This window comes from Eretmochelys imbricata, chromosome 2, assembly GCF_965152235.1.
Source record: "Eretmochelys imbricata isolate rEreImb1 chromosome 2, rEreImb1.hap1, whole genome shotgun sequence".
Lineage (NCBI taxonomy): Eukaryota > Metazoa > Chordata > Testudines > Cheloniidae > Eretmochelys > Eretmochelys imbricata.
This window is the reverse complement of record NC_135573.1, coordinates 171,493,756-171,761,512: the sequence shown is the minus strand read 5'-3', so window position 1 is coordinate 171,761,512 and position 267,757 is coordinate 171,493,756. Positions and strand designations below refer to the sequence as shown.

The 267,757-nt window shown below is 41.5% G+C and overlaps 2 protein-coding genes across 6 annotated transcripts; one reads left to right on the top strand and one right to left on the bottom strand.

Annotated features, from left to right (window-relative positions):
• Positions 1–84,848: 84,848 nt before the first annotated feature.
• CUL1 (cullin 1) lies at positions 84,849–166,480 on the top strand. 2 transcript variants are annotated; one of them, XM_077810969.1, is made up of 22 exons: positions 84,849–84,912; positions 109,037–109,323; positions 123,616–123,790; positions 124,687–124,854; positions 127,463–127,513; positions 128,094–128,184; positions 134,976–135,139; positions 143,450–143,612; positions 147,499–147,629; positions 151,256–151,363; positions 151,451–151,557; positions 151,894–151,942; positions 152,418–152,549; positions 153,321–153,438; positions 154,946–155,022; positions 155,912–156,043; positions 158,597–158,689; positions 160,178–160,225; positions 160,307–160,389; positions 163,212–163,317; positions 165,172–165,285; positions 165,927–166,480. In XM_077810969.1, exons 2-22 carry the CDS (start codon positions 109,184–109,186, stop codon positions 166,005–166,007), a joined length of 2,331 nt encoding a protein of 776 aa, XP_077667095.1. In that variant the 5' UTR covers positions 84,849–84,912; positions 109,037–109,183; the 3' UTR covers positions 166,008–166,480. The 2 variants fall into 2 exon arrangements, with proteins under 2 accessions (XP_077667095.1, XP_077667096.1); XM_077810970.1 differs by lacking the exon at positions 84,849–84,912 and adding an exon at positions 97,621–97,638.
• A 3,893-nt stretch (positions 166,481–170,373) lies between these two features.
• EZH2 (enhancer of zeste 2 polycomb repressive complex 2 subunit) lies at positions 170,374–256,023 on the bottom strand. Of its 4 annotated transcripts, none has more exons than XM_077810964.1 (21): positions 255,911–256,023; positions 253,864–253,929; positions 218,542–218,665; positions 217,157–217,285; positions 212,351–212,467; positions 210,059–210,179; positions 208,924–209,067; positions 201,455–201,557; positions 200,162–200,325; positions 188,865–188,956; positions 186,968–187,208; positions 186,367–186,536; positions 185,900–185,994; positions 180,055–180,095; positions 178,306–178,431; positions 176,864–177,042; positions 176,006–176,101; positions 173,530–173,611; positions 172,512–172,592; positions 172,253–172,337; positions 170,374–170,691 (listed from the first exon to the last, which is right to left on the bottom strand). In XM_077810964.1, the coding sequence occupies exons 2-21, from the start codon at positions 253,899–253,901 to the stop codon at positions 170,631–170,633; spliced, it is 2,289 nt and encodes a 762-aa protein (XP_077667090.1). In that variant the 5' UTR covers positions 253,902–253,929; positions 255,911–256,023; the 3' UTR covers positions 170,374–170,630. The 4 variants fall into 4 exon arrangements, with proteins under 4 accessions (XP_077667090.1, XP_077667092.1, XP_077667091.1 ...); XM_077810966.1 differs by having other exon boundaries at positions 217,184–217,285; XM_077810965.1 differs by lacking the exon at positions 255,911–256,023 and having other exon boundaries at positions 253,864–254,537.
• Between the last annotated feature and the right edge of the window lie 11,734 nt (positions 256,024–267,757).

Below are 267,757 nucleotides of genomic sequence, written 5' to 3'. Positions count from 1 at the left end.
CTCTGTCACAGTGTTCTCTCGGGCAGTAAGGTAAAACCAGAGGCTTAAAGAGTCCTGCTCATAGAGAGGGCAGCAGAAACACACAGCATGAGAGCAGAGGTCCTTTTTTTAACAGGTAGCCTGATTGCCTGATCAGTTTCACTGTCTTTCTGGAGTAATGACTAAGGCCTGCAAAGGCAATATCTAGTGCTTCAGGGATCACAATCTCTCAGACCAGCTGAATGTCAGGCATGTCACTGAGAAAGAGGCAGTCAGTTTGCAGAGAGGGTAAGTGGTAGCCTGAATAGTTAATTTCATCCTTTGATGGCAATAACGTGGTTTTTGCTTTTCCACTGCAAAGGAGCAGGAGTCTCCAATAATCTTGTTTAATGGAGACACAGGGCCTTATGGGTACTTATGCGTGGAACAGAATGAAGATATGAATGTATAGCAGGACATTTACTGTGCATCAAAAACCAGAATCAATACTAAGAATTTCTTATGAAAGGATTTATGCCTGTGGCATTTTTGGTGTCATATAACCTTATAATATTTACAGTTTTGGTATGCACAGCTTTAATCCATTCCTTCAGTACCTATTTGCAAGACTTATTTGAAATTCAGATGAACATCACTCCGAACTAAGCAATGCTGTTTTCTTTTAGTTCCTTCTTCCCCTTTCTTTATTTTTGCTTTATAGCATTATTTTGTTGGATGTTGTAAAGTGAAAGGACATTTTTTTTTAATTAGAGATGGAATATTGGAGCATTTTCAGGATTCCTTTGTATTCGTAGGTCTTAAAACTGCTTCCTTGTGTATAAATGCACAGTTAGCAGACATGGCAACAATTTAAGACATTGGGTATGTGTCAAGGCCTTTTGTTAAAACTCTCCACAGTCTGTCTCTCAAACGGGACTTGCTGAATCACTATAGCTAATGTAGATCTCAAACCCACTACTTTCATCAGGGTATGGATTTGGACTCAGTATGTAAATTTGGCCAGTTTTAAGTTATTGTCTGTTTCTCAGGTATCTTGATGGCGGTGGGGTCCAAACAGGAAAGAAACCCATCTTTGCCCCACCCCATGCTTAGCACTGGTTTGCCTCAAAAACTATCATCTCTCTCTTTGAGTGAGAAGTCGTTATTCTTGTTTAAGATCAGTGGGTATAAGAAGAATATCCTCCCCGTGAGGAGTGTCAAAACAACACTATAGCACTTTGAAACTAATCTGCCATACATCACTAGCTCTTCAGGCCAGTCACCTCTTCTGTTGGGTGGGTAGGTCACAAAAATCTTCTCTTCTAGTGAAGAAAATCCCACTTTTCCTTATTGATTTTAGTTTATTAATTTAATTTCAAATGGTATTTTAGGCATTCCCATCAAAGACTATGCATGTTACTTCAGAAGGCCCAGGTACAGCAAATAAGAGCAAAGCGCCCATTTCCTTAGGCTGTGATTTTTGTTGCAGTAAAAAGGCTGACTTTCTAACTGAATTTAGCGTGAGAAGTGTCAGTTCTGCCGCCTGAGACTGGAGTCCTGTGGTTCTTCACACAACCAAGACCGCAGAAGTCACCGCAGAGACACACTTCCCAACTAACATGCCTCATCCCTGCGCTGGAAGGGCAAGTGGATAGTTGTCTCTCCATGTCCAGTCAAGTCTTCGGGTACTTGGTTGACCTAGCAACAAGCATATCAGTTATGACAGTGGTCTTTGTGATGGTGATGTCTGTTCATTAATAACTAAACTCAGACCACCAACTCAATTCGCATGAGGCACTGAGCAGCCATCTGATGGAAATGATGGACTCGGTCTCGATTCAAACCCGTGCAATAAAGAAGAAAGGCAAAGTCAATGCCAATACCCTTAATCATCTGGTCTCCCAACCTTCTCTCTCTCTCAGCTCACAGACTCAGAGCTCTTCATGTGAAGCTCATGAGAGCTGTGTAAATTTGTGTAGATCTCTTTGCAGGGAAGCCTCATGCGGTGAGGAGAAGAAGCTGGTAGTAAACTTCAGTGTTATGATTATTTTCCTGATTCAGTAGGAATAAGGAGTTGCCAGGAGCTATTTGTATTAATGATTGAAAATCTTATTGAGAGCTGCATTAGCAATAGTGTATTTCCTTAAACTGGAAGGGAGAGAGCTCAGCAGGCTGAGACAATGGATTTGACATTGCAGACTGACACACCAGTATTTGATGGTGGAGATGGTGTCTTGGCTGCCGGTTCTTGTAGCCTTTTCGTAGAATGCCTTGTAGATAGAATGCCATGGTGACTAGTCTTACGTAGGACAAATACTAGCCCTGCAGGGCCCCAGGAACTGAGAAGCAGCAGACTAAGATGGGTAGCTTGCAAAAGAAATGGTGATATTTTATATGATTCATGAGGGGAGTTCACGGGTACTTCTGGTTGCTAAGAGAGTTTGTACTGACCAACTGAGCATTAAAAGGGCAGGTAATATCGTGAGTTTTTGGCAAGTGCTATATATCTTCCTGTGGTGGCTAAACCTGAATCATAACAGAGTGAATCCTGATGCGTACACAACATTGCACTTGCCCTGAAATGTACTCAGATATCATAGGAGCATTAGTGCACATTCAGCTGAGTCAGTTTTCTCACTCATTTTAGTCCCTTTCCCTGTTTGAACGTGTGGGGAATGTGACTCTAAAAGGCCTGCTCCTGCTCCCGTTGAAATCAATTCCTGTTGATTTCTGTGGGGGGCAGATTGGGTCCAGAATCAGGAGTGTCGGTCTAGTGGGGTAATGCTAAGGGGCATTTGGATCTACAGTCAAAATAAAGGCACCCAGGAGATGAGCTGTGAAGTGCCAAAGAAATTTTGTCCTATCCAAAATGGTAAAAATTAAAATGTTGATAACAAAACAGCCTTTAATAGAAACCAGCACTCTAATCTGTTGTTTCTTATGTGTTCATTCAAATGCCCCTTATTCCATATTAGAGTCAGTAGATATTAGAAATGACCTTTAAAATCAGAAATAAATATTAAACAAAAATGTGACATTTCAGTTAGGACTATAGGATTTGTGCCTACCATACGCACTGCACCTTTGGTCTCTTACACATAGTTATGTTCTTCACAGCAGTTACCGCTTGAAAGGTATGGAATTTGCAACATGTTTTTAATCATGCTCAAGACAGCATGATGCATAGAAAAGGGTGGTTTTCAATATTTCACAAAGATTGCCAAAGAGGAGGTGTATAATTACAAGTTTATGGTAGAGCTATGAATTCTTTTTAGAAGAGAGTCTATTCCGTGATTACATTTTCATCAAAACAGAGTCTCTTTTAATGGCAGATGCATCTAACTTCCAGGGTACCAATTGAAATGTGAAGCTGTTTCTCAGACTGATAAGCAGTAGCTTTTTAATATGGTTTCTCACTCAGATTATCTTCCATTGTGTCATAAGCATGGCGACTCTTGAAGGGTTACATTGTTGAAAAGCAGAATCTAAATTCTGTCTTTGTTAATCAAAATTGGTATTCCATCCTAGAGATATGAAACAGGAATCTCACCCTCCAAAAGCAACAGCATGTAAATTAGAACGAAAGAAGGAAAATATGTATGTATGCCTAATATCCTTTGTGAATGTCTTTCCTTTAGTTAAAAGTTCTATTAGAAACCAGATTAATAAATAAAAAAATAGAAATTCTACATAGTTTTAATTATCCTAACAGCTGCTTCCTTGTGCTTTGTATGTTCTGATCATTGTCTATATTTTTTTCTTCCTCTAACAATAGGAAGTCAATTTGGAAAGGACAGAAGTCTCTGCCTCGTGAGAAAAGACTCAGAATATGCAGGGACTCATATCCTCTCCAAAAGGACTTGTTCCTCGTTGCAACAAAGAAGGCAGTCATACACACAAACAGTGATTGCTTAAAAATAAGAAACTGTTGCTTGACTGTGTTTAGTTTTCATTTCAACCAGCCTTGATTACATGCTGAAGGCCAGCTCCTAGGCTAGTGTAAGTCGGCATAGCTCCATGGACTTAATGAGAGCTGTACCAATTTAGGGCAACTGAGGATCTCGCCTCAAAAGTTTGGTCTTCACAAAATGACTGCTTTTGCTGTGATTGTCGCCATTCAGGTGCCTTTGCAGGCAGTGTTAAGGAAGTTTTGCTGTTGCTAGCATTCATCGTGCATCGTATCTTCTACATGGTAGTATTAAATACCTATCAAAGTTCCATCTCTTAAAATAACATAGTATAGTCCATTTGTGTTCCTTCAGCACCATACTTCTGTCTTTGAATGTGGATGTGAGCCTACTATTGAATGCAGTGAGTTGTGTATGCATATCTAAGGGCAGAATTGTGCCCTCTGTCTGTTAATGGGTTAAATTATCAGGTTCCAGAAAGCTTTTATATTAAATCCCTTCATAAAAGTATATGAATTGTACTTGAATAAAAGTATGTGAAACCAAGCAGGGAAACATGAATGCTACAAATACCAGTGAGTCAGGGGACATAGTTATATCATTGTCCCCAACCTGTTGTGCTGTCTACTACAAATTGCCTTGATCATGTTCCAAAACAAACTACAACCCTGGTTCTGTCTAGGACTTTAGCTCAGTTTCTAGAACATGATTACATATACATGACAAATTGTGACCCTGTTGTACCCTGGCAGTCCTGACTCTGCTATATTTATACTGTGGGAGCTCAAGAGGGGGAGAATAGTTGTATGTTCTAGTGGAAGTAGGGTTACCAGATGGCAACTGTGAAAAACGGGACAGGGGGTGGGGGGTAATAGGCGCCTATATAAGAAAAAAACAGGACTGTCCCTTTAAAAATGGGACATCTGGTCACCCTAAGTGGAAGGATGTTCATCTTGATGGGAGTACTGTCATGTGGCTAGAGCAATGTACTGGGATTGAAGACCTGTCCATTTTATTATCATCTCTGCTATTGACACACTGCACCTTTGGGAAAAGCTTTAACCTCAGTCTGCTTCAGTTTATCCACTGTGTGTTTCATGGAGGTTAGTGTGTGTGTGTGTGTGTAAAATACAAGATTATTTTGAGTGTGATGTGTATAGTTATTGAATAAGCATTCACAATTGCATTTCATTCTGAAGGCTTTAAAGTGTGTGAGTGTGGCAAAGTGAAAATGAGGATTATATCCGAACCATTGCAGGTTTGAAAAGTATCAGGTGATAGAGATAACTGTCTATCTTTAAATTCAGCAGGATGAGGGAGAAGAAGGCACTCAATTTGGCCCACACTGCAGTTTTGCTGTTGACCTGAATGGGAACACGGCTGGACCTAGTACCCTGAACTGCATTTCTTTGGCCATCCAAAATACAGTTGCAGGCTAAGTTTAGCATGACATAGCTTTTGTGCTTGGGGTGTGAAAAATTCACAACCCTGAGCACCATAGTTGTGCCGACCTAACCCCTGATGTAGACGCAACTAGGATGATGAGGGAATGCTTCTGTTGCCTTAGCTACCCCTGCTCCAGGAGGTGGATTCCCTGCAGTGATGGGGGAAGACACTTCCCTTTCTGTAGGATGCATCTACACCAGAGTGCCAGCAGCCAAGCTGCAGCGCTGGAATTCTACATCTCCTGTGACGTATGACTCCGCTTTTCACGTACAAACAATTCTCCTGCCAAAAAGCGTTAAAACGAAACTTTCAGGGACTTCAGTGAGTCAAAGAGAGAGAAGGAAAATTGTTGAGGCGACAAAAACAAAACCAGGTTAGGGACTCTCAAAAGAGAGCAGGGTGCGAAGAGGTTTCAGCACAGAGAACGTTTATTTTGATTGTAATGAGGTTTTCTGTTTCTCAGACATCAAATGAGAAAAGCAAAGCATGGCAGCTTTGAAATAAAAAAAAAAAAAAACCTGAAGCTGTGAGTAGAATCAGGTGCCCAATTTGCTTCGTCTGGTTCCCTTCTGAAACATGCCAGGCTGTGATATTGACTGCTTAGGCCCCTGTTGGGCATCTACATTTATCGACCAGGACTTGAGAAAAGTGTGTATCTCTTGCTTTACCGAGCAATTTACAGTTGCTGTAAATTACCTTTTGCAGAGTTAATTCGGCCCTTTGCACAAGCTGGAGCAGTGACATTATCATTTAACTCATTAGAAACATAGCAGAGATATTGATTGGTGATAATATATGGTTGCCCCTGCCATTCCTGAGCCCAGTAAATGACTGTGGTAATGAGCATTGATATGGAATGAAGGCTGGTGTCCGGCACATTGAATCAGGTGGCTGAGATTTCTAGGAAACAAGAAATAGGAATTTGATCTGAATGAAACTCAAAAACAAAAACCTAACTTGATGTTTGCGGGATTGTTTTGCTAGCTAATGGATGAGCTATGGATTTATAAAGTCTTTAGTCAGCATTCTCCTCTCCAGTATGTAGTGTGAACTGTTAGCTACAGCGAGACAGTTCTCCTCAGAGTATGTGTGTTGCATGGTGTGCAGACATAATCAGTCCAGAATATACAAAACAGTGCTCTGCATAGTGGCGCCATTACATGCAGGTCAGATTGAGAGCAGAGAGGAAAGACGGCCATGTGGATGAAGGGCTGGCATGCTGGGTTCAAATTCTGGTTCTTTCCCAAATTTTTTGTGTGATCTTGAGTAAGTCACTTCTTCACTCTATGCCTCAGTTCCCCATCTAGGAATGGGGACTCATATCTTTCTACCCCCAGGGATGATGTGAGGAGAAGTTCACCACTGTTTGTGAAGTGCTCAAATGCCACGCTGACAGATCCATCTAAGTACCTAGGTAGATGGAATTTTGTTGTTTGACAGATTGTGTGCGGGGGGTTAAATCCACCCTTTCACTTCAAACTAGATAGATCTAGCTAATTTATACAGCCCCCATTACCAGAGTATGTGAGCACCTGACAAACATTTATTCTCACAACCACCCTGTATGGTCTTATCCCCTCTTTCCAGCCAGAGAGCTGACACTGGCTCAAGCTCGTACATGCAGTCTGGGGTGGAGCTGGGAATCCTAAGTCACTGGCCAGGGGCCTAACCACTAGACAACCCTTCTTCTCTGCCTTTGAGGCAGTTCTCAGAAGGGTTGGTGTCCTTCCCAATTTTCCACTCTATCCCCACATTGTTGCAATTGCTCTTGTGCCCAAGGTGAGCTGGTGGCGGCTCTTTCTGGATCTAGTCAATACTGCTCTGGAACGATCACCACATTGATGAGTCACTCCCTTCCCTCAGGGGCTGCATGTGCTTCCTCTGCAGCATTCCCAGCCTGAGCATGCACACTGATAGCTCTCTTACACACAGGCGTGTCTTTGGTTGTCAAGAGTGCACTGTGACAAAGTTCCTGCTCTACCTTGGTGGGTCTTGCACTTATTGGCGGATTTGCTCGCCTTGGACCTTCACGGCAGCCCTCAGCTTGGCTGTTTTTCTGAATTCACTGTCCAGGTCGACGACTCCTGTGTCTGACCAGGAGTTGGGAGGATTTGGGGGGAACCCGGGCCCGCCCTCTACTCCGGGTTCCAGCCCAGGGCCCTGTGGAATGCAGCTGTCTAGAGTGCCTCCTGGAACAGCTGTGCGACAGCTACAACTCCCTGGGCTACTTCCCCATGGCCTCCTCCCAACACCTTCTTTATCCTCACCACAGGACCTTCCTCCTGGTGTCTGATAATGCTTGTACACCTCAGTCCTCCAACAGTCCACGTTCTCACTCTCAGCTCCTAGTACCTCTTGCTCCAGCTCCTCACACAGACACCACAAACTGAAGTGAACTCCTTTTTAAAACCAAGGTGCCCTGATTAGGCTTCCTTAATTGATGCTAGCAGCTTCTTGATTGGCTGCAGGTGTTCTAATCAGTCTGTCTGTCTTAATTGTCTCCAGAAGGTTCCTGATTGTTCTGGAACCTTCCCTGTTACCTTACCCAGGGAAAAGGGACCTATTTAGCCTGGGGCTAGTATATCTGCCTTCTATTACTCTCCTATAGTCATCTGGCCCGACCCTGTCACATATCCCCCCACCTCTGCTCAACACTACGGGGTTGGGGAACTTGGGACATCAGGCAGTGTACTCGTGACAAGCTATCTGCATTGCCATGGTGGCTTCCAGCCCGGTGTTGTACGGTGAATTGGAAAGGTTGTAGGGACAGGAACCATCTGGTCACCCTCGCATTCTTCTCTTTATTTCGCTGCATCCACTGGAGGGGTGCATGGTCGGTCACAAGGGTGAACCATCGTCCCAGAAGGTATAACGTAGTGTTTCCATGGCCCATTTCACAGCGAGGCACTCTCTTTCAACCACGGCATACTTCTGCTCTCTCGGGAGGAGTTTCCTGCTGAGGTAGAGGATTGGGTGTTCTTCATCTCCAACCATCTGCGATAGGACAGCTCCCAATCCTATTTCAGATGCATCTGTTTGTAAAATGAATTCTTTGTTGAAGTCTGGGGCTATAAGCACGGGGTTAATGCAGAGGGCTGTCTGTAGATCCATGAATGCTTTCTCTGTGGCATCTGTCCACTTCACCATGTCTGGACCCCGGGCTTTTATCAGGTCTGTCAGGGGACTCGCTCTGATAGCAAAATGGGGAATAAATCGTCGGTAGTACCCCACCACACCCAGGAATGCCCGGACTTGCTTTTTCCGATTCGGCCGGGGCCAATTTTGGATAGCTTCTAGTTTATTTAGTTGGGGCTTGACCATGCCCCTTCCTACAATGTAGTCAAGGTATTTAGCCTCGGCTAGCCCTATAGCACACTTGGCTGGGTTGGCTGTGAGGCCAGCCTGTCTTAGCGTGTCCAGAACCACTTCCACCTTTCCTAAGTGGGTTTCCCAGTCGGGGGTGTGAATAATCACATCATCCAGGTATGCCGCTGCATAACTGGTATGGGGCAGTAGGAGCTTGTCCATAAGACGCTGGAATGTGGCAGGTGCTCCATGCAGTCCAAAAGGAAGAACAGTATATTGAAACAGACCCTCTGATGTAGAGAATGCCGTCTTTTCTTTCGCATCTTTGGCAAGGGGAATCTGCCAGTATCCCTTTGTTAAATCAAGGGTGGTCAAAAATCGGGCATTGCCCAGGCGGTCAACTAACTCATCGATACGGGGTATGGGCATGCATCGCATTTGGATATCTCATTCAGCCGGCGAAAATCATTACAAAACCTAGTGGTGCCATCAAGTTTGGACACCAACACAATCGGGCTTGACCACTGACTGTGGGACTCTTCGATGACTCCCAGCTCCAACATCCTTTTTAGCTCTGCCTTGATCTCCTCCCTTTTTGCCGCTGGGACCCGATAGGGCCTTAAAGTTACCTTTGCCCCAGGGTCTGTGATAATGTGGTGATATGCTTCGATGGTCCGGCCTGGTTTGGTTGAAAATACATCCTGGTATCAGTTGATCATCTCAGTTACCTCCTTTTTCTGGTTTGGTGTCAGATCAGTGGATATCCTGATCTGCTCCTGCATATTATTTCCCTGGATCGGGGTCTCTTGGGCCACTACACACGCCTCTTGTTGGTGCCAAGGCTTTAAGAGGTTAATGTGATACATTTGTTCTTGTTTCCGGCGTCCTGGCTGCTGCACCTGGTAGATTATTTCTCCCACGGGTTCAACCACTTCATAGGGCCCCTGCCATTGGGCCAAAAGCTTTCTTTCTGCCATGGGTACCAACACCATCACCTGATCCCCTGGTTGCAACTGTTGGGCTTTTGCCTGGTGATTGTAATGGGTTCGCTGGGCCTCCTGCGCCTTTTCCAAATGTTCCCGTATAATAGGAGTGACCTGGGCTATCCGTTCTTGCATCTGCAATGCATGGTCAATAATATTTCTGCCCTCTTTGAGTTCCTCTTCCCAGATTTCTTTTGCAATATCTAGTATGCCACAGGGGTGGCGTCCATGTAGTAATTCAAAGGGGGGGAAAACCCAGTTGAGGCCTGAGGTACCTCCCAGATTGCAAACACAAGGTAGGGTAGTAGGGTGTCCCAATCCTTCCTGTTTCGACTTACCACTTTCCTTATCATTGCCTTGAGGGTTCAGTTAAACCTTTCTACCAGCCCATCAGTCTGCGGATGATAGACTGAAGTTCTCAGGGTATGTATATGGAGCAGCGTACAGAGGTCCTTCATTAGCTTCGACATAAATGGGGTACCTTGGTCTGTTAATATATCCTTTGGTAGCCCCACTCAGGAAAAGATCCCCACCAACTCTTTAGCTATCATTTTAGAGGCCGCGTTCCGCAGGGGGATGGCTTCTGGGTAGCGAGTAGCATAATCCAGAAAGACAAGTATATATTGGTGTCCCTGGGCTGTCTTCTCCAGGGGTCCCACTAGATCCATGGCTGTTCGCTCGAAGGGGACCTCTATGATGGGAAGGGGTATTAAAGGTGCCCTCAAGTGGGGACGGGGACTGTGCAGCTGACACTCCGGGCAGGATGCATAGTACCTCCGCACTTCTTCATATACTCCGGGCCAGAAGAATTGTTACAGGACCCGTGCCAGGGTCTTCTCTACTCCCAAATGCCCCCCAAATAGATGACTATGGGCCAGACTTAATACAGCATTCTGGTGCTTTTGAGGTACTAGGATCTGCTGTACCTTCTGCCCCTGTACTGATGCAACCCAGTATAAGAGATTCTTCTTCATTATGAAGTAGGGTCCTGGTCCCTGGGTTTTCCCTTCCATGGGGACCCCATCTATTTCGGTCACCTCCTTCCTAATGTTGTTGTACCTTGGGTCTTCAGCCTGGTCCCGTCCAAAATTTCCTCTCCCGGGGCTAATCTGCCTGAGATCTAGGGGGCCAGTCTCTGTCGCCTCTACTGGTTCAGAGGCATTAGGGTGTGGGTCAGACTTGGGTGCTTCTCCTTCCTGGGTGGCCTCCTTTTCAGCTGCTCGGGTCCGCCTACCTAAGAGAGCGACCCTCTGACTTTGGGCCAGTATTCGGGTTCCCAAGGCCTTAGCTGCCCTTCTTTCTCTTTTCATCTTTCTACGCTGTCTGAGAGTGGAGAACAAATCTGGGGATATTTCAGAGAAGGTTGGGGGTTGACAGTCTACTGTGGATGCCTCACTACTTTCAGGGCTTCCCCCTTTCTCCAATTCCCCTACTGGGAGTAAGTCTCCAAACCCTCAGAAGTCCCTCCCTATGAGCACTGGGTATGGGAGTTTAGGGGCTACACCTGCTGCTACCTCAGTAGTGTTCCCCTGAATCTCAATTTTTACTGGGATGGTGGGGTAATAACCAACTATCCCATGGACGCATGTTATCCCCGTATGCTTAGCCCACAGCAGCTGACTACACTTCACAAGCTTCCCCGAGACAAGCGTGATAGCACTCCCCGAATCAACCAGTGCTGTGGTCTCTACCCCATTTAGCTTCACTGGTCTAATGTACATATGTAGGGTTAGTGAGACCCCCACAAGGTGGATTAGGGAGCATGGGTCTGCCCAGTTCCCCAGGTTACACTGCATAGGCTCCTTGGCATTGGAACACTGTGCAGCTATGTGTCCCCACTTCCTGCAGGTGTAAAATCAGTATGGAGCCCTAGGCATTCCCCGGTCTCTTGGTTTGGGAGTCTAACATCACAATCCTCTTCCCCCTCAGTGCTCTGACTCTTTGTGGCTTCTGGTGGGCCTTCAGCTCCTCTCTTTTTCCACCTAGGTTCTTCTGGTGGCCCAGTCACCCGAGCTCTAGGGCTTGGTGCTGCTAGTTTAACCCGGGTGCTTCTTCCTTAACTGGTCGGGTCAGCTCCCTCGCCGTCCTTTGCCTTTCTACCAACGCGACAACCTCATTGTAGGTGGATGGTTCATTCTGGCTTACCCAGACATGAAGGTCTGGCGGTAGTCCTCTCCTGTACCGATCGATGACCAGAACTTCTAGTATCTCCTCCGGACTCCAGGACTCAGTTCGTAGCCACTTTCATGTGAGATGGATGAGGTCATATAATTGGGATCGCGAGGTTTTGTTTTCCTGGTACCTCCACTCATGATATCACTGGGCCCGCACTGCGGTCGTTACCCCAGGTCTGGCCAGGATCTCTGCTTTCAGCTGGGGGTAATCTGCCGCAGCCTCTTCAGGCAAATCATAGTCGGCCTTCTGGGCCTCCCCACACAGGAATGGAGCGAGGACGCCAGACCACTGTTCTCGGGTCCAAATCTCCCGCAGGGCTGTCCTCTCAAAGGCCAGGAGGTATGCCTCTACATCATCCTCCCGCGTCATTTTCTGCAGCCAATTGCTGGCCCGCATGATCTGCGTTCCATCATGGCCGTGGTTCAGCTCTGTAAGGGCCTTTACTGGTTTACCAGTTCCTGCATCATAGCCCGGTCTTGAGCAGCCTGGTCCATCAGCAGGCGATTAGTCTCTTGCTGCAGCCTGCCTCCTGTTGGGCAGCTGCCTGGACACGAGTAGCCTCCTGCTGGGCAGCCATGGCTTGTATCAGTGCCCGCACTACCTCCTCCATTGTGGTGAAAAAAAATAAAAATAGACCCTCTTTTCTTTTTATTTTCCTTCCTTCCAAACACCCTCCTTCTTCTGCCGCACTGTGGACACCAGATCCCACTGCTGACACCAGTTGTGACAAAGTTCCTGCTCTACTTTGAGGGGTCTTGTGCTTATTGGCGGATTTGCTCGCCTTGGAGCTTCACAGCAGCCCTCAGCTTGGCTGTTTTTCTGAATTCACAGTCCATGTCGACGACTCCTGTGTCTGATCAGGAGTTGGGAGGATTTAGGGGGAACCCGGGCCCGCCCTCTACTCCGGATTCCAGCCCAGGGCCCTGTGGAATGCAGCTGTCTAGAGTGCCTCCTGGAACAGCTGTGCGACAGCTACAACTCCCTGGGCTACTCCCCCATGGCCTCCTCCCAACACCTTCTTTATCCTCACCACAGGACCTTCCTCCTGGTGTCTGATAATGCTTGTACACCTCAGTCCTCCAACAGTCCGCATTCTCACTCTCAGCTCCTAGTGCCTCTTGCTCCCAGCTCCTCACACAGACACCACAAACTGAAGTGAGCTCCCTTTTTAAAACCAAGGTGCCCTGATTAGGCTTCCTTAATTGATTCTAGCAGCTTCTTGATTGGCTGCAGGTGTTCTAATCAGCCTGTCTTAATTGTCTCCAGAAGGTTCCTGATTGTTCTGGAACCTTCCCTGTTACCTTACCCAGGGAAAAGGGACCTATTTAGCCTGGGGCTAGTATATCTGCCTTCTATTACTCTCCTATAGCCATCTGGCCTGACCCTGTCACAGCACCTAGACATATGTTTTAAAAGTGAATATTTCTTTCAAAGATGACATTCTGTGTTTGTATCAGACTAGCTAAGGATGGGCGAATAATAAATCTGTGGCATCATTTATGCAAAAAAATCATAATTCTTCAACCATTGCTCTGAAAAAGTTGACTGACTTCGCAAGTGGAACTGAACTGGCGTTGTAAACTCCTTAAGTTGCCCAAACATCAAACATCAGCATGGCCTCCAATGAACGCGTCTCCATGTGTGTTCAATCAGCAGCCATACTTTATCCAGTAATGTCTGCCCCCTCTAATGTCACACTTACTATTTGCCTGTCACTGAAGCAGTATGTTCTTTGGGGGAGCAGTCCAGAAAATGTTTCAGAGTGCGAGCTGGTCCAACCATTCAATAGTACTAGGTGTACTTAAAATATGCATATTAGATGAATATTTTAAAATAGATATACTGCATGTCATCATAAATGTCCTGAGATGAGTGGCTGATCATACTAATGTGTTCTGCTATAAAAGGAAAAATTCCCAGGCTTGTTTCCAACCATACCATGCACAGAAGCACAATGTTTCTTACTGCCACACAATCCACTGCAACAGGATAGTGGCAGCATTGAAAAATTCCCAATGGGTCATTTTGCTGAATCCCAATTTTGAGCCCTTTTCCTTTTAAAGTTATTGCTATAGGAGCTAAATTCTGCACAGATTGACACGCCCACTGCTTTCAAAGGGGTTGCGTAGAAAATTAATCAGCAAATAGTGTGCTCTTTTATCCCCAGCTCTGACTCCTAATCAAGAATCCCCTCCTCTCTTACATACAAATACATCCAACGCTATCCTGACATGCTCGCCGCTCTACCATTGTCAACAGTGCTGCTTAGTTCTGGTATCATGGGCTCTATCTGGTGCCAATGACCAAGTGAAAAAGTTATTTGCCACTTCCCAAAATCATGGCTTGGTTCATAATGGCAGAGCTTTTTCTCATGCATAGCACGTGATGCCTGAAAGTAAAATTCTACATCACCAAGTTCTATAAAGCAGCTCTATCATAAAGTGTTCCTATTTGTGTCGAAAGCATATCTCTGTGTCAAAGAGAGAGAGCCGATCTTAGATCCATTCTTTGTAAGACTAACTAGATCTTAGCTTAGTTTTCATTTTCCTCAAGCTTTTACTTTTAAAAGCAATGCCTGGAGAAATAGACTTCTTATTGCCCTTAAGTGGAGAATTACCACAATATCCCCCAAAAGTCAGGATTACTTCTCAGCTGCACCTCAGTGTGATCCTCTCCCCAGCCCTTCTGCTCCCTCCCCCAGCAACAAAAAAGGATGGTTATTTTTTCCAAGTGAATATAATAAAATCATAAGAGCATTGCCTTATGGTTTAGGTACTTTACTTTGATACATTTGTAGAGGACCATCTCAATAGGGATTATTCCCAACTGTTTTTAAGACATTACTGGTAGGTCCAAGAAATAAAAAGGGAGTTTTATGTATGAATTTATTTTCTGTGGGCCAGATTCTTTCCTCAATTATGCATGTGAGAGCAAAATCTGGTTCTGTATCAGGAGTCTTTGAGCGATTTCTCTGTGCCAATCACCCTGCTCATGTTGTGTCTGATCCATTGAGAACCAGAACTATGCATAAGACCCGTTACATCACATAGGGCCCAAAATGCCTTCCTGTGCAGACAGCCTGCGCAAGACTAAAGCATCACCTGAGTCCCTTTTAACCCTTATTTTAGAAGACTGAAATGGTTCACTGGCCCTGTACAGGCAACCTGCCTGCACATGGGGTGACTTTCACTCAATATGCGACTTTGCAAGGTCTTATATCCAAGTCTCATGTTCACTGGCTCAGACACGTGGATCAACCTGTGTAGTCATGACATAAAATACCTTCACTCTGGGAGAGCCCTTTATTGCATGGAAGGAGTCCAGGGGGATTCATTGAGTGCAAGGGCATAATTTGGTCAACTGTATATCTGCAATTAAAATCCGTTAATTAAAAACTCTGTCACCCCCACGACCACTATTTGAATGGTGATAACTAGGGGATGCTAAACCTCTTGGAAATGAGCTGTACAGAGTTAATCCCCAATGTAAATGTGAAACTAAATGATTCTTGCTTCATTTCATTGGGAACTGGATGGACTGCCTGAGTGCTTTTGCAGCAAAACACTTGGGTTGCACTCAGTCTGAATCTACTTCCTGACTTCACTTTTAGTGACAGATGTATAGATATTTTTATGGAGATGTTTTATAAGTGGCCTTTACTTTGTCCTGTCTTAGTCTTTGATTGTGCATGGTAACTATTGCCAGGCTGGTGGTGTTTAGAAGCAGCAGAAGGGCTGGGGCTGTAGGCTGCAGCCTTTAGAAGATGGCGTCTTATCATTAGTGCACTTTGGGTTTGGGGAGAGGGAATTTTTGCTTGTATTTTGTTTGATTTTTTTCAGTTATCATTTGCACAGTTTGGACTTGCTTCACTTTCCCAGTGTCTTTTTTTCTCCTCTTTTAACTCTGGCTGCTCTGGCAGGAGTACTTTGGGCTAGAGCAGGGACCTATTTCTCAGTCTCCAAGAGATGGAGTGCAGCCTTTTGTATTGTGCATTCCTACTGCAGCAGCTGCCTGGCACTCTTGGTGATTTCCATTGGCGTGGGCCTCCCTGTAAATCAGTTGCTCTGTTAGAGTCTCTGGGACCTCAGAACTCACTTCTGTTCGCAGGGTGACACATTCAGGTGTCTCCGTTCTTGCCCAGCAAGATCGTGACACAAGGATTTTCTTTGGACAGGACCGGAGTGAGGAGTAGGGGAGATGAAGGTGTGGCAGAGATTAGGTTTGATTGAGGATTGAAACTTCAAATGGTTGCATAGACACAAGAGATCTTGCAGCTGTAGGAAACTGTTGATTCATTATTGACACAGAATATTTCACTTCCTGTTTTCCTTTTTTGCACTCTGTTTGGTTCTGTGCCATGTGTAAGCATTCTGCACTCCCTGGCAGGCCAAAGCTCAACTAACTCGGCTTCTTCTTGTTCAGACATAGACCTGTGCCTCATGTTTACTAGTCTCACACCTGTCATGAATAACTGACAAGCAGTGTGTACCTGGAAGAGGAACAGAGCCATCAGCTAGCGGGAAAACTGAACCAACCTCTCAACCTCTTCCCTCAGAATCAGGAAGAAAGTCGTGCCAAGGAGGATGTGCCTGCAAAGCTGACCTAACCACTGATATGTACACCCTACCTGGTTGGTGAAACATGATTGCACCAATTTCCAATCATTCTAATCTGCTGGCCTTTTCAGTGAGTACAATTTCCCCAAAGTGTAATCAGGACATTATGGTTACCACCTTTACATAAATACATAAACCCCAATCCAAGAGTATAGTGTATCTGAGATTCCTCCGTTACAGGCATTTAGTCTACAGATTTATAGCTATGTTTGCTATGTTATGCTTGAATAAACATATAATTCATTGAAGTACACAAGACACATAAAAGAATACTGTCTCTTTAAGGAGAAGAAATTGTTTGTAAATTTATAAAGAGCATAATCTGTTAGGCCTTATTTGAAGTATGTACTGTGGTTTGGTAAAAGTACAACATTAAAAGAGCCTTGCCAGATCAGGCTTGTATTGTGTGCTTGTGTTTCTGTTTCTTTTCGTGTTCTTGGCGTAACAAAAACCAAAAACAGAGGTGAATAAAAATGTTAAACCTAGATTAAGTGGGCAGCACTTCTCGAAGCAGAAGGTAGCACTTTCCAGAAGCCAGTTGTTACAGCAGTAAAATGTGAACACCTTCCTCAAGCCAAAAGCCTCATTCAGTATATGTTGCCATTGTGTCATGGAATGATGACACTGACAGCTAGATTTTTAAAGGTCTTTAAGTGCCTAAAGCTGTGGATAGGCACCCAGTGCAATTTTCAAAAGCACCTGAAGGCCACTGAAATCAATGGAAGTGAGGCACCTAGGTACTTTTGAAAGTCCCACTAGGATCCTATCTGCACCTTTTGACACCTAAACACCTTTGAATGTGAAACTGAGTCGCTGTGGGCCCAATCTTGAAAACGCTCTTGTTCTGTATCGGGCCACTCATTTCAATGGGCCTACTTTCCTAAGTTAATGTACCCAGGTACACAAGTGGCTGCAGGATTGGTTGCATGCCATGTTGCTGCAGGAATCAACCCATCAAGAGAGCAAATCAACAGCGTCTCTGACCTTTGTCTCCGCCAATGATCAGGCAGTCAGTAGGTATTTGTCCCAAAGTGATTAAGCTTTACCCTTATGGCTACCTGGATGTCATCAAAACCCTCATTAACTTACTCGGTGTGAACTTGTTTCAAGTGATGATCCCGAGGCATCAGCAGTAATTATCATTAATATTCATTAAAGCACTCAGTAGCCAAAGGCATCTGGAACCTAACTCAGATACTATCATGAAGGAGGCTCTATAAATACCTCCATGAAAGGATAGGATATTATATGTGACCATAAACTAATAAAACAACTAAAAATGCAATCTGACCCACAGAGAATCAGTGGGAGGGTGCAGGGAACATGAGAGAACAAAACTCAGTAACATACCCACAGGCAAATAGTCACTTAGCAGAGGTGGTCAAATAGCAGGATAACAAAATTGTGCTAGGAAATGTATGGGATTATTCTAAAGGTACCGCCAACCTAGTAAGGAGGGCTTTAAAAACTAGTTTCAAAAGGAGCAGTGACCAAAGACCACAGATAGGTGTAAAAAAAAATGGTGACCTTACAGAAGGCTAGAAGTTGTGGGTGGTTGGGGAGAGGACTGGAAAATTACAAGAGGGCCAGAAGAGGGAAAACAGTGGGGGAAACAGGACACTTCTTAGACGGCTATACACAAATGCAAAGAGTATGGGTAATAAACAGGAAGAGCTTGAAATATTAATACACAAGTTAAATCATGACTTCACTGCCAACATCAAAACCTGGTGGGATAAAGTTCATGACAGGAAGAGCGGCGTAGCTTGTTCAGGAAGAACAGGCGGAGAAAAATATAAACACTTGTTTGGCCCAGAAGGTCTGAGGCAGGCCAGCTGCAAGTCTCTGGGTGAAGATAAAAGGTGGGGGCATGTAGAAAGAGGTGATGCCATGGTAGGGGTCTACTATAGACCACCAAATCAAGAAGAGGACGTGGCTGAATCATTAATGGAACAAATAATAGAAATACCCAAAGCACAAGACCTGGGCATAATGGCAGGGTTTTTAATGCCCAGGTATCTGTTGGAAAATGAACATGACAAAGCACAAAATGTCCAGTAAGTTCTTACAATGTACTGGGGACAACTTCTTGATTCAGAAGGTGGAGGAAGTAACAAGGGAGACTTGAGTCTGGAAGGAAGAATGGTTGTGAAGCTGATGGTTGAAGGCAATTTGGGTGTAAATGCTCATGCAATGACAGATTTTATCATTCTAAGTAAAGGAAGGAGTGAAAATGGCAGAATAAGGACAACGGACTTCAAAAGACCAAACTTCAACAAATTCAAAAGACTGATCCATTTTCTTCTTGTGTGACCTTACCTGAGGGAAAAGGATGCTGGCAGGTTCTCAAAAAGACAACACAAATGCACAACAGCAAAAGATCCTCATGTGAAGGGGAAGAATAGGAACAGGCTATCATGGGGCCATTAGGCACTGTTTAATGACCTGAAAGTCAAAAAGGAATCCTACAAATTGCTGAGGAGGAGTACAAAAGAATAGCACAAGCATGTAGGAACAAAATGAGTAACTCTAGCAGGGGGTATAAAAGGCTATATGAAGACGTTATATAAATACTTTGGGAACATGAGTGGGGCAGGATACCCAATAACGGACATCAAGATGGCCAAGGTGTTCATTTTGCTTCAGTCTTCAATAAAAAGGTTAATTGTGACCAGATAATTAATACAATTAATATTATCAACACGGTGGAAGGAACACAACCCAGAACAGGTTACAGAATAGTTAGATGATTTCAAGTCAGCAGTGCCTGATGAAATTCATCCTAAGGGACTTAAGGAACTAGCTGAAGCAATCTTGGAGCCATTAGCAGTTATCTGGGTGAGGTCCCAGAGACTGAAGAAGAGCAAACATAGCACCTATCTTTCAAAAGGGGAACAAACAAGACCCGAGGAATTATGGCCCAGTCAGCCTCACTTCAATACCTGAAAAGATTCTGGAACAAATTACTAAACACTCAGTTTCTAAGCACCTGGAGGATAATAGGATTATAAGGAATAGCCAGCATCGATTTGTCCTACATGCTTGTGCTATTCTTTTGTACTCCTCAGCAATTTGTAGGATCCCTTTTTGACTTTCAGGTCATTAAACAGTGCCTAATGACCCCATATTAGCCTCTTCTTATTCTTCCTATTTTCCCCTTCACATGAGATTTGTCAAGACCCAATAATGCCAAATCAAACTAATTTCCTTCTTTGACAGGATTACTGACCTAGTGGATGGAAGAGAACATTAGATGTGATATGTCTTGCTTTTAGTAAGGTTTTTTGACACAGTCGCACATGACATTATCATAAACAAACTAGGGAAATCTGGTTTCAGTTAAATTACTCTATAAAGTGGGCGTGCAAGTGGTTGAAAGACTGCACTCAAAGAGTAGTTATCTATGGTTCACTGTCAAACTGGGCATGTGCGGGAGTCAGGCCTGGAACTAGTCAATATTTTTATTAATGATTTGGATAATGGAGTGGAGCATAAACTCATAACATTTGCAGATGACCCCCCCTTACCAAGCATTTTGGCAGACAGGATTAGAATTCAAAATGGTCTTGACAAATTGGAGACTTGGCGTATGTCTACACTATGAAATTAGGTCCAATTTATAGAAGTCGGTTTTTTAGAAATCGGTTTTATATATTCGAGTGTGTGTGTCCCCACAGAAAATGCTCTAAGTGCATTAAGTGAATTAACTCGGCGGAGCGCTTCCACAGTACCGAGGCTAGAGTCGACTTCCGGAGCGTTGCACTGAGGGTACCTATCCCACAGTTCCCGCAGTCTCCGCTGCCCATTGGAATTCTGGGTTGAGATCCCAATGCCTGATGGGGCTAAAACATTGTCGCGGGTGGTTCTGGGTACATATCGTCAGGCCCCCGTTCCCTCCCTCCCTCCGTGAAAGCAAGGGCAGACAATCGGTTCGCACCTTTTTTCCTGAGTTACCTGTGCAGAAGATGGTGATCAGTTGTTCATGTCCACTAAAGGTAGAACAAGAAGTAACTGGCTTAATCTGCAGCAATGGAGATTTAGGTTAGCAATTAAGAAAACATTCTAATATTAAGGAACGTTACCCTGTGGAATAGGTTTACAAGAGAGGTTGGGGATTCCATATCACTGGTGGTTTTTTAAGAACAGATTTGCCAAACAGCTGTCAAGTATGGGCTACATATATTTGGTCCTGCCTCAGCACAGGAGTTGGTCTAGATGACCTCTCGAGGTCCCTTCTAGCCCTACATTTCTAGGATTCTAGTGGAAGTGGGGTTTTTTTTGTGAATGTTTCATTGGTTATGGTAATCTATGCTGTATTTCTCTCTCGTGCACTTGGTTGTTTGTTCATTTAAGCATAGCTATTGGAAAATACAATATGCCAAAATGTATTGGAGTAAAAATTAGATGTGGGGGGTCACATTAAATGCACTTTGCATTAGTCAACTCACACTGGTGCCTATATGGGGGAGCTGTTGCGTCAGGGATTAGCTAGGCATTAAGGCTGAACTATCCACAGCTAGTCCCTTCGGGTCAGGGTGGACACACAATGGCAGGGGAGATAAAGAGTGGAGGGAGTTACTGCTGCCACTGCTTGTGCTGTACTTATTCTGTGAATTATGGAGTCAGGGCATTGCTGGCATAGGTAAGGCTATAGCATGACCATACTTCTGTAATTATGATTCCACCAACCTCACACCCATCCTAATTTTTTAAGTTCTTTTGCCCTGGTATTTTATATAACTGGTCTCCTGCCAGAGAAGAATGTTTTTTGCCCTGGCTTGTGGTTAATGACCTTTCTGGGGTTATTTGAAGGGGGTGGGTTTTGGTTTTTGAAGGGTTAAAGACTAGTACTATGTATATATATTAACCTTTGGGGAAAGGTGGGAGTGCATCAGTGGTCAGCATTGAGCTTCTTCTTGTTTATCATCATCCTGGATACCCTCACAAGGAATATACAGAAGATGCCACCGTGTTGCACGTTGTTTGCAGATGATAGTCTGTGCAGTGAGGCGAAAGTCTAAAAGAAGATCGTGTGAATGGAGAGATGTGTTGGAAAGACAAGGGCTCAAAATAAGCAGATGAAAAACAGTATATGGTATGCAGGGGTGAAAGTAAACCGGGACGGGCCGGTATGGCATACCGATCAAAAGTGGCCGCCGGTACCAGCCCGTAGCAGCCGACATTAAAGCAGCCTTTGCTTAAAGCGCTGCCGTGGCAGCACTTTAACTTTGTTTCCCCTTCTGCCCCCACCCCCGGGGCCGCCGACGGGGCGGGGACAAAAAGAGCAGCTGCCTGGGGCCAGCGATTTAAAAGGGCCTGGGGCTCTGGCCGCCACTGCCGCTACCGCAGCAGTGGCAGCCGGAGCCCTGGGCCTTTTAAATCGCTGCTGGAGCCCCAGGCAGCACAGGCCAGGCAGTGCGGATGGGCTGGCTGGGGGACGCTGACCCCCCCCAACCCTGCCCCTTCTGCCCGAGGACCCGCCCCTTCCAGGGGCTGGAGCTGGCCCCCGTACCGGTCAGTGTTGAGTGTTACTTTTACCTATGATGGTATGTAACTTCCATACTGTGAACGCTGAAGAATTATCCTTGAAACTAGATGGGCAGACAATACCGAATGCAAAATTTCAAGTATCTTGTCTTCAGAATCCAGGGAAATGGAGGAGGACGAAATTAGAGCTAAGATAAGAAATGTTTGGCTCAAATGGAGAGAGGTAAGTGGTGTAGTATGTGACAGGAGGATACCAGTAAGATTAAAAGGGAAAGTCTGTAGAATGGTGGGCTGTCTAGTTTCCGTGTATGGTGCTGAGTGGTGGGCAGCAAAGAAGAAACCTGAGCAAATTATCTGTTCCACAGAAATGGGAATGTTGAGGTGGATGAATACCGTAAGCAAGAAAGACCACGTGAGGTATATGTATGTTAGGGATGTGGTCAAAGTAACACCCATAAATGAAAAAAATGAGGGAGTGCAGGGTCAGAGGGTTTGGCCCTTAGACTAAAATGGAATCAAACAATATGTATACCTGTGCCCCCAAAAAACACCTCTGTTGCTTAATAGTTAAGGTTGCCACACAGCTAACATGCCTCACTGACCTCTTAACTAACGACACATTTCCTGTGTAAAGAAATTGCGGCCAATGGAAAATTGTGGTATTAGACCATTTCTGCATCAAGTGCTTTATACAGGGAGTTGACGGCAAAGCACAGTTAACCAGAAACAAACAATGAAGAGTTGGGATGTATAGAAAGTGATGAATCCTGAACAGTTTTCTTCTGCTGTCAGAACAACAAGGCTTTACACTTGAAAAGTGCTGCAAGGGGAAATGGGCTGAAATGCTAATCAGCTTCTTTTGGCAGTCTGTCTGTCATATGTAGATAATTACTGTCCCTGCAGAGACCATAAAGGGGATAGAAAAAGGTTCAACTGGGGTACAAGATATATAGGAAAGGGCGCAAATAGAAAAGAAGGGATTTGCCAGGATAAAAAGAGAGAACTAAGAGAAGAGAGAGAGAATAGAACAGAAAAGTGACACAAGTTGGCTTTGAGTGTGCTCTGGAGTCAGTTCAGTGGAGGCTAGAGAATATTTAGGAGCTACTGGAGGTGCTTAGCAGTACCAAATCCCCTTCACACCTAACATACCAAGAGACAGATCTGATCACCAGAGACTTATCTTCAGTGTGTCCAGCTCTCTGTCAGTCCAAGTACTTCCAGTGCCACCTCCAGCTGCAGCACAGAGTGCTCCTAAGATCTGCAGTGGCATTGCAGTACCATTTCTGAGAGGAATTATATCTGAGTAGCTTGAATTCTAAGGCAAGTTTTGGTGCAAGACTAAGTAGCACTACGAAGCTTTAATGAAAAACTTCCTATCAAACACTGCAAAAAAGTGACTGTCTCTATTACCTACTGCAGGGGTTCTCAACCTTTTTCTTTCTCAACCGCCCCTCACCCCAGCAGGCTATAAAAACTCCACGGCCCACCTGTGTCACAACAACAGTTTTTGTGCATATAAAAGATGGGGCCTGTGATAGAGGGTAGCAAGCAATTGCCGGGGGCCCCACGCCACAGGGGGCCCTGCAAAGCTAAGTTACTCAGGCTTCGGCTTCAACCCCCAGTGGCAGGGCTTGGAGTCCTGGGCCTCAGCCCTATGTGGTGGGGCTTCGGCTTTCTGACCTGGGCCCTAGTAAATCTAACGCAAGCCCTGTTGGAGGACCCCCTGAAACCTGCTCGCGGACCCTCCAGGGGGCCCCAGACCCCTGGTTGTGAACCACTGATCGACTGTATGCTAAGGATCTTGGGTGAAATCCTAGCCTCACTGAAGCTACTGTTAGTTTTTCCATTGACTTCACCCCTTGTGTGTAAAATGCATTGGTCAAATACTGTCTCAGTTAGTCACATGTCAGTAATTTCAGAGTGGATTTAAACTCATGTCAGTGAGAGCAGAATCTGGGCCCTAATCTTTGCTTTAAAGCAGCTACTGTAATTCATATTTCAGATCTTTTCTTGTCTTTGAACAAAGTAAGAGACAAAGGGACTAATTCTGTTTTCATTTACCTCTGTGGCCACGTCTACAGTACCTGCCGGATCGGCGGGTAGTGATCGATCTATCAGGGATCGATTTATCGCGTCTAGTGTAGATGATTATTTTAAATCATGGGGCAGTCTTTGCATTTTGCAATAAGGTTCGACTGGAGTAAACTCATAATATCTAATGTCATTGACAAGCTCTGATCGGCATGCAGCATTTTCTGTCGTAACAGATACGTCAGGTTACTTGCTCAACAAGCCATTGGTTTCCCTAATTATATTAAACAAACATTCAATATCATCTGCCTCACTGTGTGACAGTGCATAGACAAAAACAGCTTCAAATAAGAAAAAATAATTTAGGTGGGCCATCTGCTTTTTTTATTTAATAGCGGTACCCACAGCAAACCAACGAGGAATCACAGCACTGCAGGGTCTTTTGCATCCAAGGCAGAATGACAAGCTTGTCACATGACAAATGGATGCAACAAGCTGTCTGTCTTGGAGAGCCAGAAAGTCACCAAAGAGATCTGTGAAAGAAACTGTCAGAAAATAGCATTAAGAGAAATTAGCCTGTTGTTTTTCAAACTTCAGTCTGACACCATGTCCCCAGGTGGGTCGCTGCCCACAGGAATTGAACCTAGGACCCTCAGATCTGGGTGCATAAATCTATGCTGTCCATACTAAAAGACCTCTCTTAATGAAGACCGTTGCAGGTTCAGCAATCTCCATATGTGGCCCAGCTGCCACTAGCAGGGGCACAAAGTGCCACACCGACTGGGTGTGTGTTACAAATGGGTGCGTGTTACAGCAGTACTTTAGCTTGCTTTGAGAGCCACATCTACCCGGAACAACTACCACACAACATAAGCAGAACTGAAGGAACACTTATAGGCCATGTCACAGGATGTGCTATCCCTTTAAGAGCAGGTCTGGGCCAACATATGCTTGCTTCAATGTCTAGCCCTTTAAGTACTGGTATCCTGGGAATTATCATCCCCAGAGGGTCATGTGATTGTAAGCTGCTGCAGGGCATTCTGGGAAGGAGTACCAGGGACTATAAGGAGCAGCCTTCCCTCTATGCAAGAAGGACAGAATAGAGCTCTTTATCAAGAATGTAGGGGACATGCTCACCCACAGAGCTGCTGTTGGAAAATACCTGTGAAGAGATGGGCTATAGAAGGCCCTAGGAAAGGTGTGCAAAAAAGGGCCTGGGACATCACTGTACTGATGTGGGCTTTAGGCCTCGTGCTGGCATCTGTTCTTGTTTAGAAGCCCCGGTCTCCATCTTTCAAAGAGGCTAGGAGGAAGCTGACAAGATTATCCTACCAGCCTAGGAAGCCCATCTTTGAGGAGAAACTGAGATAGTAGATGAAGCTCCATGCCAGAAAGGTAAGATTGGGTGTGGGGGAAATGAGAAAGAGGGATGGGGGCAAAATGACAAAAATCCAAAAATTCTTTTGCCTTCGTGTCATTTTTAAAAAATAGTAAAAATGCTTGTGGACAAATGTCAAAGTTAATCTTGTTTTATCATTTTTTTCTCCCTGAAACACAGCATGTCTTTGTCCGTTCTATTGTGTCTGTAATGAGGTAGCTAATCTAAAGAGTCCATCTACTGGCACAGGAGAACTAGTAGCATGTATAGGTTCAGTGAGAGTGTTATGCACTGGAAATGGCTCCCTGGTTGCAGCCAGGGCTGGCCTTAGGGGTGGGCAACATGGGTGAGCACCCAGTGTGCTGTGGTCAGGAGGGGCACCATGGCCTGGGCAGTGTCCCAGCTTGGTGAAGGGGGTGGATGGGGTGGGCCAGCTCCTAGCCTGGGGAGGGGCTAAAGTTGCAGGGGGCGCCATGGCCTGGTCGGTGTCCGAACTTGCTTGTGGGGGCAGGCAGGGCAGGCCGGTTCCCAGCTGGGGAGGGGCTGAAATTGCAGAGGGTTCACCCATGGTGCCATTTTCCATAAGGCTGGCCCTGAATGCAGCTCTCACCAGTCAGAAAGAGAAACGCTTTGTCCTGCTCTGATTCCTCCTTGTGGCTGACCAGAGTCGCTTCTACAATGGCTGGGGACAACATTTTAGTCCCTTCTGTGATACAAATGAAAGGGAATATATATATGAAAAGTGGAGCTTTTTCAGGTGTGTACTAACTGTGACCCTAAATACCCTTGTACTCTCACCCCACATATTGTTTCAATGCTGCTTATCCAAAAGGTGCCTTGTAAGGTATCACTTGAAAACTGATGGTACACTGGTCATTAATATCGTTGTAAAATGCATGTGTTAACATTATATATGAAGTTATGAATTCCCTTTTTATAATGTCACTAGAACATTTGCAAGAACACAGCCTCATCTAGGTAAAGGTGATAAGTAGGTCTGTACTAGACAAAGGAGTGTGGGTGTACCTCAATTTACATATTAAAGTTATAAAGCAAACCACTGAGGATTGTCTTGAGCCTGAATTTGAGACAGAGAATTAACATGGCTCCTGAACACCAGAGAGATACAGGAGACTGAATCCCCAGGGGGCTTTCCTAACTTTGAGAACAGAAACAATTATTTGGGAATATAAGGAACAGAGAGGGAGTCCATCTTTATCATTCACATAAGAAGACAAGGGAAACTAGCACCTCATGCTTCTGTGGAAGGTCCTGACTGAGAGACATTCAACCATGCTGGACCAAGAGTAACTGGTAAGCAAAACCATCTTAAATAAACATGACGCCTTGCTAGATTAAGCTTTGGACTTTTAGATGGGTGTTTTCACTTTTATCTGGAGGTAACCATCTCTACAGTCATTTCTTTTACTTGCCCTCTCTTAACCTACGTCCTGTTGTTAATAAACTTCTTTTATTATAATCTAAACCAACCTAGTGCTGTGTTTGAATTGAAGTAATTGTTAACTCCAGTTTATGTGGCACGCTGCTGGGTATTGTCTCTTTAAAGGAGCAAACAAAATGTCTCATGTCTGAGTGTTCCAGGAGAGGGCTGGACACTTCAGAGCAGATGGCTTGGGGGAAATTCAGGACTGGAAATGTGTTGGGGTCATCTTACCAGCTGTATCCAAAGCTGGTGGAAACCAGGGTTGGGCTGTTGTGTTGTGATCTGCTGCTGAGGTCAGAGCACTGAACCAGGACTGCACAGCACACAGACACTCAGGATACTACATGCTTGTCTACTGACTACTGGTGGCTGGGCTGCAAGCCACAGCAGCAGAGCATTTAAGGCATCCAAGGTTACAGGGCAGGCAGTGGCAGAACCCCTTACTGGTCTGGATTGCAACCTTAAATGTGACACTAACTAAGAAGAATAAAGAAAGCATGGAAATCAAAATGGGTTCCCTCAATGAAAGAGCTAGCAAAGACTGTCTTCTGACTTGCCCAGATGTGGCTCCTTTTTGTGTGACTGTCCTTTGCATCGAATAAAATCGGCTCAGCTGTGTGCCCTAAGTGCTACACTGTTAACATCTAGTAGAGAGTCGTCTTTAACTCAAATGTAAGGTTAGAATGCACTGATGGGAATCTGGTAGAGTATACAGTGGAGCAGGAGCTCTGACATCCCCGAAGAAGATACAGCGTACACTCCCCCTCTTGCCTCAAGATGGCTATATGTGCTGGTGAAAAGTGCTAGATGGATCCAGACCCTCACATTTGGTCTGGAGAATCGGGTACTAAGAACATCAGAATGCCCATGCTGGGTCAGAGCAATGGTCCCTCTAGCCTGCATCCTGTCTTCTGACAGTGGCCAGTGCCAGATGCTTCACAAAGAATGAACAGAAGAGGGCAATTATTGAGTGATCCATCCGCTGTCATCCAGTCCCAGACTCTGATCGTCAGAGGTTTAGGGACACCCAGAGCATGCAGTTGCATCCCTGACCATCTTAGCTAACAGCCATTGATGGACCTATCCTCCATGAACTGATCGAATTCTTTTTTGAAGCCAGTTACACTTTTGGTTTTCACAACGTCCCCTGGCAATGAGTTCCACAGGTTGACTGTGCACTGTGTGAAGAAGTAATTCCTTACGTTTGTTTTAAACCTACTGCCCATTAATTTCATTGGGAGCCCCCTAGGCCTGGTGTTATGTGAAGAGGTAAGTAACACTTCCTTATTCATTTCCTTCACACCAGTCGTCATTTCATACACCTCTGTCATAGCTCCCCTTAGTCATCTCTTTTCTAAGGTGAACGATCCCAGTCTTTTTTCTTTTTTTTGTTTAAATCTCTCCTCACACAGCAGCTATTCCGTATTCCTAGTCCATTTTCTGCCCTTTTCCAATTCGAATATATCTATTTGTGAGACAGGGTGGCCAGATCTGCATGCAGCATTCAAGATGTGGATTTATGTATATACTGCCATTGATAGATTCGGTCTTATCTGTCCTGTTCCTAAAGGTTCCTAACAGTGTTAGGTTTTCTGATGACCGCTGCACACTGAGTGGATATTATCACTGTTGGCGATCTTAGCCTAATGTAGTGTCTGTGATTTCCCCAGCTAAAAAGTCTCTGGGGGATTTTTTTCAAGTTACTTCTTAAGTTAGCATGTCAAGAAGTAAAGCATAGCCAGTGACACAAGCTGTTTCAATGACTGCATATTTGTACTGTCCGACAGCTTAACAGTCTGAAAACACGGACCTGGGAGGAAAGGACTCCTATGCATTGCTGCTTGAAAATGATAGGTTGCCGTCAAGTGAAAAGATCATCAATTGTCTCTGTGCCCCTGTCTTTCTTAACTAGTCACTAAAATCTATGAAGCGTGTCACAAAACAGTATGTTCCACATCCGCTTCTGCTTCCTAGAACGCTGGCCTGGTCAGTGCCTTTTAATATATGTTTTTCCTCTGGGATTCTCCAGTACAGCTGGAGCTACATTATCTGCATTTACAAAGGAGACATATGAGATGTGCAGACATATGCATTACAAATATCATCTTATTTGTTAAACCATGCTATCATCATACATGTAGGGTTGCCAAGCCTCCAGGAGTGGCCTGGAGTCTCCAGGAATTAAAGATTAATCTTTAATTAAAGATTATGTTGTGATGAAATCTCCAGGAATACAGCCAACCAAAATTGGCAACCTTACATACACATAGGAGTGAATTTAATCTAATACACTATGTAGGGGGCCAGTACAATGTAATTGTGACAGGATGTACCCATGTCCACACCGTACACACTATTGTAATAATCTTTGTACAAAGTATGCCTTGTGACCTAAATTCCCTGTACATTGCACGGCTGCACAGAAGCCTATTTAGCACTGCGCAGGTGCTCAGGGAACCCGCCCGGCCAAGGCCTGCCATGGCCGGGGGAGGGGCATACAGTTGCCCCAGCCTGGACCGGGTCTGCCACAGCTGGGGTAGGGGTGCCTATCCCGATGCCCCAGCCCCGGAGCTGCCATGCTGGGGGGCTGCGCCTCTCCTCCCCAGCCAAGGTGCTGATGTGGGGAGACAGAGAGCTGGGGGGAGTCCTCTCTCCCCACCAGAGCACCTTTCTGCACCTCAAACCCCTCGTTCCCGGCCCCATCCCAGAGCCCTCGTACCCAGCCAGAGCCCTCACACACCCCAACCCTGTGCCCCAGGCCTGAGCCCCTCATCCCTGACCTCACCCCAGAGGCCACACCCCAACCCTCTGTACTAGCCCTGAGCCCCTCATCCCTGACCCCACCCCAGAGCCTGCTCCCCTAGTCGGAGCCCTCACACCCCTGCATCCCAATCCTCTGCCACAGCCCTGAGCCCCCTTTCACACTCCGAATGCCTCAGCACCACCCCCACCTCCCCACATAACATTCATTCCGCACATGTGGAAATGAGGGAGGGAAAAATAGAGGGAACACTGCTTGTAGGTTATCATTTGAAAACTCAATAGGCTGCTCGTTATTGTCTTGGTTAAAGTATGTGTGGCAACGTTGTATGTGAAGTTATAAGATTCCACTGTATCTTGTTGTTAACACATGTTCCAAACTGAGGTTGGCAAACAAGTCTATCTTAACAAGGAAATGTGTGCTTTGCTTAATTTGCATTTAAACAGAGTCATGTAGTAGAAAGGGAAACAAAGGAAGCTCAAGCAGTTGAGAAAAAAGCAGCAAGGAACATCCTTCCTGTTAGGGGGCTTATTCCTTCACCCACTTACTTCCCTGGTCCTTCTCTCATGAACAGAGAGCAACAATACCTGAAGTCCAAAGGTGCAAACAATTCGGTGTTTATTGGGGTGAACTTGCAGCAAGCATGATTCCAGTTTCCTTCCTTAGTGTCCCCCTTCCCAGCTCTGACACCACAGAGCCTTACCTGTGTCTCTGTTCCCATTCCCCCACTTAGCAAAACATGATTCCAACTTCCCCACCTCCATTCCCTGTTCCCATTCCCCCCCTTACTTCCTGATTGACTGCAGACTATGTAGTAAAACTTGAGTTCTGCTTAGCTATACCTTAACCTATCATTTTACTGAAATTTAACTAACCAATCCTAACATATTGTAACATGATTATGTAACCAATTATATCCCACCACCTTAATTAGTTCACACCCAGCAAAATTAATTATACAGCAGACAGAAACAATCACAGAACCAGACAGAGACCATGCAAATAAACAATAGCAAAGTGGGAACTATAATGACAAAACAATACAGAAATGAGGATTTCACAACTACATCTATAAAGACATAAGGGTTTCCCAGCTGTGTCTATTGATAAGTGACTTCTTGCCAGACAGGATGCTATCAAACTAAGTTTCCTTTTACATCTTCTAGGCACTTCCCTTTCTCTGGAGGTGATAGGCATTATCAGGACAGGATTGTATTCCGAACATCCCAATAGCACCTTCTTTCAATGTGACTAGTTTGGAATGTAAAGATGTGACCATTCACTTCCCAGCTTATGGCTGCCTCTGCTGCTTAGGCAGAGGCCTTAACCTAAGAACAGGGCCTCAGACTGTCACAGTGAGAAAAGGCCTTATACAGTCAGACAGTGATTTTGATTCTCTCTTTTATACCTCTATAACTAGCTAAGTGATAAGAACACACCTAAATTCTTAGAGTCTAAGCCTTTACAGACAGGCCTGAATATCTATATCTTAACACTTCCCCCATAGACTTTTTGTCTCCTGGTGCTCAGCTGCAAATTTTTTTTTTTTTTTGAAGAGGAGGACTGAAACTATAAAAAGGAGGGTCAAATACCCCAATCACCTCTCTCGCGCTCCGTACCCATTACATTCATGGCCCCTGAAGTGACAAAGGAAGCATTTGTTGAATTCTGGAAGAAAGGGCCCTAACCTAAGAAGTCTGATCAGTAAGACTGCTGAAAGCATATGGTGTGAGAACTTTACTTTGCATTTAACATAGTTTGCTAAGTTAGGCACCAGATGCATTTTAATCTTTATTTTTCTTGTAAACATTTCTGACTTTTTATGCCTCATTACTTGTACTTATTTAAAATATATCTCTTTGTAGTGTATAAACATGTTTTGTTTTATTTAATCAATTTAAACACACTGGAAGTGTTTGGAAACTCCATTTGTGTTGGCAAGTTGTGCATATTATTTCTATTAATGAAATAACTGATTTAATAGAACTTGTATTGTCCAGGAGAGGGCTTGGTGGTACAGGACATAAATTTCTGGAGGAAAATCTAAGACTGGGGGTGTGTTAGGGTCACCCTGCAGTAAAACCAAGGCTGGTGAGAGCCAGATTGTAACCCGAGAGTGGTTGGCAGGCTGCAGTTACACACAGACACCCAGCAAGTGGCTTTCATGCTGGAAATCTGTTTGTGAGTGGCCCAGGTGGGAGGTACGTCAGCAAGGCATTGTAAGGCACCCAAGGTTGCAGGGCAAGGGTGGCACGGCTGCTCATTAGATTGTATCCTGCTGTGTCACAGTCATGCATCACTTATCCCTTCTACCAAAAACTTTGTGTTTTCTAGCTTGTAAAAGGCCACATTAAAAGCAAAATCACTCTGAAACCCAGGCTTTCTGTTCCTGAGATCCTTTTTAGGACAGGAAATGGCATGTAACACTGAAGACTCTAGCATTATTGATCTGAGGACATGAAAACACTCTGAAATCTAGTTGATTAGTAACTAAAGTTACTCAAACATCACCACATGTGTTCTTTTTATTTTATCTATACATCCTACATAATTACCATATTGCAGCCTCCATGCTATCAGCCAATTAATGTGATGCGTGTCATAATTCAGAGCAACTGCACCTGTATTTGCCCTCTATGGTCCACCAAGGGCACCCACTCTAGGCTCCCAGCTCCTCAGCTGTCATTTGGACCTTCATGTCGCTCTCTCCCCTTACTGGGTTTTTCTAGTCTGCACAGTTCCTTGCCTAACTTCCCAGCAAGTCTGGCTGCCTAAGCAGGCCTGCTTTGCTTTCTCCTCAGATGTTATAAACAGCATAATTGCCGACAATTACGTTATCGCACAGCTCTTTCTAAGCAAGCATGTTTATTCTTAAGGTGAGAGCATTACAGAGAAAACATTAAAACAATGAAGGAACCTATATGCATGCTAATAAGCTTTCCTGAGACCACCCCAGCTCCAACAAGGGCTCTTGCAGATGTCAATCCTTTAACCCCCATCAAGAGCTTTTTCTGTGGTATCTAGTTAACACCTTTTACTCAGAACAAGCACAGCCATGTATCTGAGAATCACTCTTTTATGCAGTTTGGGCCACTGATCAGTAGACAAAAGTCATCTCCTCAAAGTGAAGTTTCAAAAGGCTGAGTTTTGCATAACCAGAGGGAGCATGTTTGCATACACATCCCCCTAGAGATTTCCTGGGAAACACAACTTTAAACGTTCATACTTGTCTGGCCCTTTTTTTCAAATAGCTCTTTGAAGCTCAGAACACTTCCCATGGTTTACATCAGTCATATCCTCCCGCCCCCCCCCCAAGAAGTTACCTACAATAATACATAAACTTTCCATTTTAGTGCAATAAACTCTTAAGCTACTTAAACTTAATTCAGTAGGACTTCTCCAGGAAAGTGCCGTATATTGCTGTAGCTGTCACACTGCCTATAGGACCAATCATGCAAAGACTTATGCATGGGAATAATTTTACTCATATACACATGTCTTCAAGATCAGGCTATGGTGTATATTTGATATATTGATATTGCTAATTATATACCAGAGCTATCATATATAATATATGCAACAATTCTCAGAAAATATATTGTTTGTCTCAATGTTAATTCAATCAGATGCTTTCACGGCTCTAATTGGGACATTACACTGCAGTATGGCATCCTGGCTCCTCTCCCATGCTGCTGCCTTGTTCTCAATAATCTTGGTTCACATATAGACAGTGGGGGGGGGTGACTCTCTCTGTTTTCATTGCCAAAAAAATATTGACAACATGACTTGAGGGTCATTTAACACAGAGACATCTGCCTGAGTTTTGCAGAGAATCTGAATCGATAGCTATTAGTCTAGGTCAGGGGTGGGCAAACTATGGCCCCCAGGCCGGATCCAGCCCATCAGGGCTTTGGATCCGGCCCGCGGGATTGCCCCCGTGGTACCGCAGGCCCCACGCTGCTCTCAGAAGTGGCCAGCACCATGTCCCTGAGACCCCGAGGCGGGGGGAGGCAGAGGGCTCGTGCATTGCCCTTGCCTCCAGGCACCACCCCCTGAAGCTCCCATTGGCCGGGAACGAAGAACCGCGGCCACTGGGAGCTTCAGCGGAGGTACCTGGAAGAGTGACAAGGGCAGCGCATGGAGCCCTGTGCCCCCCACACACACCCCCAGGGGCCGCGCAGGGACGTGGTGCCGGCTGCTTCCCGGTGCCTGCTACTGCCACCCCAGAGCCCCTTTAGGTAAGCGATGCCAGACCGGAGTCCGAACCCCTCCTGCACCCCATCCCCCAACTCCCTGCCCTAACCCCCGCCTGCACCTCGCACCCCTCCTGCACCCCAACTCCCTGTCCTGAGCCCCCTGTCACACCTTACACCCCAACTCTGTCCTGAGCCCCTTGTTGCACCCCCGTGCACCCCAACCCCCTGCCCTGAGTCCTGCTGCACCCCGCATTCCTCCTGCACCCCAACTCCCTGCCCTGAGCCGCCTCATACATCCCGCAGCCCTCCTCTGCCCCAATCCCTTGCCCTGATCCCATTCCTGCACACCGCACCCCCTCCCACACCCTGCACTCCCTCCCGCACCCCAAACCCCTGCCCCGGCCCTGCATACAATTTCCCCACCCAGATGTGACTCTCGGCCCAAAAAGTTTGCCCACCCCTGGTCTCGGTCTACACTTACGGAAGCACGGAGAGTACATACACATCACACACCCCTAGTGCAGTATACATAGCAGTGTAGATGGTGAGGCACACAGAGTAAAGACAAGCCGGAACCTTAGGATATGTGCCCTACATGACTCTCCACACACCCAAGCAGTGCCCGTCTGTGCTGCTGGTTTCAACAGTATAGCGTCTTGCGGCCAGAGCCTTTCCCTGCCACAGGGAAAGGCTCTCTGGCAGCTAGGGAGGCAGTCAGCAGGGAAAGTCTCCAGCAGCTCCCTGTTGCTGGAGCCTTTCACTGCCACATGTAACTACATACTGAAGTGTTTTCTATTAAATGGTACATCGTCTCTGGATGGATAGTGTTGGCCAAATGCAGCCCAGAAAGTGAATGAGGCCAGAGGTTCGGAACAGCTCTGGACAGACTGTGTTTGCAGAGCTCCTGCGGAGCCCCATCCATGAGCTACAGCTGTTTCCCCTCCTGGAACTTTCCAGGTGGCAGTACAGATGCTGCCTGTCTGCCTGGTTTGACACTCTCCTTGCAATCTTCCAAGAATGCAGTTGCCCTTCTTATTGGCAATTTACAACCTCCTATGCCTGTGGTGGTAAGCCTACCCTGGTTGTATAAATTTCACCTCTCACTAAGAGTGTGATAACTAGAGCTGAGTAAATAACTGGGGGGTTTGAGAGCATGGTTCAGTGGCTGAACAAAAAAATAGTTTGTTTCAAACTAAAACCGATATTATCTGGGGTTTGGTTTTTTTTCTTCAGTCTCGCACCAAAATGCAAAAACAAAATAATTTTCTTCTGGTTGAAGAGAACATTTCAAACATCAATTTCAGGTTACATTTTATTTTGAAACAATTTGGTTTCACACTGTCAAAATGGAAAGTTTTGACGTTCCCGGGGGGGAGGGGGAATTGGACGAAACTACTTGCTGAATTAAACCGAAATTTGCAAATGGTTTCCATGCCCCGAAAAATACATTTTTCAGCAAATTTACTATTTGCAGAAAAAATTCACCCAGCTTATTGGTAATATAAGGGGCATAGCTTGGTGTAATTTTCTACCCTGAATGGACTAGAAGACATTATTAAATACACCAACTTAGAATTACCTCTGAATGTGGCCCTAAGGCTTGAAGTAGAAGGAAGGGGCTGCTTAGGAGACTTTGATAACAGAGAACAGAAAGAAGAGGAGTTTGTCTGGGTAAATGCTGACTAGTTAGATCCCTACAATGCCTGAGATACCACCTGAAGTGATGGAGTTGAAGTCAAGATTGTCAGCCTGAGCCACAGAAGCTTATTGGGAAGTTGATGGTTTTCAAAATTTCAGCAGTCACTTAAACAGAAGGACAGATGTGGAAGCCTGTGAATTGTGTTTTATCTATTGTTTTTGCCCACAGTTAAAATTATTATTATTACCAGGAATCTAGTTAAAATACACTCCAGATAGGACTGTGCCATACCAAATAATTCAGTCATCCACTCATTCTGACTATCTCATATGGCACAAAGCCCTGCTTTATTGCTCATGCCAACATGTTAACACAAACTGAAAAATATAGAAACTCTCAGGTACAAGCATAACTGTGAATACTGTACAGACTTGATCCTGCATTACTGAAGTCAGTGGGCATTTTGCATCTGATTTCAGTGGGAGCAGGAGTAGGCCTTATATGGGGGAGAACTTCTCGACCTTTCAGGTTCCAAACAAAGGCTACTCCAGGCCAATTAAGACACCTAACGCCAATTAACCAGTTAAGGCCATTAGGCTAATAGAGCAGCTGGAACCAATCAAGGTCCCGTTTATACTGTTTAAAAGCTCTCCTTTCAGTGCCCTCCAGGAGGCAGAGGTGAAAGGAGCTGGAGGAGAGGAAGCACTGCTAAACCCTGAGGTAAGGGTAAAGCTAGGAAAAGGGGACCATGGGGGGAATGGCCCAGGGAATCAAAGCAGGGTCAGTGGTGAAGGGAAAGCCACCAACGGCTGCTACCATTAGGGCCCCTGGGCTGGAACCCGGAGTAGAGGGCGGGCCCGGGTTTTCTCCCTTCCCCCACCCCTCCCATACTCTACAGAGATCCCCTGGAGAAGGGAAGCAGGACTCGGTCCAGGCAGGAGGCCGAACTGTGCCTACTGAGCTCTACGGAGCAACAGAGACTGTGGGGTGTCCCCCCTTCCCATCTCCCATACTGGCCGGTGATGAAAGTAACTCAATCGGCTGTAACGCTTGCCGCTACACTGAGAAAGGGAGGTCACACTGGGGCCTTATCGTGTTTCTGAGGCCACTGAAACCGCCCAGAAGTGCAGGAAACCACCAATACAGGCTCGGGACTTTGTCACAATAGCTATTCCAGAAAAATTATTCTAGACTAATCCCCCAGGAAACACTCTCATTCCAGAATGTCTTTGTCTGAGTTAGCTTAATCCACTTCCTACGAGGTTGCAGAATAGGATCCTCTATTATGATGTAAGGTGTTCTGCTTTTATGTAGAGTCTTTTAGAAAAAGTTTCCCCTAATGTTTTACAGTGGGAATCAGCTACAAATGAAAGCAAAAAGGAAGGCTTTTAAGAGAAGACTAAAGTGCAGAAGTACCTTGCTTACCGTCTTTCAATAGATCTACAAGGATATTGCATCTGGATTATATAATCTGGCTGGGAATGCTTTTCTCTTTATGCAATTTAGTGAAGGTAAATTACATGTATATGGCTACTTTTTGGCCTAAAAGACAGTGTACCAGGAAGCCTGTCTGAATTGCTACAGTTGGTAAAAGGAGTAATCATAAATCAGTCTCTCTGTGAATGATATTTAAGGGCTAGTCTGTATTCAAAGCTCTACACCAGCGTGTCTGGTGAAGACTCTGTATGCCTATGGGAGAGAGCTCTCCCGTCAGTATAATAAAGCCACTTCTGTGAGAGGTGGTAGCTATTTTCCCAGGAACTCTTCTGCCAACAGAGCGTTGTCCACACTGGAGGTTAGGGCAGTGTAACTTGTGTCATTTGGGAGGGGGTGTGCCTTTTTCACAGCCCTGAGCAACATAAATTATACCAGCATAAGTGGGAGCATGTACAAACTCTAAGGCTTGCACACAATGTAAGAGAGGACTCACTAAGCAAAAAATAGTGGAGTTAAAACTAGGGAAACAGCTCAGCTATATTATGGCTACTAGTGTACTGCATTGACTTGAAGACCCAAATAAGTTACATTTAAGTGGCTCAATCAGTACATGGACAGCCATCCTTGAAGTTGACTAAAGTTAGCTGTAAAACTCATTCTATCCTTGAAATTGACTAGCTAAGGTATCTTTTTTGTATTCAAGACTTTGTTGTAGACATTTTAAAACTATATATAAATAAAAGATCACAGGTTGGGGGGATTTTCACAATTTCCATGTTCTCCATAAAACTGTGATTTACACAGAGGCCTGGGTGTAAGGAGAAAGTTCCACCTCCTAGGTTTTTTGTGAGAAAGGACTGACCCTGGTTTCGGCACCTAACTGCAGAAGAAGGTTCACAGCTGTGCACCTTTGAGGAACAGCGCTTTGGCCACATTCCTCTGCGTGCTGTTTCTTTCCTACTGGCTAGTTTAAGTAGCTGCCCACTCAGCTTGCTGGCTTCTGTGAATCGCTTTTTTTAGGGCCCTAACTTTTCCTATACATGGAAGGGGAGGCTGAGTGCCTAACTTGGGGTTGTGAATTCCACTAGGCAGCTGAGCACCTGAAAGTTAGGCATTGCAACACCTGTGTTCCCCCTTGTGAATCTAGCAACAGTAGAGAGAGGAATAGTTTCCATTTTACTGTATTGGTTGCTCACTCAGAACATGGGTGAAATCAAAGTTTCATTATTTTCATTAAAATCACACATAGAAAAGTGAGGTGAAAAGAACATTAAGGATGCAAAAATCAAGCACTTGACAGTTAGGAAATGCAAGAATTAAGATTGTGCTACCTAAATTTAGCTCCTTTTTGTGTATTAAGAGAGTCTTTAGTTACATGATCACAGTTCCCAGTCCCAATCTCCCTCCCCAGGTTCTTGGTCCAATCTCAGTGCCCACCGGCTCATTGTCCCAGTGTTGTTCTCCAGTAAATCCCAGTTCATTCCCACGCTCACCAAATCTGTCTCCTCTCTACACCTGACCCATTCCTAGTTTCAGTCTCCTTGTCCAGCTAGTCCCAGTCTCCTACCTTGGGTCCCAGTCTGATTTCAGTCCCATTTTCCTTGCTCGGTCAGTCCTAGTGTCCACCCTCTCTGCTTTAAGACCCCATCCCTCCAGCCTCCTTGTCCCAATTCACTTTGGCCCACCTGGTCTGCCTGTTTTCTCTGCATTTGAGTCAAGCAGCTTCTTCCTCCGATGCTGCTGGACATCATCAAGTGAACACTGAGAGCACAGAAGATGTAGGCTCCCTACTTTTGGTTCCACTGCTTAGCCTTGGCATAGCCTGCTGCAGCCCAGCGTTGTAATTGCAGGGAAAAGTCTTGCTCAGCCCTGAGCTGGAGCATGGCTAATGCAGATGGAGTCTTTGGAGATTCCAGTGGTGAGGCTCTAGTGAGCATGTGCAAACTGTTATTTTTCAAAGGCTTATAATTTGTCCAAATTTACGTGGATTTTCACATGGGTGGCAAAAGGCACATCTCTGACAAAAAAGGTCACCTTCCACCCAAATTTCAAGTCCCTTCTGTAAAGCAAGGTGTACTAGAGCTTCTCAACAACAACAGCAAAAAACTTCCCAGAATTTTTTAGCACAGGCAAAATTATATATTTTTCCCTAGCCTCCTTCCCAGGAATGTCTGAACTATTTTGATTGCATTTTTTTTTTTTAAAGTCAGCCTGAGGCAGACAACCTGGCATTGAAAATTTCAACCCAAATGGCTTAAGTTTGGCAAACTTAAGCAATTGAAAACAGGGTCTTACAATGGAAAGTGTCTTAATTACCTTCATGATGGGCGATGCTACCAGCCCGGCATTACAGTAAGAATTGTTTGCAGATTTCTTTTTAAATGAGGCAACTCACAGGGTAATGTGCTCTAGATTACAATACTACTGCCACAGATCAACAAAAAGGCTTTTACCCTGGCAGCAGTTATAATTCATGCCCATCTCACACTCCAATGCTTTTTTGGTTTTTTTAACCACGATGGGACTTTCCTTGAAAGTTGTTACAAGGATTTTCAAGAACATATAATTGTGTCAAATTCGATTCTTCATCTAAAACAAACTGGACTTAGACTGGAGTGGATCCAGCTGGTCTCTCTCTAATCAGGAAACCAGCCATGTTTAATAGGAATGTTTGTATAGGAACATCACTTTCTGTGATTTTTTTTTAAAGCACTATTAAATGTACCTCAAGGGATGAAACTGTATTAGCTGGGGAATAGAATAGATGTTCCAGTACCGATTCTGTCTGTAATTTCTGTGGTTTTTCTAAAATCCATTAGACCATTACATGCTGAGTGTCACTTCTACCAAGCCTAACAGGAGGAATAAAGTAACTTTCATATATACTCTGATAGTAGAAACACATGTGGAAAATGTTCTAGTATGTAAGAACAGAATCTGAATTAATATACATCTGACATCAATTACAGTTGAAAAGTATTGATATGCTTGTAATAAGAAATTGGATGCATAGAATCCCAAAACCTGCTAAACCCAGTAAGGAAACAAGCATACTCGCCCTCTCCCCTGTAAAGCCAAACATACTGAGCCATCTCTCTCTTCCTTTACTCAATCAGTATAAAATGCAGAACATTGGCTACTGCACTCATTGAAGAACATGAGTTTTAAACATTAAACCACTAGATGGTGTCTCTCCACCATTTATGATCAGTCACCTTTAGAGTCTGGAGTTATTACCGGGTGGAGCCATCGTATCCAGCATATTTACAAAGGAAAACGCCAGTGGAAAGCTGAAGTAACCAAACTGATGTTCAGATACTAAATATGAGTTCATTCAGTGTCACCACAATTGCTTTTGAAAAACAGTTCTGTGCTCCAGTGAAAGATTAAACTAAATTTACTAGTAGAAGTTTTCCTGAGAGGAATGAATGCATCATTGTGCCTGAACTCTGACAGATACTATCTATGGGATGAGAAGGTAATTCAGTCCTCAAATCCATTTAATCCTTGTTCAGCTTCGGCTAGTTAGAAGGGTGATAATGTAGACTTCAGTCCACTATAAAACTGGCCTTCAACTTCTTTAACATAGCCCATCATGGCCATTGGCTCACATGGCAATGATTTTCAATCCAGTGAAGAGCTACCAACATTTTTAACAAGAGACTTCCACAAAAATTCCCACCTCCTAATTTGGTATCTCCCCAACCCTAGTTTGATCATAGAGGAGGGGTGAGGGCCTGGAGAATCTAATTGTTTGCTTTTCCATTTAAAAAAATCATAACCAGGAGGAGGGCAATTGTACCACTTTGCAAACAAACATATGTGTAATGGGAAGTCAGAAAGGGAGAGCCAAGCAGTATTCTCCTCTACTATTTCCTGGAAATGGTTTTGAAAATACCTGACACTGATGTTTCATTCTAAAGGTCTTTAGAAGAGTTTTTAGGAGCACCAGGGATCAGAGGTCTGGTTGGTCCCTGTCATAAATATAAAGGGAAGGGTAAACCCCTTTAAAATCTCTCCTGGCCAGAGGAAAAATCCTCTCACCTGTAAACGGTTAAGAAGCTAAAGGTAACATCGCTGGCACCTGACCAAAATGACCAATGAGTAGACAAGATACTTTCAAAAGCTGGGAGGAGGGAGAGAAACAAAGGGTCTGAGTCTGTCTGTATGCTGCTTTTGCTGGGGATAGAACAGGAATGGAGTCTTAGAACTTTAGTAAGTAATCTAGTTAGGTATATGTTAGATTATGATTTCTTTAAATAGCTGAGAAAAGAACTGTGCTGAATAGAATGACTATTCCTGTCTGTGTGTCTTTTTTGTAACTTAAGGTTTTGCCTAGAGGGATTCTCTGTGTTTTGAATCTAATTACCCTGTAAGGTATCTACCATCCTGATTTTACAGAGGTGATTCCTTTACTTCTATTAAAAGTCTTCTTGTAAGAAAACTGAATGTTTTTTCATTGTTCTAAGATCCAAGGGTTTGGGTCTGTGGTCACCTATGCAAATTGGTGAGGATTTTTACCAAACCTTCCCCAGGAAGTGGGGTGCAAGGGTTGGGAGGATTTTGGGAGGAAAGACGTGTCCAAACTACATTTTCCAGTAAACCCAGTTAAAGTTTGGTGGTGGCAGTGGATCCAGGGGCAAACGATAAAATTAATTTGTACCTTGGGGAAGTTTTAACCTAAGCTGGTGAAAGTAAGCTTAGGAGGTTTTCATGCAGGTCCCCACATCTGTACCCTAGAGTTCAGAGTGAGGAAGGAACCTTGACATGGTGGCAAAGTGGTGGGATTAACCTGAAATCGTTTTGAGATCAATTTGAGATTTTTTGAAGCAAAAATACAGATCTTAAAAAGGAATTTTTTTTCCTTTGGGGCTGCTGGAAAGGAGGTCCAACTGAAAGCAGCTAGTTTTTTCTCTGCTTTGGGGCCAGAGCAGAGACAAAAGGGGATTATCTTTGTGAATTGCAGGTTTTCTATACCTGGAGGCAGGGTACTTAACTTCCTGCAGGAAAATTCAGTCTTCGCAAACCAGAAGTTTTTTTTTTCCCCTAAAAGTAAATAGGGGGGTGTTCTACCCATTTGCCTGGAGACAAAAGTGGCAGGGGTGGGGTTTTTTTGGATTTTGATTTTTTTATTTATTTTTTTTTTTTACAAGGAATACAGGTTTGAAAAGGAATTTTTTTTCCTTTGGGCTGCTGGTAAGCAGGTTTCCAAGTAGTTGGAGGTTTTTTGCTTTGATTTGGGGCCAGAGCAGAGACAAAGGGAATTGTCTTTTTCTGTAGGCTGACAATCACTATCAGAGAATAGGTATCCTATTCCAGCACAGCAAAATTTTACAAGCCCAAGTTTTGTTTGTTTTATTTCTAACCCTTGGGTGTAAAGTTAGTTAAAAACAGAGAGGTAAAGATGTCAGACACCAAGGCACTACACAAATTGGAGTTAGCCAAACTGGAGACAGAAGCCGAAAAAGCTCGAGAAGCTGCTCACAGGAGAGAAATGGAGACAAAGGACAAAGAAAGGGAGGCAGCAAAAGAGGCAGAACAACACCAAGCGGCTGCTCACAGGAGAGCTATGGAGGAGAGGAAGCATGTGGAGGAGGAGAAGAAAAAAGAGAGGAAGCATGAACTGGAGATGGAGAAGGTAAAGGCTCAGCAGAATATCCCAACAAACCCTAGCAATCCTTCTCCGGGTACCACTTCCCATCCCAGAAAGTTCCCCACCTACAAGGCAGGTGATGATACGGATGCCTTCTTAGAAAACTTCGAAAGGGCCTGCCTTGGGTACAACATCTCTACTGACCAATACATGGTAGAGCTGAGGCCGCAGCTCAGTGGACCCTTAGCTGAGGTGGCGGCTGAAATGCCTAAAGAACACATGAACAAGTATGAACTGTTTAAATCCAAGGCGAGAGTCAGAATGGGGATAACACCCGAGCATTCTCGTCGTAGGTTCAGAGCCCTAAGGTGAAAACCAGACGTGTCATTTACCCGACATGCCTACCACACTATGAAACATTGGGATGCCTGGATATCAGGAGCAAGTGTTGAATCTCCAGTAAATTTGCCCTTCCTAATGCAAATGGAACAATTCTTAGAGGGTGTTCCTGAGGAAATAGAATGATACATCCTAAATGGGAAGGCCAAAACTGTAATCGAGGCAGGAGAGATTGGAACCAGATGGGTGGAGGTGGCAGAGAAGAAGAAGAAAACTGGTCGCAGTTGGAGCGGAGACCAGAAGGGACAACCCCAGACCACACCGTATTACCGGGGGCCACCCAAGGCCCCACCTACCCCCCAAAGAACCCTCCAGACACCTTATTGTCCCGCGACACCATTCTCCAGCAACCCACCTCGCCCCAGTGACCCATCAGCTGGATGACGTTTTAAATGTAATGAGCAGGGGCATGTAAAGGTCAACTGCCCCAAGAACCCCAACAGATTACAGTTCATTGCACGGGAATCACACCAAAGGTCCTCAGGCCCAGATACCTCCCAGATACCCTTGGAGTGGAGGGAAACTGTGAGTGTGGGTGGGAAGAAGGTCACCAGGTGGAGGGACACCGGAGCACAAGTGTCAGCTATCCATGCTTCCTTAGTGGACTCCAATTTAATCAACCCAGAGATCCAAGTGACGATTCAACCCTTCAAGTCCAACTCTTTCAATTTGCCTACAGCCAAGTTGCCTGTCCAGTACCAGGGCTGGTCAGGAACGTGGACTTTTGCAGTCTATGATGATTATCCCATCCCCATGCTGTTGGGGGAAGACTTGGCCAATCATGTGAAGCGGGCCAAGAGAGTGGGAACGGTCACCCGCAGCCAGGCTAAACAAGCCGTGAGGCCTAGCTCTGTTCCGGAAACTGCTATCAGGACCCGGTCAGAGGTGATGGACCCGGACCCCAGGCCAATGTCTGCAACAGCAGTAGTGGATCCGGTCCCAGAGACCCAGATGGAACCAGTCCCAGAACCGGAACCAGCGGAACAACCAACACCAGACCCATTGCCAGCACTGAATCCAGTACTTGCAACCCCAACCCCAGAGGACCCCACCGAACCTGAACCGGCAGCAGCCCATAACCCTACACAAGAGGCTCAGCCAGAGCTTGAACCTCAACAGATGGAAGCCTCCAGAGAGCTTGGGCAGCGGCACGGAGCAACCCACCGCCTCTCAGCTCTTCTAATCGATCCAGGTTTGTTGTAGAAAGAGGACTTTTATACAAGGAAACTCTTTCTGGTGGACACCAGGAAGACTGGCATCCTCAGACAGTTGGTAGTTCCAACTAAATACCGGGCCAAGCTCTTGAGCTTAGCCCACGATCACCCTAGTGGTCATGCTGGGGTGAACAGGACCAAAGACCGTTTCGGGGGGTCATTCCACTGGGAGGGAATGGGCAAGGATGTTTCTACCTATGTCCAGTCTTGTGAAGTATGCCAAAGAGTGGGAAAACCCCAAGACCAGGTCAAAGCCCCTCTCCAGCCACTCCCCATCATTGAAGTTCCATTTCAGCGAGTAGCTGTGGATATTCTGGGTCCTTTTCCGAAAAAGACACCCAGAGGAAAGCAGTACATACTGACTTTCATGGATTTTGCCACCCGATGGCCGGAAGCAGTAGCTCTAAGCAACACCAGGGCTAAAAGTGTGTACCAGGCACTAGCAGACATTTTTGCCAGGGTAGGTTGGCCCTCCGACATCCTCACAGATGCAGGGACTAATTTCCTGGCAGGAACTATGGAAAACCTTTGGGAAGCTCATGGGGTAAATCACTTTGTTGCCACTCCTTACCACCATCAAACAAATGGCATGGTGGAGAAGTTTAATGGAACTTTGGGGGCCATGATACGTAAATTCGTAAATGAGCATTCCAATGATTGGGACTTAGTGTTGCAGCAGTTGCTCTTTGCCTACAGAGCTGTACCACATCCCAGTTTAGGGTTTTCCCCATTTGAACTTGTATATGGCCGTGAGGTTAAGGGGCCATTGCAGTTGGTGAAGCAGCAATGGGAGGGATTTACACCTTCTCCAGGAACTAACATTCTGGACTTTGTAACCAACCTACAAAACACCCTCCGAACCTCTTTAGCCCTTGCTAAAGAAAACTTACAGGATGCTCAAAAAGAGCAAAAAGCCTGGTATGATAAACATGCCAGAGAGCGTTCCTTCAAAGTAGGAGACCAGGTCATGACCTTAAAGGCGCTCCAGGCCCATAAAATGGAAGCATCGTGGGAAGGGCCATTCACGGTCCAGGAGCGCCTGGGAGCTGTTAATTATCTCATAGCATTCCCCACCTCCAACCGAAAGCCTAAGATGTACCATATTAATTCTCTAAAGCCCTTTTACTCCAGAGAATTAAAGGTTTGTCAGTTTACAGCCCAGGGAGGAGACGATGCTGAGTGGCCTGAAGGTGTCTACTACAAAGGGAAAAGTGCTGGTGGTGTGGAAGAGGTGAACCTCTCCATGACCCTTGGCATATGCAGCGACAGCAGCTCAAGAAGCTGTGCACTAGCTACGCGCCAACGTTCTCAGCCACCCCAGGACTGACTGAATGGGCATACCACTCCATTGATACAGGTAATGCTCACCCAATTAAAGTCCGACCTTACCGGGTGTCTCCTCAAGCTAAAACTGCTATAGAACGGGAGATCCAGGATATGTTACAGATGGGTGTAATCCGCCCCTCTGGAAGTGCATGGGCATCTCCAGTGGTTCTAGTTCCCAAACCAGATGGGGAAATACGTTTTTGCGTGGACTACCGTAAGCTAAATGCTGTAACTCACCCAGACAACTATCCAATGCCACGCACAGATGAACTATTAGAGAAACTGGGATGGGCCCAGTTCATCTCTACCTTGGACTTAACCAAGGGGTACTGGCAGGTACCGCTAGATGAATCTGCCAAGGAAAGGTCAGCCTTCACCACACACGTCGGGCTGTATGAATTTAATGTCCTCCCTTTCGGGCTGCGAAATGCACCCGCCACCTTCCAAAGACTTGTAGATGGTCTTCTAGCGGGATTAGGAGAATATGCAGTCGCCTACCTTGACGTTGTGGCCATATTTTCGGATTCCTGGGCAGAACATCTGGAACATCTACAAAAAGTCCTTGAGCGCGTAAGGGAGGCAGGACTAACTGTTAAGGCTAAGAAGTGTCAAATAGGCCTAAACAGAGTGACTTACTTTGGACACCAGGTGGGTCAAGGAACTTTCAGCCCCCTACAGGCCAAAGTGGATGCTATCCAAAATTGGCCTGTCCCAAAGTCAAAGAAACAGGTTCAATCCTTCTTAGGCTTGGCCGGTTATTAGACAATTTGTACTGCAATACAGCCAAATCGCCGCCCCACTGACAGACCTAACCAAAAAGAAACAGCCAAATGCCGTTCAGTGGACCGAAAAGTGTCAGAAGGCCTTTAACCAGCTTAAAGCGACACTCATGTCTGACCCTGTACTAAGGGCCCCAGACTTTGACAAACCGTTCCTAGTAACCACAGATGCGCCGAGCGTGGCGTGGGAGCAGTTTTAATGCAGAAAGGACCTGATCAAGAATTCCACCCTGTAGTGTTTCTCAGCAAGAAGCTGTTTGAGAGGGAAAGCAACTGGTCAATCAGTGAAAAAGAATGTTACACCATTGTCTACGCCCTGGAAAAGCTACGCCCATGTGTTTGGGGACGGCGTTTCCACCTGCAAACTGACCATGCTGCGCTACAGTGGCTTCATACCGCCATGGGAAATAACAAAAAACTTATTCGGTGGAGTTTAGCTCTCCAAGATTTTGATTTCGACATCCAACACATCTCAGGAGCTTCTAACAAAGTGGCTGATGCACTCTCCTGTGAAAATTTCCCAGAATCAACTGGTTAAAATCATCCTTGAGATGTGGAAAATATTGTTAGTTTTTATGTACTTGGTAGTATATTTAGAGGTGCATGTGTCTTATTAACTCTGTTTTTCCTAGAGCTCCAGGAAGAAATCCCAGCCAGCGTTTCACCCTAGCTGAGATTTGTGGGGCGTGTCATAAATATAAAGGGAAGGGTAAACCCCTTTAAAATCCCTCCTGGCCAGAGGAAAAATCCTCTCACCTGTAAACGGTTAAGAAGCTAAAGGTAATCTCGCTGGCACCTGACCAAAATGACCAATGAGGAGACAAGATACTTTCAAAAGCTGGGAGGAGGGAGAGAAACAAAGGGTCTGAGTCTGTCTGTATGCTGCTTTTGCTGGGGATAGAACAGGAATGGAGTCTTAGAACTTTAGTAAGTAATCTAGTTAGGTATATGTTAGATTATGATTTTTTTAAATAGCTGAGAAAAGAACTGTGCTGAATAGAATGACTATTCCTGTCTGTGTGTCTTTTTTGTAACTTAAGGTTTTGCCTAGAGGGATTCTCTATGTTTTGAATCTAATTACCCTGTAAGGTATCTACCATCCTGATTTTACAGAGGTGATTCCTTTACTTCTATTAAAAGTCTTCTTGTAAGAAAACTGAATGTTTTTTCATTGTTCTAAGATCCAAGGGTTTGGGTCTGTGGTCACCTATGCAAATTGGTGAGGATTTTTACCAAACCTTTCCCAGGAAGTGGGGTGCAAGGGTTGGGAGGATTTTGGGGGGAAAGACGTGTCCAAACTACATTTTCCAGTAAACCCAGTTAAAGTTTGGTGGTGGCAGCGGATCCAGGGGCAAACGATAAAATTAATTTGTACCTTGGGGAAGTTTTAACCTAAGCTAGTGAAAGTAAGCTTAGGAGGTTTTCATGCAGGTCCCCACATCTGTACCCTAAAGTTCAGAGTGGGGTAGAAACCTTGACAGTCCCAATGTAAAGCCCAGCCTGACATGAGCACAGCTAACCCAAACCCGATCTGAGAGTGTCCAGTCATTTTAAAAACTGATCTGACCCCAACGCTTCCCCCACAACCTGTGTCAGTGCTGCTGCCACCTTATCTGTGGGACTTGTCCTGGTGAGGGCTTCCTGCTCCCAGGCCCTGTGCCTGTGATTCATCTCTAGTCGCCTCAGCCTGGCCGGCTCCCCCAGGCACCACTACCTCACTGAGCTCTGCACGCTGCAGAGTAAGAGGCACTGTGACTTGCTGGCACACAGAGTTTAGCAATGTGGTGGCAGCTGGCAGGAGCAGGGCATGCAGCTGCTGCTGCACCAACCCCAAGGGCAGGAGGAGGTGATCAGAGATGACCCAACCCAAGTCCAAGAGCGTTGGGTTGTTTTCAGACCTGACCTGAACAGATACAGGTTGTTGGGTCCCATCAGATCAGGTTGCAAGGCTCTATCAGGGAGAAGTCCTGCTGACAGGTATCAAGCAGTAACCAGGGTGATGAATTCTCACTTATTACACCACATACTGCACAGGATGCAGTCTGAGGTGTATTATGTTTCATAAATAAGAAATGTGGTAGGGTACCCTATGCAAAACATTTTTTTACACTAGTCTAAGAATTGTGGGGAGGGGTCTCCAGCCAAAAGTAATGTGAAGAGTCACCTCAGAAGGAAGCAATGCAGATAATTAGGGGGAGGAGGGGGCAGAGTCTGCTCAAAGCTAGGAATGTTCAAAAGAAAAAAAATCCCCAAGGAAGCAGCAGGTATCTTTCACCAAAAAAAGAACAGTTGGTAGTAAATCTGCTCTGTATTAACAAGAGCAGCATTCATGATGGACCCTTTAGGTTTGTAGTGAGCATGATGAGTTATAAAATTACTCAAATTACTAGTCAGAGATTAGTTGTGCTTTAGATTACCACTAAAACAAAAATGATAGAAGTAAAAGTAAAGTACACAAACCAGAAATGATGTCCCTGAAAGCTGGGATGCTTTGATGGAAGAGAACAGATTACAATTTTTAACAAGGCTGCCCACCAAAGTATGCTGAAAATACACTTTTTTGCCAAATTTTCCATTGCAATGCATTCATTTTATTCCTGTCTCCATGCCAACAGGCGGACTTTAGTCTATTATTTTCACCAGAACATTTCTAAGTACTTCCCCTCCCTGGTTAGGCTCTGGAAAGTGAGAGAAACTAAAAAGAATGTCAGCAGAAGTACTCTATATACAGAATCTCTCCACAAGCTTCAAAGTAGCTGTCAGCAACAAATGAACTTCAGGTTTCATTAACTTCTGTATTTTTAAGTGGTTATTTTTAAAATGGTGAATTAATCAGGCTTATTTTAAAAGTTGTCTAAATTGCATGTTTTAACAGCCCTTCACTAACTTTTAGTTAAGGAAATTTAAAATTTTTGAAGTTTGATTTATTTTTCCACTAACAAATATAAAACTTGTGATGTTGCATTGAGCTAATCTTCCTATATTCTGATTCTTTGACATTTAAAGAATATTTCACAAATTAAAATTAATTATTTTGCCTTGTGTTTTTTCCTGCATAAAAAAGTATTGTGAATGCAGAGAGATTTTTAGGGTAGCTGGAAATCTAAGTGCTTAGATATTATGGTGATGGGGACACAGTAACTAATTAGGGCCTTGATCCTGCAAGGGAATTGGGGGTGTTTGGATCCAGGGTTTTGGTTCTATATAAATCTGTTTTGATTGGGAAATTGTGCAGTCTCGCATGCTCTTGCCCCACCAGTGACTGGCCCTATTTAAGTTTAGTGGAAAAGGCATATATGCCACACAGTTGGTTTTACTCTGTTTATATATCTCTCAGAGCTTTCAGGATAGTAAACATGGTAACCAGACACTATATTTTTGATAGAAGCCACAGAGCAACTGTCAGGTCCTGAAGATTTCCCACGGGGGGAAATTGCATAGCACTGTTTACTTCTGCTAATGTAATAGGGGTGAGCTTATGTATGTTTTATAGGGCTGTTGACTAATCTCAGTTAACTCACACGATTAACTTACAAAAATTAATTGTGATTAATTTAATCGCACTTTTAATCACACTGTTAAACAACAGAATACCAACTGAAATTTATTAAATATTTTGGATGTTTTTCTACATTTTTCAAATATATTGATTTCAGTTACAACACAGAATACCACGTGTACATTGTTCACTTTATATTATTTTTATTACAAATATTTGCACTGTAAAAATGATAAACAAGAAATAATATTTTTCAATTCACCTCATACAAGTTAGAGCAAACTCTTTATCATGAAAGTGCAACTTACAAATGTAGATTGTTTTGTTTCTGAGTGCAGTTATGTAACAAAACCAAAAAAATGTAAAACTTTAGAGCCTACAAATCCACTCACTCCTAATTCTTGTTCAGCCAATTGCTCAGACAAACAAGTTTGTTTACATTTACGGGAGAAAATGCTGCCCCCTTGTTCTCTCTTTCAGGTGAAATTGTAAATAATAGGCATTCTCACGGCACTGTTGTAGCCGGCATTGCAAGGTATTTACGTGCCAGATATGCTAAACATTCATATGCTCCTTCATGCTTCGGCCACCATTCCAGAGGACATGCTGATGATGCTCATTTAATTAAAAAAAAAAAAGTGTTAATTAAATTTGTGACTGAACTTCTTGGGGGAGAATTACATGTCTCCTGCTCTGTTTTACCCACATTCTGCCATGTATTTCATGTTATGGCAGTCTCGGCATGATGATCCAGCACATGTTGTTCATTTTAAGAACACTTTCACTGCAGATTTGACAAAATGCAAAGAAGGTACCATTGTGAAATTTCTAAAGATAGCTACAGCACTCGACCCAAGGTTTAAGAATCTGAAGTGCCTTCCAAAATCTGAGGGGGAGGAGATGTCAAACATGCTTTCAGAAGAGTTAAAAGAGCAACACTCCGATGCGGAAACTATAGAACCCAAACTACCAAAAAAGAAAATCAATCTTCTGCTGGTGGCATCTGACTCAGATAATGAAAATGAACATGTATCAGTCCACACCACTTGGATTGTTATCAAACAGAACCAGTCATCAGCATGGATGCACGTCCTCTGGAACGGCGGTTAAAGCCTGAAGGGACATATGAATTGTTAGTGCATCTGACGAGTAAATATCTTGCAACGCTGGCTACAACTGTGTCATGCGAATGTCTGTTCTTACTTTCAGGTGACATTGTAAACAAGAAGTGGGCAGCGTTATCTCCTCCAAATGTAAACAAACTAGTTTGTCTGAGTGATTGGCTGAACAAGAAGTAGGACTGTGTGGACTTGTAGGCTCTAAAGTTTTACATTGTTTTATGTTTGAGTGCAGTTATTTTTTGTACATAATTCTACATGTGTAAGTTCAACTTTCATGATGAAGAGATTGCACTAAAGTACTTGTATTAGGTGAATTGAAAAATACTATTTATTTTGGTATTTTTACAGTCCAAATATTTGTAATGAAACATAATACAAAGTGAGCACTGTACATATTGTAATCTGTGTTGTAATTGAAATCAATATATTTGAAAAATGTAGAAAATATCCAAAAATATTTAAATTGTATTCTATTATTGATTAACAGTGTGATTAATCATGATTAATTTATTTAATCACGCAATTAATTGCAATGATGTTTTTTATATCACTTGATAGCCCTAATGTTTTGGTTAACTTGTTTTTAAATTGTTTCAGTGAAAACATTAGTTGAAATTAGTTACTTTAACTGATCAGTGATTTAAAAAAAAATGTTTAAGCAACAGTTTTGTTTCAGGATCACTCGCTTGCCTAGTTATAGCAAAAGGCACCAAAATCTTGAAATTCAAGAGTAAAGGTAGCTCCAATAGCACCCTAACCAGGAGGACAGTTTTTGCATAGATCTGGTATATGACCCAAAATAGATGGCACAGAAACAGCCTGACTCTAATAAATATCAACATCCACACCTTACATTTTCCTTCACTTATCATCAACCAAGCACCTCACTACAATTCTTTTTCCATACCCAGATTTGAAATAAGATTCATGTGGAGCCAAGAAATCTGTGGATTTGAAGTGTAACTGGCATTGATCCATTACCATCCACTCAAATACTTTCTCTGGAAATAGAAACTACAGACAGGCTAGCAATTGGTAAGGTTAACATCAGTCTCACCACTGCTTGTTCACCATAACTGACATTTTGCCCCTTTGATGAATGGAGCCACTCATCCTCATCATTATATGTTGATCAAGGTAGGTATCAAAGATAGATTATTCAGTTAATCAAGCATTCCTATTAGCTGAAAAACCACTAAAATTCCAAGTGCTTTATAATTATCAATTACAAGGAGACTCTATTTTACAATCTATCAATTGATTATCCCTTGAATAAATATTTTATTGCTTCAAAAGCTTTAGCTCGTCAGTATGGTAGGAACTGGGGCTAGTCAATTTATTCATATGCAAATGAATTTATCTTGGCATGCTGTCTTTTCATAGTATTGAGTCCTATATTAAATACCACCATATTGGTTTTATTTTCTAACAACTGAAAGCCTATTGGATAGGATTGCCAGTTGCAATTATCTCTCAATGTTTTCACCTGATGACAGTCCAGTCAAGATACGTTATGTTAAAAACAATCTGTCACAATAACGGTTCTTCTGGTTTCTTTTTTTCTTATTGCTTACTGATGTAAGATATATGGAACTGATTATTTTCTATATAGAGAATTTTTTCCCTTAAACTCCAAGAAAACTTCAGCATTAGACTCTTATAGAAATCACAAACCCTTTTTTTTGAGAATTTTTTTTGTAGCTTATATAATTATACATGACTTGTCTCATACTTTTATTGTTTGCAGAATCTTAGAAATTAACAGACTGCAAGATATTGATACTCTAGCCTTGCCCTAACCTAGCAATTCTCATCCCCTTTCACATGTTTTATGTAGGGATTTCCTCAGAATTGGCCCCTTCAGCGTGAAGGCACTGCACACACCTTGCTCCCCATCTTTCATGCACAGTGAAACTACACCAGTTACTCCGGGGGAGAATTCTGAATCAAAACATTAAAAATTCTGTGCCAAACGTTTAAAAATTCTGCACACCAATTTAAAAATTCTGCATATTTTATTTGTCAAAATAACACAATATAATCCGGCCAGTTTCACTTAATTTGGTAATTTATTTCAAAATACCTGTCAGTAACTATGTCTGTAACAATAGAGACCAAAAAAAAAAAAAAAAAGAGTCAGGAAATGATTTTTTGACAAATACATTCCTTACTAGGCATACGAATACAGAACTTTGAGTAATTAATTTAAACTGCAATACAGAACCATGTTTCCTGCCCCACTCAGAAGCTGTGCAAAGACTTGGAGGAGTCAGGGGTAATGGAGGCGCTGAGGGAGAGGGAAGGAGCCTGGGAGTGGACCTGGAAGGTTGTTGTTGGGTGTGGGTGGGAGAAGTATGGAATGGCTTGCGGGGGGCGTTCTTAGGGAGTTGGGGAGCCTCCCCCGTACAGACCCCTAGTCTCTCCCATTCAGTTAGACACATCTGCCCTTGAACCCACCGTCCCCATGTGGCCCTGCACCCTCCTCCCCCCTGTCCATGTGTGGCCCTGCACCCTAGCCCCCTCTCCATGTGGCCCTGAAGCCTCCCTCCCATTCAGTTCCTGGGTCAATGCTGTCACCCCACTAGTTCCTAACCCCATGCCCCAGTCTGTCCCCCCAGCTAGCCCTTCTGAACCTCAGTCTGTGACCCCCCCCCTCAGCATCCCCATGTACCCCACTCCATCTGTCCCATGCCTCCTCACCCGGCCCTGCTGTGAGGAATGCAGCCTCTCCCCCTCCCTCTCTGCCGGCTGGGTGCCCTCTCTTCTGGTGCCACAGCAGCCCCTGGTGGGTGAAAGGTTTACTTGCAGCCCCTCTCCAGCAGAATCTATATTCTGTGGAGGAAAAAAAAATCTGTGGGAGACATGAATTTTGTGCATGCACAGTGGTGCAGAATTCCCCCCAGGAGTATGCAGTTCTGCTTCTGGAGAGGGTAGAACTTGCCACTAAATGCACAGTTGTTATTTCTGTTTCTATCTGACTGCAATATTTTTGGAAGGTGGATGAGGTAATATCTTTTATTGGACCAACTCAACACAAGTTTTTGAGCTACACAGAAGCTCTTCAGGTATCAGTATTTTCAGGCACTTACGATGGGCCAAATCCTGATGTCCTTAATCAGGCAAAACGCCAGTTGACCTCAATGGTATGACATCAGTGGACTTCTGGGTTTGGCTTCATATTCATATTGACTAGATTTAAAAACTCTGAAAGTGAAATATTTTGAAGACTAGAGATTATGTATTGAGGCAAATAATACCAAAATCTCCTAAAAAGGACAAGCCAAAGACTGAAGAGGAGGCAAAATCTTCAAACTGCATTTGATTCCTGTTCACTACTACATCCATTTCAAGCTCTGGAACCAATTTACAAAGCCCTTAAAGTGATAAGGCAAGACTTCTCAAAATTTGTGAAATGGAACTCTCCTACAGGAATATAAAAAACACTAGTGTGATGTTTTTAAAGGCCTACCCAAAATGAGCTGTCACTCAATAGATTGTGTAGATTTTCCTGGTACACCTCTACCCCAATATAACACTGTCCTCAGGAGCCAAAAAATCTTACCGTGTTGTAGGTGAAACCGTGTTATTTCGAACTTGCTTTGATCCACTGAAGCATGCAGCCCTGCACCCCCGGAGCGCTGCTTTACCGAATTATATCTGAATTCGTGTTATATCAGGTCGCATTATATCAGGGTAGAGGTGTACCTTCTCTTCTGTCTTATATGTTTTGATGAGCACTGAAATACTTTAAATGTCAACACTTAACTATCACTACTGGCAAGTGAAGCACCAATTGAAAAGAACTAGGCTGTTCACAGCCCTCAGCTACTGTTTCAGACTCTCTGCAAATTCAGACACTGTTGCATCCAATATACTCAGTTCATATTTTCAAGGGGTTCTTTACAATCAAATGTATGTCATTACTGCACAGCTAACCCACGTGAGCAACACCTGGGTTAGCCTAGCTTGGGTGCAAACAGACGTGTTGCAAAGCCATACCAGAGTTACTGGCTCTGCACTTACTGGTGTATGTCGTTAGGGCTTGTGGGGTCATATTCCGTGGTTCTTGCCACTGCAGTAAACTGAGCTGCTGTATGATTCTCTTCCAGAGAACTGTGAGAGAACTTGTCTGTCCTTCTGGGCACACAGGAGGAATTGTGGGAAGGCATTGAGTGGTTTAACCTGTGTCCTCACTGCAAAGTGGGCAGGTTACCAGCTCACATATTAGCAGCACTTGAAGTTTATCCTATAGGGCAGGCCACCTAGCCTTGATGTAAAGTACCACCACATCAGACCAGACAGTTTAGGGGCAATATCTGTGTTAGACCCCACATTAACTCTGCAGTGAAAACAAGCCCTATGTATAACAGAGTCCAAGCACATATTAGAAGGACTCTGTGATACAGCATTCTTAACAGCAGGCCCAAGGCTCTGGATCGCCTTGTCTAAAGGAGAGTTCAGGAAGAGTTGTTTAATATTCTGAGGTAATACTGTAAAAATCACCTCTTCACCAAGGTGTTCCCAAAGAACCATAGCATTAGATAAACTGGACCACACTCAAAACAAGCAGCTCACAATTAAACAAGAGTAGGGTGCAGGACTGACTATTCTTTGGACAGTTTCTTTTAAAAATAATCCATGTACAGGGCCCAGCCAGTAGTACTGCGGTTGACACTTTAGAATTGCAAATAAATTAAATTGGATAGATCTGAGACCAATAAGCCAATAGGTCGTGGGCTTTACCTGATTCATCAATACAAACTAATTTCATAGCTCATGCATCAGACCAGGAGAGACGTCATAAGCTGTACTGAAGTCAATATTTTATTAAGGAATGCAAATTTGAAAGCATCCCCATATTTGATGATCCCACATGCTGTGGCCCTTTCCTTCTTTCACGTTAAAAAAATAAATCTATTACTCCAATGGTGTTTATTACATTGCAATCATAATTAGATTGTTGGAAACTGACTAGAAAAGTTTCAGGTGGTAAAAATGGTAAGATATAAAGAAAAACTATACTTCATAAAACCTTAAAATATATGCTCATTCAAATGCAACTATAGATCTATAGGAAAACAACAAAGAATAGGTCTACAAAGGCTTGACTTTTAGATCAATGGCAACTTTGAGATTCCCTCTATATCAGGCAGGACAAAGTTGAAATTGGTTATTTTCTTTTTTTCCTTTTTTGTTATAATGCCAATGGTGAATACACTTAAATAAAAAATCATTTAAAAACTCTATATGAAAAATAGATGCATAGAACCCTAATTTATTATACATAGTCTGTGATAGACCCTTATGATTCTGTTTTAATTTTAATTTTAACTCTTGCTGTGAAAGGATATATAACTTTCCTGATACACTCATTCTCCAAGGAATACTAAATGAGGATTTATTGTTGCAGGACTAATGGGCTTCACATGAATTTTTTGAAACTTTTTGGTTCTGAATGATCAATGTTCCAAATAGAGGAAACATAAATAAAAATACAGCAACTGAAAAAGTAACCACAAGTGAAGCCTGGCAAAGTTTAAAGGCATAATCCAACCATTCATCAAACAAGCTGGTCTTACTGTCCCATATTTTCCTGAAGCTGGAAAGTGGCCTGAGTACAGTTTTGATTTATCCATTGCCAGTAAGATATTTCTTGCTGCCTCTGAGACGTTTGTAATAGTATCCTGCTCTGCTCTGCGTTGCCTTGGAATTCTAACATTCCAAACAGTCTGGCTACTCTTGAATGCTTAAATCTTTACAAAATATTCCTGCCAGGAAAAAACAAGCACTCCAGCTTGGTTATCAATCCAGGTTTATCTATATAGCTGACAATTCACTTAGAGCTTTTTCTAATTGTTATTTTTAATTATTCACAGTATCAAATAAAACCCTCATTGTAACAGACTAAATAGACTAGTTATCTTAAAGGTTAATAAGTCAACATCTTGCACTATTTTTTTAGATATTCAATATGAAAGTATTTTCCACAAGGTTTTTTTTTTAATATATTTTTACAGCGAGATGTATTTTGCTTATATGAAGGCTACCGTTGGTCTATATAGAAAGTAAATTTATAGTAAAAAGGGCAAGCTTCTGACAGCTTTTTCCACATCAATATCTGTAAATAGGGGGACCAGACAAAGAATTGCAAGGCTTAACTGCTTTACGCTGATCCTCACTCCCCTGAAGCCTACTGTATTTATACTGCATGAGTCCTCTCCTCCCTTTGTTGTTTTGAAAGAGCATTCCAAGGTGGAGTTTAAACACAGACTCCTTGATTCCTAGGTATGTATCCTGCTGATGCACTACACGCCTGTCCCCATTCAGATTACTCCTGCTTCTGCTTTCTTCCTTCCCTCTGTTATAACCCTATGAAAAGCTCATTGTTGGGTAGTAGGATTATGACCTCAGAGGCAGATCTCCCTCCTGTCCCCTCTCCATTCCTCCTCCTCCTTAGCTGTGCTCTGCACAGCTCTTTGTTCAGTGATGGGATTCTGACATCCTTCCTCCTGAGATTATGACATCAAAGGTAAATCAACCAATCACTGCTCTTTCCCTCTTCTCTGTCTCGTCTCTATTACCTCCCCTCAATCTTTATTCATATGCATACAGCTCTCTTGTTTAGAGCCAGTATGATTCAGTGGACCAAGCATCAGAGTGAATCAGTCCTGGATTCTATTTTTGATACTACCAATGACTCATCCTATGTTGTATGCAGCGTAGTTGTAGTTTGTTTGGTCCCAGGCTATTAGAGAGACAAGGTGGGAGAGATAGTATCTTTTTTTAGACCAACTTCTGTCGGTGAGAGAGACAAGCTTTTGAGCCACATGGAGCTCTTCTTCAAGTCTGGGAGAGGTATTTGACTGTCATAGGTAAATGCAAGGTGGAACAGATTGTTTAGCATAAGTAGTTAGCACATATTATAAGGGACCATTCAAGATGGATTTATAGTTTATTACAACGATCTGTAACCCACTAATGCCTTCTTTTTGTCCTTTTCTAGAGGTATTAACGGGCCACTCTGCCTTAAATGGTCCCTTAGAACAGTGGTTCACAAACTTATTTGATCCCACCTCCCTTCTTTGTGTCTGTCGTAGTTTGTCCCCCCCGCCAACAACCACCGCCACAAGTACATATACGGATATATGTGGTGGCCGTGCTTCACTTGAATCAGTTTTGGCTTCTTTGTTTTTCACTTGAGTTTTTTTTTTTTCCCTGTTGAATGAATGAACCAACAATCCATTGTAAGAAGAGCAAAAGCAAAACACTGCTTGTGGTCCATGCTTACAATTAAATGTGCACACCATGCTGTAGCAAATAGATTAATGTACAGATGGCAACAACTTTGTATAATACTATGCAAGCTTAATATAAATCTGTCAAAATGCACAGTATCATCTTCCACAGGTGACACGTAGGTGCAGCATACAGGGTCACATGCACCTGCAAGAATTGCTGCTTGACTTGTATTAAGCACACTCACGGAGTCAAATGGACTGAGCGTGCTCAGTAACATCTGCTGAAGCCGCTGCCCTCCCCATCCTTCCCCTCTTCCCCCCCAGTGCTATCAGCAACTATGGGTCATCTCTGCTATCTAGAGTCAAATGCACAGCACCATCTGAGGACCTGATATGGCTGGAGAAATGAGTTTTGCTAATTATTCATTGCTGTGGGTAAAATGTGCAGAGTACATTTTTCCCCACTAAAGTTTCTCACACACCCCAAGAATACATTCCGTGCCCCTTTCCCCCTGTTTGAAAATGTCTGCCTTAAAATATGTACTAACTATTTAAACATTCTGTTTCACCTTACATTTAGCTATAACCCTTAGAGTACCTTTCCCAAATCTGCAGAAGAGCTCTGTGTGGCTCAAAAGCTTGTCTCTCTCACCAACAGAAGTTGGCTTGATAAAAGATATTTTATCTTCACCCACCTTGTCTGTCTAATGACTCATCATGTCAGCTTGGGCAAATCACTTCACTCTTCTGTGCCTCAGTTACTCCATCTGTAAAATGGAGATATTCCTTTGAGTCACACTTTTGAGACTATGAACATCTGTCAAAAAATATAGTTGGAATGACACACTGGTCCAAATCAGCACTATAGAAGGAGTTGGCTGTACACACGCACATGCAACTGAGCATTTATGTGATATCGGCAGGCAGGATATATGTACAGATACGTAAATTTCCAATGTGGCCTCAGTTATCTTACTTCAAAGAACTAATTATTATAATTATACCTCTGTAATACTACTACTTGAAATGGAGTATATAACAGGCCCATTGTATGAAACCCCTACAACATGTTGCTTGCTGTAATCAGCTATTCTTGTTCAAGTGATGTCCCTATGGGTGCTCCACTGTAGGTGGGTGCAGCAGCGCCTCCTGTGCCTGGGATTAGAGATCTTCATTAGCAGTGTCCATTGTATCGCACATGTGCACCTCCCCATCTCGCACCATGAGCAGCATGTGTGTATATATAGCACTCTGCGGTCCAACAGTCCTCTGGTTCCTCCTTAACCACCCTTGGTCTGGGACAGAATCTGCAGCAGAGCCTGCCTATCCTTTGAGCTGTTAGATAATGCCTTACCTATTCTTTTTAGTTTAGTTTAGTTTAGTAGTTACTTAAAAAATAAATTGTTTTCCTTCCTCTTGCCCTCCCCATGAGTTTAGGATTTCATTTTCCCGCTTCCTGCCTTCCTGACTGGGAAGCTTTCTCCCTCACCCTTATGCCTGGGTCTCCTGGGTTTAAGGGGTGCATTTCCTGCCGGGAGGCCTTTCCAGTAAGCGATGGCCACCTACAGCGCATCCGCTGCCTGGGAGAGGGACATGGCCTGCAGCAGTGTACTCATTGCCATAACCTGACTGCCCAGGCCAGAAAGGAGTGGGACATTCAGCTGCAACTTCTCCTCATGGACAGAGATCATTGCATCCGGCATCGGACCCTGGCCGGGACACTTCCCCCACGTGGCTCTCACACTTCACTAGGTCGTCCACTGACCCCCATTCACTGCATTCTTCTAAGAGGAAATCTTCTCTTTCCCACGCTGATGGGAAGAAAAAAGCTCCCTCATCACCCTCTGAGGCACCGCCCACCAGAACACTATACTCTGTGAGTTCAGGAGCCTCGACATCTTCGGGGATGAGACATCCCTCCAAGGACTATCCGAGTACCTCCAGTATCCAGTACCTAAACATAGGTCTGAACACCCTAAACGGGTGGACCTGCAGGTGTTGGCACCATCTCTCAGCACCAGATACTGTGGTGCAAGACCTTCAAAATTTATTCCAACTGCCCCAACCAGATCAACTTTGAACGCCACGGCACCGACGAAACCACCAGCACTGGCAGCTCTCTCAGCGCTGACAAAACATGCAGCACCAACCAAGCTTTCAGCGCCGGCGTGCCCTCTGGCACCAACTACATCCTCAGCACCGAGCAAGTCCTTAATTCCATCTGCTGGCTTCTCAAGAGAATGCACCTCTCCCTCAGCACCAATGCATCCACCTCCCCAGGACTTCAGATACCCCAAGGACCTACTTGTATTTGACCTGCCTGAGTCACCACTACTCAGGCACGAGCTCCCTCCACCTCCGTCCTCTTCTCCGGAGTCATAGCACTGTTCCCTTTCCCCTCTGAGGACAGCACCATACTTCCCCAGCATAGAAGAAGAGGAGGAGGACTACCCTGCCTTCCCCCTTACATTCGGGACAGGCACAAAGCACATCATCTTACATGTCCTCAATATCCACAAGCCCCAACAGACCCAGGGCCCTGGTATGGACTACCATGGATGCAACCCCACATGCCATTCCCTCCCTATTGGCCACACTGGGATCCATGGGCCATGTACAGATCGCAGTTCGGGAAGTCTCCCAGAGAGCAAAGCTGGAGGCCTACACGTTTGCCATCCCCATCCGTTTCTCTGCCACCAGAAACTGAGCCACTCCTGATAGTGGATGAGGAAGAAGAACCGGAGGGGGAGGTTACACCGCCACTCCATTTCTCCTTGTCTTCCTCCAATGAGGTTATTATGCCGCTGCCCCCTATGTTAGCCAATGACTTTAAACACTTCCAGGAGCTGTTTCACAGGATAGCAGTCTCCCTTAAGATTCTATTGGAGGAAGTGGAAGAACAACAACATAAACTGCTCAACATCTAGCACTCATTCTCCAAAATACCCCTCCCTGTCAACAAGGCCCTTCTCAACATGGACAGGGTGCTCTGGCAGACCCCAGTGTCCATCCCACCAAGCCGGCAGATAAATAATATTATGTCTCCACTAAGGACATGGAATTTCTTTTTTCTCACCCCACTCCAAATTCCTTAGCTGTCAATGCTATGTACAGAAAGAGACATCAATACCAACCTAGATCTACCCCTTATAACAGGGATTGGAAGTGATTGTATCTATTTGGCCACAAGATTTATTCATCTGCTATGCTCCAGTTCTGCATCTCCAAATGAGGAGAGGCTCTGATGACCAAATAGAATTATGTCAATTATTCCAAAATTCAGGAATTCTGCCAAGACCTTCCTGATGACAAGAAGGAGCAGTTCCAGGCACTTGTATCCAAAGGACATCTCTTGGTCCATACAGCTTTACAAGCCTCCTTAGATTCCACAGATACTGCTGCCTGTTCCATAGTGACTGCCGTAGTTATGAGACAGGCGTCATGGCTGCACCTCTCTGGCCTCCCTAAGGAGATACAAAGCACCAGTGGTAGCTAGCGGGGCAGTGGCTGCTCCCCCACCAAGCAGAAGCAATGCCTTTTTAATTACTTGGCGCCTTTTAAATTTCTACTCAACTGGCAGCGCTTTGGGTCTTCAGCAGCAATTCAGCATCGGGTCCTTCACTCGCTCCGGTCTTCGGCGGCATTGTGGTGGCGGGGCAGGGGCGGTCCTTCAGTGCCAAAGACTGGAGCGAGTGAAGGACCCGACGCCGAAGTGCTGCTGAAGACCCGGAGCACTGCTGGGTGAGTACCAGGGGGTGGCGCCTTTTTTTATCTGCACTCCCCCTGTTTTTTCCACCTGGCTATGCCACTGCGCACCATTGAGAACCTACCCTTCTGAGGGCTCCAAATTATTCACACAGTGCATGGATGAGTGCCTGCACTCCCCAAAGGATGCTCAAACAACTCTCAGCTCTCTGGGCATTCATACGCCCGCGCCGAAGAGATGACTGGGGAAATACCAACCTTCCCCACGATCCTGACCACCGCTGTTCACTCCTCAGTGACAGTACAATACACACACCATGGACAGAAGCCCCCTACCAAGCGCAGACATACAATTCCTGAAGGGGCTACCTCTCACATACCTTTGGCCAAACAACAATTCTGAAGGTCTGATCGAGGCGCCGAGAAGCCTTCCCCTGTTCCAGTCACAACAACCATCTCCAACATCCCACTAGTTTCATGACCGTTTAGCCCCTTTCTTTCCATCGTGGTGGCTAATTGCCTCAGACAAGTGAGTTCTAGAGATCATCAAGAAAGGATATTCCATCCCATTCCTATCTATCATCCCCCCACTGTCCTCCCCCACTCCTGTCCCTCTTCAGGGATCCTTCTCATGAACACATTCTATGAGAAAAAATAAACCACCTTCTGCAACTGGGAGCCATAGAATTGGTCCAATCCCAGTACAGCAGGAAGGGTTTTTACTCCCATTATTTTCTGATCCAAAAGAAATCTGGTGGGTGAAGGCCAGTCCTAAACCTTCGAAACCTCAACAAGTTCATCAAACTACAATGTTTCAAGATAGTTATCCTGTCCACCATTATCCCAGCACTGGAACAGGGGTACTGGTTCTCAGCCTTCGACTTCCAAGACACGTATTTTCACATCACGATACACCCTACCCAGAGACGGTTCCTCCAATTCATCATGAGGACTGATCACTATCAATATAAAGTACTGCCCTTCAGACTCAATACAGCCCCTCAAGTGTTCTCCAAAGTCCTCATGGTAGTGGCTGCCTACCTACGCAAAGAGGGCATCGTCATATTTCCATACTTAGATTGTCTCTTCAAGGCCCACTCTGAACCAGATGTCCTTCATGCTGTACGAATGACAATGGACCACTTCTTGAACCCAGAAAAATCTACCCTGACACCAGTGCAACACCTGGAATTTATCAGGGCACAGCTGGACACCATACAAGCCAGAGCCTTCCTCCCAGCTCACAGATTTTCAGCAACAGTCCATCTCGTATCCATGGTGAGAACCTGTCCCCAGGTCTCAGCCAGGATGTGTCTCAGCTGCTCGGCCACATGGCAGCGGCCACGTTCATGGTAAAGTACGCATAGTTGCACATGCAGTGTCTCCAGGAGTAGCTACATACATGCACCTCACAGACACAACCTTCACAAACTCCTCATGCCTATCAAGGTCAAGGAGTCATTACTCTGATGGACACAATCCAAAAACATTTCTGTCAGGGTCCCTTTCCTTCGATCAGCATCATCAATTAACCGCCATCAGCCGACACCTTCTTAATCAGTTGGTGAACGCACTTTCAGACCCATACAGTGCAGGGTAGGTCCTTAACTGAATCCACCCTACACATCAATCTCCTAGAGTTATGAGCGGTCTGAAATTCCTGCCAACATTTTCTATCATTGATCACACATTGGAGTCATAATGGACAATATTGCCTGCATGTTCTATATCAACAGGCAAGGTGGTGTGAGGTCCCACTATGCTCATGGAACTCTTCACCACATCTTCAGCCCCTGGGCATTCCCCACCATAGATCTCTTTGCCACAGCAGAGAATGCCTGATTTCCTCAATTTTGCTCGAGAGCAAGCCTCGGACTCAGATTCCTGAGAGATGCATTCCTCCTCACATGGGATGCACCACTGCTCTATGCCTTTCCTCCCTTTTTCCCTTCTGTTCAGAGTACTCCACACGATCCAAGAGGACAGAGCCTGAGTCATCTTTTTAGCTCTGATATGGCCATGACAGATCTGGCATACTTACCTTATTTGCATGGGGGTATGCCCTCCAATCACTCTGCAACCAACTCCATGACTCCTTTCACAGGATGTGGGTTGAATCCTCCATCCCAGTCCACAGCTACTCCACCTGAAGGCATGGTTCCTCCATGGTTCTGCAATTCAGAGATGACTTGTTCGGAGGCAGTTAAACAAGTACTTTTGAATAGCAGATGTGATACAACTAGATGCACTTACCTCCACAAATAGACTAGACTCCAATCCTGGGGCGCCTGCAATCATGTCAACGCAATGCGTGCTCCATTACTGCTCATCCTGAACTATATTTTACACCTTAAAACATCGTGGTTATCCACCAACTTCATTCATGTGCACTTGGTAGCCATCACAGCCTTTCACCCCAAGATTGACAGCCACTCCGCGTTCACCCACTTTCTCATGAAAAGCTTCCTGAAAGCCTTCAAAATCTTTCCCTTCACATACGGGATCCCATCCCAGCTTGGGACCCCGGCCTTGTCCTACGTTCTCTTACTAGACTGCTGTTGGAACCAATAGTAATGTGCTCTTACGTTCACTTATCGATGAAAAAAGCATTTGTTGTCACTATCACCTTCGCCCAGCGGGTTGGTGAAATTGGATCACTCACGGCATACCTCCCGAACAAGATTTTTCATGAAGGCAAGCTTGTGTTACATTCACATTCTAAATTTTTACCCAAGGTACCATCCTCTTTCCATTGCAAACAACCTATCCACCTTCCCTACTTCTTTTCAAAGTCATACTGCAACCAGCAGGAGGCAGCATTATACACCTGGACGTCAGACAAGCATTAGCATTCTACATGGACAGAACTAAATCTTTCAGGTGATCGCCACACTTATTCCTATCAATGGCCAAAAGATCGAAAGACGCAGCCATTTCTAAGCAACACCTTTCCCAGTGGATCTCGCAGTGTATACACCTGTCCTACCAACAGTATAATCAACAATCACCTACTGGAACTCAAGCACATTCCACCCACTCTCTCTTCACCTCAATTGCCTCTTTCTTTACAATGTCCTGATTGCTGACATTTGCAAAGCAGCCACATGGGCATCCATGGACACTTTTAGCGATCACTACGCCATAATTCATGATCCAGCATCAGGTACTCTGCTAGGACACACTGTCCTATCACCTGCATTAAATGCCATTGCAAAGCCCCAGCCTTCCAACTAGGGGCACCACTTTATAGTCCCCTACAGTGGAGCACCCACAGGGACATCACTCGAAGAAGAAGGAGGTTACTCACCCTGTGGAGTAACTGAGGTTCTTTGAGATCTGTGTCCCTATGGGTGCTCCCCTACCTGCCCTCTTCCCCTCTGCTTTGGAGCTCAAAAATAAGCTCCGCGATAGAGAAGGAACTGGGGGGGTTGAAATGAGGAGGTGCGTATATGCGGCCCAATGGGCACTGCTAATGAAGATCTCTGATCCCAGGCTCAGGGGCGGGGCCAGACCCATTTAAGGTGGAGCACAAATAGGGGGACACATCTCAAAGAACCTGAGTTACTGCACAGGGTGAGTAACCTTTTTTCTCTGGGACATTGAGCTACCGGGTGCAATAATTTGCAAACACTGTACAAAATAAGACATCATGAGATAAAGTTGGGACGGAGGCACAGTGAGGGATTAATGGAAGAAAGATTTTCTTGTGACTAATGCTCAGGATTAAGAGTCAGGAGCCCTGGATAGCATTATATTCTTCCAGACTTTCCATGTGACTTTGGGTGAACCACCAATGAAAAAATTTTCCAATCTGGATGTTTAACTTTAGCCACATAAATAAAATTTGCCTGATATTCACAGATGTTGAGTACCAGCAGCTCCTGTTAAAGTCTACAGGAACTGTGGGTGCTCAAGACCTCTGAAAATCAGGCCAATTTTATGTAGGCTACTAAATATGAATTTACCCATCTTCCTTTAGGAACCCAAGTTTGGAAATGTTGGGCTTACAAGAACTGGGTGAAATTCACCCTTGTACAAAAGCCCTAAGATTCTACTTAAGCAAAGGGCAATTTGCGGTAGTGCTGTACTTAAAGTTTTAGTCTCAGCTTTGACTGTAATGCAGATAACAGTACTCACCTGCCTCATCCAGAATCTTGTGAGGCTTTATTTATTTTTTGTATAGCAGTTTGAGATCATCATATGGAAAATGATATATAAGAGCAAAGCATCATTGTTATATTGAAAGTATGCTTCATATCAATGCTGTTTTATTCTGTATATATTCAAAAAGGGTCCTCTTCCAACTTACATCCTCCTGTGAAGTTAACTCGAACCTCTTCTGTCATGTTTTCTGCAGTCTCATTCAGGATTCTGAAAGGTAAAACTCAAAAGGTACTGAGGCACAAAGGCGAGAGAGGGAGGATGAGGAGATAAGAGATGAAAAAAAGGGGGGGGGGATGTGGAACACCAAAGGAGGTAGATGTTTTCCAAAGGAAAGCGATGAATGTGAACGAACAGAAATATGTAAGAGGAACAATAACGAATCACAGAAGTCTCTTGAAGTGAAAGAGATTAAACAAAATGATCTGGCGGTTTTTAGTTGGCGTGGTATAAGTTTGTAAGTTTTAATAAACAGTATGGGTGGGGGAAATACTGTAGGAAAACAGAGAGAAAGGTGGAAGAAAAGAAACAGAGAGATACTTTAGAAAGCCAAAGGAGAAAAGAAATGGAAAGAGAGGACACACAGAAGGGAAATCTTATTATATTAGATACTGTGTGGTTTTTTTAAAAAAATACCAATATTACAATGAAATACACACAAACCTTTGTTTTCATGTGGCCTAATATATTTTAAGATATAGAAAATTAAATCTTGTATTTCAAAATTTCTTGAGTCTCCCCTCCCAACACAAACCTATCTGCCTCAGACAAAATTCTCTTGCCTGGTGTTTAAATGTTGCCATATATGATACTGTTTCCATGCCATGTTGTGGTTTCTAGGACTATGGAGAACAACCATGTAAAATATCCTGAAAAAACTAACTTGTAATGAAATGTAAGTTAGAGCTGGCTTGATGGCCTAATGTTAATATTGCTGCCACTGAAGACAGGAAGATTGCAAGATCAAGCACCCGGTGGGATTTAAGAGCGCCATTTGTTTTTTTTCCAAGGCTGAACTGGGCTGAGACTGCTGCAGAGGGCTTGCTGGGCAGAAAAGGAACAGTACTGGCACAGACCAAATATGGTCTTGCCCAGTCCTTCTTGGCCTCAGATATTCAGTGAAGGAAAGCATTAAAGTTAGAAATATGTGGATAGTCTCAGAATTCTGATAGGAATGCATTGGGACCCCTATGGGAAAAGGAGCTGTCATAAAAGGATCTGTCAGGAATTGATGGCTATAAATGTGAAGTGAAAAATACCTAGAAATGATTAACAGCTGCACAAGAGGAGCAACTTCAATAAATAATAAAATTGTGCCCCCACTGAAGGCAATATATATTCAGCGATCTCTGTATAGTATATGGGGGTTTAATTTATAAGTATGGCCGTGCTGTCTTCCCATTAGCATTTGTAGGGTAAGGTAGAGAACTCACTCTAGCCATATTTGGAATTAAAAACACAATGATTGTAAATTGTCAGCTAACAAAATGAACTCTGCTAGTTTCTCTCCAACAGGATGCAGATTAAGATTCAGATAAGGAATGTCTCTTTCTTTAATCAGTACTGTGCTATATGAAAGCAAAGCTCCCATCTACTATTACATGGGTTGCTAATTAACCTAATACATTTCCCCAATGACTCACTGTATTTGTCCAAATGTTTTCAGTGATGCCTTTTTTTTTCCCTCTGCACAAAATAAATCCTATGGAGCTAGGGAGGATTAAGATCAAGTCCTGCGTCAATTAAGCAAGCACTTTTCCTGTTGAACCTTCCCGTTTTGTGTTTAAAAACACACAAAGAACAAGTTCTGAAAGGATGCATAAGAGGCGATAAATGAACAAATCCTGATATTTGTGGATTACGGCTGAGCAGAGCTGGCAGGGACTGCACAACATGCACCCACTCTGTAGTTTGCTAGCTACTGGTATGTTGATATACAGTGTTTTATGCAGGCTAGACAGGTCAAACTGGCACTTACAATTCCTACCATCTCAGTCACAGCAGGAGTCTTCATAGTTAAGAGACAATCCAACCATGTTTTGGCTTCTCACTTTGAGAATTGCCTTGTAGCAGAATTTGAGAGACAATGGCAAAGAAGGGGTCCCAAATTACCTATCTTGACACTTGTATTAATGAGCATTATGAGACAAAATACCTAAGAGCCAGCTTGTGGTAGTTAAATTGTACACCACTTTGGGAAAGCACATTACCAATAGATGCTCAAGCTTCTCAGTGTTAGGGTAGTCCACCTTTAGGAAGGGTAATGCTGGGCAGAGCCAGGACTTTGCTGCCACTTTTGGGCTTGCACACCCAAGGGAAATAAAGGGACAATGTGTGAGTCCCTTTGGAAAATACATGGAAGAGAGGAAGGTCCTTGTGCTCCCTTGCCATGAACCCATCAAGATCCAGCCACAATCCAAATATAAATAAGAAAATGAACATGACTCTGAGGCAAATGCTTCTTCATGCTCATAGTCCGAGTTGCTTCTGGGCTCTAGGAATCTCCACAGGGTTGAGGGAATTAATCTTCCCTCCCAAGTCATAGGCTAAAACTGTTCCCATAGTTCAGTCCTTACACTGCAGTATTGCCCATTCTCCTCCCACTGCTCCTTCAGAGAACAGCGGCCACTCAGTATCGGTTAGTGGAAGATCTCCCATCCTCATTTCTTTTCCTCCCCATGTTCCATCCACCTGTGCAACCGCACATGCAGAGCCACCTGCTGTTTCCTGCGATATGCATGCAGTTCACCTGCTCTGTGAGCCCCTCAAATCCTACCTCTCTCCACCCATGCAGTGGAATGGCATTTGTTCCACTGTCTCTGTCTCTGTCCGTGGGAAATAATTTGAACTAAGTGTATATTAAAAATGTTAGAATAAAAGAAATAAACAACGTAAGTCCCTAACAAGTCCTACACAAAAAGTTAAGTTCAAGGTATTACTGATATTATATAAAGTGTTTAATAATCTAGGTTAAGCACTTGAGGACTGGTTGTTCTCTTTTGCCCTTTGTGATTGTTTAGACCTGACTAGCTGATTACCTAACTTTAGGGCCAATTTTGTTTAAATATTATTTACATTTTACACCATTCCATGTGCATGCAAGGGCCACTTTTTAGGTTGATTCTTATGAAACACATACCCCTAAGTTTTCAGTGCAGTTTTAATTAGTCATGTACTCATTTTAAAATGTATCTCATAAGAGTTTGAATTCTTCATTAGCCACGCTTACTTACTTTTCTCTGCAGTATTATAAGAAGCACATCATATATAAGAAGTATATTTGTGCAAAGTGAGTGCCTATGAATTTTTTAAAAAGACTATTTTCAAACTTGGGCGCCTAAAATATTTGGTGCCTAAATAATTGGCCTCGCCTTCAAAAGTGCCAAACACCTGCAGCCCATACTGAAACTTACATGTGCTCCAGTGTTTCTGAAATTCAGGTGACTTTTAACTAGGTTCCTAAATATATACCTCACATTAAGCATCCAGGTTTGAAAATGTTGGCCATGGTATGTAATAGCTTCCTGCTTAAGACTGGGCCCTTTCAGAAAGCTCTACCTGTACCAAAATGACAGTTGTCTTTGCAGCCCTGCAAAATTCCTCCTAGGCTCCTTGTGACAATCAACATCTCTGGGACACAGAACTAACTACTTCTGTGCATATCTGAAGTTTGATGGAGTGGCATGGGTGCGTACAACCCTGTTAATACTAAATTTGCTTCCGTGACTCAGGAGAGAATCTCCTAGTTGGCACAAAGTTGAACAGGCTTCTTAGCATAAATGTACAGTGATAGGAACCCTGAAGTGGTACGTGGACATATGGAGGATGGAATTGTCATAAATAGCAACATATAGTAACAAATAACTGAAAAAAATCTTTACCACCTTGAAGGCGGCGGCGGGGTGGGGAGGACAAGAGAGAAAGAGTGTGTAACGTTTCTCTCCTGAAGAAGGGTGTGAAATATCTTTTCCAGTTTTGTTCACTTCAGTCGTTTCTAAAAAAATGGTTTCCCTGATTTAATAAGAAAAATAATTTGTTTTTTCAATTTAGCCTTTATCTTAAAAGACTCGATGTCTATAACAAGAGAGTGGTTAAGGAGGGGAAATTAGATTAGTAATAATTAGTTTTAGATAGTTCCTTTTATCAAAGAACTTCGAAGTTCTGAACCCAAAATGAAAGAATTAGACCTCGCACAGCCCCTGCAAAGTAGATAAGTATTGTTACCAAAAAATAAAATCAGATGCATTAATCACTGAAAAGTAGTGTATAGTCAGGATGGTTTTATGGTTTACCTGATCTGAGCTTTGGAGCAGTGTTAACCAAGCAGTTCATACATATGAATTAGTGCATCTTTAATTGCTGTAGTTGAGTTCTGTGTACTAATAAGATAACATAGGAAAAATTTTGGCTGAGAGATTAGGTTAATGAATGTTTACTTTATTTCTTCCTTACAATGTTAGTTTATAATGGAAAAACTGCTCCTTTTGAAATTTGTAACCATAAATGTGGGTAAAATATAGGTAAGATCAAATGGGTTTACGTAAGGACCTAGAAAGATATTTCAGCTAGAATTTCAATACTTGTGCACAATGAGTCTGCTGATAACTGCACATTTTATTTTAAAGCTTCTGTGCTTACCTACCAGCTTTAGTATGTGAGATATTTCGTCTGGTACAGCTTGGCTATAGGGGAAAATTGCAATGTGTTAGTCATGATAATCTACAGTGTTAAACACTAGATGTAGGTGAGTGTTTACATCTGCTAGTTCTTGAGTGGTTTCTCTCATTGTATGATCAGTAAGAGTTTTGAGCAGAAAGTCCAGCATGCATTTTCATCATCGTGTTTGTAATAATTTGTTTCGATTATTGCATTGCCGGCTCTCATAGCACCGAAGCAGGGGGCATCATCAGGATCACAATTAGCAGTTAGAGCCAGATAAAAAATAAGGTTTAGACCCCGTTTAGTATCTGGTCCATTTTCAGCCTGTGTTGTATACGTTGTAGTTCAATCATTCAAGCTGTGTGCTGTGATCTTGTGCAATACATGACCTAAGCTTTAAAGACCTTTGTCTTTAGAAATATTTTCAGGAAGTGTTTTAGTGTGATGTTCCTGAGTATTCTTAGGGATGTATTCCCTTGGGAATCACTTGTATGACTTATCCTTTTCTCCACTGGAGGTAGTGTGATATTGAAAGGGTACATGTGGTGGAGAGAGTTACTTTTCAACTGTAAGATTTATTTCCTTAATTAAGGGAGTTGCCCATTATGATAAATATCAGTCATCACTCTCAAGCATATGACAAAGGGTGTGTCAAAGGCTCAAATTTAGGCTCCATTTTGCCTCTTCACCTGAAAATGTAGCTAACCCAGAGACTGACAAGTGATCTGAAAGATGTTCAATGGCCACAAATACGGTCTGGTACTTAACAGGGAAATGACAGTCAGGATTTAATACTAGTCCTGACTCCTTATGTTACCCTGGGCAAATCATTTAACTGGTTGCCTCTCCATATTGGGAGGATTAAATTTTATAATCTAATTTGAGATTTTCAGGTAACTACACAAAGTGAAGTGTTAGTAATTATTATTACCTGATTAGATGGGGTTGCCTTCTATCTGCTATTTCAGGTATATTTATTTGGATTTAAAACATGAAAGCCAGATGAAACTAAACACAAACTCACGAGGGGAGAGGGAGGAAGAGGGGTTATCTTGATAATGTCTTAAATAAAAGTATACAGCCTACATGTATGGAACTCCCTAGATATTTTTTAAAGCCTCAAAAAATAGTCCCAAGTCTTAGTCAAAGTTAATGTCACTAGAGTTTCCATGACACACTTCAGTACAGAGAAGCATTGTTCGCAATAGCTACCATACAATATGGCTATCATTGTTCTTTGAATCTAGAGCTCTAGGTTTTTATACACTAATAAGGTCATTATTTAGTGTACAGTTTTTTATTTAGAGTTCAGATTATGGTATTTGTTACTCAGCAGAACCTGGGAGACCCACTGTAAATTACTGACTAAATGAACAAGCCTAAGAATAATGCATCACAAAATGTACTTTGTTCATTCATTTTGACAAAAGTTAATTTTAACTGTTTTATAATTTATTAGTAAAGGTACTTTATATTTTTGTAAGTAGAAAAAAAGAATTCTCTTATTACTAAGACTCACTACAACACTTTGCTGCTAAATATCTCCTGAAAAGTGTGCAAAGACTGGTTATTTACTCTATGGAGTACAGGTCTGCCGATCCTTTCTCATGAGTGTGTGAAGGCAGCAAGTGTTCTCAATCAATAGAACAGGTCCTTTGAGATTGGGATCCCATTTTCTGTCTGAATGGGGAAAGTTGACCAAGACAAGTCTTAAAAATTATAAAAGACATTTATGCTACAATAATTCATGAAACTTCCCCAAGTTCCCAGAGTTTCCTTCAAATAACCTTAAAGAAGCCTGGCAATTCCCTTGTGATTCAAACGACTAAAAAACCACCTGCTTTGCATAGAAACCTTAGACGCTGTATTTCATAATGAGAAATTATGTTTATTCAATACTATTTGCAGTACTTTAACAAAGTAAATTAACTCAAAATGTCAGAAGAGATACCACCAGTACTGGATATAAAGGATCTGAAGGCCAATATTATAATTTTAGAATGGAAAAACCTGCTCATAATACTCTTCAACATCCTGCTGCAGCATCCTGACCTCTTCAAACAAGAAAGTGTACCTGGATATAGCTATGGTCTGTGTATAACTCAAAGCAGTACCAGTACAAAGTACTCCCCCTTCAGGATGTCAGCTACAGTCAGGGGATTAACCAAAGCATGCATATACAGTATATGCATCCATTTTTAGATTGCATCCCTTATCCTTTGCTATTGATCTGGCATTGTCCCTCCTTCAAAAGCAGAGGTTCATCATAAACTTTTGAGAAGAGTAATGTAATCTCTTCATAATCCATTACTTACCTGGGAATAGTGAGAGCACACTGAAAGGCAGAGCATCATTTATCACTGACAGATTTCATAGGCACCAGTGATAGATCTGTGTGTCAGCAACTAGGAGAGCCATAATTAAAAATTCTTCCATGACTCCAAGGCCGGAAGGGACCATTGTGATCATCTCATCTGACCTCCTGTATGATACAGGCCATAGATCTTCCCCAACATAATTCCTAGAGCATATCTTTTAGAAAAACATCAAATCTTGATTTAAAAATGGTCAGTGATGGAGAATCCAACATTAAACATTGGAACAATTTACCAAGGATCATTACTCTCACTGTTAAAAATGTATGCCTTATTTCCAGATTGTATTTATACCTTTCTCTGCTAGATTGAAGAGCCCATCATTAAATATTTGTTCCCATGTAGGTACTTATAGACTGTAACCAAATTACCCCTTAAACATCTCTTTGTTTAGCTAAATAGATTGATCTCTATCAGTCTATCACTATAGGAACAACAAGGAGAACGGTGGCACCTTAAAGATTAACAGATTTAAAGACTAACAGACTAACAGATAAGCTCTAGGTTTTTATACACTAATAAGGTCATTATTTAGTGTACAGTTTTTTATTTAGAGTTCAGATTATGGTATTTGTTACTCAGCTAGAAGCTAGAACCCTTCATCGGATGCATTAATCCTTCAATTGTTTTCGGGGCTCTCCTGTCTGAATCTGCTCCAATTTGTCAACATCCTTCTTGAATTGTGAGAACTGCACACAGTATTCCAGCAGTGGTCACACCAGTGCCAAATGCAAAGGTAAAAAATCCTCTCTACTCCTACTTGAAATTCCTGTTTATACATCGCAAGATTGCATCTACGCTTTTGGCCACAGCATCACATGGGAGCTCATGTTCAGATGATTACCCACCATAAGCCCCAAAACTTTCTGTGGATGCTGTAAATAAGAAGAGGGCAGCATTATTTCCTGTAAAAGTAAACAAACTTGTTTGTCTTAGTGATTGGCTGAACAAGAAGTAGGACTGAGTGGACTTGTAGGTGCTGAAGTTTTACATTGTTTTATTTTTGAGTGCAGTTATGTAACAAAAAATCTACATTTGTAACACAAAGAGATTGCACTACAGTATTTGTATTAGGTGAATTGAAAAATAGTATTTCTTTTATTTATCATTTTTACAGTGCAAATATTTGCAATAAAAAAGATATATACTCTGATTTCAGTTACAACACAAAATACTATATGAAAATGTAGAAAAATATTTAATAAATTTCAATTGGTATTCTATTGTGTAACTGTGTGATTAAAACTGTGATTAATCATGACCAATTTTTTAATCACAATTAATTTTTTTCAGTTAATAGCGTGAGTTAACTGCGATTAATCAACAGCCCAAATAAAAAATATTAAACAGTGTAGGGCTAAGAACAAATCTTTGCAGCACTCCAGTAAATGGAGGGATTCCCTGTTTATAGTTACATTTTGAGACCTATCTGTTAGCCAGTTTTAATCCGTTCAATATGTACCATGTTCTAGTTTTTTAATCAAAATTTCATGCAGTAATAAGTCAAGCACCTTAGGGAAGTTTAAGTATATTATATCAACAATGTATCAACCAAACTTGTAATCTTTGTTTTTTTTAAATTACTTTCCATAAACTCTCCTTTAATTCTTTATTAATCAAGTCCCATATCAGCCACTCCATTATCTTGCTTGGGATTGATGTCAGACTGACAGGCCTATAATTACTCAGGTAATCCCATTTACCCTTTTAAAAGTATTGGCACATAACTGGCTTTCTTCCAGTCTCTTGGAATTTCCCCAGTGTTCCAAGACTTGATAATCAATATTAACAGTCCAGCAAACTCCACAGCCAGCTCTTTTAAAACTCTTCGATGTAAGTTATCTGGACCCGCTGATTTTAAAACTGTCTAACTTTAGTAGCTGCCATTTAATATCCTCCTGAGATACTCGTGGCGTGGAAAGAGTCTATTTCTTTGGGATCATGGTCTCTTGTATCACAGAGTGGCTCTGAGAATGATAGCCCATGAGATACATCAGAGACTCCTACTTACTACATGACCAAGGTAGGCACTATCACCAAATTCAGATGTCACAATTCTAGGCAAGGTAATACACTTTGTTGTGGTGGATGGAAGAGTAGAGATTGATCAAGGGAACATCTCTGCCAAACAAAGAGGAAAATTCTCACCAAACTTGAGTATTGAGGGGCTAGAGTCTAGAGAATCCAGTCGGGGAAGAAGTAAAAGAGTGTGGATCAGGGTGGAAAGAAAGAAAAATCAACCAACCTATTAGAACTTAGAGAAATGAGCAGATTCTGTGAAAGTCACAGCTAGTCCTAAAAAACAAGCATATCCTGGTCAAGACAAAAATATAAACATGATCTCCTATCTGAACTGACAAGGGGGAACTGCTGGACCTGCTTCATTACAGAGCAAAAAAGTTGTCTCAGTGGGCAGGAGAACACACTCTTCGTAAAAGCTATGCACATAAATGGAGCCACCAGTCACAGGGCAGACTGACTGAGAAGAAAAATAATTCAGGAGGGGGTATGATCCCTTAATTATTTGTCTGTATAAAACTGAATGATAGGCTCATTGGAAAAAAGAAAAGGAGTACTTGTGGCACCTTAGAGACTAACCAATTTATTTGAGCATGAGCTTTCATGAGCTACAGCTCACTTCATCGGATGTGGGGAGTGTGATTCATTGTAGGGAGAGTGGTCGCTTTGGATGAGCTATTACCAGCAGGAGAGTGAGTTTGTGTGTGTGGTTTTTGGAGGGGGGTGAAGGGGTGAGAAAACCTGGATTTGTGCTGGAAATGGCCCACCTTGATTATCATACACATTTTAAAGAGAGTGGTCACTTTGGATGGGCTATTACCAGCAGGAGAGTGAGTTTGGGGGGGGGGGGCGGAGGGTGAGAAAACCTGGATTTGTGCTGGAAATGGCCCAACTTGATGATCACTTTAGATAAGCTATTACCAGCAGGACAGTGGGGTGGGAGGGGGTATTGTTTCATGGTCTCTGTGTGTATATAATGTCTACTGCAGTTTCCACGGTATGCATCCGATGAAGTGAACTGTAGCTCACGAAAGCTCATGCTCAAATAAATTGGTTAGTCTCTAAGGTGCCACAAGTACTCCTTTTCTTTTTGCAAAGACAGACTAACACGGCTGTTACTCTGAAACCTGTTGAATAATGGTGTCATATCTATAAATAAATATACATAGTTTCTAATACTGTACTTAATATGTAATATACTGTGTAAACTTTAATCCATATTAATGGTTGGGACAGCCTCTGTGAGTGACAAAGTTTGGGGATTTTTTTTTAAGAAATCAATTATTATATTACTGCATCAAACCAACATTACTTTATTGTTTAATGAAAAAATATACTAGATTAGTATATTAAGATGTAATCTAACAGCACAAGTAGTACTTTAGGTTCCTGTTATCTAGAATTGTCTGGAATGGATTTTTGAAAAAGACCTTTAGAAATCTTATGTCTCTCTTTGTCACACGTTGAACGCAGCTGCAGGATATCAGAATACCCCCATATCATCTTCTTGCTCAAAGAACATAAACACATTCTGAAGATTCTGCACTGTGTCCTCTGCACTAATTTTTGTGCTTGACACAAGCTCAGTTGTATCTTGTTAACTGTCTGCCTTCTCCACCTGATATTCCCCTTCAACAGCAACATTAATCTAAGAATCATCTAAAATTTGATACCGGGGTTGGTTGCTGTCACGCAGGAGCCATTGCTGGATATTCTCTTCATCCACTTCTTCAAAACCATGATGGTGATTTATAATTTCAAGAATATCATTGTTTTCCTCGGGGTCTGTTTCAAAATCAAGGAAATGTTGTTGTCTTCAAGATCTGACCACAGTTAATATCAGGCAAATTTGTAATGTGATGTCTTTGACATCATTCCATGCCTTTTCAGAACCATAAATAGCATCTTTCAGAATCAGTGACTTCCAAAAAATAAACATGTCATGTTGTTCAGTTAATAATTTTTTTCCATAACTTTTTTCTGTCATTTTTTTGAAAGTCTGAATTATAGATTGGTCCATTGGCTGCAAACAGAAGTCACATTTGGCAAGAGCATGGCTAAAATCTGGTGATCTGTCATCAGTTGCTCTTTCTGAGGACGTGAGGGAGCACTGTCCAACAATATAATTGCTTTTTCAGGCAACTGTTGTTTCTGTGGCTAGTTGCAAACAGGGGACACAAATTTTGTATGAAATCAGTCTTAGAAAATATGGCTGTCCATCCATGCTGCCTTCTGGTGATAGTAATGAACTGCCACATGCTGAACATCTATGCCCTTGAATGACTGTGACTTCTTGGCTTTGCCCATACAAGCCAATTGCAAACAGTGCCTCCCACTTGCATTGGCACAGCACAAGAAAGCGATCATTTTCTTGCTTGACATATATCCAGGCACAACTGTGTGTGCAACTTGGAAAACATTTCCAAAAAACACCTGTCTCATCAGCATTGTAAACTTGAGCTGGTAAAAAATTGTGCATTTCAATGCACAGATGGAATCTATCCTTGAAATTTTTGGATGCTGCACTCTCTGTGGAAAGCTTTTCTCCTCAAATGCAAAGCACACAAATTCCATGGAGTGATTTAAAATGCATCAGCCACCCTTGACTTGCCATGAAAGGCTCGGTAATTGTGAGGCAAACTAGCAGTCAAACCAGGGCTGCTCACTCAGCTGTCCCCCTAACAGGGTGGACTGGCGCCTGGGGCTCTCCATCCCTTGTGTCCCCTGTCATATACTCCAGGAGGTGAGGCCAGCCTTACAGCCAACTTCTTGCGCTTTCCTCGAGCAGGCCCTGCAGGGGGGTGCTCCCTGCCCATCCCTCCGGACCTCACCATCAGGCCTCTGCCCCACAAACCTCCCCAGCTGCCCCCTACGCACCACCTGAGCTGGCAGCCTGACATGCAGCTTATCTGCCTCCGAACCGCACCTAGGAAAAAGCTATACACGCTTGTGCTCCTCACCCTTCACATCCTCAGCCTCGTGTCTTGCCCCAATCACCACGGGACCTCCTACCACCTGTCATAAATATAAAGGGAAGGGTAAACACCTTTAAATCCCTCCTGGTCAGAGGAAAAACCCTTTCACCTGTAAAGGGTTAAGAAGCTAGGATAATCTTGCTGGCACCTGACCAAAATGACCAATGAGGAGACAAGATACTTTCAAAAGCTGGAGGGAGAGAGAAACAAAGAGTCTGTCTGTGTGATGCTTTTGCCGGGGACAGAACAGGAATGGAGTCTTAGAGAACTTAGTAAGTAATCTAGCTAGATATGTGTTAGATTATGATTTCTTTAAATGGCTGAGAAAATAAGCTGTGCCGAATAGAATGGATATTCCTGTCTTTGTGTCTTTTGTAACTTAAGGTTTTTCCTAGAGGGATTCTCTATGTTTTGAATCTATTACCCTGTAAGGTATTTACCATCCTGATTTTACAGAGGTGATTCTTTTTTACTGTTTCTTCTATTAAAATTCTTCTTGTAAGAACTGAATGCTTTTTTCATTGTTTATAAGATCCAAGGGTTTGGGTCTGTGGTCACCTATGCAAACTGGTGAGGATTTTTACCAAACCTTCCCCAGGAAGTGGGGTGCAAGGGTTGGGAGGATTTTGGGGGGAAAGATGTTTCCAAACAACGCTTTCTCAAAAATAAACCCAGTCAGATGTTTGGTGGTGGCAGTGGAAGTCCAAGGGCAAAAGGTAAAATAGTTTGTACCTTGGGAAAGTTTTAACCTAAGCTGGTAAAAGTAAGCTTAGGAGGTTTTCATGCAGGTCCCCACATCTGTACCCTAGAGTTCAGAGTGGGGAAGGAACCTTGACACCACCCATGGAGGGTGAGGACATCTGATGGGCCATTCCATATTCCGCCCTGGTCCCATGGCCTGATGGGGATATTAGTTGGCAGCTCCTTCATGGAGCCATAAACATGGGCGTGTACCTGGTGCAGTTCGCTACCTCCCCCGAGACCTGCCCCTTCCACGGTGAGAGGGAGATCCCAGGCACATCTACATCGAATGCGCTGGGTTGCAGCCCCTTTTCTGGCTTCTCCAAAACCTTCTCCTTAAATTCTGGCGGACTTTTCCCTGCACCTCGTGATCTATGCACACCACATCCATGGCCCCACAATTGGCCACGAAGTCATGAGACCTCCTCGTCAACCTCCTCCTGGCTCTGGCCACTATGGCCGTCCTCCATGCCAGGAGCAGGAAGTTGGATGGAGAGGTGCTCTGCGACATTGGGGCCTACTTCTGATCCTCCCTTAAGTCATGTCTCTGGGCAGAGTTCCTTTGGACTGTGTACACTGGCTCCCTAGACACCTTTGAAGAGCAGTGGGTGCTGTCCGGGGTTCTCTGCTTGGTGTCTCCCTCTGGATCCCTGCTTTTGAACCTGTGACCCTCACTCTTGTACCTGTTTTTTCATTTGTTGCCCCTGTGATGGATTCCCCCTCAGGTGCCACCTGCAACTCAGGTACCTGTAAGCCCCCCTCACCCACCAGTCTGGGCTCCCTCTTACGCTGTGGTTCTGTGATAAATTGCCAAGCTCTCCAAGCTTGCTCTTTCACCAGCATACACAGAGGTAGGCACACACCCAGCTGCAGAACTTACAGGCTGCTGTGATCAGCTCTGCATGGGGAGGCTACTGCTAAGGAACTGCCCAGCTGCTCAAGAGCACACACCCCTCTGGAGTGTAAATCCAAAATAATACCGTCTTGCGCTGCACGGAAATCTCTACAGCATAAGCTCATGAAATTCAATGTGGAGAGAGAATATATAACAGGTTTTTGTCCCAAGTTATAAATCCCACACACTGGTTTGTGATTCAAGCAAAAGCAAATTTATTAACTACAAAAGATAGATTTTAAGTGATTATAAGGGATAGCAAACAGATCGAAGCAGGTTACCTAGCAAATAAACAAAAACGTAATCTAAGCTTAATATATTAAAGAGATTGGATATGAGGAGCAAATTCTCACCCTAAATGATGACATAAGCTGGCTTCAGGCTCTTAAGGGGCAAGCTGCACTTGCTTACAGCTTGGAATCCCTAGGTGTTCCTTTCACAGTCTAAAAATCCCTCTAGCCTGGGTCCAGCACTTCCCCCCCAGTTCAGTCCTTGTTCCTTGCGTGTTGCCAGGAGTCTCTTTGGGCAGGGAGTCAATGAAGAATCTCGATGTCACTTCCCTGCCTTAAATAGCTTTTGCATATGGTGGGAACCCTTTGTCTCCAAGCTTTGTTCCCATGCCTTTCAGTGGAAAAACACTGGTCTTCCAAGATGGAGTCCAGTACCAGGTGATCTGGTCACATGTCTCTGTAGTGTCATAACAACCATGACTGGGAGGCTATTTGTAGGGTGCTCAGGACGGTTCCTAGGTGGGAGATTATCTTCTTGTAAGACCTATTGTTCTTCCTAATGGTCCATTGACTTGACCATTTCCAGCCAGCCATCTAGACAGACAGTTTTTTGCCTAGTTTCAGAGTAGCAGCCATGTTAGTCTGTATCCGCAAAAAGAAAAGGAGTACTTGTGGCACTTTAGAGACTAACAAATAGTTTTTTGCCTAGTGGGCATTCCCCAGGTGTAAACACATTTGTAATAGATACATAGATAATATTCTTAACTTCAGATACCAAAATGATACATGCATACAAATAGGATAATCATATTCAGTTTATAATAACCTTTACCATGATATTTCACATGACCTATCTTGTATAAAATACATCATTGTCATGCCATAATTGTATCATAATAATATCTCTATGAAGCATATGGAATGCAGTGTCACACTTCCCTGTAATCTTTTTGATGCCTGTGTCCTGTGGCTCCTCCCCTTAGGCTGGGTGGGGTGGCTTTCGATGTGGGCAGGCTTGTGACCACCTATCCCCAGAGGCTCAATAGGTGCCCCTCCAACAGAGCTGTGATGAGGCAGCACTCAGGCAGGCACCAACAATTCAGCTGCACTTAATCTTTCCACAGAGCCTGCCGTGACTCAGTCTTCAGGCATGCAGCAGCAGCCTATCCAGTAGAGCCTGGGTCAGATAATCCTCAGGTTCAGGTACTTTCCCCAACCCTGGCAGAGCTGCAGATTAGTCTGTGCAAGAGAACTACCCAGCCAGGAACCCTCCTGCAGCCTTGCAGTGTACCAGATTCCCTTCATGTCCAGCCTGCTCTTGATCCAGTTCCTACTCCAGCCTTGACTGCGTTATGTTCCAGTCTTGTCCTTGCCCAACCCTGACCTTGCTCCAGCTCTGTTACTGGCCCGCTTCAGCCTTGCCTCTGCCTCCTGACCTTCTTGGACTCTGACCACTGGGCTTCAACCTTTGTTCTGTATCTGGACTCTGACTATAGTACTCAGTTTGGCTTATCTGCGGACACTGATCTCAGTTCTGATACTGGCCTGTTCCCAGATCTCGGTTCCAGCACCACCCTCAGCACGGTCCCAACCCTACATCTGGTTTCTAACTCCGCTCCAACCACTAGGCATGACTATTGGGAGGCAGGGCCTGACAATAATGTTCATTTTTGCATGAAATTCCCTACCTTTTTCTGATATCATTGGTCCTGAAACCGGAATTCCTTCAGCACGTTTCTGTTTGAACCATGTGTATGAAGCAACATCTACATCCTCCAATGAAGATTTTTTTCAGGCTTCCTCTTCAGCACACTGAGCAGGCTATCACCATCATGAATAAACTTACAAATCCATGACCCTGCCCATGTTCAAATCATACCCGGTTTGCAAACCACAATTATACTCTACTGAACTTTTTCTTTTTCTTGCTGGGATGCCATGCTCAAATTTCTCTATGAACTCACGTTTCTGTCATAGGATTAAGAAAACTCTCTTTTTCTTTGTCATGCTATGGGACTCAGAACCAGATGGTAATGGTTGTTTGTGCATGATAATTCAGGCTTTTTCCTTTCTTCTTTTTCACTCCTTGACAGATTCCTTCCCCCGCTCCCTCTCTTATGTGTGGCCCCATCCTCTCCTTGGTTTAGCATTTGACTTTAACAGTGTATGAATTTAATTAAATGTTATAATAATGCAAAATGAAGTTAAAACAAACCTTCAGAGATTTTATCATCATCCTCATTTATTAATAATTGTTCCTCCACCCCATATTTTGTTTCCTCCTTCCTCTGATCGTCTTTGTCCTGACTCCACCAAGGAGACAGCATGTTATTCATCAGGTGCATTAACTTCACCACCCCTAATACATAACACCTGCTCTGGCAAGTGAGAAGAGCTGTGTCATGCCCAGGGGATAGTGCTTGTAAAGCAATTTCACATGATGCAATGCTCCACAGTTGGCAAATAGGGTCCATCACATTTACTGACCCTACTTCCAAAGTGATGCTTCTTGACTGCTATGCCAGCACTGTTTTCTTAGAGCATCTGTTTCAATGAATTTGATTATGTTCACTTCAGTGGATGGTTCTGGAGAAGATTTTATTGTATAAGGAAATAATTATTTCAAGAGATTGTGTGGACAACAGCTATTCGTGGGGTATCTTTAACGGCCAAATTTTGAAAATGGTGCACAGCCTGTGGTGCCAAAATGTAAGCTGATAATTTCAGGGTGCAAAGGAATATTCTCCCCAGCCTGGTTCTCTACTGCTTGTGCAACTTGTACCAATGTATGCTCTGAGTGTTTCACTCCCTGGGCCAGATTCTGATATAATTTACACTGGTGTAAAAGCAGAGTAACTACATTGACTTCAATGGAGTTACTCCAAATTTCGTTTGGTATAACTAAGATCAGAATCTGTCCCTCTGTCTGCAGCGAAGAATGGCCAATGGATCTGTATCTGCACTATTTGTAATGATAGGGTGCAGAGAGAATCTTCACACAGTAAAATTCTCAGGTGCACAGAAGTGTGCAGACACCCTGCGTAAGGGTCCCTAAATGCCATCCCTTCTCCTTTTTCAGTGGAACCTCTTTAATTCCATTGAATTATGGTTCTCAGCAATCAAGAATAACAGGACCCAAGTTATTTGTTCATATCTATATTATTCTTCAGAAGAATGTCTTTAGTTATGCAAAATTATACAAAAATAATTTCATATAGCTGAGAATGATTGAACTTAAAATTGTATCATCTTGATATACATAAAGCTATTTCATGTTTTTTTAAAGGATTTAAATGTATTAACACTAATTTTTAAGGCAATTTGGCCCACTTGATGGAACACAGGATTGGGAGCCAGGAGACTTGGTTTCCGTTATCAGCTCTACACTGATCTGTTATGTGTTCTTGGGCAAATCATTTTACTTATCTATGCTTCTGTCCCATCCTTTACCTGTCTTGTCTATTTAGATTGTAAACTCTTCACAAAAGGATTGTATCTCACTACATTTGTGTATAGCGCTTAGGATAAGGAGACTGAGCTCAGTCACAGTAGCCCCTAGATATTGTAACGGAAATACTAATAATGTTTTTCTCTCTCCCTTCATAACTACACTAGCTATGTTGTACAGTATTGCATAAACCAAATGCATGAGTTTGACGGTATAAATGTTTTATTGACACTCATTTTGGAGGAGCTATATTGCAGGATCATGTGGCCCTTTCAAACTCATGCTAGTGAGCATAGGTCATAGTGAGTAACAGACAACAGTTTAGGACAGACAGTGAAGAATTACCCAACTGAAATGGCAGGGGCACAACAGCTAGTCAGTATATTATCTAAACTGCTACTTTGTCAGGATGCTCTCAGTTTTGCAAGATATGCCCTACAGTCTTTAGTAACTGCAGAAGGGTTAATGTCTTGTGAAAGGCAGCACTTCCACCAGCACAATACCATCATCGCCACACAGGGGTATCGCTTATAGGGAGCAAATGCCAACTTAAGAATTGTCTCCCCTTCAAACACTGCTCAGGTTCAACCCAGCTTAACTTGCAATAACTGAAAATGTTACAGGCAGCCTGATGTCATAAAGCAGCACCAGGCATTCAATGTCTCTTTCAATAATTCCTGTCTGCTGTAAGATGACTTCTACGTACCCAGTGAGGCAATACATTACCCCAACGTCATCACATCCTCTAGATCTCACTTAAATATCTGTAAATAAAAAATAAATGGGCCTGAAGCTTCACGACTTGCCCCAGCCAACAGGACAGGACTGAGGCTCTCTCAAACCAGACCTCTTTCAGTCAAACTATAGCCACTACTGGAGTTGTGCCACTTCAGCACAAGTTATCCGAGTTAACAAAAAACAAGTCTGAGTTATAGCCATCCCTCCAATGTCTGTGACTTTATGGGCACTTGATCGTCCCTACGAGTCATACCACGACCTTGTGGTATGTTGGTATCAAATGTAATATTACATCCATCCTCCAAGGGAGGACAACAGGGAGCTCTATGACCAATACGACTAGCATAAATAAAAGTATATTAACTTGGGGAGGGGTTCAGCTAGCCGTCCCTCCCCACTTCTCTCCAATGCTGGCTGTGGGAGGGGGGGTCCGTCTTCCATTTTCTCCGGGGCTGAGTGCAGGAGGGGTGTGCAGCTGCTGAAGGATTAGTTAGCTTCCCCTCTTTCTCCATCCTAGTGTGACGGGGAGGAGAGCTCCCCCAGGTGTCGCTGGGTCACTCAACCTCATTTCTCTCCCTGTGGATGAGCAGGTGGGGGGCTGGGGAGCCCCCCACCCACGTTAGCAGGTGGGTGCTGGGCGGACTCCCCCCGCCCCCAGTGGGGTGCTGGGGAATCACCCTGGTCTGGCGCTGGGTAGCCCCCCTCTCTCTACTCCTGAGGGGGGCAGCCCGGTGCTGGCGGGAGCACCGCTTCCCCCTCGTGCCGGGTGGGGAGCGCACTCTGCTGCGGCCGGTGCGGAGCGGGGCCCTTCCCGCGCCCTGGCGACAGGGGCCCGGGCGCAGGGGGAGTGCGGAGCCGCTCTCCCCCCGCGGGCGGGAGCCGGGGCGGGGCGCGCTGTGCGGCGGGGGCGGTGCTCGCTCCTCCTCTGGGGCCGCGCGGCGAGGGAGGCGGCGGATCCGGGGCCTGGCGGAGGCGGAAGGGGCGGGGGGACGCGGCGCGGCCGGGCCTGACTCTGCGGGACGCGCGATGCTGGTGAGTGCCGAGGCCTCGGCGGCGCCGCGGTGTCGCAGTGAGGCCGGCGGCGGGACGGGCCGGGCGCGGGGAGGCGGCCGGAGCGGGGCGGGCTGCGGGGCTCGGCTCGGAGTCACTCCGCAGCCGCCGCGCAGGGGAGGCCCGGGCGCCGCCGCCGGTTCTTCCCTTCGGGCTCGTTTTATGCCCCTGGCCCGCCAACCCTGGGGTGGGGCCGAGCTCGGCCGGGGATCTGGCCCCTCTGCCCCCGGCTCGGCCTCTGGTGAGAGGCCTCGAACTACGCACTGGAAATGCCTTTCCCGGTACCGCCCCGGAGCCTTCCCCCATCCCGTAAACCCCCCCCCCCAACCCCCCGTCGTTGTGTCGCCCCAGGAGCCTCCTGCGCAAGGGGACAGCCCCCACGTTGCCTCAGTATTGCTCCTGGAGCCTCCCCTCCCCAAGGGGCAGCATCAGTGGCTGGCTCTCTCACCCCCAATATTATCCCAGTCACTCCAGAATATTCTCTTCCACAACCCCTCACCCCAACCCCCCAGTGACTGCCTGCCAGACTTCTGTATCATCTCAGTTAGCCCTGACCCCGATATGATCCCAGTTCCCTCCCACTCTTAAAGACTGTGCAGCTAACTACTCCCCAAAAGCCCCTGCTGTCCCTTCATCCCCGGTGACTGTCCCTGTAACTGCCCCTACCCAATGACTGTATCTCCATAGTCCTCAGTGTTCCTCAAGTATATCCTTCTAATTCTCTCGTTAACACTCTGCCACCCACTAACAGCTCTGTAATAAAGCCTTACAATGATCCATTTTCCTTTAACTGGGATCCTTTCCCCATCCCTTTAATCATTCTTTGCCTCTCAGTGTGGAGGATTCATCCACCATAATTATTCCTCTGCTGTAATTTGTCCTCCAAAAAACTATTTCCTGCACTGATTCTTACCCCTGCTGATCTCATTTACTTGTCCTCAGATCTTTCCCTAAGATCCCTCATCATCTTCCCATTACACTTCTTCCTTCCTTCCTTTCTGTGAACCCACATACTGTCTCCCCTACTTTGTACTTGTATCCTCTTGCTGTGCCATTTCTTTTGATGGGGTAGTGCCAGTTGGCTTACTTTTTGAACACCTTTTTCTATCCAGGCTGTGCACACAGATTATTTCCCTATCTTTATTAATTTGCCCCAATTATGTTTCAATTCTCTGCTAATAACAGCAAACCAGTTTAACACCCCCACCCCAAATCAGTGTTGGTTTATTTACTGCACATATAGCTTTTCTCTTTTGTCTCACTTTTTATCTGGGGATAATTATGTGGTCCATCAGGTGCTTTAGTAAAAACCTGCTATTTTGGAGAAGCTGGGGGAGAGAATAGTGAGGGAATGGGGAGTTAGCTTAAAGTAGCAACTCAGAAATTGTTTCCACTACAGTATTGTGAATTGGTGGTTTGGGGGGTAACGCTGTTTGGAATCTTTTCTTCAAAAGCAAAAGTGTAGTAAATTGGCCCACTATCACCAGCTGCAGCCCTGGGCACTTATTGTAAAGAGGCTTGCATTGGCAGTTGAATTGACCTTATATGACCCTCTGACAAATTGGTTGCTTCCCTCTCTGATTTTGTGGTTCTGAAGATTCATAGATTATGTGGCCAGAAGGGACCACGGTGGTCATGTAGTCTGACCTTCATTATCTAGAACTTCCCTGAAATAATTCCTGTTTGGACTAGAGCATATCTTCTAGAAAAACATCCAAACTTGATTTTAAAATTGCCAGTTGTTCCTCCTTGTAGTTGAACTATCCTTGCTCCTCTTGTTACTGTTAGTTGCTTAATCTGTTAAAATTGATTGCTTTATCCTCGTAACTTGAATATTGCAGTCAGAATTAAGCGCCATGCATAATTAGAATACTGTGTGTGTGCGTCACATTGGTTTAAATCTGTTTTATAGTTTGTGCCAGTAAGTTAGCTCTTGTCTGCAAGAGAAAGTTGCACCAGTTTCAATTAAATCTTCATAAAAAATTAGCTAACTTGATGCAAACCCCTGTGTGGACACTTATTTTGGTTTGTGTGTGTCTTACTTGGGTCTATCTTAAGATGAATTTTGCTGTTTGCCTATAGAATTCTGCTGTTTTTTATAATTTAATATTCAAGAAGTTATTTAATACTCTGTTCTGTTAAATTAATTTAATTACATTTCTCTGGTGCTGGATTGTAGTTTGAGTACATGAAACATGGAAAGGCCCACTCTACTAATCAGGCCTTGTCTACACTACCAGGGTAGGTCAACTTAAGTTACGCTACTCCAGCTATGTGTATAATGTAGCTGGAGTCGACATAGCTTAGGTCGACTTAGTGCGGTGTCTGCACTGTGCAGTGTCTACAGGAGATGCTGTCCCGTCAACTTACTTTACTCTCTCATTCTGGTGGAGTACTGGAGTCAACCAGACAGTGTTCTGCAGTTGATTTAGCGGGTCTTCATAGAATCATAGAATAACAGAGTTGGAAGGGACCTCTGGAGGCCATCTAGTCCAATCCCCTGCCCAGAGCAGGACCAATCCCAACTAAATCATCCCAGCCAGGGCTCTGTCAAGCCTGACCTTAAAAACTTCTAAGGAAGGGGATTCCACCATCTCCCTAGGTAATGCATTCCAGTGTTTCACCACCCTCCTAGTGAAAAAGTTTTTCCTAATATCCAACCTAAATCTCCCTTACTGCAACTTGAGACCATTACTCCTTGTCCTGTCATCTGCTATCACTGAGAATAGTCTAGATCCATCCTCTTTGGATCCACCTTTCAGGTAGTTAAAAGCAGCTATCAAATCCCCCCACATTCTTCTCTTCCGTAGTTCCCTCAGCCTCTCCTCATAAGTTATGTGTTCCAGACCCCTAATCATTTTTGTTGCCCTTTGCTGGACTCTCTCCAATTTCTCCACATCCTTCTTGTAGTGTGGGGCCCAAAACTGGACACAGTACTCCAGATGAGGCCTCACCAGTGTCGAATAGAGGGGAACGATCACGTTCCTCGATCTGCTGGCAATGCCCCTACTTATACACCCCAAAATGCCATTGGCCTTCTTGGCAACAGGGGCACACTGTTGACTCATATCCAGCTTCTCGTCCACTGTCACCCCTAGGTCTTTCTCTGCAGAACTGCTGCCTAGCCATTCGGTCCCTAGTCTGTAGCTGTGCATTGGATTCTTCCGTCCTAAGTGCAAGACTCTGCACTTGTCCTTGTTGAACCTCATTAGATTTCTTTTGGCCCAAGGTCTTCACTAGACCTGCTAAATTAACCCCCGCTGCATTGATTGCAGCAGCATCTATCCTCAGTAAATGTAGACATCGCCTCAGGAATGCTTCGTTGATGACAGTGATTACCAGCATAGGGTCCACCTGTACTTATCTCTGCTGGCACTGAAAGTAGTTTAACTGCTAGTGGACAAAATGATTTTTAACATGGCTCCTTTATACCTTCTGTAATGCTACTGAAAACAGTTTTGTTCCATGTGCACTAGTAATTAAATCGCTTTCAACACGGGTTTAGAGAATACATGGTAGGTGAAGGGGAGATATACCCATTGCTGAAAACAATTGCTAAGGGCAGGTCTACACTGCAGCCGGGATCGACGCTCTTGAGATCAATCCACTAGTAGTCGATTTAGCGGGTCTAGTAATGACCCACAAGATCGACTGCAGATTGCTCTCCAGTCGACCCCTGTACTCTACCCCTGACGAGAAGAGTAAGGTAAGTTGACGGGAGATTTTCTCCCGTAGACCCCGCGGTAATTCGACCTCAGGTACGTGGACTCCAGCCACATTATTCATGTAACTGGAGTTGCGTAGTGTAGGTCGACTTACTGCCTTAGTGTATACCTAACAAAGGGTCATTTTCCTATTGCAGATAGATATAAAGGCCATGTTGTGCAACAACTTTCCCAGGGTTTTATAGCCAATTGGTGGCACAGTCACATTAATGGTGTTACAGATAAAAGTTCATTTTGTCTGCCCAGCTTTGCTCTATTGCAGCCATGACTGGGAGTCTATATTTACCACAATGTATAATCTTATTTTTATCCATGCATTCTAGGAAAAATCTGGGGAAGTGTGGTGCCCCGTCAGGGGACACAGGGTTTGGAGAACATGCACACAGAACAATAGCAGCAGCATATAGGGTGTGTATCTTTGTGGTTTTCTGCTGCATGTAGCAGGGAGGAAGGATACCCAGTGAAACCAGTAATAAACTTAGTTATGGGGGTCGTGGCTGCACTGTAAAAAAGTGTAAACCAGTTTCAGAAAGACAGCCTAGGTCTCTGGCAGGGGCAAAACACTGTTACTTGCCACAGTTACTGAATGTTAAAGATGAGGTAAATGGAAGCAAATGGTAATTTGAGCCAACTGTGCCAATAACTAGTTGCAAACTTTGTTAAAAGTTGTAGTCTCGTGTTATATAGGGATTGTATAGGATTTCTTTTTAATCAGCCACAGTGACTGCTCTGTTTTTTGCATTTATTACAAGAAAACTTCTGATGAGGGCAAGAAAGAAAAGGAAATAGTTTAATAAATGAGAGAGAGTGCTATTGAGCTTTTATACACTAGCATTTTTTGTAAAATGTTTCACTATGATTGTTGCATCTCCATTGGAAGAACTAATGTAGACTGGCTAGTGGTGTGTTTACTGCTGTGCAGCCTAGATTTGCTGTGAGCAGGGTTAAATTACATGGAGGTGAAACTGCCAAGGTCAGTCTGCACCAGGGCTCCCACTGGTGGAGCTACACTGGCACTAGTAGAGAAGTGAGATGACATATCTGCATCAGGCTTTTTGTAATACCATCTAATGTAGCATTATAATATGTCTGGACTATCTCCAGTGCTGTTGGGGGCAGGGAGGGTCAGTACTGTTTCATAAGATCAAATTCTTTGCCATATTTTTCTTTCTTTTAAAAAAAAAAAATTAGCAGAATGGTCAGTTTCTTTTTTAGAAGCACAATTTTATTTGTCTCCTATAAAAGTTTTTAAAAAAACCAAAGAAGCTGCATTATAAATTTTGTTTAGATTCTACACTGTATTTTTAGTATAATATATTCTGCATCTATAGTGCATTCTATTTGAGAATCTTGAAGGGTTTACAAACCTGAATTATTATACCTTTGAGGTTGGGAAAATATTAACCTATTTTACAGATTAGGAAACTGTGGCACAGGAAGTTTGTGGCAGAACCACGGATCTCTTGGATCTCTCAGTACCTAGTATTATACCTCAACCTCAGAGCCATCCTTCTTTTCTCAAGTTAGCAACATAATTCTTATTTGCTATTTTCAGAATCTGGGACAGAATTACATTACTTTCCCCATCTCCCTCATCTTCCCCTTTGATTATTCTGTTTTTGGAAGAATTGTCAGAGTCAGAAGATTCACTGTTAGATGGTCATGTGGGATCTGTGTAGCCTGATGACACTTTTAAATCTCATACTAAAAGTTGTACATTTTATTCCACAATTAATTGAAAATATCACTCTTGGATCTGCTTTTAATAAAACATATGTACACCTGCAATAGTAATGGTTTATAAAATGCTACTTGTCCTTGTGTCAAAGTTGCTGTCATTAACACTACTAAGATTATTAGTGTTACTGTAAGTGTGAGAGAAATTCAAGTTGAAATAACTGACTTCACTTTTTTACAAAAAAAAAATAGCAATAGACTGCTCTTGGATTTAGGGGATTATGGGAGGCTTCTTCCTCTGGCCCGCTGCTACCATTTTTCTAGAGAGGGTGGGCATAGGTACTCATTCTCTCTTTCCTTCTGTAGTTATTAGGGCTGTTGATACTGTTGCATCAATTAGGGAGGAACAGCAGCCACAAAAGTATATTTGCATGTGGCATGTCTAGATTTTTAGTAAGGTGTTTGACAAAGTCCCACGTGACAGTCTCATAAGCAAACTAGGAATATGTGGTATAGATGAAACTACTATAAAGTAGGTGCACAACTGGTTGAAAGGCCATACTCAAGAGTAGTTATCAATGGTTTTCTGCAGGGGTCGGTCCTGGGTCGTCTTCTGTTAAATATTGTCATTAATGTCTTGGATAATGGAGTGGAGAGTGTGCTTAAAAATTTGCAGATGTCCCCAAGATGGACAGGATTACAACTGCTATGGATTCGATTCAGAATGACCTTGATGAATTGGAGAATTGGTGTGAATTCAGCAAGGTGAAATTCGAAGTAAAGAAAAGTGTGAAGTACTTCATTTAGCACATGCCTACACTTAAAGCACTACAGCAGCATAGTTCCAGTGTAACAGCTATGGTGCTGTAGTCGTTTAAGTGTAGATGCTGCCCACACTGAAGGGAGGAGTTCTCCTGCTGGCATAGGTAATCTATGTCCCTGAGCAGAGATAGCAAGGTTGATGGAAGAATTCTTCTGTCACCCCCACACTGGGGGTTAGGTCAGCGTAGATACAGATGTTTGGATTTTTCACACCCCTTGGAGATGTAGGTATGCTGATCTAAGTTCCCAGTGCCCTTAGGAAGCAAAAATTAAATGCACAATACAAAATTGGGAATAACTGGCTAGGTGGTAATATTGCTGAAAAGAAACTGAGAGTTATAGTGGATCACAAAATGAATGAGTCAGCAGTGTGATGCAGATGCAAAAAATACACCCCGGAATGATATAAGCCTTAACCCAAGCGATGTAATTGTCCTGCTCTACTCAGCACTAGTGAGGCCTCAGCTGGAGTCTGTGTTCAGTTCTGGGCACCACACTTCAGGAAAGATGTGGACAAATTGGAGAGAGTCCAGAGGAGAGTAATAAAAATGATAAAATATTTTAAAAACCTGACCTATGAGGAAAGATTTAAAAACCTAGGCATGTTTAATCTTGAGAAAAGAAGACTGAGGGGTGTCCTGATAAGTCTTCAAATATGTTAAGTGCTTGTTTGAAGAAGATGATAAATTGTTCTTTGTTCACGGAAGATAGGACAGGAAGTGATGGGCTTTAGTGTGCAGCAAGGGAGATTTAGGTTATACATTAGGAAAAACTTTCTCACTATAAGGGTAGTTAATCTTTGGAATAGGCTTCCAAGGGAGATTGTGAAATCCCCATCATTGGAAGTATTTAAAAACATGGATGGACAAACACCTGTCAGTGGTGGTCTAGGTTTACTTGGTCCTGCCACAGTGCAGGATGCTGGACTTGGTAACATCTCAGGGTCCTTCCAGCCCTACATTTCTATGATTCTGTGTGCTGCTGCTTCTGGTTCCAGTCTCTGTTGCTGACATAGAAACTCCCAGCAATGGTCAGGGTGACTTCTTAGAAACCGGGAGAAGCAGGGGAATAATAAATAACTCATACTCAGAGGAATTCTTATCTGTAAAATGTACAAGATGAAATTATATTGAAATTATACTAAATAACGTTAAAGTTGAATTTCAGCTATAAATCAGGAAAATATAGGGAAACAGGTTGAACTAAGGACAGAATTTCAGCCTTAACTGAACTCAGATTATCTTATTTGTGGGTTTAAGTTGCATCTAGTGTACTTTGGTGTAAAATGGATTATTTCATCTTTTGTATTTTTTATGATGAAATAAAGTCTTAAGTCAGGTTAATAGAATTTAATATTAAGGCTACACTTCTGTGCTTAATTCACTGTGTTTTGCTTGGCTATTTAAATTTAGTGTATAAGTTCATGAACAGCTCTGTGGTCTCATGACAATGGAGAATATCTACCAAAGAGAAGGGCAGAGGTTTGAGCTAAGAAAAATATTGTGCCTTAACTCAGAGAAATTGACCTGAGGCCGGGGGTATAGTTCGTTTGGGAATTGTATGGTTTGCCTCCCTGCCTTTTAAAAGTTCCTGTGTTGCTGCTCTTGAAATTAGTGCTTGCTGACTGGCGCCAGCAGGAGCAGCAAATTAAAATTGTAATTCTGCACAGTTTTGCACGGCTGGGGAAGTGCTGTGTGATGGAGCTGCAGCACAGATGCGGTTCCCTCTGAAAGGAGAAGAGGTAGCAAACACACAATGGGGGAGATTGAGTGAGATTAGACATGCAAACCAAGGGATAGATGTACAAACCAAATGTGTTGGTAGCAGCCCAGCTCATTTGTAGCTCATCAAAGTACAAAACAAAGCTTAGTCCCTTACTGCTTCTGTTAGCACAAGTTCCATGTGTTAAAGAAGCCTACTCAACTTCCAAAGGATGTCTGTTCCTCATTTTCTGTCAAGTAACTACCTCAGACCAATTGACGGAGCTTTGGAGGAAGTCATGGTCCATCTTTACCAAGAAGGAGGTGGTTGTGATGCATGGATTTTGGAGAAAAGGCTGTGGGATGGGAAGAGAGGGAGACTGAGAAGTGGGAAGGATTTTTGGAAGATCTTTTCAAAACCTTTGTGTTTCAGGGAAGCAAAAATGAAGGAGAGAAGGGATTGAAGAGGAGAGATCGGTTGCATGTAATTAAGAAAATGGAAAAAGATGACCAGTTTCTGCAAAAACTAAATTATAGTTTGTCTGGCTTTCTAAAGAGAAATTCAGAAATAATCCCTTCATCCTCCAAAAAGCAATTCCTCTCCTCTGTAATCTGAAACCATTGGGGGTGAGGGGTAGGGGGGGAAGATCTTGAAACACATACAAACAAAATTCAACACCTGAAACTTCTTTGAGAATGAAAAGTTCATAGTTCAGGATTCTTCATGGCCCTGCCAGAGTTGCTAGTAATGATAAGAATGATGACACTAACACCTGAAGTGAAGCACAGAGCTACTTTTCTGAGCCTGCTTTATGTGCTAGTGATGTCACATACCCAACAATATGTGAGCTGAAGGTAAAAAACAGGGTCACTGTTCAACTTCTTCATTCAAAATATTCACAATTTTAAATATCTTCTCCACACAAATTGCTCTTCATTACAAGCATTTTTCCAAATTTCTTTGTTTTCCTTGAAAGTATGCCCTTGCTAAAATCCCTTTACTAATATAACTAGTGTAATGCAAATCATTTAAGTAAATCAATTGAAGAATCAGTTTAGTTTAACTCTGGTGCAAGCTTAGCTTCGTAACTTAGTGACACAAGCGAGGTTTAAGGGTGTCTACATTGAGGGTTTGCTTTGGTTTTACTAGATTAATTTATAAACTGTTTTAGTTAAACTGGTACACTGTTTTGTATAGACAAAGTGTAGCAGCAGTTAGCTGTTGTAATTGTGCGTTCGAAAACAAAGATGAATTTAAAAAAATAACGAGTTGTCGGAATTAGTCATCTGATCTCTTTTATAGAACAGAACAAATGATATTTTTGTGAGATATAAGTTCTGAGCAATGCAGAAGGTTAAATTTTGGTTTATTACAATTAAGATATCTGGCTTAAACTGGAGGGGAAAAAATCTCATGCATCAGTAACTTTCTTAAGGGGGGTTTCTGTTTATTCAAAGAGTAGGGTTATGCCTGGTCTGTATTTGTGCACCCCTTGGCTGTTGTCTTTTAGGCATCAAGAGTTGAGGTAGTTAGTGGTACTGTCAGGTTTCAGAGTAGCAGCCGTGTTAGTCTGTATCTGCAAAAAAAAAAAAAAAAAAAAAAAGGAGTACTTGTGGCACCTTAGAGACTAACAAATTTATTAGAGCATAAGCTTTTGTGGGCTACAGCACAATTCATCAGATGCATTGAATGGAACATATAGTAAGAAGATATATATACACACGTACAGAGAAGGTGGAATTTGTCATACAAGCTGTAAGAGGCTAATTAATTAAGATGAGTTGCTATTAGCAGGAAAAAAAAAACTTTTGTGGTGATCATCAGGATGGCCCATTTAGACAGTTGACAAGGTGTGAGGATACTTAACATGTGGAAATAGATTCAATATGTGTAATGACCCAGCCACTCCCAGTCTCTATTCAAGCCCAAGTTAATGGTATCTAGTTCGCATATTAATTGAAGCTCAGCAGTTTCTCATTGAAGTTTACTTTTGAAGCCTTTCTGTTGCAGAATTGCCACCCTTAAGTCTTTTACTGAGTGGCCAGAGAGGTTGAAGTGTTCTCCTACTGGTTTTTGAATGTTATGATTCCTAATGACAGATTTGTGTCCATTTATTCTTTTGCGTAGAGACTGTCCGGTTTGGCCAGTGTACATGGCAGAGGGGCATTGCTGGCACATGAAGGCATATATCACATTCGTAGATGTGCAAGTGAACAAGCCCCTGAGGGCTCATAACATTCAAAAACCAGTAGGAGAACACTTCAGCCTCTCTGGCCTCTCTTGGCATCTGTTGCACATAAAGCAGACTTTGTCTTCTCAGTAATAGACTTAGTATGAAGCAGACAGTTTGAAGCATATAAAACCAATATCCTTCACCTCCCCTTGCCAAAGAGGGGCAGAATGATGCCCCTCAGATTTCAGTATGTGCAACATGACTGTACATATGCACTCCATAAAACTGTCTTATGAAGCTATATAAATGACAATGGGGGTGCAATAGTTGACCTTTGTCAACATATGCATGACTGTAAAGTGTTCAGAAATAATACTATGCCCCTGCTGCACACCCCCTTCCATAAAATAGTGTAAGTCACACCTCTGCAAGTTTGTTCAATTGTAAACATTAACTTGAAAGAAATGTGATCTAAGAATATTATCTAAAAACAATCAAAGTATAATTTTTCAAAGGAAAGTTTTCCGTGTTACAAAGTTCTGCTCAGATTTTTTTTTTCAACATAAGAATATCATGGGACAGATACTGAAAGCCTAGAAAAATTGTAGAGGCTAGGCTTTCAATATCTGTCCCATGATATTCTTATATTGGGGGAAAAAAAATCTGGGCAGAACTTTGTAACATGGAAAACTTTCCTTTGAAAAATTCTTTGATTGTTTTTAGATAATTTTTGTATCCCAGATTTGATGGCATAAAATTCTTGGCACTATTTTCCTCTGTGACGGAGTATATCAGGCCTTCTCTCCGCTCGCTGCTGGCGGTGGCGACACCCTACAGCTCCCCGCTCAGGGAAAACCCACTCAGATTGGGCCACCAACAAGAGGACTCCTCCACACGCCTACAGGGGTGAGGACGATTTATAGATTTTAATGCCAGAAAGCATCATTATGATCTAGTCTGACCTCCTATATAGTACAAGCGACAGAACTTCTCCAAAATAATTCCTAGAACATATCTTTTTAAAAAAATCCAATCTTGATTTAAAAATTCAGTGTTGAAGAATTCAATATGACCCTTGATAAATTGTTCCAATGGGCAGTTACTGTCAACGCTAGGAATTTATATCTTATTTCCAGCCTGAATTTGTCTAGCTTCAGCTTCCAACCATTGGATCATGTTACACCTTTACCTGATAGATTGAAGAGCCCATTATTAAATATTCAAGTCACCTCTTAGCCTTCTCTTTGTTAGACCCAAAACTCAAACTGTTTAGCTTATCACTATAAGACATGTTTTCTAATAATTTAATCATTCTTCTTCTGTGAACCGTCTCCAATTTATCAACATCCTTCTTGAATTGTGGGAACCAGAACTGGACACAGTATTCCAGCAGTAGTCATACCAGTGCCAAATAAAATAAAATAATTAAGTGGTTCACAAGCAGGGGTACATGTACCCCTGCGGGTATGCAGAGGTCTTCCAAGGGGCACATCAACTCATTAAGTAAGATATTTACCTAGTTTTACAACAGGCTACGTAAAAAGCACTAGCAAAGTCAGTACAAACTAAAATTTCGTACACACAACTATTTGTTTATACTGGTCTATACACTGAAATGTAAATGCAATATTGATATTCCAAATTGATTTATTTTATAATATGTTGTAAAAATGAGAAAGTAAGCAATTTTTTAGTAATAGTGTGCTGTGACACTTTTGTGTTTTTTTTGTTTATGTAAACAAGTCGTTCTGAAGTGAGGTGAAATTTGGGGGTAAGCAAGACAAATCAGGGGTTTGTCTGAAAGGGGTACAATAGTCTGAAAAAGTTGAGTGCCACTGAAATAACCTCTACTCCTACTTGAAAGTCCCCTGCTTACATATCCAATATTCGCTTAGCTCTTTTGGCCATAGCTTCACACTGGGAGCTCATATTCAGATGATTATCCACCATGACCCCCAAATCTTTTTCAAAGTCACTGCTTCCCAGAATAGAGTTCACCCCCAACCTGTAAGAATGGCCTACATTCTTTTTTCCTAGATGTATACACGTACATTTAGCTGTATTACAAACAGTTAGCTTGTGCCCAGTTTGATTACCAAGCAATCTAGATCAGTGACCTATCCTCTACATTATTTATCTATTTTTGTGTTGTCTTCAAACTATCAGTGATGATTTTAAGTTTTCTGCAGGTCACTGATAAAAATGTTAAATAGTGTAGGGCCAAGGACCGATCCCTGTGGGACTTCACTGGAGAAACAGCCACTGGATGACAATTTCCTGCTTTCAATTACATTTTGAGTTCTATCAGTTAGCCAGTTTTTAGTCCACTTAATGCATGCCATGTTAATTTTATACCTATCATTCTAGTTTTTTAGTCAAAATGCCATGTGGTACCAAGTTAAACACCTTGTAGAAGTCTAAATATATTACATCAACGCTATTACCTTTATCAACCAAACCTGTCATCTCTTCAAAAAGAAGATATCAAGTTAGTTTGACTCAATCGATCTTCCATAAACCCATGTTGATCTGTATTAATTACATTACCTTCCTTTAATTCTTTAATAGAGTCCTGTATCAGCTCCTCCATCATCTTGCCTGAGATCAATGGTAAGCTGAGAGGCCTACAATTACCTGCATCATTGTGCTTAGCCTTAATAAGTGGCACAACATTTCTGCCAGTCTTCTGGATCTTCCCCACTTCTCCAAGATTTATAGAAAATCAACATTAGCTGTCCAAAGAACTCCTCAACCAGCTCTTATAAAACACTAGGTTGAAAGTTATCCAGAGTAGTGAAGTGCTTTTGCTGGCATAGCTTAGTTATATTGGTTCCCTGCAGAAATTAAACTATGCTAACAAAAAGACTGTTATGCCAGAATACCTGCATCTACGCTAGGGCTTTTACCAGTACAGAAATGTTGTGGGGGGGGGGGAATCGCATGCCTAACCTTACTGTAGGGCAAAAGTTTTTAGTGTAGACTTGACCAAAGCAAAATTTAAAAAGAAAAAAAAAAAGTGTCATCTCTTTAATTTTTTGTAATTTTAGGTTGCGTTTGTAGCAACAGAAGGCAGAAAACTGTCAGACAAATCTGATGTTCAAGTTAATGTGTTCCTTTAACTCAAGGCCTTGGATCTTTCTGTGTCTGACATATGTTACAAATCACAGGATTCTTTTAACTGAGCCTGTAGGGGGTTAGCTTTGCACTTTTTTGCCTACCATGTCTAGCTTTTACATTTAAAGAAGAGTGAGTTGCTTTGGGAGAAGAGACCATACGTGCATTGAAGGTCAAGCCAAGAGCATGAGAGAAAGAAGAAAAGCTAAGGTGGTCAGAAGGACTCGCATACCTGTTTCATTTAAACCTAGCATAAAGCCTAAATCCAAAAATGAATAAGCTGAACAAAGATAGCAAATACACTATCCAGAAGGTTTGCTGTTGAACAGGCTACGGAGATGGAGCAAAGAAGGGTGAGGGAGGACACAGCCAAGAGAGGACAAAGATATAGAAATAAGATAGAAGAGCAGGAACAAGGAAGGCAAACAATTTTTTTATAAGTTTCAGAGTAGCAGCCGTGTTCCGCAAAAAAGAAAAGGAGGACTTGTGGCACCTTAGAGACTAACAAATTTATTTGAGCATAAGCTTTCGTGAGCTACAGCTCACTTCATAAGTGAGTCAAGAAAATGCAAATTAGCAAGAAGGGCAGCAGCATCATAGAAGCCCGGAAATATCAATTTGGGCAATTTCAGAAACTGCTGAGCTTGAATTAATATGCAAATTAGATACCATTAACTTGGGTTTGAATCGAGACTGGGAGTGGCTGGGTCATTACACATTGAATCTATTTCCACATGGTTGATCAAAATTACAGTAGGCTAGTGTCATAGAACAAATCATAATGTTTTTGTTGGGGCATGCACCTATCCTGTTAGCATTATACAGCATGTTTGCAGTATATATGTCTAGTGTGCCTGTTGCTTTTGTGAGCATATGTGCTTGTATTTATGTAGTATACTTACTTACTGATCTCTATTATAGGGTGTTTAGACAGTTGCCTTTGTTTAGTGGTGATATGGTTAAAATGCTGTGGCTCATCAGGGCAGGTAATTTTAAATTTAACAGGTGCCTTCATTCACTAGGGATTTCTCTTCACTCCATAGAGAAATCTCTGGTCTGGGGGAGCAATGTTTGACTGAGGTGTTAAAAACTGTTTCTGGGGCGGGAGGGACTTGTCAGACAAGAGGCACCTTTTTCTAATATTGGAATCAAACTGCCAGAAAAGTTCATTTAAAGATTTTTTGGCTGCAAGAATCTCATTTTGCATTTTTGGACTCTGGCTGTATTAATCCTTACTCCTTTTTTGGTTTGGCTTTGGCTTCGCTTTTTTCGGTGACCACCAAAGGCCTGATATGATTGCAGCAGCTGTCCAGTGAGTAGGGTGAGTGAACCAGATTCTGCCAAGGACTGACAACTGCTTGCATACCCTTACAAGCATGTACTGTGTTTGTGAACTGAGAACCATATTCATTTTTAGAAAAATTAAACAAGTTCAGTATTTTGTGATATGTTGGCAGAATATAAAGAATGGAGTTCTGATCTTAATCTGTAAAATAATATATAATGAGGCTGCCAAGATTTAAACTTCATTACTAGTATTCAAAGCATATGAGGTTTTTGAATATATTTTTGTGTAATATAGTGAAATCTGATATTTCATAATATTTTACTGCTTTTTTAGCACAGTGAAATCTGATACTTCGCTGCACCTTGTTCTAGGAGTGATAGAAGACTGTTCTCTTTCTATGGGTTGAAATTAGGCAAGGATTAAATTTTTCAGAAGTGCCTGATTACGTTACTTTTTTGAAAAAGTGACTTAGAGTCCTTTAAGTGTGTGTGAAAATTTTACGTAAGATCTACAAGTGATTGGGGTCAGGAAACTTAGCACCCATTTGTTAGTATATAAGATTTGAGAATTTAAAATAATAGAATTGTAATTCACTCAACTTTAGAACCTGATTTTGGAAATGAATGGGAGTATGTACGTTGGTGCCATGCTGGTAAAAGATATTTTTAATAAGGAAATAACTAATGGAAATGTTTTATAAAGCACCATTGTTTTGAATGATAGTAGCACGTTTTATATTTGATTATTGATGGATAAATATTGGTGTTTTTTATAAGCCATACAATATGCACATCCATTTTTTCTCAACCTGAATTTCTAAAAGAAATGTAGCATTCTCTACTGGCTTTTAATTGAAAGCAAACTTTTATTGACTGGATTTCAACTAATATAGTCTTTTGCAACTGTTTCTGTGTTATAATGCAAGGCATGATTTTAATATTATTGTAGTATAAAGGAAGGGAATCTTCTCTATTTTTCTGCCCTTTCCCCTTCAGCTATCGAGTTTCCAGAGTTTTATCAGGAATGTTATAATACAGAGTAATTCTGTTATCACTTTGATTCAAGCAGTAGATTTCTCAATGGTATTGGCACCAGCATGAGTGACAAGAATTTTAGTAGGTCTCAGTTTGCCACTCTTTTGATGCGGTGGGAAAAATAAGGTGGCATTGGAAAAACATGATGTAGGACATCGTTATGCTGCTGCATAGTTATTTATTACAGCATAACACTAGCTAGTGAGGTAATGGGAAATAAAGACTTTTGGTATGACTCATCACTGCTTAGGAGTAGCAAAGGGGTCTTTGCAGCCTTTAAAAGTGGAATAATTATTCTGGAGTAAAGTCACTTTAGCTACATCAACACTGCAATAAAAAACCTGTGGCATCGGAGCCCAGGCTCGCGGAGCTAAAAATTGGGGTGTAGACTTTTGGACTTGGGCTGGAGCCAAGGCTCTGACACGCTTCCCCCTTGTGGGGTCTCAGAACCCAGGCTCCAGCATGAGCACCGACACCTACACAATTTTTAGCCCCTCAGCCCAAGTCCGGCAAGCCAGAGTCAGCTGACCAAGGCCAGTTGCAGCATCGCCACAGGTCTTTTATTGCGGTGAAGACATACCCTTTGATTTCGCAGTTGTGTCCAGCTGGGTGAGTTATGTCAGCATAGCTGTAGCAGAATAATTTTTAACTTTGTTTAATTAAATTGGTCTTGTGTTATTGATACTGCTCCACCACGTGTGCTGAGATTATAGTTTTGAGTTTGAGGATTTTCACTGGCTCCTTGGTGAATAAATGCTGGTACATATTAAGCACTGTGCTTGCTCACTTGCTTCATGTTCTTTTTCTTTCATATGTAAATACAACATTTACAAGTTAATAGAAAACTTGGAGGTCCATTTGTGGAGTTTAGGAGATGCAGAGTGCACCTTTGCTAAACCCCCTGAAAATGAAAAGATGTGGTGTGATGGGGGGCCCTGTTTGTTGAGGGTGGCTGCCCCCCTTGGCACCCCATCACACAGTCATCTGGACTCCTTGGGGGATGGTCCTCAGTGAGGTCACAGGACCCCTGGTGACGCAGAGTGAACAAAACAGGCTATGGCCCCTGAGCCTCCTAGCTGGGGCAGGCAACAGCAATTGGGGTTCTGACCCTCTGGGCAGGGCAGAGCAAACAGTTTGTAGCCCTTGGCGAGGCAGAGCAAACAAAATAGTCTATGGCCTCTAAGCCTCCTGGCTGGAGCAGGCAAACAGCCACTGAGGGTTCTGACTCTCTGGGCGGGACAGAGCAAACATACAGTAGCCACCCCCCCTCCAAGCAAGGAGCAGGGGGTGGGGGAACCAGGGTCCACTCCACTCCACTGGGTTCTGACCCAGAGCACTATGAAGCTGGGAAATTCCCCATGATGGGATTAAGCATCAGTTTATACTACATTCACTGGGTCACTTCCTATCACAAGCTGCATCTCATCATCTCCCCGGCTGGCAGCGGCTCAGCATCCCTGTCAATCTCTGTGGTCATTTGGTTGCTCGCAGTTTATTCCGAGTCTGTCGTTCCCACTGCTTAGGGAGTCTCTGGTTTCTCTGCTGGAGCTTGTGATGTGTGTCCTTCCTCCTCAACCAGCCCAGACTGAGCTGGGCTGTCTCCTTTTATCTGTCCTTTCCACCTGGAGCATGCACAGCAGGGGTGAGAAGGCATGTGATCGGCCCACAGTGATTGGTCTGTCCCCATTGGCCCAGTGTGGGGTTGGGGCATTTGTTCAAAATTTGTTCAGTGGTTTGAAGTCTGTATATTTGCACTGTGGGGAACCCTTGATGCTCCATTTGTGCATCAGGTGTGATCATTTTCCATGTAACGTTCTGATTTTTATGGTTTGTCCACAGTCTCCAGTGGAGCAAGAAACCAGGCAGTTCTACTTCGGGATAATCTGTGAGGTGCTTGTTGTTTACTTCAGAGCCTGCCCATTGCATCCACCAGGTATTTTCTGGGTTCAAGCTGGTGATAGAAGAGCTTCTCCAGCTGCCCAGAATGGTTCGTAAGGCTTAAGGAGAATGCGAGGTGAATGAATGAGGTTGTCATTCAATGGGAGATTTTGGTTAGTGAGAGCTTTCTTGTACTCCCATCTCTCTCCGGATGGTTGGAGGAAGGATGTTTGTGAGGATTGGAAGCCAGAGCAGTGGAGTGGACATGACAGTGCAAGTTACAAGTCCTAGAGCCACAATTACCTGGATATCGACAAGTTTGTGAGCGAACTTCTTCCCCAAACAGGTGCACAGTACTCAGCCATGGAATAAACTAAAGGTAACGTTGCTGTTCATAGTATTAGGTCATCACAACCCCAGCTACAACTGACTAGCTTTTGGGTGATATTGATGCAACTCTTTATTTTATGGCTCAGATGTTGACAGTTAAGACTGTGATTGGGAGTGACTCCTAGGTAGTGGGAGTTAGGATCGTGGGCTATCTCCTTGCTGCAGAAGTTTACGTTAAGCATCCTCTTAGCTTCAGAATTGCTGAGATGGAAAGCTGATGACATCAGTTTTGGTGGATTGGGTTTGAGCTGCCAGTACCGAATGTAATTTTCCATCCTCTTCAGATCAGTATTAAGGGTGTCTTCTGCTTCTTTGAGTACTGCGGCTGTGTCATTAGTGCCAGGTCGTCAACATAAATTAACTTGCAACATTTCATTTTGGGCACATCATAAGAAGATAAGAATGGCCATACTGGGTCAGACCAAAGGTCCATCCAGCTCAGTATCCTGTCTGCTGACAGTGAGCAATGCCAGGTGCCCCAGAGGGAGTGACCCTAACAGATAATGATCATGTGATCTCTCCCCTGCCATCCATCTCCACCCTCTGACAAACAGAGGCTAGGTACATCATTCCTTACCCATCCTGGCTAATAGCCATTAATGGACTTAACCTCCATTAATTTATCTAGTTCATAGAATCATAGAATATCAGGGTTGGAAGGGACCTCAGGAGGTCATCTAGTTCAACCCCCTGCTCAAAGCAGGACCAATTCCAAACTAAATCATCCCAACCAGGGCTTTGTCAAGCCTGATTTTAAAAACCTTTAGTTCTCTTTTAAACCCTGTTATAGGCTTAGCCTTCACAACCTCCTCAGGCAAGGAGTTCCACAGGTTGACTGTGTGCTGTGTGAAGAAGAACTTCCTTTTATTTGTTTTAAATCTGCTGCCCATCACACTTGTGTGTGTTTTTAAAAAGGGAAGTTGATAGTACCGATCCTTATTTGGGAGGCCATTGTGGACACTGTGCGTTTTGCTAACCTGACTTTCGAGATGACATGTAAGGTTCATTCCAAAAGCGTTGACCTAATGAGTCAAAATTTCTGGTCACACAGAGGCAGGTTGGATAGTTTCAGCAGTAGACCCCTGTGCCAGACAATGTTATAGGCTGAAGACAAGTCGACAAAAGCTGCGGCCTTTTCAAGCTTCCACTGAAAGCTGGCCTTGATATGCAGTCAGTACAAGCACTTGGTCACAGCATTCGCCCTGCCCTAAGACCTGTTCAAGGGGTGGGGGGGGAGTTGTGGTCTCCATGATGGTGGTCAGCCTCACCGGGTTTGCCTGCTCCAGTACTTTCTATGTTATACAGAGGAGGGAAATAAGGTGGTAGCTTGTGGATCAGCGGGCACCTTTTCTGGTTTGAAAAGGGTGATGACCTTTGATCATCTCTAAAATGTTAAAAATTGGCTGGTGTTGATGAGTTCTGTGGATAGTGCTGCTTTCTAGTCGTGCCCTTTTGGCCTGAGATATTCAAGGAAGTCTGGAAGAATGCCATCAGTGCCAGCTGCTTTTCCTGCTTTGGTGGTAGAGATGGCAGCATCAATCTTGGCTTGATTGACTGAGACTTGTAGAAGGGACGCTTTATGCACAGGATTCCTTGAGAGCTATTTCTCCTCTCAGTTTATTTGTTGGCTTACAGTCATCTTAGAATTTCTTAGTTGGAGGCTGGCAGTACTGTTACCAGAGACTTGAAATATATATGTGGGTTTGATGGTGCCGCTCCACCTCCACAGAATGGCCCATGCTATATGGCTTGAGTTTATGAAGTCTGTGGTCTCCACCATCTTTGTCCATCATTGTCGTGTAGAATCCAGTGATTGCAAGAGAACAGTGGCTATGTTTGGGTCACCAGACGCTTCATACTCCCTTTAGCGAGCATGGGATAAAGAAGCTCCTGTAACTATGGAGCATGGTCATCCTTGTGGCTTTAATAATAAGCTTTGTGAAGAGGTTGAAGTTTTCAGGCTTTGGAGGTATACTACTAATGGTGGGTTTTGTTTTGTTTTTATGGTGGAGGAGAAATCCAGGCAATCCACCCATCTTGGGTTCCAGCATGGAACTGGTACACTGGTAATGATGATGAGTTCAAGGCCAATTATACCGCCACTGGCAAGTGCTGATGGTGTGGGAAGGGGTCCAGGACAGTTCAAAATGCAATGAGTGGTGATTCACTATGATGAACATAAAACATAAAAACAGGTGTGGCTGGGTCATTAAACATATTGAAACTATTTCCCCATGTCAAGTATCCTCACACCTCTTTGTCAACTGTCTAAATGGGCCATCTTGATCATCACTACAAAAGATTTTTTCTCCTGCTGATAATAGCTCATCTTAATTAATTAGCCTCTTACTCCACTTTTTCATGTTCTGTGTGTGTGTGTGTGTATATCTTCTTACTATATGTTCCATTCTATGCATCCGATGAAGTGGGCTGTAGCCCACGAAAGCTTATGCTCAGATAAATTTCTTAGTCTTTAAAGTGCCACAAGTACTCCTGTTCTTTTTATAAATCAGGTGTGTGTTCTTTCTTCCATCGAGCTGAGCAGAAGGTACACTTTTTTGTTTTGCATCAGAAGGTACTGAGCCAGTGTGTACTCAGTGAGCCATTTGCTGACTATGTTGTTCATTGTTGTTCATGTTGGATGGTGGCATTTAAAATTGCCAAACAATGCAGATGGGTGTTGTGATTTTGATAAATTTGTTAGTCTCTCCACAAGTACTCCTTTTCTTTTTGCGGATACATGCTAACACGGCTGCCACTCTGAAACCTGACGTTATATATTGTCAGCTCACTGACTTGGATATCAATTGTGAAACTGTTGTCGGTAGTGCTTTGGCTATGTTTTTTTAATTTTGGCCTGATATAGGTGGCCATTCCGTGTTCTGGATGGCTTTGGTGGGAGAGAAGGATGTATCCTGGTATTTTGAGATGTACTGAGCCGCCTTGTGCAATGTGTGCTTCTTGCAGCATCAGGATGTTGATGTTGTTCTCCATCAGCAGCCTTGCGATGACATCAACCTTTGAACAAGATAGGCCTTGAACATTAAGTTCGCAAAGACAAATGAACTAGCCCTTTAGTCAAGTAGTGTAGCTCTTGAAAAAGTTGCTATTTTGACTGAGAAGTCAATGAATAATCATCAGTCTACAAAGTGGTGGCATTAGTTCATATACATAAATTAAAATGTACTTACCAGGGAAGACCACATGAAGGTTTCCACCGTTGCTCCCTTGCTTCATGTAAAGTCATGGCAAGAAACTGACAGAGAAACTTCACTAAATGTTTATTTTGTTTCTTCCACCATTTGAAACAGATTCTTGTCAGGTGGTGCGTCTTGAGCCAGGCTGAAGTTGTTGTGATAGAGGTCCATGGAAATGAATAAATAATACTTCTAATGAAAAGTGCCGTGTTGGCTTAAGGCTATACCATAAATGCTAAAGTCAAAACTTACATTAATGTCAGTAATGCAAGGTCATGCCCCTAAAGTGCAAATTCATTATCTTCAGTTACCCATTTTGAGCCATCAGGATCATACTTGCAGATAGTGTCTGATCAACTTTTTTTGCTCTTTGTTTTTTTTCTCTTTCTCATGTTAATGTAGATTGTGAGTTTACGTTGGCAGAATATTATGGAACTTTATCTCAGAGGACTCTTCTGCAGTTCTGTGTGTTAAGTTTTGGGTAGTGCAGCAGACAGTATATGTTGTATTCTGAAAAACTGTTCAGGATATATGCCACACAGAATGAGATGGTTTCATTGCATCCTTGACATGTACCAAGAGTGCTTTGGGAGTTGCTTTAGGAGTTCATTAACATGAACAGGAGCTGTAGTCAGTGCTGGAGGAAAGTATGGCTGGAATCTAAATTCTGTGTGCCAAAGCCACACAGCAAGAGAGTGGCCAAGCTAGGGTTATAACGCAGAAGTTCCTGGTTCAAACTTGGTCCACCAGAGCATCCAGTCTTTCCAAGAAAGGACACTGACAGTTCAAGACTGATCTTGTATGTATTGCTGATAACAGTGCTTACCAGTGTGAGAAGTCCCATAGACTTTTAAGTTTAGAAGATTGAGCCTTTAGTTTTGAACTGACGATGTGTGTTTTCTTGGAAAGGCAGTGTGTTCTGGTATCCAAGAATGTTAGATTTCTAATTCCAGCTCTTTCAGTGCGCTGCTGAATTTTTGGCTTGGGCAAGTCACTATAAATCCCATGCCTCAGTTTCTCTATCTGTAACATGGGGCTGAGACAGTATACAGCACTGTGAAAATAAGTTCAAAAGTATTCTAGATACTGCTCTTTCCGCTACACTGCATAATGGTTTTTCCTTGCCAGGACTGATTCCAAGGACCTTAAATCGAATTGTAGCTAGATATCTGGAAAAGTCATGAATGTACAACTGTAGTTTTTGTTCTCTTTGGAATCTTAATAATCCTTATAACCTTATGTAAGAAAGAAACTAAGTATAAGTAATTGGTGTGGACCAGTTCAAATCCTTCAGTGTCACACAGGGGACCCTCTGAGCATGAATTTTAAAATAGACTTGAACAGTGCATTCAGTAACTTTACCAATGGAATAAAGCTTTCAGATTTTCATAGAAAAAAGTTATCTATAACAGCAACCTTGCTACATAGCAAAACTTGATTTTGCTGTACATGTAGCAGCATAGTGTATTTTCTTAAGAGATAAGTAGGAGAGGCTATTTTCACAGGAAACTTGTTGACCTGTGTGTTGATACCAGCTATTCTTTATTACTGTTAAGTCAAATAACCTCTCATTCCCCTTCTGGTTTTTCTATGAATGAGTGATATGTGGAAATATCTCTGTAAGCAATGTGTAGCTTTATCCATCTGTTTTTCTTTCCAAATTTGTGCCAAATAACTAGAAGAAGCAAATCTCTTTAGTCTATAAAGCTAGTAAACTCAGTGGATTATAAGAATAGATTGTAAGACTATATTATAAGCATTTAATTGCAAAATTCAAGATGGAAACTAGCCAAGTCATACTGAAATATTGTAATCAAATGCAGATGTTGCAGTGCAATTTAAAGCATGTAAAAAACACACTTCCAAGTTGATAGGTGTCTTAAAAATAAATTACATAAATATTCGAAAAACAATTGAAATGTTCCTTTGTTCCCCTAAGTGGTAAGATCCCAAATTGATTATCAGAAACAGCTTTAGGATTGCACCTCAAAACATTTGGAGTAAACGAAGTTTCTCAATAAACATCTCAAAACATTAAAATTTATTTTATTGCTTTTTTAGCTACCAGACATATTTTATAAAATATATTTTTTGAAAATAGTCTTACTGATGCTTATTGATATCAATAAAATAACCAGGAATGCTTTTAGATTTAAATTTTTATATGTCAACAATATCTGTTGACCTCCTTACACCAACGGTTTTACTTTCTGACATCCAGGAACCAAAATAAAACAAGCTAGCTTTATTTATTTTACTTGTACACTTCAGAATAGTAGTCAATTGTCAGTTGCCACGCAGCTAAGAAGTTCTTTAGAGAAGTGGATAATTTCTAGGAAATTGTATATGCTATTTTCAGAAAATATTTATGTCCTATATGGATATTTCTTTGTATGGGTGGTTTTTTAAATGTCCTTCTAATTTCAGGTATTAACTATATTACTATACTGTACAGTATTATTCTGGATCATATGCAAATAATATGTTCAGCAGCAGTTTATTTTTAAGATCTCCATCCTGGATCAGTTAAATTCAGAATTAAAAATTCATATCCAATTGTCCTACATCATATGTAAGAAATAAAGCCTTCTATACTGTACCTATCCTGGAAGTAATGAACGGCTGGGAGATATTACTATCCAGAGGCCTGTGATCATTTCTCCTGGATTAACCTCCAGAAATGGTATTTTTGTTACTGTCTGAAAAAATAAAATGGGCTTGTGGATTTTTCATGATTTGGTGTGTACCTTGCATTCATTACAGAGAACTAATAATGAATGTTCTAAAGATCTTTAATATCCATCTGCAACAACCATGTATACTGATGACTCCTAAAATATTCAGTATTTTGGCAGTTTAACAGTATGGTTGTCTTCCAAATTCTTATTTTAATGAATAAAGTTGAAGTGATATGGAAGGCAACAGTAAAATCATTGCTTTTCTACTTACATATTTAAGTATGCTTTGGTGATATTATTAGCAGACAGCACTCTAAATATGTAATGTTCACTTTTGGATGACTTAATGGTATATCTTTTGTTCTAGCAGCTGATGAAATCGAATCTGGTGTCAGTGAATGTTATTAACTAATTCCTTTTTTTTGGTAGGTTATCTTGCAAGGGGATATCATTCTTCGTATGTAAAGAACATCTTTCTGAGTCACTGAATTTGGAATGTTACTTTACTTGTGAAACTGATGGAGGAATAGCCAGATCTCAGACTTCTACTCTGGAAGACTTTACAGGAAATACAAAATGTCGTCGAATAGGAGTCAGAACCCACATGGACTTAAACAGATTGGTCTTGACCAGATATGGGATGACCTTAGAGCTGGAATTCAACAGGTTTATACCAGACAAAGTATGGCAAAATCCAGATATATGGAACTCTACACGTATCCTTATACTAAAAAAAAAAAAAAAAAAAAAAGTTGGTAAATATTTTACTGTCAATTAAGAACTAAAATCACCTTATAACTTAGAGTAAGGTTTTTTTAAACTTTTGGTGATGTTTTATACTTTTTGTTTTTAAACTTCATTTTTGAAAAAGATTAGCCTTTCCCATTTCATTGTGACAAAAACAAGTAGAAAGACCGGTCACTGGTATAATAAAAATCATGAGTGAATGTGTTTAGCTTGATAAACGCTTGTCTTGAAAATATTTTTTTAATAATTGTACTTATTTGTAAAATGTCAAGTGGAATGCTTTTAATTTTTATAAGACAGCAGACACTTAAAGGTGATTTTTTTTTTTTAGTAGATAATGTTTACAAGGTGCACCAAATATTATCATTCCTCATTAATGATCAGTACAATGAAAACATTTTTTTCTTTCTACCCTTTTCACTTTGACATATTCGCTGCAAGGCTTTTTTGTAATGTTCAATTATCTACTTCAAAGTAGTGGAACAATTTTCTCTTGCAGTAGGCCTTGTCCAACCATAGGGTTAGCATCTTTCTCTGCAGAATACTGGAGTCAGTTTCAGAGCTTTCAATCTGGAAGAAGAAATAGCTCTGTGAATTTCTCTCTAGAATTACTGGCTTCCACTGAGATACCAATTGAAATTTTTGAGCAGCTCCTGGTCTAGTGATTGCTTTAATGTTTAGAAGGATTCTAAAACAGTGTGGTGTTCTTGTTTTCATGTTCATGTTGGCCTAATACTTGGAAGTTACATTCAAGGAAAATGTTCCTGCTCAGAGACTCTTCTGTCAGCTGTTGTTTTATAGTGGAGAAAGGCAAAAAACATCAGGAAGGTGTATGTCTCTGAAATCTTCAGGTCTTTAAGAGAAGGAAATGAGTCTTGTGAACACTTGAGGCACACAGATAATTTTCACAAAGGTCTGGAAAATGCCCTTTCTGCTTTGCAACCACCAGTTCACTCTTTTTACCCTCATAAGAATCTTGTATTTCTGCGGTAGGGCAAGTGCTTCATAACAAGAAAAGACTATCATGAAGTTTAGAGATAGCATAAAGAAAAATGTCATTTGGAAGTGAATGTGTTCTCTCCTAGTTTTTATTCTAATAATGTTACACTCCTTGATGAATTAAAATGGCAGTTTTAAACGGTTGGTAAGCAGATGGGCAAGATATCTCTAAATTCAGCTTTTTAAAATATTCTTGAAACTGTACTGGAGTTTCATAAATTGTGCATCTGTCAAATTGCAGTCCTGTTTGTAGGACTGTGTTGTGAACAGATGGGGACTTAGCTTCAAAACTTGAAGAGAGTGTGTGTGTTTTAGGGGATGAAGGATGGATGGACTGAAGGCTGTGTAATTAAGCAGTTCTCTAGATTTCATAAGAGGGGAGGATGATAAATTACATACATCAAATGTTCTTCAGATATACCTTCATAGAGTTCGCTCATAATAATCTTCTGAATTGTGACTTCAGATTCCAAATCAGTGGAAATAACCAATGTATTCTTTGTTGGAGTTTTACAGAGTGCTCTTTCAGTAATAGTTGGGAATGTGTTGAATTCTGGACTTGATGCATCAGGATCTGGTCTTAGAATTTTGAGAGCAGAGCAAGTAGGTTAACTTTTTTTAGCCCCAGATCTAGATGGAGCAGGCTGTATGTTGGGTGAATGAGGAAAAATCTACAACATTTAAATGAATGCTAGAAATATTAAGAAAGTGATGTGCAGTAGAACTTTTGCGAACCCTGAGATTCAACTGTATTCAGTTTCTAGTGTCTAAAAATCTCTTGAAATATATAGACTTGAGATCCTTCTTTTATAAGCCTATTACTTGAGTGGAAGGGAGAGAACCGATATGCTGGAGAGACCTATGTGTGATTTTACTCGTAGGTTTTTTATTTTTCCAAAGCAAATAGAGTGCAAGTAGTACAAAGTAAGTCATACTAGATCAGATATATTTAAAAATACAGTTTGAGGGTACTCTTTTCCCTGTTCTATATCTAGGTGTCTGGAAATACTAGGCGCCCACTGTGTGTTAGTGTTACTGCAGGTTAATGAAACAGAATCAGATAAGATATCTGAGATTCTCATAAATGCAAGATCTGAATTTACCCTTCAGAGGGTATCTGAGGTGTAAGATCCACTAAATTCAGATCTTAGTGCAATTCACTTTTTAACCTTTTGTATTACCTTACCTTTTGCCATTTTAAGGCAACATCACACTGTAGAATAGAGATAAAGTTGTTTATTACTACAGTAGCACTGGTTTGGTATAAAATTGGTTTGAGAACAGCTTCAATCTGTCCCACAGTTTTAAATTTCATTGAGCAAATAAGCATTGTGGGAAAGCTGTATGTTTCAAAGGAAAGATTTTTTTTTTTTTTTATTTTTACAAGATATCAGAAGTGGTTTTAAATTAAAAGGTGCTTGGTAGAGTATCAGTCAGATTACTCTTAAATACACTAAAGAAAACCTCCTCTTCTATGAAATATTTTATGTAGGAAAGGATTACACTTGAGGATATTACAGATGTTCATATTGTTCATTTGGTGAATCATGCCCTAACACAGTGATCATTACTTGGTATTAGGATCCATGTGGTATTAGGATACCAAGTGAATAACTTGGTATTAGGATCCATTAGTCTTGGAACCACTAAGAAGATCTGAAGAAGAGCTCTGTGTAAGCCCAAAAGCTTCTCTTTCACTAGCAGTAGCTCCAATAAAAGATATTCCTTCACCCACCTTGTCTCTCTAATATCCTAGGAGCTATGTGGCTACAACAGCACTGCCAGCAAAAATGAAAAGTAATTCAGCATTGTTCATCAGAACAAAGTAGTCAAAGGAACATCAGAATTTACACTTGAAACAGCCTCGTTTTTCCATTAATCAAGGAAATTCAATGTGTGCTCCCTTTTTGTCCAGCTCCCCAACCATGATATAAGTAATGGCACAAGCTCGATCTGCAGAGATGTGGGGTTTTTTGTTTCATTTCAAAAAGGACTAAAGTTTTTTAGAATATCTGCCTTTTACCATTGGTCTAAATTTAGATGGCCGTTACAATTCTGCTATCATTTTGAATCACCAAAACCTACGTAGTGAAGAGTGTTTGGGTGCCATATAGAGTAATAGTACCCTTAACTCTCTAGTGTAACAGTATCATCCTGAGCAACTGGGGTATCAGCTTCTAGGCAGAGGACATGTAGACAGCAACAGTGTGATCTAGTATTCACGTACTTAAAAAACACAAGAGATTTATGTTGGGTTTATAATGTGTTCAGCTGATTAAGGGGAAAATAAAATTGCTCTTTGAGTAGTGTCCCTGAGGGTGCTCCACTGCATGTGCACATGTGCCTCTTTGAGCTCTTGATCACAGATTTTTTTTCTACTAACAGTGCCCTGTGCCTCTCTGTGTCGGACACAGAGAAGGAAGATAGCAACCATCATCAAAAGTGGAACCACCCCTGCATGCATCCTCCCTCCCATATGCCACACCTCCCCCTCTCAGTGACCATACTGGGATCCCTGGACTGCTTACTGACAGCAGTTCTCCAGACCACCACCATCTCAAGGGGACACTAGGGTTGTTCAGTCCTCTTCTTCCCACAGCAGGAGATGTTTGAGGAACAGGAGGCCAGGCTACTCCTCAAACACTCATTCGTCCTCATCTCCAGATGATGCAGTTATGCGTCCTCCACTTTCTATGACAGACAGTTTTTTGGCAATTTCAAGATCTCATGTAGAGGGTAGCTGACACTCTTCAAGTTCCACTCAGAAAGGTCAGGGATTCAAAATGCAAGCCGTTGGATATTCTACAGTCAGCAAAATCCTCTAGGGTGGCATTACGCATCAAATGCCTACAGTAGTAGGCAAATACCTACTACTGTTCCACCAATGTGTAAAAGGGCAGATAAAAAGTGCGATGATCCCCCCTAAGGAATCTGATTTCTTGTTCTCCGACGCTCCACCTAACTCCCTAGTAGTGGATGTGGTAAATGAGCAGGGTAGGCAACACTTCTCAGGTCTGTTCCTCATGACGAGGACAAAAGAGACTGGATCTGTTTGGACAGAAGTCCTGTTCATCCTGAACTGCAGGTTGCTGATTGTGAACTAACAGGCTGTCATGGTCAAATACAATTGCACAAACTGCAGCATTGCTTAAACATATTGGAGTCTGAGATAAGTAGGGCTGCTATGTGGGCTTCAGTATGTACATTTTCCAAACGCTATGCTTTAATCTATGCCGTCAGAGCCAGTGCGGGTCTGGGTACTGCTCTACTATCTTCAGTTCTGGACTCGGTTCCAAAGCTCCCTCCCTCTGGGAAAACTGCTCAGAACTGATGTTACTGCACAATGTGAGTAACCTCTTTTTGTGTTCATTCTCTCCACCCTGTTTATCTGACTTGATCTATCTAAGTCACTTTCAGTGTCAGATCAGTAGTGTTTTTTCCAACAAAAAGGAAGTATTCTTACTGGCTAATTTATAGTCTCTGAGGAAACATGTCTGCTAATCTGACTAAAGTGGTGACCAAACAAAAAACAGATGGGTAAAACTTTCAAAAGCATCCAAGCCCTATTTTCAAGTTTACTTCCATAATAGAGAACTAATACACTGCCATAATTAATACAACATATACAGTAGTATTAATAAGTATTATTTTGCTAACCTCTCTATTTTGTCTGCTCCAAACACAGGATGAAAGTATGAATGATTGTCAGTAAATTGACTGATGAATAGAAATATCAGACGTTTTAAAATATTGCATTTCTTTTTGGAGTTCTGCCATAAATGTGCATTTTACTTTGGGTAAAAACATTTCTAAGTTTTCTTTTCTTCAAAATAGTGATTCTTCAATTTTCTGCATACTCTGCCATAAATCTTGTGGAATAACCTCACAATCTTCCACTTCCCTGCAGCACATTTCCATCTTCGTTTGTAAAACGTAGTCTGATGAGCGTTCTCAATGTTCTCATTTGAGCGTTCTCAAATGTAAATCTGGCTATTTTATATCTTTAAAATCTGTACTGTTTAAGCACTTACAAAAGCTATGCATTTGTAATAAATAACAATTCTGCTCATGGAGGTAGAACAATTAGCCTGCTTTAACCTTTTTCATTTGTTATGGGGAGAGATGGGAAGTGCACAATCTATAAAATATTCAATCAGGTAAGTGCCATTTGTGTTGATACTGGCATTTAAGAAATTCTAATGTGGTTTAGTTTAAAAAACACACAAACAAAAAAACAAGTTACCCATCTCATAAGAACATCCAAAACATTTGGTTAGTCAGTATTCCATGAAATGAATTTCTGTGTGAAATATACGTTAAAGGGAGCTGTCCAAATTTAGGATGATCTGAAATTTGCATAAACATTGTTCCAATAAACCCAATACTCCAAAAGCTGTTTGTTACACTAAAGTGTTCTGATTAACAATTCACAAATTACTTTTAACAAGGATTCCCCTGGTATTCTATTTTAATATTTAAATTTAGGAGATTTACAAAAGATCACGTTTTGTTACACCTCATTATCTACTGCGTAATCCTTTCCTTATTTGTAAATTTGTTTTACTGTGATTAAAATTTTCTTTCAGTCATTTTCAGCTTTACTCCTTGAAATCATTTTTCTTTTATCACTTCCTTTGACCTCTGTTAGAGCTAAATATTAGCATATCTGTGGGCAGAATTAGACTCATCTAGTGTTCTTCTGTTGAATGTAATTGCTTTACCTACTATACCAGCTGTAAATAAACACATCTACCTACCATTGTTAAGTAAAATAACAGTTAAATGCAGTGTATTTACAGTTTATAAACTTAAAATAACTTTTTTGTAACTTAAAATATAAAAACATGGTAAGTTAGTTTTTGTTTGTTTGTTTGTTTTGTTTTTTTGCAGGGGGGAAGGGAGGACAGGAGCGGGGATTGGCTTTGCTACAATATGGGTAGGAGGACTGCCCAAACAAATGGTCAAGTGCAATACAAATTCAGGCTAGCTTTAGCTATTTAGGCTGCAGGCATTTCTATCTTAACCAAAGACAGCTGCACAGAAGCCTCCACTGGGATACTTCTGACCACTATGTAATGCAAACTTAAAAAGTCTTGAAAAGCAGTTGGCTAAGTAGACAATGATTGTTTCTGCATGCACCCTCTGTTTCTGCTCTGTGATGTGCTGTGTTGGTGAGGGTTTTTTTGTTTTGTTTTTTGTCTCTTAATATTTCAAGTTCAGGGTCACTTGCTGCTTTAGTTGTCTGTATTCTCCAGTCATTCCAGAAATGAGGCGTATTTTTTATTTGGCTATTGATATTAAACTGTTTACATAATATAGATTTATGTCTGCAAACAACCTGAAGTACGATACTAGTGAAGGAGTTAACAAAACAGTTCTATGATGAATCCACTGTTCTTGGCAAAAGTCAAACTTTTCATACAATCTAGTAGAATGTAAGTGGAGCACATTTTAAACTTAAAGTATCTCCTCTCCCCATATCTGGCACATTAACTGAACTGACTGTGCCCTACCCACACTGGTAGTATACTAAGGGGTTCAGTAAGGCAGTTTTTAACACCCAGCATTTGTCTGCCTCTCCTTCAGCTCCATTGCAAGGCAGCGTTCCACTTTCCTGTCAAGTAGTTTAGGATCACACTGGGGACATCAGTGCAGTATCGATTAGTCATCATCATCCATGCTGTTTGTGTGCAGTATATGATGTTTCAGAACATCTCTGAATGTGTGTCAGCATATGCATTTAAGGAGCCCTTCAAGTTGAAATAAAACCTATACATTTATGTGTGGGGGAAAATGTTGCATCTGATAATGAAATACATATATGTATATATGTATGTGTATATATGTATAGATGTGTATATATATATTTATATATAATGCACATTTCCTCTTGTACAGTAAGTTCAATAAACAGGCTTCGACATATAGATATGACTATACAAGGTGTGTAACTCTGCCATTTGGATCTCTTCAGTGTGAAATAACTGCGCGTTGTGCATGATCAGTCTCTTTTTTTTCTCATTTGACTCTCATGTTGATCACTTTTTTTTTTAAAGGAACAGGATATTCAGTACAAAAACAGCTATTGAGTGTTGATGCTAAAACTTTTAAATGCATGGATTAAAGAAATCTGAGTTACAGTTCTTATCGTAACTTGCTCCCTTACAGATACAGTAAGAAATATTCTCTACTATATCTTCTGTATGTGTTTGTAAATGGACGTGGCAACTAAATATTATACTTCCACAAGGCACACAAGTTAAAATTGCTTTGGGAACCATAACTAAGGTATCCTAACTTCTGCATGTTTACACTTCCAGATATAACATTTTATTACCATAGAATTTTTATAGTGTGTGGATATACCCACCTAAAAGTTAGTATGTTTTTATGTATATGTATGTGTAGTTTATAATTTATTTGTTGTTGTCTATTACCATGAATGCAAAGGGCAGTTTGGGATTGCAAGGAAATCTGAGCTTTATACTGTGAGTAGAGCCACTGGAATTTATTTGGTAGATTTAGAGTAGCTGCTTTTGCTTTTCTTCTTACGGAATTCAGATTTGCATTTAAACAGTTGAAGTTCACGTTGTAGATAAATGTGTTCTTTCTCCAATATACATATGTATAGTTACTCCTGCACAAGGTTTGCTGTCAGGGATGGCTGAATTCTGCCACTGACTCTCTAAACAAGTCCCTTTGCGAACTGATTCATCTCTTCCCGTGTAAACTGGGAATATACCTCGAACACTTTTATATACTCTACATGATTAAAGGTAAATATTTTTTCAGTCTTGTGGAAAACTATCCAGATATAGTGTAGATGGGAACTATTTTAAAAAAGAAAATTGTGGAGAGCGGTTGTATACCAGTCTGAAATAATATTTTTTTCTAGCAGCTCATGTTACTGTTTTGAAATTGTGCTGCAGCCTTGTAAACACTCTGCCTGAAGGTGAATTAATTTGGCAAGTTCTCAAATTCCTTCAACTATTGATTTATGAGAGGGTTAGAAAAATCATGTAAGTGTTTCCATCGGTCTTAGTTTTTGAAAAAGCTTTATTTGGTTGTTTTGTAAAACTTAATCTTTGTGTCCTATTTGATCTGAAACTATTACTCAACAATTTTTCTCTAATATTCTGTGTTGTATTAAATGCAATAAGCTACTTTTTTTTTTTTGGAAAGACATTTAACTAGAGCTGTGTTTGATTTGCTGGCAGTTCTGAAAAATCAGGGAAGAAAACTTGTTTTGGGTTAAGCTGAAAATATTTTTTAAAACTTTCTGGCAAATTGAAAAGTATAAAAACATTGTTTGGATTTTGAGCTTTTATGTTAATTTTTTAAAAATAAAATAACATTCAAAATAATTGAAAAACATTTTAGAAATGAAAAAGTGAAAAATTTAAAGTCAAACTTTTATTTTGAAAAGTGTCAAAACTTTTTTTTTTAATTTAAGGCTTTTTTCCAATTAAATCAATTCTGTGAATTCAACACAAATTTACAAAATGTTAAAATTTACCCACATCTGCATTTTTTGTCAGAAAAATTATGGTAAAAAAATTCCATGCAGCCCTTCACTTAACACAATGCAAATTACTCTATTTCTGTAACTCCCCAAGTCGTTTCTTTGAAAGTGAAGTGGTTTGTGTACTTTTCCTCAGTTATTTTATGCTTATCATTTCCCTGAGTGAAATATTGACAGTAAACACATAAGTGAAAACTAACTTGAGTTATTCCTGTGGGCCAGTTCAGCATGGTAAAGAGATTAACCCAGCTTGCTGGATCATAGGAAGTAGCAAAGTTGATGCCCAGAATCCGCATATATAAGGGAGATTATAAGTAATGAACAGAAAAACCCTATTTAGAAAGTTGTTGTTGTTATCCTTGTAGCATACTATAGTAAATCCTCAGAGTTGCGAACACCAGAGTTACAAACTGACCAGTCAGCCACATACCTCATTTGGAACCGAAAGCACGCAATTAGGCAGCAGCAGAGACACCCCCTCCCACCCGCCCAAAAAAGCAAGTACGGTGTTGTGTTGAATGTAAACTACTAAAAAAATAAAGGGAAAACAGTGTTTTTCTTCTGCACTGTAAAGTTTCAAAGCTATATTAAGTGTTCAGGTGTAAACTTTTGAAAGAACAGCCATGACGTTTTGTTCAGAGTTACGAACAACTTCCATTCTCATAGCGTTCATAACTCTGAGGTTCTTCTCTACTTAATTTTGAAGAACCTTCCCATATAATCTGGTTATGCCTCTCAAGGCAACTTCTTAAATAGTCAGTATCATTATAAGAACATGCAATTAATTTTTGATTTTATGTAAGTTTTTATGCTGCCGTCATTTGTGTAGTATCTGAGTGCCTTCCAGTAGTACGTTAAGTGACGTGACTAACATCACATGTGGCTTATTCTTACTCTCTCCAGGGGGAGAATAGTGTGTGGGGGGAGGGTTGGGGTAGGTTTTTTAATATGCACATGCTGCTATGTGTTTATATTGGAGAAGGCAAGGTTGAAGAAGTGTGCTTGCACTTGAGCAGTAGGTGGTGAGATTCCTGTGAGCGTTTGTTCTACATACTATGGCTGGCCCCTGAGACACCTCTGTGTTCTGCACAGTTGAGCTTTAGATAAATAGTCAAGATTTTTTTTGTAAGCACTGCAAAGAGACCAGCAACTTTTAAGATGCAAATGTTGAAGTTGAATTATAACCTAATTATTGGCCAGTTCTGGTGATTGTGTATCACAATTTACAAGAAAGGGAAGGAAAGCTGTGAGAGAGATTTGTCTCTTGAATCTTACACCCATGAATAGCAGCAGGAGGCTTCATTGTGGCGTCACTTTCCCCCATACTTTTTTTTTTTTTTTTTTTGCCTCAGGTTTAAAGTTAGTATCTCTCTCTCAATAGTAGGATCAGTTTAGAAATAATTTACATTAGGTCCTAATTCTGCAAAGTGCTGTGTCTGCTTTGAAAGTAATAGAAATTGAGGACAGCGCCTCTTAGAAGATACTCATCACATTATTGGATCAGGTCTTGATGTTTACTAGCTGGACAATTCACTTGGGAAAGAAGTAAGACTACACTCCTATGCATATGGGGACAGAATACCCTCTGAGTAATTATATGTCCCCTCAACTTGATTTGTAAATGACTATACAAAGTTGCAAAAACATTCCAGTGAGAGATTTTGATATTTCCTAATAGCCATTTGGATACACACATGACTTCTGAAGTACGCTGCTGTTATGAAACTAGGTTTTACTTTCTCTAGGGCAAGAATTCTTTTTATAGAACTCTCCTTGTGATTTTTGGACTGTGTGTGATGTACTTTGTTTCAGGATTACAGATTGATTACACATGCAGCATTTCAGGTTTTGTTTTGAATACATCAGTCTTCCTGTCAGTGGCTGGCTATAGCATTTGGGGACACAGAGTGTAAACATCAACAGCATGAGAGCAGTATTATTTTTACATGTAGAACATACGGAAGGTCATTTTATGTTCAGAAATACTTTCTGATGGACCACACAACAGGAATAAATGCTGTAATTCATGGTTTGATTTATATAAATCAAGCTGGAAGAATATCAAAATTTGACTATGTAGAATACTTTCATTATGTGCATGCTTGAGATTTGTTGTATGACTGTCCTTATTTTTGGCTAGAATGTCAACTTGCCGAGGCTCCAGGATCAACCAGTCGATCGTGATGTAGACCATACAACTTTGGGGAAATCTCCAGTCATATTGAGATGTTTGCTAAATTGGACAAACAGGCCTGTACTCAAACCACCCATTTTATCATTAAAATAAATTTGAATCAGAATGCCCTTACCAAATCACTGTTCAAGCTATCTGAAGGGACATCACCATTACATTTATCCCTCAGAGTCTTTTTGCTTGCCATAAGTTTGGCTGTGCCAATTGGAGAACATCATGCCCTATCTTGGAGTACCTCCTACCTCGTTCTGTCCAGGCAACGCTGTGGTCAAAACAGTGCCACACTTCTTACTAATGGTCGCCTGCCTTTTCACGAGAATCAGAGCATAACCCTGTCTTTTTTTTTTTTTTTAGTCCTAACCCAAATACAAATAGTGAAAGAAGTTCAGCATCTTAGAAGAACTTAATGTTTGGCGGGGGAGAGGGCATAAGAAAGGGATAACAGCAGCCTAGTTAGCCTTGTCTAATCGAATAAAACAACTCCATTAGAGAAGCTTATTTCATAGTGGGAAAGAAGTTTTAGGAAGCATTCAGGGTCTACTGAATGAGAGAGCTGGCCTTTCTGAGGACAGCGGAAGCGGATGTATTTGCTGGTGATCTATGAAGTTGCTACTTGCACATAACCTACACCTTTCCCAGCATCACAGGGTTGACGTCCAAGTTTCAGTGAATGCAGTGTTCAAAAGGAGCCTCTGCAGGCTGTTATGAGGTGCTCATACTATGGCAAATGGAATGCTGTTTTGCGAGGACCTAAGAATCTTGACTAGCATGTAGGGGGTTAAAAATAAGTGTGCCATACCTGATCCCTTTTTTCTCTTCCGTTGAGATTCTCTATGCCAGTCCAGACTCCTCCCTCTTCAAATTAGCATCACTTTTTATATATTTCAAATTACAGAAATCTCTAGTTAATATCTTACCATAGAACGTCTTTTGATTAGTCAGCAGAACATATACTGCTATTTTTATATCCAGAAGTGAATAAGATGTGTGTGCTCTCTCTGTTTGTTGACCCAAGGAATTGTAGCCAGGTAGAGATTGGGATCTCTAAAAGAAAATTATCTGGTAGGGAAATACTCGATTGACGATGCACACATTTTAAATGTTGTAGTACAGCACTTCTCCCAACTACATTGCATCTCTCAGACTCCAGCTATGGGGACCGTATGCCAGTTACTGCAGTTGCTGGAGGAAATGTTAAATGGACATGGTTCAACCAAAACAGGATGGCTAGTGTGAACACAATCTACCATTAAAAGTTACAATTCCATTGGACCTATTGTAAATTACAGTGATACCATGCTCTATACAAAGGTGAAAAGGAAAAGCCAACTGTGAACTGTCTCTGTTCTCCTGAATGCCATAAATTAATAAAATACATTTTATTCGTGTCCCATGAACTCAAAGTACTTTATTATGGAAAATGAAACTTATTTACAGCTAATTGCAACATAATAATGAGTGATTGGTAGCATACTAAATAATGAGAATTTAAGTAAGAATGTGATTTCTTAGAGAAGGAAAGAGATTAACTGTACTAATCTGCATTAACTCTCTCATACAATGATCTCTATAGAAGCCAAGTTTAAGAATATAATCTAAGTGGATTCTAGAGCTTAAGATCAGAAGGGACCACTAGATCATCCAGTCTGACCTCTTGTAAATCACAGACCATTAAAGTTTACCCATTTATCCCTGTTATGAGCCCAGTAACTTGTATGACTAAAGCATCACTGGGGGAGGATTCTATACCAGGCTTACTTGGAAAGATGACTATACATCATTCAGCTGACAGTTAACGTTACTAAAGAATGAACGTTGAATACAATATACAAGTGTTCTGTGTAACTGGAAGACAATGGCATTGTTATATTGCCGATAGTACTATTCATCACATCTTACATAGAGATCCTTGAATTGAGTTTCAGATCAGTACAAGTAATGACAGATTCCAGAACTTTTGGATAAACTAGGTTGAAGAGCAGCTTAATCTTTTCTACAAAAGACAGTAGTTCTGATCTTATACCTTCATGAACTGATAGTGTCCTGAAGCTGCCATCACTTTAGCACTAATCCAATATTTTATGTTTTTTAATGATTTTTTAGGATTTTTATAGGAAATCCTAATATTTGGCACTGAGGTGGGGATAACACATGGGAATAAACACATGGAATACATTTCCAAAAAGGGTAAAATTTAAGTGAAGAGGATTGTATTCTTGGGGTATAAGTAGATGACTTTTTAAAATAAACATGCAAGTGGGGATGCAGAAGAAATGAGAAAATAAACTGGAGGGAAACAGAAAGGGTGATCATAAAGACCTTGAGCCTTTGTGTTTGCTGAAGTGTCAAATACTTTCTTGATTCAAGCTGAGAATTAGTTTTAAGAATTAGAATTTCTCCTGGGAACGTGTCATTCAGAACTCTATGCAGTTTTCTATGTCTGGTCAAACTAAAGCTATAAAGGAATTATTACCACACTGCTCCTTGACTTGATGATTGTTTGTAGCCCAAAATTGCTTTGGCCTTTTATTTAATCACATCACATTACAAACAAATATGTACTTTGCTGTCCATTAGTGATACCGGGTCTCTTTCTGCATAACTGCCTCCCATGTTTCATCTTCCCCCCTGTGTGCGCGCAGACACACTTGTTTGTTTTTCCTCAGCTTGTATTAGCTTGCATTCTTCAAGAATTAATCTAATTTTATTTTCAGCCCATGTTTCTGGTCTCTCTCTTCATCTGTTCAGACTAGTGCTTAAATTCCTTCCAGTTCAGGAACAAGTGAAATTCACCTCTGTGCAGCAGGCCAGCACAATGCCTATGCATCCATTTAAAGTTTAAATGGAGTTTAACTGGCACAGAGGCCTTGTGCATCATTTTCACCTTTATCAGCAAATTACTGTGGTTTACTTCATCTTCCAGCTTATTAATAAAGATGTTAACGAAGATTGCTCCTAATATCAGTCCCTGCTGTACTCTCCTAGATCCGTCTGTGCATTTAGATAAATTTAATTATTACCTTTTGTTCAATCTTTTAGACAGTTTTCTTTCAACATGGCAACATTCTAATTCTAGCAAAAAGTGAAGGCAGTCAGATTAGCCTTGAAAGATTTCTTTATGTAAGCGTGTGGTCACTTTTCCTGATAGATCATCCTCTAAATGTATTTCATGATGTTTCTTCTCTTGATATTGTTTTCTTAGATTATTTTGCTGGGAACAGAAACTAAATTAACAAGAAAACAATTGCCAGGATAACTTTTGACCTTTTGAGAATTGTTACTACATTAATTCAGTCAGAAATACGTTGTTCTGTTTTCAGTTCCACTACAGACCGAGATGCTTTGGACAAATAACTTAATCTGTCTTTCCTTCACCTTTCCCGTTTGTAACATGGGGATACTACTTACTGACACCACAGGTAATCCTCTCAGGAGGGCTAAATCATTGTTTATAAACTCTTTGAGATGTTCAGATGGAACTCCTAGAATTTGCATAGAATATGTGTCATACACATATATATGTATATTCCTTAACTTTTCTATCAGTCATGTTTATAACTACTGTACTAGTGTACACCAGTCTAATCAAGCACGAGGAGCTGGAGTACCTCCTTCTAAATCTAAAAAAGGCCAGACACCTGGAGGAGCTCAGTTCGTTGGCTTAGAACTGTACAAACGACTTAAAGAATTTCTGAAGAACTACTTGACAAATCTCCTTAAGGTAAGGCGGCATCATGTCAACTCAATGAATAATTAGATGAAACTCATGTGAACTGGAGTCAAAATAGTACAGTAAAACTAAAAATATCTGAAGCCATTGCAAGTAAAATTGTCGAGTGATCAAATTTGTAGAAAATCATGAAATTTAACATCTTAATTGTTTCATTAAGCTTTGACTTTTTACCTTGTACACAAGTCAATCACTGTGAAATAAACACAAAACTTCTTGCACCATTGGGTGATGCTCACAAGCTATCCTATGTAACTTTTTAATTTGCTGTGAGTGGAGCTCAATTTTGTTTAGCTAATAGCTAACCTCAATATTAACCCTTCTGCAAAAAGAAAAAGGACAGCTTGTTGGTCTAGCTGGGAAAGATATTTTAGTATCTCCTGTATCCTGTAACATTTTTCTTACTACAGCACTGAAGTCTGGGATGTAAGAGCCAGGTGTGATGCCTTATCTCTACCAAGGTAGCAGCTTTAACTGCTGCTATGTGCAGGGGTACCAAGGAGAGAGAGACAGTATTCACTCTTGACGCTTGGGTAGCAGTTATACTTAGAAATTTAGCACATGGCCTTTACCACTGTTGCAGGTCTGCAGGTAGTAATTGTGGAGGCTGTAGAATAGAATGGGATCAAGCATTTTTTCTAGATATCTAACCCATAACGCTAACAGTTTACCAGGCCACTATCAAGGTAAGAATGGATTTAGTAATACTTTTTCCTACGTGCAGCCATACCTGTTTCTGTAGTAGAGCTCTTACTGGAAGCAGCAGCATATGTTGTATGTCATGGATTTCGGTTTACAATAGACGATTACTTTTATCTCTACATAGCATTATATTGTATATTAAAAAATAAGCAGTCTATAGTATTGGTGGACTTTCTCTGTTTCAGGATGGTGAAGACTTGATGGATGAGAGTGTGCTGAAATTTTACACTCAACAATGGGAAGATTATAGGTTTTCAAGCAAAGTGCTGAATGGAATTTGTGCCTACCTCAATCGACATTGGGTTCGTCGTGAGTGTGATGAAGGTCGTAAGGGAATATACGAAATCTACTCAGTAAGCATTTTAAAGAGCTTTCTCTTCAAGTATTTTATTGGTTTTAACTTTTAATTAAAACATTCTGATGGAAATATAAATATATCCCTACTGTGTTCCTAGCCAACTGCACCAGGCATCTGCTTTCTCTTCCCACAAATCCCTCTTTAAAACTCACTATTTGTATGAGGCTCACCAGTATTTGACAGATTTGCAAGCTTATATACCTTTTTCCTTCTCCATGTTTAGACAAGCTAAATCATAGTATTTTATGTAACCTCCAAAGTTTCCTTCCTTGCTCTTCCTGCCTCCAAAATGTTGTTCTGTGTTCTGTTGGGGACAGTCATCAGTTTTGTTGGTAATTTTGTTTTTTCTGGACATACCTCTTTCATACAAAATTTTTGCAGCAGCATAGTAACATCATCTAAAGCTATTTTAGTCATATTTTCCTCTTCTCCCCTTTCACTGGCTTTTCATCTTCCACAAAAATTGAAGATTTTTTCACTTTGAAAACTATTCATGACAGCCTCCTGATCAGCTCTTCTTTTATTTCCCTGTCTAATGGGCTGTATTCCATCTAAACCTTTTTCCTGACTGTGTTTTCTTCTGACTTCTGGCTATGCCATGTTCTGGGGAGCAATCCAGGCTATTGAGGGGTTGTCACTTCTTGCCCTGTAACCCTGAGTGCCTCAAAATGCTGTGCTGCTGTAACTCCATTTTCTGGATGCTTCCAGCCAAAATACAAGCATGCATTGAGTGTCTGTGTTAAGGAACTCTGAGTCAGCAACTCTGATTCCAGTAGCTTTCTTGTTATACCACTGCCACGTTCTGGCCTCCACCAGCCTTGGTTACACCTGGCAAGATGACCCTAAAACTCCCAAAATTATGTGCTCTGCGCTATCCAGCCCTCTCCTAGATCATTCAGAGAGATATTAAGGTTCTTTTGTTCCTTTAAAGATACAATACCCAGCAGCTTGTCACATTAACTAGAGTTAACATTCAATTTAAATGAAACACAGCACTGGGTTGATTTAGATTAAAGTAAAACAAGTTTATTTACAAAAGGAGAGAGAATTCTAAGTGAGTCAAGTAAAAAGGATAGAGCTAGAAATGGTTACAAGAAAATGACAGTGGAAAAACACTTTCCGGGGCGAAGATTTAACAGAACCAAGCTACAGCCTTTGTTCATGATAGTTTCCTTAACAATCTACCTTCCTGTAAGATGGCTGACCACCCCTCTGGTCAGTATTTCCCCAGAGTGCTTGGTTCCTTTGTTGTCTTAGGTGAAACATAACTTGGGGTTCTTTGCCCCTCTCTTTTATAGTCTAGTGCATCTTTGAAATGGACTCTTCTGAAGGCTCCCCCTCCCCGCCCCAAGTAAGTTTTTTTTTTTTTTTTTTTTTTATTCAAGCTGTGAGGAAGGGGACGTGGAATCTCGTGGTAAAGGAAGGTTTCATGCTTGTTTCTTCCCCCATTGGTGTTTGCTAAAATGAAAATTGATCTGTTCCTGACATTTCCTACCCCTGCTGTGATGCTGAGTGGATATATCCTCCCCTTGTTGGCTTGATGTTCCTGTTTACTTTCTGTGTAAATTGCATTCACATTTTCTCTTAATGTAGCTAATGTACCTTGGAAAAACCTTCAAGGTGGTAGAACTGAATTCCTTTGTCTAGGTTGGGGTAACTTCAGCCCTGCCTCACTCTTTGATAACATAAGCTCCAGTATGTTTGTAACTTTGAATTTGTCCTCCATACATACGCCATGCAATAATATTAGTGATCACCGTGTTATTAGCTTTCTATTGATATCTTACATAACACCTTCTATATACAGGTTATGTCATTAGTGAGTTGGGGTACAATAAACTGATCAGGTCAGCTGAAACTCATTACCAGATGCTAATTAGCCCTATGCTCTCTTTCATTGGGATGCTGTTAGGGCACAGGCTACAAATCCTCTTCCATTTTACTCCTTGTATTTGAAACAATGTCTCAATAAATATGCCCTAGGCACCCTATCTTTCCTCTGTATTACTTCTGAAAACCAGTCTAAACTGTCATGTCTAACAGTGATGATATTCTCCCCCTCAGTTGAACTCTGTTGTACTCATTTGTGAGTGTAGATTGTTATATGTTGAAGGAATCTTTTAATTTTAGTTTCTGCTTAGTACATATTTTATTGCGTTATGAAAATAACTCTGCATTGGGTGGGACGATAAAAACAATTTAGGAGGGTGTCTTTACTGAGTGTTCATCTTCCAGCTGGTCCTTCTCTGACCATTCAAATTCAAAGTCCCTACATCAGAAAAATCCCATTTTAAAATATTTTTTAATTAAAAGTGGAGTAGTATTCAGGTACGTGCTGGACAGCCCTATTCCTGTCTGGGGGATGAGGAAGACGGGGGTTCAAAAATACTGTTATCTGATCATTTAGAGTGTGGGGATAGTTATAAAACATGTAAGTTTTCCCTGAGATAGCTTAGCTAACTGAGACTTGACTGCCATAACAAAAAGCTTCTTAAAAATAAATTATAACTATTTAGCATAATACAATATTTCAGTTTTCCATAAAGGATTATCCTGTGTATATATAAGCCTTTCCTCTTTTCTTCTCCCTTCCCCAATCTTAGCTTGCCTTGGTGACCTGGAGGGACTGTTTGTTCAGGCCGTTAAATAAGCAGGTACATATTTTATGAATACTGCATTATTTCACAAGGTTAGTATTGAAATGTCACAAGTAACTATTCCAAGGTGAACTGCAAAAGGGAAGAAAAAAGCCTTCTGCTTCTCCTTTAATGAATTTTTAGTAATAGGGGACATCAGCTGCAACATCTGTTACATATGAGGGATGGGGAGAGGCTGCTAATTTTGTGTGACTGTTACAGACGTATGGTTTAGCAAAGCATGGATTGGCAAGGTTCTAGTGTATATTTCAAATGTAAACAAGCAGAATTTATTAAACCGAAGTTTAGAGGTTGCTTATATATTATAGAGAAATAGTTAACGGCACAAACAGATGCTTTTATATTTCTTTGCAGTTCGTTAGCTAGAATATTGAATTGTAAGTTACTGACGTGCACAACTTTCAGTGATGTTTGTGGGAATTCTGTTTGGTGTTAAGATTAGCACATTGCTTTATTTCTTTTTCAGGTGTTTGGATTGTCTTGAGCGTGGAAGTACATGCCTGATTGATTACTGTATTTATTGACCAAGTAGTTGGTTTTAATGTATGTTGACTCATTTTTAATTTGTATTTCAAAGGTAACAAATGCTGTGTTGAAACTGATAGAAAAGGAAAGAAATGGTGAAACCATCAACACCAGGCTGATCAGTGGAGTCGTACAATCCTATGGTAAATGAATTTTCTGTAAGATTTACTTGTAGCCACTTGGAAAATCTCCCACCAGAGCCCTAAAGCAACGTTTTTACCATAGCTGATTAAGAAAGATTTTTGCAGTAGAATAAACTTTTAGTAGTGTAATTTGCCATGTAAAATTTTTAACTTTATTCTGTCTGAGAATGGGGGGGGAAGTGACAGATCATGTATGCCTCTAAAACAAAATAACTCCATCCCAATTAATAATGCAACCTTTTCTGTTTTGAGAGGCAAAAATTCATAGCTAGAAATAATCAAACTCTAAGCCTGTAGTAGATGTTCTTCTTCGAGGGATGGTCCCTATGTATTCCACTCTTGGGATATGCATGCAAAACATGTTTCAGTCTGGAATTTTTTGTAAGCAGTGTCCCTTGACCTGCCCATGTGCTGTAGCTCTTGTTGTAGTCCGAACCGAGGGCATAAAAGGTAGTGCGTGGCGACACCTCTTCAGTTCCTTCTTACCACTTCATGGTCTGAGTCGGAATCTTCCTTATCCTCACTCCTTTTTTTACTGTCATTACTGTAAGATATTGTATATACTTGGTTTTAGTCTTCAAGGCATAGTCTACATAGCAGAGTTAGTGTTTTTTTCCCCCCATTTTCTTCCACACATGGGGATATTTTTCCTCCTGAGAAGTTTGGGATTATGCCCAGAGTCCCAGAGTTCAGAAATTGTGTTTCTTGCCCTTGCTCCTCTTCAGAGAAGTGATCATCAATACTGCCTGTATTGCGTGGGTGAGGCTCATGTTTCTGCCAAATGCAGCAACTGCTGCTCTTTTTGCCACAGAACTTGTGAAGGTTGGGAACTAAGACGCCAGAAAACATCTCACGTAGAAGTCAATGAAGCCCTAGTCAGATCCAGACTTGGGACCACCATCAACCCCCATACATCAGTCTCACCAGGTGGGCAGTGGCCTCTGAGCACGAGGTTGGCAACATAAGCTAAGACTTAAGCCTAAGCAGAAGGCTTCACATGAGAACCAAGGGCACTCTCATGGACTTAAGGACAAGCCATCTTTGTTTAAAACCACCCCATCAAAGATGGGAGAGCTAGCAAGTACAGGCACTTAGGCTTTAGTCCCAAATAAATCATCTCTGCAGGAGAAGGTGGTACACAAGGGTACAGATCCAACGGCTCTAACATTGACTCTGATTGTGAAGGCTCAGGATAAATGGCTCCTGGTGATGCCATCCATTTCTAGAGCTGATGCAGTATCAGTAGTGACATGGCCCCAAAGGACGCTCGACCACCATGGTGATGAAGGAGGTTCCAGGTCAGACAGCTCTGCCAATGGAGACTCCTTGTACCGAAGGGTTATCAGAGACCTGGGTCTCCCTGGAAGACATGTTTGCTTTTTCCTATCTCCATTCACCCCTCCTACTGAGGACCATCTCTAATCCGGGACACTGTTACACCAGAGGAAGACATTATCCAAACAAGGCAAAGTTGTTCTTCCATCCCACCTGCCAGCCTTGGGGCATAACCATTGGTAACATCAGTACCGTTGGAGATAAGGGATCCAGCTTTCCAAGCGAAGAGTTTCTCTTGATGGGGCTGTCAGGACCTGTGTCCCTTTATTGATGCCACTCATTCCCCTCCACTGATATTCAGAGGTTGCCTTACTCAATTTGCCAAAAAAATTGTAGTTATCCCCTGACTACAGACAAATGGTATTAGAGATTGTTCATGGTTGCTATTTGATGGAGTTTCTGGTACCTCTAACCCGCAAACCGCCCTTCCCGATTCCTTTTCAGGGACCACTGTCATGGGGAGATTGTGCATCAAGAGGAGAACTCCATTCTCTCCAGGGGAGCCATAGAAAGGGTTTCACCTGACCATCAAGGGAAGGGATTCTTTTCACCTTACTATTTGATTCCCAAGAAAAATGGGAGATGGAGGCCAGTTCTCAGTCTGGGACAGCTGAACAGATTCATTCAAAAACTAAAGTTCTACGTGATATCCTTGGCATCAGTAATTCCCTTGTTAGAGGAAACATGGTTCGCAGCTCTCAACATGAAAGATGCATATTTTCATTTAGTCCTCTACCCAACCCACAGGAGTTTCCACAGGTTCCTCTCTGATCACAAGCATTACCAATTCAGAGTCCTCCCACTTTGGTCTAGCTTCAACACTCAGAGCTTCACAAGGTTCTTTTCAGTAGTGGCAGCTTGGATGAGAAGAGAGGGATTTACAGTCTTCCCTTACCTCAACGATTGGCTTCTGATGGGCAGTTCCTACAAGGAAAGTCCAGCTGGCAACCGTTGTTGTACTCAACCTTCTGACTTCCCTGGGTGTCCGCATCAATCACAAAAAAATTCATTAACACCCATGAGGTTCATAAATTGTATAAGCGATATGTTGGACTCGACTACAGCAAAAATGTATCTATCTCTCAAGAGGTTTCAGACCATGAGTGCTTTGATTCATCAGGTCACTGTCAGACCCAGAACGTCAATCAAAACTTGCCTTTCCCTCCTCGGCCACATGGCCATATGCACATACTTGATGCCGTTCTCCAGGCTTCATCTTTGCTGCCTACAAGCCTGGCTTCTCTCCATGTACGCACCAGAGAAGGGCAACATAAATGGTAGATGATTGTTCCACCCAAAGTTTTAGACTCTTGTCTGGTGAACAAAATCAGAGAAGGTTCGGGGGAGAGTCCCTTTCCTCACACCAGCTCCCAAGGAACCCATTGTTACCAATGCCTCCCTCTTTCGTTGGGTTGCTCATGTGAGTTATCATATGGAGCAAGGCATCTGGATCCTATGGGAGTCCCATATGCTTATCAATTTACTAGAACTCTGGGCAGTCCATTGAGCTTGCAAACCCTTCCTCCCACTCACCCAATCCAGACACGTCCAAATAATTTCAAACAACATGACAGTTGTATTTTATATAAGTGTGGGGGGGGCGGGTTCCCTCCTTGTGCATTGAGGCAGTCACCCTGGAATTGGTGAACCAGCCATCACATAACCCTGTTAGCAACATATTTATCAGGGGTGTAAAACTCCCTAATGGACTGCTTGAGCAGACACTTTTCCTCAATCACAAATGGGAGATTCACAATTCAGTTCTTGACGACATCTTAGCCCAATGGGGAATTCCAGCCTGGGAACTTGTTGCCTATCAAGAGAACAAGAAACTTACTTGGTACTGCTCCAGAGCAGCCCTAGGCAAGGGTTTGATGGAAGATGCTGTCCTGGTATCATGGAAGGGTCTCCTGGGGTATGCCTTCCCTCTCATCCCATTGATATCACAGGTTCTACAGAAAATCTATGAAGACAGAGCTTACGTCATCCTGACTGGGGCCAACTGTCTGAGATAGTTCTGATTTATGGATCTGTTGAAGTTCTCAGTTCACTTATCCAGGAACATCCTCACATTGCCAAACCTTCTAACCCAGCACAAGGGCAGGTTCAAGCACCCCAATCCAGGACCGCTGCAACTCAGGGCCTGGCATTTGAATGGGTGTCAGAAATAGAGCACTTGTGTTCTAAAGGGTTGCAATCCATCCTTAACCAAAGCAGAAAAGCTGTTACTCAGGAAAATGGAAGAATTTCTTCTCTTGGGCTCACAAAGAATCTTGTCTCCAGAATCTGCTGGATCCTTTCTTCTTAGAGTATCTGCTTATACTTAAGTCTTCAGGCCTTGTGCTCAATTCTCTGTGAGTGTATTTAGCAGTGATCATCACTTTCCATCCTCCAGTGGACAACAGTACAATCTTCACTCATCCTGTCACAACTAGATTTCTGAAGGGGATTCTGAAATCCTTTCCACCATTAGTGAAGTTTGCACATTGGTGGGACCTCAATTTTGTTTTATCGTCACTCACTTTACCTACCCCCCTCCCCCCGAGCCTCTAGACACATGCTCTGTGGCCTATCTGTCCATGAAGGTGGCCTTCCTAATAGCCATGATGTCAGCCAGAAGAGTCACTGAGCTCGGCGCACTCTTGGTGCACCCACCATTATAATTCTTTCTATAGAGAAAAGATCTTGTTATGACCTCACCCTAGATTCTTTCCTAAAGTAGTATCCAAGTTTCATGAGTCAGGTAATCCACTTGCCTCAGATGAAGAGAGACGGTATTCTGTAGACATCTGAAGGACTTCCTCTTTTTATTTGCAAAGAATGAAGGATGTTAGAAAGATACCTTAACAATTTGTTTCCATAGCAGAGAAATCAAGGGGTCAAACTATATCAAGGCAGAGACTTTCAAAATGAATCCCAGGTTGTATTACCCTTTCTTACCAACTAGTTTATATTCCCTCTCCGAAGGGGGGTAAAGATACTTTGGCTGCATTGCTGAGAGATATAACCTTCCTAGAGATATGAAGGGCAGCGTCTTGGAGGTCTTTGTATGCCTTCACGAGACATTATGTTCTGGTCCAGACATCAACTGTGGATGCATCTGTGAGGGCAGCAGTACTACAGTCAACTACACTTCAGCGTCCTTTTACCCACCCCATCTCAGTACTGCTTGTTAATCTCTCACATGTGGAATACATATAGGGGACCATCACTTGAAAGAAGAAATGGAGGTTACTTACCTGTAACTGGAGGTTCTTCAAGATGTGTGCTCTACTATCCACCCTCTGTGCTGCAGAATGTTTGAACTACAGTACGAATTGGAAACTGGAGAAATGTCGGCCCACACAACCGTTTCTGCCTTCTGTTTGGAGTATGAGAAGAGCAATGGCTTGTGAGCGGGACAACAGACACTGCTTGCAAAAAAATTCTGGACTCAGGCACCTGGTGCACATGCATATCCCATGTGTGGAATACTTATATGGACCACACACCTCAAAGAACTGCCGGTTAAAAGTAATAACCTCCATTTCATTGTTGTTAAGAAATTATTTAAGAAGACTATGCTGTAGTTGGAACAAAAATGTTGTTTTGGAACAAGAATATGAGCTGCAACACAAACATGGATTTTTTTTTCATTTGCATTAAATTCTGATATTGTGTCCTTCAGGGGAGTAAATAAATGTTAGTTTATGTGTGTCTAATTTATTTATGCAAACAATTTGAAAGTTTAAAAGAAAATTCCTTTTTGACACGAATAATGTGAAAGTTGACATTTGAGCTAGTTTCTGTGATACTGACTATGGAAACCATAATGTTATACAATTTCTGTAATCAATTATTATTTATACTAATTTATGCTTAAAAATCTAAATTTCAGTGTTCCCCATGGAACTGACTTATACTTCAGATGCACAATAAAAATACTATACATGGTTTTTAAAGCGGTGGCTCTCAACTTTTCTAGACTACTGTGCTCCTTTCAGGAGTCTGATTTGTCTTGCATACCCCCAGGTTTCACCTCACCTAAAAACTACTTGCTTACAAAATCAGACCTAAAAATACAAAAGTGTTACTGCACATTGTTACTAAAAAAAAGTATACTTTCTCATTTTTGCCACATAATTATAAAATAAATCAATTGGAATTTAAATATTGTACTTGCATTTCAGGGTATACTATGTATAGCGATATATATATATAAAGTCATTGTCTGTATGAAATTTTAGTTTGTACTGACTTTGCTAGTGCTTTTTATATAGCCTGTTGTAAAACTAGGCAAATATCTAGATGAGCTGATTTACTCCCTGGAAGACCTCTGCGTACCCGCAGGGGTATATGTGCCCCTGGTTGAAAACTGCTGTTTTAAAGTATTAAACTTTATTTACATGTTAAACATTACAAATTTCTCTTTGTAAACCCATATTAAATTACTGTAATGGCTGCCAAGAATATGCAAAAAATTCCACAAAGAGCTTATTCTTTTCAAACCCCTTCTTTTAGTATATACTCCAAATACTGGTTTCTTAACACTTTTAAAGAATGGAGCTTAAGTAATTTTAAAGCACAGTTTTCCTTAACAAACAATGCAAATAGTAAAACTGTCTCACTGGATTCACTATTATAAGAAAAATGATTGCGCTTCTTGTCTGTTTTAGTTTTCTCTATCAGTGCTTTAAATATTCTGGTTATAAGTACTATAACCATAGATCTTTTATGAAGGTCTAAATTGTGGTTTGGTAAGAAATACTAGAAATACTAATTCTGTTAAAAGTCCCTGGGTCTTTTGCCTGCCTTGTTTCAGTCCATCCTGGGCTTTCTGCTCTGGAACTTGGTTTTGAAGATAAAACTGTGTTGTCTAGGCTGGTTTTAGTACTAATCTTGGATGTTTGGGGTTTTTTTTCCCCTCAGTATTTCCAAAGATTTTTCAGAAATTCTTCCATGAAGCATCTGGTGCTTTGTATGTCTTTATATAATACAAATTTCATGATCCTCCTTGCAGTGTATATATATTAAATGTATTTCATAATTGTCAAACATTGCTCATCCTCACTCTTGCTAAATTGCCAAAAAAGAGTAGTCTCTGTGTCTCAGCAAATTTAATAGTAGTACACTTGAGTGAGTTCTCATGTATTATGACTTCATTATTTTTATTAAACGAACTTGCAATTACTAATAAATTCTGAACCATGTATGTGTATTTAAAAATACATATATAAAATAAAAAAAGCATACAACTACAAGTTCATCTATCCTTAATGAAGTTGTTCGAATTAAATTTTTTTTATACAGAATAGATTCCTGATTAATTGAGGCGTCTCTTGGTGCACGTTATTAGTTTAGAATTAAGGATGCACTTCTGGGATTTATAATTAATTGCATAGAGAACTAAACACTCAAAATGTACAATAGATCATTTAACGTAGAATAAATTAATCATTGTGTACTTTGTTTTTTAGTGGAACTGGGGCTGAATGAAGATGATGCATTTGCAAAGGGACCTACACTAACTGTCTATAAAGAGTCTTTTGAATCTCAGTTTCTCGCTGACACAGAGAGGTTTTATACAAGAGAAAGTACTGAATTCTTGCAACAGAACCCAGTCACAGAATATATGAAAAAGGTGAGCTATTATTAAGTAGCTGGAGTTCAGTGCTTATTTCCTGGATCCAGCTGTCTATTAGAGGTAAGCACTAATATAGATATTTGAGTTCTTAAGATGCTAATTACTGTTGTAAAGTAAAAACTACTTACTGTCTTTCCACTGCCATTTGGACAGAGTTGTTCTTATTCCTATCTTCGTTGCTTTTAGCTGGTTTGAAATTCCTCCCTCTTCAATGTATTTACAGTTATTTGAATCTCTCCTTAATGGGCAAACCAAAAGAGGAGATGGAATAAATTCAGCAACGTCAAAGGCCTGTCAAATTTTCCAATGAAAAAGCTATTAGTTATGTCTCGGGGCTACAGGCTCATGGGTTCAGTTCCAGTACTGGGAGCTGGCCTCATAAACGGTACTGAAAAGCCTACACTGTTAGGCCTTGCCTTCATTAGCCAGGCAAAATCCCCTTTTCATCAAGAAGCAGGTTTTAGGGAAAGTTCAGCAGAATTCCCTTTGAAAGCATTTGTTATTCCAGCATGGCAGGGAGAGATTTTTTTGTTTGGTTTGCAGTGTGAAGATATTTCAAATGCCTCTTCCCCAATGGTCCAGGTACATTGGTGAAGACAATATATCGTCTCCTCTTTTGACATAAAAACAAGTCTTTGTGGCTTTTCCATTTTTGCTTTAATTGATGCCTATCATCTGCACTCTTTCAAGCACTTTTTATTCTGCCAAGCTTCAAAAAGCGATTGTGCAACCTATGAGCTGATATACGCATCAAAATGGCAGATGTTAATGTGCCCTGGATCTGGTGACCACTTTGTTGTGACTTGGTTCACTCAAATCCTTTGTCCTGCCTGCAGCTGAAATCCATATGGATTCCCAAAATGATTGAGGCTCATGAGAGAATATGGAGGATGAAATGTGAGTCTAAACAGGAAAAAGGCTGAATATTGCATTCTAAAATCATTGCTTGGTTTGAGAATTGAAGCAATCTCCACCAAAACTTGCCTTTCTTTTTAAGAGACACAGGTCCAGATCCTCAAAGGTACTTAGGTCTTGATCTGCTCATTGTTGCTATACCTAACTTCCTATTGTTTAGGGGGATCATCGGTCTTAAGGTAGGTGCCTAGGTTCTCTCTACAATGCAAATGGAGATTTACACACCTAAGAAAGGGATACACAGAAGCCAGCAAGCTTAGCCAGAGTGAAGCTGAGGAGAGAGGCTTAGCTGCTTAGCAGCTAACCAGGTGCACCTGGCTAATGGACCACAGATAGGCGCCTCCCTCTGCTCAGGATCCTCAGCTGCAAAGTCTCTCCTGGACTTAGGCATCTAAACCAGGTTAGCCACTTAGGTAGCCTATGCCTTGCAGCCAAAACTGTCTCTTGGTCTCCTGCTCGATACTTGTATCATGGTTGCTCCACATTCTGTGTGCCTCTGGTTGTCTTGTGTATAGGTGCTAGGCTGCCCAGCTGTCTAGTCCGTGGCCTGCATCTGGACCTTCTGCTTCAAGGACTGACTGGTATCGGGTTGTAGGTCTGCTCAGAGCCTGCCTGCGGGACTGAGCCCCACTGGTGAGATAAGTGTTCCCCTGCCTAGTTTGAGAATGCCCTATGCTGTTACCGGAAGATTTGATTCAATTATCCTATACCAATGATGTTGCCTAAAAACACTGCTTTTGATTTAAAACCTCAATTCTTACTTTATCTAACCTGGTAACCAAGGTTGTGACCTGCCCTAAAGGAATTGCCAGGAAAAGCCACAGCTAGATTGCTTTCCCTTGAAAGGGCATGGATACAGCCCTCCAATCAAGAATAGAGAATCAAGCACTAAATCTTCGAAAACAAAGAATCATATTTTATTTTAGAAGTGAGTGGTTACAGTAAAATAATAGAGATCAATATAAGGATTATAGTTAAAAGAATGAATGGCACTTACAGTACAAAGGACACTCTCACTGACTATGACATATGACAATATAATCATTCACTTAATGCTCTGTAACGTAACTGTGATGGGTTCAGTCAGAGAAAGCCCCTTGGGACTGTCATCTGATGTGCTGAAACTACCTCTGATCCTGTTTCTTTGATGGCTGGGACTCCAGAACCCTTTCTTGTTGAGCCAGACACGCTAGCCTGCTGCAACACAGACCCAGGGTCTGAACCATGCCTCCAAAGCTGCAGACGTAACTGAAAACAGCTCAGCAAGAACTCCTGTTTCCAACACCCAGACACCCAGCTCCTAATGGGATCCAAACCCCAAATAAATCCGTTTTACTCTGTATAAAGCTTATGCAGGGTAAACTCATAAATTGTCTGCTGTCTGTAACACTGATAGAGAGAGATGCACAGCTGTTTCCTCCCCCAGGTGTTAATCACTTACTCTGGGTTTGTTAATAAACAAAAGTGATTTTCTTAAGTATAAAAAGTAGGATTTAAGTGGTTTCAAGTAATAACAGACAGAACAAAGTAAGTTACCAAGCAAAATAAAACAAAACACGCAAGTCTAAGCCTAATACATTTAAGAAACTGAATACAGGTAAATCTCACCCTCAGAAATGTTCCAATAAGCTTCTTTCACAGACTAGACTCCTTCTTAGTCTGGGCCCAGTCCTTTCCCCGGTACAGTTCTTGTTAGTTCGAGCCCAGGTGGTAACCTCATGACTGGCCACCCCCTTTGTTTTGTTCCACCCCCATATATATCTTTGGCACAAGGCAGGAATCCTTTGTGCCTTTCTGGGTTCCCACTCTTCTTTTTCTAACTGGAAAAGCACCAGGTTTAACATGGATTCCAGTATCATGTGACATGTCCACATGTCCTGTGAGACTTCATTACCCACTGGCTGACACACATATATATATAGGAAGGCTTACAAGTAAACGGAGCCATTTACAACCAGTTGTCCTAGTTAATGGGAGCCATCAAGATTTCAAGCCACCATTAATGGCCACACTTTGCATAGTTACAGTAGGACTTCAGAGTACTACTTCATATTTCTAGTTTCAGATACAAGAATGATACGTTCATACAAATAGGATGAACACACTTAGTAGATTATAAGCTTTGTAATGATACCTTACAAGAGACCTTTTGCATAAAGCATATTCTATGGAGTGCAACGTCACAGTAACAATATAATAATCATAATAATATATCAGACTTTCAATACCAAATACTTAATACTAAACTAAACATCCAGTAAGCACTGGCCGGGCAGTTACTGGATGGGTAGGGGAAGATCTCATTCAGACCACAGCCAGCCAGCTTATTTACTATCCAAAAGTGTATGGGTTTTGTTTGCAAATAAAAAGAAGGATTAAACTTACAAAAGCTTTTTAAAAATCTCTGAGACCATCTTTGGTCCTTCTACTCTGTCACAATTAGAGTGCGATGGCTGCCAGTGGCTATTCCTTTGCAAGCTGTTGACTGCTGTCACCAGTGGTCTCTAGCTGCTGGCTCCTGTGTTGAGCGGCTGCCTGTTCCTCAGATAAAACAGCTCCTCAGGTAGAAGAGACAGAAGCCCGCTTGGTAGCTGCTGGGTTAGCTGCTGCAGTGGCACCTGGCTGGCTGGATAACGGAAGCAGTCGTTGTCTGGAGCAACTTTGGAATTCTGCGGTTGCTGCTGCTGCAATAGCTGCAATTTTCAGGCAGCGCTCTCTCTGCAGGGTTCCGCTGAGGCTTCTGCCGCTGTTCCTTAAGCGTCGTCGTCTTTTCAAGTCTTGAAGCCTTTTCTCTCCTCCAGGTTCCTGACGCCACTACAGGGTTTAGCCTGCTGTCTGTCGCCCTTATGTACGACTTGGTCACCCAGACTCAGCCAATCAACTTCCAGCTTTTTGCTGGCTCTGTGCCCAGCTACGCCCAGTCACATGTACCAACATGTGACTAGTAGCTCCTCCTCCTCACTGGAAGTCCCATGTATTCCTGTGGGCTACAATATATTCCTAGGGGAGGTTTTCAGCCGACCAGTGGGTGCCCCCTACCCACTTCCTCTTTGGAAGCCCCATGTATTCCTGAGTCAATCCCCCATAGGAAGTGGAATTTACCATTGCATCACAGGAAGTGAAATTATTACATCATAGGTAATGGACCCCTATGTGCCTTAGAAATGGAATCTTCGACTACATCACCATCCATTACTGGATTTTCTAATTTATACTACAGTTAATTTCTATTCAAAGATTTATTCTTAAAACTAATTACTAGTCTAAGCATCCCAAAGGGTCCTGACACTACCACTACGCTTTTATGTCCAATTAAGCAACTTATAATTTTTTCGATTTTAAACCTCCTCCCGAGGTTTTTCTGCAAACCATCCTTTTAAGGTAATTCAAACAACTGAGGCAAAAGCTTTCATCACAAGGAGCCCTGAGTAACTTCATTTTATATAGGGTCCAAATTGCTCATTAGCTGTGGGGAAGCATCAGGGCTTTGGTGGCTCTGCAAATGCCAACTGGTAGAAATTTAGGTGACATGGGGATTTAGGTGCCAACAGAGTGGTGTTTTTGGAAGTCAGTGGCACCTAAATGGTGTACTTAGGCCCTGGAGACAACACTGAAAAAACACAAGGAAAACAACCATCAAACCACTTCCTTACCAAACTGGTTCCCATAGAAGTGGATTATTAAATAATCTAGCTTTTCTGGATCTTATAGGGTAACGGACCCTACAAATCACTCTAGTCAAGAACTGAAATTCTTGGATAGTTTCATTGGCAAGTCTCTCTGACAATTAGGAACAAGTTGGATAAAGATTCTTTGACGGTTTCCAGCCTGGTTCCTTGTGTCAGTCTTACTGTATGCAGAATAAATAGATCTTGTTTTTTCTCGGATAATGGCTGTTATATAGACTTCCAGTAGATTCCCCCACTCTTCAAAGTGATCCTGTCTTCCTTCCCATTTGATTAAAATAGAGCTTTTTGTGCACTCTAATGAAACCATGTTCCTAGTTATAGTTGTACCAAGACCACTTTCTATGCCATTTCATTATACCTCATAGACTGGAAGGAGGTAACTTGGTCCTTGATTTTAAAATGGATGATCTACAAAAATTTCAAAATGGATATATTGAAAGCCATCCTAGCATCATTGGATTTGGGGTAGTTACTGAGTATCAGTCAACCTCATAAACATCTATCTTCATGTTCCCAATAACTGTTGGATCAGTGATTCCTGTTTCCCTTTTCATTTATTACCCTGGCTTTGTCTGGCCTCCCTAAATAATTTAAAAAAAAAAAAAGAGTGAGAGAACTACACCACACACAAATAAAAATAGAGGCAGTATTAGCTACAGCACTGAAGAGTGAAGGAATCCCAGTACAGTGATTCCCAGTCTAAACAATGGGTTCATCCAGGCTTCCTCACTGCAGGACATCAAAAAAGCTGATGGTCACTGCAGCTATTTCAAGAACCAGGGATTAGTGTCAAATTTACAGAATTTAACAGGATCCCAGACAACCTTGGAGACCTGAAAATTACACAAAGGGATACTTGTTCCCCTCCAAGATGATGGTTTTAGGCCTGGAGAGAGAGATGAAAGTTATCCAAGGGCAGACGAAATCTTCAGAAAGAAAATGCACAGCCTTACTGGGAATCATAGTTTAAGGGCAAAGTCTAACACTCTGGGTCCATGACCACCTTCACCATCTGAATTCCTCCTCACAGAGGACACTCCAACATGGAAATCAACCTCCCAATCCCATCTGAACAGAAGGAACACCCTCATAAGAATTCAACTGGCAAAACCAAAAACACTTCACATTAGACATCAGTCTAAAGGGGGATGGAACACACACAACACATACAGACCAAAGGATGTGGCCCAGTATGCACTGGGGCTAGATACTAGATCACTGAAATAAATTTCTTCTTGGCTAATTCTTTTCTATGCTCTGGCTACACTGATAGAAATACCCACACAAGTTACCAGAACTGTTTAGGTGTGAGTAGGTATTAGATTATTTCTCCTGCTTTTTGCTCTTTAGTGTGTGTATATATAGTGTCCTTGGAGTATTCTGACTCCAACATCACAGGAGGATTAATTTTTCTTCAGTTTCTTAGTCAGACGATCCTTGTGCTCATATACTGTGGTGATTTGTGCAATATAAATGTCTGGAACAGAATCATTCTCCCCATAATTACTTACTCAGATGGTAAATTAGAATACAGTTAAGCAGTTTCCTGCTGTGTAAGGCATCAATTGAGACAGACTTGAAGAGGTGCAAGGAAGGCTGTTGCAAGCCACCCAGCTAAATGTCAGCAAAGGGGCTTGAAACAATTATCTGTATTGGTAAAGTGAGACCACAAAAAGCTATTTGCACTTCATTGGCTCAAATGGCTTTCATGCTTAACTGCCATGTGCTAAATTCTCAGTGAGGATAAATGGTATTGTACAATAATTTCTAAATCCACATTACTTTAGTACATTGGTGTCCACAAACTTTTCAGCATGTGGAGGTTCGGATGTGATTAATGATGTAAGAGGGTTCCAGTCAGTTTCTTAATTGGAGTTGACAAATGGACATTTAGGCCATGCAGATAGATTTGCTGAGTTGAGAGGAAATGTGCTCTCACTCCATGGGAAATGGGGATGAGTAAAGCTGTGATGGCTTGTGTAGCCATAGGAAAAGGATGGATTCATAGAGACCCCCATCAAATTTAAAAATCACAAATTCAGTTTGTGGTTTTTTGTCTACTGTTGTAATAATTTTAGGTGTTTCAACTAACAACAGTTTAAAAAAATATTTACTTTTTCCTGTTTTTATAACTTTGTGTATTTTTTCTGTATGATCAGTTTATTTCCATTATTGTTTTTGTGGATGTGTCTCCCTCCTCTTGCTTTGTGAAATGCTTCTTAAAATAGAATTATGAAAGCACAGAAATTGGCAGGGGGACTTGAGCAAGTGCAGTATCAGAAATTATTTTGAGCTCGTTTTTTGGAAATGAATAGATTTCAAGTTGACTGTATCAGTCAAAAGGGATACATTTCTTGATACAGTGCTACCTGTAAAAAGAAGGGGATAAGCAATGGAGTCTCTTGACTCATAAAATTGTAGGAATTGGCGTGGATCAAACCAGCTGTCCTAGTCCAATATTCTGGACACTGGCCAGTACCAGATGCTTCAGAAGAAGGTGCAGTAAACGTTGCAATTGGGCAATTAAAGAATAATTTGACTGTAGGGAAGGTTGATTCCTTATCCCCACTGGCTAGAAGTTGGCTTTTCCCCTCAAGCCATGGGGCTTTATATCCTTTTCAAAACTCTGTTGATTTTGTTTTTAATATTTTCAATCCTTACTGTTGTAACTGTGGAAGCTTGTTATTCACATGCCTGTCATCAGAAGAGATGATGCACATGTAATACCTTTTATAGCAATGGTTTCGCTAAAGACTGGTGTCTGCATAATTGGAAAATTTTATTTTATACAAGAACTTTCTGTTTAATGTGTAGGTTTAAAACTCTGTGTGATCTTATCCCTAATGTTGTCTTTCATGCTTAGTCCATACATTCAAGTATTAGGAAAATGAATAAACTTGTCTTCTAATTTCCCTTCTATTGTGATGGGTTTTTTAATAAAAATATCAGTAATCAGCAGTGGGGGGGTCACATGTGCCCCATCATCTAACATACTGTTCTTACAGATTGATCATAAAGAGAACCTTTAGCACATTCTACAAACAAAACAGAGATAAAATGGTGGCTGTACAAATAAATTCAGTTTTACATTTTGGAATAAACACTATTTCCCTAGTGACAGTTGGATTTTGGATGAGCAGAAACATATATATGGAGGGCTCCACGGATCAAAATAAATGCTGGTGCAGTTTATGAATTTTGGAGCGTTTTAATATGTAATCCTGTATACTTACGAACACTCAAATTAATTCATGTTGTGCACATACTGTAAAATTGTCTATTTTTGTCTGTCAATTTTTGTGTAAGTGTGGAGGTCCTTCTGTTCATGGTTATTTTTAACAGTGTGCTGGAAAGTCTGATGTCTTAAACTGTACAGGTGCTCTGCCTTGGTTGCTTTCTCATTTCTTTTGAAAACTTTTGCTGTTCAGAGGCATAGGACGAAAATAATTTCTCAGTGACTTTTTTCTGTTTCAACAGATTAAGATATAAAATTAATGACATGGACACTAACACAAAATATTACATATAAATAAAAAGGAATCACTATTTCTTCTGTGAGAACTATATTCTCTGTATTTAAATAGACAGGTATAATGTTACATCAACATACTTTTTTTTTAAACTCTGTTTACACTGTCGTCATTGGTTTTACTGCTGTTCTATCTTGCTGTTATACATTAGTACATGTATCTTTGTTCTGTAGGCAGAAGCTCGTCTTTTGGAGGAACAGCGTAGAGTTCAGGTTTATCTCCATGAAAGCACGCAGGATGAATTAGCACGAAAATGCGAGCAAGTACTTATTGAAAAACACTTGGAGATTTTTCATACAGAGTTTCAGAACTTACTGGATGCTGACAAAAATGAAGGTGAGTTGGTTCAAATTTCAGTTTGGGAGTTTCTCAGAGATGATGCCCCTTAATGGTACTGGTGATCATAATATTGCTAACTTTGATGTCTTTGCTGGGGTTACATCAACAGATAGGGTTAACACTCAATAAAGAAATTTTAAAATCTGAGAAATTGGAAATGTTAATAAAATTAAATCCATATGATCAACTTAATGGCTTCTCAAAATACTGGTTAGAGTCACAGATGGAATGCATAAGAAAACGGGGGAAGTGGTTGAATGGTAAGGTAAAAGTAGTTTTAATTCAGGCAAAAAGAGATCCTTTTTATTAGAGGAAATGGGTCTTAAGTGATGCTACTAGAAATGAAAGTAAACTTCAGTGGATAATATTTAAAATGGAGACTATAAGAGCTGAGAGAGAGAATTTGAGAAATAAATTGCCAAAGGAATATTCTGGAGAAATTATTTGAAGTGTAATAGGTATAAGACTTCTGTGGGAGAGACAGTGGCCCTCCTAAATGCCATGATTTAGTGTCTTGCAGAAGGCACAGTGAAAGACCGGGACAGCTAAGTGATTTGTTTGTGTAGAACTCTTCACCATAGATGTTGATGAAGGAGGTTACATCAATCTAGAGTTAAGCTTTACAGGAAATGAAGGTGGGTTCTGTCTGAAATAAAGATTTCAAGAAGAAAACGATAGAACTGAATAAATGATATGATAAATCACCAGAGCTGGAAGGTATTAATCTGAAAGTTCTGAAGAAATTTGAGTGAAGTAGCTGAGATAACACAAATAATTACTAAAAACAACAACTGTAATGGAAGACTAGAGTGGCCAACACTACTTATTTTGTCAAAGGAAAACTGATGAAGTTAGGCCAGTGATCCCCTTCCTTCACTAGCAGAAGAAGAGCTAAGAAACCATTTATTTGTACTAAAAATATCCATACCTAAGATTTCCAAAAAAAAAAAAAAAAATCGGACAAATCAGTGGGGTTAATTGATCAAAAAAATAAACTATTGCTAGCTGAAAGTGTAGCTAAATTGGTATACACTAGTTACCTCTCATAATAGCTGTTAAGTGACTAGCACTGTAAATCAGAAATTTGTTTCTCACCTAATTGAAGCAATTTTGCAATATATGGATACTGAGCAATAAGAAACTAATGCCTTTTTAAAATATAAATCCCTTCTGAAAATATAAATTTCTTCCCCAATCATGAAAAATTCTGTCTAATCAATCTTTAACTTAATTAAAAAAAAAAATTACTAAGCTTATAGTGATTCATGTGAGCTCTTGTGTGTACCATATGGTGATAAATACCCTTTCTTAAAACATTTTCTTAAAACATGCATCTTTATCCACCCCACCAGTATCTGTGCATTAATTTTGCTGACTTCTATGATTCCAAATCTCTGAGCAGCTTTTACACAGCTACCACTTTTTAAAAAGTTTCCTTTCTTCTTAAACTGGTTCCACTTGCACAACAGACAATAATTGTTCCTTGATCATTTTAAGCTCTATTGTCTTGTAACTCAACATAGCTAGAAACAGCTGCATTAACCTATTGCCCAGAAATTCAATCTTAATATAAATCATCTGTATCTAGCCTAGTCAAGTCTCAAGTCATTGGATCTAACCTCATGAAACACTGAAGTAAACTATATTAGATTATCTTAAACTCAGCAATGAAAAGTTTATATAGCTACACACCATAATATATTCTCTATAGCTCATCCCCTGGAAACATCCATATACAGTGGACTCTTGCTAGAGCGCGGATTCGCATATAGCGCGGTCGCGGCAATGGATCCCAAATTTAAACATTTAAATTGGGATCCATGATAACGCGGCCCCTGCTAGAATGTGGTTAACGCGGTACCACGCATGGATCCCAAACCCCACGTTCTAGTGAGGGTCCGGTGTATAAGGTATGTTAGGCACACTGTATTACAGACCACTCTTTAAGTGTTGTGTAATTGCTTAAACGTATTATGCAAGTAATAATACAGGACATGGTGTGGATTAGTCAGCCGGTATCTAGGCACATCAGAACATTTAATGCAGGAAATAATAATCTTTATTGGACACCGGATATAAGATGATTTAGGCAAAATTACCTTATAATCCAGGAAAGCTTCAGCAAGCTTGTTGCATTTGTCTTCCGTTTACTTCCAAGTGTAGGGCAACAACCGTTGTCCCCTTACTTTTGAGATATGGCTAGCAACAGCATGAGTTACATTCTCACATAGCGTTACTGTTCAGGTCCTCCAAAGATTTTACCAGGCTCCTGAAACACAAAGAGGGAACTGAGGATCGGATATTCCTGACGTGTATATATAAAACTATACGGAGAAACTTTTTCAGAATAAGTTTGAGACAGTCATATATATATATATATCTCATCCTGAAAGTTCACCAAGTTATAAGTAACTGAAAACAGAGTTATAATGGAAAGGGTTAGCCATCGTTAATATAAAAATCACTACTGCTCCACATGGTAATAAAGGAGCAGTAAAGGGCACCATTTTTTGTATTTTGCTATTAGCAAGTAATCTTACTGTCTTATCACTTCTTTTTATTGAACATCCAGTAATTTGAGATTTCTAATAAATTGTTCAGAGGATGTACAGAAAAGTTCCACACCACTGAATGGTAGGATATGGCCGAAAAGCCTAACGTTGCCCTATTTGATTATCACATCTCGTAGTACCTAGTCCATAATGGCTAATATGGTCCTTTACCTTTGAGTATCTATTTATTAAGGCCAAGATTTTCTATAGTAACTAGTGATGTTGTTTTTTGGGTGCCCAACTTGAGATCTTGAAAGGGGCCTTATTTTCAGAATGAGCTGAGTACCTGCCCTCTGAAATCACACCCCTTCGAGTTGGACACTGCAAAATCACTGGAAAATCTGGGCTGCAAGCTGTTGTGTTTTTTGATAAGTCTTTAACATATTGCAAAATTATGTTCAATGAGGAGCAAATTGTTTTTCATCCTGTGACCCTGAGTTTTTTGTAGTGGGGCTCTTGACAATCATCCCTTTTTTTTTTTTTTTTTTAGTTGGGCTTATAAAACAAAATACAGAATTTATTGACACTTAGCAGTCATTGAATGTTTCCCCCCTGAAACAAGGGGGAAACAGTAGCACTGGGGAGGCAGTAGCACTCCTCTGTAACAAAATTTGCAGATAACTCACTTTTTCAGGTTTCGCTCCAAGGCCGTGTCTACACTTGGTTTCTTTGCCTCATATTTTCCACGGTTGCTAAGTCTGTTTTGTTCCCACCAATGGGAGCGTTAGCGTGCTTTAAAAGAAGAGAGAGCTGCCGGTGGTTCCTGAGGTTTTAAGTACCATACTTGCTCTGAGCAGGATTACGTATACGGTGCTTATGTTGGTGGCCAGCTGGAGCCCACGCTACATTAGCACTCCCACCACTGTTACTACTGGTGGTGCTGAAGCAGTGGGATCTATTGTATAAGACTTGGATGCAAAAAAGCCTAATTTACATACAACCTACTTTAAACTTTAAGTATGACATATGACACCTCTCAAATGTAGAAACTTTATGAAAACTAGACATAAATTAACATTTACTATATTTTATATCTTGGTCTTTGTTCTTTGTTTGTGTATAAGTGTACTGGAAATAAGAAGTAGTTTATTCAGAATATTGTTTATTTTAGCAAGTTTTTGTCCTTCAATGCCATCTAGTTCTTTGCACTACTCTGGAATTGTTTAATGTAAATTCTTTGGCTTGTTATGTGATAATACTTACAAGTATGCATATGTTGATGAATGTGTGGCTCAGTTCTTTGGCCACTTTAAAAATGCAGAATTGGGATGTTGGGAGAAAGGAAATCATAGTTAATACAGATGAGAGAGATTGGCTTCCTTTTTTTCCAGACTTGGGGCGCATGTATAACCTTGTATCTCGAATCCAGGATGGCCTCGGAGAGCTGAAAAAACTCTTGGAAACGCATATTCATAATCAGGGTCTAGCTGCTATTGAGAAATGTGGAGAAGCTGCTCTAAATGCAAGTATCTTTTCAGATGTAGTTTTGTATCTGACTGCTAACAGATCATTTTGTGAGAGGTGGATGCTTTTGATAGTCCTGTGTGTGTATATTCCTTCAGAATAAAACAGCTGGGTTCAGATGGTATAGTAGGTTGAAAATAAAATAACTGTAATAGAACTGTATTATTGCTATTTTTTGCCAGCCTTCTTTCTTTCTCCTCCACCCACTGCTCAATTTGGGCCGCCTTTTCCGTTGACCCATTTGCTTGAACTAACTCTTTCAATAGATTCCTCCCTTTCAAAAACCATGAAACCTACCATTTCAAGAAGCATTCTAGACGACATATTCTTTACTCTGTACTGCATCACATGTACTTGTGCTCTCCACTTGTAAGCTTTTTCATGAACTGGTTTGCCCTTTTTTACCTGATGTGTACAGTATTATGTATGCTGAAAGTGATTATATAAAATTGAGACAAGGTGGTTGAGGTAATATCTTTTATTGACCAACTTCTGTTGATGAAAAGGAGCTCTGTGAAGCTCAAAAGCTTGTCCCTTCCAAGTCTGTAGCGCTCAAAAGCTTATCCTTTCCACCAATAGAATTTGTTCTTTAAACATGTAGCCTCCCCCACCTGTCTCTCTCATATACTCTCATCTACAACAATTTACTAGTACAGTGTTCTTAGTAAAGAAAGTAATGCTGATTAATCATAATTGGAATTGTAAAGAGATCATTTAATGAGGCACCTGACTTTAATCCACAGAGGTTGAGATTGCCTCACCGAGCAGTATTTAAATAACTTTAAACTAGGGCTGTCAAGTGATGTAAAAAAATTAATCTTGATTAATCGCACGATTATTTGCACTGTTATCAATATAATACCATTTATTTAAATATTTTGGATGTTTTCTACATTTTTAAATATATTGATTTCAATTACAACATAGAATACAAAGTGTACAGTGCTCACTAAATATTTATTTTTTATTAAAGGGGTTGCACTGTAAAAAACAGTATTTTTCAATTCACCTAATATGAGCACTGTACTGCAATCTCTTTATCATGAAAGTTGAACTTACAAATGTAGAATTATGTACAAAAAAAACCTGCATTCAAAAATAAAACAATGTAAAATTTTAGAGCCTGCAAGTCCATTCAGTCCTACTTCTTGTTCAGCCAGTCACTCAGACAAGTTTGTTTACATTTGCAGGAGATAATGCTGTTCACTTTTTGTTTACAGTGTCACATGAAAGTGAGAACATGTGTTCATATGACACTGTTTTTCCTGGCGTCGCAAGATGTTTATGTGCCAGATGCACTAACAATTCATATGTCCCTTCAGGCTTCAACCACCATTCCAGGGGACATGCTTCCATGCTGATGAAGGGTTCTACTCAATAACAATCCAAAGCAGTGCTCACCGACGCCATATTAGTTTTCATGCTCTGAGTTAAATGCCACCAGCAGAAGGTTGACTTCCTTTTTTGGTGGTTCCGCATCGGAGTGTTGCTCTTTTAAGACATCTGAAAGCATTCTCCACACCGCGTCCCTCTCAGATTTTGGATGGCACTTCAGGTTCTTAAACCTGGGTCAAGTGCTGTAGCTGTCTTTAGAAATCTCACATTGGTACCTTCTTTTTTTGTCTTTTTTTGTACCTTCTTCGTTTTGTCAAATCCGCAGCGAAATTGTTCTTAAAAGAATCCATGTACTGGGTCATCATCCGAGATTGCTACTACATGAAATATATGGCAGAATGTGGGTAAAACAGCAGGGGACATACAATTCTTCCCCTAAGGACTTCAGTCACAAATTTAATTAATGCTTTATTTTTTTTAACAAGTGTCATCAGCAGAGAAACATGTCCTCTGGAAAGGTGGCCGAAGCATGAAGGGGCATTCGAATGTTTAGCATATCTGGCACTTAAATACCTTGCAATGCCGGCTACAAAAGTGCCATGTGAACACTGTTCTTGCTTTCTGGTGACACTGTAAATAAGAAGTGGGCAGCATTATCTCCTGTAAATGTAAACAAACTTGTTTGTCTTAGCGATACAAGAAGTAGGACTGAGTGGACTTGTAGGCTCTGAAGTTTTACATTCTTTTGTTTTGTTTTAGAGTGCAGTTATGTAACAAAAAAAAAATCTACATTTGTAAGTTGCACTTTCATGACAAAGAGATTGCATTATAGTACTTGTATGAGATGAATTGAAAAATACAATTTCTTTTTATCATTTTTACAGTGCAAATATTTGTAATAAAAATATACAGTTTAATTTCAATCACAACACAGAATACAATGGAGAAATGAAAAAGTAAAAAAAAAAATCCAAAATATTTAATAAATTTTAATTGGTATTCTATTGTTTAACGGTGCGATTAAAACTGCGATTAATCACGATTAATTTTTTTAGTTAATCGTGTGAGTTAACTGTGATTAATCGATGGCCTTACTTTAAACACACACATTTCAGGTCATCAGATGTATTATTTTTCACATACTTGAAGGCATTTCAGTTTTATGGAGGGGAAAGGGAGGTTAGGCAGAGCAGAGTATATTCTCTTAATGAGGGGAAAAAAACTGAGCTCTGACTTCAGAAGCAAAATCATCTGGTTTTCAAAATGACCTCTTACAAAAATAAACTGGTGGCTTCATGAGGACTCTGGAAGCTACAACTAAAGAGTTGTGTGTTTTAAGCAAAGTGGTTGACTTTCTGGCAGGTCATAAAGTGAAAAAAACATTGCATTTCCTCCTCTCTGCTGCTTTCCCTCCACAAATTCCTTGCACCTGTCTCCCTATTCCTCCTAAGAGCCACCACCTCCATTGCATTCCCTTGGGAACCATCATGCCTACTTCTCTGAACATACTTCTCCCTACACCTATATACAGCTACTTTTCTTTCCTTACCTCATCAGTACTCTTTTGACATTTAGCATCTTCAGATACTTCCTGTTGTGATCAGGAGACTCAATTTTTGTCTTGCATGTGCTCCTGAGATGCTTGCCTTAAATGTTTCTTGATCCTGAACCTTCTTGCAGTATTTGTAATTGATCAAGCGGGAACCTTTTTGTTAGCTTCTGGTTCTATCTTGGCTTACTTTGTTGGGAGTATGAATCATAATTCGCGTTCTAGTAAAGTATTCAAAAGTAAGATCTTCTTATTGGAAAAATTAATTGCATGGTTTCTTCTAGAAATTGCCACATTGTGGTTGTTTGAACAACAAACTATTATATCTGGTTTTAATTAAACTTATGTCTTCAAAATGTGTCATTGTTGGACACTTGCATAGTGCCGGGTTGAATAAATCGTTGATTTTCCTTTTATACTTTATGCAGTAGCAGTGATTATTGTACATTCAGCATGCCCAAGTATGTAAAAATTAACTCTGAGCAAATTACATATCTGTTACTGTAGTAATGACTAAAATAAGTTTCCCTTGTCACTTGAATGCTCTTAATAGTCTAGAACCTACTTCTATTTTTAAAATAATACTTCTAATCCCTACCCCTCACCCCACCCCCTTTTTTTTTTTAAACTTTCACTCTATAAACCTGCTTAAGAGGACACTGGTCACCTGCATTGTTTGGAGACACTTGCAGAAAGTTGAACAAGTTTCATTGCAAGCAACAGACTGTTTTTTCTTTCAGGATCCAAAAATGTATGTACAGACAGTGTTGGATGTCCATAAGAAATATAATGCTCTCGTGATGTCTGCCTTCAACAATGATGCTGGCTTTGTGGCTGCACTAGATAAGGTACCGTATGTTTAATGTCTGTGGTAACCATTATATCTCTCTGAGTTAGGGGATTTCAAAACTTTGACTTTCTTGTGTAATTTGCAGGCTTGTGGTCGATTTATAAATAATAATGCAGTGACAAAAATGGCTCAGTCATCCAGTAAATCTCCAGAGTTGCTGGCACGATATTGTGACTCCTTGCTAAAGAAAAGGTAGGTCTTACACGAAAAGTTAAAAATTAGTTTTCTAGTGTTTCTTGTTTAAAAAATTATAATCATCATAGTTGTGAATTGAAATTACACATTGCATCTGCAGAAATATATTTACATTGTTAAACACTTAATTCAAGCAAAAAAAGATAATGCTGTAATTGTTTGAAAAGCCTTTATAAAAAGTTGAATAAGGAACATGTTAGAAAAACTTTGTTTTCCAAAGTAAATTGCATATTGGACTTAAGTTTCAGTTCACAAGTCATGAATCTAGAATGTAACGGTATTCATAAGTTATGAATAATAAATTTGTTCAGTAATGCACTTCTTTGACTGCAGCTCTAAGAATCCAGAAGAAGCAGAGCTAGAAGATACACTCAATCAAGTGGTAAGATTCTTAAATACAGTTTTCTTCTACATAAACTTTTAAATTTCATAATAATTTTAAGGTTATCACAGGAGGTTGCAGGTCATGTGCAGTCAGAACTTTTATTCTGTGTATTTCATTTGCTTAAAGTTTTTGGTAACATTATTTTTAAAAAATGCCAAAAGTGTGTTTGTGTCTGTCTGTGTGTGTCTCTCTCTCTCTCTCTCTTTTTTTAAAGACTTCTTCATTCAGTCAATTGTATACCTCAGAAAGCTGAACAGAATCAACATTCTTTTTAATATGTATTATGGTGTAAAACCATTTTATCTCTTCTGAACTATTTCAAAGGTTAACATGTAAAAAAAACCCTGCATTTACATTTCAAAAATAATTATGACACTAAAATGTATGACACTTTTAATGAAGTAAAAATTGGATTTGATACAAATTTTCAGGTGTGTTCCTTTTGTAAAAAGTTTTTTTTTGGTTTTTCCAGATGGTTGTATTCAAGTACATTGAAGACAAAGATGTGTTTCAAAAATTCTATGCTAAAATGCTGGCAAAGAGACTGGTGCACCAGAACAGTGCTAGTGATGATGCTGAAGCAAGCATGATCTCTAAACTTAAGGTAAGTCTTCCCTTTCTTAGCACTGGCTAGGGAGGCACTATTCCTTTCAACACGTGATGCATGTATGCACTTTTTAATATTTGATCAGAAAAATACAAAACTTAAAGTTCACACGTCTTTTAACCGACTGGCCATCAGTCTGTCTTTGGAATGAGATCTTGAAGTGGTCCTGCTGCTGTCCACGCAAACAACTGCTGAAACAGCTCCCCAGACTGCCACTTTTCTCTATAACCCTGAATGCTGCCTTAAGAACAATTGATTGCTTTTTGTGTTGCAATTTGGCATGGGCGATAAATAAAATAATCATTAATCAATACAGTTGAGTTTATAATTTTTTTGCGTAATTGTGCTGCTGTTTACAACAATCTTGCCAGACCTTATTTGTGTGCAGTTTTTTTAAAGGGGGAGTAAAATGTCAGTAACTTTTTCATTCTCATAGTTGTTATAAAGGGCTAGCAAGTAGACCATACGTTGAGACTAGTAAATTTTCATGACAGTGTTCCCTGGCTGGTTTATTTTAATTTTTAAAATGTTGATCTCACATTTTTGGTGGCAGAACAGCTACAGAAGAAGCAATTAAAATAACACAACTTGTCTAAATGGGTTCAGAACTTTCAGAGTGATTTTTGGACATGCAGGGAATGGGTTGCCATATATTCCTCTAGCAAAATTGATTCCGATCAGAGAAACCCTACTTTTCTTGTTCTGTTTGTTCTCCCTGTGTCAAAATACATGATCTTTCAGACAAAGCTGTGCTCTTTAATTTTACAGCAAGCTTGTGGTTTCGAGTACACCTCTAAACTTCAGAGGATGTTCCAAGACATTGGTGTAAGCAAGGACTTGAACGAGCAATTCAAAAAGCACCTGACAAATTCAGAACCATTAGATTGTAAGTATTCAATTTAATATAACCTTTCTCTTAAAAGCTAAGTTATTGTTGAATTAGCCATACACTCCCTTAATTGTAGAGATACAAGGGGAAATGACCAAGTGTTAAATGAGCAAAGTATTTGATTCATGTAGCATGCCACAGAAAGCTAGAGTTATTAAAACTTCAGCTTGGATAGACTTTTTTTGGGTCTGTTCACTGTCTTCAAACAGCACCTCATGCCTCCTGATATGAACAGGTTCCTCTTTGTTTTACAGATCACTGGGGTTAGCTGTTACAGAGAGAGGATTCAACATAGTGTATCCCCCTCTGCTAAAAGTGAAGCCTGGTGTTTTTGTTAAATGTTTTTTTCCTTTGACCAAAATCATCGCTTAAACAGGGAGACTTTTAGGAATAGTACTGAAAAACAACAGGTCCTCCTTTAGCTCGGTAATTAGGCCTGTCGCTTTCAGATTCAGAGGTCTCTGATTTCAGTTTCTTCTTGAAATGGAGTGCTTCAAGATAGAGTTATCACTTGGTTTTCAGTTAATTACATTCCGTGTTGTGCAAGGTCCACTTCAGGTTTTATATAATTTTATTTTGTAATACATAATGTATTCACTTCTGCCTTGTATCTCAGAGTCTTTCTGTGCTGCAAAAAAAGTCTCAGACCCCAGGTCAACAGGGCTAAAAATAACAATGTAAACGTTCTCACTAGTTCTGGAGTCCGGGCTCTGAGACCCACACCTCCTTGCTGGGTCTCAGCGCCCAGGCTCCAACCTGAGTGAGAACGTCTACACAGGAGCACTGGAAGTTCCCTAAAACCTCCCAGTCTGTGGCCCCATCCCCTGCTCCGCTTCTTCCCTCTGAGGCCCCGCCTCAGACTCACTCATCTCTGCCCCTGTCGCTCGTCCTTAAGGCAGGTAAAAAGTGATGGGGCCATTGCCCTCTCAAACCCCCACTTCCGGTGCCCCTGCGTCTGCGTTTCTGTTTTTATCTCTGTAGCATTAGTCCCAAAAGCCTGAGTCAGTTGACCTGAACTCTTAAGACTTGCTTTTGCGTTTTGTTTTTTCTCTCCATTATAGATGCACTTTGAGTCTCAAAAGCAATTGACAAACATAAATTTGCCACTTGTGTTCTTGCCAGTAGCAGATTTTTAATTAAATGGTTATGCATGAATTTTGAAAAACCTTATATTTTTCTCTTTTTTTGAAAAGTAAAAACAGGGTAATGAATGAGATTAAATGCATGCAAATGTCAGGGAATATTGCCTTTAGATTCTGAGTAAATACACATCTGACCCCTCAACCCTATCTTTGCCTCACACAGTGACTTTAATTTTAACAATATGTTTTATAAATAGTAATAGTTACCCATTATCTTTTGATATTAGTGTCATCACCAGGTCAGGCAACACAGAAACCTCTCCTGTTCGAGTTGGCCTCTCCCAAACTGCACACTGACAGGTCCATAATACCAAAGGGGAGATAGCTGTTAACCTATTAATCTATGTATGTTTCTTTTCCAGTGGATTTCAGTATACAGGTTCTCAGTTCTGGATCATGGCCCTTTCAGCAGTCCTGCACATTTGCTCTACCTTCTGAGGTGAGGTGATAAGCTTTTTAATCTTCTATTAAATAAACTAAAGTTTCAGTTTAAGTTTTTTTCAGAGATGACCTAAAATGAACTCCCAAGTATTTTCTGACATAAAATGTCATGACTTGAACATTTTTGCCTCTGTTAAAGGTGAGCTGCAAAGAATTTATTCAAATAAAAAAACTAGATTTTAAATCTCTTGTTTTATGGTGTATAAAGAAAACCTGAAAGATTTTTTTTTCCTGCTTTTTTTTATTTTCAAAGTATCAGAAATGTCAAGTTTTGTCTTTCCTGATTGTGCTGGAGGACCTCCCAGGGGGGAGGTCTGAGATGTGTAATCCTTCTTTGTTACTGATGGGGCACTCATAATCTTTAAACAAGATGGCCTTCCTCCAAAACGTTCAGTAGTCATTAAAATAAAATGAGTGTATGCTTTTAAAGCTCTTATTTTTATTAAGATACGTTGACCCTCTCAATTACTCAGCTTTCAGTCTGTTGATTCTTGAGATGACATGATGGCTGGTTTTCCAGTCTCTGTGGTCCTCAGGCTAGCTAAGACCTGAATTTCTGACTTAACAAATGAGTAAGGGAGTAGAAGAGGGGGGAAAGGAAATGACCTTTAAGGCCCTTCTTAATACTTGGAAAGAAACAAAAGAACAATAAGCCTGTTTTCTTTTCTTTTCCATATGACATTTAAAGTGAAGTTGCTCACAAAAGGAAACTCGTATGCAAGTCTGAAAAATCTTTTTTAAATTTTCTATCTAGCCCCCCCTCCCCCCTAGGGAAAGGGCATGTTAACAAAGGGTGGTCTGGATTGATTTACACGCTGTAGATTCAAATATACTTCCAAGTGTGAAAATGCAGTGATGTTGTTTTCATTTTTATTTTTTTTATACAGTTGGAACGAAGTTATCAGAGATTTACAGCTTTTTATGCCAGTCGTCATAGTGGAAGAAAATTGACCTGGTTGTATCAGCTATCCAAAGGGGAACTGGTTACCAACTGTTTCAAAAATAGATACACATTACAGGTAAGAATAACCTTGTATTAGTGAAAAGGTTTAGTGAATAATTGAATAGTCTAAACATTTTTGTGATGAGTTCTTCCAAGCTGTTCTGTAGAGGGACCTTAGTGTTGGAAGTCCCTAACTTGGTCTATTTTTTGGTATATGTCAGGTAAATTACAAAATTATACATGTAATTCTGTGTATTGGGGAGCAAAGTTTCAGAATAAATGTTTCATGTATCTTAAAAATAAGAGGCAAGCCTTCACAAGCATCCCTACAAAAGCAAAGCACGAGTGCACGATGGTGGAGAAAAAATTAGGAAATATATTTTAGTTCTAAACTTTGGAGGTGGTTAAAGAGTGAGAAGGAAAATCATTTAAAAAGTATACATATCACTGAGTTTCCTTTTAAAGTGTTTAAGGGCCAGATTTTCTGAAGAATTCAGAACCCACTTAGACATAAAAAATAATGTGGGTAGATTTTTCAAGTGCTCAAAACCGTAAAAGGCTCCCTTTGGAAATCCTTCCCACTTCATTTTAGTGCCTAAATAGGAGCTGAGCTCTTTTGAAAATGTGGCCTTAAAAGTTTTTCCATTGCTTTTTTCCAAAAGATTTCTAGCTTGTCTTAATCCTTGTATGCCAGCAGTCCCTGAGATATCCATTGTAAGAAGATGAACTGTTTTTTTTTAAAAAAAGTGAGATCAGTGGGTTGAGCGTTTTATAACCCCAGCACCTATTTTATACTCCTTTTTAAAATGGCTGAGTACATTCTCCCAAAGTTATTCAGTATGGTATAAGCTTCTGGTTTTCGGGGAGGGGCTAAATCTGACTTAGATTCTGCCCTGAATTAAAACAGTGACTACCTATGTCAACACACAAACAGCCTAATATAAATATAGGGTATGTTGAGCTCTATTTTGTACTTGTCTGAACACTGAAACCAAGTGAGTAAACGCTATATAATGGGATTTGACGTTAGCATTTTAAATTCATGTAATAATTTCGGTAATCCTCTACATTACGAGTTTGGGAGGTGATTCCCGTGCTTGTGTATAACATTCATGCTAGCTCTCATCCAGTAGCAGTCTAGCTGCAGCAGCATAGGTAGTGGCAGTGGAGGCAGGGCCAAGCCCATTGGTTTCAGGCATGTGTGTACTTGGCACCGATCAGCTGCTGCTACTCGTGCTGTCATGGCTACGCTGCTATTGACACTTAAGCCAGCTTGATGAGAGCTAGCGCGAGTACCAATACACTCAAATCAGATTCCTAGCTCGTAGTGTTTGACCCTAAAGCGTGTGTATATTGTGCCTGGCCACTCTGAAAACCACGTATGCACATCGCTTAACTCACAGGAGTAATCCAGTTGACTTTAAAGCTAAACGTGTGCATAATTGTGTGCAGGATCAGGTCTTTTATCTGACCATCTAAAATAAACTGAGACTTTTGCCTTCTCAAATACCTTACTCAGACAAACTTATGCATTTAATGTACATTTATATTGTCAATACTACTGGCGATAAACATGAACAAACCATAAGTGTGTGCCCTGTAGTTCATCGGCCTTGATGAAATTAGTCTCTTATCTACAGTTGTATGTTAAATGTTTCTAATGTCATGTTGTGAAATCCAATAGTCTGTGTCTAGGTTCTATATTAAGGATAAAGTGGAAAATATTCATAATTGGGTAACAAATATTTTGAAATCAGAAAACGTATGGGTAAAAAGAGAGCTATAGCTTTGGCACCATGATACATGGAAGGAACTGTCTTTAAGTAGTTCAACTGGTCACAATCGTAGGATTTAGATTTAAAGAATACTGGAACAATGGTGGGCACATGCAAAATACACAGAGAGACTTGCTGCATTGCATAATGATTCCGTTCAGGGTTCCTGGTCTGAAGATTTATCTCCCATTTTAAATAGCAAATCTTGTGTTTTATTGGCAGTTCCATGAAGCTCTTTAAAGAGCACAGTCTGAAAGCATGTGAGCTTAATTTCTCAGTTCTCAATTATCGTTCACACGTACACCTGTCATTCAAGTTTGTGTTTGTGTCAGAAGGCATGAATATGTCTCACTGTTGTTAGTTGTGCTGCAAACATTATGCCTATTTGCTTTCTCATTATATTTTGGCATACAGGAAAATTTACTCAAAATCTTTCAAAAAATAACTAGTACAGTCCCTAGCTCCCATTTTTTAAAAATAGTACATCTTTGAAAACTAGATTTTTGCTTAAACATCCATTTGAATGCTGTTTAATAGCAGAGAAGAAATGGTAAACTTGGATACGAAGGATCATTTAAAAGTACATTGAATATTCACCTTTTTAAAGTGATGAATCCTTCCAATAGAGTATTATGAACTTTTGTTTGCCTAGCCATAATTGTTTAATTATCAGGTTTCATCAAGGTTTCAATTCAGTCGGGGGGTGGGGTGGGGGGAGGGGCTGTTTGTGGGTGTGTGTGTTCGTGATTGGTGAATTTTCCAAGGCATTCAAGTTCAAATACACATTCAAGTTGTGCGTATTTTCACTTAGATTTTATATTTGGCCTTTCTTTTCTTTCTTTGGGGTCTGGAAGGCATCGACGTTCCAGATGGCAATCCTACTACAGTACAACACAGAAGATGCCTATACTGTTCAACAGCTGACAGACAGTACTCAGATAAAAATGGTAGTGTCTTAATTATGTATTGTATTACACTAGTTTTATGTTACCACTGCAATGTAAAGTCTCTGGTCATGGGGTTCAGCCCACTTACTGCTATCATGAAAAGGGGAGCAGACGGTGAGATCTGTTTGACTTAAACGTTAGTTTTTGTTCTTCTGGTAGCAGTTGTGTTGCTTTGTTGGTCAACTTACCTTCCTGTTCAGTTTCCAGTAATCATAACCTCTTCTAGGTTTTATTTCTGAGGTTTCTAGCAAATCCTGAAGTGTGTAGACACTCTTACTAATCACTATGCTGAATCCTTTAGAATTATATTACTCTCTGCCTCTCTCCTCTGCTCCTGTAATTCGTCATTGGTTTTCTAGTGCGTGTGTTTTTGTTTTAAAACTTCCGTTTTTGGGAAACGTGGTAGTCTCCCTTTATTATCAAGTTCCTAGACTTTCCCATATGTTTTATATCCTGAAAGATTAAGAACATGAACACGTTGAGAATATAGGCGCATTGGCTAAGCGTTTGTTTTACTTGGAGAGGCAATGCCCTACTGTTTCTTCAAAAGCAGACGCTGTACCTCAACTGTTAAGAACCAGGTGTAAATAGGCTCACATGAGGTCTGCTAAGGCATGTCAGGGAAAAGCAAATTACCCATGGTCTGCAAACTTAAGTGACCTGCCAAAGAGAGAATAAATCTGTGAACACAAATTAGAGTTTTGGATGCTTCATAGAAAATTCATAGGTGTTTGTCCACACTGGGGAATTGCCTCTCTTTTATGGACATTGTCAGCCACCGATGTAGCTGCACCCAGTGCAAACCAATAGTTGTAATTTTCACGGATGGAGCTTCCACCTGCTTCAAACTGGGTTCAGTTTCAGCAGGGAAAGTAGCAGCTTCACATGTCTATACTGGAGATATACACTGGTGCAGCTTCCTCAGGGACTGGCCTCCAGTGTTTTGTATTGGGAAAAAAATATTCAGACATCTGCCATCGTGCATTTTCTGAGTTCTTACTCAGCATGAATGAAATAGTCTTTGGATAGATGCTTTCCTGCATGTCAGCACTATTTCGTGGGGAAAGGGTCATTAATGGGGTAATTGGAAATTTGTCTGGTTGAGGAACCTCAGAGTAGTCTGGCACAAGAAAGGGGAAAATCTACGATTGGGTTCATGCTAAAGTGGAATGCTTTGTCTTTAGTCCTCTAAAATGAAAAGTTTTTAATATTTCCCTGAAGCTTTTGTGGTATTTTTCAATCATTTATTCTCACTGTCTGAATGCTCGACATGTTGTATTTTTCAATTTTTCTGTACCTATTGGTGATTTTTTTCAATTCTGCCTGCAGGACATATTTTTGTAGCTATGAAAAATGAAATTTGAATAGTTCCAGTACATTGCAGGACCTTTCAATTATTTTGTTATAACTCAATGTCAAAATTCATTGGACATTTGAAAGAAAAATGTATTTTAAGTTTGCATTGATAATTTCTCCTCTAACTTGTAGGATATCTTGGCACAAGTTCTACAGATCTTACTGAAGTCAAAGTTATTGGTAAGCTCTTTTGCTTTCTTGCATATTTAATTTATAGAAAAACATTTTAGCAAATATACAATAATTTTTTGTTTGTTGTAGGTTTTGGAAGATGAAAATGCAAATGTGGATGAGGTGGAATTGAAGCCAGATACCTTAATAAAACTATATCTTGGTTACAAAAAGTAAGAAGAATCTAATAATATAAACCAGTTGTGTATAAATGGTAACAATCTGTTTCTCTGAAGCTCCTGCTATTTATAGTGTCACTTTAGCAATGCTATAGCTATGGTTGAGCAAGCAGTCTAATGGGTCTATAAAGCTAACAGGATTGCACTCACCAGCAGTGTCAGTAAACATACTCTCACCTCTTCAGCTCTTGATTCTTGCTAGTCACTGGGGCACAGTAAAATCTGGTTTAATTTAGTTAGACTTTGATCACGTAGACACATTTGGCTAGTGTGCCATCACCGCGTTTTTTGCCATTGGTCCTGACTTACGCAAGCCAAGTAAATAAATTACATTTAAAGGGGTCTTATTAACTAAAAAAAAAAAAAACACCAAATCCAAAGATTTAAGCGCATGGCCATTAAAAACAGCCCCTGAAAAAGATCAGTGTGCTTATTTAGAGATTTTGAGCGCTGAAGTGCCTTAAAAACTAAGATTCTCTTTGCAGTGTCTTTCTGTTCGCTCCTGTTGTTCCAATGCCATTTTTATAGCTATACATCTCAAACTATACAGTAGTGGTTTTTGTGTAATCTCAGTTATGAATTCCATACTGATGATGGTTTATTTAAGAAACCTTTTAGTCTAGCGCATGTAACTTAATCCACATTCTAAAAAATAAACCACATTTTGTGTGAAATGAAATGAAATTTGTATTTAGAAATCCTCCCTTGTATTTAATCTTTTTCCTTTCCTCCATATCTGAGCTAGAGGGATGTTCCAAACAAACTAGACGGCTGAGTATTCTCTCTTATGAGAATTCATAAACAGTTATATTATTTGGTGTTAGCAACACTGATGTTGTTCTGCTTTGTCTAGAAGTAACCTCTTATTTACATGTAATTATAGCCATATCAGATTTACAAATTCTATAGTCGAGTGTTCTAAAATAATGTCACTTATTTTAAATGTGGAATGGTAATAATTAGCCATGTGATCAGCAGGTACCATGATCATCCTTGTGCAGTGTTCTTTAACACTGGATGTATTTCTACCTGTTTTGTTTTAATGTTCACTATCTTTTTTTTATACTCTCATTTTACGAAGCAATCACTTCTTTTGTTTGAATTTCAAAATCAGTTAAATAGAGAAAATTCTGTTTTCACCAGTGCAATGAATTCATAGGGATGTTTATAACTATGGCTTATTTGAAAAATATCAAACTGCAATAGTGGGTTTTGGGTCAGGATTTCTACCAATCTTCATAAAATATACAAATGTGTAATGCAACAATATCTATACTTAAAAAACAAATTAATTAACATTATTATGAAGGAAAAATTCCAGATTTAATCAATCCTCTCCTTGCTAGGATCAGAATGTAGTAAGTTAATCAACATATTGACTTTTCTCCTAAATGTTGTAATTCCCTGTTGTCCCATGTGTATGCTCATAGAATTGGAGTGCAGCATCAGTTCCATTTCTCTCTCATAGAGGCAGCACTCCGAGTGAGGCCAAAAGTCTGTGGGATAACTAATTGCAGTTGATCTGGTAAATAAACAGTAATCCAAATTGTTCACAGCTTGTTCTTGAGGAAGATTAAGTGGTAAATTTTCAAAGTTCTGTTTTCAAAAGTAACTTACAAGCCTAACTGTCAATGAGACTTAGGTTTCCTAAGTACCCGAGTGACTCTTGAAAATAGGGCTTTGGCTCTTTTGAAAATGTTATCCTTGGTTCCCAGAACAAATCTTAAGCTTTGTATGTTTTAGTTTTAGGTAAATTTAATACAAATGGAAGTTTTGCTTTGAGTTTTTATTGTTAAAGTTCCTGCAGTATCAAACTCTCTCATATGCATTGTGCTAGTAGTTGTTGAGGACCAGAAAGTGAAACTGGCATATAGGGTTGTACTGTCTTAAAGCCCTGATCCTGTGACAGTGACCGTGTCTGTGTGGATGGACCCATATTGACTTCAGTGGGGTTTCACATGGGTGCCAGGATCGACACATGAGGATGCAGTTCCAGTTTTGGGTCCCATGTGAAGTACAATGTAAATAGTGAACAAATATGAATGGTAAAAATAAATGAACCTTAGAATTGAGTAATGCAGGTAAATCCCCCCCCCCCCCCCCCCGATATAAGTTCCTTTTAAGTTTCAAAGTCTGTACTCCTTTGACAGTCAAATGCACAAGTAGTTTTTATTTTACTTTTGTGATCAAAATTCCTAGGTTTCAAACATTATATTTTGTTATCTTAGTTATTTTTAAAACAAAGCCATAGTTTGAGATCTATTTGGTTTTCTCCTTAAAAGAAGACTCAAAACTTAATTGAAATGTGCAGTTCTCCCAATTTAAGTCTATGCTTTTGCACCAGGATTTTGTCCAAATGTGTTCTGATTCTGCAAACTCAGGGGGGGCTATTCACATAAGAAAGAGTTTGATGGATAAATCTCATTATCACTTTGAAAAATCACAAACCTTTCTTGTATTCACCATTTTGTTGGGATTATGGTATATAGGGTCCAGTTGTGCTTCTGTACCCTAGAATACTATGAAATGTATTCCATCTGGCCTAGGTAGCCTTTACAATAAAGAATATCACAGTGTTAAGATCATTTGAAGATCACTGCCCAATGTCACATTTGGGGGAAAGGAGGCAACTATGAAATTTCTCTCCTATCCTATCCTCCTTGTCCCTAAGTAAGAAAAGTTGTGTTGGGAGCAAATGGGGGAAATTCGTTCTTTTTGTAGAACTGGAAATGGAAGGAGTAATCAGATATTCGCAACTTTCCATTCAGATTTTCTTTCTGAAATTAGGCTAATTATTTACTTCCCTTTCCTGGCAGCAAAAAATTGAGGGTCAACATCAATGTGCCAATGAAGACTGAACAGAAGCAGGAGCAGGAAACTACACACAAAAATATAGAGGAAGACCGGAAACTACTGATTCAGGTGCGTTGGATAGTAGTTTGAGATCAACCACATGCCATTGTAGGCGATCTGCGACTGCTAGTACCAAATATCCCCAGCTGCCGGAGAGTACACTAAATAGCTCTTGAGTTACTGCAGTGAATTCTTTGCCAGGTGACTGGCTGGTGCGTCTTGCTGACATGCTCAGGATCTAGTTGATGCCATATTTGGGGGTCAGGAAGGAGTTTTCCCCCAGGTCTTTGCCTTCCTCTGCAGCGTGGAGCATGGGTCAGTTCCTGGTTTAACTAGACAAAATGAGAGATTCTTTATAACATGAAGTCTTTAAATCATGATTTGAGGACTTCAGTGACTCAGCCAGAGGTTAAGGTCTATTATAGGAGTGGGAGGCCTGAGGCAGGAGGTCAGACTAGATGATCACAATGGTACCATCTGGCCTTAGTCTGAGTATGCTTCAGCCCATGAACTAAAGCTCATAACTTTTCAATACTTTTCATGAAAATATTGCAGAATCTTGCTTTTTTATATTTATTCCTAAAAGAACACAATTCCTGGGTAAAACAAACTTGAAACAAAAGACATATAACAGGATTTTCAAATATTTATCTTCTATAAATAGAAAACGTAGGGGGATGGCTTTTTGTTGTTGCTGACATTGAACAACATAGTAAGGAGCGTTTAGGTTCTGAGGATTCATACATTGATTTTGCTGGGCATCTAGACGAGATGTAAACTTCAGAACGTTGTTCAGATTTAGATGATCATCGTGGAGTTGGCTTGCATTGTACCAGCTGCAATTCCAAATCCACCTACCGAGGAAAAAGTTGTATTGGCTCTAAGTGTGAGCCTTATTTTCGAAGTGAAGTACATTCATTCAGTAGGCTGCTTGTCTGACACGGTTCTGGCTAATGTTGCCATCGCTGTCCATTACTAATCCTGGCCTTATGCAAAGCAATTTGTAATCATGTAGATTCTTATGTGCCTAAGAACAGGCTTATGGCGAGTGTTGACTGTTTTAATCAGACACTCTGAAACTTCTCAGTAAGAACTCTGTGTATGCGCATTGCCTCTCGTTGCACCACTGGTCAATGTTTTCATCCCCCTCTTCGTTAGCAGATACAAGCCACTGGTAGAGGCATGATAAAGCTCTGAAGGCAGTGTTTCCCAAACAGCGGGTCACAGGAAGGTTCTAGATGAGCTGTGGGCCTGATGCGGAGGAGAGGCTCCCAAGGGGGAGAGAGTGTTGGAGAGTGAGCCCACTGCTCAGTGGTGACTCCTGTCTAGGGTGACCAGACAGCAAGTGTGAAAAATCGGGACGGGGGTGAGGGGGTAATAGGCTTCTATATACGAAAAAGCCTCAAATATCGGGACTGTCCCTATTAAATCGGGACATCTGGTCACCCTACTCCTGTCCTGTAGGACTGGGCCCAGCTCCAGGTGTTGCCATCTGGTGAAACGCTACACTCCCTAATTTGACTCGGCCGCCCCTCTGTTATGACAGAGGAGGCTGGGCCAAACCTGAGTTGCCCTGTGACCCCATATGCTATGTTGCAGTCCTAGGGTTGCCAACTGTCTAATTGCACAAACCCAAACACCATTGCCCTGCCCTTCTCTGAGGCCCCACCCCAGCTCACTCCAGCCCCCTTCCCTCCCTCGCTTTCCCCCACCCTCACTCACTTTCACCGGGCTGGGGTAGGGGTAGGTGGTGCAGAGGTGGGGATGAGAGGTTTGGAGTCTGGGATTCGGACCCTGTATGGGTCTCAGAAAGACAAATGGAGTTGGTGGGTTGTCTTAGTAAAAAGTTTGGGAACCACTGGCTTGCTCCACAATGGCAAATTGTATCTTCCTAAGAAAGTCTGTTTCTACTTTGCTATTTAGGCTGCTATTGTGAGAATTATGAAAATGAGAAAGGTTCTAAAACACCAGCAGTTGCTTGGAGAAGTTCTAACCCAGCTGTCCTCAAGATTCAAACCACGAGTTCCAGTAATTAAGGTATGTCAGATCAGCAATAATGGATCTTAATTTTTTTAACAAGTGTCTGAATTAATGGAATGATTTTAGAAAGATTAAAGAAATAAGTTATTCAACTATTATACTTTTAAGTAGGAAACGTTTAAATATTCTCTTATAGCTTCTCCAAGCATATTGGTATGGGGAAGCTAAATAATAAGACTTCGTCATGTGCCAATAAGCATACTGTAGCATGAATTGTGAAATAATAATTTATCATACAGTTGTCAAAATAAAGGAACCAGATACATCTTGGTTTAATTGTTTTATTGCTCACTTACAGAATAATAATGTTCAGTGAGTCTCCCAGGGAATTAGTGACATTTGACAGTATCAAGTCACCTTTATTTCATTGAATGGTGTTTGTGAGTGGCGTCTTCTAGGCATGGCCAAAAAATTCCCATAGTTTAAATGGTCCATTATTTATGCCATTTCCCTGCTAAATAGTTTTAATGCTAGTCTTCAGGAGAAATATGTATTCAGCATGGCACTTAACAGTGAAAACTGTTAAAAGCTTATAGCAAGCAAAAAGTTTTCTTGCTCTTAAAATACCTGCTGCAAAGTGCCTGTCTGGGGTTTGTTTTATGAAATGCACTCCTGGCCTTTCCCCATCTCTCCTACAGAAATGCATTGACATTCTGATTGAGAAGGAGTACTTGGAGCGTGTGGATGGTGAGAAGGACACCTACAGTTACTTGGCTTAGCATTTTTATTAGCAGTTGTCTGACTGTGTGAGACGCTCAGCAAATAGTTATGTGATTGAAAGAATGAAAACAACTGAACTTCATAGCAGCCAGTCTGCTGCCATTTGGACCTCCCTTTTTAATAACTGAGACCAGGACTCCCATCAGCCAGTCTCAGATTTACATCGGAACTGCTCAGGATTGACACATTTCAAGTATGTAAATATGGACACCGATGCCATTTAACCTAATTTAAGAACAGAAAGGAATCAAACCCTTCTCCACTGAGGGTTGCATGCTACTGCATTTAAATCAATACATGGGCTATATGCTAAATAGCTGCCCCCACAGGCAGCGCTTAGAAATGTCGGCAGCACTTTGAGAGCGAGTCTGAAGGGACCTATGTGTAATCTGCTATGAAAACCCATTTGTATAGTGTGTTTCATTTTTTAATGTGATAAATAAAAAAAAAATTAAAAGATTTCTGTACAAGTTGCATTTGGTTTTATTGTTCTAAGTTTCACTACTTTCTAAATGTAAATAAAAGGTCTAATGATTATGAAAGCTACAGTAATTCATTAGTTTTGCTTTCTTTCATTTCCCTGTGATTCAAGCAAAACACAGCACTGGATTGAAAAATCATTCTGTATCTGTGGCTTGGTGGGGGAGGAGCGTGCACTGAATTGTGCGCACGGATTTTTTCAAGATAAATAGCAGAAACTTGGAAGATGGGCAACAACGTTTTGGCATTTGTTTCAGAATTTTTCTCAAAATGGATACACCAGAAACTAAACTCATCTACTTACGCTGTCAGGTGATATTTTTGGCCAAGATTAATCATGTCACTTTTCTGAAGTGTGGTAATATATTTTGGATGCACATTCCCACAGACAAAACTATTAAAATTAGGTACTTAAAATGGGAATAAATGCTTTAGTTTTGAATCTCAGAGCATGTGTGCTGATGCTCAATCTTTTTTCATATAGTGAGTGAACTCTAGCTCTAACATCTACAGCATTGTTTCTTTAAACTTACATAATCTCCTGGCTGTGGAAGCCTGATTAAAATGCAATAAAGCCAAACCCTTGTTTCCTAATGGTGGGAGTTCTGTACTCACTATCTCTACAAATGGAAAATAAATTCTTGCTCTGAGTGTTTCCAAGTCCTCATTGTGAGCAGAGGCTCCAACTTGATTTTTCGGGTGCACCTTCTGGACTCAGACACACCATAGCATTAAACCTTTTTCTTAGAAATCCCCATTCCCTCACAGTGTGCGTTATGAGAAGTGAAGAGAGGTGGCTAACAAAGATGTGTGAGGAGATTGTCTTGGCAACTCTGCACCTCCTGGACTTGAAGCATTTAGAGGGGATAAAACGGTTCTGGTTTTGCTTTGTTGAAAACACTGCTGCTTTGCCCTAGTGAAGATGTAACAAAAAATGGCCAGAAAAAGTGGCAAAAATGAGTATACCCTATTGAATTAATTGTGGGGAGCTGTTGTTACAAGTGAGCTAAAGGCTTTAAAAACAGTCTTGTGTCACACCCATCTCTAAGAGGTGTGCATGCTGCTACTAGGCCTGTGTCAACACACTGCAGTCTGCCCTTACAGTAATACAAACTGTTGGGAAGGTGGTAAATGCCATTTGTAGTTTAGAGGAATGTTGTCTGTGGTTATTTTTTTTGCCAGTTTTAAAGTGCTGCATTTTTGACACACTGACTTGTATGCAAGCCATGGAGTTGGTGGTTGTTTTGGGTTAGGCTCATTCAAAAATGTTTCTGCAGAACACTCAGCACTTTTCCCTGGGAAGAAGGACTAAGCTAGAAATGGAGGGGGGAGAATGGTTACAATGCCAGAAATGGTTATTGCTCTGCTATGGCTTACCAAGCTCCTTGTTTAAACTGCAGCCTGTGTAGCTCAACTGCGGTCCGATAGTTTCTACACAAGGATAGGAGTGCTCTGGACCAACAAACGGAAGCAGAAGAAAAAATCTGGTTAAAGTGAGCTAGCAGATGGATTTATAGCCACTTTCTGAGATGGCCTGTGGAGAACCCAAGTTAATAGAGCAGCAATTATCCATTTCTGCTAGTGCTCCCAAAATACTGAGAAGGGTACAGGGTGGCAACAGGTCTGTGGAGTCTTCAATATAAGCTGGCTGCATGGCTGCTGTTTTTCCTGTAATGAGGTATGGATGAATTCTTGGTTTCTGCTGGAGCCTTTGAAAAGGAAATGGCCTAACTTCATTATCATGCACATTGTGTAAAGAGTTGTCACTTTGGATGGGCTATCACCAGCAGGAGAGTGAATTTGTGTGGGGGGTGGAGGGTGAGAAAACCTGGATTTGTGCTGGAAATGGCCTAACCTGATGATCACTTTAGATAAGCTATTACCAGCAGGACAGTGGGGTGGGAGGAGGTATTGTTTCATATTCTCTGTGTGTATATATAAAGTCTGCTGCAGTTTCCACGGTATGCATCCGATGAAGTGAGCTGTAGCTCACGAAAGCTCATGCTCAAATAAATTGGTTAGTCTCTAAGGTGCCACAAGTCCTCCTTTTCTTTCTACAAGATAGTGGAAGTTGTTCCAGCAGAGACCGATGGAAGTTAGTCTAGCCTTAGGATAATGCGTTGCTGCATTATTTCAGCATGAGGGAATACCACTGGTGAGTACTGAGGGGACTGCTGACATTGCAGCACTCGCCTTCTGGAAGCTAATGGCACCAGTTTGGGACCACTACAGTGGTGGCTGTCTGTCAGGGAGGTTTGTATGGCAGATGTTGCAGGGGTGAGTGATCAAGGTAACTAAGATCCCTGGGGGATAGAAACTGGGGTTTGAGAACTGTGCTTCCATCTGGCATGTGACTATAATTTAATACCCAGTGTGTAACTTCTTGCAGTAAAATTCATATATTGAGCCCATCTACTTTGTGAAAGTTTATCCTTGCCCTTGTCTGCAGTTTTGAGTGATAGGGCTCTGGCAGCTGTTGTGCACCAAAAGCAAAGAACGAATGCCGACTTTCACACTAAACCAAAAATCAAGCTAATCCCATTTCAAAACAAGCCAATCCCTAAGTACCCAACACTGACTAGATCCCCTCCAGTGTGCAGTCTGGGACTGTGGTAGGGCCACTGTGCACCCCTGACTCCCCCCTTGCTTGCCAGGAGTTAAATCCAAAAAAAAAAACCTACAACCCAAAAACAAGCCCAGTTTCTGTTTTTTGCCCCCCAGGTTTGGCATGTCAGGTTGGCAATAGCAGCTCTTGCAAATGAAGGAGGATGACTCTGGGAAGTAGAGGACAGAATAAAACATAATATACTGACAATAGCTGGTTTTGACCTTTCTTAAAGGTTTCATTTTGAACCTTACTGAAATGTCTTTTGCAAAGGAACAAGTTGCTGTACAATTTTCAACCGGCTCTCTCTGTACAGCTGAGTTCCATAGTGGGTGCTGCCCTGTTCTGGCCAACTTGAGGGCTGTGCAGTAGTAAATCAGCCAGGATCAGGTACCACTATTACAAAAAAAGCCAATTCAAATCCATCCACTTCAGACTTGCAGCTGTTAGTATGCTGAGGCCAATGGGCTCTAGTGTACAATATACCCTAAAACAGTGGTCGCATGCCCCTAGGGATACACCTAGATATTTGCCTAGTTTCACAACACACTACATAAAAAGTACTAGAAACAGTGACTTATTTATATACTATACACTGAAATGTAATTAGTAATTAAAAAAATCAAGTAGAATATAAATGTTGTATTGTGATTTTGTGAACAAGTAGTTTTAAAGTGAGGTGAAACTTGGGGGTATGCAAGACAGACTCCTGAAAGGGGTACAGTATTCTGGAAAAGTTGAGAGCTGTAGGGCAGTGGAAGGACACTGTTCCATACTTACTTTTTCCCTTTGGAAGAGAATTAAGATAAGTGTAGTTTAAGAACTAAAGTAGCCTTAAATCAGGCTTGTGTGTAGAGGCTGTTAACTAAAGGCATGCAGTTAAAGTGTATTAATTAACATGGACTAACTTAGCTGAACATCACCTAGAACGCAATTAAGATGCCCCCACATACGGTTTGGAGAAAGGGTCTGTGCCTGCCCCAATTTAAAGACTACCACTCAGTTCAAGTGAATACACAGGTTTAGGTACTAACTTGTCCTTAAAAACAAAGCAGCAGGGGGACTGAATTTATTTTCCTGTGCTTCCCAGTCAGCTAATTGTGTTTTAGTCCCCCACAGACAACAGGCTAAATAAATACTCATTTTAAAAAAAATAAAACCACACTTGTTGCTGCTTTTACCTTTTCTTTAAGTGCACGATGTACCCTCAAAAGGCTCTTTCTCTACCGAAGTTATTTGAACTGCCTAGAACAACCACTATAGCTCAAATACACTCAAAATGAAGAAGTTCAAGTATCCTTTATTCAAGGTTGAAAAATGTACCACACCGCATTATTGCAAAAGTTCATTGGTACAAAACACTTTGCAGCTAGTGAGAAGGCAATAAAAAGTTGATTTTGAAATTTGTTACTATAAATTACTGGTACAGTACTTCGCAAATTCAGGATTTCAAATTGCATCATTTTTCTAAAATTGCCCACAGTACTAGAAAATTCCTGGAGATAAGGCAGCTGTTCAAAAGTAGAGGTAGCTGGTATCAAGGGATTTCCATTTCTCTTTCAATGCCTACATATTTCAGTGCATCAGCCTGGCTATATCTGGGGAGGAAAAAAGACGTACATACCAAAGACAAGATTAATAAAGTTGTAGCGTACTCGGTCCCATCAGTAATGTCAAGAGGAGTTTAAGGTGCTGAGCCTCTCAAAAATATTGGGATCCAGTCACATAAAAGGTTGAACACACTTCTGTTGCCTTTGTGCCCTTGCATTTAAGTTATTGTGCTGGAAGAAGACAAAGGAACAACCATGGTGGTAGAGTGCTCTAGTGCTGTGAGAGCCCAATTCATGTTAAAACAGAGACTTTGGGGTAGAAATCAGTGTGCATAGACTTGTGGGAATTTCATTTAACTGATAGATGATAATGCTTAGTTGGGAGCTTTTTTTTAAACTTTAAATTTCCAGTTGTAGGAGAAGAAGGGGAGGAAGAATAATACCAGACATTGTATAGCTTGTGTTAGCTACGATAAGAGTGTCTTGAATATCAACATAATTATCTTGAAATCAAATAAGTTCTCAAGCAGCATTTTTCTCACTTTGACTGATGGAAATATTTTTTCACCAGTGTATGTATGTACAGTGAAACAATGTTCACTGAAATTTGCCAATAAAAATCTAATCCATCCAAGGCTAAGTATAAACTGATAGTCAATAAATTTAGGCTGGAAATTAGATGGTTTCTAACCATCAGAGGAATGAAACAGCCTTGCATTAGTTTGATAAATATATAAACAGGACAGATGGTGGGTTGCCTGTCATAGCAGGGGCCTGAACGCAATGACCCAGGAAGTTTGTTTCAGAGTTGTGTTTCCATAAACGGCAATCAGTGGACCAGATTTCTAAAGCTACTCAAGCTACTTTAAATCACCTTTGGATATGGGACTTAGCTGTCAAAATCATTCTGGCTTTGCAACACTAAGCAGAGCAATGCCTGTCTTTAAAAATCTGGTCCAGTGTGCCGTCCGCACTAGACAATGAATGGCGCAACTGTTTGCTCCACCTGTGTGTTTAAATAGCACATAAGGCAGGAGGCTTAAGCCTAATCTATACTGGAAAAGCACCAGTAGCACAAATGTTTTATTTTGCTTGGGAATTTAAAAGAAACAACTCCCAAGCACTTTAAAAATGTCTCAATCACCCATGACAGATTTTACTGTCAAAAGTTCTAAGTGTAGATCTGGTCTTTTATAATTGGCAAACTTGGATGTTATTGGGGGGGGGGAAGGGGTGATACGTAAAGTTTAGATACTTGTCCCATCCTTGTCTCTTCCGTATAGAAGAGTGATATTCCTCCCTATAAGGTCTGGGCTTTAAGTGTTCAAGGTTCTGACTAGCTGCTTTAATTAGACTGTGCCCTTGAGTTCCAGAGACAGAAGTGCCCCAAGTTCATGGCTGTCTCCTTCGCCAGCAAAATCCCAGCATTTGAGGGAGGAAGACAACTGCTGGCATAAGCCATCTGCTGAGACCCAAAGACGGATTTGAGGTAAAGGGTGAGGCATCTAAATGACATGATCCAATCTCAGATATTAAAGGTTCAATGTGATGAAAAATCAGGCTTGGCCACAGCGGCCCTAGAATGAAGATCTTGTTCTAGTGTACCAACCTGTAGTCAAAAAACAGCTCTTCACCAGTCTGAATGGCTCTCTTAGCAAATATACCTATTCTGTGATCTCCATTAACCATCATAACTGTTTAAAAAGAGAGAGAGAGTATAAGGTCAGGGTCTTAGCTCACATTTGCATGACTTATTTGTATTTACACATTCTGCCACCATTTAAACATGTATTCTTATTCAACGTTCTACAGTAATGATGTTTCATGTATTGTTAGACTAACCATAGTTTAACTTTGTCTGGTATTACCTTTTGCATAGCAGTTGGGATTTACTGAATGGTTTGCAAAGCGGATTTTGTTACCCTTGCGTGTTGCATCAACCACAAAATCTAGAAGAGAATGTGAGCAGTTAGAACAGGTTTCTTCTAAAGAGCTTTCTAAGCACATCTGAGAATATGCTGTACAGCTCCTAGCCTATTTTATGCACCTGTCAGGTTATAACTTTAGAGTGTTCAGCTTCACACATGAAAGTCATTTTGAAAAACCTTCTCCGATGTTAACTTTTCCTCAGGGAAGGCTAACAAGTTGCTATATTAAAATATCATGGCATTTGTAGTTAAACATTCTAAACTTCCTAAAATTGAGGTTTCCACCTGCTAATCTTTTTCACATTCCACCTCCATCCATCTCCTGCCCAAATGATGTACACTGATGTTTCTAAATTAGATGGATTCTTTCCTTCCAAGTCTACAAGCTGTTTATATAAAAAGGTCAGTACATTTTAAAGAGCTTCCTTCATGAACTTTTTGCAGCACTTAGGGCTAGATCCACAAAGGGACTTCAGTAGTACAACAGTGAGCATTGTGACACCTAACTTTTAAGCACCATGCTGTCCCGTAGCATCCCCAGCCATGAGGTAGGCTCCCGAGAGTTAGGTTCCTAATAGGATTTCTCAGAAGCCAGCATGCTGAGCTGGGAATGGCCTAAAATAGGCCCCATCTCTTTCCTTAGCATTTCCTACTGCCTAAGCCCCATCTATAAAAGGTGTTTAGGCACGTGATTCGTGGACAAACCCTTTCACAAAAGACAGTTACAGAGGACTCTACATGTATGTGAGGCCCAATATGGTAGGTATGCTCTGAGAGTGCCCACTGGATCAGGCCCCGCAGGTGAGATAGGCAGGAATCACCTACTCTGAGAATCCCACCTGGACATAGAAGTGAACACTGGCAGAATTTAGGTGCCTCCAGGGTTAGGTGGCAGCTAAATGGAGGTTTTGAAAAATCTTAGTTGTGTCAATTAAAATCAATAGCTAAACATACGTACCGTTATTCAAATTGAATAGAAAGCTGCACATGTACTTGTCATATACCTTCCCTCTTCTGTCTGCCTCATCCTGAGAAATAATCTGAAAGAAATATTGCTTATAAAAAAGGCCATTTATTTTTCAGCTGGTAATGGAAATAGCCACAGCCTCAAGCATGTCCGTCTCTCATGCCTACTCAGACTTTATATATGTCAAAGTTGCTCCACATCTAAAGCCCATCATAACTGGAATCCTAACTTTTCAAAGACTTATTCCATTCTGGAATGAAGTTTATACTGCAAGTGGAATTAAGACAGAGAAAACTTTAACACTACAGCTCAGGCTGACAAGTGGTCTTAGATTATGCTGTTCTGTGGGTGGATGCAAAGACAATGACTGCAAGACTAAAAAGTCTATAGCTGTCATCTTGGAGACATTTCCAATTCAGCATACGAAGTTACACTAACTAGGGCTCTCTCTTATTTAGTAACCCAAAACAGCACTATCAGCTCAGCCTAGAAGGGAGACATATTTTGTTATTCTGTTTCTCTAAAGATATATAAACTTTAAATATTTTTTTTAATTTAACAGTTTTCAATTCAACCCATTTAAAATTAATTTTAAAATAATATTATTTTATGTATTTAATTTAAATGATTTATCTAAGTAGTACATGTTTGCAGCCACATTTTAAGAAAGGTCAAATCACTGAACTGGTAGAAGTCACTCGCTAAGCATCTGGAACCAATTTGTTGAAATGCTAAACCAGCTTTTAACATCAATAGCCTCTTCTGCAGGTTCAGAGAGAATATTTTCTTTGTTTCAGTTTATTCAACTAGTTCAGTTCAATTACTAGTTCATTCACAGTTGAAAAAGCAGGAAAGCTTGTTTTCCTTTTCCAATCTATAAATAAAAACTAGGTGTGAGAGGATGAGATCTACTAGTTCTAAAATCTTGAAGGTCATGGTGATCAGAAACAATCAGTACAATTTACTAACAGATAATTACTTCCTTTAATAAATCAGTTTTAACTACAAAACATGTTTTGATAAACCTTTTTTCCCTCTTATATATCCAGCCCACTTAAGGTAGTTTTATTTAATTTTAAAAAAATTTAAAGCTGTTGTTGTGCATTTTCAATCAAATCTGAAAATAGAGCTTGATACGAAAGTTAATTATCTAGTAAAGAAGAAAGCATCTTCACCATTTTCTAAAAAGAAACATTAAAAATCTAAATGTAAGTTAAGCTATATATCTGCTTAAATAAATGTGTACAGCTATATGTATTCTCCTGGTTAGCAAAAGGAAGCACCAAATTTAGTGTAAAGACTACTTAGTTGCAAATCAACATGTTTAACAGTTACTAACCAATAAGGATCAACCTTTCAATTGCAAAAAAAAAATGTACAAATGCACAACATGATTTAATCATACTGTGATTGAAAATGACAATTTAAATCAAAGCAACTTAAATCAACTCACTCTGTGCAGGACACTCACTTCTGGGCCTTAGCTCTCCCTTTCACACAGCCTGATATCGGCATTTGGGGCGGTTAGAGGGCAGTGTTGCCTACTGAATCTTGGCAGTGTCTTATGCTGGCAGTCAAATAATTTTGCCGGAAGCTCCAGATTTATTTTAACTGGGACTGCTCTTTAGAGCAGTGTTTCTCAAACTGTGGGTTGGGATCCCAAAGTGGGTCGTGACTGTTCTACCAGGGTCATCAGGGCTGGCATTAGTCCTTGTGGGGTCTGGGGCTGAAGCCCAAGCCCAAGGGCTCCAGCCCTAGGTGGCAGGGCTCAGGTTACAGGCCCCCTGCCAGGGGCTGAAGCCCTTGGGCTTTGGTCCCCCCACCCAGGGTGGCAGGGCTCTGGTGGGCTCAGGCTTCAGGTCCCCCCTCCTTGGGTCATGTAGTAATTTTTGTTGTCAGAAGCAGGTTCCTGTGCAATGAAGTTGAGAAGCCCTGCTTTAGATCCATCCTCTCTTCCAGCCTCATCCTCACAGGCACCCAAAAGTCATGAAAAATCTTGCCAGTGGAAAAATGTCAGTATCAACCATGGATTCAGCTATGTATACTAGATGCTAGGGAAGCTTTTATTCTTTTGGCAATGCCAAGACCTTGAAACCTGCTGTGAATTATTGTATAACATTCCTTTATTCTGCAAAAGGGTACTAAATCTACAAACAAGCTAGTTCCCAAGCCTGGAGACATTTAACTAGTTTTGCTTTATAATTAGTCAAGGTCACAAACTGATACATCACTGAAGAAAGTGACCTTGATTATTTTAGTGAGACATCTATTTTTAAAAAACAAATGTCTTATGCATACAGCTGTAACGATTAAAACATACATTTGAAGCACTGGTTTTCAACCTGTGATCCTTGGACTATTTCTAAGATTTCCTAAGATGTCCGCACCTCCAATCAAAATTTTTTAGGGGTCTGCAAATGGAAAAAGGTTGAAAACCACTGACTTGAAAGGTACTATCTTTCCTTACCTCACCACAGTACTCAGAGATGAATTCATTCTTCTGTACGGGGTCTTTGATGAAAATTCCCCAGCCCGCCACATCTGAAGGTGCCAACAGCAAATGCTAGAGAAGGGGAGAAACAAGAAACATATCATCTGACTTAAGTTTTCTGGAATGTTTAAATGATAAACATACACAGTTGCTAACATTTGGGAAGGGGGGTGGGGGGGAGGAGAGAGAAGGTGCACATAAAGGAGACCAGATACAGTGCTAATGAAAAAACATTCCAGGGTAGAAGTGGCCACGGGGTAGAAATTGTTTGGTTATAAATCCAAGTAACAAGACACATGCGTAACTGTATCTGTCTATACTAAAGGCCTCCAGATCAGAATCTTAAAAAAAACTTGGTAAATTAAGAGATTTTTAAAACTGCAAAAGTCTGCTTGTAAAAGTGCAATATTTACCACTTTAATATTAATCTGATTATGGAAACAATGAACTAGTGCTTTAAAATACTATTTTTTTCAACCTACAAGAAGTGATGCTCAGCTTCAGTTTACATATGTTGCACACAAGTTAGTACTGAAGAAAACAGTAGATGTTCCATTCCATAGTGGCACAAGTTGCATAAGGAGCTGTACAAAGATGAGTAAAGTAGCACATAACTCAGAATGGCAAAGTAGGTGGAAACCATTTTCCTTTTCAGACTAGTCTCTCTCTTTTTGTTGGCCAGAAAAACCACAGCAGAGTCCAAACTCCAGTGCACTTGGGATTTTTTGGCATGAAAACAATATTAGGCACCCTCCTCATTGTACACATGACGTAAAAAGGCAAAAACAGTGGAGCTGGGAGGACGTGTATGTGGAGAAAGGTAAGCATATACACCTTTTTGGATCCCCTCTGAATGCTGCAGTTCTTGCAAGACACATTTTTGCTGTCCCAGTGATCGGCTGCTCCACATGTTAGACAGAGGTCTGGATCACATTCACGTACAGCCAGATAGCATGGACACTGCTTAGTGTTGCACTGTGCTTTGCAGCGGCATCCAGGAAACCTGTTTTGGCCTTTAATGAGGAAGGAAAGATAAATAAGTAAACATGAAAAAAAGGATCACAGTTCATGTCCTAGACTTTAGCAAAAATACATTGATTCCTTGCTCCAGATGTCTCATTTCTCCAATACTTAAGGTTAATACAAAGTGAACAGGGTCAGGCAGGGTATATCTTCGCAGCCTGCAGCTGTGAGCCTCCCAGCCAGGATGACAGACTCAGACTGGTACTCTAAAAATAGCTATGTAGGCAGCACTTTGACATTGCAGCTTGGGCTCTGAAGCCTAGGGAGAGGGTGGGCTTCACAGCCTGAGCTCCAGCCCAAGCTGCAACCTCCAAGCACTGTCTATATAGCTATTTTTGGAGCACCAACCTTGAGCCAGTTGACCTAGGCCAGGAGGCTTATTACCATGGGCTGAGGAGACATACCCTAAGGATGTTTTCTCTGCAATGTTCTACTGAATGAAGCAGTGTTCACCATATGCACCAGTTTTGAAACTCTTCCTTTAAACAGAGGCATGGTAAGTTTCTTTATACAGGCCTTATATGCAAGAATAATCAACTCACTGCTCCTTAATGCCCCAGTCCTGCATTCATTTAAAGATGTTTCACTATGAGCATGTAGTCTCATTAAAAATTGCACCTTAAGTATGTATTTCAAAGATATTTAGATGTTGATCTACTTGGCGTTGTTAATGCTTAACTTATTTAGAGATTTCTGTATCTTTAGAAATTCTGAAAAGAACCAGGAAGCCAGCATACGGGTGCGTGTACGCCCTTGTTTCTTACCCTAGAAATATCAGTAAGGCAAAGTGTGTTTTTTTCTGGTTTTGTTGGAGGACCACTTGGAGGCAGAGAATTTATTGTGAGCGTTTAACTCCCTACTTGAATGGGTGAGGGTGCTGAATTTATAATAAAGACTCTATTCAAAGTGTAATTAGCCATTAAAATTAAACAGGTGTTAACAAAACCAAAGAGATGTAAACAGACTAACTAAAAAGCACTTTCACTCCTTACTTGTAATGTCATCATTTATGCTTCTGGTCACCTAGACATAACCTGAAATAATCATTTTTAAAAAGCGGGGGGAGGGGGGGCCCTCTCTGAAAACTTTCCAGGCCTTCTTTCAATGTCAAAAAACAGGAAAAAATAGCACCAGCCCATGTTTTTGCCCTTTGTGGGCCTTTTATTTAATACCAGCAGTAAATTTGTGTCTACAAATGAAACCAGTCTATGAAAAAAGACACTCAATTGTAGACACCTTCCAAAATTACTTACATTCTGAGCTGCACTGACAAAACTTCTCACAAAAGTTCTGAGCAATTACACAAGGACATGAGCTGTCACAAGGCTGACGAGGATGATCACATGGCTGGTAGTTGTAAACATGATTAGAGGACCCATCTGAATAAAAATAGTAATAATTTGAAAAGATTAAGCATGAGAGAACGGTAAATTTGGTAACCAAAAATCTCAAATAGGAAGTCCCCTCTTAAAATTCACTTCAACAAAAGAGGCCTATCAAACCTACTCTTCTCAAAGTATTAACAATAACTAAACAAAAAGCTGAGGCATTAACAAGATGCATGTTAACTTAATTACTGAGTTGCTTGCTTGCTGTTGCACCTCACTCCTCATATTACTAATCTGTAGTGTATTTAGAACCTAAGAGCTCGTTTACAGTGGGAAGTGACTAGCAGAACTATAGCGGTATAATATTACTAGCATCGGCATCGACTGCATGGGTGCTCCAGGGCTGGAGCAACCACAGAAAAAAATTAGCAGCTGTTTAGCACCCACCAGCAGCCAAGCTTCTCTTCCTCCCCCTGACTCCTGCCTACCTGCAGCCCACCACTGATCAACTCTTCCCCCTCTCTCCCAGTGCCTCCTGCATGCCTTCGTGGAACAGCTGTTGAGCAGCATGCCTGAGGCATTGGGAGGGACGGGGAGGAGCCAGGACAGGGCACGCTCAGGGGTGGAGCCTTGGGGAAGAGGTGGAGTGCAGGCAGGGCCAGGGGTGGAGCAGGGGGTGAAGAGATGGGGCCTGAGGTGGAGCAGGGGTTGAGCACCCCCAAGGAAAATTAGAAGCCTGCACCTGTGAATACTATAGCTCTGTATGTGGACAATCTAGACCAGTAGACATGCTGGCTGCTGCTTCCCGCAGCTCCCATTGGCCACTGGGAGCAAACCGCAGCCACTGGGAGCTGCAAGCAGCTGTGCAAATGTAAGCAAACTGTTTGGCAGCCCACCAGCAGATTACCCTGACGGGCCATGTGCAGCCCACAGGCTGACCCCACTGATCTAGACTACAGTCATTTTTATTCCACAAGAGAAATTATACTGCTTAGCAATACCCATACAATTATACCGCTATATTTCTGCTAGTCAATTTCCCTGTGATGATAAACCCTAAGCTCTGAAGGCAGGAATCTTGTCTTTCGCTTTATCTGTAGAGCAGCTAGTAGACTTTGGGTGCTATATAAATTAGTATCTGCCTTCAATCCACTAGCACTTATGCTGGTTTAGGTGAATTTGTATAATGTTGCATCTGTTTCAGTTAACAACCAAGCAGCAATTAATTAATTAATGAAAATAAAAACTAAAAATCCACCTCTGAACAGAAGATTATTCTTTAATCAAAGTCTCTTCCATCCCCACAAATTTCCAGAGCATCTTTTAAAATAAAGAACAAAACAAAACCCCCACACAAATGCAGCTCATCACAATAAGAGTTGTGCTGTGTTATTTGCACTATAACAAGGCCTACCTAAAGTGTTATGAATTCATTGCCTCCTTCCTGTTTAGTTTTATTTTCTTTTAAAATATGCAAAACTTTTTCTGAACAGCTGCATAAACAATGTGGAATATCCTCTGTCCCTGCTATATCAGTAATGTATGGTTACTATTCTTCAGTCTCCTTATGACGCCTGACTCCCCATAAAAAGTATAAAAGGCCTAACGTCATTCAGAAAACATTAGTAGGATCTTAAAAATTCAGGACATAAAGTTGAATGGAAAGATGCTAACCCTTTTTCAGCTGTATCTTTCTGCAATGAGCAGCCCACAACCTGCAAAAACACAAAACAAACACAAGAAGGTTGACAGGAACTCCTCCTGTACTGGGCTGGAGAATGTAGCTGCAGTTCTAGCACCTACAAAATCACTTTTAACTCGGAAAGTCTTCTGTAACAAGAATTCCTAAATCTTCTACATCGAAGTTTTACAGGAGATCCTCCACACTAGTCCAGTTTACTGCTAACATCTGGCGACATCAACGTGCTTGAGGCGATTTACAATCTACTAAAAATTATGTAGAAACTAGTGTTTTTAATTTAGCTTTAAAGCTGTAATTCCAATATATAGTTTCTTTAGCAGTTAAAACTAATTGAATTACCAAGTTTCACCATAACAAAGTTAAAACAATTGCAGCCAGGATTCCCTAAATTTATATTCCCAAGGAGTTAATTCATATGTTTAAAAACCAACATTAAATTTCTATTGTTTGTGAATATGGGACAGACTGTCAATTTGCTTCTGTACAGAGCTCCATTTCTAGAGAGAGTTAATTATTGTAACTGGTACAGTAATTGTAACAGTAATGCAGAGTGTTGTGTGTAGTGAGAAATTCTCATGGTAGATTCAAATGTTTAAGGAACAGAACCATGAATCTGCATCTCTTTCCAATGACTACGAACACCCAGAAGTTCTTCTTTCAAACATTAGGTACATTTAATACCTGTTAACTTCTTTTCTACACAGCATTACGTCAATCTGGATTCTGATGGATTACTGTTATTTCCTCCTGTGCACCCAACAGCTTTAACCAAACATAACACGATTCTCCACACAGCTAGCTTACATTAAATATATGTTAACCTGTTCTGCATCCAAATAAGTAGACTCTTGTCAAGGTAACTATGAGACTCAGAGTTCATGCTCTTAATTTCTTCGGATTTATAAGTTTTCTTCAAAAAAAAACGCTATACAAAACAGATTTAATTCCTTTTCAAGGTGGGTCACTCCAAGTGGGTATAATATTAAAGTAAAAGGATATAAACAGGTAAAAATTCCTATTTCTGCACTGTATTACTTCAATTAAGAGATACAGAACCTCTCTAGAAATCTGCTTCCCAACTACTTGAAGGGAGAAATAAGATTTCAAGTCAGAAAATTTAATATACCTCACATGATTAAGTTACATTCGCCAAACACTCCAGACTAGTTAAAAGTAGAAAAGACTACATAGCTGAACAATACTTCCTCCACAGAAGCTTTCCTTCCTTTGGCCCAAGATAATAATATGGATTAATAGTATGCCAAATTCCCTACGGTGATAGAAGCTTTTCATAGATAAGACTCTTGAATGAACAACTTAAATCAGACCTTTGATAATTATGAAGTGTCTATGAATTAAGTACCTCTCCAATTCTAACAAAGTAATATACTAATGTCCTGCAAAGGTTTAAGGTGTGCCACCTCCTTTCTAAGGGTGGATTCATACAAAATTTGGCAAGGAGACTGGATTAAAATGAAAGACTAACACTGTGGCCAAGATCAGAACCAAAATAACTTTACATGGTAAAAAATCAGATATGGAAGTTGTGATGAATTATGCCAGCTCACTGACTCTTCTGGAGGAGACTAGGGCCACTTAAACAGTACTTTGAGAGTAAAGGATTAAAGGTATATTGTGACCATGAGTTCAGAGGGGGAATTAAAGATGACATTAGGGACCAAGTGAATGCTTCAACATGGGCCAACTGGGATAACTAGAGGTCTGACTAGTGCTCTTCGATACTGGTGATGGGTGGCAACATAAACGCTAAGATTAGCATGGTGGCTTTCAGAAACTGAATGACTAAGAGGTGGAAGGTTGCCTGGAAGCACTGTACCTTTCCTTTAATGGCCTCAACAAGTGACATACTGGGGATAGGAGAAGTGGTGGGGTTGAGAGATTTATCACAAGTAATTCTATTTGTTATCCCTTCTCCCATCCTACTCAGCAAAACAAGACATTGTTGTAATTTCAACTACTAGGAAGCGAAGAGGCAAAAGTGCCAAGTGGGAGATTTCCACAGCAAAGTAGTAGTAGGATAGTATAAAATAGAGGAACTTCAAGTGATCTGTCCCAAGGGATGTGGGGTGGGATGGAATAAATACTGGACCATGACAAACAATTACTAGTGAGTAATTTCCCCTTACCGTACATGCCACTTCTCCCATTCTCCCCAGTAATAGTCAGGAGGTATTGCAAACATCAAGCCAGATGAGGTAGGTTTACCAAGAAGTGGTACTTGGAGAATCTTTCAGGCAAGAGCAATTTCACTATATAAATACATGTTGGAAGGTGAGAAAGCATTCACAAGTGTTGTTCCTAAATCCAGGTATCAGGAACAATAGGCTGATCAACAAAGTGGGAGTCAACTGATCTCTGCATCTGGTTCCTGCCTGCCTGTGCATTTAATAACTGAATGCTTCTGGCTTATGTTCACTTCTGATTACTGAAATTGTCTATCAAATATGTTGACTGTTCTGGCTAAAAATCCAGAAGATGTGGACGTTAACCGGATAGCAGCTATAGACATTTCTGGAGAAACTTCTAAAAATCTGTTCCTAGTAAAGGCATGAGGACAATACTGAATCTGTCTCTTGAGTTTAGAAATGAAAATTCAACTGATATATGTGGTTAGATCTGTTGGAAAAGCAGGTTTTTGCTTTTCTGCTTTTGTTCTCATTAGACTCCTTTAAAGATGCCATGTCGAGGCTCGCTGTAAAAATGCAGCCTTTTGGAAGGGAATGGAAGTCATTTGGGTCAAGACATCAGCCACACTGCTTGCCAGGCCATAATGATATTTAAGATACCTTTGGCCAAGATCCTCAGTATCCTGGGCAGAATAATATAGAAAAAACTATAGCTAGATGCTGTGAAGAACCAATCCCTGAAGAATGAGGATAGAAAGAAGAATTCAAATGAAATCTGATTAGAAATCATCAAGGATATTTCTTCACTTAAGTGTAGTCAAAGAAATCAAGTCAAGTCCTGTTTAATGAGGGAAAACAACTGATTACAGCTGATCATTATTGATCCAGTGAGATCAGAGGGAGACTGATGATGATTTCATTCATATCAGCTACATATGGATGAAAGCACATCAGAATGAATGACTAAAGTACAAATTTCTTCTCTTCTCAGTATATGGTTAAATTCTTCTGAGTTGGTGGAACTGTTGCTCTTTATTCAAGTTGTTAAACTGGTTGTCTCTTATACAGAGCTGTCTTCTCAGTTTAATTTGGAAGAATAGCAGAGATGGTACATAAAAAGACACCTCAAGACCACTGAAGTTATTAGGCTCCTACAACACAGATGTAAAAAAGAAAGTTGTCCTTTCTTTTTTAGCACAGCATTATCAGGCATCTAAAAGACTTTGGCATAGTAAGGAGAGAGGGAAACTGCTCTAAGCAATGAGCAGGCTGTATTTCTTACTAGGCTTTCCATTCTTTGAGCAGACTGGCATGCTAAGATGGTATGGGAACCCGATGCTGCAGGAGGTTAAGTTTGGTAGTGCTGATGTGGAGTAAACGGTAGCAGTTTGGCTTGCAAGACAGCTTCAGCATGTTGGTAGAGAGGCAACCCAGACTGAACAGAAACCTTAATGAAAAAGTGCTACCAAGTCAGGTAGGAAAGATGTTACAAAAGCCCTTAACTGAGCCTGCTGCTGCTTTTTCTCCTCTACGAATGGAGTTCTTCAGAAGGATGGTGCCTGTGAATGTAGGAAGCCACTATGAATTGTTTTTCAGGCGCTCTCCTGTCTTCTGGCAGAAAGAAACTGGAACGTGCAGCAGGCTCTAGAGAGCCTGCAATGGAAGCCATGTCCCAAAATTACGTGAGTTAGAGATAGATTGTTCAACACAATTTAAGCAGTCTGGCTCCAGTACAGTAGATTCAGACTGGAAACAACATAAAGAACACTTTCTACCTCTTCATTATGAGTGTTTCAGCCACTTGTAAACCTCTAGCCGCATCTCTCCCAAGAAGGCAGAGAAACAAGAAAATCGTCATGAACAAGTGTTGACAATATTGTTTTGTTTTACTCAAGAGGTTTCTTACATAGGAGGAAAAGTAACCCATTAGTCTTTGAGCTGACAGTAAAATGCAAAATCCTTTTCCCACAGTACAGTGAAGAATCCAGTGAGATGTTGTAAAAGCATTATAGACACCCTGAAATCACCTATCACTGACACATTGGCAACCAGTCAGAAAGAACACATTGGTGTATAGCACTTCCCCACCCAATGAACCAGAACAACAGAGAAAACCAGAATTCAAAGCTAACAACATTCCAAGACAGAGCTGCCAACAGTCCAAGTTTGGCTGGACAATTTCAGATTTTGAAAATCTTCCCACCAAATGCCTCAGGACAGTTGATAGCGATGAAGCACAGGGAGCAACAGTACTATTATGATCTGAACAAAGCAGGACCTCTTCGAGCTGCTCACTGACCCCCTTTTCTACCCTGGTTTGATTGTCTCTCTACACTACAAGCAGTCAGCTCATTTTATTGCTGTCAAAGCTTCTGTACTAAGATCAATGGAAGGCTCTCTTTGAGCAAGAAGACTATGAAACAGGTAGACAGGAACCAGGAAAGTAATAGGGATTAATTGCTGGAAAAAGTAGGGGGAGGGGAGAAACAGGCAGACAGTTGGGAAAAATAGAAAGAAAAAGTTTTTCAAAGATCTCTTGGCTGCTGGGGGTTTGCTCTTCCTTTTTTCCTCTCACCCTTCCAGGAATACAAACATTCACCAGAATGCACACAGAATTGTCCCACGCGTGGGTTTCTGTTGGACCCCAGATTTTTAGTTAAGAAATTGTTCCTATCAAAAGTGTTCATACGTTACAAAGTAGATAGACAAGAAACAGTGATTTTCCAGCATATTACAAGTTATTGCTTGTTTGAAGCATTACATTTTACCCTATGGACAAAATCTGCATACTAATTTGCAGAATATCTTCTATTCACTACTACTGATTCAGACTATTATTGGGAAATGATATATTATAGTCACATAACTTCATTACTGATGTGTTATTTCTAAAAAAAGCCCTCAAGGAATCAATAACTTTTTTTTGTAATGTTGCCAAAAAAATCTACTAAGTGGTAATATCTCCTTTTGCTTCTTTTTTTTTTAATTCAACAAAACCTAACCTATCCTACATTAATGTGAATTTTTGAATATTATAACATTGTCTGGAATAACATGAATCTAACCCTAACTTGAATTTACTTGTTGCAATAAACCTATAAGCACCTGTGAAGAACCTGACTATTTATAAAGGAGGAACAGTTTTGGGTTTGTTTGTTTTTTTAAAAGAAGTGCTGTTTAAGACCAAAATATTTGAGAAATTGGACGATTTTGTTTCATTGATGTTCTTTGAATGCAAAGAAATAAGGAGAAGAAACAAGCAGCCTTTTCTTTCAAAGACCTTACTTGTGTACTGCTGGTTCAATAAGTCTCCTTTGGCAGTGGTTCTCAACCAGGGGCCCAGGGCCCGCTGGGGAGCAGGTTTCAGGGGGTTCGCCAAGCAGGGCTGGCATTAGACTTGCTGGGTCCCAGGGCAGAAAGCCGAGCCCCACAGCTGAAGCTGAAGCCTGAGCAACTTAGCTTCATGGGGCCCCAGGCAGTTGTCCTGCTTGCTACCCCTTAACACTGGCCCTGGCTTTTATATGCAGAAAAACAGTTGTGGCACAAGTGGGCCATGGAGTTCTTATAGCGTATTGGTGGGTTGGGGGGACCTCAGAAAGAAAAACGGTTGAGAACCCCATCCTATGGGTTATCATGTTTAGCTTCTAAGGTTATTTAGTAACAAATTTACCTGTGCTTCCTCTTCTTCTTTCTTGGAGGAGTATCAACATCTTCAGCAGGAACTGGAGCAATAATACTAGATTCTTTTACTCTAAACTCATACACCTAGCAAGAGATACCATAACATATATCTCACTTATAGAAAATGAAGCTTTCTATTATTTTAGAATGATTTCCTCCAACACCTTACAAATTATAACAAGCCACAAAATGTATTCCCTTTATAGATATATCTCTTATTTTATCTTATTTGATCTTAAATGATCAAATAAAAATAGCTGTGTATTTTAAACTGTATGATACATTGAAATCACTAAAATTCATGGTACACATTTATAAAAATCAGAGAGGACAGCATTCTCAGGAAAACCACGTTAGTTAATAAATGCTTTTATAAGAATGAGTAATAACATATATTTTCTATCCAGTTTTGAAAATAGCATGCTGCCACCTAAATAAGCAATTTCCACTTCTTACCTGCCTGCATGTTTTGGTCCCAATTAATCTAGCAATTGCACAGAAGTTGTCATAGTAGGTGCCAATGAGAACTCTGAACATCGAGGCTTCTGCACCACTCCATTCCACGTTCTCAGGAGGCTCAATATTTGGCTTCATCTTTATTGGTGTCTGACACCTGGAATTTGCCTCTGCAACATCAAGAGCATCAATCAGGTTGAGGCTTCTCTCACAATTTAACTAAGTTTCCGTGACCCTTAAAAACATCAAGTTACGTGTGAACTGTAACAGAACAAAGTCCTGTTTTTTTTAAGTGGGAAGACACCACATACAGAAGTTTTTATACATCTACAGACAGAAGCTATAATCAGACAGTGGGAAGAATTCAGGTAGCACAGTCTAGCTTCTGAAAGTATTCCAGAGACAGTGCTGAACAAATGAAGTTATTCTCAACTTTCATTGTAAGGCTCTCTGTGATAAAGATACTATCCCATATCTTCTAATTAAATTAAAAGTCCAAATACACTCAAAAATATGTGATTTCTAAGGTTGTGTAATTATGCTTTGAGCCCTCTCCTCACAATCACAATTCATTTCTTATTAAATCATTGATTGGCCTCACCAGAGGAACTGGATGTTTCATCTTTCTTCTCCTCCTCCTCTTTATCATTATTTTCACCTCCAGTTTCTGCTCCTGCTTCCCTGTCACTATCTGTGTCCTTTGATTCCAACACATTTATTGTTGGTGTGCTGGGCCTGCTGGTGTTATTTGGAAGTCTTCCTCTTCGGCGGCCACCTGGGCGCTTTGGCGGTGTCTTTATTCGCTCAGCAGTCAGAGCAGCTGCAAACTCCTTTGCGCCTTCCTAAATAAAGAATAATAGAGTCTTCAGTACATGGGTTTGAAATATTTTAATTTGGGGAGGAGGGAGGTGAGACTGGATCACTAATCACTTAAAGCATAAATCATGAAAAAATGCATAATTTACACAGCAGGTTTCAGATAAAGTATCTATTTACATATTTTAATACTAAATCTAAAAATGTTTATCCACGATGCTTTTGAGTGTTCTCATGCTCATGATCTTTACTGTGTGCATCAGTAAAGTACACACAGTTTGAGATCTCAATTTACTTAGTTTTGATATTAGTACCCAATTCTATTTTCACTTTGACTTAAAGAAATCAAAGATGAAAGTATTTTTTCATGATAGCACAAATAAAAATTTTCCAGCATAAAGTCCATTGCCAAAAAACAGAAATGTTGGGAACTGTTAAGGTGTTATAGCTAAAAGAGGTCTGGTATTACAAGGAAAGATGAATACAGCATAGTATTTTCTCTCATTTTCTTTGAGATGGAGATGATTGAGAGAATGTATAGCAAACAATTTTTGGATTAGAAAATTATTTCTACTACAAAAATAACTCTTGGAACTGAGAGAAGTGGGGTGGGGTTTGAAACTATATCAAGTAAGGTCTCTATACCTCAATCATATCAGCTTCTTAAGGGACACAAACATTGGCGGAGACCCTCCCTGACAATGAAACAAACCCCTGCAGTTTAAAATGAAATTTAAGACAGTTCATAACTCTCTTACACCTGCTGTAGAAGATCAGTAGACAAGTCCCTGATCAGGATTGGGCCTGTTAACAATGCATTACTGAGAGAGGAAGATACTTGCAAAGGGTCACCATACATCTGTGTTTTCCCCAAACATTTTCTTGTTTTTGATCCTTCACCCTCTGTCCAGGCACTTTTTCAAATAAGAGGTTATTTCCAGATTTTTGCAAACAGAGGTTGCAGTTCAGAAAGAGCTGTCTCCATGCCCAGCTTGGTCTCTCACTGCAGCCACAGCTGCTGGATCCTACCCACCCAGGCCCCAGCTCTGGAGATGGGGAGAGGCAGGGAGGTGCTGACAGACAGCAGGCGCTGTATTCTGGGCCTGCGCCAGTTGCCCTGCCACAGCTACAGGGAGCGACACACAGCCCCGCACCTGGCCAGTGAGGCAGCAGGTACCCTATCCAAGTGCTCCTCCCAGTACACACACACGAACCCCTCCCACACACCCCAGATACTCCCTCCCAGTGTACACACACACACACCCCTCCAGTTGCCCCCTCTCCTTCAGCTCCCCCTTTGGCAATGTCCTGAAATATGGTAACCCTATACCCACACTGTTAGAGGTATGTACTTTCATATGAAATAATTCAACTTCCCACTTTGAACTTTGGCCTGCTCACTGGAGTCACTATCCTTACTTTTGTGAAAAGTACTATGAAAGCTTTGACTGCAAGTTGCTAGCACCTAAATTTTACACCTTCATTAGCACAGTATCTCCTAATACCACGTGGGACATTAGTCACTAACAGAGATTCCTATAGCACTACGTAGTATGGCTTGACTGGATTCATTTGACTACGGACTTAACCTTTTTCAACACTTGATTTTTATTTTTTGCTAAATAGAAAGTACAAAAAAAACTCCCAACTCTCTATCTACCCAATGAAATAAGTTATCTTACCAGATGCTGATAACAATGCTGTCCACAAGGTTTATTATCTATTGCTGTTTCTGTATTCTTCCGTTTGTAAGTGTTAGGAGTTGCGTGGAATGCTGTAGAATAAAAATAGTTCCCAAATAAGCATTTTTAAATATGTGTTTCACAAACAAATACTTGCAAAACTGAAAATTTATCTGAACTTCACCAAAAGTGGCCTGATGGCAATCATAGTAATAGTGAAAGAAAAACCTAAATGAGATATTTATTTATATTTATTTATTTAATGGTAAATAAGAGTGGGCAAGTAAAATTGTGCAAAGCTGATAATTTATAGTATGTTTCCACCTATTCAGATCACTATCTTAAGTAAAAATGATTACCCTTTTCACCTTCCCACCCTTCCTCCCCCCCGCCAACCAGGGGCAATCTCCTGGGTTAGTTTTGTTTCCCCCACCCTCTTTCAGACAGAGCACCAGTACCAGTGGGAGTCAAATTTCTTATTCAGGGACTTTCCATCAAGAACATGCTCCTTCCTGCTTCAAGACCAGGACAAATAGTGGCAATCAATCCTCATTTTTTCAATTATCATCAAAGATCTCATTTACATTAAACCTTTGGAACTTTAAAAAGTGGGAGCAAATTCTTACTATACCCACTTCCAGGCCACTTTACACTGCTCTGAAAGTGTAAAGAGGCCTTAGTGTAAATGAGACTTCAGTGTTCGCACAGATGCAAAATCAGCTTTAATAATCCCCTAACTGTTCCTTTGACGATCGAAGACCACCTCAAAAGAACGCTTCAACACACAAAAATACAATAATAAAAAAAGCCCTTTTGAATACTTTGACTTTCCTCTTTCTGCTGGAAGATCCTAAGTAGTGTGATTAAACATCTCTCCCTCTCTCAACTAAGGGCTGGAAAACTCGCAGCTACACTGTCCACAGAACGTTTGTTCTAACTTATATGAGTGCTTTTGAAAATTCCACATGCAGCCTGATGGTTATATAATTAGTTCTCCAGTAATTTGAGGGAAAAATTGAGATGACCTAATGTTTCCAATTTCTTTTTCAGATGAAGGTTAAATCACCACCTCTGAGGTCATCTTTATACATCATAAAAAAGCAATGAAGAACACACTTTAGTTCTGTGTTTCACCGTCAATATTTCAAGAGACATATTCATATGATCGTTTGTTCAAAAGATACTTAGCCCTCGTAACCACACATCAGGGTCACCATGGAAGCATAATCTAGATAAGCTACCTCACTGATATCTTTCTGTATTAGCTACTCCTGAACTGAACAAATATAGCCAGGAAGGAAGATAAAAATCAACTCCTTTTCGGAGGAATCCAATGACAGAGGGAAAAAAATTGGTAAGAAACTGAATGTCACTTTTATATTTCCAGTGGGCTATTATACACAATGATGAAAACAAATATTTTTACAAGTGCTATTAAATACAACATGGTATTGTTCTTTAATTAAAAGAAAATGCGATCATTGTGATGCCTGCCTTGAATTCACAGCGCTCCGCTACCCAAGTCAGAAAATTAACTATTTTAGGGGTGGAGTTTAGGGTTGTTGTTTTTTTAAGTTACTATACAAAATAAGTAAAACTAACCCCAGTGTGGAGGGCTAATACAGCCCTCCATGACTCTACTTAATTCCTAGAGTGAGAATCAGGCTCTGAAAGGATAACTAGTCTCCATTTAACCTCTAGTATACATTGACTAATATTTATTTTTAAGGCTAGTGGAAGTAGTTGCCCCGAAGATCTTTTACAATTTTGCCATATTAACATAACAGCAGTGTTTACATTTCTCCCTCAATTTAGTATAGGGAAAACCTGAATAACATGAATTATTTTCAAGCACCAACAAGTTAAAATGTAAAAGCAATTACTGTGCATTCATAAGATTGTATGTCAAGTCTCAATGGCAAGCAATTTAATTCCATAATGAAAATCTGATATTCAGATTGCACAATTCTGAAGCACAAAAGATAACAAATTTTAGACTATGGTAGTACATAGCAAAAAGAAAAGGAGTACTTGTGGCACCTTAGAGACTAACCAATTTATTTGAGCATGAGCTTTCGTGAGCTACAGCTCACTTCATCGGATGCATACCGTGGATACTGCAGCAGACTTTATATACACACAGAGACCATGAAACAATACCTCCTCCCACCCCACTGTCCTGCTGGTAATAGCTTATCTAAAGTGATCATCAAGTTGGGCCATTTCCAGCACAAATCCAGGTTTTCTCACCCTCCACCCCCCCACACACAAACTCACTCTCCTGCTGGTAATAGCCCATCCAAAGTGACAACTCTCTACACAATGTGCATGATAATCAAGGTGGGCCATTTCCTGCACAAATCCAGGTTCTCTCACCCCCTCACCCCCCTCCAAAAACTACACACACAAACTCACTCTCCTGCTGGTAATAGCTCATCCAAAGTGACCACTCTCCCTACAATGTGCATGATAATCAAGGTGGGCCATTTCCAGCACAAATCCAGGTTTTCTCACCCCCCCACCCCCATACACACACAAACTCACTCTCCTGGCAATAGCTCATCCAAACTGACCACTCTCCAAGTTTAAATCCAAGTTTAACCAGAACGTTGGGGGGGGGGAGGGGGGGGAGGAAAAAACAAAGGGAAAATAGGCTACCTTGCATAATGACTTAGCCACTCCCAGTCTCTATTTAAGCCTAAATTAATAGTATCCAATTTGCAAATGAATTCCAATTCAGCAGTTTCTTGTTGGAGTCTGGATTTGAAGTTTTTTTATTTTAAGATAGCGACCTTCATGTCTGTGATTGCGTGACCAGAGAGATTGAAGTGTTCTCCGACTGGTTTATGAATGTTATAATTCTTGACATCTGATTTGTGTCCATTTATTCTTTTACGTAGAGACTGTCCAGTTTGACCAATGTAAATGGCAGAGGGGCATTGCTGGCACATGATGGCATATATCACATTGGTGGATAGTACATAGCAAAATACAGAGAAGAGTTTGAACTCAATATCATGGAGACTGAAACACTGAACATGCTGAGCCAGATCCTCAGCTGATGTAAGTCGATGTAGCTCCAAAGACTGACATAGAACTGCACCAATTTACACCAGGATCTGCTACCCTCTTAGTGTAGTTCTAGGGTACTTTTTAATCTCACAACCTAAAAGGAATTGGTATATTTGGTTCCAATTTAAACCCAATAGTTACCAATAAAGCCCAGCTGAGGCTTAAGTAAGTACAAATTTAAAATAAATAATAATAATAATGGGGGGCAGGGGAGAGAAAACATTCATGGGACTCAGACTGTTCCCAAATATTGTATCAGCTTTGTATTGCTCCACATAGGCTTTGTAATCTGATGTCTGAAATTGAGATTCTTAAGCACCATAAGTCTTTACATTGCTTTATAATATCATATAAAATAGTAACAATACTATTTGAGTTAAAAAGTTCTTACCACCAGGTGCTGCAAATTTGTTAAATAACTCCTTATCAAACACTATATTTAAAAGTAATAGCTGCATTGTTGAACTCTCAGTTACTAGGAAGTGCCAAAGTTCGGGATAAATGCACAACTTCAGCTCTGCCCCCTTTGAAGTATGCATTATACTTAACTTTAACATTTCTTCTTCCCCTACATTGATGTTTATAGCTTTAATATTGTATGTAGTTTCTGGCATGTATGCACATATTCTATACCTATACATCCTTGATGTGTTCAGATGTTTTGTACATTAAATATATGAAATATACCTCAAAACAGTTAATGCCAGAAGTTTTATACATTATTTTTCAGTTTGTAAAAATAATGAAGGGAAGCAGGAAAACAGAAAGCAGTAACACAGAGGAAAAGCAAGTCTTTCAGTATTTAAAATTTTTAGTGTTGAAAATATGGACTTTTTATTGTTCTGAAAGACTTTTACTTTCTTCTGCATTAACAGTTTCTCCTCTCCTCTCCTCACTCCACAAGGAAAATGGCTCTGGATTAATTTGAGAACACAGTTGGGAATATTGATTGCAAATGGTTTACAAGACTGTAGCAATCTGCAGAAATCAAAACTATTTTAGTTATATGTATCAGTTTCACATGTGAACATTTCCATTATGACCTCTTAGGGGTGCGGCTAAATTTGTCCTAAAAACGTGTGCCAAAAATTCTCTCTGGTCTGCACAAAAGCAAATTTAAAAAAAAAAAAAGATCTCTGCTGCTGTGTTTCTGTTCTATTACAAACTAGACATTTCAGCATTTTAACACATCATCATGGACATCTCAAAAAGGTAGTGCATCAGGAGTTAACATACAAATACTTTAAAAAAATACACCACAAAAATTTTGTCTATATCAGTCAAAACTATGTTGGGTATTTTTTGTTGCTGTTGGTCAGTTTCTGGGTGGGGGGGCCGGGAAGAGGATCCATTCACAAAGACGGGATGTCAATATTGTGACTAGAAAAGGAGTACTTGTGGCACCTTAGAGACTAACCAATTTATCTGAGCATAAGCTTTCGTGAGCTACAGCTCACTTCATCGGATGCATGCAGTGGAAAATACAGTGGGGAGATTTATATACATAGAGAACATGAAACAATGGGTGTTAGCATACACACTGTAAAGAGAGTGATCACTTAAGATGAGCTATTACCAGCGGGGGGGGGGGGGGAGGGGGGAGAAAGAGGAGAAAACCTTTTGTAGTGATAATCAAGATGGGCCATTTCCAGCAGTTGACAAGAACGTGGGGGGGGGGGGGGGCGGGGGAGAGGAGAGATAAACCTGGGGAAATAGTTTTACTTTGTGTAATGACTCATCCACTCCCAGTCTCCATTCAAGCCTAAGTTAATTGTATCCAGCTTGCAAATTAATTCCAATTCAGCAGTCACTCATTGGAATCTGTTCTTGAAGTTTTTTTGTTGAAGAATTACCACTTTTAGGTCTGTAATCGAGTGACCAGAGAGACTGAACTGTTCTCCGACTGGTTTTTGAATGATATAATTCTTGACGAGTGTATGGTAACACCCATTGTTTCATGTTCTCTATGTATATAAATCTCCCCACTGAATGCATCCGATGAAGTGAGCTGTAGCTCACGAAAGCTTATACTCAGATAAATTTTTTAGTCTCTAAGGTGCCACAAGTACTCCTTTTTGCGAATACAGACTAACACAGCTGCTACTCTGAATATTGTGAATGTCATTCTTGCTATAGCGGAAAGGGTTTTCTGTTTTGTTTTTTTTTTTGTTGTTTTTTTTTTGCGGGGGGGGGGGGGGGGGAGGTTCCTCCCCCAACAGTGGAGGGTTTCAGTTTCCTAGGGATGCTAGAGTCTGGAAGTTCATTCCATAGCCAGATCTCTTCAGTCAAGAATGGAATCATTCTCCTGGAATTTGTGATCTGCATTGTCTCCAATGGGCTCACAATCCTCAAGACCTTACTCAATCCTAATGTTTATGAAGGTGCAAACGTTTAGACAGTATTTTAGGCTGAAATGTACATTTGTTCCATAAACAAGCTATTTGGGAAGTTCTCTCTACCCAATGATTATCCTTCTTCTAAATTCTGTTATTCCAGACACTCAGGTATAATTACGAGCAAATGAAGACAGTAATACACACTGTTCCAGTAATGTCATCACCTGTACATAAAGCGATTCCCAGCTCATCAAGTGTACTTGACATTTCAAAAGTTAATGACTACTTCTTTCCAACATTTAACTAGAAAGTCAAAATATTTGGATAAAAAACTTGAAACTATATAAAGTGATGCTAATATCAATAAGAAGGGGGTCTGGACTGATTAACAGGAGGATTAAAAAGAAAAACAGATCAAATGGGTAATTTCCATTCTCTCGTTGATTCTCTATGCCATTCCAGACACTTGGACCTCCCAAAGTAGCATTCTGATTGCAAAGGTGGAATTAGCACCCCACAATGGGCTCCTCCATTTCCTCCAAAAACTCCATCTGCTGAGGTCTTGACTTCATCCTGCAATGCTCAACAAAGGTGTGAAGGTAGCACATAGGAACATTTTAACAGCTTGCTATCACAGATGCATCTGCTTTGTCCAAGAGGCAGCTCATTCATATTGAGTGGACCCTGAACACTGCCAATACTATCTTCTCACTACTGAAGTAAACCTTGCCGATTAGTTGTTTAGGCCCAATTCAACAAGGTGGATTTGGCTACATGTCCTTTTTTAACACCTTCATATAAAACAAACAGTGTCTCAATCTGAATTTCTGGGTTTTTTTCATATAAATTTTTCAAGTTCTAGTTCCATCCAAACAATGCCATCTTGCTTCTTTGTTGTTACTGGGGGATAGGACAAGAAAAGTAGCAAATACATCCTGCTTCTGAAGGAAAGAGGAGGGGAACTTCATTAAAAAACATGTGGCGCTATCTTAAGTGCTACCTTGTCCTGATGAAAAACTATGTATGAAGGAAGCTTGAAGGTAGCAGGTAAGACCAAATTACCTTTTCATTATGGCTTGATTACCAGGCTCAATTACTTCAGTCTTAAAAAAATCTTTGTGATGCAATGAGCCCCCAATGGCACATTATCTGCATGAACTTGAAAGGTTACAGTTCCTGCTGAATTAACTTTCAGTGAGCCAGCATTCATTCCCATGTTCCAACTGTCCTGAAAAAATTCCAGGATATATGAACTTCCTACACAGCACAGGAATACCACCTATATTGCCACACCACCTTCCAAATTCTCATGCTGCAATGGGATAGAATTATCAAGATTAAAATGGTACTGTAGGATATTCTGAGGTTTATTTATAGCCATGCTATATTCTTGAAGTGAGTTTGATCACTGTGGATGACAGAGTCCAGTGTCAGGAGATTTATTGCTGGAAGCCAAAAATGACAATTGCAGATTCACCCATTCTGTGAACTAGTGCCATTTTGGCCAGTCCTCAATTATGAGAAAAATGCGTTCTGTGGGCCTGGCTATCTTTTGTAGTACCTTCCTCACTATGGGCCAGAGTGGGAATATCTATGCCAAGGTAAATTCAGCTTTTAGATAGCTATTCCCTCAAAACAGAATATGGAATAGCATATTTATTCTCTGAACTTCTGAAATACTCAAGTATCAGGGGGTGGCCGTGTTAGTCTGTATCCACAAAAACAACAAGGAGTCCAGTGCCCAAATAAATCTGTTAGTCTTTAAGGTGCCACCGGACTCCTTGTTGTTTTTGTGAAACATTCAAGACATCCTGTTACTTTGGTATTAATCAGATCGATATGTTGTTCTCCATACTGCCCTGAACAGCTTGTGACTGATTTTTCATTCCACTAGACATATGTTGTCTGCTTAGCTATTCTTTCATGTTGTTTCAATTCTCTGCTAGGAGAGTAGCTGACAGTTTTAGTGGGTGTTTTTCCCATGTCAACAGCATGTGCTATTCTTTGGCCATCTTTTTGCGTCTCCCTGCCTATTTATGTAGACAACCGTGATTATGCCATCAGACTGTGCTTGAAATGGCTAGTTGCGAAGGTTGTATCAGAAGTCTCACCTACCTCATATTGAGGTAGTTGATCAACCATTTTCCCCCCGCCCCCTTTGCAACCCATTTGCTTTGAGCAATTATTTGGAAACATGGGCACAATACTACATTCCAACAGATCAGATATATTTAATGTTCTCCCATGGGAATGACCCAGGTTACATCCTTTTTCCCAAGTTAATGTTATCAACCACCATCTAAGAGAACCATAGCCAACATTTGAAAAAAAATGTTACATTCTGGTTCCCAGGGGGAGAGCAGAAAGGGCTGCAGCACGGTCCTACAGAAGCGGGCTCAGGCATCACTTCCATTTTCACTGCCATGGATCCCAGTACATGCAATTCTACAGCCAATGACTGAGGTCATACAGGAAGGCATTTATCTGTCACTGAAGTATGTCATGCCTGTACCATGCTAAGAAAACTCCGCCAGCTTCTGAGCTGATAAGATAAGAATAGGGGGCTCTTTGTTCAATTAACAATCCAACCATGGCACTCTAGGAAGGTGCACAGGTGGCAATGGCATCCTATTACTTTTCTATCCCAATCTTGCCAGCCAATCATCTCAATATATGCTTTTCTTTCAAGGCTGCTACAAGTACCATCCCCACCTTGGTGAATGTCCTTATGACTGTTTACAATTTAAAACCAGAAGAGACTGATGAAAGTTTTAAAAGCACAGAAATCACTGATAATGTAACAGAAGTTATTCTGAGTTGACTGAATGGATCAGTGACTTCAGGGAAACTTGCAACATACATTAGGCATAAATTGCATTTTTCTGAAACTGTGAAATGTATGGATCCATACTGGGTGCTACACTGGCCCCTTTGGTCTGGAAAACTAGAATGATGCCCTAGATTTTCAATAGGTGAGCCAAAGTGTTTTAGATGCTCTGCCTTTTTGTGAGGCAGCAGCAAGTGAACTGGATAAGATAAACCTGATTTAAACCTGGTTTAGAACTACTACTTCTTCTTAGCGTATGCAAAATGTGCCTGGGGTACCATGCGTCCAGGATTCATCACTGAATTTGGTCTGCCAGCTGGATCATTAGCTTCTCTGGCCCGGGCCGGGCACTGATGGGGAGTGTGATGTGAACATTGATCCATGGCCCCCCAGTTAAGAACGGATGTATACTGAATAGCCTCACTTAAAGACAATGGAGATCCAAAGTCACGTTGGACGATCCACTGAGGAAGTGGCAAAGGCTACCAGCTACGGTATCTGACACTGCATGGGTCAGCGCTTGTGTGCATGTGCGTGTTTTACATTGAGCTCTCCTCCTCTGGAGTGACAGCCTCTAATGAAGTTTAGACTGAAAGGAATACTGCTATTTCTGAGGCTTGATTTGTGAGGAACCCAGATTTCATGTATGTAGAGTTCTTTGCCAAACAGAAGTGGCCCTTTGAAGGGTAGGGCACACAGGCAGATCACAGCTTCAGCAACAGGGACTCCTTACTACAATAGATGTGCCTTTGTGATAGATATAAGTAGCATCAAACACAAATTGCATTGCTGCATCTAAAAGAACATAGAGCACAATAGCTCTGAATGTTCATCTTCAGCCTTAGGGGCTTTGCAAGGTTCTGCAGCCATCTGAGCACTGTGCTAGATTATTCTACCTCAGAGGCAGGCAAACTACGGCCCACGGGACCCTCCTGCCCGGCCCCTGAGCTGCTGGGCCTGGGAAGCTAGCCCCCAAGCCCTTCCCAGCTGTTCCCCCACCCCCGCAGCCTCAGCTCACTGCACCGCCAGCACAATGCTCTGGGCAGCAGTGCAGCTGCAGAGCTACAGCCTGACCCGGTGCCGTGCTGCACGGTGGCATGGCTGGCTCCAGCCGGGCGGCGCAGCTGCCTGTCCTGGTGCTCTGGGCAACACGACTGTAGTGCCACCAGCCACCGGTGCTGCAGGCAGTGCAGTAAGGGGGCAGGGAGGGTTGGATAGAGGGCAGGGCAGTTCAAGGTGGTGGTCAGCAGGCGGGGCAGTCAGAGGGCAGGAAAGAGCAGGGTTGAATAGGGGCAGGGGTCCCGGGGGGGCAGTCACGAAGGAGAGGTGGTTGGATGGGGCAGGAAGTCCGGGGGGTGGGGGGGAGGTTGGATGGGGCAGCAGGGGTTCCGGGGGAGGTCAGGGAGAAGGTGTTGTTGGGTGGGGCAGGGGTCCTGGGGGAGCAGTCAGGAATGAGAGGAAGGGTTGGATGGGGCGGTGGGGGGCAGTCAGGGGCGGGAGGTCAGTAAGCGGTCAGGGGACAGGGAATTGGGGAGGTTGGAATTGGGGCAGGAGTCTGGGGGTGGGGTGGAGGTGGTCAAGGGATGAGAAGTAGCGGGGGTCAGATAGGGGCCGGGCCACGCCTGTCTGTTTGGGGAGACACAGCCTCCCCTAACCAGCCCGCCATACAATTTTGGAAACCTGATGGGGCCCTCAGGCCCAAAACTCCTCGCCCCCACCCGTTCTGCCTTGAAGATGGGTATCCAGAGTACCTTGACATCTCAAACGTCTATCATCCCATCAAGAAAGTAGCCATCCTTGAATGGCAACATGTACTTGGGGGCTTCTTAGTGAAGACCTCTGTGTCTTCTCTGCATAATGAATACAGTATTTTCATGAACCTGTTCAGCACAGACTTCCTGTTTGGGAATTCTTATTTCTGGTCTGTCAGTTCTTCGACATGCAGGTACAGAGCTAATGTTTTCAGTGCCTATAATGGGCTCAGAAAGACACTGGATCTGCTGAATTTCCTGCTTCAGTGTATTATGTTCTTGGTGATCAGGTCAGGAAAATCATTTTTTATAGAAATGGAATTTTCTCTCTAACCCCCCAGCTCAGGAAAAAATTCTTGAGACCAGAAGTTATTGGCCTAATCCTTCATGATTTCACCACCCTAAAGTGGGTCATCGCCTCAAGACAATTTCTCATTTGGAAGCTACTGGTTAATGAGTCTCTTTACTTGAGTTCACTAACAAGTAATTGTATATTGTACTCCCCTCAATGTCAAATTCAGACAGTTCAAAATCCTTTGCACTCATTTTCTAGTTGCTTCACACATTCTGGGCCCTTGGCTTCAGGATGAAGAAATAAAAGAACCATTTTTCTGATGGTACTCAGGGAAGTACTTTATTGTTCCCACTTGAAAATGGGAATTGACTGTCTCTCAACACTTTGTTAAAAGGTTTCTTCAGAAGGTATGGGCAATATGAATTATAACTGAATAGGGCATCCTTTCTGAAGGATTTCTAGGACACTACTGTCTAAAAATAATTCCACTCCATAAGACTAAGAGGGCTAGGAGTAAACTGTGAGGTATTCTCAGAAGAGAATAAAAGACTAAAGCAGTTCACGGATATTCGTTTCCCCTGCTGAGGACCGAAAAAATCTGAACAGGAAAAGAACAAAGCCCTCCAACACAGATCTGGTCAGTTTTCAATCTCCCTATGATAAAAAGAGATAAGTACGATAATGTATGGAATAGTATTGAGAAACAAAACTTTTACTTTAAAAAAAAAAGAAAAAAGAGAGAGAGAGCGCGAGAAACACTACTACAGGCCAGGCACTCTATCAACTTCAAAAACGCAAATGTGAAATCAAACTACACCAAATAATACATCCAATATTTCAAAGATCAGAAACTACAATTTTCACACCACAATGAAGTTAACATGTTTATTGTTAGCAGATGTTAGCTCATCTATTGTTCTCTTTTCTTATTCTGTATTGTACTCTGTGGCTACTTTAAAGTTTCTTGAGGTCTCATAAAATGAAATGCAGATTTACAAAAAGGCTATTGCACTTACGATGTAAGAAGCAGTCATATTTAAAACAGCGCCTACAGAAGAGAGTATGAAAGGAGTGCAGACTCTGCTCCCTCTGAACAGATTTTGCATTTGGTCCATCTATGTTTGGTGTGCACTCAGGAGGAAGAGCTCCTGGCAGCTGCTGCTCTGTGAGTTCTTTGTATCTTCAAAAAGAAAAGTAAATAAAAAGTATTGTTTATTCTATTCAGAAAGGGTCAAGTTTTGCTGTAACACCACTGTAAATCTAAAGTAACTCCTGATCTTAATGTATTTATTCTGGACTTACTGGTGTAACTAAGAAAAATCTGGCACTAGACACTTACAATAAACTGCCTGCTGAAAAAGTTGTTCTACAATATTTATCTTGGCAAAAATGTGAAGTTAAGTTATCTTTGGTCTGTGATTCTATAGCTGAAGTCAAAAGCCAAATTACTTAAATCAAAAATTATGTAAAGTATATCAATAAAGGCTACATTCAAAGGCATGACTAAGTAGCTCTGTACCTATTAATCCTGGGGGGGAGGGAAGGGTTCAGGGGAGGGATGTATTTACTTTTCAAAAATGTATTTTCCCAAAATGCTTCCCTCCACCAGCCCCTGCGCCCTCCCCCACACACCCCCTCCCAAAAAAAGATTACTGCAACAAAGCATTTCCTCTTTCCTTCACCACAGCAAGAGGACAATATATACCCATACAAAAGTGACTTTTGGCTGCTTATAGGGAAGGCTAACAATAATAAATAATACCACCATCTCTTCTATATAGCATTTTTCATTTGTAAATCACAAAATGCTTTACAAACAAGATCAGTAACCATATCCTCATTTGACAGCTCTCACCCAAGGTCACCCAGTAGCCCATGGCAAAACCAGGAAAAGAGCCCAGGTCTCCCGAGTCCCAATCCAGTGCTCTATCACTAGGACACACTGCCTCCCTTATGTCTGAAACAGCCACCCTTCAAGTATCACGTACATAAACAGTACAGCTGTAGTCAATTTATTCAGAACTTCCCAATCTTGGGGCCTAAAGTGGTCAGATCCTATTCAAAACATCAACAAACTTTAATACAGTAGAACCCAATTTATCTGAGCCTCCATTATCCACCTCTCCGTATTAACTGAGCCAAGCTCCACCCATTCTCTGGATTATCCAAATTTTTGTTTATCCAATCTGGCTCTGGTCCCAATAAGATCGGATAAACAGAGTTCTACTGTAACTCTTTTCTAGACAGTATAGAAACTCAAGTACCATATTATGCAGTGTACCAACACCTCTTAAGAAATCAAATCTTACTTTTCCTTCAATTCCTCTGCTGTACCCTTGTCCGGAAACATCGAGGAAATGGCTTCAAATATCTTGTCAGAAGGAAACTTCCGAGGTGGATGGCTCTCTTTGTCTGCACAGAGAAGCAGAAAAAGAAATATGAAGACGAATAGGAAATATTTTCTGAATAATATTGTGCTCCTTTGGTATTTCACACAGTAGCTTTATAAATGTTAATCTACTTGTAAATTTACTGTTTATACCAATATTTAAGGATGAAAAAAGCTGACCAAGAACCTAAATTACAAAGTAAAGAAAGAATTAGCTCTTCAAAAATCTGAAGCTTTTGGTTTATAATTACAGAGAAGTTATATTAAGGAGTTTTAAATGATTTTTCCTATCAACGGGTTCTTCTGGACAAATAAGTTATGTTATTTTGCCATCACCGATCATTCACGTATCTGCTTGATGAATGGTGCTGTCTTCCTCAGTAAAATATTGCACAACTGTATCCTTCAACAACAGTGCAGGAGTTGACCATCTCCCTGTGTTGGCAGTGGTCTATGATTAGCAGCACCACATTTTGCAACACTCTCTTTGCTAATCTGGGACTGACCGGTATAGGGAAATGCTGAGGAAAGAAACTATTTCTAACCTGTTCCATAACTCTTGTTCTTCAAGATGTGCTGCACATGTCCATTCCACTTCAGGCATGTGTGCGCCCAGTACGCTGTTGGAGATTGTTCCGTCAGCGATGCCCATTGAGATGGTGCATGTGCCCGCTGCTGCACGATGGTATAAAGGGCAGAACCACTGCTGACTTCCCTCATTTCATTCTTACTGGACAGAATCCAATATAGAGGGGAAGGAGGACGGGTCATGGAATGAGATGTACATCATGTCTCAAACAACAGTTACGGAACAGATTAGTAACCATTTCTGCAAGTGACTGCACATGCCCATTCCGCTTCAGGTGACACTCAAGCAGGTCAAGCCAGAGTAGGATCGGAGTCTACTTGAACAACACTTAAAGGACCACACGTGCAAATCTGGCATCATCTCTTCATTGCTGAGAGATATCCTAGTGTGAGGCAGAAGTATGGACTGAAGACCACAATGAGGTTTTACAAATTTCTAGGATAGTCACCGGAGCTAAAACGGTTGCAAAGGCTGTATGTGATTTTGTTGAATGTATTAATACTCTGCTTGGTGGAGCTACATTGGCCAATTCATAGCATACGCATATATAGGGGGATATCCAGGATGAGACTCTTTGAGAACAGAGTGGAAGTCGCTTCATCCTGTCTGCAATTGCTGCAAATAATTGTGAGGACAATCTGAACTGCTTAGTCCTGTCCAAGGACACCACAAATGATCTAACACCTGTGGAGTCTCTCCTCATCCTTGAACATGAGGCTTTGGAAAGAAAGAGGGTACATATACTGCCTAATTGATGTGGTAGTCAAACACTACTTCGGTGAGGAATTTTGAACGAAGGCATAGGTAAACTTCATCCTTGTAGGAGACGATATACAGAGGTTCATACACTAGAGCATGTAATCTGCCTGCTTTTCTGGCTGAAGTGATTACCAACAAAAAGGCTACCTTGATCAAGAGATGTAGCAACAATCAGGTAGCTAAAGGTTTAAATGCAGGACCATTAGCTTTGTCAACACTAAACTACTGGAAAAGCCCACAGAGGAACAGGATCTTCTACCTGGGGATATAAATAGTAGAGAGACCCCTTTCAAAAATCTGATTAACATAAGACTGGGCAAGAGGGGCGGGGGGGAGAGAGAAGAGGAGGAGGGAGAATGACTGTCCATCAGTGAATGGAAAACCAAGATAGCTGCTAGGTTGACTTTGATGGAATTAGTTGCCAGCCCATGTTGTTTCAGGTGTAACTGACTGTCCAGAACACGATGTATGGGAGCTCAGACTGGAAAAACCCCTTTTTCTTGGGACGAGATGGAAAATGTCTTCCAATTTTCCAATGAAGTATATCTAGTGTATAGTTTTTCTACTATTTAAAAGTACATCTTGAATTCTCTTTGAGCAAGCCTCCTCTTGAGGCATTAGCCATGGAGCATCCAGGCTGGGAGATGAGGGCCTGTAGGCTGGGGTGGAAGAGATGACCATGGTCCTGAGGGTAGGGTCAACAGAGCTGTCTGAGAGGATCAGCAGAGTAGGAAGGCCATACTGGAGTTAGAAATATGACTCAAGCACGGTCTGGAGTGATTTCAACAACACCTCTGGGCAGGAGCGGAACTAGAGGAAATGTGTTCAGGAGCGTGGCCATCCAGGGTAACAGGACAGCATCTTTTGAGAGACTCTGGGCTGTGACCTGTGTGATGGCCCTTCCTGTTGATGTTTGTTTCAAGCAGGTCTATTTGGGGAGTCCCACATAGTTGGAAAATGAATCTGGCAATGTCTGGCAGACAGACCACTTGTGGTGACTAGTGAAAGATCTGCTTAATCAGTCTACCAGTTTACCCTGGACACCAGGAAAGTGAGAGGATTTGAAGTGGACTGAGATGGTGCTACAGAAATCCCACATCCTCACTGCCTCATGGCATAGCAGACAACTTGGCTTGTCCTTGCCTGTTCACACAGAACACGGCCGCTATGTTGTCCGTAAGTACACCTCTACCCCGATATAACGTGACCCGATATAAAGCAGGTTCGCATACAACGTGGTAGCTCCGACACGCTGCTCTGAGCAGCGTGTTAAGGGTACCAGGCCGGGGCCAAGGGTTTGGATAAAGGGCTTAGAGTCTTGGGGGCGGTCAGGGGCTCCCCACACATAGGGTCTGGGAGGCAGGAGCTGTTGGGGGGGGGCACTTTTGGGGGCCCCACAGTCCCAGAGTGGCCCGGGGGACTAGCAGGAGACCGGGAGCAGCCCGTTCCGCTTCCCTCACCCCGGCCTAGCCATGTCGCTTGGGGGAGGGGGCTTGAGGGAAGGGACCCCTCCTTGCACTCACCGGCAGTGGTGGAAGCAGAGCAGCCCAGCCCGTTCCACTCTGCCAGCTCCCAGCCGTGGCGCTCTACTTCCCACCACCGGTGAGTGCAACAGGGCTGGGGCAAGGAAAGCGGAGAAGGCTGGGGCCGCGTCACTCCGCTTCCCGCCGCCGGTGAGTGCGGAGGGCGTCCTTTCCCCAACCTCTCCGCACCCACCGGTGGCGGGAAGCAGAGAAGCCCGGCCCCAGTCCACTCTACTCTGCCAGCTCCCAGCCATGGCACTCTGCTTCCCGCTGCAGGTGAGTACGGGGGGCATCCTTTCCCCAACCTCCCTGCACTCACCGTTGGTGGGAACCGGATCGCCACAGCAGGGAGGTGGCGGAGTGGAGCGGGCTGGGGCCGCGTTGCTCCACTTCCCGCCGCTGCCGGTGAATGCCTGTCAGGGGGCGGGGGGTGTGGATAGGGGTTGGAGCAGTCAGGGGACAGGAGGGGGTGTCAGGAAACAAGGAACGGGGGGGGGGGGAGGGTGTCAAAGCAAGTTCAATATAACGCGGTGAGATTTTTTGTCTCCCAAGGACCGCGTTATATCAGGGTAGAAGTGTATGGCAAGGATTTCTTTCCTTGATATGGGGAAGAAAGGCTTTATGAGTTAGCTGAATAGCCCTTAATTCTCGGACATTGCATCTCCAGAGACCTGAGGTGAGACCCCAAGCAAGGGCAGAAGCGTATATAACTACGGTCAAAGCCAGCTATGGAGGAGCAAATGGCACTCCATACACACATGAATGGTTTTTCCACGAGTTTAGAGGTCAAGACTTGTGCGTGTACTCAAACTACTATGTCTAGAGGATGACAAACTGGAGAGTGCACCGATGCTAACCACCCTTGCAGCTTTCAAGATGAACCACATAAGTGCATGAAGCCATATGCCTCAGAAGCCTGAGGCAATTTTGTTGTCATAGGATGGGCCCTCAGATTTAAAGCAACGGGACACCAGAGTCTGGAATCTCACCTGTGGAAGAAAGGCCTTGGCTTCCAGAGAGTCCAAGACAGCTCCTATAAACTTCCATCTTTCGTACAGGTGACAGGATTGACTTCTCCATGTTGTTAAGCAACCCAGAGTGTTGAAGGTGGATTGGAGGAGAGATAGTGGACAGCACCACAACTTTAGATCAGCCTCTCACCAACCAGTCATCCAGATAGGAAAAACATCTGAACTCCTGATTTCCTCAGGAACGCTGCCACGACTGCCATGCACTTTCTGAAAACATATGGAGCTGCAGACAGGCCAAATGATAGTACTGCAAACTGGTAGTGAGATTGGTTGACCATGAATCTGAGGAACATCCTGTGGCTTTGACGTATTGCTACTTGGAAATTTGCATCTTTTAAGTCGAAGACAACATACAAGACTCCAGGGAGAGATAATGAAAGCCAGCATGACAATGCAAAAAACTATTTTCTTCAGATATCTGTTTAGCTGTCGCAAGTCTAATATGGTCTGAGACCTCCTTTTGAGATCAGGAAACAGCGGGAATAAAACCCTGTTCCTCTGAATTGCTGAGAAACTTCCTCTATGGCTTCCAACTAGAGCAGTGGTCTCCAAAGTGGGGTGCGCGGCAGGAGGAGTGTCGCCGACAAGGCGGCAGCTTGGCTCTCCTGGACCTTTGATTCTTCGGTGGCACGCCAGCGGCAGCTCGGCTCTCCCCGCTCCGTCTTCAGCGGCAGCTTTTTTTTTTTTTTTTGCTTTCCTAGAGCTAGCCCTGGGGGTGTGCGATTCAAAAAGTTTGGAGACCACTGAACTAGAGGAGAGACTGTATCTTCTGAAGGAGAAGTTCTTTGTAAGACTGGTCCCTGAAAAAGGATTGGGAAGGTGGTGCGATGGGGAGACCGAAATAAACTGAAGCTTGTATCCCAATTCCACCATGCTTAAGACACGCTGATCCATAGTGATGCAAGACCAAGCACTTAGATAGTGGGACAGGAGGAGGAGAAACAGTCCTTGACAAACCCACCAAAATGCTTGCTTAGAACCCCCAGGCTGCCTGCACAAACTGGGTAGTAGTGCAGAAGAGTATGTGTCTGGTGGGGTGGGGAGGAAGAGAGAGGGTGTCTTCCCTCCTAAAACTTCTGCCCTTTTTCTTAACTAGGTTCTGGTGGCAAGCTGTAAATGATGGAAAGTGGTATGCCTGCTGAGGGCAAAACTGATGCTTTTTTAGTACAGGTCTATAAATGCCCTAACATGTGAGTGTAGCCCTGGAGTCCTTGAGACTATTCAGCTTGTCATCAGTCTGCCTAGAGAACAGCGACGGCCCCTCAAAGGGAAGATACAGAATGGTTGGTTGAACCTCTTGAGGAAGACATGATGACTGGAGCCACTAATATCTGTGAATTGAAACAGCCACTGCCGTGACTCTGGCTGCAGAATCAGCAGCATCCAAAACCTCCTGAAGTGAGGTCCTGGGCACCAACTTACTCTCGTCCAACACAGAAAGGAACTCTTGCCTCTTGTCCTCTGGCAATCTGTCCTTAAACTTTCAGATATTGTCTCAGAGGTAGAAATCATAGCAATGCCTACTGATTAGCAATCCTGAGCTGCAAGCTAGCTGCTCAATAAAATTTTCTGCCAATGAAATCAAGGTTTTTTGCGTCATTTGTTTTGGGGTAGATGTCTGGCAGTCTCCAAATGGCAGCTGAAACCGCCACTGATGCCAGAGGGGAGGGGGGTGAATCAATGTTCAACACCTGTGAGAGGACATAATACCTGCACCTCAGCCTTTTGCTGTGTGGGAAAGGAAGATGGAGTCTATCAGAGCACTTTGGCGGTCTCCAGAATAGCTTAAATTAAATGGAAGCACCATCTGAGCAGGTCCTATGGCAGCTAAAATGTCAATCAGCCTGAGACCTCTCTCTAACAACTTCCATCTGGATATCCAAAGCATAAGTCACTCTCTTTAAAGGGTCCTGATGGACTCTATAATCATCGGGGGAGGCAAGGAGGCACTTGCCCCACAGGTGATGAAGAGGATGAAGCCAAGGATGGATGTGCCCAGAGGGCGCGCAGCAGGAGGAGCGTCGCCGGCAAGGCTGCGGCAGTTCTTCTACCTTTGATTCTGCGGTGGCAGGAGGAGCGCGCCTGCGGCAGCTCTTCCACTTTTTTTCCTTTCCTTTGGCAGCATGCCTGTGTCAAATTTTTTTTTTCCTGGGGGCGTGCAATCAAAAAGTTTGGAGACCACTGTTCTGGATGAAGTAGAATAGGGAGGGTAAGGAGATGAGCTGGAGGCAAGCAGAAACCCCCAAGTGTGCCAGAACTGCCATTGGTAAAGGCCAGGAGCCCAGTTTCTTCCAGCCTCAAGTGGCTGGCCAAGATGGAGCCTCTGATGGGTGCCAGAGGTGGTAACCACTCAGAAGGGAATGGTGACGCACATGATCCACTGCAACATGTGTAGCCAATCTCCAAAGATAAATCAGCTTCCTCTGACCAAATCGGGGTGGGCGAGTAGTCACTTCTGTTTGGCCAGGGATCAGTGTCTGGAGCCCAAAGATGACAGTATCGGAGAGATCATCAACAGCTTCCCTCTGGATGGCACAGTATAATGAGGTACATGGGTAAAGGGAGGTGCCTGGACCCCTGCTGGTGCTTGGGAATGGGTATGAGGGAAAGAGAGCGGGGTTGGCGGGACTAGCAGGCTCCCTACCAGGCTCTACGCAACTCCCCCCAAAGCAGCCTGCCTGTCCCTGCAGAGCTGAGGGACTGCCCGGGGGGGAGGGGGGGGGCGGGGACTGCCCGGGGGGGAGGGGGGGGCGGGGACTGCCCGGGGGGGAGGGGGGGGGCAGGGAGGAACAGGACAGGAGGAGACAGAAGCCCGGAGACCATCTCCTGGGCTGCTTCAGCACAGAAGTGAGGGTGTTCCACCCTCATTTCTGTGCTGCCTCTAGAGCTGGATCTGATCTAACTACCAAGAGCAGCCATGCAGCGGAAGGACAAATCCTGACCCTCCCCAGTGTGGCTGGACTAGCAGCTTGGAGCCCCAGGCTCCCAGAAGCAGGGGAGATCATATTTCACAAGGGAGGGCTGATTTCATGGTCCGTGACATGTTTTTCACAGCCGTGAAATTGGTAAAGCCCTACTTATGACTAGAAGAACCTAACACTAGAACTATGGTTAAAACCAAAACCAACTATATACAAAATAGACAATTTAAGAAAAACCTGCAATAGCAAGATAACATGCTCCGACAACCATCATGAGCAGTGAAGGAACTGAGCAGAATCAGGGGCAGCACAGTGGCACGAGGCAGCAGAATGCACATATGCTGCCTCAGTGCGTACCACTGGGGGAAAAGTTTTCAACAGTGCACTAAACATGCACACACCTGAAGTGGAACAGACATGTGCAATCACTAGAAGAAATAAAGTTGTTAACTTCACTGAGCACAAACACAAATACAAATCTGAACATCTTCCATTTATTGAGCAAATAAAAGCAGGAAAAACTGCTACAATAATAAAGGTTTTTCAAATCTACTGGATTGACATACCCATTCTGTTGCCGTCTCGGTTTTTCTGTTTTTCATCTTGCTCATCAGAATTGTCATCTCCATCATCATCATCTTCATCATCACTATATTGACCAAGTGCATTTACCAGCTCTACAAATATCTCATCATTGATAAATCCACATTCTGAAATTCATCAAGATCGGAAGTAAAGCAAAAAACACAAGGGAAGTGCAAACGAAGTATTTATTTCTACCCCATATTTCAGTTGGTTTTTTTAAAACTATGGCTACACATTTAGTTATCAGATCCAGTGCTCAGACCACATTACAATCCGTAAATTCAGTACAAGACAGGAGGGGCTGAGCAGGAGGATGAATGAGAATCAACAATTTCTTATCTGTTAATTTTGAGGGACTTTTCCCAAATCCCTCTATGGCGGCCAAGAGAGGGAATATAAATCCTTCTACCAGCAAATAGGAACAGAAAAATAAAGCTCTAGTAATATCACACTTCCTACAAGATAAAGGGGACTGGGCTGGCTGGGGTACTGGTCACTTTGTGGCATACTGGCAATGAGGAGACAAGTGGTTTGCTGCTATCCTCTCCCTAATCATCCACACCACCCACCTAGGAAGCATGCCAGAGGAATTCATTCATACACAGTAAAGGCAAGTGAAATGCCAAAGAGTGTAACTCTCCATCTCCTGGCTCAATCTGGTTATGCCATTGTGCCCTACAATTCAGAAGTCTAGTCAAAAGGGACAGGATAATGATTGGATTGTCCTTGAAATGTTTCACCACTTATCTAATATCAAACCCAGCTATTACAATGATTAACTGTATGCTCTGGGCAACAAAGTTAACCTCGCTATTTCACCCTCAGGACTGGTGTGAGGATTTAGTTTATATTTTCAAAGAAATGCATAAATATTAATCCATGTACAAAAGCTAAGTATGATTGTTATGCTCACTATTTGACATGGCTTAGGCGGATGACGGAGAATACCAAACAGTAATTAGTATTAGTAAATAGTAAGTCCTCAGGAATCATACTTCAGTTTTGATATTTAACTTATAAATAAAAATATATAATAAAGCTGACTGCTACATAAGCAGCTGTTAATCATGTTTAGGTAGGAAGAAATGACAGATATACATGGTGTGTTGGACTCACCTCTGTCTCCATGTACTTTTCCATCATAGTTCTTGATCAGTTCTTCAATAAAGGTTCCATCCTGGTCAAGCACTTCATCTCCCATGTAAGGAATGTTATGTAAAACTGTTTCATCCTCTACCTAAAAGAGATGTGGAAAGATTTATGATTACAATAAAAGCAAAGATATTCTCTCAGGGAGAACAAGAAAAAATTTTGATGAGTCCCCCATTTCAGAAGTGCCACTGCCCCAAACCTGCAATGAGATGTGACATTCCGTATAATCACATAATCATTCTGAAATAAAGTCACTTTCTTCTGTAACAGAAGACTCACACGAGCAGTTATTGATGCATTTCTATAGTGGAATTACTATTCCACTATAACTATTCTGGTCAATTTCCCTCCATGTAGACAAGCCCTTATCCTCAACAGGATACCCATTATGTTAACAGATAACCTGTTGTCTAAAATGGATTAAATATTTGTTGATAATAATGCCTTTACAATTATTTAATTTAAATACGATAGGTGTGACTTAATTCTGGCTTTCAGGGATAGAGGGTTGATGTTTCGTTTTTGTAGAGAAAAACATTTAGTTGTGGGTTGAGTTTTCTTGTAGATTAGTTGCTGATTTTATCTGGATTAAAATTACTTCTAATAATAAGATCAGTCAGCTTGATGCACATACAGTAATTAGTATATTTTGTATTTTTTTATTCTAAATAAAAATGGTTGCCTTCAGTGCACTAAACTAACATGAAAAAGGATGACTGATTATATGTAAATAGTTGTGTACAGTGTCAAAAGTGCAGTTTCCTAAGTAATTTAAATGTCTGTTCATAATATAAGTAGTCCGAGCATACAATAAATCCTGGATCTCAGAGAATTAACATGACTTAATGGAGACTGACAATAGATTATGCAAGAATAATCAATAACTCATTACGACTTCCTTCTGGACACATCAGGCATTAGTCCTAATTTCTAAAAACTTAGTTCAAATTTGATTTAGGTCAAAATCTAGACCTTAACTGACATCTGTCCTAAATACAAAGCCATTGTACATAATCAAGATTTCTATTCTGGTGAGGCCAAGGACTGGAATATCCTTAACTTTGCAATACCCATGTTATGGAACTCTAGAAGATTTAGGTGCGAAAGGTTGAGTCTATGGCCAGTGTTATTACTGTCTCTTTTGACTTGAGAATTAACACTCACCAAGTGTAAATCACAAATATCTTTAAAATGTCCTCTTTCTAAAAATGAATCAGTACTAAAACTTTTGTCTGCTCACAAAAACCTGCCATCCAGTCACCTTTGTAATATTCAACCTTTTCTTTATAAGTTTTTCAAGTTTATGAAATAACTGGTAAAAAATGAAAGAGGCAATTGGGTAGAGCAAGAAAAGAAAACTGATGTGAAGCAGTGTAGAAAGAAATATTTCAGGTATTTTATACAGATCTGAATATTAAAACAAATGGAATAGATTTCTATTCTTTTGGATATACTAGTTTATTGGTTTCCACTTAAACTGTAATTTATCTCCCCAAATGCACACAGCTTCTACTTTTTAACTTACTTTAACAGATATTGCAACTCCAGGCAGCATCTTTGGAGAAAACTGTATTAAATGTATGAATGGTTTATGTATAATTGTTACTCCATGTATAATGTGTTAACACAGCTCCTCCAGGAACGAAAATACGGTGAGTCACCGAGACTAACCAACTCCAGAGAAGTTCCAACCCTTCAGGTAGTTTGCATATTCAGGATCAGGCTGGGTTTGCCAGCGACTGGGAGAGAGAGAAAAGGCTTCTGATATAAAAAAGATGAGCTTGGACTGGCTCATGGCCTTCATTTTGATTCAGCAGATGGACATCACTCTCTGTCCAAAGGGAGGCCCCAACCCTTGCTAACGAGTTAGAAGGAACATTGGCCTATCAGACTCCCCATATGGAAGATGGGTGGTTTCTGGTATGTTTAATGTGGATTTAAATTTCTTTTTTCTCTGTAATGCTTTTGCGCTATGAATAAACATGCTTGATTAGAAGAGCTGTGTGGTCACTGGGAAAAACACTATCAATCGTCCTCTGAAAGAAAGCAGTGCAGGAGCTGGCCTTTAACCAGACTGGCTTGCTGGAGATATCACAGTGGATGGCAGGTCTGTGTAATCATAAAAACCCTGTCAGAAGGGAGTGGGAGAAAGGTTCCTGCCAAGAGATGGAGACAGGGCAGACCTGAGTGGCATTCCTGGAGTGGACCACAGATGCAGGAATACAGGGGCAGTTAACCTGAAACTGTGACACTTACCATAAAATTTTGCTGAAGGGGAGACCAAGAATACATTATAGGCACTGAAGCAACAGCATTCAGAGTCTTGAGCGGGATGACTTGTTTTGGAAAATCTAAATCACTGGTAACAGAGCACTGAAATGAGAGGTAGAAATTACACTTCTCTCCTGGTAGCAATTTTGGTAACAAAATACAAAATGTATCAAATTTAAACCATAACAGAATTAGATAAGTTTGGAAAAATACATCAATTTTTAGGTGGTAGCATTAGGAATAGGTTTAACAAGCAAGAGACAAATTATTTTGTTAGCAGAATATTTGTTAATAGTAAAAAAAGAACAGCATGCTATGGAAACTATCACATACAATGATATCCAGGCTCTCATGTACCATTACACTCAGCCTACTTAACCAAATGCAATGATGTTTTTCTGTTATCTAAAACAGATTTAGTACTTGATGATAAATTGTCTTATCTGGTGTTTATAGTGTATTAACTAGTTGTCTGGGAGACAAAGAAGATTCCTCCAAGCTTCACATTAATGCACCGCTGAGAACAAGAAAGAATTTCTTTTTAGAAAGTTGATATGGTGATCCTTTAATATCAGAAAGTCTACTTCAACAAGTTATCACTTCAACTTGTCTGTAAGTCTTGACCTCCACTATATTCCTATCCTATCCCAAAACCTTTGACCATGTATACTGTGTGCAGGACAACAGTAAAGTGAAATTTACTCTAATACTGAACTCTGAGCTGTCAAACAGTGCTTTCAATATGACATTATTTTACGATTCACTTTTTTGCAGACCTAGAACAGGAAGGAAGAGAAATCACAAAAAGGTGAGAGAGGACAGAACATTCAAAATGTGAAATGAGAAATGGTTTTAAAAACTGAAACATTTGGACAATTCATAAATGTGGTTAGTCCTAGAGTAATCCATAAACATTCTAACCCAGCGCCTGAAAAATTCACTAGCTCTTATAACTGGGGGCACCTACAGAACCAATTTCTGTCGGTTCTATTTTTAAAGTTTCTAAGTCCTTATATTTACAAAGATAACCTTCCCATTTATAGGCAGAGGTGGTAACAGTGCCTACACTTAAGGCTGCTCAACACTTTCCCTTTGGGAATCTTGTTTAGAGTTGCTTATAACTTTACCAAACCTTAACCATTCAGGCTGAATTTTTTCATGCCAGGTATCTGCTTGGCTGAAGAGTAGTTATTGTTTTCTTTGGGGGGTTTTTTAGTTTCAGCTCAAACAATTCAGCCATTTCTCAGAACACATTTATGGAAAAAAACACATTGATGTGCCTATGTTCAATACTTTTTTTTTTTTTTTTTTTTTTAAAACTTTCATTGAGAAGCTCTAACACCTCCCTGGTTTGGAGCCACAAGTTGACGTTCAGCAAGGATGGGAGGGAAGAGATTCCGTTGGGTCACTGTATGACATGTACAATACATAGAAGACCTCACATTATATAAAATCACACACTAAATAACTATGTTTAAAAATAATATTAAGGTTACAAAGTCAAGCTATCAAGAGTTAGGAAATGCCAGAATTAAGTTTGTCCATAAAATCTTAATTCAGTGCTCTTGTACATATGTATTCTGATACCATCTTTTCTTACACAATCATATTTTTTTTCCACAGGATACCTGCCTTATTCGGTGCATAGGACGGACCATTCTCCTTAAATAGATAACTATTCAATATTTTATTTTATCTTCATTGTTTAATGTGAGGCCCTATGCGTTATTTACTGCACACTATTCAAACACTTCTCTGAAAACAGAATTATTAATTTCCTCTTAGGCTTTTCTACGGCACTCATCACTATATTGTCTATATATATATATATATAATGTTAAAAAGACCAGCTGACTTCAGTTGCAGCTGCAAGTGCTCAGCACTTCTGCAAATCAAACCCCAGGATCTCAAGCTGGGTTTCCAGAAAATGTGGCACCACATAGGAACTTTGCAGCACAGGCAGGGACAGAATTCAGAGCAGCATTCAACTGCTTGAACCATGAAACCATCCTCTCTCCTCCTGCACTTCTTTGTCTCTGTCAGTATACGCCTTGCAACTTCTGCAATAAGTGAGACAGATCCTACAGACAACAGCCTTCTCCTTCACTACACAACCTCGATTCATCCTCAGAGCAAGTCTGTCCCGTACACTGAATGAGGCAGGGGTTCTGGAAAAAATAGTATGGGATCATGCAAGTAAAGACTGCATCATAATGCATACGCAAAAAAGGAATCGAATGAAACTTGTATGGAAAAATTTACTTCTGGCTTTTCCCCAACTCTTGAGTATTTGACTTCACAACTTTATTCATACTAAACACATTAAGAGAATGTTACAGTGGGCAAACTACTCCACCTGGGTATGCAGACAGATAGCTACAGTACCTTTGTTCCTGTACTGCTTTGACAGGAGCAATGTGAAATTAACAAGACACTGATCAGTTTCACCAACTGTTTTTTCAGAAGTCTTTATGCTGCTGCAGGGGACAGTAGTGGACCTCTATTCCCATCAGAGTACCGAGGAAGATTAGAGGAAGGGGAGACAGAAAGCTTTCTTCCTTCCAAAAGCCAGCAAGGTAGGCTTCAAATTTCCAAAGACACCTTAACTTGGAAGACTATCTGTTGTATTAGTCTCTGGCTAGTTGGTGTCTTTAGAAATTTGATTTAGATTTAGTTCTTTGACTAGTAGCTCTCTAGCAATTTTTTCATGACATAATTTAAGTCTAGAAAGTATGCAAAGTTATAAAAACGATTTTGTCCTTTAAAAAAATGAATATAACTAAAAATCTCAAGGCAACGTTACATTTATGCAAAGTTAAGAACAAAGTCAGTATTTTAAATTCCCTTTATGATCCTGTGTGATACTCTGCCTGCTTTTGAACTCAGTTCAATAATCATTAAAAAAGGGAATTACATTTGTAGGAGTGGCTCTGGTCAATGCCACTCAATAGTCTAGTCACTGGAGGCAACTGAAAACCAAGGTCTGTGGCTCTACAGAAACAGAGGGGTGTCACCTATGATACTTGCAACCCACACTGAGTGTGTTACCGTCATGAAAACTGCACACAAGATATCAAGTCTCCAGCCAATGTATTTGAGACTAAAATAAATATTTAAATTTATTTTAAAAGGATTCAGATACTATTTTCCTGTCTTAATCCTCCTATTATAAATTATGGCAATTTTTAAATCAAGCACTGAAAGTAGAGTTCTTTTGAGAGTCCTTTATGAGACAAACTGGATTAGAATGCAATAATCAATTCACTGATTCAGACAGGAAATTAACATAAAATTCCCCTTTCATCAAGAAGGCAATTCAAGCTAGCAAGTCAAAATCTGATATATTCAAATCATAACTCTGAAGGTGAAATTTGGCCCTTTTCCTCCAAAGAACTGAAAAATTGATGCATGACCCTTACCTAACAATTTTTGTTTTCAGCATTTGTTAAAACTACTGTCAAAAGCTCTGATCCTGTATGTATGTGAGTGTAGCCCATGCAAGTATGGAGCCCCACTGACTTCAGTGTGGCTTTGCCTGTGTGCATTGTTTTGTAGGACTGGAGCCAGTCATCTGTTTTCCGTTTTTGCTTGCAGGACTACTTTCATAAGAGAGGAGTAGAAGGAACACTAAGACACATGGGATGGAAATAGTTTCAAAAAGAAGACAAATGGAAGATACATATATTTATGGCTAAAAGTACAAATTGTATAAAAGTTCCCTTTTAAAAATTTCAGATTTTCTGTTATTTTTTGCCCCTTAATAAAAAGTCATCCCCCTCCCAAAACACAGAAAATTTGTCAATTAAATTCATTTTGTTTATGGCACTTTCCTTGTCATCAGATCATTTCACACCAAAAAGTCAGTCTACCACCGGAAGCTAAACTAGTTTAAGTATGCTGACATTAGGGTTTTGCACCAGTTTAAGAACAGATTTAAAAATTTTATTAAAGCGAACGTTAAAATTATATACTACACAGGTTGAGAAAAGAGTGTCTGTATATCTGGGTATAGCGTTTAAATTATCCACAAATACAAAGTTTGTTTTTAAAGTCATAAGATACATATAGTGTATAATCAGCAGTATCCCAAATTTGGTGAGTAAATTTAAGAATACAGTTTAGATATTAGCATCCAAGTATTCGGGTACATCACTCACAAAAAGTTATAGAGAGAGTTGGTTATGGAAAGCACATATATTAATCAATGAGTGAAGACTGTCCCTCAGTAATTGAGAATTTAGGGTAGGCTGCCCATTTAGAAAATACAATCCACGAGGAAAGTATTTCAGTTGCTTTTCGCAGTTTAAACTACATCCATTTTCAACCTACTTAGTCAAGCCAGTGCAACTTTTCTAGTGTAAGCGAGGCCTATGCAAACTAATCTGTTCACTATTTTCATGCATGTTCTTTTATGAAGTGAGGGCCTGATCCAGCTACCATTTAAGGCAACAGAAGTTTTTCCATTGACATTAGTGGCAGCTAGATCAGACCCCAAGTGCCCATGAGACAAGGCCTGATTAAAGGATGGTAACATGCGACCTAAGCATTTTCTGCAGCAAAAAGTCTTAATTTTGTGCACATTTGGATCTTAACTAAGTAGCATTTTATTGATTTCTTCTTAGTAAGCATCTGATAGGAGTAATAATCAATAATTCCCAGAAAGGTGCTAGGGCCTCATATGAAAAGAGAACATTAGTGGCTAACACATGATCTGCTAGCCGATTTTTCACCAGTAAAACCAAAATGTGCTGACAACTTTGTAACTAGAATTACCACAACACGTTAACCAACCTCCCTGGTCCCACGCAATGAGCTCACAGAAGTCATGATGTGTACAGGCTGTATCCTACGTTGTTTCCATTCTTGATTTAAGATTTCTGTTCTTTCCAGTATCTTCTGACGATTAGAATTAAACATACTCTAAGAGTGAAAGAGAATTGTGACTGTTGCAAGCAAATTAAGAAACGAGTCAAAATTAATTTAATAACCTCTTCAAGTACTATCAGGTCTATTTTATTAACAAAGCATACATCTTTGAAAACACTAACTGCACTTAAGCAGCACCATAATACACAAAATGAACATAAATTTTACTAGAAAATAATTTTCAGCATTTCTGCCTATTTTGAAAAGTATTTTTCCTCTTAAATATTTAAATACAGAATTATGGAACAGTTATTTTTCTTTAAAGTAGCCATGTTCACCGGCAAAAAGAGGGGTCCTGTATTTCCATGATTAAACAATACAAATCACAGAAAAACATCATTTCATCATTTCCAGGTGGATTGATTTATATATAAAATCACAAAAATCCTTGACATTAATGCATATGATATAAAAGGCAAACAGACTTAAGGATCCTAGTGCCATGTTTTATTGTAAAGATTACAATTTTTACACATAGCCTATATTACCAACACTATGCTTCATGATCTAATGCTTCCGTTCCCAATAACTCAATTTTAAGTTACTCAGGCTTGATCTCAGCCATGATATGATTTTATTTTTTTAAAGGTGAGAAAGTACAGTCAGTCATTTCTGAATTATGGGAACGTGGAAATAAAAAGGCCAGCCCATCTCTACTGTTTTCCCCCCTACATTAAAGGAATTAAACAAAAATGCAGTGGAAGGGGCGTGATGGAAAAGCTCTGAACTGACTCAATATTGTCTGTGGAGAGGTACGGAGACTAACTGTACTATCCCTCCTTCCTCCTCCTACATGCACGCCATTTCTGAATGTTTGGAGATCTAGTGTTTCATGATGGTGCGGCAGGACAGGGAGAATATAGCCATCCTCCACAGAACCAACTCCCCTAAAAACTGCAAGGATTTTTCAAGTATAAATGAACACTGATCTTTGACATATCCTGACTGAATTAAATCTGTAACTGAATGTATTGCGTAAATGCCTGCCTACAAATTCATAATTCTAATTAGACATTAATACAATTTTTGGCACTTAATAGTTCATGTTAATTGGGATGTGCAACACCTTTTATTTAAAAAAAAAGAGTATATCTTCTCCTTCAGAAAAAAAAATCATATTTTCCAACAAATATATACATAAAATATATTTTGTTAAGTGCAAGATTTCAATTCTAACTTATATTTCAGAAGAAAATACATTCCAATGCCTACCATATAAGATCTTCATGAAGGAGGTACAGGTGACATACCTTAACTTCATCTGCCCGGCGGAACCTCTTGAGCTGCCTCAGTCGCATATATTCTGATTTTACACGCTTCCGCCAACAAACTGGTCCCTTTTCAGATTTCTTTCCGGTCTGACCCATGATTATCCTGTAATCAACAGTATCACGTTAAGATTCACTGACCTAGCCACTATAGATAGGATAGTGTCTTAGAGATCATTTTACAGTGACTGAGCAGATAGATGGACAATAGGGTAAAGAAAAATCAGACATTTACAGAAAACAGTTAACCTTCCAGGACTTGATCCTGTAAGGTGCTGAACAGTCTGGCCCTAATCCAGCAAAGCAGTTAAGCGTATTTTTAATTTTAAGCATGGAAGCAATTGCACTGGAATTCAATGGGGTTACTCTCGGGCTTACAGTTAAGCACATGCTTAACTGCCACATTGCTCAGCACGTTGCAGGATCAAGCCCTTACGTAGGAAGCCAATGGAAAAGTTCAGATTCTGAGAAACACTTCACACTGTGAAGTATTGAGAAGTTAAACTTTCTAGTTATAGTTCGTATTTGAGTCTCAAACTGGAATCCACATTACTGTGAATGTCACCAGAAATATGGGAAACCAGAAGAAGATATTTAAACTAGTTACTATTCAGCACTACCATTGCAAAATGTTTTAACTATAAAAGCAGTATTGTGTAAACAAGTATTATGGAGGGAAGAGTTTAAAACCGAATAAATTCACAAGATAGACAAAAAAAATTCTCTAAGCTTCCTTTACTATGGTATTTAGATAAACTTGGTCCCAAATCCAGGAAAGGAAATGTATATCATTTATTTACAAACTTTTTCACACAAATATTAACAACCGGACAATGAAAAAAATCTGAGATTCATGTGTGCTTTGTATTAAAAAAACTGCACATTTTGCCAATATACCTACATAATGGTCTCATAACAATGCCGAATACTTTAAATAGCTGTCACCATTTAAAGTACATTGCACTTCCTGGCTGCCAACAATGCTAGAACTCCTAAAACAAAGCCATTCTCTCAAGACTTGCCTATACGAAAGAAATGAACCACTACAGCCTGCTGTATTTTATCTGAAGTACTTTAACTTTCAGCAGTGCTTTATATTCACAATAACCACTCTGGCTAGCAGAGCTGAAAAAAATCCAGTGGATCGGCGACTGTAGGAAGCTCTTGGGCAAGTGTCAGCAACTTCTGCAGAATCATTTCTAGTTTTTGTGGTTGTGAAGATAACCTTCTACACGTAAACTAAAGACCAGGGCTACACTAAAAAGTTACAGAGCGCAAAAAGAAAAGGAGTACTTGTGGCACCTTAGCGACTAACCAACTTATTTGAGCATAAGCTTTCGTGAGCTACAGCTCAATTCATCGGATGCTGTAGCTCACGAAAGCTTATGCTCAAATAAATTGGTTAGTCGCTAAGGTGCCACAAGTACTCCTTTTCTTTTTACTAAAAAGTTAGGCTGACCCAGCGACGTAACTCAGAGATGTGAAAAATCAACCAGCATTGACAACATCAGATCAACGGAATAATTTGTTTGGCGACCTAGGTAGCACCTCTTGGGGAAGTAGAGTAACTACAGTGACGGGAGATCCTGTTGCTTTAATTAGCATCTACACTGAAGCGCTCCAGCATTTCTAGTGAAGACATGGCCTGAGTAACCAATGCAGTACTGTCTTCCTTAATCTAGAGACAGATGGTTTTAGTGCCTGTGCTGTTTGTCAGAACTTTGCTACACTTCCTGAAACAGAACTGAAAACAGTTTTGTCCAGGTTACACTAATAAAAAAGTTTTCAGGAGTCAAAGAACTGTTTTTGGCAACTGTTCGGTTTTCCAGTATAGACAGAACATGAAGAGTTCAGAGGGACTTTAGGACAATCTCATAAGTAACAACTAGAAAGCTAAAGTCTAATAAATCTCAGAATGACTTCTCCTTCATTTATATTTAAAGACTAGTCATATAAAAGTCTCAAGAAACCTGAAATACCTATTTACACAAAAATCTGTTCTGTTCATTATGACATCTATTACTATGCAGGGTATGGAAAAGGAAATATATTAATCTGAAATGTTGTAGATGTGTTAAGCAAAATGTATGCCTGGGTACGTTGTTGGAGAAAGACCAAAAAACACACACAGATAACTTTTTTTTTTTCATGGGAGTCCAATGATCCCAGAGCGCCAAACTCTCTAAATGAGCTCTCCAGTCTAGATTGGATGCATCTATAGTGACTATAATTGACTGTCAGAAGACTGAAGAACACTACTTTCATAACACTGACAGTGAGTCCACCACACCTGGGATTTCCTTTTCAAATATACTGTTTAAGTTGCGTTTACAGTTCTTTGCCAACCAGTATTGTAAAGACCTCATTCTTGAACAGGAATAAGACTTTATGCACATGGCAGAAATCACAACCCCCTATCAGCATGAGAAAAATTATCTGCTATGGAGAATGATGCAGAATGGTGATGGCTGACCATATGTTTACAAATCTTTTCGATGAAAGGAACGCTCTGCCTAAGTTTTGGGTCCAATGTGGCTGCTATAAACAAAGTATTGCATGGATGTTACAATGACTTTTCTCAGTTTATTCTGTGTCGTAGTCTCTCAAAGAGGGAGCATATCTGGGTTCCAGCTATCTTTTCTGGATGGAGTTTTGATCAGAAAATTGTCTAAATTAGGCAAGACAAAAATCCCTTCCCTCTTTAATTTGCCACAACTACCAGAAAGCATTTCATAAAAACTCTTGGGGTGGTAGAAAGACCAAAAAGGAGGATTTTATATTAGAAGTGATCTCTTTACAATACGAAATGTGGTGGGATGATCTTACAGAGATATAGAAATAATATCTTATGGACACCAGATGGAATCAAAAAAGTATTTATAAATGAATTCAGCTTCCTGATGTCCAATAGGGACCTTCATCTTTCTTTTTAAAATTAGAAAATACCTTGAATAAAACCATTTCCCCCGAAACTGCTCAGCATTTCCTTTGTAGCATATCTGCTTGTAAAAAGAGGGGGAACCCTAATTTCAACATGTTCTCATGAAAAGGGGGAGGAGGGATTCAGAACAGTCACAAACTGAAATGCATTATCCATTGTGTACTCTCTCTAAAAATCACCTGTCCAAAGTTATTGATTGCTGGTTGCCATAAAAATGGCACATGCAATCTCCAGTTACGGTAGGAAAAGCTAAGGTGGGAACTGTTAAACACCTCTCCGTCCTCATGTCAAATCTGAGGTTATGTTTGTGGTTTATTGGCTTCCACCAATAAAGAGTTTGGGGCTGGATGTGTACAGAACATTGAAAAGCCTTTTTGAAGGACAAGTTTTTCTTTCTTCCTTCCTTCCTTTCTCTCTCTCTATATATATAGACTGTGCTGAGGCAGGTGAAGACCAGATAGACTTTCTCATTCAGCAAAATCAGAGAGGAAGTATAATTCCGTTTCTAGAGAATGAACCCAGGCGGTCATATATGGGGTGAGAAGTCTCCTCAATAGACAAAGGAAATCCCTAGAGTCACTGCCATCCTGTCAATTAGCTTGTGAAGAGAACTGCATCCTCTGAGGGGAAAAAAGTTGTAATCCCCCAGCAGTAACATCTGAGGGTGTCTAATTCTCTAATTCATTATCCGTTTCATAACTTTGTTCAGCTATCATCAGTTCCTCTTTCTTTAAAAGAGTGTCCAGTAAGATAGTAGGCACTGTTTTTTACCTATAGACTAATCCGGAACCTGGATCGGATGCTTGCACTCTCTCTCAAATCCTAGGTAGGAAAGTTTCTTTATATCAAAAGGATGCTCAAGCTCTCTATGGTGTACAGGGAAGGGCCAGCATGACCATCTCACCCATCGACGAACTTGCCAGTCCAGCCAGAAGTCCATATTTGGATCCATGCAACAGAATTTAAGATAAAGACCCTCCACACACTTCTTTGGAAGTATATTTCTCCTTATGACATGGGATTAGTTCAGATTCAAATACAGGTTGCAAATTCAAACTTGTTTACGATCCCAACTGTAAAGGCGTATCAGTGATTTCAGCTGCAGGACAGAAAATGGTGAAGCACTTATTCAGAAATCCTGAAAGAATCTTGGGTGGAGGAAAAGGGAGAGAAATTCATGTCTTCTACCTCTTCTTTTTGTCAGTGGTGGACTATCAATCAAACATGCATGACCGGAGTCATCGTTGTTACTCTGAATAAGTGTTTATCCAATGCTGCCCATGAAGATGCAGATCCATGTGGTAGATGTGTGCAATCCCTGTAACAGACTGTTGGCAAGCCCATTTGGAACCAGTACTCAGCTCCTTCTTTCTGTATCTGAGAATCTGTCTCCTTATGCTTAGTCTTCAGTTCCGGAGTTCTAGGATCCAAATGGTCAGAACTGAAAGTACAGCGTGACGGGTTGGATCACAGAAACCTCTTTGGGACTGCCACCTAATGTGCCTAGACTACCTCTGAGCCTGTTTTCCCTGCGAGCTTGGGACTTCAGTACCTTGCCTTGCTTGAGCCAGACACTTTTGCCTGCTTCAAACACAAATCCAAGTTTGAACCACGTCCCCCACAAGCTGCAGGCTTAACTGAAAACAGCTTAAGAAGTGCTCCTGTCTCCAGCACTCAGATACCCAGCTCCCAGTGGGGTCCAAACCCCAAATAAATCCATTATAAAGCTTATACAGAGTAAACTCATAAAGTGTTTGCCCTCTGTAACACTGGTAGAGAGATATGCGCAGCTGTTTGCCCCCCTCTCCCGGGTATTAATACTTACTCTAGGTTAATTAATAAGTAAAAAGTGATTTTATTAAATATAAAAAGTAGGATTTAAGTGGTTCCAAGTGGTTAATAATAGACAGAACAAAGTAAATTACCAAGCAAAATAAAACACACAAGACTAAGCCCAATAGTGTAGAAAACTGAATACAGATAAAAATCTCAACCTCAGAGAAGTTTCAATAAGCTTCTTTCACAGATTGGATGCCTTTCTAGTCTGGGCCCAATCCTTTCCCCTGGTACAGCCCTTGTTCTAGCTCAGGTGGTAGCTAGGGCATTTCTCATGACTGCAGCACCCTTTGTTCTGTTCCACCCCCTTATATATCTTTTGCACAAGGTGGGAATCCTTTGTCCCTCTCTGGGTTCCCACCCCTCCTTCTAAATGGAAAAGCACCAGGTTAAAGATGGATTCCAGTTCAGGTGACATGATCACATGTCACTGTAAGACTTCATTACCCACTTGCCAGCACACAGGTATACAGGAAGACTTACAAGTAAACAGAGCCATTTACAACCAATTGGCCTGGTTAATGGAGCCATCAAGATTCCAAGCCACCATTAATGGCCCACACTTCACATAATTACAATAGGACCTCAGAGTTATATTTCATATTTCAAGTTTCAGATACAAGAATGATACATTTATACAAATAGGATGCACACACTCAGTAGATTATTAACTTTGTAATGATACCTTACAAGAGACCTTTTTGAAGCATATTCCAGTTACATTATATTCACACTCATTAGCATATTTTCGTATCATCATCTGGAGTGCACACAGAACATCTCTTGGTGCTGGTAACAGAGTCCTTTCTCCTCACTGGTTTCTTAGTTGGCACTGGCACACACAGTTCAGAAGAACGTCTCTCTCATGGACTGGCTCTGGATACAGAGACCGACAGCAGTAAGGGGTCTTCTGCTTTGAGGCTTTGGATCTGGTAAATGTTGGATCCTGTCTCATAACTTTTGTAGAGCATGGAACTGAAGCTGGTAAGTTCTCCAGAAATTTTTGCTGCTTCTTGAGGTATTAGAGACTGAAGCCAGTTTGTGGAATCGCTTGGAGCCTAGTGAAGTATCAGTTCTGGCGGCTGCCAATGCCCCCTACACTACTGTAGCCTGCAGTTTCTTCTGTCACAGCATCCTTGCTTAGAATAAAAGCCGAGTATCTTGAACACCCTAACAGAGACTATCATGCTTCTAGACACACCAGGTAGCTAGTATGCACACTGGATGTCAAGAACACTAATGGAGACTACATCTGTTAAATCCCAACCTCTTAATATTCGGATCTGTTATCTCAAAACTGAAGGGTTGAATCTAACACTTCATTAAATATCTATGTAAATGTAAACAAATTAACACTACCTAAAAATAACTATATATTTTTATATCCTAAAAGCTTATGCTAAAACTATTCAGAAGGCACTGAAGAAAAGGCTCCAGGAGGAAGGCCTGAAGTTTGTTCCTGAACTTACAGCCAGTTGCAGCAGGAAGGAACTGAGGCAGCTGGAGTACCCTGCCCCTTTTATAACCTCGCCCGAACAATGTTCAGGAATGGTCAGAGAAGTGGAGGAGGGTAAACACTCCAACGGGCACTGCTAGTTAGAATTCCACTGCGTAAGCTGCATCTGGTCAGTGCATCCTATTAATGGAAATATACAGAGGACATGCAAAGAACAACTGGATTTGCATCCACGACTACAAAATTGAAAAGCTAGTGCATTGAAGCGAAAAGTTGTCACAACTACTCAATTTTAAATATAAATTAGAAATCACTTCAAGGCCTGACTACAGAAATTGCAGTGGTTTAATTAAAGGCAGGAGATTAAACAGACTTAATTAAACTTCTACAACTTTGCGTGTGTACATTTACTTTGGTTTAAACCTGGCTTACAGGAGAATACACACAAAAAGTTGTAGAAGTTTACTTAAGGTGTGGCATTAAAAATGTTTTAGTTATTGATGCAACCCTTGCAACCACTGGCCAATTCCTGTGGTTTTACAATCATTTTTCTTTTCCTATCTTTAAAACCTACACAGAGAGGGGAAACTAATTAAGGGCCCAATCCTGGAAACACACAAGTAGCTTTATTCAGACAGTAAAGTTACGTATGTAAAATGTGCACAGGACTGGGCCTCAACTGACTATACAGGGAGACAATGAAAGTGATTTGTAGACTGCTATCAAATACACAGGTAAAAACAATGAACAAAAAAATTTCTCATTCACTTATAGTAATTTTATTTTTCATTACAATAAGTAAAAACTTTCAAATAGAAGTAATTTTTAAGTTGAATGTATCTTTTTAACATTGTCTGTCACCCATCTATTAATTTTAAAATGGCAAGTGTTGAACATGTGAACTGTGCACTTTTGTTTCAAACCTTGCCCTAATTTGTTACAAGTTTTGCTCAATGTTTCCTAATGAAGTTAATATAACCTCCCTACACTCTAAAATGAGTGAGACACCAATTACTATTAATTTTAAGCAGGGCTCTATTTACTTACAGCAGCCAAGGAGGTAAATTAGAACTAATTTTCTTAACCAATTAATACATCTGATACGAGTGGCATGCTGACATGTGATACATGTTCCATTCACAACGGGAGGCAAGTGAATGCAGAAAAGCAGTTCAATTTCATACCATTTTGCTGCTGAAAGCAAAAAAAGAGACAGCCTTGTTTAAAAATCCTCTCCTATTTTTCTCAGCCACTGTGGAACCATCCATCAAGGATGCACAAGCATATGGGAAACTATCACGGCTAAACTGCTTGATTTAAAGATAACTGAGTGTCTCTTGGATACCAATCCAATTAAAGGTGATACATAAAACTCCCCTAAAGTGGCAAAAAGGGGGGCTAGGAATTTCCCCATCAGAATAACTAATAAAGAGAAATTAAACCCTGGCCTAAGAGTACAAGATGGGGCATAGTTGCAATATGTTTTAAGACGTAAATATTAGAAACTTATATGAACATTACTACATTTTCAGTTATGTAAATATGCATGCAAAACAGACTAATGCACAATACATTACTCTTAATCCACACTTCTAATTCATTGTACAGAAAAGGTTGTCTATAGCATGTCACAAAATTTCTTAAACAGCACTGTGTAGTAATACCTTTATTATCCTAACCAATACTTTTAATCCTTTAACTCTCAGTTTTCCAAAGAGAAGTTGTAAATGAAAACTGCTGTAGCCCAAAACATCTACAGAACATTTGTCTTTTCAGTAGATGTTATCTTCTCTTCCCTGCATTTTGCCCATAAAAAAAAATCCTTCTTTTGGGCCAAGTTCAGTCTTTAAAATATTTGTACATAGTTCTTATTCATATATATACACACACGATTTTCACTGAAATATGGAGGGCAGAATTTGGTCCTTTGGATTTTCACTTGAAAAACTATAACTTAAATTTTTGACAAGTATGAAGAAAAGTTGATACTATGCTTCCTGAAACTCCTGTGTTACAAAATAGGCTCAGTAAGAGTACCAAAATTTATTCCTTAGCTAAAAAAAGAGAAACTTTCAAAAACGTCAGTCTTTCCAATAAAAATAACCTAAAGTATCTTCCCTTTCTTTTACATTTTATATTTTGCAACAATATTTATACTTTACAAAGACTGTACTTTACAATTTCTAAAATAGACTATTTTGTTGCTGTGTACTACTTAAAATCTAATTATCACCAAGTACAGTTGGCCAACGATGGCTAACTAGTATTTGTATAAGTCAAACTCTATTTAAAAATATCTTCCACAAACAGTTGCTGAGTTTTCTGAACAACAACTATTTTTACTTTGCACACTGAATTTAAAAGGGGACACACACACTCACTCTCTCTCTCAGGTCCAATGACTATTCCTCTGTGGATACATATATAGTCATTGGGCCAGAGAGAGAGGGCATGACTGCAGTACAGTGGTTAGGGTACCACCCCCCCCACCACACACGGTCCAGCCCAACTGCTTCAATGACTAATTATTTATCCACAGTGGAATAGCTTCAATAAGAGAGAATGAGGAAGCCATACATCAGCGTCTCTCATAGATCAGTGGTTAGAGCACTCTACTGAGAGGTGGGAGAGCCCTGTTCAAATTCTCTCCCCGCACTGGCAGAGAGGAGGGAATTGAACCTGGGTCTCCCACATGCTAGGTTAGTGCTTTAACCACTGGGCTAAAAGTTATAAGATGGACACCACCACCCCACTTCCTGCACTCCTCCCCCACAAATTCTGAATGGGGCCTGATCTAGTCAGCAGCCTCTGATCACACCTACACCTACAGATCACACCCATACGACAACCAAATGCCTATCTTCTTCTCGTTTGTGTATCACTCTGGGGCTTAGGAAGGAGACAGGCTGTTGACTCTGGGCCTCAACAGCTACAAGTCTATTGGTACAGCAAAACCTTATTTGTATTATTTAAAAACTTGATGTTTTTATTTTAAAGAAAAATAAAATGTCAGCTTTCTTTCATCCTTAACTGTATGTTATAGCGCACCCCATTTCCATAGGGAAAAAAGCCCCTCCAAGGTCAGCCAACCTGTGTATTTCAAACACCAAACCCAACTGCCTCCTAAAATCCCTAGCTCTGATATATAAAACACAGAAGATTATATATATATATATATATATATATATATATATATATATATATATATATATATATATATATATATACACACACACACACTTCATCATTAACACAGTCACATCACAGAAAATTCAATCCTTGTTGACTTAGCCACATTAAAAAAAGGTGGGAACAAATACGTAATACTGTTTCACTAGTCCATACTATGTACGATAACAAGAACAACAATTTTCTATAAAGGACCTCAGTTTACAATAAAGTTTCTAAAAATCTCCTTTCACCATCAAATTAAAATCTACCCACAAACCTGATGATTTAAAAAATACTATAATACTGTAGGTACTAAAAATCTGGAACATTTAGAAAGTTCAGATTTACAGTTAAAAGCTCTTGCCTCCAACTCTGCCTGTAAAGTAATAATTTTTTCTCATTATCATAGCTTGACAACTCCACTTGATAACTACAAGTAGGAAACATTCTTAATAGCCCCATCCCTCCCAGTCACATTCTCCCTACCTCTAAAGTCCCCTACTCCAAGTGGACCACTCACTCTTCACTGAAGCCGGGAACAACCACTGACAGTTAAAAGTTTAACAGTTGATAATAATGCTCTGATGAGACATCTGCAATAATGTAGGTGGAAGCATGACAGGGACTCTGAGCCAGGGAGCTAAAGAGGCTCAACAGTCATATGAGCTGCACCTTTGACAGTTTGCACCTTAAATCAGCCATGTCAGCCAAAGTATGGACATAAGGACATATTTTAAACAGACCAATGGCAAGTAGCTTGGATGCAGCTGGTGCTATGTAAGTGAGTGAAGGACACTAAGTGGGTGTGCTAGTGCACAACACACAAGCCCTCACTGTTTGGAAACTGCTCAATGTCAAATTTCTGAGGCCTCAACTCTCTCCCTGCCTGCCCACCCCAAACTCTAAACGCACACAGAGTTTTAGCAGTGAGTACGATAAATCTTCTCGGCTGCAGACCTCTTGGATAAAAGTGTGTCAAAGATTGGCTACAAACTGAAAAATACAGTTCAAATGAAGTTTAGTTACACTGAACCCCAAATAATAGCCCCTGATTCTGTGCAAGATCATGGAATCACAAAGCCTGAGAGTTAGGATTTCTATAGGGTAAAAGTCTGACGAATTACTATTAGATTATTTATAAAGAACCAATTACAAGACTATGAACACTAAAATTGAGTAACTGGAAAAAATTCTGATAAAATGGCTTGGACTCACTTGGAATAAATATATTCATATTATAATAGAAGATTAACCACTGGAGTATTTATAGATAAGGCTCACAGAAGTCACGAATTCCGTGACTTTCTGTGACCTCTCCGTGACTTCTACAGTGGCCGGCGTGCCTCGCCCTGGGCTGCTGAGCTCCCCAGAAGGGTGAAAGGAACTCCCCTCCCTGAGCTCCCCAGAAGGGTGAAAGGAACTCCCCTCCCTCCGGTCCTAGCTCCACGTGCTACCTTTGCCTGCAGGCACTGCCCCCGCAGCTCCAATTGGCCAAGGTTCCCAGACAATAGGAGCTGCAGAACCGGGGCTTGGGGTGGAATGGAGGCAGCATGTAGATCTGGGGTTGCTGCTTCCCAGGAGCCAGGTAGGGAGCCTGTCCCAGCCCTACTCCCCCGCAGACCCCCCCCCCCCCCGCACCACGACTCCCCTCCAGCAGCACAAACCCCCAGGCTGCACACCCCTCCCCAGCACCTGCGCCCCCTCCCAGGCTGCCCCCCAAGTTTTAGTCAGGAGTATATAGTAAAAGTCATAGAAAGGCCATGGGCAGTAAATTTTTCTTTACTGCCCATGACCCGTCCATTACTTTTACTAAAAATATCCATGATTAAAATGTAGCCTGACTTATAGATGCTTACTGAATTTGGCATCACAAAATGCACTCAAATGAAAGTAACATCGATTTAGCCTTACTATTTAAAGCTTAAATTAATTTTAAGCACAATCCACATAGATACTTTTAGATGGACACTGATGGACTCTTGAAAACTTCCTTTTGGAGTAAGCACATGGGTCTAGACCAGGGGTTCTCACGAAATTTTTTGGTGGCCTCAGACTGCCACTCACAATTTTTCCTAAAACACTCAATTAGCTTTAGGAAAAACAAATAAATATGCATATATACACATGTCCAAATCACTGTAATTTATTTATGCAGGGTTTCTTCACAGACTCAGTAATAAAAATAATTAGTTTTCTCTGTTCTTTACCTTGGACCTAAACAGAACAGAAACAAATAATGTGCTTTGCATGTTCCTGTCCCTTCTTGTTATTGTTTCTTTTGCCTTTATTTTTTTTTTTTTTTGGTTGCTTATTTTTTTAAGACTTGCTAGTAGTAAGTCTGTTTCTGTGAAAAGTGATATTTGTATTTTGTTAATATCACTTTTCACAGCAGCAGACTTCCTAGCTAGCAGGGAGGAAGTGAAAAGCGATATAAACAAACATACAAATATCACTTTTCACAACAGACTTACTCAGCTCTCGCAAGCTGGGGGACAAATTAAGTCATGGATGGGGAGGTGGGTAGGGAGGCAGCTCGGGCCAGAGGTGATTGGGGGGGGGGGGGGGGGGGGGGGGAGTGTTTGAGTCCGGGGACTGGAGCCACGCAGCTGGGGACTGGGGTCGGAGGATGCAGTGAGGGCCGGGGCGATGGGGAGGCAGCTCAGGGCCAGAGGTGATGGGTGGAGGAGAGAGCTTGGTGTCGGCAGTCACTGCCGTAGGGCCCCACAGGTGGAGTCTGAAACCCTGCAGCTGGGGGTCAGGGCCCACTGCTGCACGGCTGGAGCCCAGGGCCCGAGGAGGCAGCAGGTGAGGGTGGAGGGAGGAGCCTGTAGCCAGGGAATGGAGCCCGCCACCACACAGCTGGAGCCTGCCTGCTCCTCCAGCATTTGTGGCTCCAGAGGGGGACAGGGCCCAACCCCTACTGGCAGTCCTGGGGGGAGGGCCACTGCTTTGACCCCACCCTGCATTCACCACCCAGGGGGCTGCGGCCGCACAAGAAGTCCCTAGTGGCCGCACTCGAGAAACGCTGGTCTAGACTCCCAGTCTTTGCAAGGGACTTTTTGAAGCGTATGCCAACCAGACTTAAAAACTTTCCATTTTTAATAAATGTAAAGGTGTCAGCTATCTGAGTACGGATATTTGTTTCAATTGCCAGGAGCCAAAATTACCACAGTGTAGACAGGTGTAATTCTAATTGAAATCTATGAAATGTATTAATTGGTGGTTTACACTACCACCTAAGTGGGTTTGGTAATTGAAGTAAGTAACAACTTTCACCTATCTGGCATCCTGTGGTTGTGCAAAGTTAATGTAATAGGATATGGAAAAGACGACAAATACAACAGGGAAAGGGAACCAACAGTAGGACACACAATGAAACAGCCACCCCACCGCACCCTCTTACAACCTCCAGTTAGTTACTTTTCCTTCTATACTTTCCTCCCATAATGCAGAACTACAAGTTACTACTGCCTAGATTTAGATCTATATTGTAGTTACCTTGCATCAGTTCGCTTGGACAAAGGGATCTTCAACCTGGCACACCTGGGCAGCAGAGGATACTTTTAAAAACAAAACAAAACAAACCCAGACTATGCTAAATGGATATAAGCCACTAAAACAGATTTAAGAGTGCCAACACAGGGGAGATACACAGATTCAGCTAAATACATTTCAAAACAGATTTAGTTAAATTGGTAAAATGTGTGTGCACAGATCAGAAGACATAGAGAGAATGTATTTCTGCAAGGCCCAAGCTGTGAAGCCACCTTCTCGTCAAAACAAAGCTGGTTTTATTTAATTTATTTACTTATTTAAAGAAATCACAAAAGATATGCAAGTTGCAGCTGACAAAATGCATGTACATACAGTCTCATCTTTACGTACCCTAGACTATAGTCTCAGGACAGCTATTTACATACTGTGAGTAACCCAAGGGCTGTCTTCTGAGCTAGTTACACCTTTACCCTTTTCTAAAAAAAAGTAATCAGTTAAAAATATACCATGATTTGACTACATTCAGTCTTGAATAGTCTTAGAAAGACATCCTAGAACAAAAGACAAATTATTTTAAATATTTTTCTATTTCATACTAATGATTTTTGACAAATTAACTTCAAGTTCATTTCAGAACATGTCTGTCTTGTAAACAGAGGCTGCAAGAGCTAGTTTAGAGGCACTCCTCAGAAGAACCTAGATCCCTTGGTTTGCAGCAAGGAAAAGATACAGTGGAGGAAATTCATCCCTGTGTTGGCACTGAGCCAGGTGCAGAGATGGAAGGGGAGTTTGTCTGCTCCTCCCAAATGCTGAGTTTACCATTGGGTAGTTCAACCCACAGTTTAGGTGAAAGCAGCTCTGAAGGCTGCCTTTACTGAAATGGGCCCTTTGGCCCATTGTGCTATCTGGGAATAAATGGAGTGTAGGAACACAGCAACCACATCCTTTAACCCCTTGAACCATAATCCCTGGAGGGCAGGGACATAAAAATGGTAAAGTCAGATCTGTTCCTGCAAAGGAAACAGACAACTGTTTTGTGGCCAGTTTATGCCAACTATGCCAGTGTCTCCCTCTGCCAAAACACAATCTCTTTTATTGGAGGGTGATGGAGGAAAAGAGAAAGATTAAGTACACAGGATGACAAACAGATATGCTGTACGCAAGCCTGTATGTTATCAGGAAGGAGAGAACTGACATTCCCAGGTGCTATCCAAGTTTGATTTTACAAGCTGTAATTGTCTTATCTAAAACTCTCCCCCTTAATGGGAAAGGACAAAAACCAAGTTAACTATGTCTTGTTAGTTTGAGCATTTAAAGGATGTTTATCCAACGCCATAAATTATAGCTTTTACAACATCATTTGGAGTAGCACCATCTCCCTGAGGTGTTTGCCTCTGCCTCCACCTCCAAGTGCAGCCAAGCAACAGCTGTGGCTAGCATTTTTTTCTATTTGGTCATCTAGTCCTGCTCTGAGTAAACAACATGGCGGTAAAAACAGTGACTTCTCTACACTAGTGCCCCCCAGTAAAAGTGCAATGATAGAAGATTTCGCAAAAAAAGAGGCTAGTGTAGAAAATGTCAAGTTCAACTTTGTCTCACACTACTTCGTTACTTTAGTAATTTCCCATACATCTCTTTTGTGAGACCATCACTTCACCCTCATTAAAATTTCAGATGGAAGTAAACTGAAAATCGATTAAAGTGTGGTTACACCCATCCTCCTTCATAAACACACTGCAAAAATAATAGGGTCCATGAAATAGGGTCCATACTAGAAATTAGTTTCTAGTATGTTTTTTTTCTTTGTTTATGGCCCTTGCCTCTACTTCAAGTATTTGGCAAGTTGCTCTAACAATATACGCAGCAGAGCATTGCACAAGATGCTGAGATATCATAAATGTTATGCTGAGACATTCCCACAAGTAACGAAAAACTTCTCCCAGCTGCATCCTCCATGGATTCAGATTCTGGCAGAAAGGGTGGGAAGACTGGGAGCACAATCCCAACTACTACTTGGATAGGAGAGATAATTCATTGGACTGCTCTAGTTTATGCCAAGGCATGCCATTTCCTTGGTATGTCTTGCTGGTCCCAAAACCCTTTCAAGTCTTATTTCACTTTATCTTTTAATAGCTGTTGTCATTGTTCAAAGCCATTACACCTCTGACAGTCTTAATATCAGAAGTAGGTTTCTTTCCCTTGGAACATGCAAATAATATGTAAATAACTTGTCACACTCTAAATTTATTTTCTTAATTTAAAGGCAGGTTTAAGACTCATACAATACAATATTAAATGCCTCTAAACAGGATAAGAAGTTGTAAGTATAGAACAGCACTTACACTGTCACTGCACAGTCCTCTCTCTGTTCCCCAAGCTTGGAAAATGTGTCATCTCCTCACTGGTTTCTTGAAGTCTTTTCTGTTACCACAAGCAAATTAGAGAAAAAGCCACTTTTGTTAAGCCAAACCCACACCTCTCTGGATTGTCACTATGCTAGAATCTGCTGTCACCTGCATCTCTTTAAATGCACCTCCTTTCTGATCCTTGAGGTTATTTTCATGGTGAACCCCTACTTGTGACACTTTCTGGGATAAGAACTCTTTGACCAAAACCTCAAACTATAAATACGGCTCCAAACACCCTTCTCTTCTCTATCACTCACAAGAGATTTTTTCCCTCACTGTCATACATTTGGGGCAGCTTGCAAGATATTTCCTGTGCATCACTCTACTCTGACCCTTTTGTCAGAGACTACCTGTCAGGAATTATTTTCCCTCCCTTGACTTCAAGGGTCTCTCCAATTCCTCCTTGCTCCAGTCCTTGGTCAGATATACCTGACACTGTTCAAAGATGTTTACCCATTTCTAATTCATTGTTCAAAAGATTATCTTTCCTCTATTGTCACTTGTGGGAAAGTCACCACTTTCTCATATGTGATATCCATCTCAATTTTTTAAGATACTACTCTTATGCCCATTTTCCTGATTAAATTGGTTTAAGAGACTTCTTGGTTCCCCCATTCCTTTTCAAATGCTTATTAGGAGGGTCTAATCACTACTGTAGACTCAGTCCACTTTTGCCTCTTACCCCTTTCTCTGGGTGATTTTCTTCACCCAGTGTTTCAGCTGTTAGACAAATTCATTGTTTTACAGAGGTTGCATTTTTTGCAACAGTAACCCCTCTTACTAAGATTTCTACCCTCTAATCAAATTTAAGTTATTGATAGGTATCACATTTTCTGTTACAGCTACATTTACACTAGCCTCAGATCCTCCATCACTACAAATAGTAACATTGGTAGTAACCAGAAGAGCAAGTTTAGATGACCAGAGGTAAAAATGCTGACAGATGCCTCAATCCAACCTACACTAGTGTCTTCCCACCACTGCTACCAGGAGTAGTGCAATGAGGAGATATTTCTACACCACTACAAAAAGGCACTAGTCTGGACAAGGCTTTAGTAAATCTATGTAGTTTCCAAGTTCAGTTTCCAGTTAGTATCAGGAAGTGGCAAACGCTGGAAAAACATTTTGAGTGTGCTAAAGTAGACAAGTCAAAAAAATAGTGATGTCAGACTCGTTTAATTAAACTTACTTTCAGAGGCTTAACTAAACAGGCTATAAACATGGCTCTGTTCACTGAATCTTTGTCTATGCTACTAATCCAACTACTTTCCATTTTGTCAGAAATTACCACCATATAGGCAAGGCCATGGGGCTTGCATCAAACTACTAAATGACAGAACCAGTTACAATCACATTTGGATTACTTTGCTTTCCCCTCTTCCCCAACCCCCTCTTTGGTTCTAAGGAATGTAACACTCCTTTCACAATGCTTTGGCCTCTTGTTTTCCCCTAACAGCCCCTTATCTATCTAAGTAAATACCAGTCTCATTATTAAATAGGCAAAACTTTATAAGCATTTTGCATCCACTCCTCACATTACAAATTTATTCCTAGAGACTGTACTTAAGTATAACAATTATAAATTGGACATACAGACAGATTAAATCCTCAGTAACAAAGACCTTAAATTTCTCCCTTCTTTATCTAAGGAGATAGGTAGGGCCCTACCAAATTCACGATCCACTTTGGTCATTTTTATGGTCAGGATTTTTAAAATAGTAAATTTTGTTATTTCAGCTATTTAAATCTGAAATTTCACTGTGTTATAATTGTAGGGGTCCTGACTCAAAAAGGAGTCGTGTGTACAGGTCTCAAGGTTATTGTAGGGGGGTTGCAGCACTGCTACCCTTACTTTGGCACTGCCTTCAGAGCTGGGCAGCTAGAGAGTGGCAGCTGCTGGTTCGGAGCCCAGCTCTGAAGGCAGAGCCACCATCAGCAGCAGCATAGAAGTAACGATGACATGGTATGGTATTGCCACCCTTACTTCTGTGCTGCTGCCTGCAGAGCTGTGGCCTCAATCAGCTGCCCCACTGTCCGGCTGCCCAGCTCTGAACAGAGCAGCACAGAAGTAAGGGTGGCGTGGTATGGTATCGCCACCCTTACTTCTGCGCTGCTACTGGCTGGGCGCCGCCTTCAGAGCTAGGCGCCCGGCCAGCAGTCGCTGCTCCAAATTAAAGATTACTTATTTTCTTTAAAGGTTTCTCTTAAAATTCTTCCCACACCACCATCACTACTCCTGGGGGAATTCTGCGCATCTGCGGATGCACAGAATTAATCTGTCTCGAATAATTTTGTATTTTCCCACATAAACATTTTACCTAAGTGCTACAGTTCTGCCTTTTGCCCACCAGAGGCCGTTGTGGCACCAGAACGGCCAGCCAAGAAGTGCTACAGGTCCTTCTCTCTCCCTCAGCTCCTCTGTTACCCCGTCTCCCCCAAGCCTTTGCACTTTGCTTCTGACACGTGAGAAGAAACACCGTTTCCGGTGTCTTCTAAACACCGTTCTGAATCGTAATTTAAATGAATTACACAAAGTTCTGTATTCATAGATATTTAGGTCAGAAGGGACCATTATGGTCATCCAGTCTTACCTCCTGCACAATGCAGGCCACAGAATTTCACCCACCACTCCTGTGAAAAACCTCTCACCTATGACTGAGCTATTGAAGTTCTCAAATTGTGGTTTAAAGACTTCAAGGAGCAGAGAATCCTCCAGCAAGTGACACGTGCCCCATGCTACAGAGAAAGGCGAAAAACCTCCAGGGCCTCTTCCAATCTGCCCTGGAGAAAAATTCCTTCCCCACCCCAAATATGGCAATCAGCTAAACCCTGAGCATATAGGCAAGATTCACCAGCCAGATACCACAGAAAATTCTTTCCTGGGTAACTCAGATCCCACCCCATCTAATATCCCATCACAGGCCATTGGGCCTATTTACCATGAATAGTTAATTACCAAAACCATGTTATCCCATCATAGGTATTAATATGCTTAGTAAGGAAACTGTGCGTCTAAATAAATAAATAATTACCAGAATCTTTTTTCGGAGGGGGTCTGTATTGTTACAGACATACTTGCTGACAGATATTTTGAAATAAATTACCAAAATAATTGTAACTGGCATGATTATATTATGTTATTTTGACAAATAAAATATGCAGAATTTTCAAATATTGTGTGCAGAATTTTGAGGCGCAGAATTCCCTCAAGAGCATGTGTGTATATATAATATATATTCATGGGTGACCAGGGGATACGTTCTCTAGAACTTCAAATAATTAATTCAATAATTCTGTAGCATTTCAAATAAATACACATTCTAAATAATGCCTATTGCTCACGTCCATTTTCTCAAAACAGAAAGCTTTTTGACAAACAGTGTAATAACTTGGAAGACAAGTAATAATTGCTTGAAGCACTTTGGCCTGGTCTACACTTACAAATGAGATCAACCTAGGTGTATCACTCAAGGCTGCGAAAAATTTTGTGCCCTGTGTGATATAGACAGGTTGACCTTACTCCTGGTATAGAATTCTTCCATCTATCTAGCTACTGCCTCTCAGAGAGTTGGATTAAAAATATTGATGGACAAAACCCTTATAGGAAGTATCTATACTACGGTACTACAGTGGCACCGCTGCAGCTGTACCACTGTGGCGGCTGTAGTGTAGACATACCCTAAGTCGGGAAATACTTCACCACTACCACCACCACACTGGAAGAAAGCTTAATTAATACTGTGTTCTGACTCCACATAAGTTATTTACTGGAGAACAGTCTTAATTGAACCTTTGAAATGAAGGAGCATCTTGACTCTCAAATGGTCTGAAATATTTAGGAATATGCCTTAAGTGGAAGTAGACAAAAATGGTTATTTTGCCAAATCTCAGTCTGAAGTCTTGACACAACACAGACTAATACATGGTCTTTGTTGGGGCTATATATGACGACATCGTCGAGGTAGGCTGCCTCGTACTTGCCATGTGGTCGCAATAGTTTGTCCATGAGCCTTTGGAAAGTAGCGGGAGCCCCATGCAACCCAAAGGGGAGGACGGTGTACTGATATAGTCCCTCTGGAGTTGCAAAGGCCATCTTCTCTTTGTCGGCCTTGGCCAGGGGGATCTGCCAATAGCCCTTGGTCAGGTCAAGGGTAGACATAAACCATGCTTTTCCCAATCTGTCAATTAACTCATCTATCCGGGGTATAGGGTACGCATCAAACTGGGACATCTCATTTAGCTTTCGAAAGTCGTTGCAGAACCTTACGCTGCCATCCGGCTTAGGCACTAAAACCACTGGACTTGACCATTGGCGATGAGATTCTTCAATGACTCTTAAGGCCAGCATTTTCCTGACCTCCGTCCTGATCTCCTCTCTTTTGGCCTCCGGGATCCGGTATGGCTTGACGTTCACCTTCACTTCAGCCTCTGTGAGGATGTGATGGTGAACCTCAGTAGTCCTGCCTGGCTTTTCTGAGAACACATCCTCGTTGCGTTTAATCAGGCTGATCACTTCAGATAATTGCTCCGGAGTCAACTGCGGGGATATTCCCACTTGGTCGGGCTGGTTGCTTTTAGGGGATGGTGCCCCTAGCACAACCACATGCGCTTCTCTAACCTGCCATGGTTTCAGCAGATTTATATGGTAGATCTGCTCCAGCTTCTGGCAACCTGGCTGTCGGACCTTATAATCAACTTCTCCTATGGCTTCTATTATCTCATATGGCCCCTGCCACCTGGCCAGGAGCTTGCTCTCTGCTGTGGGTATGAGCACCATTACCCGGTCTCCCACCTGGAACTTCCAGGTCGTCGCTTGGCGATTGTAGTATGCCCACTGGGCCCCTTGGGCCTTCTCCAGGTGTTCGCGCACAAAGGGGCAACGTGGGCTATCTGGTCTTTCTTTGCAACACATGTTCAACGATATTTCTCCCGGGGTTCGGCTGTTCCTCCCAGCCCTCTTTGGCCATGTAAAATATGCCCCTGGGGTGGCAACCATATAACAGCTTGAATGGGGAGAATCCAGTGGAAGCTTGGGGAACCTCCCGTACAGCGTACAGCAAACAGCAAGGCAGCAGGGCGTCCCAGTCTTTCCCGTCGCGACTAACCACTTTCCGCAGCATGTTCTTCAATGTTCTATTGAAGCGTTTGACAAGACCATGAGTCTGGGGATGACAGACTGAAGTCCTGAGGGTCCATATATGGAGCACTGTACATAGGTCCTTCATTAACGTAGACACAAAGGGGATCCCTTGGACCGTCAGGATCTCTTTAAGTATCCCTATTCTGGAAAAAATACGGACTAATTCTTTGGCTACGGTCTTGGACATGGTGTTCCGTAGGGGTACGGCCTCGGGATATTGGGTGGCATAATCTAGTACTATCAGAATGTACTAATGACCCCGGGCTGACTTCTCCAATGGCCCTACTAGGTCCATAACTATTCACTCAAATGGGATTTCAGTAATTGGTAGAGGTACCAAAGGGGCCCTCTGGTGTGGTCAAGGCCCATGTATCTGACATTCCGGACAGGAGATACAATATTGCCAGACCACCGCATAAATGCCGAGCCAAAAAAACCTCTGCAGAATCTGATCAAGGGTCTTATCTACCCCTAGATGGCCCCCAAACAGATGGCTGTGGGCCAGATCCATCACGCCCCTCTGATGCTTCTGTGGGACCAAGAGTTGTTCTATGACTTGCTCTTGGATCCAGACTACTCTGTATAGCAGATCACCCTTAATCACATAATATGAACCTGGGCCCTTAACTCTCCCCTCCATGGGGACCACATTTACCTCGACTCCTTATTTACGACTATTGCTGTACATTGGATCATTGACCTGATTCTGACCAAAATTCCCAAGTGAGGTCCCCATTTGTCAAAACTCAGGGGGATCTAAGTCTGTCTCCCCCTCGGGGAAAACCCCGGGGGAACTAGGTCCGGTAATTGGGTCGTTGATCGCCTGCCCCGCCCCGCTGTCCGCTGAGCCACCTCTTTCCCCTACAAGCGTAGATTTCTGTTACTGGGTCAAGATCCTAGTTCCCCTCCTTTTATCCACCCTCTGTTCCCTCCGAGTCTTCCGAGGTTTTCCCGGCAGGAAGAACAAATCCTGGCCAAATTCACGGAAGGCTGTTGGGGGAGGAGTTATCTATCTGGGCCACCCCCTGGGGCCCGGGTTCATTATTTTCTTCCACCTTCTCCCCAGGGAGTAGGCTCCGGTTGCTCTTCCGCATCCTTCCTCCCCTCCATAGTCCAGCCTGGCGCTAAAGCAAACCAGGGCCTCGGAGCAGAGACTTGTCTCCGATTCTGGCGCCTTCCTTCCCCGGTGGTCCGAGAAAGTTCTTGGACTGCTAGGTGTCTCTCTACAAGGGCAACTAGTTCATCATGAGAGGAGAGATCATTTTGGCGAACCCACCCTCGTATGCCCGGCGGCAATCCCCTCATGTACCTGTCCAACACGAGGATTTCCACTATCTTTTCCAGCCCATGGGTCTCAGGGTGGAGCCACTTCCGGGTGAGGTGGATTAAATCAAATAGCTGGGACCTCGGCAGTTTGCTGTCCCGGTATTTCCACTTGTGGAAGTGCTGGGCCCCTATGGCTGGCATCACACCTGACCTTGCCAGGATTTCCACCTTCAGCTGGGGGTAATCCATAGCTGTCTCTGTGGTCATGTCGAAATAGGCCTTCTGGGGCTCCCCACACAGAAATTGAGCCAGGATATCTGCCCACTGGTCTTGGGGCCAGGCCTCCCGCAGTGCCGCCCTCTCGAAGGCAAGGAGATATGTCTCTATATCGTTGTCCGTAGTCATCTTCTGTAAATAGTTGTTTGCCTGCAGCGGCCGGGCCCTCTGGGGCCCGTGCGTCAGCGTGGTCAGGGCTTTTAACTGCTTCACTACTTCATTCAGGGTGGCTCAATCTTGGGCCTCCTGGTTCATCAATAATTAGTTCGTCTCCTGTTGAACGCATACTGACTCTTGCTGGGCAGCCATCTGTACCCTGGTAGCTTCTTGTTGGGACGCAGTGGCCTGTATCAATGCCTTCACTATGTCCTTTTTTTTTTTTTTTGGGGGGGGGGGTGATTTACCCTGCCCGAGATGGCTTGCCACAGAGCCTTACTCACTCACGGCATCCCACTACTGACACCACATGTGGCAAAATACCTCGTTCGCCTTAGCAGGCTCAATCCTTTTTAGCCTTAGAGACTCAGGTTTGGGGCAAGGCAAATCCTTATAGGTGGCTCAGGGTCCTGCTACTCCTCTCCTCAGTCAGTCCCTTGTGCTTGTTTTCCCTCCCTGCTGGGAAGGTTTGGTGTCTTGCTGCAAACAGCCTACTGGCAGCTTCCCTGTTTCTCTCACTCCCTCACTGCCCCCCTCCTTTCATGCAGGGGAGGGTTTAAAAAGGTCTCAAGTAGTTGGAGTCAGCTGAACCTAATTGGTTCCCTAGCAACCCCTTTTCCAGCTGAACCTTATTGCCCCCTGGTTCTCTCTCCTCAGTAGATAGGGAGGGGCATTTTAACCCCCTGGGACTAATTACTACCCCCCCCCTTCTGTAGCTGTTTGTCCTGGGTTAACACAGTATGCAGAAGTTTTCATGTAGAAACAAGTAAATTCCGTTGTCATCAGTCTCCCCTTCCAATGGTTTCTGTTAATCACAATGTTCGAGAAATGTAAATTTTGTCCTACTCTAACACTACTAGTAATGTGCACCAGCCAAATATATCAAAAGTACAACTGGTTGACATTTAACTGGAGGAAATTACCACACAGAACAAACTAGAAAAAATAATTTTAAACTGCACCATAGAACCTAGGGGATATAACATATAACAACTTTAAGCATTCAATCTCTTGAAAGCAATTTTGAAATTCAGGCTTACAATCAAATGTAAGATTTGTGTATGGTACCAAAAAGCATGCACAGAGCTTTAAACAAATAACAGACAAGGTTCCAATCCCAAGGATAATGCAATCTTTCATAAAACTAGTCCCCCATGAAATCAAGACTACTCACGTGACTAAAAATTTCTCATGTAAAGTGTCCTAGATCATGCCCTCCCCCCTCTTAGAGAAGACATATGGAATGGAATGCTTATACAAATTAAGATTGAGATTGCTTGTCTCTGAAAGTACTATTTTGTTTCTTTAAATTATATCGAATATTTTTGACAGAGGAATTGAAGATTATGAAAAGATGTACATTTTGAAGAGGGAGACTGCATGGTATATAGAAATTGTTCCAAGCATAGGAGACACATAATGGGAGAAGGAAATAAAGGCAATAGAAGTGGAATTGATAGAGCAAGGGGCCTAGGTTGTAAATGAAGATGTAAACATATAAAGGAGAATAATCAACTCATCTGCTTCTGGTTTTACAAAAGCTTTAATGACTTATTACTGTGCAGATTTTAAAAAGTCACAATACCCTTTAAAGGGTCTGACTGCAGACAGCACCTTGTGCCACCTCAGTCACATATTTACAAAAAATAATGCATCAGATTATTTAACATGTTAAAAAAGCATGATGTCTCTTAAAAAAGCCAAATAAAAAAAAATGGTTAGTAACCTTCAGTGACTGTTGTTCTTAGAGAATTGTTTGTGTCCATTCCAATGTAGGTGTGTGCTCACCCCGAGCACTGCTGCCAGAAAGTTTTTCCGTCAGTGGTATCCCTCAGGTCAGCTCTGGTGCCCCCTAGAGTCATGCCCTCATAGCACCGGTATACAGGGCCCTGCCAACCCACCATCCCTTCAGTTCCTTCTTGCAAGCTAAATCTGACAGAGGAGTAGGAGGGTGGGTTATGGAATAGATATGAGCAACACACCTCGAACAGCAGCAGTTAGGGAAGGTTAGTAACTCTTTTCTTTTTCAAGTGTTTGCTCACGTCCATTCCAATGTAGGTGACCCCCAAATAGGAGGGGGATTTGAAGTTCAACGACAAGCAGACTGCAGCACTGCTCTGCCAAATCCAGCATTGTCTCTGGCCTGCTGAGTGATAGCAAAGCGAGTTGCAAAAGTGTGGGCTGAAGATGATGCTGCCTCTCTACAGATATCCTAGATGGGAACCTGGGTCACCAATGCAGCTGAAGACGCTTGTGCCCTTGTGTAATACACAAGAAGTGATCCACAAAGAAATTCTCTGGGTTGAGACTGGGAGACCTTTCATCCTGTCTGCCACCGCCACGAAAAGCTGAATAGTTTTCCTAAACGATTTAGTCCTTTCTATGTAGGACGCCAGCACTTGCCTAACATCTTGTGAATGAAGCCTCTGTTCTTGCCTATTGGCATGCGGCTCTGGGTAGAAGCATGGTTATTGTGGAATTCCTCTACGTTTGGGGAGGAATGCTGGGCGAGGGCGCATTTGGACCCTCCCCTTGAAGAAAATAGCGTATGGAGGTTCTGAAGTAAGGGCCCTAATCTCCGAGACCCTTCTGGCCAAGGTGATGGCCACCAGGAAGGCTACCTTCCAGGACAAGTAGAGTACAGAGCATATTGCTAAGGGCTTGAATGGGAGACTACATCTGTTTGGTAGGAATGTCTACTCCACAAGGGGTCTCCAACTCCAGATCATCAACCAACAGCCACTATTATTTTAATTCTTGGGGAACAGTGACCAAGTTCAAGGAATTGCTGCCACAGGAATCCAGGGCCAAGTTTTCAGCTCTGGTCAAGAAAGGTAAACCAGTTGTGAAAGCATCCCTCCAAGCGGCGTTGGACGGGGCGGATTCTGCTGCATGGACAATGGGTTCGGCTGTCGTCACGAGGAGAAGCTCACAGTTGCAGACCTCGGGCCTCCCATACGAAGTACAGCAGACCATCCAGGACCTCCCTTTTGAGGGCACGTCTCTCTTTTCAGAGCAGACAGACTCTAAGCTCCACAGCTTAAAAGGTTCAAGGGGTACCCTAAAGTCCATTTTCCTTTGCTTTTTCTTCAGCACCACTGACTGGAAGCAGTGTTGTGCATCCCATTGAGGTATAAACCTCCTCCAGAGAACCCTGGCAGTGCCAAGAGTCCTGGGACATGGACAGAGAGTCTTTCCTTGATGCCAGAGAGGCCGAGCTGCACTGCCTCTCTGAGAAGCCGGTGCACTTCTCACTGAGGTAGAAATGCTCAGTCGGTGAGGCTCAACTCTGAAGGGGGACAGAGAGCCACCTCTATAAGGAGATATTTAAGTCTCTGGTCTCTGTGTTTTATGGTACAGGAAAGTCCTCTAAGGAGAGTACTTTCGCAAACGCAAAGACAAAACAGAAGTTCCAACAACCATCACTGGCAGTAAGACGAAACTGAAGAGACAGCAGGGCCCTTTATACCGACGCTACAAGGGTGCAACTCCAAGGGGCACCAGAGCCAACCCGATGGATACCACTGAGGGAAAAAGAAAAGGAGTACTTGTGGCACCTTAGAGACTAACCAATTTATTTGAGCATGAGCTTTCGTGAGCTACAGCTCACTTCATCGGAGCTGTAGCTCACGAAAGCTCATGCTCAAATAAATTGGTTAGTCTCTAAGGTGCCACAAGTACTCCTTTTCTTTTTGCGAATACAGACTAACACGGCTGTTACTCTGAAACCTGTCGAAATGGATCACTGAGGGAAAAAACTTTCCGGCAGCAGTACTCAGGGCAAGTATCCACGTACACTGGAATGTACATGAAAAAGTACTTGAAGAAAAATTGAAATTGCAAAGTATTTCTACATTTCAATGACTTTGTTAAGTCCATATCTGACATGTCCTTATTTGGCTGCAATAAAATGGCAGTATATTCTCCCACAGTCAGATTAATTTATATACCTAAATAAACCGCTCTAAGTATTGGTATCTCACTTTCCTAAGCAATTAATACTTCATTAGACAGATTACATAAATTTAATAAAATAAATTGAAAAATTCTTATCTACAGAATTTACAGCATGAACTGTATTAGAATAGGTTTCAGTACGGACACCAGGCAAACTTGTAACCTTAGACGCACCACTGATTTTAGAGAGAAAGATATATAATGTTGTATGGTATACAAGACTAGTCAGTTTACATGTGTGGGATGAACAAGGAACTTTTGTCTCATGAATGCACATCTATAAAGTTTAATGTATTATAAGTGAAAGACCAGTAATATAGGGAGATGAGTTCCTCCTATACAAGTCTGTTATTTCCCACATTTGCAGTTTTCCCTTGCACAGGGAGAACTACTTAATCTGACATAAGTGCATCCATAATACTGTATGGAAGAAGCTCACTATAAAAAGTTCATATTACTTAATCACTCAGCAATTTCATGGACAGCTTGCTCTCTAAAGTAAAGATTTGTTTGGTTTTTTTTTTACAACTAGCACTTGACACACCTACCATTAGATGTCCCCAATATGCTTTCCCCAACATGCATTTTCCTAATGCTTACCAGTTAACCTTTTACATCCCTAGTACCTAGGTCTGTGACTGGCACCAGCCACTCCTTCAATACTTTACAGAAACACTTAGGGCAGTGGTTCCCAAACTGTGGAGCATGCCCCCCTATGGGGGCATGGAGAAATGTCCAAGGGGGTGCAGTGGGGCCCAGGCCAATCCCGCGAGGGGGTGGAGAGGGAGCACGACCCAGTCCTGCCTGCTCCGGCCCCACCCCCGGCTCCGCTCCCAGCCTAGGGAGGCACCGACACATTCTATTACAGCTGGGGAGGGGGGAATGGGATGAGGGGAAAAGTTTGGCGGCCCACTGACTTAGGGTATGTCTACACAACAATATAAACCCAGATTTAATAGGACTCGAGTCAATTGACCTGTGTCAGGGAATCATGGGCTTGAGCGTCTACACTGCATTTTAAATGTTGGTTAAGGATTTTCTGACCCACGCTCGAATCTTGGGCTCTGGCATCCATACTGCAGTGTACAGACCCAAGCCAAAGTAACACTACCCCAAGGAGGTTCAGCAACCTCCTCCCCTAAAGTGTCAACACTCTAGGCCTATTAATGTGTTGCACTGTGCGAAAATTCTACTGCCCACCCTGTTTCCTAACTGTGATGGTGCTATTGATGGGACTCAGGAGCCCATAAGGAATACAAGTACATAAACTGCATAATTAGCCCCTTTGGTGGTTGTCTCAGTAGAATGACTGCAGTTTCAGAAGGTTTTATATTGAACTACCATCTAACCTGAGAACTGGGCTCTCCACCTCCAGGTTGAGTTATACTGGTAAGAAAATATCCATGTGCACCTGTTCTGAGGATAATTAGAACATGTGTCTCCAGGTCTGTCAAACTATTAAAATGAAACATTGAAATTCTTAAAATGGATGTTCAACTGAGGTGTTTTTGTTTGGTTGGTTATTTATTTGTTATGAAGTTTGACATAAAATGTAGGTTTTAGAAGAAAAACGCACACACCCCTCAGTCAGGCTGCTGCCTGCTGTGGAGTGGTGAAGTGCAACACCAGAGTTTGGAGTTCAGTGTGCACCAGACCCTCCCCCAATCCATTATCCCTGCCTCCGCCGCACTCAAGGAGGCATGGATAAGGGATTCTTGGAAGGCGGTGGGGAAGGTTTGGGTCTGGCTCCAGCTCCAATTCATCACCCTCACACTGCATGCTGCCACGCACCGCTGCACACACAGCCCTGGGGAGGGGAGGGGCTTGGGAGCAAGGGACAGACAGCAGCGCAGGATGAAGTGACTGCCCGGCAGGGAGGGGAGGGGAAGTGGCAGAGCTTCCAGCTCAGGGATGACCCCCAACATTCTGGCAGCTGGAAGCCACATCCTCCCTGTTAGCTTTGCTTCCTGCTCTGACCAAGCTCTGCACGGCAGCGAGGAGCCAGAGTCGCCACCGCTGCAAGAGGCTGCGGGGAGTTGGGACTGGCTTCTACATGCCGCCCAGGCACCCCTGCACAAGCACACCCAGGGAGAGAGCAGAGCAGGGACCAAGTGGCTTCCCTAAAGGGAGGAGGAGTGGCTGAGGTGTTGTGGGCCATCCTCCTCCAGCTGTGCTGAACCAGGAGCTCTGCCACTCCACTTCCCTGTAGGCCAGCCGCTTAGTCCCCGCTCCGCTCCTTGCACCAAAATCTTGTGACCAAGAGGCAGCTCTCTTTGCAAAAAGCTTCTTCTGATCCATCTTCTTCGAGACCCTGCAGGCTCTCTGACAGTGTGCTTGCAGACTGGTGTTCAGCAGACAATGAATTAACACTAACCTGAGCTGCTGCCATTTGCAAAGGGAGGTGTGACTTCTGTTTGCAATAGACTGCACCACAGATTGTCTGCATAGAGAAGACTAAGGAAATTGCCCCAAGCAAGGTGTATAAAAATCAATGATATTTAAAATAAATAAATGGATTTTTTTTATTTAAATCTGATTTTGATAAAATGCTTTTGAGGAAAAAACCTATCAAAAGATGGTTTTAATTAAGACACATTATAGCTCAAAGATATATCATGGAATAGGGATTATAAATTCTTATTTTAGAGTAGGAGACAATACATTCATGTAATGTTTAAGAAAAGAGACCCAGTTTTGGAATATTTTAATGAAGTTCCTCTACCTGTGGGTAAGACAGGCATGCGTGCAAAATGCAACAGTGCAACAAAGAAATGCAAGGCCTGGTTGCCCCAATGAAACATCATCATGAGAAGTGTTGCTTCTCAGGAGGAAGCTGCGTTGAAGATGATGAAAGGAACATGTCTGAACATGCAGGATCTTCAGGTTGGTAAACTTTTTTATTTTATACTTCTTTCTTAAGGACTACCTGTCTTCCTTCTGGACTATTCTTGAATTCTCAGGTTTGAGCAAAAAATATAGTTGTTACTTTATGGTACTATAATTTTAGATGCAGTTGTGATAAAAAATAAATAGCCGAAATAGGCAGATCTTCCTTTTACAATTTCACCTTTAAAGTAGTACTGAGTGTCAGTGAATGCAATGAGTAATACTAAATGAGCAGTATGGAAATAATATTTAAATAACTACATTGACTTATTTTGTTTAGGAGAAACCATCCTCAACATGCAAGATTCTGAAGATATCCACCTTTAAGATCACCATCATTTTCTATAGTTTCCGAGTTATCTGCCAATGATAGTGTTTCAGTCAGATCATGTATGTCACATAGCCACAATATATCACCTGAAGCAAAAAGAAAAAAAAAACTCCATCATCCAGAAACAACCATAGATAAGTTTGTGATAAGAACCAGCAAGATTACAAAAAGAGGAAATTGATTAAAAAGTTGCCTAGTTTGTTTATGCAACAAACTCTCCTTTCCGTATGACTGAGAACCCACACTTCATTAACATGGTTCAGTCATTAAGACCAGGATACAGTCCACCCAACAGAGCAGATGTCGCAGGCAAATTGCTGGATAAAGTGTATGGAAGAGAAACTGAGCAGTGTGCAAGGTCTACAGGGTAAAATTGTTAACCTGAGTCTTGATGGGTGGAGTAATGTCCACAATGATCCTGTTGTATGTGCTTGTGTGACAATAGAAGAAGGGAATGTCTTCCTTACAGAAACAACTGATATATCAGAAAATGGACACACCGCAGAATACCTATAAGAAGTAGCAGTAAAAGCTATAACAAACTGAAAAAAAATTCAAATGTCTAGTACGCAGCTTGGTCACAGACAATGCTGCAAATGTATCCAAGATGAGAAGAAATTATTTAGAAGAGAGTTCCAAGCTAATAACATACGGTTGCAGTGCTCATTTGATACACCTCCTAGCCAAAGACTTCAGTGTTCCAGAAAGAAAGGCTAATGTTGTTGCTGAGATTGCAAAATACTTTTGTAACAACCACTTTGCAGCAGCTGCTCTCAAAAAAGTGGGAGGAACCAAGCTAACTCTCCCACAAAACATGAGATGGAACTCAGTAGTGGACTGTTTTAAGTACTATATCAAGAACCGGCCTAATCTGATGACAGTTTGTGAACAAAATCGTGAAAAAATAGATGGCTCTGTCAAAGCCAAAGTTCCCAACACTGGGCTTAAGAGAAATGCTGAACACATGCTGAGTGCCCTCAAGCCTATTCTGTAGCCTTGAACAAAATGCAGGGAAATAGCTGTTTTATTGCTGACGTTGTTGAAATTTGGAAGTAAGTGAGATCTTAAAAAGAGAAATATGCAATGACAGAGTTAAATTACATGCATTAAAAAAACAATTGGGACTAGCACTATCTCCAGTTCATTTTCTTGCAAATATTCTCAATACTCGGTACCAGGATCAAACCTTAACTGCTGAAGAAGAGGAGTTGGCTATGACACGGACATCCAACAATCATCCTTCCATAATACCAACTATAATAAACTTCAGAGCTAAGGGTGAACCATTCATGAAATATATGTTTGCTGATGATGTTTTAAAGAAAGTCACACCAGTGAACTGGTAGAAGTCACTTAAGCACTTGGATTCAGAGTCTGCTGAAGTGAAAATCTCACTTAACAGCAGTAACTTCTTCTGTTGTCGTAGAAAGAATACTTTCTTCCTTTGGACTAATTTATTCCAAATTGAGAAATCGTTCGGGACATGAAAAAGCAGGAAAGCTTGTTTTTCTTTTTCCAAATTATGAACAAACAGGAAAATGAAGGTGAAGATGACTGAGTCCGCTGCAGAAGCCAATATTTTAAGTTTCTCACGTTGACCTGGATGACATAGTCTATTTAATTTTTGTTTAACAAAAACAAACCTAATTTTAAAAAACTTGAATGTTTAACTAAGTTCAGAACTTCAATGCTTGTTTTGTTAAAATATTATACGTTTTCTGTTGAAGAAAAAAATCCAGAATACATAATGTTGTTGTTTTAGTTAAATAAAACAATTTAAATGTCTGTCTGGTGATGTTCTCCTCCTAAAACAGGATGGCAAGAAAATCCTCCAAATTAAGATTAACCGCTTGAATTGGCGATAGTTCACCTCCCAATGGCTTCATAAATATCTGCTTCAATTACCTTTGGTAAATAAAATAACCAATCATTCATGTTCTGATATAGCCGTAAAACTGATCTGAAAAGTTTTCAAAATAAATCACTGTTTAAAAATGTAGAGTGTGTACCTTCTAAAAATGAAACCTACATCTGAGTTGTGAAGAATATGTATTAAGGTTATAACAACCAACAAGAATGCATTTTCATGTAGAAATCCATGATTAAATCGAGTCTTCCTGATTAGTGATTTAAATCAAATCCACCCTGGCCTAAAGGAATTCTGGGACACATCTGGAAGACTTCTGGGATCTGAGTCAAGCTGGTGTTGTGTGCACACAGGAAAGCAATAGGGCTCAAACCCTAGGTCCAAGCTTAACACGGGCTTGAACCCTAGGTTCAATCCCTAGGTTAACAAAATTGGTGTGTGGACCGAAGGGGGGTTTGGCTTGAGCCCAGGCTCAAGTCAAAGCTTAGGGCATGGCTACACTTACAGATGTAGAGTGCTTTGAGTTATCCAGCCTTCGGAGAGCGCAGTGGGGAAAGCACTGCAATCTGTCTGCACTGACAGCTTCAAGCGCACTGGCGTGGCCACATTAGCAGCTCTTGCAATGGCAACAGAAAGCAGTGCACTGTGGTAGCTATCCCAGCATGCAAGTGCCTGCAACGTGCTTTTCAAATGCAGGGAGGGGGGTGACAGGGAGTGTGCTGTATATATGTGGGGGGTGGAGAGAGTGGGTTTTTGGGGGGCTGAGAGCATGTCAGCATGCGGTCTTGTAAATTCAGACAGCAGACCCCACCTCCCCTCCCCCCCCGCACACAGCATTCCACAGTAATGGTTGCTTTGTCTCAAAGCAGATAAGCATGCCGGCTGTCAGAAACAGAGCTTTCAAGGGGCATATCCGCATTCCTACAGCGAGTTCAAAACAATGAGAAGAGTGGCCACTTGACTTAAGGGGATTATGGGACATTTCTGGAGGCTGATCAGAGCACAGTGATGCAACACCTCGTTCACACTGATGCCCGAGTGTTTCAGCCAAGGCGCACCAAGCGTTAATCTTCTCACCAAGATGGAGTACTGTGGAGTCAGACCGCTCTATGTGCCTTGCCAGTGTGGATGGGTAGTGGGCTAGGGCACCCAGGGCTGCTTTAATGAGCTCTAACTCATAAGTGTAGCCAAGCCCTTAGGCTACATCTACACAGCAATGTAAATCACAGCTTCAGCTCCTCTTGCCTAGATCCCAACAGTTTTCTCTTTTCTAGTCTTAACTGTCCAAATTAAAGTATGCCTCAAGTGTAGCAGTTCATCTTAAACCATTCACAGGAATACATTGCCCTCATCTCAAATCTTCAGTAGCTGTCCACGAAAGCAGACATATCATCTGTTTCAGAATCTAGTATAAAGTTTCCCCTCTTAAAACCTGAGTCAGCAAAACACTTACACATCTACTTAAAATGAAGGCATGCTTAACACATGCTAAATTGTGACCAGTGTCTTCAAATTCTTCCATGAATTTGCCTTCCCCTCCATCTTTCTATTCTTGCATCCATTCAACACTTACCACATCAGGTTTTTTTCCCTCCTTGCATCTCTCTCCAAAGTTGGTAGTAAATCCTACGTCTACTGTCATGTCCCCTGCTTCTTTTCCTCTCCCCTACCTCACTATTTGGAATTATCTCTTGGACCCTGACAACATTAGAATAACTCACGATTTTATCCTCCTAGAACACTGGTGTGTGTGGATGCAAAGTGTTTTATAACTGTTCAAAACTCATTTACAAGGATCCCAAATACCATCTGGATTAGGCTTGCTGTCAACAAGTCTAACCACCATTAGTTTAGTGGGACGGGGAATAGAGGTTCTGGCAAAAGCACAAATTGCTTAAACAATCCCTCCAGGACTCTACCACAGCAAACTGATGGGACTTTCAAAATCTCCCAGAATTCACTACTTCTGGAAGCTATCCCAGGACTTCTGGGACAGTCACACTGCGTATGAAACTGTTTAGAACACTGGTAGTGTGGATACAGGGCAAAACTAACTCATCAGAATCTGAATCAGAGTGGCTACTATGGACACACTGAAACACGTGTTTAAATAGGTTCTGTCCTACTGTTTTAATTAACAATGGTTCCGTTTTCTAGTGCAGACGCTGCCCTGGTGCCTAATGAGGCCCTTCAAAAATGAGCTTACCTAAACACTCACTCTGCCCGTTCCATCCTTATAAGAGCTGGTAAACAAATTTTTGCCTGGGCAGGTAAAAGTTTTGTAAAGAAAGCCTAGCAGATTCCATCTTTTCAAATCCTTCTTGCCTATTTATTGCCTCATGTTCAATCATTTTATCTATAAGAGTCATAACATCTATAAATGCTACCTGTAACCTACTATTTCCTTTTATTTGCATAGATTATAATTGGCTGTGAAGTGTCCCATGATGCTATTTATGTATCATGCAAGCAAACCTCTATTAAAATTATCCTCTTTACTACTACTACTGCAACAATTCTTATTAAAAAATCCACAATAATGCTTTAATTGCACCATGGGAATGCAGCAGTATCTAATAATAATAAAAAAATTCTTTCCCTAGTTTTTAAATTTACCAACTGAAATATCAAATATTTTATATACTGTAAGCTCTCTGGAACAGGGTTTGTACAGTGCCTAGTACAATAAGGTCCTGGTCTATCACTAGGGCTCCTAGCTGCTACCATAATACAAACAATAACGTTCAAGACTCATAACTTAGCTCAGCGATCGGCAACCTTTGGCATGCAGCCCGCCAGGGTAAGCCCCCCGGCGGACCGTGCCAGTTTGTCCGCATGTTCAGCTGATCGCAGCTCCCACTGGCAGCAGTTCGCCACTCCAGGCCAATGGGGGCTGCGGGAAGCAGCACAGGCGCTTTTTGACATGTTGGAAAGTCAATATATGCCCAGCCACACTAGACAAGTACAATCAGCTTGGAAATTGTTAACTTTGAAGCCTAATTTTGTTCACTTTAACACCTGTGTTTGTCTGGCTAGATGATGACTTAAGAACATTGTTTTTTACACTGAAGGTTATCTTCACAACCAGAAAGACTAAATGCTTCAGATGTTTGCAAAATAAATCTTAGGATCTGACACCACACACTAAATATGGCAACACCTTCAAAATCAAGAGATCTACTTCCTGAGTATTTACAGTAATTTGTCTAGACTAGGATTTAAAGGTTTAACACATTTTCAAACTCTACTGTTGCTGAAGTCTACATTACCTTGTCTATGACAAAGAATTAGAACACAATAGTCAGAACCTTTAAATCCTAGTATATACACTGCCTAAGTGTAATGATGTAATGGGCACTATATTTCAGTCCTCTACGCTCTGTAATGTTATCAGAGAGAACTAGTTTCTATTCTAAACATTGCTAACTAAATTCCAGCTGAAGTCTTTAGTAGTTCTAGAGAGAGGCAGAAAAGAAAACAGCTTTACCTTCAAGTTCCAGCCTCAGTTTACACTGCTGAGTTTAGATAGATTAAATAGATTAAATAAACTGAGCAAATTTGATTTGCAAGTCAGTGATAAAGTGGAATTCCATAAAGTCACTTTTTGGAGTATAGTTATATTTTAACATCTCTTTGACAAACCCAAATCCTGCAGATTTCTATTAACCAAAACTAGGATCTTGAATATGGAGTCATTCTAAGACGACAATTGTTGACACCTCATGGAAAGCTTTAAAAAAACAAGTTTAAGTAGAAACTTCCATCACTGCCCTTTAATTACTAGGGACATTTTTGTAAAAATAGGATTTATGTTTCTTAAGAATTTGTCTTATTCTTTAAAGATACAACCCTTATTTGATGCGACAATCATCTTCACAACAACTAAGCAGTAGAGGATCGTCTCTTTAGGTGAAAGATTTAAAAAGCACACAGAGAACAGCTGAACTTTTTATTAAAATAGCCTATTTACATGCAAGATTCCACACTAAAATACTACAAGAAAAAAACAAGTGTGCTATATTGCAGGGTTGCTCATGAGGTATCAGCAGGTCTTGAGTATTCAAATTGTAACAGACCAAATTGAAAGTACTTACAGTACAATGCATACAAGTACTCACCCTTCACAACATGCTTTCTGGTTACCACAAATAAACATTCCAGAGGCTCCCAATTTGATATGGACACTTGGGATAAACAGAAAGAGTGGCCTTTTAATTAACTCTTACAAATTACATTCAGACTCTAGAAAGTGTTACACCCTAGAAATCGATATGGAAATCCCAGTTTAGAAATTCACTAGAATTCCCACTACATATTTTTGATCCTTGTACATTTGTATAGTTCTACATCTGTATACAACTCCATTCAGTGGAGTGACACAAAAGATGTATTATCAAAATCCAAATATAAAATGAAGTCTTCCAACGTTTTCATTTCTGAGATAGAAGGGAAGAGAGATCTCTACTCCCAACTCTAGTCATTACAAAACCTAAACTTAATTTCCCCAATACTAATTTCTCCCTCCTGTTACTCACACCTACTTGACAACTATCTGTAATGGGCCACTCTCTTACCACTTCAAAAATTATTTTTCCTCCCTTGCTATCCTGCTGTTAATTGATTTACCTCCTTAGACTGATCTCACACTTGGTAAAGCAACCCCCATCCTTTCATGTATTTATACCTGCTCCTGTATCATCACTTCATGCATCTGATGAAGTGGGTTCTAACGCATGAAAGCTTATGCCCAAATAAATTTGTTAGTCTCTAAGGTGCCACAAGGACTCCTTATTTTTGCTGATACAGACTAACAGGGCTACCACTCTGACACCTAGCTCCATATTGTATTGTTCCCACCCCAGAACAATGTGGATGGTATTCCAGAACTAGGAGAGAAAACTCACAGGAACAAAACCCAAATTAACTTACATAAACACACCTACAAGCTTCTTTTCTCTTTCTCACTCCCAATCATTTCTGAATCACTGCAGGCAACTGCTAATATCAAACACTTCAAAATAATACCAGATCACGCATCAATCTTACTTTGTCATATTTACCAGTCACTCTTTTGCTCTTACAATTTTAATAAAAAGGCAGCTCTCTCCAACACCACCCCCTTACACCTACCAAAATGACTCAATACAAACCATGCTTTTAGTAAGAGCATGCCTCGTGCTCAACACACTTTGTTCTAGAACCACCGTCCCCAGCCTATGTGAACTTGCGAAATGCCATGCAATGCTGTGGAGAACAGGGACCCACTGCTGTCCTTAGAAATTCGGAAGTTCTCTCGAGCTGCCTTCGGGCAGGTTTGCCAGTAATACCACCCCACTGCCTTTGCATTTAACATCCTCCCTGCATTCGGGATTTTCATTTACAAAGAGAAGGGGGGAGGAAAGGGGAGAATCAAAAGCAGCAACTCGTGTGAAACAGCAAAAGAAGGAACAACCCAGAAGACAGCTCAACGGCCCCCGCGTTGAACATCAGCTTCCGGGAGACTATCTAAGAGCACATGAGACTGAAGCAGACCTGCTCAAGTGCCCAAACCTCTCCCCGTAGCAGGGAGGCCCCCTCGTTTGGGGAGGTTAATTTTATTTTCTCCCCGTCGCCTCCTCTGGGAACGAAGGATTTTGCGGCGTGTTTCAATCAGGCGAATTAAAACCTCGTTCCCCTTTTGAGGGGGACTGAAGGGGGGGGGGAAGAGTCCCCTCAGTCAAACTGCCCCTGCACCCGCAACTAGCCTGAAATCAATGGGGAGGTTTAAGGAGGAGAACAACAGACGTGCCCCCCATGCGCCCGCCCTGGTTAGGGATTCAAAGCGGTCCCAAGCCCGCGGCTCCAGTCCCGCCTTTGTCTCAGCCGGGTCGGTCCGGGGTGGGGGGGACCCCTCCGCCAGGGTGGGCAGAGCCAACTTAGACAAAGGGCGCTTCAGGCTCCGTGTCTCTCTCCAGCTGTCACCGGCCGGCAGAGCGTGTCCCGCCGCCGGACGCTCCCCCCGCGGCGCCCGCCGCCACCCCCTCCTCCGGGGCGGGGTGAGTTCCCTCGCGGCTGGGCCCCCCACGCCTCCCGCCGCGGTATCAAGGGCGCCGGTTATAATAGCCACTCCCGGGTCCCGCCCGCGCGGTGCCGGTCACTCGCTGGCTCGCTCTCTCACTCACTCACCCCCCCAACCCCCGCCGGTGCTGCTGCCGCCTCCGGGTCCCCTCTCCGCTCCTCTCTGCCTCTGGCCGCCGGATTCACCCTCCCGGACCGAGCGCCAAACCCGGCGGCCCAATCGGCATCGCGCTCATTGGAGAGAACCAAGCACCGCCCCGATTGGACGGACGTGAAGGGCCCGCCTGAGCCAATCAGCAGCGGCTAGAGGCGGTGCCGGGGGCGGGGAGTTCGCTCCCCACGTGCAGGGGGGAGGGGGGCGGAGGAGCTCTCTTTGTTCTCGCGCTGGCTGGGGGGGATGGCGAGTTTTGTGCCCCTCTCTCAAGCCTTGCGCGCCCCTCGGCCCCCTGGGGAGAAGGAATTGGGGCGCGCCGGGAGAGAGAGCCTGGAAGCCCGCATCGGCTGCGGGTGGGGAGACTGGGGGTTGCTGAGAGAGGAAGCGCTCGCGGAGCCCGGGAAGGGAGGGGCAGCCCCGTTTCGGCGCTGCTGAGAGTTTGAATCAGTTCGAAAGTGGGAGCTGTAACGGTTTTAACTGTCATGCTTCTGCGCGCGCGGGAGGGAGGCGCGGGGAGCTCAGCAGCCCCACGTCCCTCCCCGCTGCCTGTTGCTTCCCACTCCCAGGCGGGCAGTCCGGACCTTGACCCGCTCCGCCCTGCATCGGTCCCAGCCCCGCCTCTGACCTTGGCTTCGCTGAACCAGTTCCCAGACCAGCTCAGCTAAACCAATTGTGGAGCCGCCCTGTAGTTCACTGGAAAGCAGCCGGACCTGCTGTGACTGAGCCAGCGTCCAGAAGCAGCTGGCTTCCGTAAAAATGGGCCAGGCCACCCAAAACTGCACTTGTGCCATGCCTTTAGTGGGTGTGGAAATAGCCAGGCTGATCAAAAATCTGCCTAGTGTAGACGGGCCCCTTACCCCCAGTCATCTCTGCTCTGTCCTTCACCTAAGCCATATAAATAACCACCCCTTTCTGTCTTCTGCAGGTTCTGCCCGCACCTTCTTCCATGTGGTGCTCCATGTCTGTGAACCACAGCCCACCAAGTCCTCTCCTCACATGTTAGCAAAACATCACAAAAATCATAGCAGCAGCAAGATGTATAGTCCACCTCACTGCTTGATCATGTGTTTTTAATTCTATCCTCTCTCACCCTATTGCCAACCCCTAGCAACTTCCAACCCCTAGCAATGCCGCTATCTTCCCCATCACTCAACTCCTAATCTGGTCGTCAGCCTTAACTTGCCCTCTCTAGATCCTCACATCCAAGCTGTGTTTAAATCTAGCTGATTCTTTCTCCATCACGTCTCTAAGATACAACCTTTCCAATCCATCCACATAAGAACTTTGGGGAAGGGACTGTCTTTTTGTTCTGTGTGCATACAGTGCCTAGCACAATAGGGTCTGGCCCATGACTGGGGACCCTAGGTATTATAATCAAATAATAAAGAACTATAATTAAAATTCTTGTCCAGGCTCTCATCGACTCTCATCTCAATTACTGCAATATTTCTTCTCTTGACAAATACAAACTTGCCTCATTCATATCAATTCAAAATGCTGCTGTGAAGATCATGTTCCTAGCTTGGCACTTTGACCATGTCACCCCTTTCTTTGTTTCAGAGTAACAGCCGTGTTAGTCTGTATTCGCAAAAAGAAAAGGAGGACTTGTGGCACCTTAGAGACTAACCAATGTATTTGAGCATAAGCTTTCGTGAGCTACAGCTCACTTCATCGGATGCATACTCTGGAAAGTATAGAAGATCTTTTTATACACACAAAGCATGAAAAAATGGGTGTTTACCACTACAAAAGGTTTTCTCTCCCCCCACCCCACTCTCCTGTTGGTAATAGCTTATCTAAAGTGATCACTCTCCTTACAATGTGTATGATAATCAAGTTGGATTTGTGCTGGAAATGGCCCAACTTGATTATCATACACATTGTAAGGAGAGTGATCACTTTAGATAAGCTATTACCAGCGGGAGAGTGGAGTGGGGGGAGAGAAAACCTTTTGTAGTGGTAAACACCCATTTTTTCATGCTTTGTGTGTATAAAAAGATCTTCTATACTTTCCACAGTATGCATCCGATGAAGTGAGCTGTAGCTCATGAAAGCTTATGCTCAAATACATTGGTTAGTCTCTAAGGTGCCACAAGTACTCCCTTTCTTTGTGTCCCTCTACTGGCTCCCCTTTTGCCATTGCAACAAACAAGCTTCTTGTATTCACTTTCCAAGCCCTTCATAGCCTATCCCCACTAGTAATCTCTCATTCGCTTTAGGATATTTCTTATTCAACGGTGAGGACAGCAGGGGCCACATTAAGTTTCGTACCACATTGGGGTGAAGTTTGCTGCCCAGAAGATATTACCTGTGGCACTGACATCTGCAACTGCCATGCTGCCTCTGCCTCTCCCTAACCCCATGCCATGGAACCGCAACTGGCCACGCTGTTTGGCACTGGAAGCCTGCCTCCTGTTCTGCTGTGCAGAGCCAGGCAGAATCTGATTTTGGGGTCTCCCCCTCCCTCTGCCCATCATGTTCCCAGGCGTGCAGAGCATGCCTCTCACCCAGCCCCTGCCCCGTGGAACTGCCCCCACTATGTCAACTGGGGACTGAGCAGCACACAGCCAGCCCCACAGCAGCACCCTCTTGGACATAGCCCCTACCTGCACCTTGAGCTACACACAGTCCCTACCTACCCCCTGCCTGCGCCCTAAGCGGTTTTCAAACTTTTTGAGCTGAGCCCTCTTTTGGGTTATAAATTTGGGCACCCCCTGCCCCATTATCTGCAAAAAAAAAAAAACCTAGAATTTTCAGGTACCTCAATATTCTCCTTTAAAGAAGAAAATTGATAAACTGCAGAGGGTTGAAAGAAGAGCCACAAAAATGATTAAAGGATCAGAAAACATGACTTACAGTGATTGATCTCCTTAAGTCTATCTGTTTAGTTTAACAAAGAGACGAGTAAGGGGTGACTTGGTTACAGTCTATAACTATCTACATGGGGAACAACAAATATTTGATAATGGGCTCTTCAGCTGAGTAGAGAATGGTACTATAACATGATCCAATGGCTGGAAGTTGAAGCTAGACAAATTCATACTGGAAATTTTTAACAGTGAGGGTAATTAACCATTAGAACAAGTTAGTAAGGGTCTTGGTGGATTCTGTATCACTGGCAATTTTAATACCAAGATTGGATGTTTCTCTAAAAGGTATGCTCTAGGAATTATTTTGGGAAAGTTCTATGGCCTTCTGGCCTTCCAATCTATGAAGCTATAAATCCCTTCTTAAAACTCCTTTAAGAGTTAAGAATTAAGCAGTTGATGTGCTGAGATCACAGCCTATCACATTGACCAGCACTGTCTCATTGTTTTCTTGTGCTCCATTGTTTGTCTGTCTATATCTGCCAGTTGTGTCTTGTCTTATACTTACATTGTAACAGGTTTCAGAGTAGCAGCCCTGTTAGTCTGTATTCGCAAAAAGAAAAGGAGGACTTGTGGCACCTTAGAGACTAACAAATTTATTTGAGCATAAGCTTTCGTGAGCTACAGCTCACTTCATCGGATGCATTCAGTGGAAAATACAGTGGGGAGATTTATATACATAGAGAACATGAAACAATGGGTGTTACCATACACACTGTAACCAGAGTGATCACTTAAGGTGAGCTATTACCAGCAGGAGAGTCGGGGGGGAGGGGTGGGAGGGACCTTTTGTACTGATAATCAAGGTGGGCCATTTCCAGCAGTTGACAAGAAAGTCTGAGGAACAGTGGGGGGTGGGGGTGGGGATAAACATGGGGAAATAGTTTTATTTTGTGTAATGACCCATCCACTCCCAGTCTTTATTCAAGCCCAAGTTAATTGTATCCAGTTTGCAAATTAATTCCAATTCAGCAGTCTCTCCTTGGAGCCTGTTTCTGAAGTTTTTTTGGTTGAAGTATTGCCACTTTTAGGTCTGTAATCGAGTGACCAGAGAGATTGACGTGTTCTCCAACTGGTTTTTGAATGTTATAATTCTTGACGTCTGATTTGTGTCCATTTATTCTTTTACGTAGAGACTGTCCAGTTTGACCAATGTACGTGGCAGAGAGGCATTGCTGGCACATGATGGCATAGATCACATTGGTAGATGTACAGGTGAACGAGCCTCTGATAGTGTGGCTGACGTGATTAGGCCCTATGATGGTGTCCCCTGAATAGATATGTGGACACAGTTGGCAACGGGCTTTGTTGCAAGGATAGGTTCCTGGGTTAGTGGTTCTGTTGTGTGGTGTGTGGTTGCTAGTGAGTATTTGCTTCAAGTTGCGGGGCTGTCTGTAAGCAAGGACTGGCTTGTCTCCCAAGATCTGTGAGAGTGATGGGTCATCCTTCAGGATAGGTTGTAGATCCTTGATGATGCGTTGGAGAGGTTTTAGTTGGGGGCTAAAGGTGATAGCTAGTGGCGTTCTGTTATTTTCTTTGTTGGGCCTGTCCTGGAGTAGGTGACTTCTGGGTACTCTTCTGGCTCTGTCAATCTGTTTCTTCACTTCCGCAGGTGGGTATTGTAGTTGTAAGAATGCTTGATAGAGATCTTGTAGGTGTTTGTCTCTGTCTGAGGGGTTGGAGCAAATGCGGTTATATCGTAGCGCTTGGCTGTAGACAGTGGATTGTATGGTGTGGTCTGGATGAAAGCTGGAGGCATGTAGGTAGGAATAGCGGTCAGTAGGTTTCTGGTATAGGGTGGTGTATATGTGACCATGGCTTATTAGCACCGTAGTGTCCAGGAAGTGGATCTCTTGTATGGATTTCGGCTTGAATAAAGACTGGGAGTGGATGGGTCATTACACAAAGTAAAACTATTTCCCCATGTTTATTCCCCCCCCCCCACTGTTCCTCAGACTTTCTTGTCAACTGCTGGAAATGGCCCACCTTGATAATCACTACAAAAGGTTCCGCCCACCCCCACCTCCCCGCTCTCCTGCTGGTAATAGCTCACCTTAAGTGATCACTTTTGTTACAGTGTGTATGGTAACACCAATTGTTTCATGTTCTCTATGTATATAAATCTCCCCACTGTATTTTCCACTCCATGCATCCGATGAAGTGAGCTGTAGCTCACGAAAGCTTATGCTAAATAAATTTGTTCATCTCTACGGTGCCACAAGTACTCCTTTTCTACTTACATTGTAGACTCTTTGGGGCAGAGACTGTCTTTTTGTTCTGTTTCTACGGTGGCTAGCATAATGGGGTCTTGGTCCATGTCTGGGGCTCCTAGGTGCTACTAGACTAAATAATAAAAATATAATATAATATAAAAAATTTAGGAGTCAAGCCCTCAAAAGCACAAGAGTGGTTTAAAATCATGCTTTTCTTTTAAATACTACATTTTGAGTGCTTTTTATTCGCTTTATGGCTACTGAGCCTTTAGGGTCCTTCAAATTTTCAAGTTTTGCTTTCTACAACCATGAGGGCTAGAAACGTACTTTAAAAAAAAGTCGAGTTTATCCTGCAATCACATGATTCCAGCCAGCAGTTGGGCCTTTAAGAAAAATACCAAACAGCATGAGACAGTCAATAAAATCACAAGAGCTGGCTACACTGATTTTATATTCTGTCTTTAGCTCGTTATCTTGTAGGCAGGTTTATACTAGTAGTTTACTTTAATTGTAACAACTTTTTTTTGTAACCATAGAGTTCAACAATATTTGAACTAATTTCTTCTCATAGTAACTCATCAGTAATAGATTGCCCTATCCTTCTTTGAATTCCTGAAATAACTGACAATTTCAAAAGTCGCTGTTCAGGTTTAAAAGTATCAAAACTTTCACATTTGTAAAATGTGATCTATTTATTATTCCTGGATATTAAGTTATTTAAACTACCCCAAGATGGCTGCCAAATTCAAGATGGCTACCACATTCCTTTACTGTTTAGAATGTATACTTTATTTTGATTGTCGGAATTTTATTTCATGATCACTTTAGTTTTGTTTTCAGTTAGGAGGTATAAATAGTCATTACCAAATAAGCTTTAAAATAAAGGATTGGAATTGGAGTAGTCATGTGACTGAGTAAATTAATATTACAGTATATACACTATGAATTGGATCTCATCTCAGCACAGATTTCATTCCACCTTTCTATCTGCACTTGAATGGAATGTTTTGTGTGTCCATTACTTTTTGAAATCAGCTAGTGCTGATTGGGAAATTAAATATTACCAAACACTCTGAAAGATGTGGCTTTTTTGGGGCGGGTTGGGGGGAGTTGTTAGTTTGTTTCTGATTTTTAAGAAAAGAATCTTTCCATTTTAATTCAGTTTTAAAGTCTTAAAATGTTTAATTGTATTGGAAAATAATTCTTTTGAAGCAGACTTTCTGATCACCCTCCCAGTCAGTTTCAAACAGCCAGCAGAATGTTGGCAGCTGTTTGTTCTGCACTCAGCAGAGCCACCCAAGTGGCTTTTTTGTTTCTAACTTATTTTCATGGTGCATGAATATCTGTTTAGCTAAGAACCTACTTCAAAAAAGAAAACATCTACAAGACGCTCACGATGTAAAAATCACTAAGGAAATGTCTGACAAGAATTTGAACTTTGATATTTTGAGGAGTTATTCTACTGAATTTTAGTTTTTAAAAACTCTAATATCACGATAAAATTATGTAAAAGTAGTAAAACATGTTTAAGTTCAAAGACATTTATAAATTAAATGAAAAACATGTTTAAGTTCAAAGACATTTGTAAATTAAATGACAATGTCAATAAAATCAGAATCTGGAGAAAATCAGAATGGGATATGGCAGCCTTCTGGAATTGTTTAAAACATTTTTTTCTTGTTTCTATCAATCACATAATCAATTTTATATAAAATATTGAGCATTAAAGGGCCTGTTCCTGTTTCCCTTGACATCAGTGACAAAATTCAAAATGGCTTCAATACTATCAGGATTGTATCCAATGAAGCATCTCTGTTTATGTTTGTATATGTGAATAAAATATTACTGATGAACGTTGATGATTAGATATGAGGAATAAGAGAGATTTCTCAACAATGCACATAGCCATAAAACCAACTGTTTTAAAACCAACGAAAAAACCATATTTATGATAATTTTACACAGGAGCATACAGATATCATGTCTTCACTTCTTTTTTTGTTAAGTAGCACACACCTGAGTGTAGAGGAGTACAATTCTGTAAAGCGATATTAACATCTGGAGGTACTTTCACGAAGAAATACTGTAATGTCAAAGTAAATAAAAAAAATTTAAAACGTGTAGATTGTTCTCTACAGCAGTATGTTTATAATTATTCACTACTGATCTCTGCACAGAGAGGCTTAGGTAATATCTCTGTCTGAGGGAACCAGTGAGGGGACAGCCTTAGCTTGAGAGAGCCATGGTTTGTTGGGGCAGGGCTAGAACACTGTTTGAATGGACTTCATGTAGTGCTTCCTGCCTGGCTAACAGGGAGCAATGTAGGCTAACTCCACCCCGATGTGATGACTGACAGCAGGAGTATTCATACCTCATGCTATTGCTTTTATGAGGAAGCACACATTGTTTAAGTCACTGCCTTGTGGATTATGTCACCGCCCTGCTGACTGCTTTGAGACTTGGCTGTGACTTGTTACAAACCTGAGTTTATTTATTTTCTTTTTCTGGTGGGTATATAACAAGGTGCAACCTAGTGGACTTGAAACACACTAGGTCCAGTGCTCCTATTGAAGCTGATTGCAATCATATCTCCCCTCAACCTTCTTTTAGTTAGGCTAAACAAGCCAAGCTCCTTGAGTCTCCTTTCATAAGAGGAGTGGAAAACTTGTCTTATGAAAGAAGACGCAAGGAGCTTGGCTTGTTTAGCCTAACTAAAAGAAGGTTGAGGGGAGATATGATTGCTCTCTATAAATATATCAGAGGGATAAATACCAGAGAGGGAGAAGAATTATTTAAGCTCAGTACCAATGTGGACACAAGAACAAATGGATATAAACTGGCCACCAGGAAGTTTAGACTTGAAATTAGACGAAGGTTTCTAACCATCAGAGGAGTGAAGTTTTGGAATAGCCTTCCAAGGGAAGCAGTGGGGGCAAAAGATCTATCTGGCTTTAAGATTAAACTCGATAAGTTTATGGAGGAGATGGTATGATGGGATAACATGATTTTGGTAATTAAATATTCATGGTAAATAAGCCCAGTGGCCTGTGGTGGGATATTAGATGGGGTGGGATCATAGAATCATAGAATCATAGAATATCAGGGTTGGAAGGGACCCCTGAAGGTCATCTAGTCCAACCCCCTGCTCGAAGCAGGACCAATTCCCAGTTAAATCATCCCAGCCAGGGCTTTGTCAAGCCTGACCTTAAAAACCTCTAAGGAAGGAGATTCTACCACCTCCCTAGGTAACGCATTCCAGTGTTTCACCACCCTCTTAGTGAAAAAGTTTTTCCTAATATCCAATCTAAACCTCCCCCACTGCAACTTGAGACCATTACTCCTCGTTCTGTCATCTGCTACCATTGAGAACAGTCTAGAGCCATCCTCTTTGGAACCCCCTTTCAGGTAGTTGAAAGCAGCTATCAAATCCCCCCTCATTCTTCTCTTCTGCAGGCTAAACAATCCCAGCTCCCTCAGCCTCTCCTCATAAGTCATGTGTTCTAGACCCCTAATCATTTTTGTTGCCCTTCGCTGGACTCTCTCCAATTTATCCACATCTTTCTTGTAGTGTGGGGCCCAAAACTGGACACAGTACTCCAGATGAGGCCTCACCCCAATGTCGAATAGAGGGGAACGATCACGTCCCTCGATCTGCTCGCTATGCCCCTACTTATACATCCCAAAATGCCATTGGCCTTCTTGGCAACAAGGGCACACTGCTGACTCATATCCAGCTTCTCGTCCACTGTCACCCCTAGGTCCTTTTCCGCAGAACTGCTGCCTAGCCATTCGGTCCCTAGTCTGTACCGGTGCATTGGATTCTTCCATCCTAAGTGCAGGACCCTGCACTTATCCTTATTGAACCTCATCAGATTTCTTTTGGCCCAATCCTCCAATTTGTCTAGGTCCTTCTGTATCCTATCCCTCCCCTCCAGCGTATCTACCACTCCTCCCAGTTTAGTATCATCCGCAAATTTGCTGAGAGTGCAATCCACACCATCCTCCAGATCATTTATGAAGATATTGAACAAAACCGGCCCCAAGACCAACCCTTGGGGCACTCCACTTGAGACCGGCTGCCAACTAGACATGGAGCCATTGATCACTACCCTTTGAGCCCGACAATCTAGCCAGCTTTCTACCCACCTTATAGTGCATTCATCCAGCCCATACTTCCTTAACTTGCTGACAAGAATACTGTGGGAGACCGTGTCAAAAGCTTTGCTAAAGTCAAGAAACAATACATCCACTGCTTTCCCTTCATCCACAGAACCAGTAATCTCATCATAAAAGGCGATTAGATTAGTCAGGCATGACCTTCCCTTGGTGAATCCATGCTGGCTGTTCCTGATCACTTTCCTCTCATGCAAGTGCATCAGGATTGACTCTTTGAGGACCTGCTCCATGATTTTTCCAGGGACTGAGGTGAGGCTGACTGGCCTGTAGTTCCCAGGATCCTCCTTCTTCCCTTTTTTAAAGATTGGCACTACATTAGCCTTTTTCCAGTCATCCGGGACTTCCCCGGTTCGCCACGAGTTTTCAAAGATAATGGCCAATGGCTCTGCAATCACAGCCGCCAATTCCTTCAGCACTCTCGGATGCAACTCGTCCGGTCCCATGGACTTGTGCACGTCCAGCTTTTCTAAATAGTCCCTAACCACCTCTATCTCCACAGAGGGCTGGCCATCTCTTCCCCATTTTGTGATGCCCAGCGCAGCAGTCTGGGAGCTGACCTTGTTAGTGAAAATAGAGGCAAAAAAAGCATTGAGTACATTAGCTTTTTCCACATCCTCTGTCACTAGGTTGCCTCCCTCATTCAGTAAGGGGCCCACACTTTCCTTGGCTTTCTTCTTGTTGCCAACATACCTGAAAAAACCCTTCTTGTTACTCTTGACATCTCTCGCTAGCTGCAGCTCCAGGTGCGATTTGGCCCTCCTGATTTCATTCCTACATGCCCGAGCAATATTTTTATACTCTTCCCTGGTCATATGTCCAACCTTCCACTTCTTGTAAGCTTCTTTTTTATGTTTAAGATCCGCTAGGATTTCACCATTAAGCCAAGCTGGTCGCCTGCCATATTTACTATTCTTTCAACTCATTGGGATGGTTTGTCCCTGTAACCTCAACAGGGATTCCTTGAAATACAGCCAGCTCTCCTGGACTCCTTTCCCCTTCAAGTTAGTCCCCCAGGGGTCCTGGCCATCCCTTCCCTGAGGGAGTCGAAGTCTGCTTTCCTGAAGTCCAGGGTCCGTATCCTGCTGCTTACCTTTCTTCCCTGGATCTGAGTTACCCAGGAAAGAATTTTCTGTAGTATCTGGCTGGTGAATCTTGCCCATATGCTCAGGGTTTAGCTGATTGCCATATTTGGGGTGGGGAAGGAATTTTCCTCCAAGGCAGATTGGAAGAGGCCCTGGAGGTTTTTCGCCTTCCTCTGTAGCATGGGGCACGGGTCACTTGCTGGAGGATTCTCTGCTCCTTGAAGTCTTTAAACCATGATTTGAGGACTTCAATAGCTCAGACATAGGTGAGAGGTTTTTCACAGGAGTGGTGGGTGAAATTCTGTGGCCTGCATTGTGCAGGAGGTCAGACTAGATGATCATAATGGTCCCTTCTGGCCTAAATATCTATGAATCTATGAAAGTTCCCATTAATTCAATTGGAGTAGGATCAGGTCCACTTTGTATTTATCAACATTAACACCAGCTGCTCCCGCTTTTTATATGCATCCAAACTCTCTCTCAGGCATTCATAATAATGACATTATTTTGTACAGCAGGCAGCCTATGGGTGTAGCTATCTAAATAAGCTGCTCTGTGTATCTGTACTGCCCGGTGTTTCCCAGATACACCAATCATTCAGTTCATAGTACTGCTCTACACATTTTCTGATATGCTGGACTTTAAACATGTCAATTTACATCTCAGGCTGCAAAAGTGAATCTTCCCTGTGAAGTTATTGGTCACTTTTTCAGAAACTGGTGTTTTGTAATTCTATTAAATCAATAAACTATCAATGACAACTTGAGCAATAAGATTTCGTGGCCCAAATCTGGCAATCAAATCCATATCAATTCACTGAGACTCTGCACTCATGGATGTGTTTATCTGTGTAGAACCGATGGCAGGATTGGGACCTAAACCAATAACAGCATTATCTTAATCCAATCCACCACTATCATGTTTACAAGGTGAAAGACAGTATACATTCTTTCCCCTCCCACACAACCCCAACCTCTACTTGTTTTTATAATCTTCAAATCATTTTAAAAAAGTCTTTATTTCATTAAGTGTACTAAATTTGGTAATCAATTTAGTAATATACTTTTTATAAGTGAAAGTTTAAAAAAATTATCAATTTCAAAATCAATTTTCTTTTACAAAATAATGTTTCTGTTTCAAATGTTTTTCCATTCAAATGTTACTTGGTATTATTTTCCCTAAAGGAAATGCAACCTTATATATAGTTTCAAAAGTTAATTCTGTATCTTCTATATTTTCACAGACCGCATGTTTTTCTTTAGAAGTTAATTTAATAATCATAATTGTACAGTTATGTTTTTTCCAGACACAATGTACAAACATATTTTTAGTCACATTAACATTTAGTTTAGATTAAAAGAATTTAAAACCAAGACAACTAAAGACTCCATGGGATGGCACAGTGTGTGTTCACTGAATTGATCATCATACTGGGAAAGTAAAACACAACTAAAAAATCAAGC

Bases quoted from the DNA above. Each gene is read 5' to 3' on its own strand.
- CUL1 (XM_077810969.1), top strand. From the start codon at position 109,184: ATGTCGTCGAATAGGAGTCAGAACCCACATGGACTTAAACAGATTGGT. The intron at 155,023-155,911 runs GTGAGGTGATAA...TTTTTTATACAG, and splicing joins CATTTGCTCTACCTTCTGAG to TTGGAACGAAGTTATCAGAG. The intron at 165,286-165,926 runs GTATGTCAGATC...TCTCTCCTACAG, and splicing joins CACGAGTTCCAGTAATTAAG to AAATGCATTGACATTCTGAT.
- EZH2 (XM_077810964.1), bottom strand. From the start codon at position 253,901: ATGTTTATTTGTGGTAACCAGAAAGCATGTTGTGAAGG. The intron at 201,558-208,923 runs GTATGTCAATCC...TTCTCTGTGCAG, and splicing joins CCGAGACGGCAACAGAATGG to ACAAAGAGAGCCATCCACCT. The intron at 200,326-201,454 runs GTAAGATTTGAT...TTCTTTTTGAAG, and splicing joins GCAGAGGAATTGAAGGAAAA to ATACAAAGAACTCACAGAGC.